The sequence below is a fragment of the Aquarana catesbeiana genome, linkage group LG13 (assembly GCF_042186555.1).
Source record: "Aquarana catesbeiana isolate 2022-GZ linkage group LG13, ASM4218655v1, whole genome shotgun sequence".
Taxonomy (NCBI): Eukaryota; Metazoa; Chordata; class Amphibia; order Anura; family Ranidae; genus Aquarana; species Aquarana catesbeiana.
In genome coordinates this window covers 78969495-79257852 of record NC_133336.1, presented here as the reverse complement: position 1 = coordinate 79257852, position 288358 = coordinate 78969495, and the positions used below count along the sequence as shown (strand labels likewise).

General features: G+C 42.2%; 1 protein-coding gene across 2 annotated transcripts; it reads left to right on the top strand.

Moving 5' to 3' along the window:
- Positions 1–45196: 45196 nt before the first annotated feature.
- On the top strand, positions 45197–286815 carry STARD9 (StAR related lipid transfer domain containing 9). 2 transcript variants are annotated; one of them, XM_073610372.1, is made up of 33 exons: positions 45197–45360; positions 79842–79911; positions 104035–104151; positions 163186–163302; positions 165262–165294; positions 165519–165580; positions 165681–165793; positions 169040–169109; positions 172008–172080; positions 175971–176038; positions 176124–176221; positions 176753–176956; positions 178635–178732; positions 181326–181403; positions 183257–183331; positions 184674–184853; positions 188131–188170; positions 194690–194827; positions 203605–203687; positions 216528–216628; positions 232292–232479; positions 238999–239485; positions 246976–255339; positions 257185–257382; positions 258833–259007; positions 259173–259322; positions 260320–260422; positions 264266–264414; positions 265801–265865; positions 269165–269370; positions 274644–274723; positions 276768–276926; positions 282038–286815. In XM_073610372.1, exons 1-33 carry the CDS (start codon positions 45314–45316, stop codon positions 282137–282139), a joined length of 12291 nt encoding a protein of 4096 aa, XP_073466473.1. In that variant the 5' UTR covers positions 45197–45313; the 3' UTR covers positions 282140–286815. The 2 variants fall into 2 exon arrangements, with proteins under 2 accessions (XP_073466473.1, XP_073466471.1); XM_073610370.1 differs by having other exon boundaries at positions 216525–216628.
- Positions 286816–288358: the final 1543 nt, after the last annotated feature.

Below are 288358 nucleotides of genomic sequence, written 5' to 3'. Positions count from 1 at the left end.
GCGTTTCAAATGCCTCTGAACATCCGTCCTGAACGCATTTTTTTTAATCCAAAAAAATGCTTCTAAACTCAACTGCCTAGAAACAACTGTAAACGACCCTGAGTACATGTCCTGATAAGATAACAGAGGAGAGTTCAGGGGGAGCTGAAAAAAATGCCCAACTGCTCCTAAACATCCGTTTACCAGCAGCAGTGTACATGAGGCCTTAATCTATCTAGACACTATATGTGAGATCTGTTGGAAAGGAGAAGTCTTTGAAATTCTGACATACATAACCCTTGATGGGAAGTGTTATGTGACTCACTTATATAATTTTCTGGTAAGCCTTTTTTACCCATTCAAGGATCATTGAGCACAGAGGTGCAAACACTGCACTGGGCTTTATTTATATAGATTTTAAAATATTTTTGCACTTGATTTTTTACTTTGTTCAACATATGATTGGATGATCTTTATTGGGGTATTTTTGCACATTATAAGTTTGAGATTTGATTTGGGATATTTCACATAAGTGCTGGTAAAGAAATTATAATAATCTGTGGTTCCTGTGATTAAACTAGGCTCCTAGTTAGTATATTTGAATAATTTCCCTTTCTCTGCCTCCACGGCTTATTGTCATCTCAGAGTGTTTGCACCATGTTACTTATATGGAACTATCAGTGTCCATCATGTTGTTGACTGCAGAAGGCTCAAATGTTTCGTTGTTGATTCCCTTTTGTTTCCTATGTACGAGTCTCTGATTGTTTGTTTCTTTTGCCTATTTTCGGATGTGTGGGAGGTGGTTCTGTTTGACCATTAAAAACATTCAACAAGTATGTAATTTGCTATCAAATGGAAGAAACTGGAGCCCCCCCCCCCTTCTCAACTGAACTTCACTTTAGGATCTGAGATGTGAAAAGGATGGAATAGCTGACTGCTTCCCTAAACAATTCATTAGATATTCATTGGGAACTCTGGGACTTTCTTGAAGCTTATCCTGTCTGACTTACCCTTGGTTGCTGTGGAATGGGCTACACGCGGTGGTGACTTTCAGTTTTGGCTGGGCCCTGAAACACTTTCTTTTCTCCTTTCCCCTAACCCTCTTGTACTCCTTTTTTGTACTTTGTACAATAATCTTTGTTATGTGTCTGCGTACATCAGCGCGGATAAAACTTATTTGTGATTCTGTATTCTTATCTTCTTGGAAGCAAGTTTGATGATCTCACTCTGCCATGGCTTGAGGTTATCAGGGCTGGGCTCAGCCCTTCCTTCTCAGAGCTCTGTGCTCAGCTGTCGGTTAATTGGCAAAGACTCTTCCTTCCACAGTGACTCACCTGGTCTTCATTTCCTGCTTGTCTGCTAGCTCTGCTAGCTATTTAAACTGCATGGATCAGATCTTCTGTGCCTTCCCTTGGTCAGCATATCCGGACTCTCTCTGCTGTGTTTTCCTCTGAAAGACTTTTGCTTGGCTGACTTCCCTTCTGGTTCCTGATACTGTTTTCTGCACCCGACTTCGCTGATCTCTGGACTCCTGTTTCTCTGGCTTGTTCTGACTACCCGTCCTGTTTACCGAACTCTGGCTTGTTTTGACTATGTTTGCTCTGTTTATACCATTTTTATAAAAAAGTGTGATTTTTACTGCACTTCTGTCTCAGTCTGATTCATGGTTCCTTACAGTAGGCGAAGGCCATGAATTCAGAAGATGCAGGCAATCCACTTGTTTTTTCCAGATTGGATGAGCAGGATCACCGCAAGGATCAGTTTGCCATAGCATTACGGACACTCCTGAGTCGCACCGCTCACCTGGATCTTCCCACTGAGGCTGTTCCAGTGCAACCTGTGTTGCAGGCCATTCCTGCTGATGCTCCAGTCTCTGTGCAGGCACTTACCTCGAATATTACCTCTGTAAGAGGTATGTCTGGTTCCGCTCTGCTTCCCCAGCGATTTGGGGGCGATCCAGTTCAATGCAGATGGTTTCTCAACCAGGTTGGGATATACTTTGAGATACTGCCCCAGGTGTTTCCCATGGATAGAAGCAAAGTAGGCTTTGTGACTTCTTTGCTTTCTAAGAGAGAGCCTTGGCCTGTGCAAACCCTCTATGGGAGATGCAAAACCCTGAGTTACCCTGAGTTTGTGGCTTCCTTTAAAAGGGTATGTGACATTCCCGCACGCTCCACTTCTGCTGCCAAAGACCTCATGTCCATCAGAGTACGAAAACTGTTGTCGATTACACCATTGAATTCCGTACACTGGCAGTAGAGGTTGCTTGGAACAATGAGGCCCTCGTGGCTGCTTTTTCTCATGGTCTCTTGGATACCAAAGATGAGATAGCAGCCGGAGACATACCCACTGAGCTGGAGAGGTTGATCACGTTTACCATTCTCATTGACTCCAGACTCCAAAAGAGACCTTCCTTTAATCGCTTCCCGACCACCTCACGCAGATATACTGCGACAGAAGGGCACGTACATGCAGATTAATGTACCTGCACGTTGCCCTTTAAGAGGCGGCTCGCAGGCACGCGCCTGCTGGGAGCTCTGTGACCGTGATTGCGGGTCCCGCGGACCCGATGTCCATGGGGATACCAGCGATTGTCTCACTGTGAGAAAGAACAGGGAGATGCTAATGTAAACAAGCATCTCCCCGTTCTGCCTAGTGACACTGTCACTGATCTCTGCTCCGTGATCGGGAGCGGCGATCAGTGTAGTGTCACACACAGCCCCTCCCCCCACAGTTAGAAACACTCCCTAGGACACACTTAGCCCCTACAGCGCCACCTAGTGGTTAACCCCTTCACTGCCAGTGACATTTTTACAGTAATCAATGCAATTTTTTTAGCATTGATCGCTGTATTATTGCCAATGGTCCCAAAAATGTGTCAAAATTGTGCAATGTGTCCGCCATAATGTCGCAGTCATGATAAAAATCGCTGATTGCCACCATTACTAGTAAAAAAAAAAATATCAATAAAAATGCCATAAATCTACCCCCCATTTTGTAGACGCTATAACTTTTGCACAAACCAATCAATTAACGCTTATTGTGATTTTTTTACCAAAAATATGTAGAAGAATACGTATCGAACTAAATTGAGGAAAAAAATGTTTTTCAAAATATTTTTGGGGGATATTTATTATAGCAAAAAGTAAAAAATAATGTGTTTTTTCAAAATTGCCGCTATTTTTTTGTTTATAGCGCAAAAAATAAAAACCGCAGAGGTGATCAAATACCACCAAAAGAAAGCTCTATTTGTGGGAAAAAAGGACGTCAATTTTGTTTGGGAGCCACATTGCACAATTGTCAGTTAAAGCGACGCAGTGCCGAATTGCAAAAAGTGCTCTGGTCAGGAAGGGGGTAAATTCTGAAGTGGTTAAGGAGCGCTTGCGGAAGCCTTCTGTACATTTTGCTCCGAGCTTTGCAGTCCCACCCGTGCCTCCCACATCTCTCATACCTCCTGGTACCGAGTCTGCCAGCAAGTTGGAACCCATGCAATTGGGCTTCACACGTCTCTCTGCAGATGAAAGTGTCTTTAGGAGGAGGGAGAGATTGTGGCCAGGCAGGTCACTTCCTAAAGTGTTGTCCTACCCTTCTGGGAGAACGCTTGCACCTGAGGTTCTGTAGGGGACAGACCTTAGGTGGCATTGTTACGTCCCCAGTTATCCAGGAGGATAAGCCCCTATTTCCGGTAACCCTTTCTTGATCTGAGTCATCCATCGAGATACAGGCTCTAATCGACTCTGGGACTGCAGGCCTGTTCATTGATGGTGCCTTTGTGTCTAAGCACTTGATTCCGCTGCAGCTTTGTGCCACTCCACTTGCCATTGAGGCTATTGATGGGAGACATCTGCAGTTTGCCCATGTGACTCATGAGACTGCGCCATTGACCATGGCCGTAGGGGCTCTTCACCATGAGATAATCCAATTTCAAGTAATTTCCTCACCTCATTTCCCGGTGGTTATAAGTTATCCTTGGTTACAGAGGCACAATCCCTCTTTTGATTGGCTTCATGCTAAGGTTCTTTCCTGGTCGCCACAATGCAGGAAGACATGTTTTCAGAAAGTCAAAAAATAAGTGTAGCACTAAATAATGTCAACACGAATCAATGAAAATGTGTAAATGTGTATAAGCATCCAGAACACCTCAATCACCGAGGTGGAATGGATACAAAAAATAGTGAAAAATACACAAATAATATCTGACAACAGAGTGTACCCCCAAAGTGCTGGGAGTGATAACAATAAAAAAGACTAAAAGTCCACATATGAGTGTCAAAAAATTGGGGAGCTTTCTCTTCAATCTTCAACCAAAGCAGAAAGTACACCACACATTAGGAGAAAACATTCAGATGTGAGGATGGGTACTCTTACCGGATCATTTGGACGCACATACCATATGGCAGTGCGTCTAAAAGGCTTTGGGATTCTGGATCCCCAGTGACAAGATGGTGCCAAAACTGGACGGTATCCTGTAGGCCGCAGACTCCAATTCACATGAAGTTGAAAGATGGTTCCAAACGGAGGTTCCAAAATAATCGGCCGCCGTACCGTTCCAAGCAGGCAGATGGTCAAGAGATGGTCATCAGTGTTCAAACATGGGGGAAAAAAGAAAAAAGGGAGCTCCACATAGTGTAGGTCAACCAAGATGGGTTTATTGAAGATAAAAAATCATAGGATATAAAAAAGTGATCACGGGAATATAAAATGGCAATGTGGGAAGCAGGAGGCGCTGGTCCAACGCGTTTCAACTAACAAGTCTTCAACGGGGGCATATCCTTGCCTCCCCACATTGCTCCTATATATAGAATATACATCAATTACAAAAAGTCAAACAGATCCGCCCCCGTCATGGCGGAACCGGAAGTAGATACAATACCTAGCGTCCTAAACCACACACATATATATATTATTACAGTCACAAAATAATATTCGTCTCTATGTATTAATGATGAGTGTTAAACGAAGGTCATCTGAAAATAAATTATGTCACTGGACGCAGGCAAAGATCTCTCATCGTCTGCGTACCTGGCCTCAACATAAGGAAGGGGAAGTGATGCGAGGTGTTTGCGTCCCAAGCCCCACAGTGGTGTGGAGGAAGCCGTCGCGTGTCTGAAGAGAAGCCGCTACTTCACTTCCGTCATAACATCTCATGGTCGGCATGTCACTCAAAGGCCATCTGAGCTTATAACTGCCCACCCACAATTTCCAACATGACCCTCCATAGAAGTGACGTCAGAATCGGTGGATGTACTGAACGAGGACACATGGCTGAGCAAATGCCGGGACGGATAAAGAAAATGAAAAGTGGAGAAATCAAAAAACAGTATTAAAAACGATAATAAAAAGAGGGGGAGGAATAAAAAAAGGGGTATTCCTCAGGCAGCCTCACATATATTTTGAAAAAAAAGAAAAAAGGTAAAACTGCGCATAGGTAAAATGTATAAACAAATTATAAAGCTGCAATCCCTATGTGTAACATGAACATAAATTAAACCAAGTGAAAAAATGTGAAACTGCGCTAATAAAAACAAACTGATATAGATGACAATTGACCAACATGAGGTGCAAAAAAACTTGTGAATATATGGAGCATATATGTAATTGCTCATAGAAAATATGCATTCAATACATATACAAAAGTGCATAATCATGCGCATCAGTGCAAGTTTTTTTAAAAAACATTAGAAGTCCATATAATTGATGCGATGATCACCCAAGTGTTGATAAGTATTGGAAATTTGTTGATAATTAAATTTGAAGTGTCAGATCCACCGTCACCAAATGTAAAAGCTGGCCGCTTACCAGAGACCCATGACCCCCCACTACAGAGGGTCTGGGTAAGCTGTTAAGGAATAACCACCATCAAAAAAAAACAGATAGCTCTGCTGTGTTGAAAAGTTGGGGGCCTTGATGTCAGATGGATCAGTAGCGGGGCGGCAAACCCTCAGCACGGAAAGCCATAAATGGAAAGAGAACTCCAAATAGTGTAAAATCCTCTGGTTTTATTAAATAAAAATATATAAACACTCACATGTAAAATAACACTGACGAACGAAGTGAAGAGAAGTCTGGGGCACCGGCCGGATACCCTCAGACAGCCCGTCCTGCTGGTAACCACAGCGATAGGGGATGACCAGAACACGTCGCTCCGTTCCGCCCTCACATATATTTTGGTGTTCTTGACTGCTAGTATGTTCCTGGGCATCCGTTTGTAAGACACTTTCTATGTGTTTGTGAGAGGCCTATTTTATGCCTTCTGGTGGACATGGTTGAGTTGCCTTGCACCCGTTATGGGAGTATAGGCACCCGTACATGTGTTCCCCCTTTCTGGCTTATATATCTTCTCTCCACAAGATGGCACTGTGGCGTGACCATATACTTGTTCTAGGTATGTGAGCGCGTATTACTTGCCTACTTACAGGGCTCTGCCTGAGGAATACCCCCCCCCCCCTTTTTTATTCCTCCCCCTCTTTTTATTATTGTTTTTAATACTGTTTTTTTATCTCTCTACTTTTCATTTTCTTTATCCGTCCCGGCATTTGCTCAGTCATGTGTCCTCGTTCAGTACGTCCACCTCTTGTGACGTCACTTCTATGGAGGGTCACGTTGGACATTGTGGGTGGGCAGTTACGAGGTCAGATGGCCTTTGAGTGACATGCCGACCATGAGATGTTATGACGGAAGTGACGTAGTGGCTTCTCTCGGGACGGCTTCCTCCACACACCCACTGTGAGGCTTGGGACGCAAACACCTCGCGTTCCAGTGGAAGTGACGTTATCATCACTTCCCCTTCCTTATGTTATAAGGCCAGGTACACAGACGATGAGAGATCTTTGTCTGCGTTCAGCGACATAATTTATTTATTTATTTATTTTTTGTAAATTCTTTATTTATGGAAACATAGGATTTCAACATTCAGCATACATTGGTACAAAAGGTATAACAGTTTCGCTCATGTTAATGAAACATCTCAACTGGTGTGACCATGCAAATCAACAGTGATGTGATACTATTTTGGAAATCCAAACTCTAGTTTTGAGAGGCTCATCATGCCTCAAGTGGGATTAATTGTATTTTTAGAAAATTGCTATATAAAAAAGCACGACCTATAGGTCGTCATTGACATTAAAGAGAAAAAAAGGCTAGACCAATTGGGAATAGGGAAAAGTAAGGAAGAGAAATGTAGGGGAGAGAGAGAGAGAGAAAAAAAAAAAGGGGGGGGGGGAGAAGAGAGGGAACAGTAATAGAGGGGGGGATGAAGGGTGGGGGGGTGGAGGGGTAGGTATAGGGAGAGAGATAATGAGAAGAGGGGGTCCCCTTCCTCCAGCCCTGCCAACGATGTGTACAGTGGTCCTCACGCGAATGAGTATGTCTAAAATTTTATGCCACCAGCCCTGCAAACTCCTCGGAGTAGTAAAATTCGAGCCAATAGTACCACTTCTTGAGGAACTGCTCTCTGAGTCCCCTCTCGGTTGCCACAAGATCCTCCATGTTGTATACCTCCGCTATCTTCTTCAGCCACATTTCTACTCCCGGGGGCTCTGCCCGCTTCCAGAGCAGGGGAATACAACTTTTCGCTACCGTGACCAGTAGGGGCAGAATTGACTTTCTGTATGACTTGCTCGGTATGTCATGGTGGTGTATTAAGAAGAACTCTGGACTCTTGGGCAGCTCTCGGTCCGTGAACTTCTGTGTGATGCGATGGACCTCAGTCCAGAAGGGTGTCAAGAGTCTACAGGACCAGAAGATGTGGAGAAGAGTGCCTGCCTCCTCCCCACACCTCCAGCATAGATCTGAACTCTGCGGGAACATCCGGTGCAGCCTAACTGGGGTATAGTACCATTGTGACAGCACTTTAAAACCCGCCTCCTGTTGATTGGCGCATATCGATGTTTTATACGTAAAGAGATTAATTCTTTCCACTTGTCTCTCGGACAACACTACACCTAGGTCTCGCTCCCACTTCGTTATATAGGGAGGTCTGTACCCCTGGGGGGTGTGATCAGAAGTTGATACAATAACGAGATGGCGTGACGTACTGGCTCTTGTTCCGAGCAAAGAGTCTCAAAAGAAGTCAACGGTCTTAAGAAAGGCGCCGGAGCAGGCTGAGATTTAATAAAGTGAGCTAATTGGAGCTTCTGCCAAAAGGAGAGGCCCATCAATCGAGGGTCATTCATGATGTTTTCTCTTGACAACCACTTGCCGTTCTCAGAGAAGTGGCGAAGTTGACTTCTGTCCCTCCCCTTCAGCTCTTGAAGTCTGGGATCACACAATCCTGGGCTAAAGTCAGGATTTCCGATTACCGGAGTAAGCGGCGAGGGGGTGGGCGCTATCTGATGCTCACTAAAGATTTTTTGGGCCATTCGCCACGTCTCTCCAACCGTAGGATGCTTAGTTACACTTTCAGGAAGGTTTTCCTGGCACCAGGGCAGTCCATCCAAATCTATCCCTGACAGGAGCCGTTCTATTTGGATCCATTGTTTTAATGTCCCGTGGCGACACCAATCAACTATTCTCGTCAAATGACATGCCTTGTGATAAAGGTTCACATCCGGGAAGACATCATTTATTTTCATATAAACACAGTGTTTCAAATAATCTAAGAATAGACTGAATTGTCACACTAAACAGCGCTAATGTTGAGCTATAGTAAAATAAACATGTGGCCAACCACACATGCATAGGGAAATCCTTTATAAGAAAGTCCTTTAAAAGAGAGTTCCTTGAAAAGAGAAGTGATGTAGAGTTCAGGGTGTAATTCCAAAAGAGTTCATCAGATGATCATGAAAAGAATTTCTTAGCGTGCACATTCCACCGATCACTAAGGATTCCACCCAGTGCGAACACACTCCCCCTAGGGGGTTAAACTCACCAGAATTGGGAAGTAATAAACTATTCAGAATAATACTCCAAGCCAGCAACTAATGTTGACACCACTCATGAGGAATCACGGATGTTCAGGGCTCATAATAAGTCAAAAAACAAAAAGAGAAGCGCACATAGCGTAATCCTGTTTATTGACTGCATCCCTTCCACCACATAAAAAACCTCCCCTTCAATAAATACACGTACATCAAATTTTATAATCACTAAGCAATCATACTAGCAGGTAGTAGGAGCATAACTACTTCACCATGAACCGCCAGCACCGCTGTACAGGAAACGTAGATCACTTCCTGGTTGTGTAGTTGGTTCAGGTGGAGCGCACGCGTCACTTCCTACGTCCTCTCCCCCTCCTGTAACTAGCCGTCAGTGTGGACTGGGGCCGGCGACGTGCACCCGCCGGCTCCTATGTCGCGCTGTGATTGGCTGGGCGGGATGTAGAGGGTTATTTAAGCCGATTAGTGAGTTGTGTAGCCACGCCCTCTGTCGAAGTCAGGATATGATGAAACGCGTCAGGGCATGGCTTACGCGACGTAGGAAGTGACACGTGCGCTCCACCTGAACCAACTACACAACCAGGAAGTGATCTACGTTTCCTGTACAGCGGTGCTGGCGGTTCATGGTGAAGTAGTTATGCTCCTACTACCTGCTTGTATGATTGCTTGGTGATTATAACATTTGATGTACGTGTATTTATTGAAGGGGCTTATTGACTTATTATGAGCCCTGAACATCCGTGATTCCTCATGAGTGGTGTCAACATTAGTTGCTGGCTTGGAGTATTATTCTGAATGGTTTATTACTTCCCAATTCTGGTGAGTTTAACCCCCTAGGGGAAGTGTGTTCGCACTGGGTGGAATCCTTAGTGATCGGTGGAAGGTGCACGCTAAGAAATTCTTTTCATGATCATCTGATGAACTCTTTTGGAATTACACCCTGAACTCTACATCACTTCTCTTTTCAAGGGACTCTCTTTTAAAGGACTTTCTTATAAAGGATTTCCCTATGCATGTGTGGTTGGCCACATGTTTATTTTACTATAGCTCAACATTAGCACTGTTTAGTGTGACAATTCAGTCTATTCTTAGATTATTTGAAACACTGTGTTTATATGTTGTACTCATGTTTAAACGGCTGCTTTTTCTGCTTTGGTGCTTTTCCCCTTTGCATGATTGCAGAGTGGGTTTCACTTATGTTTATGCACTTTTGAATTTTTATTTGCATTTTTATATTTATCTGCTTTGTGATTAGCATCGTAACCTGGCGCTGAGTGGTGTGTCTGCAGGCCTGGTGAAACACCTGTTTTTTTTTTCATTTTTATTCTATTATTTTTTCTTGGCAGCCATGGATGCGTTGCAGTTTCTTAGCAGCAGAACAATTGACATTAATACTATTTTTGCAATCAATGAGCAGGCTACTGCACAGTCTAATATTAATGGGGTGCTTACTGCCTTGGGAAATGTGCTAGAAAAACAAGTTCGCACCTCGTGGGACATCTGTACATTCGAGCAGTACATTAAGGAAAAAATCATAGTTAGAAGCTTGAGATGGGAGGTAGCCCCCCAAGATGGTCTTGACGACCCGGAATCCATTCAAGAATGGTACGAGTTCTTTACCGGTATGGGTTTTAAGCTACAGGACTTAGTTCTGGCTCGGAAGCGTAAGAAAATGGCCATTTTGGAGGGTAAAATTAATGAATTCCGCTTGCAACTAGATCCTGTAAAGGACTCCCAGCAAGTAATAGATTTTAACACTCGTATTAGGAAAAAGCTTGAAAAGATTGACAGAGATACACAGAAGAAGAAGGCCAAGAAGTTTCATAGGGACCTTAATGACTTTAGGTCTAGTTCTGTGTATCTCTGGCAACAATCTAAAACACCCGCCAATGCTGCTGGCAACATAGCTGGGACACATACAGATGGCCCAGGTAATCGCGTGAATAAGCCTCCTAATACGGATATCTACGCTGGTGGTAATAGGAGAGATCAAGGGCCTAACCGCCCTGCTGATATGTGTACCACCCTTAGTAGGGGGGATGCAGGTTATGGAAAAAACAATGATGGGAGGAATGGGTATAATCAATCGTATTGCTATACACCTTCCAATAACCACTATCAGGTTCCTGTCAATAATAGATTTGACCCTTTGAGGGGGAATGGAGAGAGAACTGGATACCAATCTCCCCGTCCTTTTTTAGGGAGGGGGAGAGGCTGGCAGAAACGGGGTCGGGGGAACTCTCACCAGAGGGGGAGGCCTCCGGGTCGGGGACGGCCAAGACAGGACTACCACGACTCTCAGTGGAGGGAGCACCCGCGACGAGAGGGGGATCACCCCCATTACCCCAATCAGTGGAGAGAAGAACAAGGGGGTGTAGAGCAGGAAGAAGGGCCCAAAAAAAGAAGGAGAGGGCAGGACTAGGAGGCATTTTTAATTTAAGTAATGTGATTTTATCCCACAAAGAAACTAACATCTTACATCTGGGTTTGAAATGTGGCCTGAAAAGGCCCATTAACAAGTTTGATGTTTTTATTGATGTACATAGGTACATGAGGAAAGTCAACATCAAAAAATATTTTCTAAACAAGGATCCTCGACCAGTCGCTACGAATATCTCAGGACCTATGGATAGTGGACTTAGGAATAAGTCCCTTTTTAACCCCCTCAATAGCGCTAACCAACACATTGAGGTGTTTAAAGGGTTGGTGATGCGTGATTTAGAACAGCTTATGCCTAAAAAGAATGCTAATCCCCAGCACATTATGGATGGGATCTCTTTGCTGGAGAAAAGGAAGGAGATAGTCATCAGGCCGGCTGATAAAGGGGGGGGGGGTAGTTATTTTGAATAAGGACTTCTATTTGAATCAGCTCACTGAGATGTTAAATGATGACGTAACATATGTAAAATTAACAAAGGACCCTACTGCCCAATATGAAAAGGATCTTAGGAATCTAGTTGAAATGGGTTATTCAACTGGGGTTCTGTCTAACAGAGAAAGAAGGTATCTTGTGCCGAGTGATAGCAGAATCCCTACGATTTACACCTTGCCTAAGATACACAAGGATCTGAATAAGCCTCCAGGGAGGCCGATAGTCAATGGGATTGGCTCCATCACGTCTCGGATGGGCCAATACCTTGATCACTTTCTTCAGGAAAGTGTTGTTCGCACTAAGGCGTATCTGAGGGATACTAAGAGTCTCCTGCAGATCCTTCAACAGGTGGACCTAACAGGGAAGCAAGAGCTGTACCTGGTAACGGCGGATGTGGCGTCTCTTTATTAAATCATACAACATGACGATGCCCTCCTAGCCCTTAATTGGGCTCTTTGTCAGCGGGATGATCTGCCACATAACCAAAAAGTCTTTATCAGGAATGCGCTGGACTTTTGTTTAAGTCACAACTTTTTTTGGTTTGATGGTCAGTTTTTCTCCCAGCGTAGAGGCGTTGCTATGGGGGCAAAATTCGCCCCAAGTATAGCAAATTTGTTTATGGGGGAATGGGAGGATAAAACGATATTTTCTGCCGCCTGTACTCAACTTTTGCTATACAAGAGGTATATTGATGACCTGTTTTTTATTTGGGAAGGGTCTAGCACCAGTTTACAGGAATTTCTGAATGAGCTCAATTCTAACAGTAACAACATCAGATTGACCAGCGATTGTAGTCAGAGCGACATTCATTTTTTGGTTGTGAACATCTTCAGACAAGGGAATAGACTGGGGACTAAAGTCTACTTTAAGCCCACAGACTCTAACAGCTACTTACCAATTAATAGTGGGCATCACCCTAAGTGGTTAAAAAACATACCCAAGGGACAATTCACGAGAGTGAAAAGGAACTGTTCAGAGGATGCCGATTTTTTGATGCAGGCCCAGATTATTAAGAAAAAATTTATAGAAAAGGGATATGTGGAGGAAGTACTGGACTCCACTATTCAAGAATTAGCTATGCGACCCAGAGACGCTTTTTTAGAAGATCTACCAAGAGCCCAAAATACTGACAACCATGAATGGAGCTTTATTTCGGGCTTTCACTCTCAGTATAGGGAGGTGGAAGACATTTTTAATGCCCACTGGCACGTGTTACGTATGGACAAAACATTATGTCCAGTCCTACCCTGTAGGCCCAAATTCATTTACAGAAGATCCCACAGCTTTGTGGACAAGATAGTGCAGAAAGTGCTGGACCCCCCTTCTAGACCCCAAACCTTTGGGATAAAAAAGGGTTCTTTAGCTGTAGGAGATGTCGTGCATGCAGGGAAGTGGACAGACCAATGAGGGCGTTAGAAAGCTTTACGTCCACTTCAAATGGTAAGGAATTTACCATAAACTAATTCATTACATGCAACACAGCCTTCGTAGTTTACGCTATGCAATGTCCCTGTGGTCTTATTTATATAGGACGTACTAAAAGGCTGTTGAGGGTTAGAATAGCAGAACATATAGCAAATATAAAAATTGGTTTCAAAGACCATAATGTATCACTCCATTTCAAACTAAAACATAACCAAGATCCATCGGGCCTCAAATTTTGGGGTGTGGATCATTTGAAACCAAAATGGAGGGGTTCTAATCTAGTTCGAGACCTATCTAGAAGAGAGACCCAGTGGATCTTCTTGGTGGACACATTATCGCAAAGGGGGTTAAACGTTGATCTCGATATTAACTGCTTCATAAGCGATTATTAATATCTGAGATTAGGGTCTTCTCATTCGATCACTCCCTGATATTCTATCTTGAGTCTGGGGCCACTCCTCTGGCCTTGCCACTCTGGCCTTGTGACTGGTCTTGTATTAATGCCTCTAGTACTGATACTGATACCCTATTTTTGTCTCCTGTCTTGCAGTAATACTTTTAGTATTGATACTCTGGTATTTTATTTCATTTTTTTATATTAATTGGGTATGGATAAATTTTGTCCATATATATTTTTATGTATTTTTGAGGTTTTATTTTCTTTTAATTATGTCTCCTGTTTGAAGTTGAGCTATCTAGATTAACATCTAGTTATGTGACCTCTATTTTATGAGATGACACTATGTAGCAGTGAAAATTCAGTGACGATAAATGTCTCTTTTTCTATATATTGTGATATCCCACTGCTCATAACTATGTATATTTGCATTTTATATTTTGTGAATACAAATGTTTTTATGTGATTTATTATCTATATTAATAGAAATATTGAGAGCATCGATGTCTTTAACCTATACACATTAATTGATTTAAGTCTTTCGATTTAGGTCTGCTAGCATAATGGTAAAGCGTGACAGGCTATAATGTAACTCATAGAACGCTTTATGGATAGTATGTATTGCTGTGTAGTGATGCTGTAGAGTGATTTGCATACCTATGGACTGGCCCGTGTGGGCGGCGGGGATGTAAATTCATTTATTCTGAGGTTTTTATTTCTGATGCTTTTTTTATTTTAATTTAATGCTTGTTTAAAATGTGCAGAGCCTTTTTGTCCCTCTCCCCCTCCTGTAACTAGCCGTCAGTGTGGACTGGGGCCGGCGACGTGCACCCGCCGGCTCCTATGTCGCGCTGTGATTGGCTGGAGGGTAGAGGGTTATTTAAGCCGATTAGTGAGTCGTGTAGCCACGCCCTCTGTCGAAGTCAGGATATGACGAAACGCGTCAGTGCGTGGCTTACGCGACGTAGGAAGTGACGCGTGCGCTCCACCTGAACCAACTACACAACCAGGAAGTGATCTACGTTTCCTGTACAGCGGTGCTGGCGGTTCATGGTGAAGTAGTTATGCTCCTACTACCTGCTTGTATGATTGCTTGGTGATTATAAAATTTGATGTACGTGTATTTATTGAAGGGGAGGTTTTTTTATGTGGTGGAAGGGATGCAGTCAATAAACAGGATTACGCTATGTGCGCTTCTCTTTTTGTTTTTTGACTTATTATGAGCCCTGAACATCCGTGATTCCTCATGAGTGGTGTCAACATTAGTTGCTGGCTTGGAGTATTATTCTGAATGGTTTATTACTTCCCAATTCTTGTGAGTTTAACCCGCTAGGGGGAGTGTGTTCGCACTGGGTGGAATCCTTAGTGATCGGTGGAAGGTGCACGCTAAGAAATTCTTTTCATGATCATCTGATGAACTCTTTTGGAATTACACCCTGAACTCTACATCACTTCTCTTTTCAAGGGACTCTCTTTTAAAGGACTTTCTTATAAAGGATTTCCCTATGCATGTGTGGTTGGCCACATGTTTATTTTACTATAGCTCAACATTAGCGCTGTTTAGTGTGACAATTCAGTCTATTCTTAGATTATTTGAAACACTGTGTTTATATGTTGTACTCTTGTTTAAACGGCCGCTTTTTCTGCTTTGGTGCTTTTCCCCTTTGCATGATTGCAGAGTGGGTTTCACTCATATTTATGCACTTATGAATTTTTATTTGCATTTTTATATTTATCTGCTTTGTGATTAGCATCGTAACCTGGCGCTGAGTGGTGTGTCTGCAGGCCTGGTGAAACACCTGTTTTTTTTTTCATAATTTATTTTCAGATGACCTTTTAACACTCATCATTAATACATAGAGACGAGTATTATTTTGTGACTGTAATACTGTAAATATATATATATATATATATATATATATATATATATATATATGTGGTTTAGGACGCTAGGTATTGTATCAAATTCCGGTTCTGCCATGACGGGGGCGGATCTGTTTGACTTTTTGTAATTGATGTATAGTCTATATATAGGAGCAATGTGGGGAGGCAAGGATATGCCCCTCTTGAAGACTTGTTAGTTGAAAGTAACGCATTGGGCCAGCTGCTCCTGCTTTCCACATTGCCATTTTATATTCCCGTGATCACTTTTTTATATCCTATGGTTTATCTTCATTAAACCCATCTTGGTTGACCTACGCCATGTGGAGCTCCCTTTTTTCTTTTTTCCCCCATGTTTGAACACTGATGACCATCTCTTGACCATCTGCCTGCTTGGAACGGTACGGCGGCCGATTATTTTGGAATCTCCGTTTGGAACCATCTTTTAACTTCATGTGAATTGGAGTCTGCGGCCTACGGGATACCGTCCAGTTTTGGCACCATCTTATCACTGGGGATCCAGAATCCCAAAGACTTTTAGACACACTGCCGTATGGTATGTGCGTCCAACTGATCCAGTAAGAGTACCCCATCCTCACATCTGAATGTTTTCTCCTAATGTGTGGTGTACTTTCTGCTTCGGTTGAAGATTGAGGAGAAAGCCCCCCAATTTTTGGACACTCATGTGGACTTTTAGGCTTTTTTTATTGTTATCACTCCTAGCACTTTAGGGGTATACACTCTTGTCAGATATTATTTATGTATTTTTCACTATTTTTCGTATCCATTCCACCTCTGTGATCGAGGTGTTCTGGCTGCTTATACACATTTACACATTTTCATTGATTCACGTTGACATTATTTAGAGCTACACTTATTTTTTGTATTTCTCCTCAGACTTGGCTTGTTTTTTGTGTTAGCAGCTTTTCTTTTATGACTGTTTGGGTTTAGCGCAGTATTTTCACCCCTTTTTCCACATGTTTTCAGAATGTGGCTAAGGTCTTGTGCACCTCTTCACGCTCCTCCCTGCTGGAGGAGTACCACGAATTTAGCAATCTCTTTGACAAAGGTCACCTCCATTGTTTGCCTCCACACCGGTCATATGATTGCGCAATTGACCTTCAACCTGGTGCCATACCCCCTCGTGGCTGGGTTTACCCTTTGTCTCAAAGGACAAAGCCATGGAGGAGTATGTTGCCAATGCACTTTCCTGAGGATTCATCCGTAAATCCTCATCTCCTGCTGGTTTCTTTTTTGTGAAAAATTAGAGTGGGGAACTGAGACCTTGTATTGATTACAGGGGTCTCAATTGCTTCACGATTAAGAATGCTTATCCAATTCCATTGATTACAGAGTTATTTGACCGCTACAAGGGAGCAACGGTTTTCACAAAGCTTGATTTGAGAGGGGCATACAATCTCATGAGGATCAAGAAGGGTGATGAATGGAAAACTGTGTTTAATACCAGAACTGGCCATTATGAATACCTTGTAATGCCGTTTGGTCTTTACAACGCTCCGGTAGTTTTCCAGGAATTTATGTCCTCTGAGATTTGTTGCAGCTATGTGTGGTGGTTTATCTCGATGATGTCCTCATATTTTCCAATTCCCTAGAGAGCCAGATGTCTGTCATGTGCTTCAGAGGCTGAGAGATAATAACCTGTATTGTAAATTGGAGAAGTGCGAGTTTCATTGTGAACAGGTTAAATTCCTGGGTTATGTCATTTCCACTGCAGTTTTTTCGATGGACCCAGAGGAACTTTTGGCAGTTCTACAGTGGCTCCCGACCGGTGGGTTTACGTCCATTGCAACATTTTCTTGGCTTTGACAATTATTATCGGAAGTTTATTCGCAACTTTTCATCTCTAGTTAAACCCCTTACGGATATGACCAGAAAGGACGGTAACCCTCAGAATTGGTCTCCGGATTCCATTAATGCCTTTGAACATCTCAAGGTTGCTTTTGTTTCTGCTCCTGTGTTGATACATCCTGATCCTACAGTACCTTTCATCCTTGAGGTTGATGCATTTCGAAACTGGAGTTGGTGCCCTGCTGTCTCAACGTCCTACCTCTGAGAGCGATATGCATCCTTGTGGCTACTTTTCCAAGAAATTGTCTTCTGCGGAATGCAATTATGAGATTGGGGACAGAGAGTTGTTGGCGATCATTTTAGCCCTTAAAGAATGGAGGCATCTCCTCAAAGGTACCACTGTCCCGGTTCTTATTCTGACTGACCATAAGAATCTCACATTCTTGTCTGAGGCTAAACGCCTCTCTCCCAGAAGGGCGCAATGGGCTCTTTTCTTGTCAAGCTTTAATTACATAGTTTAATTCTTACCCGGTACTAAGAATGTAAGGGCTGATGCATTGTCGCGACAGTTTTCCTCCACTTCCAAGATGGAGTCGATTCCTGTGATTCCTCCCGATCGCATTCTGGGTACGGTTCGTACCAGTCTCACTTCACCTTTGGGTGACAGAATTCTTGCCGCTCAGATCCATTCTCCTGAGAAACCTTGTGACCGCTGCTTTGTGCCTGAGAATCTCCACACTGCCGTGCTCCAGACTTACCATTCTCCCAAGGCTACTGGCCACCCATGGAAAAATTAACTAACTTGGGCTATTTCCCAACAATTCTGGTGGCCTAGTCTACGCGCTGATGTAGCCGCCTTCATAGCTGCTTGTTCCGTGTGTGCTCAAAGTAAGACACCCTGACACCTTCCAGTGGGCCTCCTACAACCCATACCCAATAGAGAGAGGCCTTGGACTCACCTGTCTATGGATTTCATTGTGGAGTTACCCAACTCTCAGGGAAACACAGTTATCCTTATGGTGGTTGACCGGTTCTCAAAATTATTTCATTGTATTCCTCTGAAGTTGCCCACATCCAAAGAACTGGCTTCCATTTTTGATCGAGGGCTCTTTTGCTTACATGGGCTACACAAGGTTATCATCTCGGACAGGGGTAGCCAGTTTGTGTCCAGATTTTGGCGAGCTTTTTGTGCACAGTTGGGAATTCAGCTTTCCTTCTCCTCTTCGTATCACCCACAGTCTAATGGGGCCACAGAATGAGCCAACTAGTCCTTGGAGCATTTTTTTCGTTGCTGCATTTTTGACCACCATAACAACTGGTCAGACCTCTTACCTTAGGTGGAGTTTGCTCACAATAGTGCCGCCAATTCTGCTTCCAGTTTGTCTCCATTCATGGCGAATTATGGTTTCCAACCATCCATGTTGCCTGACTCATTTGTTCCTCAGAGCATTCCTGCATTGGAGGAGCATCTCTGTGGTCTTCGTCCCACTTGGGTACAGGTCCAAGAGTCCTTGCGACGTGCCAATAAAAAAAGGTACAGACTCCATACTGACCACAGACGCCTACCTGCGCCTTCCTACCAAGTTGAGGACAGGGTCTGGCTGTCATCTTGCAACCTCTGACTCAGTGTTCCTTTATTGAAACTGTCACCATGGTTTATTGGGCTTTTCCGTATTCTCCGTAGGATCAACCCAGTGGTTTATGCTTTAGACCTTCCTCCTAATATGCATATTTCAAATGTATTTCATGTCTCCTTATTAAAACCTTTGGTATGTAACTGCTTCACCATGTTTTCACCCTGTTCAGGTTGAGAACCATGAGTATGAGATACAATCATTGATTACCGTAGGTTCTGTGGGTACAGTACCTGGTTTATTGGAATGGGTACGGTCCGGAGGAACGCTCTTGGGTCTCATCCTCGGACATGCTCCTGTCCTCCTTCATGCTTTCCATAGACGTTTTCCCCTCAAACCTGGTGGTCCTCCGAGGGGGAGGGGTCATTGAGGAGGGGGTAATGTCAGGGCTGGGCTCGGCCCTTCCTTCCCAGAGCCCTGTGCTCAGCTGTCGGTTAATTGCCAAAGACTCTTCCTTCCACAGTGACTCACCTGGTCTTCATTTCCTGCCCATCAACTAGCTCTGCTAGCTATTTAAACTGCATGGACTATCTTCCTTAACCCCTGAAAACAGGAAAACATCAACCTCTCTAAATACACTCCTTTTTTCCAATGGGTAAACAGGCTCCCAAAGAGGGATGGGGCTGAGACACCCATGTGCCAGGGTGCCTTCTAGCCTTGAGAAATACACAGGTGCTGGCGGTGTCAAGGAATGGGACAAGTGACTGCCACCTGCCCCATATTGCATGAGCCTTTGGAATGAGATCAGGGAAGGTGTATGTCACTATGTGCCAAGCCTGTTCTGGTTGCACACCCAGGAACCAAGACTAGAAGAAACTGTATTTCCTATTACATTGGAAGGACTCCCAGTAGAGGCATTATTAGACTGCAAAAGCCTAGTTAACTGGGTCCACACCAGTCTGATGGACCCTGCCAAGCTTGGTTTAGATCAGGGATAGGCAACCTTCAAGAGGTAGAGATCTACCTGAACAGCATGAAAAAGATCAAAGATCACCAGGTTTAGGTGCGCTTTTTTTAAAGTAATTAACCAGCAAGGCCTAACTAAATAGTAAGGAAAAACTATAATAAAACAATTGTCACTGTAAAAATATAATCTTAGTCTACCTTAAAAGTGAAAAGTGTCAGTAGAGCAGTGCAAAGTGTGTGGATAGTGTCAGTAGGGCTTTGGACGGTGTGTGGGCAGTGTCAGTAAAGCAGTGGATGTGTCAGAAGGGCAGTGAACAGTATCAGTGCGTAGAACAGTGGATGGTGTGAGTCAGTAGAGTAGTGAATGGTATCAGTATGGCAGTGGACTTTGTCAATAGGGTAGAGCAGTGTTTCTCAACTCCAGTCCTCAAGGCGCCCCAACAGGTCATGTTTTCAGACATTCCATTATTTTGCACAGGTGATTTGATCAGTTTCACTGCCTTAGTAATTACCACAGCTGGTTCATTTGAGGGAAATCCTGAAAACATGACCTGTTGGGGCGCCTTGAGGACTGGAGTTGAGAAACACTGGGGTAGAGAATGGGTTCAGTAGAGCAGTGGATGGTGTAAGTATTTTTATATTTTTGTTATTTTATTTTAGTATATTTTACAATATTTTTATTTACTTATTTTTACAATTACATTTTTTTATTATTTCATAACATTTCTTTTAGCAGCCATGTTGGGGGACTTTGGAGAGATATCAGTGGTCTAAAGAGAACCCTGTGTCTCACTTTTGAGGATACAGTCCTCCATCTTTGTAGCCTCAGCTGCACAGAATGAATCAACAGGAAGAGCTTTGCACTATCTCCCTGTTCATTCACAAATTTAAGCATTGTAAACACAGTTTACTATTCTTTAGTTATGAATTAATGCAGTGAGTGAGTAGTACTGATGAAGCACTGCGTTCATTTAGAAAATGAAGGGGCTGGTAAATTAAATATTTACCAGCCCCTTCCCCGCTCTTCATCCCGAGACAATCCCCCACAGCAGCCAGCAGGAGAGGGTAAGCTGGCAGAGTGGGGGGATCAGGGGAGCACACAGGGAGCCTGGGCACCAGAGAAGCAAGAGTAACCTGGATAGGAGGGGTGGCATTTACTAGAAATGATCCCTGTATTTTCCTGCTGTAGCCGCTGAATGTCGGACAGAGGGAGAAGATAAGCAGGCTTTCAGCAGCTGCAGGAGGAAAATTCAGGAACCTGTTCCAGTAAATACTGTTCCCACTCCTGTCCAGGTTACTCTTCCTTCTCTGTTACCCGTGCCCCATGTACAGTATTCATCCCTGGATCCCACCCCTTCACAGAGCTGCCAGCTTCTCTTTCTCTCCTCTCCTGCTGGCTGCTGTTGGGGATCGTTTCAGGATGAAGAGCACAGTGGGGTGGGGGGTTAGATATCTGATGAAGGAGCGCTTTGGGAGGGGAGAGGGCTTGTGATAGAAGGTGGGGGTAGGGGGTTTTAAATCTGTTCCCCCCACCCTTCTAGCACAATTCCACTACCTTCCCAAAGCGCCCCTACTTTAGAGAGTAGATTTCTGGTAAAGTGTCTGGCCCCTATGAGATTAGAGAGAAAATAAGTGATGTCAACCACCAGGTATATCAGCCTGGAAAGAGAAAGTCTCTCCAAATACTTTAACCTGTCATGGGCTAGGATCAGACTCAGAGGCTAGTGGCTGTAGTAGTAGAGAGGTTCACGAGTAGTCAGATGGAAATACATAAGCAGATCCCGTAGGAGGGGATCTTCCCGAGGCGCGGGGTGTAAGCACTAGCTAGTCTTCACCAGAACTCCTGATGGTGAAGATGGGTTTCACTGCATGCTAATGCCAGGTCGCAGCCCTCTGGATTAACCCAGCAGGAAAAGAGAAAGCAAGGGTCGGGTAACGGATGAAGCAGAGAAGGAACAAGAATAAGCGTAGCCAAAAGGTCAGTAACGAGTAGTAGCTGGATGAGATCAAGTGGAAACATAATTGATAGACAAGCCAAGGGTAGATAATGAGGTAACAAAAATAAGGACAGCAGCAGCTTTGCAAAAAGCAAGATATCAGCTGGAGAGAGCACAATAATTTGGCAAACAGGACGTACACAAACATGGCTTAAAACTACATGTCGCCTGGGCCAATTCTGACATTTAAAAATCTGCATTTTTTTTTTTTGCTAGAGAATTACTTAGGACCCCCAAACATTATATATTTTCTGAAAGCAAAGTTCATTGGGAATAAAATGGTTACTGTTGTGGTTTATCAAATGCAAATTGCCATGAAGAATTTAATGGAGACAGAGTCCTGGAAAGTCAGTGGCAGAAAAGGGGGGACATTCCCTGTCTGCAAAAGTGATTGAGTGGCTGTAGGGCTGCCCTGCAGTTTCTGGTATCATCGATCTCACGCCCCTCACAGTTTTGTAAATGTTTTATTATATCTTTTCACGTGACAACGCTGAAGAAATGACACCTTGCTACAATGTAAAGTATTGAGTGTACAGTTTGTATAAAAGTGTAAATTTGCTGTCCCCTCAAAATAACTCAACACAGTCTAAAGTCTAAACCGCTGTCAACAAAAGTGAGTACACCCCTATGTGAAAATGTCCAAATTGGGCCCAATTAGCCATTTTCCCTGCCCAGTGTCATGTGACTCATTAGTGTTACAAGGTCTCAGGTGTGAATGGGGAGCAGGTGTGTTAAATTTGGTTTTATCACTCTCATACTGTTACTGGAAGTTCAACATTTCACCTCATGGCAAAGAACTCTCTAAAGGATCTGGAAAAAAGAATTGTTGCTCTGCATAAAGATGGCCTAGGCTAAAAGAAGATTGCCAAGACCCTGAAACTGAGCTGCAGCATGGTGGCCAAGACCATATGGTAGTTTAACAGGACAGGTTCCACTCAGAACAGGCCTCGCCATGGTTGACCAAAGAAGTTGAGTGCAAATGCTCAGCCTCCAGAGTTTGTCTTTGGGAATTAGACATATGAGTACTGCCAGCATTGCTGCAGAGGTTGAAGGGGTGGGGGGTCAGCCTGTCAGTGCTCAGACCATACACCGCACACTGTATCAAGTTGGTCTGCATGGCTGTCATCCCAGAAGCCTCTTCTAAAGATGGTGCACAAGAAAGCCCACAAACAATTTTCTGAAGACGAGAAGACTAAGGACATGGATTACTGGAACCACGTCCTGTGGTCTGATGAGACCAAGATAAACTTATTTGGTTCAGATGGTGTCAAACGTGTGTGGCGGCAACCAGGTGAGGAGTACAAAGACAAGTGTGTCTTACCTACAGTCAAGCATGGTGGTGGGAGTGTCATGGTCTGGGGCTGCATGAGTGCTGCCAGCACTGGGGAGCTACAGTAACATTGAGGGAGCCATGAATGCCAACATGTACTGTGACATACTGAAGCAGAGCATGATCCCTTCCCTTTGGAGACTGGGCTGCAGGGCAGTATTCCAACATAAGGACCCCAAACACACCTCCAAGATGACCACTGCCTTGCTAAAGAAGCTAAGGGTAAAGGTGATGGACTGGCCAAGCATGTCTCCAGACCTAAACCCTATTGAGCATCTGTGGGGCATCCTCAAACAGAAGGTGGAGGAGCTCAAGGTCTCCAACGTCCACCAGCTCCATGATGTCACCATGGAGGAGTGGAAGAGGACTCCATTGTCAACCTGTGAAGCTCTGGTGAACTCCATGCCCAAGGTTAAGGCAGTGCTGGAAAATAATGATGGCCACACAAAATATTGACACTTTTGGACCAATTTGGAAATTTTCACTAAAGGGCGTACTCATCTTTGTTGCCAGTGGTTTAGACATTAATGGCTGTGTGTTGAGTTATTTTGAGGGGACAGCAAATTTACACTGTTATACAAGCTGTACACTCACTACATTGTAGCAAAGTGTAATTTCTTCAGTATTGTCATATGAAAAGATATAATTAAATATTTACAAAAATGTAAGGGGTGTACTCACTTATGTGAGATACTGTATATATGGCGGGGGGGGGGGGGGGGAGTGGTTAAATCAGGAAGTTCGTGTGAGGAGCGAAGGGCTTAAGGTTCACCAGAAACAAGACACAAAGCAAGGTTTCCAAGGAATCAGGCAAGAAGCTTTCCAGCATCCCCGGTGGCACAGGTGAGAAGAGCCACAACCATACACCGCAAAGGTTATAGGTTCACATTTACAGTATCTCACAAAAATGAGTACAACCCTCACATTTTTGTAAATATTTTATTATACCTTTTCATGTGACAACGCTGACGAATTGACACTTTGCTACAATGTAAAGTAGTGAGTGCACAGCTTGTATAACAGTGTAAATGTGTGTCCCTTCAAAATAACTCAACACACAGCCATTAATGTCTAAACCCCTGGCAACGAAAGTGAGTACACCAATAATCTTTGAAAATTTTAATAAAAAATGAAAACAAAAATGGCCAAAATGCTAAGAAAAAATAGCTTTAAAGGAGCACAATGTTGTAAATATACAGTATCTCACAAAAGTGAGTACACTCCTCACATTTTGTAAATATTTTATTATATCTTTTCATGTTACAACACTGAAGAAATTACACTCTGCTACAATGTAAAGTAGTGAGTGAGTGTACAGCTTGCTGTCCCTTCAAAATAACTCAACACACAGCTATTAATTTCTAAACCGCTGGCAACAAAAGTGAGTATACCCCTAATTGAAAATGTCCAAATTGGGCCCAAAGTGTCAATATTTTGTGTGGCCACCATTATTTTCCAGCACTGCCTTAACCCCCCTGGGCATAGAGTTCACCAGAGCTTCACAGGTTGCCACTGGAGTCCTCTTACACTCCTCCATTACGACATCACGGAGCTGGTGGATGTTAGAGACCTTGCGCTCCTCCACCTTTCATTTGAGGATGCCCTACAGATGCTCAATAGGGTTTAGGTCTGGAGACATGCTTGGCCAATCCATCACCTTTACCCTCAGCTTCTTTAGCAAGGCAGTGGTCATCTTGGAGGTGTGTTTGGGGTCATTATCGTGTTGAAATACTGCCCTGTGGCCCAGTCTCTGAAGGGAGGGGATCATGCTCTGCTTCAGTATGTCACAGTACAGGTTGGCATTCATGGTTCTCTCAATGAACTGTAGCTTCCCAGTGCCGGCAGGACTCATGCAGCCCCAGACCATGACACTCCCACCACCATGCTTGACTGTAGTCAAGACACACTTGTCTTTGTACTCCTCACCTGGCTGCCGCAATACATGCTTGACACCATCTGAACCAAATACGTTTATCTTGGTCTCATCAGACCACAGGACATGATTCCAGTAATCCATGTTTTTAGTCTGCTTGTCTTAAGCAAACTGTTTGCGGGCTTTCTTGTGCATCATCTTTAGAAGAGGCTTCCTTCTGGGACGACAGCCATGCAGACCAATTTGTTGCAGTGTGCGGCGTACGATCTGAGCACTGACAGGCTGACCCCCCATCCCTTCAACCGCTGCAGCAATGCTGGCAGCACTCATACATCAATTTCCCAAAGACAACCTCTGGATATGATGCTGGCCATGTGCACTCAACTTCTTTGGTCGACCATGGCGAGGCCTGTTCTGAGTGGAACCTGTCCTGTTAAACCAGTGTATGGTCTTGGCCACCGTGCTACAACTCAGTTTCAGGGTCTTGCAATCTTCTTATAGCCTAGGCCATCTTTATGTAGAGCAACAATTCTTTTTTTCAGATCCTCAGAGAGTTCTTTGCCATGAGGTGCCAAGTTGAACTTCCAGTGACCAGTATGAGAGAGTGAGAGCGACAACACCAAATTTAACACACCTGCACCCCATTCACACCTGAGACTTTGTAACACTAACATGTCACATGACACCGTGGAGGGAAAATGGCTAATTGGGTCCAATTTGGACATTTTCACTTAGGGGTGTACTCACTTTTGTTGCCAGCGGTTTAGACATTAATGGCTGTGTGTTGAGTTTTTTTTGAGGGGACAGCAATTTTACACTGTTACACAAGCTGTACACTCACCACTTTACATTATAGCAAAGTGTAATTTCTTCAGTGTTGTCACATGAAAAGATATAATAAAATATTTACAAAATGTGAGGGGTGTACTCACTTTTGTGAGATACTGTAGATCCTGACATAACCTAATAAAACACTAGAAGGATCATGAGACTCTTTCAGCAGACAGAGGCCGTACATTATCACCAGCAAAAAGTATACCTGAGGTTAGGATGTTAGAGACCCTGGCTGCTACTCATATTCAGGAGTAAGGCTGAGCTCCGGCGTGTTCGCACAGCCCACATGCAGAGCCCGCCAGGAAGTCAGCACTGCGCTGCGCTAATCAAAGGCAGTGAGACATTGTCCCGATGCATGGCTGCAGAGATCGGGAAATGTCTCACCGCCTGTGATTACGGCTCTGCACGTGGGCTGTGCAAACACGCCAGAGCTCATCCTTATTCGGGAGGCAAGAGGTTTCAGAACAATTGAGTGGTATTTTTAGACTTGCTTGGCCACTAAGACATTGTGAATGAGCCTCACGTCAAAGTAAAGTTAAAACCTCACAAGGTACATGAAGCTCCAAAAAAAGCCATTTTTAGAGGGGTTTTAGAGGAATCTACAGCAAGTAATCAAGTCCCATAGTGCTTATCCCTAAGCCAGATGAAAGCCTGAGAGGTTCTGAAATTACTTCACGAAGTGAAATGTCCAAATTTGATACTTGTCCCATTCCCTGGGTGGATGAATTAATAGAAAGTCTGGGTCCTGACATGTACAGTATATCACCACCCTTCACAGACAGAGCAAAAAGAAAAGTCAGCTTTTGCAACACCATATGAGCTGTACTAGTATGTATTGAACTGCATTAATAAACCCCACAACACAAATGCTTCAGCATATCTAGATTATGTCATTTTTGGTCTTCACAGGACTTCCCACCTACAGAAGGTACAGGCAGTTTTAAATTCTATGCATAAGGCCAATTCAAACAATGTTCAATAGGCTTGGAGAAGGCCCCATGTTTGGGCTACAACATTAGACAGGGGGTCATAAAGCCTCTAATCAACAGGACTGAAAGTGTTTGCAAAGGTACACCTGCTAAGTGCAATGGTATTGCACAGAGCAGCACCGAAACATCCTCTGCTGGGGTTCCCCACTAGTAATCCTGGCTCCTTTTCTCTGCCTGTCCCCATAGCAGGTGCTTGCTATGGGGTCATGTGTGGGGGCTCGATTCCAACCTGAGCTGTGTGCAATGTGCATCGACTTATACACACACCGCTGCTTGGCTGTGTCCCCTGCTCTCAGGATTTAACTGACAGCAGCAGAAGCTAATGGCTCCCGCTGCTCTGTCAAGCTTGTGAGAGGAGGGAGAGAGGAGATAAGGCCGGCATGTCGGCACAGTGCTAGATTGATACAGGACTCAGGTAAGTATTTGGGTGGGAGGGTACAGCAAGTGGCAAAATATTTTTTACTTTTATGCAGGGAAGACTTTAAGGTAAAAAAAGCTTTACCTTTAGACCCCATTAAACAAATTTGAAGTTGGCCCCAGCCAGTGTAAAAAAAATAAATAAATAAACAGGTTAGAGTCTTTCAAGTAACTGTATAATACCACAGAGGTTTGTGCCTAACTTTGTTACTATAGCAGCTCTATTTACTGATCCCACCAAAAGGGAGCAAGTCCACCATGATGAACTAGAACGAGAAGGCAGAGAGAATTTTTCAAAAGCTGATGACTTGTGTAAGGGACCAGTGTTATCCCTCCCAATTTAAGTCAAGAATTTCTTGCCTCTTATGTTGGCTTGGCAGCAGTCTTGTCCCAGGTGATTAATGGGAAAAAACATCCAGTAGCATACCTCAACCAGAAACTAACCACTGTAGAGTGAAACTATTCAACAGTGGGAAAGAAGCATCTAGTTATAAAGTGGACATTGAGATATTACCATTAGTGCAGATAATTTCAATTGATTACAGACCATTCTCCACAATAGTAGGTGGCTTTGAACGAATACAAGGTTTCCTCTGATTGGCTGAGGTGGAGAGGTGGGCGGATGGCATCAGGATCTCCACCTCAGCCAATCAGAGGAAGCTTTGTATTCATTCAGAAAATAAAAGCTGAATAGGAATGGCTGAGCGCAGCGCAGTGAGACAAAGTTCTTGAATCACAGCCAGAACACAAGGCTATACAACGGTAGGTAGCTGAGACTACACACAAATTATACAGCATGTCCATACCCTACACCTTTTTGTAAAGTAAATAGCTTGTTAGTGCAAGCTTGGCCTAAATTAACAATTTAAGCTAAAGTAAAGCTGGAAATCAGAAGGAGGTCACTCATTTAGCTCAGATATTAACCGGTGGCAGCTAAAATCCTTTTTGGATCTAAATGAGAAATTTAATTTACCCAATTATATGCTTGGCAGATACCTTCAGCTTAGATACCTGGTCACCAGGCAATCTGGGCCCATGTTATGTGTGCTTGCAGATAATTGCTTAATAGCACTTTGGTTAAAGCTGCTTCCAGTCAAATGATTTCAGAATTATATGCAGTCTCTCAGGACCCCATGGTATGAGCTAGGCTTATAATATGTTGTGGAAATATTTTGTGGGAGGCTGAGTTGAGTCCTATGGATGATGAGACCTAGGAAAAGGTTGTACCTTAAAATCCACTGATAAGCTCACCCATCTATTTATACTTCATTGTATCTAATTGATGCCATTTTGGTTAGCAAAATATAAACTGTATTGTAACCCTTTATGCTGTGTCAAGGACCCCTGACTCCTTTTTCCATCTTCTCTGGTCCTGCTAACACAGCAAGGTTTACTGGAACCAAATAACCTTTTTGCAAGCTGTCATGGGTTCCCCAGTACAACTAGACCCCCGGCTATGCCTGCTGGGAACTCCCGAGTTTTTAACCGACCACAGATGGTTCCCTGCTGAACCAGACGAGATCTGAACCATATAAGGGCAAGCTGATTGTACCTAGGTCGATCGATCAATCAACTTGGGTACAGCTTGTCATATTTTTAATGCAATTATTGTCTGGCAATAATCACTCTGTGTTCTCCAGGCTGGGACGGCTCCCTCCGCCTCCGCAGGGAGAACACAATAGCTTTGCAGGAAGGATTATGATATACAGTATCTCACAAAAGTGAGTACACCCCTCACAATTGTGTAAATATTTTATTATAACTTTTCATGTGACAACCCTGAAGAAATGACACTTTGCTACAATATAAAGTAGTGAGTGTACAGCTTGTATAACAGTGTAAATTTTCTGTCCCCTCACAATAACTCAACACACAGCCATTAATGTCTAAACCGCTGGCAACAAAAGTGAGTACACCCCTAAGTGAAAATGTCCAAATTGGGCCCAATTAGCCATTTTCCCTCCCCAGTGTCATGTGACACAATAGTGTTACAAGGTCTCAGGTGCGAATGGGAAGCAGGTGTGTTAAATTTGCTGTTATTGCTCTTACTCTCTCATACTGGTCACTGGAAGTTCAACATGGCACCTCATGGCAAAGAACTCTCTGAGGATCTTAAAAAAGAATTGTTGCTCTACATAAAGATGGCCTAGACTATAAGATGATTGCCAAGACCCTGAAACTGAGCTGCAGCACGGTGGCCAAGACCATTCAGCGGTTTAACAGGACAGGTTCCGCTCAGAACAAGCCTCGCCATTATCGACCAAAGAAGCTGAGTGCACATGCTCAGCGTCATATCCAGAGGTTGCCTTTGGGAAATAGAGTTATGAGTGCTGCCACCATTGCCGCAGAAGTTGAAGGGGTGGGGGGCCAGCCTGTCAGTGCTCAGACAATACGCTGCACACTGCATCAAATTGGTCTGCATGGCTGTCATCCCGGAAGGAAGCCTCTTATAAAGATGATGCACAAGAAAGCCCGCAAACAATTTGCTGAAGACAAGCAGACTAAGGACATGGATTACTGGAATGTCCTGTTGTCTGATGAGAAGAAGATAAACTTAATTGCAGGACTGTGTTTAAGGCAGGGCCAAAGGGGCAGCTGCCCTTGGCCCCATTATTGTTGTGGGGCCCAAAGCAGATACCTCATACTTGCTAACTATCCCAGTTAAAATTCCCTTGTCTCTTGAAGTTTTAGTCCCATGCTGTGTCCCGATATCACAGTGTGAAGTTCAGTTACTAATGCTGCCCACCTCTGTCCTATTGCCATGTGCAGATGACTCACCTGCAGACCCCGTGTTTACATGTAAATAACCTGCATTGATATTTAACTAGCGACAGTATTAATAGGTAAATAGCCGTGGACCAGTGGCATTGATATGTTAATAGAGGCAGAATTCATATGTATATCATGCCCCCCTGAGGTCATATCCACCATCACTTCTGCTGAATGCTGTCCACTGGGGAGGTAAAGGGGCATGCTTGAAAGTTCTGCCTACAGCTATGGTCATTAAGCCTAACATCAGCCTGTTCTGCAAAGGTAAGCAATGTGGAGGTGGAACCCTTTTTCAAAATAACATGGTGCCACAGCACCATTATTATTATTATTATTATTATTATTATACAGGATTTATATAGCGCCAACAGTTTACGCAGCGCTTTACAATATAAAAGGGAGACAATACAGTTATAATACAATAAGATACAAGAGGATTAAGAGGGCCCTGTTCAGAAGAGCTTACAATCTAATAGGGTGGGGCAGGTGGTACAAAAGGTTGTAACTGTGGGGAATGAGCTGATGGAAGTGGTAAAAGATTAGTTAGAGACGTTATAGGCTTTCCTGAAGAGATGAGTTTTCAGGAATCGCCTGAAGGTAGCAAGAGTAGGGGATAGCCGGACAGGTGGAGGTAGCGAGTTCCAGAGGATGGGAGAGGCTCTGGAGAAATTATGGAGACGAGCATGAGAGGAGGAGACGAGAGAGCTTGAGAGTAGGAGGTCTTGAGAAGAGCGGAGAGGACGATTTGGGTGATATTTGGAGACAAGATTGGTTATGTAGCTCGGAGCAGAGTTGTGAATGGCTTTGTATGTTGTGGTTAGTATTTTGAATTTAATTTGCTGGGTGATTGGAAGCCAGTGTAGGGATTGGAGGAGAGGGTTGGCAGACACCATGAATTTTAGTGCATGTGAATACGCACATCTCAGCAGATGCGTGAGAGTGTCATTAACAATTAATGGCATTGCTGTGTATCTGCTAAAGGGCAGCACATTTCTTTGGTGTCAGGAAAGCGATTTTGCATGCATTCCCGACACACACAAATTTGAACGCAGGCTAAATGTTTCAGTTACATTGGTGGTCCATGTAGAAGCCCCCTTTAAATTGGTGGTGAATGTAACTCCCCCCTTACATCGGTGGCCAGTGTAGAAATCCCCCTTTATTGGTTATTGATGTAAAATCCCCCATTATATTGGTTGTCAGTGTACATCCTTTACATGGGTGGTCAGTAAAGAATTGCCCTTACACTGGTGGTCACTGTAAATCCCCTTTTACATTGGTGGTCAGTGTAAATCCCCCCTAACATTGGTGGTCAGTATAGAAGTGTGGCCTTACATTGGCGATCAGTACAAATCTCCTCAAGAATGGTTGTCATTGTAAATCCCCCCCTTACACGGAGGTCATTGTATATTCCCCCTTACACTGGTGGTTGGTGCAAATGCTCCTATTACATTGGTGCCAGTATAGAAATCCCTCTTTATATTGTGGGTAGTGCAAATTCCCCCTCACATTGGTGGTCAGTGTAAATCCCCCCTCACATTGGTGGTCAGTGTAAATCCCCCCTCACATTGGTGGTCATTGTAAATTCCACCTCACGTTGGTGGTCATTGTAAATTCCCCATTACATTGGTGGTCAGTGTAGAATCCCCCACTATATACTTGCCAAAGATTTCCAGCTTTGCTCTACATCAGTGGTCATCAACCCTGTCCTCAGGGCTCACTAACAGGCCAGGTTTTATGTATTACCTTGGGTAGATGCAGACTAGAATACTGCAATCACTGAGCAGCAAATGATATCACGTATTTCAGTTATCTTGCAAAGCCTGTTAGTGGGCCCTGAGGACAGGGTTGATGACCACTGCTCTACATGATTCAGAATTTGCCACAGTGTACTGCCTTCTAACTAATCCCATCCCACTGCCACTGATCCCATCAACCCCCCAACATTGCCACTGATCACCCCCCCCCCCACTCCCAGCATTGCCACTAATCCCAGGAGTCCTAGGATCCCTTAGAGTTTTCTGTCTATTGATGGGTCCCCTCACCTTCTCAGTCCATGGTGTGCAGGCAGTGGGGAGATGTGCTGTAACATTTAGCAACCAATCAGTGAGCAGTAATAATGTGCACTAACCTCTTGCAACCAATTATTGAGCAGTAAGGATTTGCAGTAACCTCTAGCAACCAATCAGTAAGCAATAATAATGTGCAGTAACCTCTAGCAACCAATTAGTGAGTGGTAAGGATGTCCAGTAACCTTTAGCAACCAGTGAGCAGTATTGATGTACAGTAATCTCTAGCAACCAATCAACAAGCAGACATCACGTACTGTAAACTCTAGCAAATAATCAGTGAAACATAATGCGTGCTACTGTATAACCTCTAGTAGCCAGTCAGTGAGTGGTAACGATACACTGTAACCTCTGGCAACCAATCACAATTGCTGCCTGATCTGATTCAGTATACTGATTTTGAGTCTAAAAAGAAGAGAACTAGTAGCATTTAATGTATTACAGGTGCAATTATCCATCCACTTACATCAAAGTTATGGAAGTCCGGCACATGGCCTATCCACACTGATGTGGCGTTCATCCGATGCTTTGGCATTACAGCAGCTTTTCTTGCCCATGAGAAGGGAATCCTGTCCAGCAGGATTTCCGGGATGCTGCAGAGCTGTGACTGAGGCTTGGTTGAAGCTGTGGGTCGGTGTTGGAACACAGCGCCGGGCGCGGTGACATCACTGGTGGTCGTGACGACGTTTCGGAGCATGCACTCTGGCTAACAAGGCAGGCACGCTCCTTTCTCGCCCGACGTTGCGTTTCAACACTGACCCACAGCTTCAACCAAGCCTCGGTCACAGGTCTCCAGCCTCCCAGAAATCCTGCTGGACAGGATTCCCTTCTCCTGGGCAAGAAAAGCTGCAGTAACGCCAAAGCGCTGGACGAACGCCACATCAGTGTGGATAGGACATGTGCCAGACTTCCATAACTTTGATGTAAGTGCACATGTAATACATTAGATGCTACTAGTTCTAACCTGGAGGCGCCTGTTCTCTTCTTTTTACATATCCTGGAGTCTGCTCTCAACTTCCCTCTGAAGGCTTGCCCTAGTGTTTGGACTTTTTGAAAACTATATACGGGACTTTTTGCAAGCTATATGCGGGTCCCCCCCCCATTTTAGTCTCAGCCCTTCTCCATTTATACCAAGAACTCCATAACAAGGACTAAATTGATGGACTTTCTGTTACATACCATGTGGCAGTGCCGCTATCACCTGTGTTTTTCTGTCTGATTTTGAGTCTAGCTACTATTTATTTTATGTCTCAGAGCAGGTGGAGAGTGAAATTGCATTGAAAGGGGGGGGGGCAAGAAAATGTTTGCCCAGGGTCCAATATTAAAGATGCCCCTGCTTATTTGGTTCAGATGGTGTGAAGCATGTGTGGCGGAAACCAGGTGAGGAGTACAAAGACAAGTGTGTCTTGCCTACAGTCAAGCATGGTGGTGGGAGTGTCATGGTCTGGGGCTGCATGAGTGCTGCTGGCACTGGGGAGCTACAGTTCATTGAGGGAACCGTGAATGCCATCATGTACTGTGACATACTAAAGCAGAGCATGATCCCCTCCCTTCGGAGACTGGGCCGCAGGGCAGTATTCCAACATGATAATGACCCCAAACACACCTCCAAGACAACCACTGCCTTGCTAAAGTAGCTGAGGGTAAAGGTAATGGACTGGCCAAGCAAGTCTCCAGACCTAAACCCTATTGAGCATCTGTGGGGCATCCTCAAACGGAAGGTAAAGGAGCGCAAGGTCTCGAACATCCACCAGCTCTGTGATGCCGTCATGGAGGAGTGGAAGAGGACTCCAGTGGCAACCTGTGAAGCTCTGGTGAACTCCATGCCCAAGAGGGTTAAGGCGGTGCTGGAAAATAATGGTGGCCACACAAAATATTGACACTTTGGGCCCAATTTGGACATTTTCACTTAGGGGTGTACTCACTTTTGTTGCCAGCGGTTTAGACATTAATAGCTGTGTGTTGAGTTATTTTGAAAGCTGCTGTACACTCACTCACTACTTTACATTGCAGCAGAGTATAATTTCTTCAGTGTTGTGTAGCGCTGGTAGATTTACAATCTACCGCAGGTTAGGTAAATTTAGTAAATTGTGTGTTAGGAAGGTGAAAAGTTCGCCTCTATTCCAGCTTGGCTGGCGTTGTGTGTGCTTCTGTGCTGACCGGTGGTTGTCGCTGTTACCATTAGTCAGTGTTGGAAGGGCAACGCGTCGAAGTGTATAGATGCTCCTCTGTCTCGGAGACAAGCTCGGTGGAGGTGGTCCTCCGAGTTGCATTCTGGGAAGAGGGTATTTATGGGACAGACGCCATGTTCTAAGGTAGTTTTGCAGCCACCTGCTGGCCCTCCTGGCCGACAGGTATGCGTTAAGGAGCTACCTCGTGGTCCTCCGATCGGGAGGCCCACGATGCTACGGCGCAGGGGTGGGTCCAGAGGCTTGTCTGGGGCCTACCACCGCGGCCGAGGAATGGTCCTGAGCTGTCGGTCCCGTGTGATGAAGCTGGACAGCCGAGGAAATCCCAGGGGAGGACCCGTCTTGGAGAGATCACGCAGCGTGCTGGTCTATAGAGGGGCCTGGTGACTCGGTTGCAGGACGTATCCAAAAGAAGTAATTATACAGCATAGTGTCGCCGGTTCGGCTTAAAGGTTCAGGCACTGTGACTGACTGTTCACTGCAGAAGATCTGATACATCCTGTGGCAGAGGATCGTGCAGATTTACCCCCCCCAATTAAGTCTGTGGCAGAGACTTTAGATTTGTGCTGCGTACTGGCTGCTAGACCGGTGAGAGAGGCCTATCCAGACGAGCAAAGAGTGTGTCCCATGAGGGGAACGCATTCCACATAATTATCTGAATTCTACTGGGACATTTGTCGCTAAGATTTTGCAAGAAGATATTTGAGTTTCTCCTGAGAGTTTCCTTTTCCGTCTCTTTCCTGCTACTTCCTAAAGTTTGACTGTTCAATAAAGCATTGAAAACGTACTCCAGTGTTGGTACGTGTGTGTCGTCCAACAGTAAACTCAACGGAACTCCTAGACCCAGTGCCGGTGCAACAGAGGGAAGCAAAGTGAAGGTAACAGACCTGCTTAAACTAGCAGCTCCACCGTGAGTTAGTGCTACAGTTGTAACATGAAAAGATATAATAAAATATTTACAAAATGTGAGGAGTGTACTCACTTTTGTGAGATACTGTATATTTACAACATTGTGCTCCTTTAAAGCTATTTTTTCTTAGCATTTTGGCCATTTTTGTTTTCATTTTTTATAAAAATTTTCAAAGATGTGTCCGTTTTCTTTTCTTTATGGTTCAATGGTCACAAGATGGCGCAGTTAAGCTTAGCTGTGACTACATCTTTTGTTCTATTGATGCATTTTTAACATTTGGAAGTACATCTCAGAAACCTCCGGTATTTGATACTTATTTCATTTTAACTGAACTATTTTTTAATCCCTCTCCACTCTATCCAAAAAAAAAAGTTTTGCCTTTAGTTACACTTTAACCGTAGGAAATTGATGAAGGATTTTATTTCTGGTCACCCATGGACACATTGGGGCTGTTTGGCTTCATTTGTAGTCCATGTGTTTAGATGCTGGGTTATATAATAAAGGTTTAATTCAGTGGTAGTCAACTTTCTTGATATGGGTGGCCTCAAGTGTGGCCCTTGACATCACCAAAGGACCACAGATAAAATTCTGTAAATATTCATTGTCAGATGCACAAAAGCATATGATCAAAGACTATGGGAATGATATAAGAAATTGGCAGAGACTGTGGACATGGTACAGGTGATGGTTAGAGACTGCGGACATGATACAGGAGATGGTCAGAACCTGTGGATGTATTAACCACTTCTGCCCCAGAAGATTTTACCCCCTTCCTGACCAGAGCATTTTTTGCGATTCGGCACTGCGTCACTTTAGCTGACAATTGCACGGTCATGCGACGTTGTACCCAAACAAAATTGACGTTTTTCCCCCCACAAATAGAGCTTTCTTCTGGTGGTATTTGATCACCTCTGCGGTTTTTATTTTTTGCGCTATAAACAAAAAAAGAGCGTCAATTTTGAAAAAAAAAGCAATATTTTTTACTTTTTGCTATAATAAATGTCCCCAAAAAATATATATAAAAAAATGTCTTTCTCAGTTTAGGCTGATATGTATTCTTCTACATATTTTTGGTAAGAAAAAAAAAAAAAAAAAAATAGGGGATAGATTTATGGCATTTTTATTATTATTATTTATTTTTTATTAATAATGGCAGCAATCTGCAAATTTTTTATCATGATTGCGACATTATGGCGGACACATCGGACACTTTTGACACTATTTTGGGACCACTGTCATTTGTACATCGATCAGTGCTATAAAAATGCACTGATTACTGTGTAAATGACACGGGCAGGGAAAGGGTTAAACACTTGGGGGCGAACAAGGGGTTAAGCGTGTCCTAGGGAGGTGTTCTAACTGTAGGGGGGATGGGCTACCACTGACATGACAGCAAACACTGCTCCCGATGACAGGGAGCAGTAGATCCCTGTCATGTCACTAGGCAGAACTGGGAAATGCCTTGTTTACATTGGCATCTCCTCATTCTACCTCTCCACACCGCAATCGCGGGCCGCCGAGGAACATAGAGTTCCCGTGACCCATGGGCATGTTCCCAGGACCCGCGTGCATGCGCCCGATAGGCGGCAAATTTAAAGGGACATACAGGTACACCCTTTTGCCTGCCTGTGCCATTCTGCCGACGTACATCTGTGTATGGCAGTCGGCAAGCGGTTAAAGGAGATGTTCAGAGACTGCGGATGTAATACAAGAGATTGTCAGAGACTACAGACATAATAATACAGGAGACGGTCAGAGACTGCGGACATGATACAGGAGATAGTCAAAACTGCAGACATGATACAAGAGATGGTCAGAGACTGTGGACATAATTGCAGACAGGAGATGGTCAGAGACTGTGGATATGATACAACCCCAATTCCAAAAAAGTCGAGAATACATGTGAAATCTACATAAATCAGAATGCAATGATTTGCAAATCTCATAATTTATTCACAATAAAAAATAGAAAACATATCAAATGTGTAAACTGAAAAAAATGTACAAATGTGCAACACTGTTAAAGAAAGTTGGGACAAGGCAACAAAAGGCTGGCAAAGTGGTACTAACAAGGAAAATTTAGAAGAACACTTTGCAACTAATTAGATTATTGGCAACATGTCAGTAACATAACCAAGTATAAAAAGAGAATCTTAGAAAGTCAGATTTACTCAGAAGTTTGGGCAGAGGTTCACCAATCTGTGAAAAGCTGCATCTAAAAATTGTCAAACTATTTCAGAATAATGTTCCTCAATGTAAAATTGCAAAGATTTTTGAAGTACATCATCATTTACAGTACATAACATCAAAAAATTCAGAGAATCTGGAATAATCTCTGTGCCCAAGGCACAAGGCTGAAACGCAGCATTGGCTGCTCATGATCTTCAGGCCTTCAGATAGCACTGTATTCAAAACAGACATGATTCTGTGATGGACATCACTGCATGGGCTCAGGAATACTTCCAAAAATCACTGTCTGTGAACACAGTTTCCTGTGCAATCCAAATATACAAGGTAAAGCCAGGGGCGGACTGACAACTTATGGGGCCCCCGGGCAATAGGAGAAGATTATAGGGCCCCTGGGCAATAGGAGATTATGGGGCCCCCAGGCAATAGATTATGGGGCCACACAGTATACACACACACACATGCAGTATAGACACACAGAATACACATACACACACTGAAAAGGTACTGGAGAGGCAGGCCAGCTACAATCTTGGGATTTAAAAAAAAAAACACAGATTTTTACATACTGTGCTTGGTTTTATTTGAGGCTGGCAACCCTGATGGGGCCCCTTAGGACATGGGGCCCTCAGGCAGTGCCCGAGTGCCCGAATGGTCAGTCTGCCCCTGGGTAAAGTTCATGTAAAGAAGAAGCCATATCTGAACAGGATTTAAAAATGCCACCTTATTTTTTGAGCAAAAGCTCATTTAAAATGGCCTGTTGCAAAGTGCAAAACTGTGGTCAGATGAATTGAAATTTAATTTCTTTTTAGCAACTATAGGGGCAGAATACTCCGAACTAAAAAGGAGATTTACCTTCAGGCTTGTTTTCAGGGCTCAGTTCAAAAGCCTGCATCTCTGATGGTATGGGGGTGCATTAACCCCTTCCCATCACTGCCTCCCGACCCTTTAAGAGCTTCTGAATGCAGAGGTGGGCATTCAGGTCATGTGACCGCTGTGATTGGCTGTCACCATGATGATCAGAAAGCTCCCAATCACAAGTATGTATCGGGAGCTTTCCGGTTCCCGGTGACTGTGCTGGAAATGCGCAGGGTACACGCACTAAGCACAGAAAAGTGTTTATATAGGGCCGCATATATGCAGCCTCTCTGCATTACAGGCCACGCGCCGAGAGGCCACATATTTATGCCATGTCGGTGGGAAAAATGTTATTCAAAAATTGAACAAAAAAGGTCCGGATGGCCGCACTCCAATGAAAACGATTTCTTTATTGTTATAATAAATCCATGCAGCAAGGATAAAACCACTGACGCGTTTCACACCGTTATAGCAGGTGCTTATTCATAGCTAAGTTTTAAAATAATAACAAAGACATGTACAGTATATGCAAGCAAACAAAACCGTAAATTGGTGTAGTTAGGCATGGCGCACTCCCACTACAGGTGACACAATGCTCTTGGTTGATGTAAAGGTGGTGCTTTGATAAAAATGCCTGTAGAGTTTCCCAGCAGAAGCACCTGTGCATGCCTAGCATTAAAATTCTCATGTAAACATATAAATATATGAGAAGAAAAATATATATAAATATTGCTCTTGCGCATGCACGGGTAGGTAAACCCAAATTCTGTCAGAGAACCCCACAGGCAATCAGGATTCCCATCGCACAGCATGAAAACACTGCTATTAACCCCATGACAAAAAGACCAGATAATTGCATGCAGACCAAACTTTCAGCCGCAAACAACATGTTTATGGTTATGATTCAAAAGGTTATTGCATATGGAATTGGCAGCTTGCACTTCTGGAAAGGTACTATCAATGCTGAAAGATATACCCAGGGTTTAGAGCAGCATATTCTCAGGCACAAATGTGAAACCATTTCTCACACAAAACTCCAGAAACTGGTCACTGACTCTCTAAAGCCCTGTACACACGACCGGTTTTGCCGTCGGAATAAACTCCGAAAGTTTTTCGGACGGAACTCCGACAGAATTCCGGTCAAGCGGTCTTGCCTACACACAGGGCAGCATACAGACAAGTGGTTTTCCCGATAGGAACTGATTCCATTGGAAATATTTAGTGTCAAATATATTTTTATTAACAATATCAAAGAATATTTATACACAAACATTGGTAGTCAGTTATTAATGACAAAGACATCATTGGATATTTCTTAGTCCAGCGTACAGTGTTTGGTTAAATCTTGCGTGAAAGGGGACTATCATCAACCGGTAATATAATATAGTAATAAACTGTCTATAAAGACTTATAAATTAGTCTAGGAGAGACTGTAATCATTGACTATAAGGTCATATCGGAGTTCAGAAAAGCAAGGAGAAAGAAAAGAAAAGCGGAAGGAAAAAGAGAAAGAGGGATAGGATACAGAGGAAGGGAAGGGGCGTGGAGCAGACCTCGGCACGGCAGCATGTGCAAAAAGTATCAAGAATGAACAATTGTGTCTAATCTCAAGTAGTCAATAAAGTTTTCAAGGCGTTTGATGTTGAGTATTCAATCCAGATAAGCCATAGAGTTTTGAATTTATCAAAAGTATCGTTATCCAAGGCCAACCTTTCCTCCATGCGCATAATGTCATTCATCGTCGTCACCCACAAAGTAAGTGGGGTCTAGTGGCGGTTTTCCAAAATAAGGGTATGATCTGCCTGGCAGCCGATAAAAAGAAGCGTAGAAGGGAGCGTTTCTGTGAAGTGATGGAACCAGGGAGCATGGACAGTAATGCTATTTCTGGGGAGGGTGGCAGGGGTTGATCATAGAGACTACTATAAATGGAGAAAACCTGGGACCAAAGTGGTTGAATAGATGAGCAGTCCCACCATATATGTAAGTAGCTTCCATCTTCTGAGCCACACCTCCAACAGGAGGATGGGACCGAGGGGAAAATTTTGTTGAGGGATTGGGGGTCCTTGTACCATCGGGAAAGAAGCTTAAAATTTTTTTCCTGTGTATAACAGGAAATTGAGGATTTATGCGTAAAGTAATATGATTTTTGCCAATCCTCTGAATGAAGTTCCCTTCTCAGTTCCGTGGCCCACTTCTTGGTGTATGAGGGGGGTCGGTTATGTAGTAGTGTAATTTGTATCGTGTATAGGGTGGAAAGTAAATGTCTGGGGGTTTCCGCGAGGGAACATAGTTGTTCAAATTCCGTTAAGGGTCTGTGGATTTTAGATGAGGAGAACAGGTCGGAGCAATAGGAGGATATACGGAGGGCTGTGAGCCACCATTGGAAATATTTAGAACATGTTCCATTTCTAGGTCCGTCAGAAATTTCGAAAAAAAGTCTGATGAGGCCTACACACGATCGGAATAGACAATGAAAAGCTTCCGTCTGACTTTTTTTCTGTCGGACATTTTGCTCGTGCGTACGTGGCATTAGATGCACTTTTTATACCCAGTCATGTTACTGACCTATTGCCAATTAACCTTATTAGTTGAACAATATTATTCTAGCTCTTCTTTGTTAATACCACTTACTTTACCAGTTTTTTTGTTTGTTTCAAAATTAGCTTATTTTTTTCTTAAAATTGTACATTATCTCTGTTTAAACACTTGATGTTTCTCTATTGTACATAAAATACAGGTTTATGAGATTTGCAAATCATTGCATTCTGTTTTTATGTAGATTTTACACAGCATGCCACCTTTTTTGGAATTGGGATTGTACAAGAGATAGTCAAAGACAATAGATATGAAGATAGTCCTAAGCTACTTTCACACTGAGGCACTTTACAGGCGCTACAGAGCTAAAAAGAGTGCCTGTATAGTGCCTGTAAAGCGCCTCTCCTGTGTCTCCAGTGTGAAAGCCTGAGGGCTTTCACACTGGAGCAGTGCACTTGCAGGACGGTACAAAAAGTCCGGCAAGCCGCATCTTTCAAGCGGTGTAGGAGCAGTGTATCTACCACTCCTAAAGCGCCCCTTCCCATTGAAAACAATGGGGCAGCGCCGCTAAACCCCCGGCATAGCGGCGCTATGCTGGAGGTTTTATCTCTTTTTTTGCCGCTAGCGGGGTGGTTTTAACTAGCGCCGCTAAAACGGCGCTAAATATAGTGCCGCTTTACCGCCGATGCCCACAAACGCCCCAATCTGAAATTAGCCTTAGACTGGAGACATATTATAGTAGACTACTAAAAATCACTGCTATAACAGGGCAATAGGGAGACACAAGTTAGTGTCTCCAGGGGCCCAAAGGCAACACATAAAACGCCAAAGGGCTGTATGTGGCCCCTGGGCCATGAGTTGGGCACAGGGGTTTAATTGCTTGTTTGCAATATAGACATATAGAGAGTCAACGTGGTGTTTTTTTCTGTTCCAATGGTATTCATTAAGGTTTATATGCTCCATAAAACAGTATACAATGTACAAGGTATAAGGAAGTAAGGTGGATCATAAGGCATATTGGTCCACACAAAATTTGCAATACAGGGAGCATGTCCAATATTGCATCACAAAACTATAAATGGTACCAAGAGTTATAAGGGTATAGGAGTGGGACAGCAACGTCCAAAATTCACCACCGTACCTCCAAAAACAAGCAATTAGAGTGTGTGCCTCCTCAGCCAGATGGCTTGTACGGCGTTGGGGCTTATGCCAACATAGGACATGGAGCGCCCCACACAGAGGGAGCTAAGAGAATCTAGTCAGAAAATGTGTCTGTGAAACCAGGCTTACATAAGCAGTGGGAGAAGAAGAAGAAGAAATTACAAGAGAGAAAGGAGGGAGGGAGAAAAAAAAAGAGGGGGTGTTGAGGTGAGGGAGGAGAGGGTGGAGGGTAAGGGGTTGGAGGAAGGGGGTAGGGGAAGGGTCGGAGCAAGAGCAGGGAGGGTCCAACACCTCAGAGCTGACTCCTGAATGAAAATAATAGACCAGTTAGATTGACCACAAAGAGTTGTCTGGATTGCCCCCCCCAAAAAAAAATTGGAGATCCATGGGTTCCAGACCTTCTTAATGAGTTCCATGCTCCTTCAGAAAAAAATTAAAAGTCAGCAGCTACAAATCCTGTAGCTGCTGACTTTTAATATAAGGACACTTACCTGTCCAGGGATCCCATGATGTCCTCACATGAGCCAATTCTTCTATTGGCTTTGGGTGCAGGCTCCGGCATTTCTAGTAAGTTGCACTTTGCCTTGTGAATTGTCCCTTAGTCTTCTGGGATCTGTGATGTGTCACAGAAGACTGCAGGGGAAGGAGGGGAGAACTTCCGGCTCAGTTTGCTGTGACAATCTGAGCCAGAAGTTGGAGCAGGTATCTTTTAAAACCAGGTACCCGCTCCCCCCACCTCCAAAAAGTGCCAAATGTGGAAGTGGAGGGGGGGGCGCAAACAAGCAGAGCTTCCCCTTTTGGGTGGAGCTCTGCGTTGCATTTCTTGACCTTGTCCTGCAAGACTGCTGCCAGTTTTTCGTTAATTAGATACCAGGCCACCTTGGCTTTAACCTGTGCTATAGTCGGTACACCAGATTTCCCGTTTCTTCTTGGTGGGTTTTATGTCACTTAGGAGCAGGGTTTTTTTCCTCAGAAAAAAAAATGGGGTCCTTGCAGGAACTCAACCATGACCCTCCAACCATACCCCCCCCCAGACCCACACACCCCCTCCAAACCATCGATCCAACCTCCATCAAATGGTGCAGTCAAATTTCACTTACAATGGAAGGGTCTTAAAGGGGCATTAAATACCAGGAGTGCATTACGTACAGAGTGCTGAGTTGGGAGGGGGGTTACCAGGCCCGGATTTACTCCCTTTGCCGCCCCAAGGCTGGGTCCTTCAATGCCGCCCCCCACACACACACACACACACACACACACACACCACGTCCTTTATTGATGACTTCTACAATAGATCAATTAAAAACATATCTCCACACACGAGAACACTGAAAATAACTGGCTTTAATTGTACAGACTAAAAATACTTCAGGGTAAGCGCGCGTGGGGTAAGGATTTTTCGCAGGCAAATTTTCAAGGCAATGGCTGGTGTTAGTGCTTCAATCATCCCCGGCACCATGGTTGTTATGGTGTCAGGATGATTGAAACACATTATTTCTATCATTACATTGTAATATAAACTGAATCAGTTCAACTCACCATAATGCAGAATCATTGGGAGCCCTGAGCGTGTCACTTGCCACCATCTCTTGTCACTTGCCACTATGCCTGCCACCAGATGGGGATGTCACTTGCCACGCTGCCTGCCACCAGATGGGGATGTCACTTGCCACGCTGCCTGCCACCAGATGGGGATGTCACTTGCCACGCTGCCTGCCACCAGATGGGGATGTCACTTGCCACCATGCCTGCCACCAGATGGGGATGTCACTTGCCACCAGATTGGGATGTCCCTTGTCATGCTGCCTGCCACCAGAAGGAGGAGGGCGGAACAGTGGTGCGGGCAATGAGGGATGTCATCTTTCTCCCCTGCCGCCGCACCGCTGACATTACTTGCTACTCTCAATTTTTTCAAAAATGGCGCCGGGCGGCGCAATCACGCTACTGCGCATGCGCCGCCTGGCTGAGCGCTTATGAGCTTTCCCGAGCCCGGCCGGCTTCGGAACGGCACATGCGCAGTTTCGTGGTCGGCTCGCGGCCACCTTTTCTATGGGCACTGGTGCCCATAATAGACTGTAATCGGCAGCACGAAAGGGGGGGCGGCCGCGAAGTCGCTGCAGGAGCGGCCCTGCCCCTACACCACTGCCGCCCCGAGGCCTGGCCTCGGTGGCCTTGTGGCTAATCCGGCCCTGGGGGTTACACACAGAGTGCAGAGTTCAGGGGTGTGCTACATACATTGTGTAGAGTTAAGGAGTTCACTTCGCCTTCTTCCAAAGCTGCTTACTTACTGCATCCCCTATCCACATCTCACTTTCACCCCTCTTCAGCTTTGGCCCCTCAATGCAACCACCCCTTCCACTGCCCCCATCTTCTCCCAACCCTCCATAGAAGATCCACCATCTTCCACATGTCTTACTTGTGTATTAAGTTGAAGCGCCGGCTCTAGTACCTCCCGCACACTGTAGGTGGCTCTGCCTCTATCACTTACAGGGAGATCATCCAGTAGGGGTTTTGGAATCTGCACTGCCCCCCCCCCCCCACCTTCACATCCTTTGTCCCCACCCTGCTCTCAGTGGGAGCCGCTCAGGAGATCAGATCTGTGGGAGCCGATGGGAAATAAGCCATCATTGATAAAAAGCCGGACTTCTTTTTTTACAAGTGATAGCGGTGAGAAGGGAACAGAAAGAACTGAGTTCCACCAAGTTCCAGCTGAAAAAAAGCCCTGCTTAGGAGTATAATGTGCAGGCCAAGTACTGACAGGAGGGAAGATGGAGGGACGTTTAGTGACCCATCCTGTGTAGGGAGATGTATAGTGTTTTAGGATAAATAATAATAAAATATTGAATTTTTATAAACATTTTTTAGATATCAGCTGTGTACTCTTTTTTCCCCTTTCTGTTTTTGATCTATAATATGGTTATGAAGGGAATACTCCGCATTGTTCATGGTGAGCCTGTATAAGGGGACATACTAAAGGGAATGACAGAATGGAATGTGATCTAGTGACATAACTCCTCCATTGCTTATTTGTGTTCTGTATGCTGTCAGTGGAGTTGTGTCCTTGTAGCGGTGTAGTCGGTGTATGAGGAGGACGCTACATGTTTCCCTAGTGATTACAAACTATTCTTCTGTAGACTGACAGCTAGACACGCCCCTCCTTAAAGGGGCAGCTCCGTGACTGGCCGGGCAGGCTGGGATTATCCCGCCCAGTGCAGAGAAGGGACAGGATAGGGACACACTTCAGGGAAGCCACGCCCAGGCAATAGATTGTTATTGTAGCAGGCCCCGCCTACCCCGTGCAGTGTGCTCTGATGAAGTACACGCCTAGTTCCTCAGCGTCCAGCCCGGGGGAGTCCGGGGAGAGCCGCTTCGTGTGTGCCGGAGATCGGGGCTGGACATGAGGAGCTCTACATGTACAAATGGCCAATGTACGGGTAGCTCTCCGGGTGCGACCTCTCAGCAAAAGGTAAGAGGAGCCTAATATTGTTATCTGAGCGCAATTATAAGGGATAGAGCCGAGTACACTGCACACTTCTCTGCAAGCTCTGCATCCATTCCCTTATCCTCTGTGTGTACAATGCATGTAAGTAGGTACACTCCTCATACAATGCAGATCGGTAGGTACACTCCTCATACAATGTAGGTAGGTACACTCCTCATACAAAACACATAGGTAGGTACATGTCTTCTACAATACACATAGGTAGGTACACTCCTCATACAATGTAGGTAGGTACACTCCTCATACAATGCACACAGGTAGGTACACTCCTTATACAATGCACATAGGTAAGTACATGTCTTCTACAATGTACATAGGTAGGTACACTCCTCATACAATGTAGGTAGGTACACTCCTCATACAATGCACACAGGTAGGTACACTCCTTATACAATGCACATAGGTAAGTACATGTCTTCTACAATGTACATAGGTAGGTACACTCCTCCTTATATAATGCACACAGGTAGGTACACTCCTTATACACAGCATAGCCCGGACACATGTGTGATGTGGGTGTCAGGGGTAATAGATCTGCCTGTTGTAGTGACAATGGATGACACTGGGCACGATCTGTGATTGGACAGTTGTTCTGTATCTAGTTCCCATTACTGTTGTAAATTCTGTGTGTGTTTCTATTTTTAAGGTGGTACTGAGTATACATCACGTAACAGGACCATAAAGTGTACATATAGTCAAAACTTTAAATAAAATGGGCTTGTTGCCTGTGTCGTCGCTAAGTTCATCCAATCCGATTTGTCCTGGTGACCATTGTCACTGAAACAGAGAGCAATGGGAGATCGGAGGTTTTATGGTTGTCACCAGAACAAGAGTAGAGAGGAAATGATCCAATGGGGACAACTAAGAGGATAACCTCCTTCATTTTGTAGTGATTTCCTCTCATCTTGATTGCAGTCTTAGGACAGGAAGTGACATTTCCCCAGGGGGATATAGACAGTGAACATTTAACGAGGATTTCCGCCCCCCACCAAAAAATTAATAGTCAGCAGCTACAAATACCGTACCTGCTGACTTTTAATATCAGGACACTTACCCCTCAAACGATTTTCTGGCTCTCGGGTGCTGCTGCCGCCATTCGTAGTAAGCGAAACGTGCAGGGAAACCTTTCAGCTTCCCAGTTCCCTACTGTACATGCACAAAATGCACTGTGCTTTTGAATTGGTCCGGTGGCAGAGGAAGTAGGAGGAGGGCCGAGGTTGTCGCAGAGCATTCTCCTGGAAGTGGGTGATGGGTTCCTGTCAAAAACAGGTACCCCCCCCTCGAAAGGTGCCAAATATGGCACCATAGGGGGGAAGGCAGATAAGCGGAGCTCCACTTTAACTGATAGATTTTTAATCCTTTCCTACTCTATTCAAAACAAAAAAAAAAAAGAACCATTTTATACAGTTTAGGTGGCCTTTGCATGCGAAGGAGAACAGAGAAGAGGCTCAAAGCTGGAGGCAAAACTTTTTTTTTTAATTGAGTTTTGGCTAGAGTGGAGAGGGGTTAGAACATCTGTATGGTTTTTACTTCTGTCTGTGTCCCTGTTAGGGAGAATGACCTTCTGTATTTGTCATTTTTATTGGGAATTAAAGAAAATCCCAAATTTTGGATTGTCATAAAAACCTTTGCTGATTTTTTTTTTTTTTTTTTTCAGTCACAGCAATAAATAAAGATTTCATTATGGGATCAGCAAAATGTTACACAATCGTCATCAATCTTATTTCCCGTAATAATATTCAGCAGTAGTTCACACACACGGTAGTAGAATGGTCTTTTTTATGATAGACGGTAAAATGTGTGCATCCCAGCCTTACCTCTTCCTGTAAAACCTAATCGATCCTGCATACGTTGGATCGGAGAAGGAGACATACTTCCTTAAATCCATTTCCTGTTGTATCCCCAGTTCCCCTTGTCTGGGATTTAAATTGCTGTGTGAGAGGAGCTGCTTTGTAACCATAAAGAGTGCTGGGTGCCTGGAACGGCTTTAGAAATCATGGAGGGGGTACCTACAGAACTAAGCAACATAGTTTGCTTTCAAAACAAAGCTGCGTACTTGTTTTCATTTCTAGTTTATTTTACCCAAGTTCCTTATCTGGACATGCTACAGCCCATACCAAGTATGAAGAAGAGTCCAGATGGGGTTTAGTTGCAGAGCTGATCCGCTTTTTTTGAAGGTGGGGGCGGCTCATGAAGCTTAGTAGTGGACAGTTGTATTCTATTGTAATTACAGTTAGCCCTGCGGTAAGGAAACATTTTCCCTAAAGGGGGTCTGCCCTTGTAACACAAGGGTTAAATGCTCATTGCAGCCCTCCTAGACATGTAACCCTTTCCTGTTGTTCAGCTTTAAGGCTCCGCTCTCAGCATTGAGCATGCACTTTTTTTTTTGTGCACCACATTTAGGGCAACCCATTTATTTTTAAGATCTGTCCTATGTGCGAGAAACACACAAAAAAAAAGGTGCATGCGTTATTTTAAAAGATCACAGCACATGTTACTGCATGTGTTTGCAAGATGCGTGGGGGGGGGGGGGGGGGGGGTGCAAAGGGCTTTTGTGTGTTGTGAAAAAGTGTGCGATTTTGAAAACGTTCCCGTATTGCACTGATGTGAACGAAGCCCAAGGGCTGTGTTGCAACATAAAGCAGTTCTATGGTGAAAATGTAAAATCATTAAAATATTTTTCCACATTGTATTTCAATTATTTGTGGCCCACACCTATTATGAATCACCTTGAAGTTCACAATAAAGATATTTGCCAGCACACCACGGATCTTCAAGTTGAGTCCAATAGTTTTTATTTATTGACGTATGATCATATCACAAAGTGCAACGTTTCGGAGTTACGCAGGAGCCTTCGTCAGGAGTTGCACGTTGCTGTCAGGAACCACGAATCAGACCGAGACAGAAGTATAGTTAAATCACACTTGTTTATTAATAATAATAATAATAGGAGAAACCGAGTAAGCGTAGTCAAAACAAGCCAGAGTTCAGTAACCGGATCGGGTAGTCAGCCAAGCAAATGTCAGAGAGCCAGAGATAAACGTAGTAGTACAGCAAGCAGGATCGGGAGACAGAAGGAACTTCAATCGAGCAAGTCTTCAGCAGGAGAAAGTCTCTGTGATGTTGGCGAAGGCAGAGATCAAGTGAGCTGGACGACTTTAAGTAGGCGGGACTGACGAGCAGAATCAACAACAGCTGGGTAACTGGAGAGAGATGGGAGCTGGCAATTAGCCGACAGCTGAGCGTCCAGCTCAGAGAAGGAAGGGCTGAGCCCAGCCCTGACAGTTGCACTTTGTTTGTGATGTGATCATACTTCAATAAAAAAAACAGTTGGACTCAACTTGAAGATCCGTGGTGTGATGGCAAATATCTTTATTGTGGCTTTCATGATCCAGTCTCCAGCTGGTGGTTGCTACATCACCCAGGACTTTAGAGCTTCCTCCAGGAATGTGCGTGATGGGAATATGGATTATTACCACCTTGAAGTTTGTGAAGATTCTCATGCATTACTTCCTTGAATTGTGTGACACCGATTCACTCGGCCCTGTGAGTAGGCACTGCTGTGTCACAGAATTCACAGAACCCGCCTTCTGAACTACAAGGGTTGCCAAGAGGAAGTATTTCAGAAGGCAGAGTCAGTACAGTAATCAGTACAGTGCAGGCAGCAAGGCACCATTGAAAAAAAAAAAAAAAAAAGCAGAAGCGGCTAGGGATGCAGAGAATCCATAAGTTGTGCAAAGAGATAGCTGGCAGCCAGGCATCAATCACAACATGAAATAAGAATGCTCAAGTCAGTCTATATTGGATTGTTAAAAATAACTAACTTTGTATTGCTATCACAATGCTGATATTATAAAATGAGACCACAGATTTCCTGTAATACACACTTTTTAAAATTTTATTTTTTACAAAATGTTTTAGGTATCAGTATCGGCACTGAGTAGATGTTTTCCAGGCATCTAGGTAGCAGCCCAGGTGCATTAATCAATCTCTAAGGCCTGATTCACACCTAGGCATTTTTAGTGCTTTTTGCAGATTTGCACAACAGTCCATTTAACATGGTTTCCTATGGAACAAGTTCTGTAGTGCAAATCTGCAACATGCAAAAAGCATTAAAAATGCATAGGTGTGAATCAGGCCTAAAGCCTTGTTTAATTTCTCCCCCTATATTGTGGCACAGTTAGGCTCGATTCACACCTATGCATGTTGCTTTTGAGCGTTTTTGGAGTTTTTTTTGTCATGCTTGCCACGTTTTTACAGCGTTTTTGCCGTGTTTTGCGTTTTTTTTTTTACAGTTAAAAAAAAAAAGCCAAAAACGCATCAAAAACGCTGTAAAAACGCTGCACTTGCGTTTTTGATGCTGGTCCATTGAATTCTATTACATGCAAAACGCTGCATTTTGCATGAAAAAAAGTCCCTGACCCTTTCCAAAAATGCAGAGATACAAAAAGGCATTGATGTGAACATGTTCCATAGGAACCCATGTTAAAATATTCCCATGCATTTCTGCAAAGTGCATCAAAAAACGCGCTAGTGTGAATGGAGCCTTAGGCTGGATTCACACTTATGCATTTTTAATGGTTTTTGCATTTTGCAGATTTGCACTAAAGTCCATTTAACATTGTTTCCTATGGAACATGTTCTGTAGAGCAAATCTGCAAATTGCAAAAAGCACTAAAAATGCATAGGTGTGAATCCAGCCTAAGGCTGGATTCACACCTATGCATGTTGCTTTTGGGCGTTTTTGGAGGTTTTTTTTTCATGCTTGCCACGTTTTTGAGCAGCGTTTTTGCGGCGTTTTTGCCGCGATTTGCGTTTTTTTTTTTTTTTTTTTTTTTATAGTTTTTTTTACAGTCTAAAAAAAAAAAAAAAAAAAAAAAAAAGATAAAAAAAAAAAAACCGGCAAAAACGGTGCAAAAACGGTGCAAAAACGGTGCACTTGCGTTTTTGATGCTTGTCCATTGAAATCCATTACATGCAAAACGCTGCTTTTTGCATGAAAAAAAGTCCCCGACCCTTTCCAAAAATGCAGAGAAACAAAAAGGCATTGATGTGAACATGTTCCATAGGAACCCATGTTAAAAAATTCCCGTGCATTTCTGCAAAATGCAAAATGCATCAAAAAATGCGCTAGTGTGAATGGAGCCTTAGACCCTTTCACACTGGGGCGCTTTTCATTCATTTTAGCACTAAAAATAGCGCCTGTAAGGCTCGATTCACATCATTTTTGTGATGCTTGCCACATTTTTGAGCAGCGTTTTTGTAGCGTTTTTGCCGCGTTTTGGGTTTTTTTTTTACAGTTTTTTTTTTTACAGTTTTTTTTAGACTGTATACAGTTACAAAAAAAAAAAAAAAAGCCAAAAATGCTGCACTTGCGTTTTTGATGCTGGTCCATTGAATTCTGTTACATGCAAAACGCTGCATTTTTCATGAAAAAAAGTCCCTGACCCTTTCCACAAATGCAAAAATGCATTGATGTGAACATGTTCCATAGGAACCCATGTTAAAAAATTCCCATGCATTTCTGCAAAATGCATCAAAAAACACGCTATGCATGTTGCTTTTGAGCGTTTTTGGAGTTTTTTTTTCATGCTTGCCACGTTTTTGAGCAGCGTTTTTACAGCGTTTTTGCGGCGTTTTGCGTTTTTTTTTTTTTTTTTTTTTTTTTTACATTTTTTTTTTTTTTTTAAACTGTAAAAAAAAAAAAAAACGGCAAAAACGCTGCAAAAACGGTGCACATGCGTTTTTGATGCTGGTCCATTGAATTGTATTACATGCAAAACGCTGCATTTTGCATGAAAAAAAGTCCCTGACCCTTTCCAAAAATGCAGAGATACAAAAAGGCATTGATGTGAACATGTTCCATAGGAACCCATGTTAAAAAATTCCCATGCATGTCTGCAAAATGCAAAATGCATCAAAAAACGCGCTAGTGTGAATGGAGCCTTAGGGGCCTTTCATGCCTCCCCAGTGTGAAAGCCTGAGTGCTTTTACACAGGGTCGATGCGCTTGCAGGACGGGAAAAAAAGTCCTGCAAGCAGTGTCTTTGGAGCAGTGTATACATCGCTTCTAAACCGCCCCTGCCATTGAAATCAGTGGGCAGCGTTGCCAAAGCGCCTGCAAAGCGCTTTTTGGGCGCTTTTAACCCCTTCCTCAGCCACTAGTGGCCGAAAAGAGCCCCCTATAATAGCGATAAAGCGTGGCTAAAACTAGCGACGTTTTACTGCTATTCAATTATTTCCATACAATTACTGTACACATTAAGGCTGCTTTCACACTGCAGCCACGTTGGCGGTAAAGCACTGCTCGTTTTAGCTGAGCTTTTCGGCCACTAGTGGGATGCTTTTAACCCCGCTAGCGGCCAAAGAAAGGGTTAAACTGCCCTTGTTGCTGCGCTTCCAAAGCGCTTTTCAGGCACTTTTGAAGCACTGCCCATTTATTCCAGGTGCAGGGGCGGTTTTGGAATGCTGTATACACCGCTCCTACACCGCCCCAAAGATGCTGCTTGCAGGACTTTTTTTTCACATCCCGCAAGCGCACCGCCCCAGTGTGAAGGCATTCGGGCTTTCACACGGGTGTGGCATGGGAGGCAGTTTTCAGGCGATATTTTAAATTCTAAAACGCCTGAAAACTGCCTCAGTGTGAAAGTAGCTTAAGGGCCAGTTCACACCACATGCAGTCCAGTACTTGTTTTTTCTGCATCAAAAACACATGGAAAGAAGGTTATATGGTTTCCAATGGCATAGTTCACACCAGTGCGGTCAGTTCCAGGGCTTTCCAGTTCCAGAAAAAAAAAAGTAGAACATGCTGCATTTTTCCTGCACTGGACTGTACTGGAACGCTGTAAAACGCATCAAAAACGCACCAGAACCTAGTACAGTGAAAAAAAAAATGCATCTGGAATGCATCCAGAAACGCATCAAAAACACACCGTAACGTGCGAAAAGGCATTAAATACGTGAACGCAGAAACGCATCCGGAACGGATGTGGAGTATGTTTTTGTGGTGTTAACCAGCCCTAAATGAAAATCGGATGTTGTCACTTACGATAAAAATGTTCTCACCTTGCACCCTCAGTTTTTTGTCATCTGAAAAGTTAGAATTGGCTGTTGAAAGCACTATACTAATGATCAGATAATTAGACGATCGTTCCTTGTATGGAAATGTTGTGTGAATTTCCTATTTTATGTGTGTGTGGGGGGGCCTTAAGTTAGTACTTGTCTTGCGGAATGAAGTTTAATGTAATGTGTTTGTAATCTGGGACGCTCCTACTTTTTCATGTATGATCATTGTGAGTTGGAGCTTGTAGAGTCTGGTCTCCAATACATGTAGTGCTGTGTACAGCGGGGTGCAGCTTGTGACTCTAGCTTTGTGTGTGCTCACTCCTTTGTTTTTTATTAGCAACAGGGTTTGTGAGGCAACACAAGCAAACAAGTGTGGGAAGAATAGCACAGTAGTCTGCGTTCTTAATACTGTCAGACTCCATTTACACTTATGTTGAAGCAACAGTGCATGCGCGAGTTTGCTTGTTGTGTTTACGCATTAAATAATTGCACAGCCTTGTATTTCATCAATGAAATTTAATTGTCTGAGGTGGAGAGGTGAATGATATCGCAATCTCCACCTCAACCAATCAGTGGAAGCCTTGTATTGTACAAGACTTCCTGTGAATGGTTGGCAGTGCTTAATCTGACTCGATCTTGTTTGGGGAGAAGGACAGGAAGTCCTCATTCCGCTGCCGGAACACAATATTGTATACATATCTAGCTGATGCTATATACAGTTTATACAGCGCTCCCGGCAGACGCATCTGTTAGTAAAGGAAACCGTTCATTTGGACCAGCTTGGTCCAAACAATTTAAAGTGGTTCTAAAGCCTAAAATTATATTAAAGGCTTTTTATTTATTTTTTAAATTTTTGTAAATAACATGTTATACTTACCTGCTCTGTGTAATGGTTTTGCACAGAGCAGCCCAGATCCTCCTCTTCTTGGGTCCCTCGCTGGTGCTCCTGGACCCTCCCTCCTGCCCCCACTGGAAAGGGGGGCACCCAAGTAGGCTCGTTCCATGTCCATTCACACACAGAGCCGTGGCTCCGCCCTGCACCCTCTCTCTCCTGATTGGCTCACTGGCTGTGATTGCCAGCAGCAGGAGCCAATGGCTGCTGCACAGAGAAGGTTTTTGCCTTCATGCATAGAATGGAAAAAAAAAAAACTTGGGCCTTTACAACCACTTTAATGCATTCTATCCATTAAGGTAAAAAAACGTTCTTTGTAACCGAATCCCCCAGTAACCCTAAGACCCCTTTCACATTGTGCCACCACCGGTGACAGCTATAAAGCGGTGCTATTTTTAGCGCCGCTTTACCGTCGTTTTAGCGGCGCTATTCGGTGGTTTTAACCCCCCGCTATCGGCTGAAAAAGGGTTAAATCTGTCCGCAAAACACCGCTGGAGCGCTATCGCAGCGCTGCCCCATTGATTTCAACGGGGAGCAGCGGTGGAGGAGAGCGGTGAGTTCACTGCTCATTCACCGCTCCAAAGAAGCTGCTGGCAGGACTTTTTCTGACGCCCTGCCAGCGCACTGCTCCAGCGTGAAAGCCCTCGGGTTTTCACACTGGAGTGAATGGAGCAATTTTAGGGCGGTTTGTAGGCGCTATAGTGCCTGCAAAACGCTCCAGTATGAAAGGGGTCTAATACTTACCTGAGTCCATTCACGATCTAGTGCTGTGCATGAGAGCCAAGGCTATCCTGGCTCTGTTCTTTCTCTCTGGGCAGAATGATAGCAGCAGGAGCCATTGGCTGCCGTCAATCAAATGCTGTGATGAGGAGTGGGGGGGTGTGGCCAAGCCGCCTGGTCTATGTCGATAGACACAGACAGGGCAGCTTGGGAGCGAGCCCACACGAGTGCCCCCATAGGAAGTGGCTCCCTATGGGGACACTTGCTGAAGAGGAGGAGCCAGAAGCGCCCGCGGGGTACCCCAGAAGAAGAGGATCAGGGCTGCTCTGTGCAAAACCATTGCACAGAGCAAGTATAACATATTTATTATATAAAAAAAAAAAATCTTTAATATTTTAAAGTCACAAGAAGCCAACAGGTAGACTCTAAAGCAAAACTGCACCTTTGGTGAACATACATTTATCTTGTTGCTCTCTTTACCGGTGTTATGGACATGCAGGGCACAGACACGGGCCCTGCAACATAGAAAATTTGACAAGTGGCTGTGCATTGCCAACACCCCACTAGAATCAGGAACAGGTACAGGCCTAATATAAGTATCATTTTGCCAAATGTAAGAAAGACAATAATTGGGTAGTGGGCGAGTTGAAAAAGCAAAAACAAAAACGCAGCTTCCCATTGAAATGAATGAGAATCGTGGTAAAAAACGCACCAAAATTTTACATTACTTACAATGTCCATTTTTTTTACAGGTGCGGGCAACCCAAAGACGCATCTGAAACACAGCAAAATCGTGGTGAAAACATACATTTTTACCACAATTTTGCTACAGATCTGTGTGAAAGTACCTATTATACTCAGTAAGATGTAGTAAGTTATCAGGCAGCCCTGGAAATCATATACAAGTGCTAATGACAATAAAACACTACACTGCTGCTGCGGACATTTTATTTTATGTGGGTATTCCCATAAAATGAATAGAAAATTGATGCATGTTTTTTTTTTTTTTACATCCATTCACATGTAGAAAAAACAAAAAAAAAAAACAAACCATGAGGATTATGAATAATGTGAAATAATAATGTGAAAATGTAAAAGAAACCTGCACGATATGTTGGTTGTTTACCTGATAGAAATACTAGTTGCCCCACTGTCATGCTGATCCAGTGACTTCAGTGTGCACACAAGTAGAACAGGTATGTATGCCAGCAGTGCTAACTTTCTAATCTGCACACTTGTTCCAGGCCACTGGCTCTGTAATAGAAATCAGAGACAGCCAGGCAGCTAGCATTTTTAGAAGGCAATCAGTAAAAAAAACCCCTGAGAACAGGTTTACTCCAATGCCCTGTACACACGATCGCACATTCCGACAACAAAATCCATGGATTTTTTTCCGACGGATGTTGGCTCAAACTTGTCTTGCATACACACGGTCACACAAATCTTGTCGGAAATTCCGAACGTCAAGAACGCGGTGACGTACAACACGTACCACGAGCCGAGAAAAATGAAGTTCAATAGCCAGTTCTGCTTGATTCCGAGCATGCGTGGAATTTTGTGCGTCGAATTGTGTACACACGATCGGAATTTCCGACAACGGATTTTGTTGTCGGAAAATTTGAGATCCAGCTCTCAAATTTTGTTTGTCGGAAAATGCCCGATGGAGCCTACACATGGTTGGAATTTCCAACAAGCTCCCATCGAACATTTCCCGTTGAAAAATCCAGCCGTGTGTACACTGCATAAGGATGGGTTCATACTGCTGCGATGTCTGACATCACATGTGAGTCACACCTCATTGCTGTGCAAATCACATGCGATGTATACACTTTTTTTTTTTTTTGGTCCGCACCAGAATCGGATCTCATGGGTGTTCACACCCATGCGATCTAATTCCTGTCTGAATTGACAGTTCACGCTGCGATATGCGAACCGATCTGGGGGTGTCATTAAAGAGGAGGGCCCATCAAAAAAAAAAAAAAAAAAAATTTAAAGTCAGCAGCTACAAATACTGCAGCTGCTGACTTTTAATTGGACACTTACCTGTCCCAGGGTCCAGCGATGCGGGGGATCGAAGCCCCGCTCGTCTCCCCCTCCGTTCAGCGGCGCCGGCATTGCAACTGTGGGCGCCGGGCTGTGGCTTCACAGCCTGGCTCCCACTGCGCATGCGCTAGTGGCGCCGTGATTGGCCGCTCAGTCACCTGGGACCTGTAATGGGTCTCAGATGATTGACAGGAGGGAGGGAGCAGAGCTGAGCCCTTCCTGTGCCGAGGGGGAAGTGATGTCACCAGCCCAGGCACTGGAAGAGGCAGACTACGAGGGACCCCCTAGCAACAGGCATTTAGAGGTAAGTAAAAAAAATAATAATTTCCAAATGTTTTTTTTAATTCTTTTTAGGCACATTCATGTATTTTTTTTTTTTTTAGGGTGGAACACCACTTTAACTTTGCTTTGTATTGATATGTGATGCGGGAACCATTACTGGATTTGAACGGGTTCTCGTGTTGCAGCAGTGTGAAAATGCTCCTAGTAGCTTGTATCGCACAAGAGTTTAGGAGAGTTTATGGGCATTTGCTTTTTATAAGCTTTTTTTTATTTTTTCTAAATCTTCCCCTCTGCTCATTTTTTGCTATGATCAATGCACACTTGAAAATGCTGATCGCTCCTAAGACCCCTTTCACACTGAGGCCCCTTTCACACTTATACGACTTGTCCCACGATTTTGTACTGCAAAATCGTATGACAAGTCATTCTCCATGATTTTCAATGACTACCATTCATATTGGCACGACAAAGTCGTGCCGACTTCAAAGTAGTCCCTGCACTACTTTGGTCCAACTTCCATACGATTTGTACTCCATAGACCTCAATGTTAAACCCTCAAGTAGCATGCAAATTGTACCTGAATAATATAGACACGATTTCAGCACTACTTTGTAAGCACAAGCTGAGAATGGTTAATGCCAAAGTTGTGGCAAAGTCGTACTGCTCTAAAATAGCAGCAAAATCGTGTCAAAATCACGGTAAAATCGCAGCAAAGTAGAGGCCGCGAAATTGCGGTAAAATCGCATGACTTTGAAGTTGTATAAGTGTGAAAGGGGCCTAAGGCACTTTATAGGTGTGTTTGCGCTAAAAATAGTGCCTGTAAAGCACGTGTAAACTGCCTCTTCTGCAGCCCGAGTGCTGTCACACTGGGACGGTGCAGGAGTCTGGCAAGCAGCATCTTTGTATACACCGCTCCCCCACTGCCCCTGCCCATTGAAATGAATGGGCGCCCCTTTCAAAGCGCCTTTAAAAGCGGGCGTTTTTAACCCCTTCTGGGGGGTTAAAAGTGCCTCGCTAGCGGTGCCAAAGCGCCACCATAACAGCGGTAAAGTGCCGCTAGAACTAGCGGTGGTTTACCGCTGACTCCCGCACCGCCCCAGTGTGAAAGGGGTCTTAACATTGTGTTTAGGCAAATTTATATGTGTTTATGAGCATTTAGCTTTTTTCTGCCTGAAAACTCTAAAAAAAAAAAAACGCACTTTTCATTAAATATTTTTTTAAACAGCCCAATGTGCATGTATTGATCTGCTTCTACAGGCAGGAGAAATAAAACGCAAAGCTCCCGTAGAAGCAGTTTTAAGCCCCGTATGCATGGACGCTAAAGGCGTTTGTGTTAAAATGCGTATAGCATAAAACTGCATCACTTATTGACCATTCTGGATCACGTCCATCTCTGGCACCATTCGCTTTCCTTTTACAGACTGATGGGCCGCACAAGCAGTGTGACTACTTCCACACTATCTCATTGTTCTTGAATTGACCAGCTGCGCAGCCATGAAGAACATCTGAGGGACCTGAGAAATAAATAGAGAGTTTGTGCAGAACACATAAAAAAAAAAAAAAAAAAAAAAAAAAACCTCCTCAACACATAATACTTGTAGAGTTGCATATTAAAGTCATGAGCTTCATGACTTCATAGCTGTACAAAGTTAGATTTATCTTCTAGGATACCCTGAGGAAATGTTTACTGCAACCATAACTAAAGTTAATCTTGTGATTCCAAATCGTTTGCTATCAGATTTAACTGACTGGTAGGTTTAAAAATTAAGTGCATTCTTATGATTGTAATATGCTTAGCTATCAAGTCTAACTGCTAGCTGGTAGTTCTTCAGACTTTGCCATATTTTAGGTTTTTAGAGTATTTTTTATTTTGAAGGGCGTTTGAACCTCTTGACTTGCACCACTGGGGTTCTAAGAAAAGATCAGCAGCTTGACTGCTGTGTGTTTTCCCGGTAGATGTGTGGACCTCAGGGTGGTCCAGTTTTTACCCATTATCCAATAATCATAATTGAAGCATAAAGTGTTTAAAGGAGCGAGCCTGCTCAGGTGCCCCCACAGTGGGGGCACTTGGCAGGAGGGAGGGGCCTGGAGCTCCGCCAGGGGACCCAAGAAGAATAGGATTGGGGCTGTTCTGTGCAAACTGCAAAGCCATTGCACAGAGCAGGTAAGTAGAACACATCTACCAGGTCCACACATCTACCAGGAATTCACACAGCAGTCAAGCGGTTGGGAACTTTTCTTTGAACTCCAGTGGTTTATTTGAAAAAAAACCTTTCCTTTTTAGTATCCCTTTAATTGGCTTCTACATAAAACTGAGCCTACTGTTCTAGCACCTTTCACATGGCAGCAAGCATTGAGCAAGTGAAAATATACGGACAGTCCCAGCCGGGAGGAGTTGATTACTAGAACTCCTCTCAAACAAGAATGGCCAAAATTTGGCCAGCTTTAAAACACCAGTCAAGGTTTGTAATGCTGTCTGTGTCCCCAATGAGTAGATTCACCCTCTGTTTGTTCTGGTGGCCCTTGTCAGAGGGAGAGAAAATGAGGGAAAATCCAAAATGTTAGTCTTCCAGTGTGGAAGTGTAACACGGACAGCAAAAAATAAACTGAATGGCTTAGCTTTTTCCTACTCTAAAAATAAAGAAGAAGCGTCTGTACATACGTTTCAATGATGACTACCCACTGCTCCCCGCCATTCTGCATACATTTTAGCATAAATCACAAAGTCAATTCTCATGGTTTTTCTATACGGTAACATGACTGTAAAATGCTCTGTATACTTTGTGTAATGCACGGCTGGTGGGAGGGAACGCTCCTTGTGGTCCACATGACCGGATAGAAAAAAAAAAAAAGGCATTTACTTTGCTGTATGCTAAAACAGGGCTTGACAAATGTGCTTTGAATCTAGGAGCCAGCATTGGGAGCCAGTTATTTATTTATTTTTAAGTAAAAAAAAAAAAAAAAGGATTTCTTTGGGGTGGGGCAGTTGTCTCATTCGGTTGTGGTACTTCTGGGTGGCACAGCTTTCTCACTGGGTGGTTTCAGGGGATGTGTGAGGATTTGACACTTGAGGTTGTTGTGGCTGCAGTTTTTGGTGTGTGTGTGTGGCCTGGCCTATACTCACTTCTCTGTTTGTCTCCGGCTCCATCGGTGGGGACTGGCAGGGAGGAGTGGGCCGCAGTGCACGCGGGTTGGTTAATGCCGATTCAGGGGGGTGTTGGGGAGCCTTTCCACACAGCAGCGGGTCTGCTGGGGAAGGGGGTGAAGAGTGCATGGGGGTGCCAGGGTGTGGGGAGGAAAGGGAAAACGGATAAGCCGCAGAGCTAGATTTTATTTTTTTTGGTTTTTAGATGTTGAAACTTGGTTGGCTGCTACATGTCCAGGGCAGTGAGGGTTCCTCATGCCTTGTGCTGGTGGGGACCCAGGTGTGGGGATGCGGCTTCTGGTCAAGCTCTGATGTAACGTGTATCACAATCAATGTTTTCATGAGTAGGCGCCCCGAAATGTGGGTTCATGTTTGTATGTGTATATATTGGGGTGGGGGGCCCTCACCTTTTTTTTTGGGGGGGGGTGTTATGTGCTTTGGTGTTTTTCTCTCTCTCATCTCATAGGGGACAAAAAGTCCCATATGATGATTTTTTTTGTGGTGACAGGTTCTCTTTAATGACACATCCAGGGTCCAAAAGGCCCTGGATGCTTCTCCTGTGCTCCACTGAATGTAATGCAGTACAGATTGCACTGCATTACATTCTTTCCTGGCCTCAATGGCCAGGGACACTGACAACGCGGACCAGGAAGTGACCTCGTATACATCACTTCCAGGTCAGGAACACGTCCACTCTTTGCTCTACCCGGCAGCACTTGCTATGTCGGTCCTGAGCCCACAGATGGGCATGTGGGGGGCGCACTTTACCGGGGTGTGTGGAAGCATTCGGGCAGCTGCGAAAACACCTGAATGCTTCCACCTGAAAAGTAAGCCCTGCTGCTTGCCCGCAGTACGGTTAAATGTTACAAAAAACTACCTGCCTGACGCCCAGAACTGCATGTCCTGGGCATCGGGCGATATAAATTGTGCATCCCTGCACTGAATGTGCTGACAGCCCAGGTGCCAGGATGCAATTTCTAGTCACCATGGTGACCTGGCGCCTGGGATTTGTCGAGCAGTGGTAATTTTGGCAGCAAATTTCGATTTAGTTTTAGTCTTAGGACTAAAATGGCATTTTAGTTTTAGTTCCATTTTAGTCTTTTGAAATTGTTTTAGTCGTATTTAGTCGACTAAATCTCCAGTACATTTTAGTCGACTAAAACTAATTTTAGTCATCCAAAATCTAATGGGTGTAGGTAAATTGTAATGCAGCATTTAAGCATTTCTTTACAATTTCCAAACTCATTATATACTGCTGGAGTGAAAAATCGAATATATTATTATTTATGGTATTGAGGTATGAACATGCACTACAGACCAATGTTAATTTTGAAGTCAAATTTCAATGTAGTTTTAGTCTTTTGACTAAATGGCATTTTAGTTTTAGTCCCATTTTAGTCTTTTGCATAAAATGCCATTTTAATTTTAGTCGTATTTTAGTCATCTCAATTGTTCTAGTTTTAGTCGTATTTTAGTCGACTAAAATGGTATTAAGGTAGTCGACTAAAATGATTTAGTCTGTTTTAATCTACAAAATTAACACTGTTGTCGGGCCCTGTGCTAAAATGTATGCAGGGAAAAGGGAAGCGTTGAGGGAAGGTAGCATTTAAAAGGTTTGGTATTGTGTATCCTAAACTTCTACTTTGAAGCAAATCTGTGGCCAGGCAAGTATTTACATGTTCTTAAGCACTAAATAACCTTTATAACAAGCCCTGACTCGTGTAGCTACAGGCACTGTGCAGCAGTTCATTCTCAAATTCACTAAAAACGTACTCAGAATGTATAGCAAGGGTATCCTTTTTCACAAAATCTCTACCTTTTATCCCTAAAAAGCAGTCATTCAGCTCCAGTTCAGCATGTGTACTAATGTAACCCATATGGTGAAGAGGGCCTAAAACCCCATACACATAGGATGAATGTTGGGTGGTATCGGCCAGTTCAGTAGAAACTGGCCAACATTCCACCTGTGTGTACTGCAGCTGGTCCCACAGAAGCTGGCTGTTCCGCCGGCTTCTGTCGAAAGTGCATGACCGAGAAAGGTCTACCGACCAGCTCCACTGGTTGAGAGTGCTGACTGGCCATCCCTCTGTCAGAACACAACAGCACAGCATGGGAGATTGCTGTACTAACATCAGATTATTAGTACAGCAGCTCCGACCTGTCATTTTTCCAACCCAAAAACTAGCTTAAGCTACTGCTAGGTAGATGTTTGGCAGCTACACATATGAGAATATCAGGGAGTGGGATTTAGTTTAGGCTCCCTGTAGCCTTGTTTCATTTCAAGGAAGACTGTTACTATTAGTAATGTATATCAAAATCTCTTTCACAAGAACTGGCTGTATTTCATCAATAATTCAGTTATTAGTTTTAATTTGGTATGGATATTTTTGCATAGTTCCATTGGTTCAGCCTGGACCACTAAGTATGCATGATCCATACCTGGAAGATTCCTGTGGAAGCTGGAATTTGCTCTAGTTGGCACCGGTAGTACAGTGATAGCAGCTTCCAGATCCCGAACTGAGCAGTTACCCCACTGCTTAGTGAACACAGGACATCGCTCAGGGCACAGGTATCAGAACTCTCTACCTTTATTCAGTTAGAGAACACTTTTCATTCATTGACCAAATCCAAAGTGTTTTCTGAATGGCACCCTTGCCAAGCAAGTCCTGCGCTCACTAAGCAGCCGCTTGCCACTGGACCTGGAAGACAGCAGTGATCATTGTAATAGCCGTGCCTCCTACAGTGATTTCCAGCATCCATGGGAATTCCACAGGTATGGCACATGCATGTTAACTGCGAAAATATCCATACCTGGAAAGTGAAGGGAAGATTCATTGTGTGCACATTTCCTGCATTGGGCTGCGGGTGCCAATGTATTGCTAAGGGCACCTCAAAGACAGATTTCAAACACAGTGCGTTTGCAGGCACCAAATACCATGTTACCACAGTACCATGCAATTTGGTACAGCACATTCTTACTTTTTTACTTTTACTGTGTTCTGATGCGATTTGAATCTCACTGCATGGGAATTGCACAGGAACGCACGGGTTCAAACCCACACATTCCTGTGCAATTCAGGTGTGAACAGCACTTAAAATGTAGGTTTGACTTTGTTACATTGAAGCATACTTGTTGTTAAATCGTTAACAGAGTATTGTAAATTCTTAGTCTTTAAATTTTGTTACTTATTTATTACTATGGGCACCACACAAGAAGGCCGCTGTATTGGTTATGTGACTCTTTCTAGTGTTTTGCACAGTTTTTCTCTGTACCATGTCCTCTGTTTTAATAGCAAAGCCTAAATCTACAGATGTGAATTCTGTGCTACTGCCACATTTGTAAGTTCATGCAGTTTCAGCCTAGTCTCACAATTTTAGGAATGTGAACATCTAGTGGAGTCACGTGACTTGGAAAGGATCTGCGCTGTATTATGTGTGACACCGGATGCATGAGTGAGCATCCTACACAATGAGCCTCTTCAGCAACTGTACTATCGGCCTTTTAACTCGTTAGGGAAGTCCCAGATATTAAATTGTAGATTAGTACTCGTCATTGTAAGAACGTGAACAAGGGGAGGTTGTCCATGCTTCTGCTTGTACATTTTCAGCACTAAGAAAGTAATGAAGTCAGTATAGCTATATATTCAGAATATTTTATTGTTGTTCATTGTTGGTGGTTTTGTTCTTTTTCTTTGAGGAAAGTGTCAAAAGTTGGCTATTCTCTAAATGATTATGGGGAAATGGAGGGAACCACTGCTACGGCTAATCGAATACTTGTTTTCCCAGCTTCTGTTGAACAGAGCGCATAGTGGCTAAGTGGTTGGCACTTCCACCTAGCAGCACTAGGGTTGTCGTTCAAATCCTAACCATGGCGCCAACTGCCTGGAGTTTGCGGGTTTCCTCTGGGTACTCTGGTTTCCTCCCACACTCCAAAGATATGCAAATAGGTTAGTTGACCCAAGTATGTGTGAATGTGAGTTAGGAACCTTAGATTGAGGGCAGGGACTGATGTGAATGTACAATATATGTAAAGCGCTGCATAAATTGATGGTGCTATACAAGTACCTAAATTACATAAAATAAAGCAGGGAAGGCTATACATGTATCAGATATCAATTGGTCAAGTTTGAATATGTATATAAAAATAAGTAAAAAATTGTGCTAAATTAGTAATGAGTGGAAAAAAATATATACTTAATAAATTTGTGCAAATAACAAAGTCCATAAAAAAATGTATATATTGGAAATACACTTAATTGGTAAGTGAACAAGAAACCAGAAAAATCTAAATAATCTGAAAGTGCAAATGCAAAAGTGTCCACAGTAGTGACGTAATAAAATACATTGATCTAATTGGTGTCATGATCCATCCTCCATCCCCAAACCAATGTGAATCCACCACCAGCTGTACGATTTGCTGACTAGCTCCTATTGACCCCTTGTTATAGGGGGTCAATGTAAGCCTGTGGCCTAACACCCAGCCAGTGCCTTTCTCCACGTCTTGGCACTGCTCTGCACTTCCGGTGTCACCCGTCAGATAGGTATAAAGTGGGGTACCAAAAAAAGAGACCAAGAGGCTCCGTATAGCGTAAAATCCTTTTTGGAGGTTTATTATATAAAATCCATAGCTCACAGCATAAATATGAAGTAAAACGCCTCAAGCCTGGTGTGTTGGCCATACACACGGGAGTAGTGGTGACGTCAGCATGTTGCTTCCGCCCTACGCGTTTCGTCACAACAATTGTGAGCAGTTCATACAGCTGGTGGTGGATTCACATTGGTTTGGCGATGGAGGATGGATCATGACACCAATTAGATCAATTTATTTTATCACATCACTACTGTGGACACTTTTGCATTTGCACTTTCAGATTATTTTGATTTTTCTGATTTCTTGTTCACTTATCAATTAAGTGTATTTCCAATATATACATTTTTATGGACTTTGTTATTTGTAAAAAATTATTTAAATATATGTATTTTTCACTCATTACTAATTTAGCGAGATTTTTTACTTATTTTTATTACTGTGTTGTGTTGCACATATTGCTGCTTTCCAAATTTGATGTTTTTTAGCACAGTTTTTATACATATTTTTATTAAATATGTATATGCCTAGACATTAGAAAAAACTCAGCATGCTATTGGAGAGTGATTTTTAAAGGTTTTTGCGAGTATGCTGCCAGTTACAGAAGGTTGTATAAGATGGGGTCCAATGCAACACGTGCCACATTAATTTGTCACCCTCACCGACATTTGTCATGTAGAGGCACAATGAAATTCTATAGAGCACTCTTAATGAATTTCCCTAAGAGTCCTATAGGAAACATTGTGCTTTAGCTTTTAAGCCCTGACGAAGGAGGATTTTCGAAACCCCCCTCCCCTCAAAAACATTGGCTACCCTTTAACGTCCGGTTGTCACGTTGTTATTTGCGATAAATGATTATGGATTCTTAAGACAACAGTCTGACACTTTTTGTCAATTTCATTCGAATTTCTACATTTGGAAGGCCTAAAGAAGGACAGAGCTGCTGAAAAACAGTTATTAAACCCAACCAACACCTGTTTAACAGACAAAATATCAAAGTCAAGCACGTCTACTTTCTCTGGAAGTGAATTCATGCCATCTGTCCAAAATTGGTCCATAGTCTTCAGTGATGCAATCATAATTCGGACCTATGTGAATATGAACATGCCGTCATTGAAGTAAATAATTGTGTGCATTTAATGACTGGATAACCTGGTGATGACCCTGGAGAAGCTTTGTATTTGTCTCGAGTCAGAGATGGGCAGATGAATGTAAAGTTCTTGTCCACCATTGAGCATAAATTAGTGAACCCAACCGGTGACATTGTATTGCACAGACCAGATTGGTAGTGTAGCACATTATTATTTTTTTTAATGAAGCAAAAGAAATCTAAGGGGTGTCCTGTGGGAACTGATAACATTCCAGCTGTCATGTTTGTAATGCAAGTTATCAAATAAGAGATAACTATTTGGTTACCACTGGGTCTGTGTACCATTGCTTTAGGTTTTTTCAAAATAACCCCCATCTCTATCTCCACTTGTGGCAGAAGCCTGCACCAGCAATGACTTGCAATCATTGAACAGTAAAGTTTTGAAGTTAAATCTGCTGAGTTATAATAGCGGTTGCAGCTATTTGGGAGGATATTTCATTTTTTTTCTTTTAATGGGTAAAAATTGAACACCTCAAGGGGAATAAATACAGTATAAAGCTGTGAATTTGACATTCTCCAAACATCTACTGCAGGTAAATCTTCAGTGTGCGTATGTTTTAAATAAAAGTGATTGATTCACCACAGGTGAATGTTTGTCACTTTCACTGCTAAATTTGCCCCTAATGCCGTGTACACACGACCTGACTTTGACAAGTGAACACCGATGGACTTTGACGGACTTTCGACGGAGTTCTGACAAAGACGGACTTGCCTACACACGATCACACCAAAGGCCGACTGATTCTAACATGATGATGTACGATCGGACTAGAATAAGGAAGTTCATAGTCAGTAGCCAATAGCTGGCCTAGCATTGGTTTTTGTCCGTTGGACTAGCAAACTACCAAATTTTTCGACCGGACTCGGGTCCGTCGGAAAGATTTGAAACATGTTCTATTTCTAAAGTCCATCTGATTTTTCGACAGCAAAGGTCCGATGAAGCCCACACACGTTCGCATTGTCCGGCGGATTTGTTCCATCGGACCTTTGCTGTCAAAGTCCGGTTGTGTGTACACGGCATAAGGCTCCATTCACACTTGTCGCACAGGCGATTTTGGAGTGCAACTTTGATGTGACTTTACACTATCTGGCACTCAAGTTGCATCAAAATAGTGCAGGAAACTTTTCAAAGTTGCAAAGATCCAAATGGGTGCTAAGTTCAAAGTCATATGACAAGTTGCACAAGTGTGAACGGAGCCTAAGGGGTTGATTTACTGAAGAATGCCACATCTGGTGCAGCTGTGCATGATGGCCAATAAGCGTCTAACTTCAGCTTGTTCAATGAAGCTTTGACCAAAAAAAATATGGAAGCCGATTGGTTTCTATGCAGAGCTGCACCAAATATTGCACTCTCCAGTTTTAGTAAATCAACCCCTAAATCTTGCATGGAATGCTTAGATTTTTTTTTTCATTCCTTTTACAGGTAGTTTTTACGAAGTGGAAAATGATATTACGATTGCCACAGCACACTGTAAGATGTCTGATATATTGTACGTAAGGTAGCCCCGGAAGTAACATTTTGTTGTTTTTATGTTCTATGAAGTCTCAGGGTTAACTGGTTAAGCCTGATAGATGACCTCCTATGACATCAAGAATTAGAACCATGTGTAATCCATACTCTTGTGTGAGAGTATACTTACAGTAATTTGTAACTGTTTCCAGCAATGAAACGTTGCAGGGCAACATAAAACAACAATTCATCTGATCAGAGGATTGCTCATTTTACTATTCAGCAAATGTTTCAGAAAAATCTGCTCAGTTTACCTAAGGCCTCGTTCACAATGGTACGCCTGCATTTAGCTTTTCTAATCGCAGGGGAAGTCCTCTGGGAAGTATACATAAAATGTTATCCCACGACTTTTGCTACATTTTAGATGTTCCTGCTTTAAAACAAGTTTAGCTGCGTTTTATGTGTCTAATTGGATCCTGGATGTGACAGAATTCTATTTATTTTTTCTAAATGCAGCTAAACTGACTGCACCTAAACACAGGTAAATGTGCAGTTTGAATGGCACCATTGAAAACTCATTAGTTTGAAAATGTCCTCTAACTGCATATAAACTCAGGTTTGGCAGCGCCGGTGTGAACAAGGCCTTAAAAGTGGAAGTCAAAGCATTGTTTTCTGATCTGTAGTAATGCTAATCACTAGATCTTACCTTTTTACATAATTGTTATTGATGTATCGGGTACTAAAGCTCAGTCACTGTTCTAGTTGGCAGTATCCTGCCCATACATGGATTGAAATTTGGCCGGTTCCTGTTGAACCAGCCGAGTTTGCTCCTCCTATGGCCAACTTAAGCTACTCAATCAGCAATCTCCTGAGCTTTACCGACAACGGTGTGCCCAATGTGGCTGCTCACAGGCACTTCCTCAAACTATTTTTTGTGTCCGTGTAATCATTTTAGCACAGTTCTGATTAGCCTCACCTCCGTCCCATCTGACCCTGTCCCTCCCAGCCTGTCCCCCATCCTAGTCATCAGCACCAATGTTTACGCTCGCCAGCTGGGTACGTCATTTCTGGAAATGCCCTGCATGCAAAACAAATTTTGTGGTCACATGACAGCAGCGATTTTTTTTTTTTTTTTTTCCACATTTGACTATAAATGTTTATTGACAAATTTGTGTGAGATCTAAAACACCCTTTTTTTTGAGCAGCTTAACCCTATCATGCCCCCAAGGACAATAGGAGGGCAACTGAAAAGGTAAATTAAATCCAACATAACAATGTAATCAGGAAAAATACTTTAGAGGTGAATTCCACGCAAGTGGCTAAAAACACACAATAAATGTGTATCTAAATCCAAAACTAACATTTAGCAGATTACAAATCCTTAAACGGGTTGTAAACCCTCACGGTTTTTCACCTCAATGCATTCTATGCATTGAGGTGAAAAACCTTTTGTACTGCAGCACCCCCCCCCCACCCCCCGTCCCCCCTTTTTTCTTATCTGAGCCCAATCAAATCCAGCAACACAGGAGCTGGGGGGAGGGGCCGAGTCCTGCGGTCTGTGTCAATGGACACAACAGCAGGACTCGAGCGCGCCCGCACGAGTACCCCCATGCAAAGCGTCCCTCCGTGGGGGCACTCGAGAGACAGCAGCGATTTTTGACACCAGGGTAGAAAACATATTTAAAATTTTAACTATAAAGATATTATTGGAGTATATGATTGTAGAAATGTGTATTAGCGCAAACTTTTTCTTTTCACTTTAAGGGATAAATGCCCAGAACACACACTTGCTTTTAGACTGTTGATCCTGGCTCTCTGCCTTTTATCCTATATTTTCTATAATATCTTGTTCTCTTTGACACCCCCCACAAGGACAGGAAGTGAGGGTCATTTTCCCTAATGAAAACACAGATCACTGTTAAAACCTGATGAGGTGCTAAATTGTCCTTCAGCTTCTAGAATTTATTTTTGTATTGCTGTCTATGTCCCCATAGGGAGTTTCTCTCATTTCTTGTTTCCTTTGACACCAATCAAATATACAGAGGAGAAATTTCCTAAATGGAGTCACAGAAATAAAAAGTTGACAGAGGTTCTAGCCCTTCTGTAATCTTTTCAAAACTGAAAGAACAGTTTGCTGGAGATAACCTCTCTCTCCGACCCTAACCTGGGCTTATGGCTTCTAGCATTATACTATATCAAATGGTCCGCTAGAGAATGAGATCCCAGAACACATACTACCCATCGGTTAGAAGAATGCTCATTCCATGTCTTTGTGTGACCAAGGAGTTGAAATTGGTGCCTGGAACCCTTGTAACTTATACGCTATTGTTTCCTTGTAATCTGTTTTTTTTTTCTACTCTATATTTTCCATACTTCGAAAACATTCTTGCAAAACATATTATCATTGTGATGCGCTTTTACGTTAGTAGGTTCAGTCATACTGCTTAGGGATATATGTGTGTTTGCTGTTATTCACACGTATTCTGTTTTTGTCAGATACCCGATGTCAGCAATGCTAGGACAAGGTCCTTTAGCACTCCCGGCAAAAAGGCTTAGGTGATTGTACACCCTCACTTTGTAAAACAATTCAGTTTAAAATAGAAGTGAAACAAACCATTTGTGTATAGCTATAAAAAAAAACATTATTAATACCCTTTTTCTGTTTTTAGAAGTGACCACATTCCCTCTGTTCTCAGCTGCATAAGAGCCGAGGGAGGAGAAACAGCAGAACACTGAACTTCTCAGTGAATAGCTGTGTGTTTGGGGGGGGGGGGGGATTTCCTGGCAGGGCAAGTCTGATTATTGGAGGAGGGCAGGCTGAGTTCCCAGCACAGCTAGAGAACTGACCATTGTGTGTTCTGCTGCTTGTTCTGCCCACTCTCGGCCCGATCCCAGAAATCCTCTGTTTCACGCTAACCTGTCTCCTGCCAATTAATTAAGCCTGGTACACACAAAAAAAACCTGTCAGCTCTAGTCGAAGCCGGGGTACTCACTTTGCAATCTCCCCCGCTGAGCTGTTGTGTTCTGACATAGGGATGCCCCCCCACCGCCAGAACACTCCGATCAGTGCTCTCTGCTATTGGCTGAGAGTGCTGATTAGTAGTCAGTCAGCTGCTGGTTTTCCAGCATGCTTGTCGGACATTGAACTGGCCAAAGTCTCCCGATATTTGGTACGGGGCAGATGCACGATTAATCGTTAAAAATCTAAATTCTACACGATTCTACCCTCCCGATCTTAAAACAGCATTTCCTGATTCTATGTAACAAGCGCAGAAAGTTCTCTGCTCACTTCTGACAGCTGACCAAAAAAAGAAATAAAAAATACAGGCAGCCTGCCAAGTTTATCTCAACATTGCTGATAACTATAAACAAAGTAACATTTTGTTCTTAGATCAAAGGGATGATCTTCCTCTGTTCTAAACCTGACACATTGAGCAGACATGTGTCACTTGTCACCTTTAGGAAGCTGCTCCAAATCTGCACCCAGTGCTGGATCGAGTGCATGTAGACCAGAAGTGGCTGTAGGTAAAATGAATAAGATGAAAAAAGTTAATATAAAACCATATTTAAAGGACAATTGTTTATAATACACAATGGTTTAGCAAATTAAATGTCAATTCAGGGTTTGGATCTTCTTTGAAGCCCAACTCAGGGAAACTATGAAAGTATTTCTTGGAGCAGGGCTGTGCCCGCATTATAAGGGTTAATTCCTTATTTAGGTCTAGGGGACACAGAACAGCAGATTTATGCATCTGATCCTCTGCTACTCTTGGCTGCTAGACTGGTCCCCACAGAGTCTTTTCCACAATCAAACTGAAAACCGGTCTAAGGTCCTGGCGTCATCAATACCATTGAAGGGTCCTGCACTGGATGCGAGGTTCCTGAGGGACAGCCCACCGCTGTCTCTCAGTAGATTACTTAGCTTGAGGGTGGTTATATTGTGCATGCACAACCAACTTGTCTCTAAAATCTTTCAGCCAAATTTGGATCTGTGCATGGTAGATTGCAGTAAAGTTAGTTTTGAATTGTCACAGGTTAGCCTGCAGTTTCCTGCTTGTGCACTCTTACCTCCTTGCTGCAGTGTTTCTCCATCTGATTCCTTTCACATGTGTGGCTTGGCTATGCTCTCCTATGGGCGTTGTCTGCTATTCTGTGGACCTTTATTTCCTTCCCTTTCATCACTTCCTGGCCCACCTCCTAGTTTCCTTGTCCATATAAGACATGCTCAGTGGAACCCACATTGCTTGAGCAATGTCATAGTTCTTGGAGTGCCTGGTTGCAGACTGCTTGGCCATGCTGTGTCTGGCTGCCTGTGTACTGACCCTGGCTTCATTTACCATCTGTGCTTGTGCACTGCCTGCCCTGATCTTGGCTTGTTTTCTGGATTCCCCTTTGCCTGATGCTTGTACACTGCACATGCACAAGTGGTCTCTGCATCCTCGGCTAGGCATACCTGGGGGCCGCTGCAAGGCAATCCCACCATCAGGGGCTCTGGTGAAGAAGCAGGCTGGGGCTTAGACTCCTGACGTGAATGGCACCCCAACAAACTTAGCCAGTGCACCACAACATGTGTGAAGCATCTCTACGTTATAACCCTAACCAGTCACATTTGTACTTTTAACTGATTCTTCTGGAAAATTAATAAAATAAAGATTAAACAAATCTGGTCTGTAAGTTAGAATCCCCCCATTTCTAAAATAACTAAACCATAGCCTAAATGTGCTTAGGCAGCCCATACATTTAACTTTTTTTGTTCAACCAGCGGGTTGAATGAAAAAAAAAAAAATCCAATTTCCCCCATCCACATATTCAATGTGGATGGGAGAATCCTCCTGCTGTGCTATTGTGTTCTGATGGCGGGGAGCCGGCGGCACTGATTGATCAGGAAAAACCAGACAAGCTGGATGTACAGAAATCAATCAATAGATCGACTTCTGTACAACCATGGGTCACAATTCGGCTGGTCCCTGCTGAACTGGCCAAGTTTCGATCCGTCTATGGCCAGCTTTCGTGTTTATTAAAAATAAATACACCAGAGGTCAAAACCAAAATATTAATTGTGCAAACAGAGAAGATTACAGATTTGGGGAACATTGATTTTACTTTTGTGAATACAGTAGTATCAATGTTGCCAGCCTACCAGATTGACTGACACAACACCCAAAATTTACAGGCACAGCCAAGTTTTTACTGGCATTTCCAAATGTTACAGTTTTAAGTGCAAATGTCAGTATTTAGGTTACAAACAAGTATAATATGCAAGTAACAATGTGATTTAAGGTAAATTAAGGCCAAAAACACATTTCTTATTTTAATTTCTATATACCGTAGTAAGTAAGTAGCTCAGGAACAGGACTCGGGGGAAATAAATTAGAATGGGCAGGCACCCACACATGATATTGACACCGACACTGACAGCAGTGTGCAGCAGCACAGATGATGGTGACCGCTCGCCAACACAACACGTCCCCTCCTGAGTCACCGTGACAGTCTCTCTTCACGCCAGGTGATCCCTTCAGTCCACTCCAGTCCAAATAGCACTGACAGTCCCACTCTTGGCTTGCCATGCTCCTGTCCTGCAGACCCGCACACGAGGCTCCAGCCGCTCTGCACTATGACATCACGCAACACGCTCGGGCACCGCATGCGCCAGACACGCCCCCAGCCGGCACCGCCCGCACACACTGTAACAAGCACTCGGATTGTCTCAGCCGAGCTTCACAGCCATATTTTTTACTGGCAACTGTTTCAAAGTGCCTGTTTTTTACTGGCTGCTAGTATAAATACTGACGGTTATCAATACTGCTTAGTATGTATTTCAGACATTCCAGACACAGGCATCATATATGACATTTTGTCAGAACAGGATAACCAGGGTGGTCTTTTTAGGTGGGTTCCTGTGTGCCAGTTCAGGACAGGGAGATTTGAAATAACATCAATGTTATGCTTTCAGTTTAGTCCGCTCAGATATTCATTGCTCCTTAGAAAACATTGTTTACATCCCATATATATGAACAATATGGACATTTTACTGGTATATTCACTGGGCAGAGGGGAAAGACAGAGACTTGGGAGAATTGTGTAACAGCATCAGCCGTTACAAAGCTGGACGTTTCATAAAATGCTGAACTGTAAATCATCAGTTTCATAACACTAAGAAAAGATAGCTGGAGGAGTGAACACAGTTCATTTTAAAGATCTTCGACCGTTACTTGCCCGGAAATACCAATGTTTTGAAGCAGTGGAACAGATGTTTCTCTGGATGAATTCCAGCAGAAATAACAAAGTATCCCAGTCCCGATTTACCCTCCCTGTCATTGACTGTTGAGGACTGGCCAAGTTTCTTGCATTGTATGTGTGTGTTTTTTTTTTTTTTATGTTTTCTTTAAAATAGTCTACTCACAGTTTTCCTTACTAATTCTATGGAAACAAATTTAGAAAAAAATAAATGTACAAATAAATAAATCTATATATTGCAGATGGCTAAATATTTTCAGGATACACTCTGCAGCATCTGCCAAATGCTATCAAAACCCAAGAACAAAAATTGATAGTATTGCAACTTATGAGCCCTTAGATGTGGTAGCTGCATTTGTTTTGTTTTTCATAGTTTTTCTTTTCTTTATTTTCATTTGGTGTACCTGCCATTAACACACTTCCTGTCCTAGGGTGACATCTGTACTGGCAGCGTTGTCACCCTAGGATAGGGTGCTTGGACTTCAGAACACCTTCTCTTTTCCACCAATAGGGGAGGTGTTCTGTAGTCCAAGGAGATAACAGGGAACAGTGCTGACTGATAACAGTCCACAGGAAGAAAGCACAAGAGGTTATCACACAAGATTTCTGGATGAAAAGCTATTTTTGTTTTATTTTCTTGCTTGTCCAGATATAATAAAGCTTTTTCAATTGTATACTTAACAGACCAATAAGGAGAAATTGATTGTATGGCTAAGTTTAGGTGTGCAGTTGGGGGGGGATCCCCAATCAGCCCCCTCTCCTTAAGCTACAAATGGCAGTGGACGGGGTATTTACATGCTGCGGTTATAATGCTTTGCGCCCGCGGCAAAAGCTATCCAACATATTGGGATCGGCAGGCAGCAAGCCCGCCAAATGCGACCTATTCAAATAAACAAGGAAGAGCTGCAGATGCCCCACAGCGATGGATGTCATCAAAAATAAAAAAAAACGGCAATGAGGAGGCATCACATTGCCTGGTAGATTTATTCCGCGTACACACAAGCGGACTTTACGGCAGACTTTGTCCGGCGGACTTTTCGACGGACTTTAGACTTTATGATGGACTTTCCGAATGAACGGATTTGCCTACACACGATCAACCAAAGTCCGACGGATTCGTACGTGATGACGTATGACCAGACTAAAACAAGGAAGTTCATAGCCAGTAGCCAATAGCTGCCCTAGCGTGGGTTTTTGTCCCTCGGACTAGCATACAGACGAGCGGATTTTTCAACCGGACTCGAGTCCGTCTGCAAGATTTGAAACATGTTTCACTTCTAGGTCCGTCGAACTTTTGGGGAAAAAAAGTCAGCTGGAGCCCACACACGATCGAATTGTCTGACGGACTCCGGTCCGCCGGACCAAGTATGCCGTAAACTCCGGTCGTGTGTATGCGGCATAAGATGGGCATCCAAGTCCAGCCGTAGAGTTTATACTTACTTTATCCCTGTCTTTTACTAGACTGAGGATAATTGTGCAATCCAACTTACAGAAAGTAAAGTGCACCTGTCAGAAAATTGTGTCATTGCTGACGACTTCTCTTGAGAAGGTTTGTGACAAGACTTCTGATCAGAAAGAAGCAGATGGCTGGAATATAGAGTAAGGTAAGTAAATCTCAGTTTTAGGTCACCCCCTAAAAAACAAGCATTATGTTCTTCATCAGCTGAGGGTGGGGGGTCACAATTTTTATTTATATTTGTTTTACTACCCAAAGCTCCTTTAAGGAAAGGGTTAGTTTTGCGTTTTGTCAGCACCGTGACTATTCTAGTGCATTACAGTTGGTGATTCCTGTGAATTCTTTTCCATCTGAGCTGAGTTCCAGCAGCTGTGTGGAATTAATTATGCAATAAACTGCTTTTAGAAGATGTTTAATAGAAGCGAGGGAAGCCTGTGCAATGCAGAAATATCTTTTAGCTTATTGTACTGCTGTGTACATATTGAAAGTGTATCCCATTCTTTGGAGTCGTGTCAAATAAGATGTTGGAAACCTCTTAGGAAAGGTTACAGACTTAGCAAGTGGCTGTTGATCAAACTTCTTTATTGCTCCAGTTGGCTTTAAATTACACCTGTCACAGAAGATCTGTTGGCTGCCATTGCTGGCTTTCATCTGAAAATACTGCTTGACTGGCTGTGTCTGACTTTTGAGTTATACACAGAACAAGCAAGCAGCAAATTAAAGTTAAGCCTCGTACACGCGATCGTATTTTCGGCAGGGAATTGTATGATGAGACTGTTGGCCTTAAATCTGACCGTTAGTACGCATCATCAGACAATTGTTGTCCAACTTTCCGCCAACAAATGTTGGATGGCAGGCTAGTACATTTTCGGCGGACAACGGTCTGTTGTCAGATTTTCCTATCGTCTGTACACAAGTCCGTCACACAAAAGTTGAAAGTACAAACACGCATGCTCAGAATCAATGCTCACCAAACACGACATTAGCAGAAGGTGCCCAAAGGGTGGCGCTCAAGAGCGAAATTCCTCATACTACATCAATACGTTCGTGTTTGTTGGCCGACAATTGTGTGCTGTTTGTATGCAAGACAAGTTCCCGGCACACGCCCTTCGGACAAAAGTCTAATGCTCTGTTGGCCAACAATCCGATCATGTGTATGAGGCTTTAGAGAAAATCAAGAGTTACTTGCCTCTGTCTTTCATAGAGCATCAACGTTCCAACCAGGTAACTAGCATTTTCAGAAGAGATTAGGATTTCCCTCATGTCAGGTTTATTTTAAGATGACCCTTTACCAACCCCCTGATATCTTAAAGCTGAACTCCAGGAAACAAACAACTTTCATTTAAATATATTCCTCAATTAACGCAAAGGCCATACTGTAAGTCTACTTTGTGCGCTGTAAATGCCTTTACAAATCTAGAAATTACCATATAAAAGTAGCACTGATATCATCACTAAGCTGTACACAGCCTGTGCAGAGCTGTGGGAGGGGCCAGGAGCTCCACCCACTACAGGCTGCCTTCAGAAAACTACAGGAAGGGGCAGATACAAGACCAGTCACCCTGCACAAGGAGAGAGAGCAGCAGTGACTGGTCTTTAATACAGGGAGCTCTTGCTTTAACACTGGAATACTGCACAGATCTTGAAGAAATACACAAAGCACACCAAGACTGAAGGAAGAATATACCGGTCCGGTACATGACTCTTGGATTTAGTCATTAATTGCTTATCCTGGAATTTAGCTTTAGTCATCCCAATTATCATTTTTTATGTGGCAAAAGGAGCATTAAAAATACCACTCTTTCAGTGCTGCTTATGTGTCCAGATGCTGAAACAATGGCCACTTAAAAGAGAAGTATAGTGTGTGTGTGGTTTTTTTTTTTTTTATAGATTCATACTTATCTATGTGTCCCCCGGTGCCACTAACACTGAGAACCGAGCGATCGAACACTGCTGATTACTCGGTTCTCACAGCTCCTTGAGCTGCTGACTGTCAGTCACAGCTCTCTGCTCTGCCTCCTCCTTGCTCATTGGAGTGCTGAGCTATGGAGGGAGAGTATGGGCCGGGTGTCAGTCCAGGGATCTCTCTGCAGAAAACAGGTTACAAGAGTGCAAAAATGAACTGTACTCCTGTGATCCACATGAGAAGTACAGCCAAATGAGCTTTGGCTGTACTTCCATCAGGGAATTAGTAGACCAGATTGTGTGGACTGCACAGAGGAAACCAAAACGCATATAAGTGAATGAAAATGGTGTTTATAAAAATAGGTGACAAGTAAGTGAATACAAACAGTGCAACCAACCACAGACCCACAAACAACAAATAGCATATACAATAAATGGGAGATACCGGAATCGTAAACAAAAGCCAGGCCAAGGTCATACACAGGGAGGTCATGGGTAAGGATGGGAAGCCAACAGGACAGGGAGAGGATGGATGGATAGGCTGCAGGGCAGGGATCCAAGGTAATTAGGTAACAGGAGGGACAGGTCCAAGATGGGCTCGGGATAGGGATTGGATCAGATCAGGTCAGGTCAGATGCAGGCTCAAGGTCAGGATTACAGGCAGCGAGGTCAGGGCGCGGGGAGAGAGATACCAAGGCAAGCATGAGAGGGCTTGCCGGGTATTTATGAGACTGCCAGTAATTGTCCTCACGTAACACCTGAGCGCAGGAAGTGCTGCCTGCCCCACACTGCCGGAACACACCCGCTGGTGGACACTGGTACTATGGCCCATGGATCTGACAGTGCCACCAGCAGGTGAGATCCTTTTATCACAGATCCTGGCTGCAAGAAGACACCCGCTGGTGGACACTGGTACTGCAATCCACGGGCCCAATAGCGCCACCAACGGAACCCTTTCCTGACAACTTCTCCTTTAATCTCTTTTGAAGACGAGAATCACAGTTTAGGCAGAGACCCCGGAAAAGTGTCTCATACTTTATTCACTGCAGACCTGTTCGTTCTAATGTTTAATATTTCTATTTAAAGGGCACTTTTTCTATTTTTTTACTGGCGATTTTATGCAATTCACTGTTGAAGCCCAGCCAACATAATATGTAGAATTTTTACATGAAAATATCATACAGGTGTACATAAAGAGGTGACAAAGTTAAAAGAACACGTGTAAACACAGGAGGAGAGGAGAGTAGTGCTTGATGAAGCCTATGATTGAAACCTGGCTATACACACTTAGAATTTTTCCTCTGGATTGGCAGAAATTCTAACAGTAGGTGGCCCTGCCATCTCAACAAAAGTCAATGAATCAACTTTTGGAGCCAAAAATTGTCTTCCGAAGAGCCAATATGTTGCAGGGACTGTTTAAGTATTCAGAAAGCCATCCCTAGTGGCTGTTAGAATACAATAGCCCTAACCCTATCCCTCTTCCTCTGAGATAAAAGCAATTTTCTAATAAATCAAGTGATGATCCCATGTCTATGGGTCCATGTGTGACCGTCAGCTCACTGCGCTTTACTTGGCTATAACTGCTCGAATTTCAGCCGATTCCTGCTCACCTGGCCAAAATTCAAGCAATGTCAGAAAATAGTCGGCTGAGCAGAGGTTGCATTTAATCAGAAACAGGCACTATTTGGATGTTCTGACAGCCATCGGCATCTGATGTCGGAATACAAAAACCCGTCGGGGGGGATTTATTAATCCTCACTGCTGGCATGGATGGAGGAATCTGTTTGTTTTCTTTTGTAAACCAAAAACCAGTGCTATATGGCCTATACCAGCACAGTAGGTATCTGTGCTATACGGCCTATACCAGCACAGTAGGTATCTGCTATACGGCCTATACCAGCACAGTAGGTATCTGTGCTATTATACCAGCACCTCTGGATTAAGGCTTTTCTGGTTCCCCACCGCTATACCTCTCCAATGGACTGTCTGTCACACCAGCTCTCTGCTCAGTATATAAAATATAAGAGAGCAAACGGCATTGTGCAGTATATAAATGCTCCTTTATTACCTTATAAAAGATATTTGGATAGAGAAAGACAAAACCAAAATGGCCAGCCCGGCACTTATAGGTACCCACATCGTCCGATGTCAACGCATTTCGTCACAAGGACTTTCACAAGGAAGGTAGCCTACACCCGGTGTCAGAATTCTTTTGTGCAGCACACAGACTGAATGAAAGAAGTTTATATATGTATAGCTTTCATGTACCTGAATTGTCACAGGTTGGGTGGGTAATCTGAGCCCACCCTGTCTGGTGTTATAAACATTCAGAAACTTTTGTCCCCAGGAGCTTTTACAGCTGCTGGGTGCAAAGCAAGTAAACGGTATGGTCTGTCTATTACAGGATGCTAATTCTTTAATATATCCAGGTTCAGATGTAACCTTAATAGCTTAAAAACCTCTTGTGCTACCTGTGCAGAATGGAGATGATCACATGGGAAGATCTGGAAGGGGGGAATCCAAAGAGGGTTCCTAGAATGCAAATATAAATTGGCCACTTGGTTATCATTTATCTCATACCTTGTTATAGGTTAATTTCATAAATGGCCTATACATTACATTTTTTGTTTTGTCACTTATTTGAACATTATTTGTGTGGTATATAATTCATGACATTGTGGTATTAGAGCCTCATTTTAAAGAACAGAACCCTGTTCAGGTGACCAAAAACATTTCTAGTATTATGTTAAGCACTAAAATCTCTGTTTTGACTAAAGTATGGGTACAAGGTAGAAACTCATCTTCTTTGTAATTCTAAACTTTGTACACCAATATTAGGCTTTCCTTTTAACTGACACTAATAATTCCTGTCTTGGATCCACTCCAGAGGGATAACAAACACTTTCAAGCATCAGAAGTTTGGATTTTCCCATCGGGATTGTTTCTTGTCTACACAGTAGGGAATTGTTCCATCGCCGTGTCTTTGATTTTGATGTGTGGTTAGAACTCATCTTTCTGATACTTGTAGATGTGTTGTATGTTCAGATATGCCTTTCTGCACAATACTTATGTAAAGTGTAATATTCTGAGCAGTAGTGGACGTCCTGTCGGCATGAACAAGACTGGCCATTCTCCTCTTGACCTTTCTCACTAATGAGGGGTTGTCACCCCCGGAATTGCAACTCATTGGAGGTTTAACTGTTTTCACAGTATTCTATGTAAATTTCCATATCTGGCATCAACTCGCTTAGATCATGGATTCTTCCAACAGCTGCATGTTTGCATTCTTCGTATACCGATTTGTTGCCTGTAGTGTAACCTAAAAAAGAGGTTGTCATGTGTATGCTGTATTACTGCACTTTATTGTGATTTGACATACAATTTGAGTGTTAAGCACTAAGCTAACTAGTCATGACTGCCTGTTGTGGTGTTTTTTTTTTCTTATAAAAAGGACATACAGTATACTGCAAAATTTGCTTGGAATAACCAAATATTCTTAAATCTTTCTTTCAGAGAGATTGCGGAAGGAACAAGAATCATACTGAATGTCGATGACAAAATAGCAAGGATTCGAAATATAAAGGTATGGATACCATTAAAGTAACATTAAACCTTCTTTTTTATTTATTTATTTATTTTATTAAAAAATTAAACCTGTTATACTTACCTGCTCTGTGCAATGGTTTTGCACACCCCCGATCCTCATCTTCTGTGCCCCCCAGCACTCCAGGCTCTTCCTCTTAGGTGAGTGCCCCCATAGGAAGCCACTTTCTATGGGGGCACCTGTGTGGCTTGCTCCCAAGGCACCCTGTCTTCATCCATTCACAGAGACCGGGCAGCTCGCGCATAGAATGAATTGAGGTAGAAGGCCTTCAGGCTTTAGAACCACTTTAAGGTGACCATTTTTGTGTTTAAAGCTGATGTTTAAAGAGTAAATGATTTCTATACATAAAAGGAGCCTTACGATGTATGTTGACGCCAAATACAGTGGGGCTGTATTGAGTGGCAATTCCAGCGTAGTCCCATTCCATGAGAAGGCAAACTGCTTTGTCTCCATATCTGCCCGATTCGCACCACTGCATTGTGGGGGTGTGCGGGCCGTGTGGACTGAAAAAAAGTACTGCATGGCATTTTTTTATTTTTATTTTTTCCATTGTTTCACACACACAGTGGGCAAATAAACTTTAAACTTTATGAGGTATCTGTGTGACCTTTTATTAAAGCTAGTTAAAAAAAAGTGAACAGTGCAATGCACCAATATTGTAACACAGTGGCTAGTGTGAGCATACCCTTACAATGGTGCAAAACTGAAGGTATGGCCGTAGTTCAGCTTTAGAGGACAATTCTACATTTTGCAAAACAAACAATAAATGCACTCAGACTGAAACACATGCTGATCACCGGGTCCCGGCTAATGATTGACCGCCAAGCAGGGAAACCCCTTGATCGCCCTAAATATTAACCCCTTCCTACCCAGTGTCATTATTACAGTGATAGTGCATTTTATTACTACTGATCACTGTATTAAAGTGGATGTAAACCCTCACATATACTCAGTGAAGTGAACAGCCTCAGATGATACACAGGGATGAAACAAATCTCCCTACATAAGTTTTACATGTATTTCTGCTGTCTTTGGCTTGCTATATTCTTTAGAATTCTTACATCGGGTTTGATTTTTCACACCCTCATTCAGCTGTAGGAGTGGATTCTTGGCTTACACTGGGATACAGCTGATTAAAGGAAAGTCACCCCCCCCCCCCCCCCCACATAGGTAGAAGAACGGAGATACTTTCAGAGCTGTGCTGTGACAAGACAAGCTCTCTGGTAATCAACCTCTCACTACACACATTTTCAGCTGCTTTTATCTCCTGTCTTTGAGAACTTGTCAGAAGTTATCATGCTGATAACCGGAATGAAACAGCAGAAAGACACAGGACTTAGTGCTTAGGAGAGCGATAAGAAAACATTACAGACATATATGCCTAGGTCAAATTTTATGAATTGGGTTTACATCCACTTTAATGTCACTGGTGATGTCAGTTCTCCACAGCGTCAGTTAGTGTCAGATTTCATGTTGCACTATCGCAGTCCCATTATAAGTCGCTGATCACCACCATTAGTAGTATTAAAATAATAATAATAATTACAAAATTTGGGTACTAGTTCCCATAGTTTGTAGACGCAGTAACTTTCACACAAACCAATCAATACACACTTATCTTTTTACCAAAGACATGTTGTAGAATACAGTTTGGCCGCAATTGTTGAAGAGATTATATTTAATATACATTACATTATATAAAATGTTTTTTTTTTTTTTCAAAAATTGTCAGTCTCTTTTCGATTTTAAATAAAAAAAAAAATAAAAAACCCAGTGATGATCAAATAGCACCAAAAGAAAGCTCTATTTGTGTGAAAATATGATATCAATTTAATTTGAGTTCAGCATTGCATGACCGCATAATCACCAGTTAAAATAACGTAGTGCCAAATAGCAAAAAAAATGGGCTGGTCATGAAGAAGGTAAAATCTTCTGGAGGCCAAGTGGATATGGGTGTAACATGAAACACAGTCAGAAAGGCGCACTTAACTTTTAAATATGAGAAGGATAACTATAATTAGGATCTCTAGCAAAATTTGTATAGGGCAAGCTTCATCTCAAGTGAATCTGTGCTTTGCTCATGTAGGGAAGAGTAACAAGTTCACTTTATGAGAACTATCACAGCAAATTATATTTTCCTTCCTTTCATTCCCTGTTGTCATCAGTTGCTCTGATCGCCAACTGGGGTGAGGAGAAACTTAGCAGCACTGGACAGGTTGTGTGCAGAAATGATATGTACCATGCGTGGAGCCTAAAAGCTAAAAGACATTGGCAGTACTATACTATGACATTAACCGCTTCCCGACCGCCTCACGCAGATATACTGCGACAGAAGGGCACGTACAGACAGATTAACGTACCTGTATGTTGCCCTTTAAGAGGCGGCTCCAGGAACTCCGTGACCATGATCGCGGGTCCTGTGGACTCTATGTTCCTTGGGCATACCCACGATCGTCTCACGGTGAGGAAGAACGGGGAGATGCTAATGTAAACAAGCCCAATACTTCCCTGTGACTGGGAGCGGTTATCAGTGATGTGTCAGACACAACCCCTCCCCCCCACAGTTAGAATCACTCCCTAGGACACACTTAACCCCTACAGCGCCACCTAGTGGTTAACCCCTTCACTGCCAGTGACATTTCAACAGTAATCAATGCAATTTTTTAGCATTGATCGCTGTATTAATGCCAATGGTTCAAAAAATGTGTCAGAATTGTCCGATGTGTCCACCATAATGTCGCAGTCACAATAAAAATCGCTGATCGCTGCCATTACTAGTAAAAAAAAAAAAAAATTATCAATAAAAATGCCATAAAACTATCCCCTATTTTGTAGACGCAATAACTTTTTTGTGCAAACCAATCAGTAAACGATTATTGCGATTTTTTTTTTTTTTTTTTTTACCAAAAATATGTAGAAGAATACGTACCGGCCTAAACTGAGGAAAAAAAAATGTTTTTTTATATATTTTCTGGGGATATTTATTATAGTAAAAAATAATGTGCTTTTTTTTTCAAAATTGTCGCTATTTTTTTGTTTATAGCGCAAAAAATAAAAACCGCAGAGGTGATCAAATACCACCAAAAGAAAGCTCTATTTGTGGGAAAAAAAGGACATCAATTTTGTTTGGGAGCCATGTCGCACGACCGCGCAATTGTCGGTTAAAGCAACACAGTGCCGAATCGCAAAAAGTACTCTGGTCAGGAACGGGGTAAATTCTTCCGGGGCTGAAGTGGTTAAAGAGACATTCCAGCTTCTATCATTTTGTTCTCCTATAATCCATAAATGCCGGAACTATCACTTTGTATTATGTTGTAAAGACATAAGGAGATGAAAGATCAGATGGTATTTTAACTGATCACGTACTTTACATGAGGGCTGAAGACATGCTTGGCCTATTTCACTGCACAGGGCAGAAATACAATATGGAGATTGGCTACAAGGACAGGTAACATGAGATTGAGAATTTTGCTTCTCTACAAACATTTATGTTTTAGTTAACCAGACCTTTGAGAAGGAATAAGAAATAATGTTAATAAATTACAGGTAACTAGAGAACCTCATAATATATTTTATAAATTGTTATATTTGCAAAGTCAATATTTATTTGGCCACTGTGTGTGTACTTGCAGATAGCATAGCATATAATGGCGTGGCCATCAACATATAGAGTGGTATGCATTCTATGGAGGCCATGGATGTGTAAGCAGTAATCCAGAGTGTGTTGTCTAGGTTGCAGTGGATACATGAAGGCCTCAGCCATGTATGCACTGCAAGACTATTTTATCTTTTACTACAAGATTGCAAAACCTCATACAGTAAAACCTTGGATGGCGAGCATAATTCGTTCCAGAAACATGCTTGTAATCCAAAGCACTTGTATATCAAAGCGAATTTCCCCATAAGAAATAATGGAAACTCAAATGATTTGTTCCACAACCATTTATTCTTAAGTCCTTCAGTTTATAGTCCATATCAAAAGATTATTGTATTGAAAGACTCATGCAGTTTGGCGTGTAAATTGCCATCACCCCTGAATATATGAAAAAGTAAGTACCTCAGAGGTGGGATTTTAAAGGCAATTTTGAAATACAACAGATATATATATTCCAAAAAGTTTTATTGAGACAAACAACATCAACATGATAAAACAAAAATTCCCAATTCGGGTAGTACGATAGAAAAAACATGTACATGTATCATGATATCGCATAGTAATCATCTAAAAAGTGGTAGCACCCCCACTACACATGGTAAAACCATCCATACAAATTCCATCATTCAAAACTTTTTGGAATATATATCTGTTGTATTTCAAAATTGCCTTAGAAAATTGAGTACTGTCCGTGATACTTTTTTTATTTGCACTAACATACAATCCCCCCCTGCATTCTATAGCTCTCCCTCTGTCTTATCTCACTAACTCTGCTGCTATCTTTATTACCATTGATTTGTATGTGTTTGGTTTTCTCTTTTTTTCTTTTTTTTTTTTTTTTTTTTTCTTCTTCTTCTTTAACATGCTGCTTAAAAATTTGTGAATCAGTACAGCTTGGACCTTGAAGAAGGGGACATACCCCGAAAGCTTGTCCTGAAAAATTGTATGTTAGTGCAAATAAATAAAGTATCACGGACAGTACTCAATCTTCTCTGTCACAATTGCACTAATACGGCTACAATCAAATCAAGTACAATTGACTTAAAAATCCCACCTCTGAAGTACTTACTTTTTCATATAAAAAGATAGCAATGTGATAGGTTGCGTTACCATAAAATGTCCACTACAATTGGAAGCCTCCACAAGGGGATTAGAAGCAAAATCCAGGAGGAACTACAGAGTATAAAAAGAGAAGAGAGGCGCCTCTAAGTGTAGCAATATGGTTACATTTAATGATGGTACAACAGTTAGCAACTCACGTGGTTGATGATTAATAGAGGCACATGGCACAGAAGCCGGGGTAAAGCTGTCCACATAGACCTTCCTCCGCACCCCCGGCTCTCACCGCTGTCAGTCTGCAATCATGACCGGGAAGACTACCCTGCAGTTTAGCGATCTGAAAGCGAGGCTTGAACTGCTCATGGAGCACATTCTGGAAGTTATTTCGTCGATGGCGGTGAGGAAGATGGTCTGTGTGGACAGCTTTACCCCAGATGCCTGCATACTTAAGTGTGCCTGTTTTAATAATCATCCATGTGAGTTGCTAAATTTTGTATAGGGCTGCAACTAACGATTATTTTCATAATCGATTAGTTGGCCGATTATTGTTTCGATTAATCGATTAATCGGTTAATAACCTTAAAAGAAAAGTGTGGTGTATAATTTAGTTAATATGTAAAGTTTTAAAAGGCAATTTATTCTTAAATATCTCTATGCAGTGGTAAATATAAATAACCAACTATATGGTTAGGGGGCAAAATATCTAATCCACTCTGAGAATAACAGACAGAAGAGATATACTGTGTATACTATAAGAGGAGATATACTGTATATACTATAAGAGGAGATATACTGAATATACTATTAGAGGAGAGATATACTGTATATATACTATTAGAGGAGAGAGATACTGTATATACTATTAGAGGATATATACTATTAAAGGGTGAATCTGGTAAATATCATCAGACTCAGAGATCAAATTTTTTTATTTAAAGAACAAACCATGTCTTTCTTCAAAAAAAAAAAATGTAATTTTAAGAACGTTCGTTCGATTTTCTAATTGTTAGTGGGGTCAAATCGACGTTCATTTGCAACCACAGTGATGGGAAAATTTGGAAATAGAAAACTTCTTGGTGAAAGGAATTTTCAGACAGTGTATGTGGTTTTTGTTCAGAAATTACATTCGTTTTAAACACAGAATGTTAAAAACAAGTGAAAATTTCAAACAACATTCTTTCATTCAGCGAATGTACAAAGATTTTTCGTCTGAATATTCTCGTCTGAAAATTGATCCATGTGGCCAGCATAAGGCTCGGTACACACCTATGCAGTTTGCTTTTGATCTGTTTCTGCTGTGCTTTGTGCTGTGCGTTTTGATTTTTGCGCACGTGATTTTGCTGCAATTCGCGTTTTTGCATTTTTTTTTGGCCAATTTGTTGTTGGGCAGATTAAAAAACACAAATTGCTGCAAAAACGCATTACATGCTTTTTCTGCAGATTCTCCATTGAAGTATATTGAACCAAAAAAGCACCGTTTTGCATTAAAAAAAAAGTCCTTGACCCTTTCCAAATACGCAGCGGCTGAAAAAAGCATAGGTGTGAACTTGTCCCATAGGAAACTAGGAAACCATGTAAATGAACTGTAGTGCGTTTCTGCAAAAAGCACCAAAGAAATGCATAGATGTGAACCAAGTCTAAGATGTTTAGTAACATAATGGGGTTAAAAAAAAAAATAAATTAGCCCTTTATAGTACAAAAAAGCAGATAATCACTACTGTAAGGGGTTCGGTTTTTTTTACTGTAGAACTGTGAAAGTAATATTTACAGTAGCGATTATTTGCTCTTTTTGTACTATAAAGGGCTCATTTTAGTTTTTTTTAACCCCATTATGCTACTAGCCGATTAATCGATTATGAAAATAGTAATCGATTAATTTCATAATCGATTAGTTGTCGATTAATCGATTAGTTGTTTCAGCCCTAATTTTGTATCTTCATTAAATGTAACCATATTGCTACACTTAGAGGCGCCTCTCTTCTCTTTTATACACAGTTGTGACATGATGCTGCTCTTATATCAAGACATTTCTTGTATATCAAGTCAAAATTTATTAAAAAATTTTGCTTGTCTTGCAAAACGCTCTCAAGACAAGTTACTCTCAAACCAAGGTTTTACTGTATATACTAAATTACTTTGCAAGTGCCCTGTGACAAGTCCTATGTTTAAATCTGAACTCTGTGTTCATGTTTAAATGAAACTAGTGTTAGTACTTGAATTTGTTACATAGTTGGTAAGGTTGAATAAAGACACCAGTACATCCAGTTCAACCTGTGGTGTGTGTGTTTATGTCAATAATAAAGCTCATATCCCTGTATGTTGTGATCATTGGGATGGCTATCGAATATTTTTTTTTAAACTATTGACACTCCCTGCTGATACCACTGCTTGTGGAATGGAGTTCCACATCCTTATCGCTCTGACAGTAAAGAACCCTCTATGCAGTCTAACCCCTTCACATCCGCGCTATAGCCGAATGACGGCTACAGCGCGGACCTACTTTGCCGGGAGGGCGTCAATAGACGTCCTCCCGTGCTCAAGCGGCCTGCGGGCCCCCTGCAGGGCGTGCGTGGTGTGCTCTGTGATCAGCAAGTCTATGAGACTCGGCTGATCACAGATCGGAGTAAGGAGTCAATCCTGACCCCTTACCATGTGATCAGCTGTCAGCCAATGACAGCTGATCATGTGATGTAAACAGAGCTAGTAATCGGCTATTCTTTCTCTTCGCGCTGATAGCGTGAAGAGAAAGTAAAAAGCTGATCACCGGCGGCTGTCAGAGGGACATTGGTCCCGATCAAGGAGAGCAGCCACGGAATCATCTGTGCCCACCAGTGCCACCTGCCAGTGCCACCTAACAGTGCCACCTAACAGTGCCCACAGTGCCACCTATCAAGGTGACCAAACAGTGCCTCATCACCAGTGCTGCCTATCATTGCCCACAGTGCCACCTATCAGTGCAAAAGCAAAAAGAAAAGCAGCGCTGCTCTAAGGGTAGTAAGTAGTTAAAAACACAATTTTATTACAAATTGTACACTCACATTTGTGTGATAAGAAATAGGCATAGGTAGGTTCTCCTGGGCAACGCAGAGTCAAATCACAAAACAGGCTGGGCTGTGGCGGGGCCGGCCTCGGACGCTTGCGGTGGAGTCCGTAGCTTCCGATGGCTTGGGGTTCCCTCAGACAGCGTGTCAGCAGGTTCCTAAGAAGATGACGTCGGGTGGAGGAGAGCGGGGGGCGTGGCCATAGCGCGCTCGCGTTTGGAGCATGCGTGCTCCTTACTTAGGCATGGCTATCGGCCATGATGGTGTGGGTTAAATAGGGAGAGAGGAGGGGAGGGAGAGGGGCGGTACACAGGAGTGGCCTGGCAGCGCTGGTATGTGTCTAACACACATCAGCTGGGATAGTGGTGTGGCTCGTTAGAGCAGGGTAAATGTGAAGAGGGGAGGGGAGGGATTATGGTACTAGAATGAATGATGATAGAAAAAAAAAAAAAAATAAGAAAATGGAAATGCGCGACTTTCTTCCTGAAAACAAAATGCCTAGGTGTGAAGAGAGTCTTGTATATCGCTATCATATCATCAGTGTAGTATGTTGCATGCAATTGGACTGATCAGGAACCTGTTAATTGCAGGAGAGAGCAAAGGGATGAGCTCATCATGCTGCAGGTTCTCCTTCATAGTCCTGGTACAGGCCGGGCTAGGCAGCTGGATTGCAGTACAGAACAGTCAGGTCACCAGGCTGGTTGTGCTACTATGCATGGCTGTGTAAATGTCAGAACTGGCTGGATAGAAATAAAAAAAACTTTGGCAGTTAAAACAACTTTCATATATGAATTCCAGATGTGTAGTAAATACTTTGCCTGGAGTTCAGCTTTAAACTATTGGCTTCATAAGCAATCCTTGAAATCTGCAAGGGACTTTTGCTCAAACTATGAGTCTGGTTACCATAAAATATTGAAAATGATCACACTCCTGAAAACTCATTGTTGCTTATTATGTCCATCAAATTCTAATTTGTTCCTAGAAAACGCACAACTAATAAAAATGTAATGGCATACTCAGTAAGCCAGTAATTCCAGTGTTTTCTAGTAATTTGCCCAAGAACATCTGCAGCAGGCTTTTAAAGCTGAAGCCTAATCTGCTTATATTTTGCCTTCCAAAAGATGCTAATAACATATTAAATTAAATCTTACTGTTTTCAATATATACCTTATTTTAAACCCAGTGATGTCATCACTAGGTCTCTGTATTTTTGTAGAGTGCTGTACATCCTGAAAACATGACAGCACCTGCCTCAGTACTCCCCTAAAGAGCGATCAGTACTGATGTAAGCAGGGGCTGGCTCTTGGGTGGAGTTATACAATTAGCGGTCTGGAGTCACTGCTGAATGCTTGAGTATATAAAGCCATACACACTATTAGTTTATTTTCGTGCAACCTGGTTGGTTGCATGAAAAAAATTTGTCAGCTCTGGTCAGAGACGCTGTACCCCCCCCCCCCGCCAAAACACTCTGATCAACGCTCTCTGCCATTGGCTGAGAATGCTGATCAGTAGTCCGGTCGTTTGCTGGTTTTCCAACATGCACGTCCAGCACTGTCGGACAGACTGACATACACACGGGCACAATGTGGGCCGGTTTTTATCTTTATACCAGCAAATGTCTCCTGAGATTCTGCCCGTATTTTTACAGGGCTTAATGCCATTCGAATGCTGCAATAAACTCTTTTGGCCACATCATCATGGAAGCTTAGTAACTTTACCAGGAACCCCATTTCATCACCACTCTATACAGGGATTTATCATTGCATTGAATGACATTACTAGCGGCTTGGCTGTAATAGAGCCACCATTCTAGAAGTTATTGCTGTAAGTTAGTATTTGGCTTTTATCAAAAATACATTTTCCCTTTTTAATTTTGCCTTCCAGGCTGCTAGCAAACTCGGCACTGTCTGGAAGGCATTTGTTCCCAGAACAGGCTAAATCAAAACATATGTGAAAGTTCTTTTTCTATGACCCTCCCTGTTCTGCATCCCAGGGGATCACCGGCAGATCGGCCCTAAGGGTCTTATTCACCGATAACAAATCTCTTCAGTGATACTAAAAGATAATTCCCCCACTGCTGCAAGACGCCAAACACTGTCACACATGGCTGATATTTTGTTCTTGTAGTAATTGTTGCTCGTTGGGATTCTGCATTCTTGGTCATGTAGATAGTACTGTATACATAATTATCTTGAAAAAAAAAAAAAACAGCCCGCATTAGCAAAAGAAAAAATCTGTGATTTGATATGCAGTTATTTGTAAGTTTATTTATACCTAAAGACATCAGTGTTATGCTCTTGATTTATGTACAGCAGGGGTAGGCAACCCCCGGCACTGGTGCCGCTGCTCTGCTGACGGGGACTCCCTCCCCATCAGTAGAGCAGCGCAGGGAAGTGTCAATGAGACACTAATGCATTCCAATTTCAGATTTCCCCATGCCGCACCTGAACTGAGGGGGAGGCACTGTGCCCCCACACATTGTAAAAGATGGGAAACATTGTTTGGTTCTCTAACTTTGCTGTAGCTGCGATTGTCAGCTTTTGTGATGGGGAAGAGATTGGGTGCAGTTCTGCTGGGGGGGGGGGGGGGCAGTCCCTGTTTCCAGGAGGAGGAGGAGGACTGTCATTGGCCACTGCTAAAGCCAATCACAGTCCTGCTAGCCCTGTCCACCATCGGGAGGAAGATGACTCGCTTGGTTGCCACTGCCAATCTCCAAAAGAAGGGATTTCACTGTGATTGAGAACCACAATCAGGTGACAGTTTGTGGAATTTTTGTTGAGCTTCTGGGAACTCTGTTGAAATTATTCCTGAACCTTTTGCGTCACTTACTACTGAACCCCTGCATTCTGTGTGCCTTTAAGCCACAGCCAGTATTCAGCGCAATGAAAATCGCACCCAACCACTTTTTCTCAGCTGCGGGGGCCCAACTTATGATCCTGCACACAAGCCCACTGCTTTCAGAAAATGTCCCTGACCCAAGCTCATCATTGCGCATCCATTCCATATGCTTGGGATAGAAGAGCGGGGGGGGGGGGGTACAGTGATGGGCCGGTTTAGCAGGGGGTACAGTGATTGGCCAGATGAGCAGGGGGTACAGTGATTGGCCAGATGAGCAGGGGGGTAGAGCAGTGGGGCAGATGTGAAAGGAGGTGTATTGGTGGGCCGGATGAGCAGGGGTTTACAGTGGTGGGGTAGGAGAGCAGAGGGGTACAGAGGTGAGATAGATGTGCAGGAGGTACATTAGTGCGGCAGATGAGCAGATGGGTTCAGTGTTAGGACAGATGAGAAGGTGATTCAGTAGTGAGACAGAAGAGCATGGGGATACGGCCGTGGAGCAGATGTGCAGGGAGTACGGTGGTGTGGCCGGTTAAAAAAGGGGGTACAGTGGTGGGGCAGATGAGCAAGGGGGGTACAGTGGTGGGGAAGATGTGGTGGGGCAGATGTGCAGGGGGTTATAGTGGTGAAACAGATTTGCATGGGGGGCTGCGATCTGAGGTGTGAAGGTGCATAAATTGGGGTTCATCTGAAGTGTGGAGTTTCAGGAATTGGGGCTGATCTGAGGCGTGAGAGTCGTGAGAGTGCAGGATGTTAATTTTTCACTACGAAAGTAGTGTACAGCATTTACTTTATAAAAAATCTTTTTCGTGATTGAGAGTGTGAAGTTGACATTTTTTGTTATAAAATCGGCACACTCAATTTCTTTGAAAACATTTTTTGGCACACTGTGCTCAAAAGGTTGCCTACCCCTGATGTACAGCTTTGTCACATTTTGATGGTGCTATGGGAGAAAAACAAAAGGTCCAACACCTAGGATAGAAATGATGAACCAACTGTCTGTTTTCTCTGCTAGTGCCGAGATAATAACAGACATATTGGCCCATCTTCCATTTAAGAAGTCAAAGCTGAAGGTTATCCCCTTACCTAACATGAGTCCACCATGGTGTGTATTTACCATAAAGGTGTTGATTCTCCCCCAGTGGCTATGTGTTTGTTGTGCCCAAATATTTTGCGCTTATACATGGAATCCCTCTATTCTAATCCTACAGCCGCTACATCTACAACATAAAACATTCCTTAATCTTTTAATAGTGACTCTTTGATACAGTGTTAATAATACCCAAGAAATACAAAAAATAATTATTCGATGTGGTGACTGCATTCATTTTTCATTTCTTCAAGCTTTTTTTTTCCACTTTATCTTCGTTTGGTGATTCTACCAATAGCATGCTTCCTGTTCTAGCGTGACAATATGCGCTCACCCTACTGTTTCAGGGTGACAGTAACAAGACCAAATTCACAGGACCCTACCCCTCTTTAATTCTCCCATTAAATAAAGAGGTGTGGTTCTGTAGTCCTTACAACTCAAAGTTGAACTTTTCTGCCTCAATCAATTTTTTTTTTTCATTCATCTATAGGAGGGGTTTTCTCAGCTAAGCACACCCCCTGCCTGGATACCTGATCTAAGGGTGGAAAGATTCCAGGAAGTAAATGCTACATGGATCATCTGCCCTTATTCAAGATGGCCATGGCTAGAAATGCTAGGGGGTGGGGGTTCAAAGTGATTTCTTAGCAAACTAAAGCATGGCAACATGGATGGATGGGTGAGTTTCCTTTTGAATATTTAAAATTAATTAAATAGCGTTTAGGTTTGGGGTGCTCAGATTACATTTCAAGTTTATAATCTACCTGTAATGGAACATTAATAATTTTTATCAGTCCTCCCACTGATTATTTTGATCTTTGCTGTCATGCAAACCATTTACTGCACTATTGTTTTATAAAAAATTGTTCATGACATAATTTTTAAAGAATCTCCATATTATTATTATTATTATTATTATTAGTGATTTATATAGCGCTAACAGTTTGCACAGCACTTTGTAACATGAGGACAGATAGTACAGTTACAATACAGGAGGAATTTAGAGGGCCTTGCTTGTTAGAGCTTATATTCAGCACAGGTTCAAAAACTGTACTGCAAAATATTAATTTATACATTGATCAGTAAACACTGACAAATTTACAAAGCTAAGATCATTAATAATGTATCACATTTATAAATATCCTGTATATGCCTTTAAAAATGCATGTTTTTTTTTTTTTTTTTTTTTTTTTTTTTTTTACAAGCTTTGCTTTTGGTGATGGCAAACTTGGGACAATGAGAAAAATGTAAAGTTTTTTTATTTTTCAGAGCAGAACTATTGTGCAAAGTAACATATCCAGGCCTGCATATGTTAAAAAAATCTTTAGGGTTCTATTTTAAACATATAACTTTTTTATGGAAACCCATATGAACACACATTACAGCCTCCCCTATGCAGCCGAGAGGTTCCCTCATGCTAGGCATCCCTTTGATGCTCCAGGATTTCATTTTTTGTATACATAAAGTGCAGGCTCAAGTGAGTGATCTTTAGGCCCCATTCACACCAGAACGACATTTGTCATACAACAGTATAGCAAAGCCCATTCACCTGATTCCTTATGTGCAACAAACGCACCAAAGTAGCTCGAGTACCTTTTTTGGCAAGAGCCAAGTGCATTTTCTGTTTTGCGTTTTACCCCATTTTTTTTAAAAAAATGCACCAAAGGAGAAGTACAACCAAAGCTCTTTTGGGTGTACTTCTTCAATGGATCACAGGAGTGTAGTTCGTTTTGCACTCCTGTGATCTGTTTTCAGCAGACAGCGGGCTGAAGTCCGCTGTCTGCTGGTGTCACAGAGCCAGTCCAGGCTTGGGCAAAATTGCGACACTGGGGTCATGATTCGCCTACATGCCTGGACTGGCACCCGTCTCGGCCTCTCAGCGAGCTGCTGAGGGCCTGAGCCGGCCGCTTCCGCCCCCTCCACAGCAAAGCGCTCCAGGAGTGAGAGGGGGGGCAGTGCAGAGAGCAGTGACTGACAGTCACCAGCTCTCTGCACACAGAGCCCTGAGTACCGAGCGATCGGCGGTGTTATATCGCTCGCTTCTCAGTGTTATGCCGCGTACACACCTGCGGAATTTCCGTTGGAAATATCTTGGATGGTTTTTCCGACTGAATTCTGCTCAAGCTTGGCTTGCATACACACGGTCACACAAAAGTTCGCTGAACTTTCAACCGTCAAGAACGCGGTGACGTAGAACACTATGACGAGCCGAGAAAATGAAGTTCAATGCTTCCGAACATGCGTCGAATTGTTTCCGAGCATGTGTAGGAATTTTGCGTGTCGGAATTGGTACAGACGATCTGCATTTCCGATCGGAACTTTTTCCGACCGAAAAATTGAGAACGTGCTCTCAATCTTTTGCTGGCTGGAATTCCGCCAGCAAAAGTCTGATGGAGGATACACACGGTTGCATTTTCTGACCAAAAGCTCTCATCGGACTTTTGCTGGAGGAATTTCCGCTTGTGTGTACGGGGCATAAGAGTCGGCGGGGACCTAGGTAAGTATGAAACTGCAAACCCTCCAGACCACATACTTTTCTTTAAACACCTAAAATCAACAGTATTTTTAAAGTATAACTAAAGGCAAAACCTTTTTTAGATTTATATAGAGTGGAGAGAAATTAGACCCCCTGTCAGTTTTAATTGCTGTCTGTGCCCCTGTTGGGTAGATTTCCCCCCTCTTCCCCCCTCTTTTATTAGTCCTGTGTATCATTATCACTGAAAGGGAAAGTAAAATAAAATCCCAAATTTTGGGTTGTCCCCAGAACAGGAATAGCGGGGAAATCTTCCAATGAGGACACTAGTTCTGGTAACAACCAGGAGTTCCCTCACTGTAGAGGGATTTTCTCACATTCTGTTTTGGTTATGGGACAGGAAGTGACAGGAAATCTGCCCAATGGGACACAGAAGGGCAAAAATAAACCTGACAGAAGTTATAACCCTCCCTTACTCTAACCTAAATTTAAAAAAGTTCTCCTTTTATAAATTCTACATTAATGATAATAAAAACAACAGGGAGTTGACACTATGAAGCTGAAGCCCATTTTGCTGTATGCTGGAATGTGTGTCACCTCCAGTATACTTGATCTTCTATTGTTCTGTCAGTTACGGGGTCAGTGGCCTCTCTAGCTGGCATGTAGACTTTCTGGCTTCTGAGTTTTCCTTGCCTTGAAATATGATCAGGCGACTCTCTAGACTGAGGTTTGTCTGTTCCAGCGTCTTACTGTTTCATACGGTGCTTTTGTATGTTTGATACCTGAAATCATCAGCTGTTTTTTGCATGTGCTGCATACTTAGTTGGCAGGAAGATGTTCAGCATATGGATTTCTCTTTTATTGGGTTTTTTTCAGGCAACTCCAGGCAAAGGGCTAAATACTCAGATGGAAGACACATGTGGTACCTGCTAAAGGATTTGTATTTCTGTCTGTCCAGTCCTAAGATTTACATAGCTCTGTCACACAGCACAGCCCTGTCAATCAGGGCAGGAGGCCTGTGTGTGTGTGTTTTTTTTTTTTTTCTTTATCTGCTGCATATATTTCAAATATTACCGGAGTTGCCCCTTCCTAGCTGATGACTGGACAAGGAAAGGAGAAGCAGAAGACTGATGAGCCCACCTTTCTGTCATTTTGCTCTCTCCTTTTACCAGCATGCTCCTTGTTAACACGAGAGCGCTGCAGCACAACTGGGTAACTCCTTGGGGGTGATTTACTAAAAATGGTGCAGCTGTGCATAGTAACCAATCAGCTTCCAGGTTTTATTGTCATAGCTTAATTGAACAAGCTGAAGTTAGAAGCTGATTGGTTATTATGCACAGCTGCACCAGTTTCTGTGTGCACCAGTTTTAGTAAATCCCCCCCCCCCCCCCCTTGTGTTTCTCTCCCCCCTGTCTGAGTTTTGCTGTACAGTGGACTGCAAAAGGCTGATACCAGGTCAAATGCTGCTTGCATTAAAAATGCTGAACTCTGGGCACAAAGTCTTTCTTTTACATATGTTAATCAACAGCCACAAAGGACATATATAATAAACCCCAACATGTTTGCAAACTCAGTTATTACCATATAAAAAAGGGGTGACATCATCATTGTCCTGTACATAGTCTGTTGATAAAGCCAAGCTTTGGGAGGGAGTCAGCAGTCTCCATCCACTACAGGCAGTCGGCAGAAAACTACAGAAAGGGGCAGATACAAGACCAGTCACCCTGCACAAGGAGAGAGAGCAGCAATGGCTGGTCTTTATTATGGGAAGCTCCTGCACAGAGGTAACGTTTCATGCTGTGTTACTTCAGATATGGAAGAAGTACACAAAGCACATCAAGATTAAAAAAACTTGGATTTAGAAAATATTAGCTTATGCCAGAGTTTACAATTTTTTGTTTTAATGCTTAAGACAGATCTGCATTAAATGGTATCTTTTTATATCAGCAGTTCAGATTTAACACATAATTTTAAAGAGGACCCCCACTCTAACTGAAAAATGGACTACCTCTGTTGGGGTCCATGTCACATATCATACCCTTCTTAGTTAGCGGCAGGATAGGCCTCTCTGAAGAGTTGGGCTTTTAGAAATCACCTAAGGGCAGATTGAGTGAGAGATAGTTGGACAAATTGGGGTAGTGAGTTCCAGAGAATGGGATAGGCTCTGGAGAAGTCCTGGAGATGTGCATTATAAAAAGACAAGGGAGATAGAGAGCAGGGGGTCTTGGGAAAAGCTAAGAGAACAGTTTGGTTGGTATCCTGAAACCACACGTTTATAACAAATTCTGGTGCAACAATTGTTTTCTTTTCTCTACAAAAAAGGGAATCATCCTTCAGGCTGAACAACGGTTCAGACATTTCATTTTAGAACTGGGCAATGAGGGGTCGGAGCTAGGCACCACATCCCATTAAGTAAATAGAAACAACTGGTAAAGAACAATCGGGACTTTAAAGGTACCAAAATAATATGCAAATAGATATATAAAAATATAAATTTTATTAAACATAAATTCCTTTAAAATGACAATTGATGTTCAAAAAGCATAGAATTCATGTAACGGGTGCAGCCACTTCTTACTCATAGGAACTTCCTCAGGAGCTTTTGAAAGTGCTGCATGAAGTTAAATACTACAAAAGAAATGAACAATTATACATAATTATACTTGAAAGATTATTGTGACAATAGTGTCAAAAAAATTACATAACAAATCATAAATCGTGATTATATACATTTAAAAAAAAATAACGAGCTGAGACTGCATGCCTACCAGATGCTTTTGTTCACAATAACACTTGAATTAATCAGATAATTCTGAAGCCTGAGTTATAGGGGCAAATGTGCAACCATAGGGAGAGGATAAGATTCTGAAATGTATCCACATGTAAATTTTAAGCTCTATGACCCTAATTGATCAAACTAAGATCATAGAAATGGTTAATAGTAGTTTTAAAGTGAGGCAAAATTACCTTATTCAAAGTTGCAAAAATATAGAACCATTATGATCTTTTTGGCCCCAGGACAAAGGGATGTGGTTTATTGCTGGGATGTCTAGTAGATAAACAGCAGAGGATATTTGCTGGACCCTAACAAGACCCAGATACAGACCAACAGCACTCCTGCTGCAAAGTCTGTTTTTTCCTGGGAAATCAGCCAGCATAATCCTGAAAGAAAAATAAATTGTTTCCTTTTAATGGAAATATATATATATCTCAGATTGTTCCTGTCCTGGATGGGGCTGGAGCTCAAGGGCAATTTGATGGGGGCATCATCACTTCAGAGGAACAGGTGGAAACAAATCATCTGTGGCTGAAAAAGATGCCACCTCCTTTCCTGCAAACGCAGGCAAATGTTGACCAGTGGACCCCGAGCCCCCCTCCCCAACAGGACAAAACCAATGGACATATTGCAACAAAGAGTACTTACATGTGCCGAAAATTCAAGAAGAAGCTTGCTATGAAGGGGGAAAGAGGAGAGACAAACACTCTCTCACAGAAATTCCCCATCAGTGCACAGTGGCGGACCGCTACGTTTTAAACTCTCCCCGTCCCGCCGGCATCTGACATCATCAGCGGGGCGAGGATGTGTTCACATCGCTGTTGCCCATGTACGGAACTCTAGCGGAACTCTAGCAGCGGATGTGAGTGTGCGTGGTCACAATTCACCATGTTGGAAATTCCATGATTGCCAGATGGGCAGAGGGGACGGGCGGGCATGTATCCAGTCTGCCCCTCAGCGTCAAAGGCAAAGAACTCTCCACATAATGACACAGAGGTCAGAATACTAACTCCCAGTCATAAAGCTGTTATAGCGGAATTGGTAGAAAAATTGGTTGGAGATCAGTACTCACTATTAGTTACCACAACACTGGGTGTTCAATATACCCGTGTGGTGTCCCAAGATTAGCAGGCTCACTAATAATAAGTGCAGTCTCTGTGCCTAAATATTATAGAGAGAAGATTTACAGGGGAAAGATTCCCACTGAGAAGAGACACAGGCGGACCATGATGCTTAATAAGGGATACATTTTATTAGAAAAAATATATTTAATACAAAAAGGGCCAAGACCAGGTACCCACCACCAACACCAAGATCATGTTAAATATAGACAACGTTGTCTGTTTAAGAGCAGCTGCATCACGCTTCAACCATGCAAGCATACGCCTATAACAAGGCTATTGTTTTTCTAATAAAATGTATCCCTTATTAAGCATCATGGTCCGCCTGTGTCTCTTCTCAGTGGGAATCTTTCCCCTGTAAATCTTCTCTCTCTATAGCGAAATCGGACATGCTCCTGCTAACAGCGCTGATGGGCTCGGTTCAGACTTTGTTCGCCTCTGTTTCTATTATTTTGTAGTCTCCAAACTACAGACAATTTTCATGGTGATTAACCAATGTACCATTTCATCATTAAAGAAAATACACCTTCAAAGTAACTACATGCATCTGTGATGCCAGTAATAGGTATTCCAGTCTGTAGATGGCTTTGCACTGTGGGTGATGCACATTTACCACTGGTCGCTGTATATGTGCAGCAGCCTGCAACTAGCCGCGAACACATCAGATTTGAACATTTGTAGCTGTCAGTTGTGATTCTGTGGGTTTAACATGATGATCTGCACATTAATCATTGCCACCGTGGGTATACATCTTCTCCACTGCAGCCACAAAATGAAGCGCTGGAAAATACATTGTAACATTTCTCTATGCAAATGACAATGACTGCCGGTTCACACGGGGGCAACACGACTTGCAGACCGACTCACAAAGGCGACCTGCACACAACTTCAGCGGCGACTTGCAAAACGACTTCTGTATAGAAGTCAATGCAAGTCGCCCCAAAAGTGGTACAGGAACCTTTTTCTAAGTCGGAGCGACTTGAGTCGCTCCTGTTAGAACGGTTCCGTAGTACAGAATGGGACGCGACTTGCCAGGCGGCTGAGTCGCCTGACAAGTCGCCCCTGTGTGAACCGGGGCTTAGTGTTTTCTGCTCGTTAAAAGATGACTCTTTCCAATCTTGATATTTCAGTTTTTTGTAGATACTGAAACTAAATTACCTGACCGTTTCTTGCATCTCTTATGCCCCGTACACACCGTCGGACATTGATCGGACATTCCGACAACAAAATCCTAGGATTTTTTCTGACGGATGTTGGCTCAAACTTGTCTTGCATACACACGGTCACACAAAGTTGTCGGAAAATCCGATTGTTCTGAACGCGGTGATGTAAAACACGTATGTCGGGACTCTAAACGGGGCAGTAGCCAATAGCTTTCATCTCTTTATTTATTCTGAGCATGTGTGGCACTTTGTGCGTCGGATTTGTGTACACACAATCGGAAATTCCGACAACGGATTTTGTTGTCGGAAAATTTTATAGCCTGCTCTCAAACTTTGTGTGTCGGAAATTCCGATGGAAAATGTGTGATGGAGCCTACACACGGTCGGAATTTCCGACAACAAGGTCCTATCACGCATTTTCCGTCGGAAAATCCGACCATGTGTACGGGGCATAAGAACTCTTTTGCTGGCTTCTTCGTTTTGTATCCTTGGTCTGCATTATGAGGGGTCCCCACTATTCGTGTTGGGATTTTTTTATATTAAGGCGTGCTACAGGAGAAGCGGGAACAAGCAACATGTGAACAAGAACACCCAAAACCCCATGTGGATAAGAAAAGAGGAATTATGACAGGTTGATCAGAGTATCTAGAACATACAAGTCAGAGTCTGCCTCTGACCCCCAGGCTCCACCTATTGGTTGCACTGACATTTGAATGGGCCAGTTATCTTTGTTTTCTCATGAACATCCTAAACGAGAATAAAGATACAGTGTATTATATTATCCTTATAGCTGACAGTTTGGAGACTTAGGCCCCTTTTACACTCGTGTGACTTGTCCTGAGACTTGGGACTGCAAAGTCGCATGACAAGTCGTACCCCATGATTTCCAATAAGTGCCATTTGTATCTCTGCGACTTCAAAGTAGTCCCTGTACTACTTTGGTCCATAGACCTCAAATTTACACAGACATTCCCTGAAATTGCGTGACTTTGAAGTCGCAGTAGTGTGAAAGGGACCAGAGTGATACCATTTATTGGCTCACTCAGTAGTTGGAAAGTGGCCATTTTAGTAGCGGCTGAAGGGCATAGGTGCACCATCCAGCCTGTCAAACTTCATGAGAGCCTGATAGCTGCTGGGGCTGGATGGTATTTCCATTTAGGGTAGTATGTGCCCAGGGATAAATGGCCGTCAGGAACTTTGCATTTTTTCTCAATTATCGCAAAGCATTCTCTGATTGGATGAGGATGTGCAAATTATGACATGTGCACAGCTACATTGGTCCAAGCTATGCAAAAATAGCAATACCTGGAATTCAGGCTTAATATGGTTCTAAAGCCTTAAATTCTCTGCATTTAAGTTAAAAAAACCTCCTATGTCCAGGAACTTACATCTCTCCACCCCCCCAGTCCCCTCTTATGTTTACCTGAGCCAATCTTGATCCAGCGCTGTGTTCGAGAGCAGCGGCTCTCTCCACTTTCTTCATTCCCACAAAGCCAATGGCTCCCTCTGCTGTCAATCAAATCCTGTGACAAAGGGGCGGGACTGAGCTCTGCTGCCTGTGTCTATGGGCATGGGCCATGCAGCTCGTGAACAAGGCCGCATTAGTGCTTCCTATGGTGGGCACTCACCAAAGGGGAGGAGCTAGGAGCACCAGCGGTGGACCCCAGAATAAGAGGATCAGGGCTTCTTTGTGCAAAACCATTGCGCAGAGCAGGTGAGTATAACATGTTTATTATGTAAAAAATAAATAAGGTTTAGAATAAATTTCAGATTATATTATAGATAAAACCCCTTTTATTAGTAATTTATTCAATAGAGTTATTTATAAAAAAGCCTAAATTAAATGGAAATAGAATTTAAGTTAAACATAAGTTTACAATTTTATAGATAGTGTAGAAATATTTAGAACCTCTGTCAGGTTTTACTGCCCTCTGTCCTCCACTGGGGGGATTCACTTACTATTTGTTAGGATGACCATTGTCAACTTAGCAGAAAGTGAAGGGAAATTCAAAATGTTACGGCTGTTACTGGCACAGTTGTAGAGGAATTAACCTTCCAGTGAAGACATCATTTTTGAGAGCTGTCAAAGTAGGGATTTCAACTTGTACTAAGGAGGAGATGTACCCTTCTTTGGACAAGAAGTTAAGAGAAATCTCTCTGATGGGGGTGCCGACAGCAACTATCCCAGCAAACATTTTAACCCTCTCTCCATCTATCCATAACTAGAAAAAAAATCTTCTTTAAATTTCCCTACTATAACAGGATTTTCTTTTCTACAGACTCTAGAATAAAACAGCCTTGAAGCTGACAGCTGCAGTCTGGATTGTATGAACAACACCTTCACTTTCCTTTGCAGTAACATTTGAAAACTAGCTTCTCCAATGGAAGTAGAAAAATATGTCATGGCCATATGGGAACACGAGTGTTCTCTGGTTACACCAGATCATTGTATTGCTATGCTGAAGTTGCAGGCTTTAGCTGCTCATTTGTGTGAGTTTTCTCAAAGCTAGTAAAGAGACGAAATGATAGCCACAGCTGTAGCAGGGGAAGGCCCTTTAGCTGAAAAAGTCTGCTGTAATCATATTGAAATAATAAAGAGAACAAAGCAGCTGTGTAATGGAAACATCTGTATAAGATTTAATATCCTGAGCAACTGTAACTCAGCAAGCGCTGGACAGAAATCAGGTGTAGAATACAGTTCTCCAAAAGCAAGGTCGTTCACCTGGCTTAGATTGTTCAGCCTATAGGCTATTGTTCCCCCAATGGTTGTTCACCTGGCTTAGATTGTTCAGCCTATAGGCTATTGTTCCCCCAATGGTTGTTCACCTGGCTTAGATTGTTCAGCCTATAGGCTATTGTTCCCCCAATGGTTGTTCACCTGGCTTAAGCTTAGTACACACGAGCCCTATGATGGGTGGCATCAGCCGGTTCAATAGAAACTGGCTGACATTTGGCCTGTATGTACTGTAGCCAGCCGGCTTCTGTCAAAGGGATATGACCGAAAAAAAAGGTCTGCCGATCAGGTCTCTATTATGGCCCTCAGCTAATGGCTGAGAGCGATGACCGGAGTGTTCTGGTGGGGGTGGCATGTTCAGGTGCGAATCAGGTCCACACAGGGCCCTTCTTCAATACGGCCGCCCCGGTGCTGTTTGAACCGGCTCCATTGAGAGCCAGTCACACTCTCCATCATGTGAATTGGATACAGGGGAGCTCCGGTTGGAGACACTGTACTAACCATGCAAGGTTAGTCCAGCGATCTCCCCACTGAGCTGTTGTGTTCTGACAGTGGGACGGGCCCCCCGCCAGAACACTCAGATCAGCGCTCTCTGCCATTGGCTGAGAGCGCTGATCGGGAGTCGGTGGGATGCTGGTTTTCCAGCATGCACGTCCAGCCAAACGGCCAACATCTGACAGGCAGACTGATATACACACGGGCAGAATGTCGGCTGTTTTTTTTTTATGAACCGGTAAATGTCTCTCTGCCCGTGTGTATGGAGCATTACTGTTTACCCGGCTTTGGATTGTTCATCCTATAGACTATTTTTCCCCCAAAGGTCGTTCACCTGACTTAGATTGTTCAGCCTATAGACCAGGGGCCTTGCTAGGTCTACAAAAGATCTGGGGCTAGAGCCCATAGCAACGTAGTAAAGAAAGTCATACGCTTGGGCGGGGATACACATTTATATACAGTAATATACGTGTGTGTGTGTGTGTGTGTGTGTGTGTGTGTGTATATATCCCCAGAGAGCCCCCCCTTACATCAGGGTCCCCAGAGAGCTCCCCCCTTGCATCAGGGTCCCCAGAGAGCTCCCCCCTTGCATCAGGGTCCCCAGAGAGCTCCCCCCTTGCATCAGGGTCCCCAGAGAGCTCCCCCTTACATCAGGGTCCCCAGAGAGCCTCCCCTTGCATCAGGGTCCCCAGAAAGCCCCCCACTTACATCAGGGTCCCCAGAGAGCCTCCCCTTGCATCAGGGTCCCCAGAAAGCCCCACACTTACATCAGGGTCCCCAGAGAACCTCTCCTCCCCCTCCCCTTGGGGACCCCTGCAGAGACTCGGGCTATGGGTCCCAGATTCGGGGCTATAGCCCCAAAAGCCACCTCCTAGTGACGCCACTGCTATAGACTATTGATGCTCCAAGGTAATAAAGGAACTGGAGGAATCTGCTGTACACAGAGATGCACAGTGTGCTTAAAGAAATACTATTATCTGATCATTGGCAAACATCTACTCTCCAGCTAAACCTGACCATACAGTACACTGAGCAAATTTCGAACAGTTCCTGGTAAACCAACTGACATTCTCTCCATGGATGGCCCTGGTGGTTGCCTCCCACCAAACATTCCTCAAGTATTAAAGGAGCCAGGCAGAAAGTGTCGGCTAAATCCAGATCCAGGCATTGTTCAGGTATTTTTACAGCTGGCAGCACCGGCTGTCAGAATACAATGGCTGCAGTAGTCCATCCCTGCTAGATAGCCTGGATGAAGGATTTTTTTTTTTTTCCATCCTTGCACATCTATATGTATATAGCCATCTCTTCTCCAGAGATAATAAGTTCAGTGCTCATAACCTTTCCTCATAACTAAGGTCCTCCAGTCACTTTATTAGTTTGGTTATCCTTCTCTGGACTCTCTCCAGTTCCAGCACATCCTTCCTGAGGACTTTGTGCAGGTTATCCGCACATTGCTATAGACTTCCATTGGATCAGGCAGTGTTGGTGCATTTTCTGGGCTTAATATTGCTTTAAGCTGACACATTCGTGCAAGTGATACCATCCATATGATATTCCTGTAAATTTGATGTTCCAAACAGCACTTGCTGGTAAAAAAATGTTTTATCAGTAAAAATATATTTTATTCGGCTGTGCCTCACTGTATGTATTTTGCTTTTCTCAGCTGGATTATAGAGCAGATGGCTGCGGAGACCCCAGAGAGCGGTTCATGGAGTTTGGCTTTGATTACTGCTATTGCTCTGTAGATCCCGATGATCCAAAATATGCATCTCAGGAAGTGGTAAGTCCCTTCTTCATATTATTTGCCTAGATGTGACGACTAAATAATTACACATTTATTGAATGCAGCCACTGGAAAAATACTGTACATTTTTGTGTCTGCGATAGATCGCTTTACTGTGTTCAAATAAGATGTCTTTGTTTTGCTATACTATATTGTGAGTCTTTTTAGATTATAAGACATTTTATTTTATTTTCAGCATGAGCACTTAAAGTGATACTAAACAAATAAGTGTTAATTGCCATATATTATTCCCATAAATCATATACATCATTACACTGTATTTTGATTTATTTATTTTTTTAATCTTCTAAGTACCTTATTTCTGCAGCACTGATGTGTGGTCACATGATCTATCCTTGTTCCTTGGCATCTGTAGGGAAAGATCCTTGGGAAGGGCTTCTATTACTGCTGTCTGTGTCTGCATAGCTCTGATTGGTGCTGTGACAGTCACATGACTATAAAGAAAAAACTCCACACAAAATGAAGGCTTTAGTGGCTTTGTGAGTATGCACACTCTGTTAAATAGCATGTAATGAGAGTGTTTCATAGTCTAGATTTAATGATACTTTAAAGTATAACTAAAGGCATTGTTTTAGTTTTGTATAGAGTGGTGAGGAATAAGAACACCTGTCAGGTTTTTATTGCTGTAAAAGATGAGGAACCAGCCTAGCACATTATCTTTGCAATAATTGTTAAAAAGAATATACTGTAGGTATATATACTCACAAACAATAACATGAATCAGGCATAACAAAGTCCAAGGGATGCTCCTACCAGCCTGGTCTGCTAGACAAGTCCCAAATGTGAGATGTGAGAAAAAAAACTGAGAAAGAGGGGTACCCCTCGAAACGCTTCTGATTTTTGGACATTTTTAAATTTCTTAATTTAAAAAAATAATTGTAATCAAAAAATTACACCTTCAAAAAACACACCATACCTCTTACTACTACCTTGGACTGTCTACTTTCCAAAAGGGTTAATTTGGGGGATATTTTTTACTGTTCTGGCATTTTTAGGCCTCACAAAATTGATCAATCCTGATGTACTGACGGCCTATCTCATTTCTTGAGGCCTGAAAATGCCAAAACAGTATAAATATCCCCCAAATTACCCCTGTTTGGGTAACAGTGCACAAACTAGGATATATATATCCTAGTTTGTGGACTGTAGGGGGCGGCCGATTATTAGGGCTGATATTCACAATTTTTCAAAAAATCGACATCGTCAGAAACTTACCGTTATTGGCCAAACCTCCTCCCTAAGCTGCATATGGGTGGCAGTTGACGGTGACAAGCTGCATATGGGTGGCAGGTGACGGTTGAAGTGACACGCTGCATCTGGGTGGCAGGTGACAGTGGCAAGTGACTTGTTGTATCTGGTGGCAGGTGCAGTGATGTACAGAATATCAACACCTGTTATCGGCTATCAGCCTGATTAGCCGCCCTAATATCGGGCCTGGAAAAAAATTAATTTAGTTGCCAATCAGGTAGAGAGGTCCAACTAGACCACTGTGAGTACAGGCAGGGACAGGAGGTTCGTCCTGTCTCCAACCTGAAGCAGTGTCAAAGGAAAAGATTCATAAGCCGCACATCATGGAACAGATTCATGCACATGAATTGAGATGAATGACAGCCTCTGCCCGAACTCCAGCCAGGCCACACCCCCACATGTTTTCCTCCGCCTCTTGGCGTGTAATCATGATTGATCTTTGGTTCTAGATTTCAACGAGTTGGCTGTTTTGACAGATCACAGGCTCTACTCCTTTAGTAAATCAACCCTATTTTATTATGTTGTAATTATCACATTTGTGTCCTGCATAGGTAGTGATCCAGCACTGATGGTTCTAATTTTGTTTTTTCAGCATAAATTTAGTTAAAGTGTTTGTTACCCCGATATTTTATACTCCTTATATGTGCCTGCTGTACCACGAGGAAGTATCCTGTTCTCTTTATATTGCTTCCTTTGTTTGAAATACCTGGTGTTCCTTCCAGTCCCTCTGATTTCCTATTAAAAGTGGCCACACTAAGCAGGAGAGCACACCGTAGTCAATTCTCTAGCTGGGCTGGAAATTTAGACTGTTCTCCTCCAATGATCACACTTGTCCTGATATGCCTCCCCCTGTACAACCATTCACGGGGAATCTCAGGGTGCTGTTGTTTCTCCTCCCCCCAGCTCTTATGCAGCTGAGAACAGAGAGAATGTGATCTCTTTATAAAAAAGGGGGAAAAATATATTTATATATTTTTTTTTCATATCTACACACATGTTTTGCCTTTCATTTCTATTTTAAACTGAATGTTTTGTTTTACAAACTGATCATTTACAATCACTTTAACTTAACAAAAATCTTTTTTTTTTTCCCATATAGACTGTGAAAATGCAGATATTTCTCTGCCAGTAAAACTTTTATATAAGTCTGTTTTGCTCCATTCTTTTCGGCATAATGCTAACCCCTAAATAGGTTTCCTGTTTTAGCCCCCGACCTGGAAATGAGTTATTTACAGCGCACCATTCGTGCCAGAACTTTGTTTTTCTGTGAAGCTCATTGTTTACATTTGGATAAAATCGCTCCTCTCCTTGTTTGTTGAATTGCAGAGCAGATTACGGAGGGTGATTTGGCTGATATTGCGTTGTACAAGAACAAGGCAAGCTGAGGCTTGTCTTATGACCTTCTACCTTGTGGCTCAGCTGAGCTGTCCCATTGAAGCCCAGGCTGATGCTGGATTGTTCTGTGTTTGATTTGGTACATGAGAAGAGAACAGTAGAGACCTACAATCATTGTTTAAACAAGGATAACAAGTGGACACATCATGAACAATAAGCTTTGAAAGCTTAGGTTACAACTAGGTGTAAACATTCCTCATCTGAAAACTTAAACCGTTTAACTTTGTTTTGACATATCTCTAGTATAGAGATATGTAGTAAAACATGGCTTGTGTTTCCAGAATGTGTGTGTCTGTGTTCTGAACATACAGTATACCCTTGGCACTGCCCTTCTCTTGGGGGAACAGTTGTAGCCAAATGTTTGCTACACGAGGGAAATATAATGTAATAATCTCACATTATGTAGAGGTACATATGATTGGAAAACCTTAGGAGACTGATAACCGGGACATGATTAAGCATGGATCAAACGTGGATAAGCCAGTACTATGCTCCACTGGTGAGTAACAAGATGCCTTGTTTGGTGAAAGTATATTCAGTGCTTCATCTATGGTAAAACACTGTTTTGTAGAATCTTTGTTAACAAGCACAAATAGCCATTGAGAATACATGCTACTGGTTCAGATCCATGACCTAGGGCAAGTTCAAACGAGGGCTGGCCAGAAATGGGTCCATAAAAGCAAGACATGCTTCCGATTTTAAGCATTGCTTGCATTTATTAAGATGTTTCTCGTGAGCCAGAGGGCAATAACAAACAACTCAGTCAGATGTACTCTTTAGTGCACAAGAAGGATTTGTAAGTTGTTTGAAAGTCTCAATGTGAGAGGGTCTTAATACTGCACTCTTCTTTGTGGAAAAAGAAAAGATCTGAATTACTGTACATATGTCACCATCAGTAATCGGTAACAATGACAATAGGTTCTGGTGCTAGAACAAGTCAGTTGAGAACCGGAAATGTTTCCTTACCTGCTTTTAGTGAGATATCTGCCCGTTGAGGGCCAACTTAACCAACCTTTTTATGGTTCAAAAGTAAACCTGGCCATACACTCTTTGATTTTTGTAAAAACAAATAATAATCCATTGGATTCCTTTATCCTCACCATACAGTGTGGATGGTGACATGGATTATCGGCAAAGAATCATCACAATTTAAAGACCTTTTCCTTCCTCCCCATTCTAGCAGTTTTTATTTTTTGCGCTATAAACAAAAACAATATTTTTTACTTTCTGCTATAAAACATATTCAATAAAAAAAAATGTAAAAATCAAATTTCTTCATCAATTTAGGCTAATATGTATTCTGCTACATATATTTGGTAAAAAAAATCCCAATAAGTGTATATTGATTGGTTTGCGCGAACGTTATAGCTTCTACAAACTATGGGATATTTTTATGGAATTTTGTATTTATTTATTTTTTTAGTTACCAAGAGTGAGGGCCTATATAGGAGGGGAAAACGAGTCCCACACACTACACAACTAAGGGGTCACCACCCTGATCAATGTAAAAAGAACAAGTTTCTAGAAAAATGGGCTTTGAAATGGTGGTCCCCCTAGTAGAATTATCACATAAATGCTTCGATCATATTAATAAAGATAAAAAAAAGTTTTTATTCTATTCATTAATACATATAATATTCATAAAAAATAACAAAGAAGGCAATTAGAGGCCCAAGTACATATAAAAGAGCACACATCACATAAATATCGAGTACAAAATCACACTAATGGTACGGGATCTGCCAACATGTTTGGCGGTGGTCACTGCTTCCTCAAGGCTTAATTCTCCGTATGTGAATCAAAAAACATCTAATATATATATATATATATATATATATATATATATATACAAACAAAACACAATTAATCATTACATAATGAAACATACATTTAAATACATATACAGTGGGGCAAAAAAGTATTTAGTCAGCCACCAATTGTGCAAGTTCTCCCACTTAAAAAGATGAGAGAGGCCTGTAATTGTCATCATAGGTATACCTCAACCATGAGAGACAAAATGTGGAAACAAATCCAGACAATCACATTGTCTGATTTTTTTAAATAATTTATTTGCAAATTATGGTGGAAAATAAGTATTTTGTCAATATCAAAAGTTCATCTCAATACTTTGTTATATATCCATGACAGAGGTCAAACGTTTTCTGTAAGTCTTCACAAGGTTGTCACACACTGTTGCTGGTATGTTGGCCCATTCCTCCATGCAGATCTCCTCTAGAGCAGTGATGTTTTAGGGCTGTCACTGGGCAACACGGACTTTCAACTCCCTCCAAAGTTTTTCTATGGGGTTGAGATCTGGAGACTGGCTAGGCCACTCCAAGACCTTGAAATGCTTCTTATGAAGCCACTCCTTCATTGCCCGGGCGGTGTGTTTGGGATCATTGTCATGCTGAAAGACCCAGCCACGTTTCATCTTCAATGCTCTTGCTGATGGGAGGAGGTTTGCATTCAAAATCTCACGATACATGGCCCCATTCATTCTTTCATGTACACGGATCAGTCGTCCTGTTCCCTTTGCAGAGAAACAGCCCCAAAGCATGATGTTGCCACCCCCATGCTTCACAGTAGGTATGGTGTACTTTGGTTGCAACTTAGCATTCTCTCTCCTCCAAACACGACGAGTTGTGTTTCTACCAAACAGTTCTACTTTGGTTTCATCTGACCATATGACATTCTCCCAATCCTCTTCTGGATCATCCAAATGCTCTCTAGCAAACCTCAGATGGGCCCGGACATGTAGTTGCTTAAGCAGGGGGACACATCTGGCACTGCAGGATCTGAGTTCCTGGCGGCGTAGTGTGTTACTGATGGTATCCTTTGTTACGTTGGTCCCAGCTCTCTGCAGGTCATTCACTAGGTCCCCACGTGTGATTCTGGGATTTTTCCTCACCGTTCTTGTGGACATTTTGACCCCACGGGGTGAGATCTTGCGTGGAGCCCCAGATCGAGGGAGATTATCAGTGGTTTTGTATGTCTTCCATTTTCTAATTATTGCTCCCACAGTTGATTTATTCACACCAAGCTGCTTGCCTATTGCAGATTCAGTCTTCCCAGCCTGGTGCAGGTCTACAATTTTGTTTCTGGTGTCCTTCGAAGGCTCTTTTGGTCTTCACCATAGTGGAGTTTGGAGTGTGACTGTTTGAGGTTGTGGACAGGTGTCTTTTATACTGATAACAAGTTCAAACAGGTGCCATTAATACAGGTAATGAGTGGAGGACAGAGGAGCCTCTTAAAGAAGAAGATACAGGTCTGTGAGAGCCAGAAATCTTGCTTGTTTGTAGGTGACCAAATACTTATTTTCCACCATAATTTGCAAATAAATTCTTTCAAAAATCAGACAATGTTATTGTTTGGATTTGTTTCCACATTTTGTCTCTCATAGTTCAGGTATACCTATGATGACAATTACAGGCCCCTCTCATCTTTTTAAATGGGAGAACTTGCATAATTGGTGGCTGACTAAATACGTTTTTGCCCCACTGTATGCAAAAACCTGGCCTAACACAGAGACATAAAGAAATGGGGAAAAAAAGGGGGGGGGAGCAAAAGGGGGGAGGATGCAAAAAAATAAAGGGGGGAAAGAGGAGACATACCTCAAACATTAGATGTATTCAGGTTAAGGGGAGACTAAAAAGGAAGACGCTTCACTATACTGATATAGTGTATGTATAAGACTTGATCATGAAAATATGGTGTAAATTATAGTGCCTGATAGAAACAAATCAAAAACGCCAAGAATAAAACAGGGGTCCTCATTCACTATCCATATGACAGGGTAAGCAAGAACACGTAGCATTGCCAAAATGTGAATAGATAACACCAACACATCTATTCCATCTTTAATGGATGCTATTCAAGCTAAACGCTCACACATATGTGGGTCACCAATATGGATTAATACAACTGTAAAGCGCACCAAGACAGATACAAGTAAATACACCCTTCCCATGCAAGTCGCACACAAAGCCAATGTTAAATTCACTGAATGATGCATAGCTTACCCCGCAGCAAAGAGTATTCAGTTAAGTATCCAGTCCGTTGTATATCAGAAAGTCGATATCAACATCCAGAGCATCCGAGAGCTTAACAGATGGTGTGTGTCTGGGTTTCCCGAGAGCCCACTAATCCAGCAACAGACCCCACACAGTCCAACCCTTAAGAAATCAAAAAGGGAATGGACACTGGGGGCCCTCTCTCAATTGGCCAAAACAAGAAGAAAGAAAGCACAATGGGAGGCGTCATAACAGTGCCAAAACTAACCCGTGTTGATCCTCTCATTGACCTCATGCACATGGTAATTCACGATGCTATCACTTCCTTCACTTCCGCCTGATGGCATGCCCGGTGGAAATTACATCAAGGCTCGGCGGCCAGAAGTGATCACAGTAACCCGGCTGGCCTCCAGCCAGGTCCATACAACACGTCAAAGCACGACACAGCATATCTCCCCAGCGACCAACGAGACAACGGCGCAGTCCAACAACCCAGGATGCAGCGCACCAACAGGACCTGTCCCCATAAAGTCCACAGCAGGACCAAACACGCCAGCACACCACGAGCAATGGTAACAAAAAATGGACAAGTAGTGGATCCAATCACTGTGCGATCCTTGCCCACATGTATATTTATTTATTTCAGGTACTTATATAGCGCCATCAATTTACGCAGCGCTTTACATATACATTGTACATTCACACGAGTCCCTACCCTCAAGAAGCTTACACGCTAAGATCCCTAACCCACATTCATACATACTAGGGACAATTTAGACAGGATCCAATTAACCTACCAGCATGTCTTTGGAGTGTGGGAGGAAACTGGTGTGCCCGGAGGAAACCTACGCAGGCACAGGGAGAACACATATAGTGACAGTATCCACATTGGCCGTACCTAAAGGTCCCTGATGTGCCACAAGGATCCAAAACCCAGTTCTATCAAAATGGCTAGATGTAAGAATATCTTTTATTGAATGATTTTTCCTAAAGGTAATGTGTGGATTAGAGTCAACAAAGCATTTAATCGACTTATCCTTAGTCAATAAATGCCAATTTTCCGGTAGGACATTCATTATCTCATTGTGTTGTTTATTATATTTGAGGATTGGTCTAATCTTTACTTATGCTGGTTGTGGATCCTCCTGACAAATTAAAAGTTCTCGTGGGCTCTCTAATGCCCTTTTGTATGCTCTTTTCAGAGCTCTGACTAGCCCCTCCTAAGGAATCTCTCCTTCAAAGCTTGGGCTTGTATTTTGAAGTCACTGTCAGTGGTGCAGTTTCTCCGGACCTGTAGGTATTGCCCTACGGATACACCCTTAATAAAATGTCTGAGATGAGCACTCCCCACATGGAGCAGGGAGTTCCCCGCTGTGGGTTTCCTAAAGAGGCTCGTAGCTATACATCCAACTGGACATTTAGTAATGATAAGGTCCAAAAATGGTAACACATTTTTGTCAACATTCACTGTGAAATAAAGATTTAGATCATTAATATTGAGTCCGTCCACAAATTCAAGTAGCACATCCCTAGGGCCATTCCAGAATATGAGGATATCGTTGATGTACTTCCGCGATAGTGAAACATGGCGGAGGTACATTGTCAAGTCCTCAGACCTGAAAATGGTTTGTTCCCAACCCCCCAGATACAGGTTGGCAAAATTGTTTATTTGTGTATTTATTGTGTATTTATTTTACTAGTAATGGCGGCGATCAGCAATTTTTTGCGGGAGTGCAACATTGCGGCAGACAAATAGTACACTGACTCTTTTTTGGGAACCAGTAACATTATTTCAGTGATCAGTGCTAAAAAATATGCACTGTTACTGTACTAATGACACTGGCAGGGAAGTGGTTAACACCAGGGGCAATCAAGGGATTAAGTGTGTTCCCTGGGAGTGTTTTCGAACTGTGTGGGGGATGGACTGTCTGGGACAACACAGAAATCCGTGTCCCTACTTAGCAGGAGCACAAGATCTCTATGTCCTCCCCTGTCAGAAAGGAGATCCCCGTACTACCTCTGTGGGGAACAATTGTGGGTGACCGTTGAACATCATGTCCCCTGAACCTGCTGATTGGCTCCCCCTCTGTCCACTCAGTGTGCACGCCCACACGGCTAGTGCACGAAATGGCGTACAGATAGGTCGATTTGCACAGCCGTGCCCCCTTGCTGCAGTAAATCTGTGGCAGGCGACCGGCATGTAGTTAAAGAAACTGCAAAGTCATGTTTTTTTATTATTAAAATAATAAACAGGTTTATACTTGCCTGCTATGTACAATGGTAGTGCACAGAGTCGCCTTGAACCTCCTCTACTGGGGCAATCTTGGCTCCTCCTCTTTTGTGTCTGCCCCCAAAGCAAGCTGCTTGCTACCACACCCACTGGAGCTTAATAATGCTTAAGCCCTAAGTGGGTGGGGCAAAACGCATCAGGGGGCGTGGTCTCAGGGGGGGGCGTGGTCTCAGGGGGGGGGGCATTGACTGAGGCTTTCACATGTACACATCCTTACTAGGATTGGCTTAGGTGTGCAGAAGTTTCTTGCTTTAATGTTCACCTCTCAGTAGATGATTCACTTTTCACACTGGCATCCCTACAATCCTGAGCACCAGCAGGGCTTCACACCTCAGTTTTGAGCGGCACCACTAAACACAAATACTGTTTACTACCCCCTTCTTATCCCCATACCTACTTTCATAATTTTCACTTTATTGTACTTAACAGGGAAATTCTATCATTCTGTTGGTATTGTGCCATGTATTCTTATTGTCTGTAATTTTCAGAAAATGCAATGCAATGTGGCTACCTGGAGGTGTCCTCTACACGGAATGTTATAGAATGCCCCCCAGAAGCATAATTTCCTGCTTGCGTGATGGCTCACCAATTTTCCCAGAAGTCTGCACTAAGATGCAAGTCAGATATCATGCATCCCCTGCAACAAAAATGTAATTTTTGGTGAGATACTTCCAGTAGGAAATCACGTCTAAGGCTAAGTTCACACTGCTACGACACGACAGTCATACAAATGTGGACCCAACTTTGCCCTGCGATTTGACTTCCATCCTACTTCAATGAACTGTGATCCGACTTTGATCCTTACATTACCAGGCCCTTTGTGTCTAGAATGAATCTTGAGGGAAAACGCAATGCCAAAAAAAAAAAAAGGCATTGAGTTCCCCCCTCCAAGATCATACCAGACCGGTCTGGTATGGATTTTAAGAGGAACCCCCATGACAAAAAAATGGCGTGGGGCCCCCCTAAAATCCATACCAGACCCTTATCCGAGCATGCAGCCTGGGAGGTCAGAAAAGGGGGTGGGGACGAGCGACCTCTGGACCATACCAGATCACATGTCAACATGGGGGGGTGCTTTGGGGCAGGGGGGCACTTTGGGGGCACCCCAAAGCACCTTGTCCCCATGTTGATGGGGACAAGGGCCTCTTCCCGACAACACTGGCCGGTGGTTGTCGGGGTCTGTGGGGGGATTATTGGAATCTGGAAGCCCCCTTTAACAAGGGGGCCCCCAGATCCCTGCCCCCCCACCCTATGTGAATGAGTATGTGTCATGTACTAGGGTTGTCCCGATACCACTTTTTTAGGACCGAGTACAAGTACTGATACTATTTTTTCAAGTACTCGCCGATACCGATTACCGATACTTTTTTTTTTAATGTTACGTGACAGTGTTTTTTTTTTTTTTTTTGTTTGTTTTTTTTTTTTAACAGTGTTTTCTTTTTTTTGGGGGGGGGGGGAGGGGGTGAACGGTGTGTGTGTGTGTGTGTGTGTGTGTGTGTGTGTGTTTTTTTTTTTTTTTTTTTTTTTTTTTTACAATTTTTATTTTTTACAATAATATTTTTTTATTCTTTATATGTTTTTTCTTTTTTTTTTATCAGCCCTGTTGGGGGGCTTTGGTGAGATATCAGGGGTCTTAACAGACCTCTGATATCTCCCCCTTGAGACAGAGAAAGAGACAGAGGATAGAGATTCCCCAGTCCCTTTCTCTGCAGCCTCAGCTGCACTGAGAATGAATGGAGAAAAGACAGCGGCTCCTCTCCATTCATAAACTGACACATCGTAATCACAGGAGATTACAATGTATCAGTTATGTGAATGGAGAGAGTCAGCTGACTCTCTCCATTCACACAGCGGAGAGAGACAGCAGAGCGGAGGGGACAGAGAAGGAGAGGGGAACGGAGGGGACAGCGGAGAGACACAGGGAAGGAGAGAGGAACGGAGGGGGACAGCGGAGAGACACAGGGAAGGAGAGAGGAACGGAGGGGGACAGCGGAGAGACACAGGGAAGGAGAGAGGAACGGAGGGGACAGAGGAAAGGAGGGGGCATGGAGGAGGATGCAGTGACAGCGGTGAGCGATCACCGCTGTATGTCACTAAAGCTGCTGAAAGCCGCTGGGGGAGAATCTTGTAACTCCCCCACGCGCCGATCACAGCTGTCTTAAAGGTATCGGGGGAAGCATCGGGAGCATTTGCCCGAGTACAAGTACTTGGGCAAATGCTCGGTATCGGTGCCAATACCGATACTAGTATCGGTATCGGGACAGCCCTATCATGTACCTTACTGAGGCTGAGATGCTGAGCAGCTCCCATTGCGGTTAGGCGCACTATACCCCTGGAAGTGGTACAGTGGGTATAGGGCATGAAGAAGCACGAGTCACCAGCAGGTTTAAGCAGGACTTGAGTGATGATCACTGGGAAACGACTTGAAGGAGATGAGTCCTGGAAGAGCTGTAACTCTGTGTGGCGGTTCGGCTTATCGTCAGTTTGAGTAAGAAGCCCGGCTGAGGCACTAATCCGGGTGATCAGTAGAGGAGTCCGTGGAGAGAGCCTGGGTCAAACACAAGTAATCAGGTAAGAGGAGCAAAAGCAAGTCCGTATTACTAGCCGGGGTCATGCACAGGCAATCAGGCAGAAGAGGCAGTAGGAAGTCCTTAGTACGAGCTGGGGTCAAACACAGGGAGCAGGCAGGGTAAGCAGAGTCCTTAAGGCAAGCCAAGGTCAAAGTACTGGAGAGAGATCAGAGCAGGTCAAGGTCAATCCGGGTCACAACAGGTAAACGCTAGATAACAGGATGCTGAAGCAGGAACACAGGAAGCTGAAAAACAATCCAGAATCCTGCAATTTAGCAGAGGAATGAGCAGCCTTTTATAGGCCAGCAGAGGTATTCACGCTATGCGCACTCCACCGCACATGCGCCTGCACCGCCCCATTCCGTTGTGCACCCGCACACGCCGGAGCGCCTTTCTAACGCATGGGAAGACGACAATTCAGGCTTCTGGTATTTCTCTGACAGTATGGGGTACATTGTACCCCTACCCATTCGCCCCAAAAACCGTAAACTATTTGTTGACAAAGTAATTTATTAAAGCAGCTCTGGCGTCTTTTCCGATTTCTTCTCCCTTCGGCGATGTCTTCATCCTCTGGTTCTTCTCCCTCCGCTAATGACTTTTTCCACCGCCAGTTCTGCCATGTCTCCTCCCTCCGCTGTGTTCTGCCTCTGTTCTTTCTCCGATGTTCTCCCGACGCTGGCTCCAGCTCTAATGCTAGGGCCGCCATGTGCCTTATTAGCAATGGGGCGTGGCCACCTGGTGACATCATCTGGAGACCCGCCCCATTGTGACATCACCGCCCCATCATGCCACGGATGGTGACATCACAAGGGGGCAGGGCCTCCGGAGGATGTCACCGGTTGATCACGCCCCATTGCTATATAAGTAATGGCACGAGGTGGCCCTAGCAGCGCCCCCCCCCCCTCCTGAACCATACCAGGCCCCATGCCCTGAATATGGGGGGGTGGGTGCTTTCCAGCAGGGGTGGCCCTGCGCCCCCCTACCCCAAAGCACCTTGTCCCCATGTTGATGGGGTCAAGGGCCTCTTCCCAACAACCCTGGGTTGTCGAGGTCTGCGGGCGGGGGGCTGATTGGAATCTGGAAGCTCCCATCAACATGGGGCCCCCCCGGATCCCGTCCCGCCACCCTATTTGAATGAGTATGGGGTACATTGTACTCCTACCAATTCACCTAAAAAAAAAGTGTCAAAAATAAAAACGGCACACAGGTTTTTGATAAAGTAATTTATTAAATCAGCTCTGCCTTCTCTTCTCCTTCCGATTTTCTTCTCCCTCTGGCAATGTCTTCATCCTCCGATTCTTCTCCGCCCACGGATGTCTTCTCCCTCTGCCGGTTTTCCTCTCTCTCTGCTGTCTTCTCCCATCATGCCCCGGGCGGTGACGTCACAGTGCCCACAGACCCGACAACCACCCCCCCCATGTTGAGGGCATGTGGCCTGGTATGGTTCAGGAGGAGGGGTGCGCTCGCTCGTCCCCATCCCTCTTTCTGAGCTGTGTGCTCGGATAAGGGTCTGGTATAGATTTTGGGGGGGACCCCACGCCGTTTTTTTGGCGTGGGGGTTCCCCATAAAATTCAGTCTGGTATGGTCTTGGAGGAGGGATTCTGTGTGTGGAGTCTCCCGTCAAGATTCATACCAGACTAAAAGTGCCTGGTATTGTCGGAATCCCGTTCATTGAAGTCGGATGGAAGTCGGACTTCAAGTCACAGGGCAAAGCCGGATCTACAGTCGTAAGACAGTCGTATCGTACCAGTGTGAACCCAGCCTAAGTTGGTAAATGATGCTTACTTGTACACTTGGGTAAGGGTTTATTGTGGTATTGTTATGGTTTACAGGACATTACAGTAGGTGCACACCTTTGTAATACTACAATAGAGAAGTAAGAAGATTGTGAGATTGGGGTCGGGATTTGGTTAAAATTATAAAACAATAATTTTCAAGGGGTCCTAAGAATATCTTTACTGAGCAGTGGTTGTTAGGCATATGAAGAGTGCTGATGGAAAGGAACAGCTTCGCTTAGAATGTGAAGTGTGTTTGAGAAATGGAGAGAAATTCATGATCTTCTCAACTTCTCATCTGTCAGTGCCAGCCCCACAGCTGCTCTACAATAGCTCTTCTAATGGCCTGAATTTCACAGTCATAACCTCACTTCTTGGCTTCACCACCAGCCATAGTTGTTGTTTATTAAATTGCATGTGTTTCTACTTCAGCTATGTTTTAGCGTTTACTTTTTGATGATATTATACCTTTTGGTGTAGCAAGCCAGGAACAGATCTCTCATTTAGATGTAGTGTATATGCATTTCTCATTTAAAACGGTATTAAAACCAAAGGCAAATATTTATCATAATTGCAGTTTACCAATTCTTCGATGTGATGGCTGCATTAGTTTACTTTTACTTTTTTTAGGCTTTCTTTCTCATGATTTCATCTGGTTATCCAGCCAGCAAGTCTGTTGTATTTCACAAGCTCAAGCTCTCCAGCAGAATGTGTCGTTTTACATGGATGAGACAAACCACTTAACACTGGAAGGGGATATTAAAATGACCAACTTTTTTTTATTCATGCAAAACCTTTACCAAAAAAGGAAAGTGTGAGCTGGAGTTTGGCGTCGGTTTGTCAGCATATGTAAGTCTGCTGCTACATTTAACACTACTTACCCCACCAGACTGCTGCTGTCTGTTCTGTCTCCTTTGCCCGTTCCTTCAGTGATATGTCTAAATAATACAAGAGGTGTGTTACTTGCCAGATCATTAGCCTAAAAAAAGGCAAAGTAAAGAAAACTAAGGCAACCACCATATCTAATGATTGGTAAGCTGCAATACAACACATTATTGGTTTTCAGTTTAATACCATCTTAAGGGCTTTCTTTACTTTATCTATAGAAGATAAGAAAGTCATGTTATGCATGTAATGTGAGATGATACATTGTAGGGTGCTAATGCAATTCCTTTTAGATAGTAAATATGAAAACTTATTAACCTCCCTGGCGGTATGATTATTTCGGATTTTAGGTGCTGAAAGCGGTACAATTATTTTGCATGGAAATTTGGCGTTTTATATTGTAGGCCTGTAATTCTTAACAATAACACACTTAAATCTGTCCAAACAAGAGTCTAGTAGATATCCCGGGTATGATAAAGTTTGAAACACAAAAACATAAATTATAATATAATAAAAAAAAAAATAATAATTAAAAAAAATAAAAATAAATAGTAATAAAATAAATTTCCACACGATTCACTATCGCTCAATTCTGCAAGTGTTCTAATTTACTATCGCTGTTTTCTAGCTGGTCTAAAGCCATTTTTGACGTAAAGGGACACTTTTTGGTTGCTATGGACAATCTCCAGTTTCCAGGCAGAAAGAACAGTATATGCAATATAAAACTGCATGCAGGGCATGGGCCAGAGCACTGGGGACAAATGGGATGTGAAATGATTTCATACAGTACTGTAATCTGTAAGATTACAGTACTGTATGTGTTATGCTTTTTACATTTTTTTGAATTTGCCGCCAGGCTCCGCCCCCGTGCGTCGCGACGCTCGCAGGGAACGGAGCCTGGCACAGAGAGGCTTCGGAACAGGACACAGCCCGCGGACACTGCGGGGGACATCGCAGGATCCCGGGGACAAGGTAAGTAAGGAGGCAACAGGATCCTGCGATGCAATCCGAGTGTTGCTCGGGGTTACCGCTAATGGTCCTGAATTTTAACCCCGAGCCACACTCGGGAAAACCGCCAGGGAGGTTAATGAATGGTAGCAAAAATTAATGATGATACTAGGAAATGTGGGGGTTGATTTACTAAACTGGAGAGTGCAAAATCTGGTGCAGCTGTGCATGGTAGCCAATCAGCTTCTAACTTCAGCTTATTCAATTAAGCTTTGGCAATAAGGCCACTTACATAGTTACATAGTAGGTGAGGTTGAAAAAAGACACAAGTCCATCAAGTCCAACCTATGTGTGTGATTATGTGTCAGTATTACATTATATATCCCTGTATGTTGCGATCATTTAGGTGCTTATCTAAAAGTTTATTGAAGCTATCAATGCTCCCAGTTCCCCTACTTCACACTGGTACAACATACGCTCTGACTTTGGGAGCACGTCGCATGACGTGTATAAATAAATGATTCCCTAGAAGAGCCGTCTTACTGGTCCAACACAAGTCGGTCCAACTTTAAAAAAGGTTCCTGCACTACTTTGGTTTAACTTTGGTCCTACTTCGGTCCTACTTAAGCCCATTAAATATCATTGAAGTCAAATCATAATCTTAACTGATCCGACATTGGCATGCGACTTGTGCTCTGAGGATCTTGAAGGGGAACCCCACATCAAAATGTAAAAAAAAAATGGAGTAGATTCCCCAGATCCTGGGCCCCCACCCTATGTGAATGAGTATTGGGTACATTGTACCCCTACCCATTCACCCAAAAAAGTGTCAAAGAAATAAAACCAGCACTCAGGTTATTGACAGAGTCCTTTATTAAAGTAGCTCCAGCATCTTTTCTCCCTCCGATTTCTTCTCCCTCCAGTGATGTCTTCATCCTTGGGTTCTTCTCGCTGTGCTGATGTCTTCTTCTGCTGCCGGTTCTTCTCTCTCCGCTGTCTTCTTTCTCTGCCACTGTAAATGTTAGCTGCGGCGTGTGCCATTACTTATATAGCCATGAGGCGTGGCCATCCAATGATATCATCCGGAGACCCCACCGCTTGTGACATCACCACCCAGGGCATTATGGGCGGTGATGTCACAAGGGCTGGGGTCTTCAGATGACGTTACTGGATGGCCACGCCCCTATGGCTATATAAATAATGGCACACGCCGCAGCTAACATTTACAGTTGGAGCTAGCATCAGGAGAAGATCAGAGGAAGAATCGGCAGAGGAAGAAGACAGCGGAGAGAGAAGAACCGAAGGATGAACCAGCAGAGGAGGGAGAAGGGAACTGGAGGGAGAAGAGACTTTGAAGCTGCTTTAATAAAGGACTTTGTCAAAAACCTGTTTTTTATTTCTTTGATACTTTTTTGGGGTGAATGGTTAGGGGTATAATGTACCCTCATACTCGCATAGGGTGGGGGGCCGGGATCTGGGAGCCCCCCCTTCCAGATTTCGATAAGCCCCCCGCCCACAGACCCCGACAACCACCCCCAGGGTTGTCAGGAAGAGGCCCTTGTCCCCATCAACACAGGGACAAGATGCTTTTGGGGTGGGGGGTGCATTTGCCCCCCCCCTTTCCTGATCTGCCGGGCTGCGTGCTCGGATAAGTGTCTGATATGGATTTGGGGGGGGGGGGGGGCACACTGTTTTTTTCATTTATTTCGGCATGGGTGTTCCCACTTAAGATCCATAGTAAATCAACCCCATGGTCCGTTATTTGATCAGTGATCACAGGTATATGCAGTGTTCTCATTTTAACAATTGTGTGTATTTATTAAACTATATGTATATGTGTGTATGTATGTATGTGTATATGTATATATATAATATAGTGTGTGTGTGTGTCTATGTATTAAATATACAATAGCTCTTGCTCCCTACAGCATATCGTCCTCAGCTCGCTGTTATATTCTTGTATTCACACAAAAATTACAAAAATCTCATAGTATGTATTGTCCCATGAGGGTTTGTTAAACAGTGGATACAAAGGGCTCTTTAGTTGTCATATCATCAGTAAAAAATAGTGCAATATATATGTTTTGCAGTATCATTTTATAAACTCAGGCTAGCACCCACTGTATCATGGGAACAGAAATTCAAAGTTTGCTTGTCATTTAGAGGTGTGAGAACACCATCAATGCACTTTTTTCCTGGAGAAGGGCTTGTAGATTTTCAAGTACAATGGCATTACTGAGTATGTCTTCAGTCTCTTCATCTTGAATGGACAAATATTTTGTCTAAATAGTGTAAAGAAAGCTTTGTCCTTTATTATGCTAACTATAGATCTAATTTTAAAATCTTGAAGACCTTCACTAAACATTGTATCTAAAATCAAGCACACAATGTATTCCTATTATATTTCTACATAATCTGCAACCTTTCCCTAAAAAAAATGTAAACACTTGGGGTATATTTATAAAGCAAAAAAAATACTAATTTGCTGATAATGCTCATATAGCATGTTGTATGTATGCATACCTCCCAACTTTAGAACAAGGGAGTGAGGGGAAACTGTGGGGAATGGGGGGAGCTGGAAGTGGATACTTTGCACTAAATATTGGGTCCTAAAAGGTCCTGGTAAGACACAGCCTAAGACTACATGCAGTATATAATGCACATATATCCTAAAGTCATTATACCATTAAAATATTACTATGCCACAAGTGACGGCCACTATAATGCACATAAGCCTCTGCCCAAAGGTCCATATTTTAAAAATTAAACTCTAACATATATGCTTTTCTGCACACAGAAAATGGACACTATGGCCTGTATGCCTGCAGCACTCTATTTTAACCTGAAAAAGTGAAGCAGAACCTAAGCCTAACTAAGAGCGCAAGCCACTTTGTTAATTAGCAGCAACTTACTGATTGTTTTATGTTGTGTCTGTGATCGATATCGTACAGAGAGCAGTTCAGCTGGAGCTACATGCTCTTGATTGCCCGCCATAGATACCCCCACCGGCTCAGCACAACAATGGATCGTTTTTCAGACGGTTCACATCCCGTACTCTAGGGAGTTGATTTGCTAGAACTGGAGAGAATGCAAAATCAAGTGCAGCTGTGCATTGTAGCCAATCGGCTTCCAACTTTAGTTTGTTCAATTAAGCTTTGACAAAAAAAAACTGGAAACTGCTTGGTTCCTGTGCAGAGTTGCGCCAGATTTTGCACTCTCCACTTTTAGTAAATGAACTCCTAGGTCTCTTCAGTATTTCTATATCGAAAATGGCTGCATTCTCTTTGGCAATTGGGTGCAGACCCTGTTTCGGTTTCTATTGCACTCTGAAATAGAAACTGATGCTGGTGGCACAGAAAGGCCTAAAACAGCAATGTCAGCTTTGTTAATGTGGCGGACAGTACTTGTGCAAGTTTCCTGCACCATTATAAGGGCACGGGAAGCTCTGGTAATTCCCCACACTGTGTCCAGCCATCCCTCCTCTCATTAGTAAAATTGCTGTTTACTTCATGGCAGAACAGACTTGATTGTGCAGCCAAACAAGAGGAACGGGAGTGTGCACCACGCAGGAAGGAGTAGCCTCATTGCAGTTGACACCCTCTTTCCTGCCCAACTCTTAATTTTGCCAGAAAAGATCCCATTTCAGGTGCTTAAAGCGGTGTTTCTGCCTGGGGGAAAAAAATTAGTCAGCAGCTTTTAATATGTGGAAACGCACCGGTGTTTTGGATCGGCTGTCAGGTGCTGCCACCGCCATTCCTGGTAAGGGAAACCGGCAGTGAATCCTTTCGGCTTCACAGCCGGTTCTCTACTGCGCATGTGCGAAGTGCACTGCACTTTCTAACTGCCTGGGCGGCGGAGTAAGGAGGAGGGGGGCCGAACTTCTGAGGGACGGCGCCGTGACACATCCTTCCGGAATTGGGGAACGTTACCTGTCAAAAACAGGTACCCGTTCCCCCCCTCCCCCTTGAAAGGTGCCAAATGTGGCACCAGAGGGGGGGGGGGGGGAGCAGATCAGTGGAGCTTCCACTTTTGTGTGGAACTCTACTTTAAACAAGTTGTAGCACCTGGCAGTGGGACGTGTCTCAAGTTACATCTGAAAACGCTAGTGGGAACCAGGCCTTAAAGTGTTACTGAACCCACAACATTAATATCAGTCTGTATATGCAGTAAAGCATGCTTGTTATACTCTCTGTGGAACCTAAGGGGTTATTCCTGCGCATTGTGTAAAATAGCTGTTTTATTCTATCTTCTCTGATCCTCCTCTTCTTCCACAGTCCCCAATCCATCTCCTGACACTACAGGGCCTTGGGGACACTCTGCATATGCTCAGTTTGTGCATTGCTAGAGTGGTTTTTTTTTTTTGGGAGGGTGCATGTGATCAGCACAGGGCCAATCAGCACTGTCCAGACAAAGGGTCAGGAGTCATGCAGCCTCATAGGACAGTCAGAGGAGAATAAACTCCCCCTACAATCTTTAACCAGTGCTCGGCCGGACACTGATAGATGTCACAACACTGCTATATACTGCTGATGAGAAAAGGTATTTATAAGTTTATATTTACTAAAAAGATTACATTTCCATGTTCTATGTACTGTAGGAGACCAGATATTGTGACTGCAGGGTACTGGGTTTAGTAACATTTTAAGATACATTTCATTAAATCGGTAAAGTAAACAAATATAAAGCTTAATTATATTCATTTTAATATATTTCTACATGGTTTAGGTGTTAGTGGATTTCAATGGTCCTTTCCCTTTCATAATTTACAAGCTTCATTTCTTAGCCTTCTGTAGATAATGCTGTGATTGTGTGCGCACGCCTACTCTCTCTCTCCCGTCAGTCTATTACACTATTAATTTCCAGCATACAATAACTTTCTGTGTTTGACAAATCAACTGACGCATTTGTCAACACCAAAGACCTTCGCTTTTCTATATACCAGGCTTTGTATCCTTTGTACAAGATATATTTGCATACATTTTTTCTGCTTTTGAATATTAATCTTACTGATGGTTTAACGTTAAGATTTGGGAGGCAGTTGATCAGCATTGCTCCTACTTTGCAGAATGTTAGTGGATATTTAACTTTAACTGCTTGATGAAAAATATTCTGTAAACAACAATGCAATCAGCCAATCAGAAAACAAATTTAGGCTTCTATTTAAAGAGGCCCTTTAGTCATTTTTTCATCTTTCTATCTATTAAATCTTCTGCCTTGTTGTTTTAACTTTGGATAGTAAAATTTTCTTTTCTGCCAGTAAATACATTATACAACCCACTTCCTCTTTCTTGTGTGGTAAAAAGCCTAGGCTTATGACATCATGCACAGCTCTTTCCCTCTCGTGAGAGCTTGCCAGGAAGGGAGGGGGGATCAGTCATAAGAGGGCCAATGAGAGCCGCAGAGCTGGAGGTGTGCCTCTCTGTGAATCCAGGAAGTGAACAGGCAGCAGATTCAGCTGCCCACAGTTAAAATGGCTGCAGTCAGACTTAGTGGAGGGAGATTTCTGCAGCATATTTGGCAAGTACAGAATCACTGTATATATAAAATAATATGCAAAGTGGTTGGAGGAATGCTTCAGAATGGCAAAGATGTTTTTATTACAAATTATGTGAGCAGACTGCAGTTCCTCTTTAAATACACAAAATGGGCCAGAATGTCCTTACCAATAGATTTGCGGATATGAAAACTGCCCTTTTATTTAGAGGAAAATGTAGAAGGGGGACCTTTTTTAAAGCCCCCAACCCCATGGGATCACGGCAGCCGGCCGTTTCTTTGCTCTCCTTTCTTGTAGCTGTTGCACCTGTGCTTGAGGGGGGTTTGTGGCTGTCGGCAGACCCCATTGAGCGTTATGGATGGGGCCTGGGAGCCTATATAAACCCAGGTTAAGCTGCTGAGGGCACCAGTCAGGAAATATCTACAACTCTGAGCACTTTAAAAATGTTTGAAATACCTATTTTTGTGGGTGGTCCTCCTCACCTAACAGACTGCCTGCCCAGTCATGGCGCACACAGACAGACCACATGCATAATCATGGCACACACAGACCGCACATGTAATCACACCACAGACAGACCTCACTCGGCATCGAGGTGTTACAGCTTTAAAGGGGATTTACATTTTTTTTTTTTTTTTTTTTTATTATTTCAGCTAGCACTGCCAATTAGAGAAATAACAGGCTGTTTCGGCAAAATTTGCAACTCATTCATAACGGTGATGTGACTGCCGTATGCATGCAATGGAATGGATTATCAAATTATCAGTTTGCTATCTCAGTCTTTTACAATAAAATCATTTTCACCAAGTGTTTCTTAGGGTAGCGCATGGATGGCACAATCTGGCACCCATTTGCTCTATTTCGTGGCATGCTATTGAGATATGTACATACCTGCTCTCCAGAGGTAGCTGGCATGGTTCCAGAGAAACCGGCCGAGTAGCGGGACTTTTTTTTTCACTGCAGAGGACTGATAAATACTGATTTGAAACATTGTTTAGTTCCAATTATGACTGTAGATGGGCAGTGATTAAAGTCTAATAATTTGGCTTATGCCGTGTACACACAAGCAGACTTTTCGACCGGACTGGTCCGACAGACCGAGTCCGGCGGACAATTCGAATGTGTGTGGGCTTCATCGAACCTGCAGCGGACTTTCGGTCTAAAATCAGACGGACTTTAGATTTTGAACATGTTTCAAATCTTTACATCGGAACTCCGCCAGACCCAGTTCCTATTGAAAAATCCGCTCGTCTGTATGCTAATCCGATGGACGAAAACCGACGCTAGGGCAGCTATTGGCTACTGGCTATCAACTTCCTTATTTTAGTCCGATCGTACGTCATCACGTAGGAATCCGCCGGACTTTGGTGTGATCGTGTGTAGGCAAGTCCGTTCGTTGGGAAAGTCCGTTGGAAGTCCACTGAAAGTCCGTTGGATAGTCCGTCGGAACAGTCCGGTCGAAAAAGTCCGCTCTTGTGTACGCGGCATTAGAAATATTTGAGCAATTGCCTTGTAAACTGTAGACCATTGACTTTAGGATATCAGTGTAAGAAAGTAACGTATGTACAGACGACCATTGGATATATTTTGTGATGTGTTTTTCGAGTGCTTTGATACCATTTTTATATATATATATATATATATATATATATATATATATATTTTCTCACCCAGTGCTTTAGGCAGACTCCCTTCTCTGGAAAGGGGGCGTGGCTGTGGCACAAATGTTATATGCCCTCACGAGTGACCTAACGTGAGCCTTCTGTCAATTGACCTGACTATATACAGTATGCCTATATAAAAAAACATTACCACATCAATGGGTACACTTTATTGGGTACATGCGATGATCACGAATTTGCACTTTGTCTGGTTCTTCAGAATTCAGGCAGACTTTATTTTTGGGAGAGGGTGAGTGACTTCTGCACAGGTGTTGTATCTGTCCAAATATTAAGGTAGAGCTATATCATCTATGTTTGAATGAATGGTGGCTAATATAAATATTCAAATAGTATAGAGTTCCCTACAAATGTGAATATAATGAATGACTTATTTTTGCTGACACAGAACAGTTAAAGGCCTTACAGATAGCTGTAGAACATTGGAATTGAACTTTTGTTGCTTAAAATGGATACCAAAAAAATCGTTTCAGTTTTTGAAGGGTTTTCAATTCCAAGGACAAAGTGTGCAACATTGTATATTATATTATTATATTACTAATAAAGTATCTTTGTAAATCCAGCATGTTTTATATTTTGGCAGTTATGAATATTGTGGAATTGTGGTAGCCACAATTGGAGGTTTGAGATATTTGTTTTTGTTGATGTCAATGTTGGTACCCGGTGACTCTAGCTCTAGCCCTCAGGCCACACTGCAGCATTAATCCCACACATTGCATAAATGTGAAGAGGACTTTAAGTCATGTTGTAGACAAGTATATGATGTTTTAAATTAGTGGCGTGGAAATATGAGTGACCATTTAGCGCTGTGGCTGCTCCAGATGTGGCTACCACAATTCCACAATATTCATAATTACCAAAATATAAAAGTATAAAACATGCTGGATTTACAAAGATACTTTTATTAGCAATATAATAAATACAATACACAATGTTGCACACTTTGTCCTTGGAATCAAAAACCCTTCAAAAACTGAACCATCTTTGGTGTGCCATATCGCTGGAGCTTATACAGTTGTGCTCATAAGTTTACATACCCTGGCAGAATTTATGATTTCTTGGCCATTTTTCAGAGAATATGAATGATGACGCAAAAACTTTTCTTTCACTCATGGTTAGTGTTTGGCTGAAGCCATTTATTATCAATCAACTGTGTTTACTCTTTCTAATCATAATGGCAACAGAAACTACCCAAATGACCCTGATCAAGAGTTTACATACCCTGGTGATTTTGGCCTGATAACATGCACACAAGTTGATACAAAGGGGGTTGAATGGCTATTAAATGGCTATTAAAGGTAACCATCCTCACCTGTGATCTGTTTGCTTGTAATTAGTGTGTGTGTATAAAAGGTCAGTGTGTTTCTGGACTCCTGACAGACCCTTGCATCTTTCATCCATTGCTGCCCTGAAGTTTCTGGATTCTGAGTCATGGGGAAAACAAAAGAATTGTCAAAGGATCTGTGGGAAAAGGAAGTTGAACTGTATAAAACAGGAAAGGGATATAAAAAGATATCCAAGGAATTGAGAATGACAATCAGCAGTGTTCAAACTCTAATCAAGAAGTGGAAAATGAGGGGTTCTGTTGAAACCAAACCACGTTCAGGTAGACCAACTAAAATTTCAGCCACAACTGCCAGGAAAATTGTTCGGGATGCAAAGAGAAACCCACAAATAACTTCAGGTGAAATACAGGACTCTCTGAAACATGTGGTGTGGCTGTTTCAAGATGCACAATAAGGAGGCATTTGAAGAAAGATGGGCTGCATGGTCGAGTCACCAGAAGAAAGCCATTATTACGCAAATGTCACAGAGTATCCCGCTTACAATACACCAAACAGCACTGATGAGCCTCAAACCTTCTGGCACAAAGTGATTTGGAGTAATGAGACCAAAATTGAGTTTTTTGGCCACAGCCATAAACGCTGCATTTGGAGAGGATCAACAAGGCCTATGATGAAAGGTACGGAGGTGGATCGCTGATGTTTTGGGGATGTGTGAGCTAGAAAGGCACAGGAAATTTGGTCAAAATTTATGGCAAGATGAATGCAGTATGTTATCAAAAAATACTGGAGGAACATTTGCATTCACCAGCCAGGAAGCTGCGCATGGGACATACTTGGACATTCCAACATGACAATGATCCAAAACACAAGGCCAAGTTGACCTGTCATTGGCTACTGCAGAATAAAGTGAAGGTTTTGCAGTGGCCATCTCAGTCTCCTGACCTCAATATCATTGAGCCACTCTGGGGAGATCTCAAATGTGCAGTTCATGCAAGACAGCCCAAGAATTTACAGGAACTGGAGGCTTTTTGCCAAGAGGAATGGGCAGCTTTACCATCTGAGAAGATAAAGAGCCTCATCCACAAATACCACAAGACTTCAAGCTGTCATTGATGTTAAAGGGGGCAATACACAGCATTAAGTACTGGGGTAGGTAAACTTTTGATCAGGGTCATGTGGGTAGTTTCTGTTGCTATTATAATTTAAAAAGAGTAAACATAGTTGATTGATAATAAATGGCTTCGGCCAAACACTACCTATGAATGATAGAAAAGTTTTTTTGTTATCATTCATATTCTCTGAGAAATGGGCAATAAATGGGCATATTCTGCCAGGTTATGTAAACTTATGAGCACGACTGTATGTATGGGGAGGGGCCAGGACGGAGCGATCAGCACAGAGCTGGGCTGAGGATTTCTTACATCCCGCAGCACGCAGTTTAGCGCTGTTTTTTGCTTGTAATGTTTGGTGCACAATAGCACCTGTTAAATGTGAGTACCCCAGTGTGGGGATTGGATATTTTTATAATTTTAATAAAGTGTCTGGCGGTATTACACTATATAGTCCCTTTTATTTTCTTGGTATGATATATGTGGAGCCATAAAGAGCCTGTTTGGAGAGCATCTGTTATCCTATCACTGAGCCCAGGGGTGGCTCCATAGCGTGTATTGACACAGCTGAATACTGTGTCACACGCTCTAAGGTGAGCGCAACTACTTTGGGGGTCACCGAGGCACATCACGGCATGATCTGGGCACTGTGATTCAGCAATTGGATTTTTTCTGTGAAGCACTTTATGCACCTTATTTTACCTTTGGAACCTTTTTACTGCAACTTGCTGTGTGATGTTATATTGGAAGATCTTTTACAATAAGGACAATAACTATCTTAAGCATCACATATCACTTATATGATTGTATATATCACCTGTCATTTGTATATATCACCTGTCACTCATATGAATTCATTGGAGTTTTTTGCATGTGATATGTATTTGATAACATATTTATAGTGCACGTTTTTCATTTTTTATTTTTGAGTATTATAGATCGAAGTGTGTGCATTATACATGCAGAGTTTATTATTTGCACATTGCACTTTGGATTTTTTAAATAAGGCACTTGGGTGCACTTCTCTGACACATTGATTTATATTTGCAGAGGTGATTTCAATATTTATTGATTAACAAGCATGATTTATTTACATACATAGAGTTTATTTATTATTGGCACATTGCACTTTGGATTTATTATATATGGCACTTTGTTGCACTTCTTTTGCACATTGATCTATATATACATACAGAATTGATTTCAGATCCGAATCGCATGCACATGGCACTTTTTATTAAGTGCTCATGGTATTAGTAGGGTGAATATATATACTGACACATACCTAAGCGCAACGCAATTTTCTCTGTTTATATTCACGACTGTATGTTGCCATTTATATGGCCTTGGTTTTTTGGGGGGGTTTTTTTTGCCCGAGCAAAAATTTTCCATCTTTTTATTAATTTTACATCATTGCGACATGAACAAGAAAGTGGTACAAAAAGAAAATAAAGCAGTATTTACCAGAGTAGTCCAGGACTGCAGGTCAATCTCTTGTTTTTTTTTTTTAGGCAGTATATAAGATATGATATCAAACACATGTATTTTTGTGATAAAACAGAAGAAAAAATGTTACTAAACTTGAAAGAAAGGAGAGTAGGAAATTGGGAGAAGAAAGATGAGGTAAGAGAAATAACCGCTAGACTCTCTATCCTCCAAGCCAGGCACTCAGTACAAACAGCCCTACGAAGCGAGTCGAGCATAGGGATCCATTCTAGGTTGTCTTAAGGTGCCCATGTTACACATTTTTGAAGTCCAGTTGGTGCCATAGCATAGAGCTGTGTGAATCTGACTCGTCCCTAGTGTTATAATGTCACACTAAGTTTGTATTACTAAAAACATGGTTTACATATATTTGGAGACACTATGCAAGCCACATAACTAATGCTATGAAGGAATATCCTACTTTTTCAGTTGTCATCGGAAAAGGAATAGATGGGAAATCTTCCAGTGGTGACACTTGTTGTGGTAACAACTGTCTGAAGGTTTCCCTCACTTTACCTCAGTTTGGATTGGTTTCCTTCCCCTTCCTGTTGTGTATACAGGACAAGAAATAAGGGGAAATCTCCCCAACGGGACATAGCAAAAAAAAAAAGTAGGAGTAGTAACCTTTTTGTCAACGTTTTTGCTTTGGTCATACCTTTAAATATAGATTCACAAAACCCGTGGGGGACAGGGCACAGTGCTGGGACCAGGGGCAAGGCAAGTATTTACTTTCTTTCTATGTATTCCTAGATATAACAAGCATTTATACCTTGTATTGTGGGGGGCCCACTGCAAGGGTGGATTTTTTTCTTAATTCCTAGAGTTGGGCTTTAAAGGGGTTCTAATAGAAAACTTTTTTACCTTAAGGGATTAAAAAATAAGCTTTCCACCACTTTAGGCACCTCTACATAACCTTTGTGCAAGATATCTTTAATGTAACTATATGATAATAATGATGGCTGTTAAATTTAGTGTGTACTAGATTGATGATGTTTCCATTTATGTTGTGCTAAAAAACGTCCCTGTAATGTGTGTACCAGTTTGTAATTTATGTGCTGTCTTTAAATTGCACATTACACAAATCAGTTTTACCTTTCTTGGCATAAATGTAAGTACTCTGTATTGTTTTATAATAAGTGTATTTAGGAATTATGTCCATTTATTATATATGACTGTGGCTGCACAATATTCAGAGTCATCTATTTTTCCTGCTGATTACAGGAAATAAAAGGCTGAAACCACGTAATAATAACAATGTTCACCCACAAAGAATCCTTTCCATTTAATTTACTACTAATTGCTTTGCTAAAGTATAAATGTACACATCAAGCCACAACTTTCCTTGTTGAATAGAAAATGAACATGTGGTTGTCGTTCAGCTGAAGATATACAGTGTGTATGTATATGTGTATATATGTGTGTGTGTGTGTATATGTATATGTATATATATATCTCTGGTAAAATAAGTATTGAACATGTCACCATTTTTCTAGGTAAATATATTTCTAAAGGTACTACTTTGTAGTTTTTGCCCCATCCGATGCCTTTTCAGCCTTTACTCATTCCTAACCTTTGCACGCTGTCTGTTGCATACTCTTGACCCCTGCCCTATGTGTTACCCTCTCCTGACTCCTGCACTCTGTACATTACGCACTCCTGACCTCTGAAATCTATGCATTACTTTCTCCTGACCCCTGAAATATGCACATTAGCCACTCATGACTGCTGTACTCTGTATTTTATATACACCTGATGCCTGCACTCTGTATGATACATACTCTGGACACCTGCATTCTCTAAGTAACATACTGTGGGCTCAGTCAATCGGTAATCGGTATGTTACATACTATGGACCCCTGTGCTCTGTACATGTTTTAAACCCTTCCCACTGTGCAAATTTACACCCACATTTCTCCCCCTAGCCTGCAGGGGGAGAAGTGCTCAGGCCCGGTCAGGTGGGGGGGGGGGGCATAGCCAGGATAATTAACAGCCCAGTCCTGTGAAGAATGAAGCCAAGATTTAGCAATGCCAATCATGCTCTTCATGCACCAAAGCTTTCATCTCTCATGTTTTGCTTGGCAGACTCCTTGCACTGGTTAACAAACATTGGTGCATTTTTCACTTGTATTACCGTATATTTTTTTGTAGTACACACAGTAATGTAAATGTCCTATATTTTTTGTGACATGGAAAACACTTTTATTGCCTCCCATCCTCCCCATTCCATTCTCCATTTGTGTCTGAATTGTATTCTAACCCTTCCTTCGACTATCGCTGCTGCCTCTTGTGGCCTTGAAACATTGCTGCTACCTCTTGGTGACATTCCTGTCTATCTAAACATGGTGTGCTGGTGATATCTTGGACTGGGCCTATACTTTGGCGGCCCTATCTGCCGTTACATAGTTAGTCTGGTCGAAAAAAGACACAAGTCCATCTAGTTCAACCAGTAAAAAGGGGGAAAAAATGTTTTACAATCCTATATACACAATCCCATACCCACACTTGATCCAGAGGATCACCACAACTTCCTTTGACTGGGTCTTATTGCTGTATGAAGTGCACAAGACTCTTTTTAACTATAAAGACAGTCAAATTTGTATTTTAAAATGAACAGCCGTCACTTTCATGCTTGGTAAGATAACCCTGGTTTAACAGGTAAAAATGTCTTGAATTCTAAATGACAGTTTTGGAGTGTAATTTGTACTTAAAAAAATATACTACAGCCTGCTATTCTCTGCACACCTACAGTTGGGTCCATATATATTTGGACACGGGCACAATTTTAGTTTTTTTGCTATTTACCAAAACATATTCAAGCTATAGTTGTAAAATGGATATGTGCTGAAAGTGCACACTCTCAGGTTTAATTTTGAGGGTATGTACATCCAAATCGGAGGAAGTGTTTAGGAATTACAGCTCTTAAGAATAGTCCCCCCCCCCCTTATAAGGGACCAAAAGTAATTGGACAATTGAATCAAAAGCTGTTTCATGGCCTGTGTGGGCTACTCTTTCGTTTTTTCTTCATCAATTAAGCAGGTAAAAGGTCTGGAGTTGATTCTAAAGCTTCATACAAACGGTCTGATTGTTGGACGACCGAGCGTCTGATTTTTGTCAAAAGGGCGTGTGCAGGATTTAGTCTAGCATACTAATTATCTGAAAAATTGTCGTTTGACAAACACGAACGTAGTGATGTACTATGAGAGTATAAAGAGGAAGTTCATTTCTCAAGCACCACCCTTTGGGCCCCTTCTGCTAATTTCATGTTAGTAGAAGTTTGGTGAGCGTGAATTCGCGATTTTCAGATCATACAAAACAAATTCCTTTTAAAATATGTTTGGCATAACTACATGCAAAGCAGCTTCATTATTATCCCATTAAAGAAGATGAGAATTTTGACATTTAATCAATTGCTGCGTCACGAATGTTAACCCCTTCCTGACCAGCCGCTGCAGTTGTACTGCTACAGGTTGGCTCCCCTGGGTGAAATGATGTTACCTTATGTAGATTCACCTTTTGACCACTGGGGTGTGCGCGCGCTGCCGGAGGCACGCGCTCGCAGCTCACCGCCGGAGCCGATGCGAGTGCCTGGGGGGCCGCAATGACCGCCAGGGACCCGCGATTGCTCGTGACAGAGCGAGAACCGGTATCTGTGTGAGAGGTGTTCATCTCTCTCTCCCTACCTACTCCTAGTCAGTCCGATTTCCACCCCCCCCACACACAGTTAGAACACACCTAGGGAACACAGTTAACCTCTTGATCGCCCCCCTAGTGTTAACCCCTTCCCTGCCAGTGACATTTATACAGTAATAAGTAAATTTTTTATCACTGATCGCTGTATAATTGTCCCTGGTCCCAAAAATGTGTCAAACGTGTCCGATCTGTCCGCCGCAATATCGCAGTTCCGATTAAAAATTGTTGATCAACGACATTACTAGTAAAAAAAAAAGTAATAATAATAAAAATGCCATAAATCTATCCCCTATTTTGTAGACTCTATAACTTTTGTGCAAACCAATCAATATACGCTTATTGCGATTTTTTTTTTTTTTTTTCTTATATCAAAAATATGTAGAAGAATACATATCGGCCTAAACTGAGGAAAAAATGTGTTTGTATTTTTTTTTTTTTTTTATTTGGGATATTTATTTTAGCAAAAAGTAAAAGATATTGTGTTTTTTTTTTTTTTTTTTTTTTTTCAAAATTGTTGCTCTTCTTTTGTTTATAGAGCAATAAATAAAAACCGCAGAGGTGATCAAATACCACCAAAAGAAAACTCTATTTGTGGGGAAAGAAAGGACATAAATCTTCCGGGGCAGAAGTGGTTAATTCTGAATTACGAACAGTAGTTTACAAGAACAAACTCTTCCCAGTCGTTCCTTGATTCCTAGCATGCGTGTTTTGTACTTTCGGCTGCTGTGTGATGGATTTCTGTACTGACCATCCAGACGTTGAGTTCACATCAGAAAAAAATTTACTAGCCTGTCATCCAACATTTGTTGTCCGATAATTGGAAAACAATTGTCGTAAGGAGCAAATAGTGAGTAAAAACCAAGCGCTGATGTGGATAATTTTGAATATAAATACAAATAAATGTGCGTAAAAGGTAAAAAGTAAATAAAATTATTTTGAGTGCCGTGATTGGATCAATAAAATTAAGCTGCTATCAATGCAAGGTGATCAGAAACCCACAAGGTATAAAACATAAAATATAAAATTGATGCGCTCTAAAAATTGACCAATGTGCAGAAAAACTAGATCAAGAAAAATACAGTATGCTCTAATAAATAAATCAATATGCATATAAATAAATAAATCCCTAAAAAAATACCGGTATAAATATTCTTAGTGCTGATGCATATACACATATATCCCCCAAATTGTAAGCTCTAACGAGCAGGGCCCTCTGATTCCTCCTGTATTGAATTGTATTGTACTTGTACTGTCTGCCCTAATGTTGTAAAGCGCTGCGTAAACTGTCGGTGCTATATAAATCCTGTATAATAATAAGAATAATAATATTATGACGGTGTGTAGAAATAAAAGGATAAATTAGTGCCACTCAAATAAATGAAAATGAAAAATTCCAACAGAGATAAGTTAGTTAAAAAAAATCAAGCAGTTCATTCCCTTAATCAAATTAATTGATTCACTGTGTTTAAATCGTTGTTCAGGATTTTTGGCTTTTCTTACATCCTACTTCAGCCATGATACTGCTGATAATTCGGTTCTCAGGAGAATGATTTTATGAAGAGCAAGCAAAAAGGTATATCATTGCGCAGTGAACTTATAAGAAAGTACACAAACAAACAGCTTTAAGAGATACACTCACATGCGCCCAGTATACTAAAGGCATTCAGGTATCCAGATTGCAGTCAGCCGCTGTGGACGAGGCTTCCCACAGAGAAACCGCTGCTACTCAGCTCAATGTGTCATGCAGCAATGAATGTCCTAAGCTCCTCCCACGCGTTGCGTCACTGACACGTGACTTTCTCAAGGATCCTTCACAGCGGCTGACTGCAATCTGGATACCTGAATGCATCCATTTTATGCATCAATTTTATATTTTATGAATTGTCGTAAGGAGCGTATTAACGGTAAGAATTTCGGACAACAGCCTGTCAATAGACAATCCCCTTCTGATTTTCATAATGTGTTACGAGGCTTAAGTGTGGTATTTGCATTTGGAATCTATTGCTGTGAACCTACATCATGTGTTCAAAGAAGCTGTCCATGCAAGTGAAACAGGCCACTGTAAGGCTTCAAAAATGAAACAAATCCGTCAGAGATAGCAGCAACATTAGGAGTGCCTTGAAAAAGTATTCATACCCCTTGAAATTTTCCACATTTTCTCACATTACCGCCAAAAAATGTAAATGTATTTTATTGGGATTTTATGTGATAGACCAACACAAAGTGGCACATAATTGTGAAGTGGTAGAAAAATGATAAATGGTTTTCAAAATCTTTTACAAATCTGTGGCGTGCATTTGTATTCAGCCCCCCTGAGTCAATACTTTGTGGAACCACTTTTCTCTACAATTAAACCATTCCATTGTAGCTCCGGCTGTATGTTAAGTGTCGTTGTCCTGATGGAAGGTGAACCTCAGGTAAAGTCTCAAGTCTTTTGCAGACTCTTATGCCGTGTACACATGATCGAAAAAAAGACCGATGAGAGCTTTTGGTCAGAAAATGCGATCATGTGTATGCTCCATCGGACTTTTGCTGGCCTAATTCCAGCCAGCAAAAGATTAAGAGCATGTTCTCAATTTTTCGGTCGGAAAAAGTTCCTATCAGAAAATGCGATCATCTGTAGTAATTCCGACACGCAAAATTCCTACGCATGCTCTGAAACAATTTGACGCATGCTCAGAAGCATTGAACTTAATTTTCTCAGCTCGTCGTAGTGTTGCACGTCACCACGTTCTTGACGGTCGAAAGTTCAGGGAACTTTTGTGTGACCGTGTGTATGCAAGGCAAGCTTGAGCGGAATCCCATCGGAAAATTGATTAATGCTGATTAATGCTCACCTTGTCTGGCCTGTCAGTTTAGGTGGACTGCCATGTCTTGGTAGGTTTACAGTTGTGCCGTACTCTTTCCATCTTTGGATGATGGATTGAACAGTGCTCCGTGAGATGTTCAAAGCTTGGGATATTTTTTTTATAACCTAACCCTCCTTTAAACTTCTCCACAACTTTATCCTTGACCTGTCTTGTGTGTTCATTGGCCTTCATGATGCTGTTTGTTCACGAAGGTTCTCTAACAAATCTCTGAGGGCTTCACAGAACAGTTTGATTTATACTGACATTATATTACACACAGGTGGACTCCATTTATTAACTAGGTGAGTTCTGAAGGCAATTGGTTCCACTAGATTTTAGTTAGGGGTATCAGAGTAAAGGGGGCTGAATACAAATGCACGCCACACTTTTCAGATATTTATTTGTAAAAAAATTTGAAAGCCATTTATCATTTTCTTTCCACTTCACAATTATGTGCCACTTTATGTTGGTCTATCACATAAAATCCCAATAAATTACATTTACGTTTTTGGTTGTAACATGACAAAAAGGGGTATGAATACTTTTTTCAAGGTACTGTAGAAGTGGCCAAATTAACAGTTTGGTACATTCTGAGGAAAGAAGAACGCACTGGTGAGCTCAGCAACAAAAAAAGGCCTGGACTTCCGTGGAAGACAACAGTGGTGGATGATTGCAGGATTCGCTCTATAGTAAACAAAAACCCATTCACAACATCCAGACAAGGTACAAACCATTCATAAGCCTAAAGAATAGAAAAGGCAGATTAGACTTTGCAAAAAAAAATCTAAAAAAGCCTGACCAGTTTTGGAAAAGCATTCTTTGGACGGATGAAACTAAGATTAATCTGTACCAGAATGATGGGAAGAAAAAGGTGTGAAGAAGGCTTGGAACAGCTCATAATCACGAGGTCATTAGTGTATATTGATGATGTGACAGAAGACAGCTAAGAGGATGAATTCTACAGTGTTTAGAGATATACTGTCAGCCCAGATTCAGCAAAGTTGATTGGACGGCGCTTCACAGTACAGAAGGACAATGATCCAAAACATACTGCAAAAGCAACCCAGGGGCTTTTGAAGGAAATGAAGAGGACTATTCTGCAATGGCCGAGTCAGTCACGTGGTCTCAACCCAATTGAGCATTTCACTTACTGAAGGCAGAACTAAAGGCAGAAAGACCCACAAAGAAAGAACAACTGAAGACAGCTGCAGTTAGAGCCGGACAAAGCAACAGAAAGCAGGAAACCCAGTCTTTGGTAATGTCCATGGGTTCCAGACTTCAGGCAGTCATTGCCAGTAAAGGATTCTCCACAAAATATTAAAAATGACAATTTTATTTATGATTATATTCATTTGTCCAATTACATTTGAGCCCATGAAAATGGGGAGACGGTGTATAAAAATGGTTGCAGTTCTTAAAATTTGTACTCGATATTCATGTTCAACCCCTTGAATTAAAGCTGAAAGTCTGCACTTCAAATTCATTTGGATTGTTTTATTTTACTTTTATTCTGGTGGCATACAGAGCCAAAAGTATGAAAATTGTGCCAGGGTCCAAATATATATGGACCTAACTGTATTTTGCCATGCAGATGGCTTTGGATTTAAAAAAGCTTATTTAATCAGTGCCTGAGGTCCACATACATCTCCTATGAGACAATAAAATAACTGGCACAGTGATGACCTGTCTAGGGCTCTTTCTGTATAACTGTTTCAGTATTTATCCTAAATCTTGCCAGTGCTGTTGTGAAACAGATTAGCAAAAGACTGATGGAAAATAATGAGAAATGATATGCAGCAGGTATATGAAGTGATGCCAGCTTTCCTAAAACAAATAAATCTTGGGCCTGATCAGCAACTCGTTTTAACTTCTATTTAAAATCCTGTAACACAGACACATTAAGGGAAATCCTCTGGGGGAATGTATTTTTATATGACATTGTTTTCACATTTCCTGTCTCGAGCTTAGACTTTCCGCCTATTGGTGGAGGTGGCAGATAAACACGTGGCAGGATTTCACGCTGCGCTGTAATGACTGCAATATTCTATTATTTTCAAAAGTGAATATATGTTAAAGTATTTTTTTATATTACTAGTATTCTTAATCACTGGAGTCTCCCCTATGATTATCTTGGTCTGTGCTATGACGGAGTTTTACTTTTCTGGCTGAGGGTCTGCTTCCTGCAATCTTAGGCTCTCTCCCAATGTTGTAATTGGAGGAAAAGCACTGACACAGTCACATAAGCTAGGGATAAAGTTTAAAGGCCATTGTAGGGTTGATTTACTAAAGGCAAATATGCTGTGCACTGCAAGTGCAGTTGCTCTAGATCAGGGGTCGGCAACCAGTAGATGGTGGCCAGGTGACTGGTAAATCGCGGTCTGGGCTTGCTGACCTGCCATCGCAGAGCATCAAACAGAGTGCAATGCAGAGGAACTGCTTGTGAAGATGGAGCTGTAGTAGGGAGCAAGAGAGCATAAGCCGATGCCTCCTCTGTAGTGCTGGCTCCTGTCCCATGTGGAGTAATAACTTCACTCCACCTCTTATCCCGGCTAGCGGTCTCCAAAATGGTGCCAGGAGCAGGAAAGAAGAGATCTTCAGGTCAGTGTGAAGCAGTACGCTGGGCATAATAGTATAGGGCTGCTTGCACACTGATGTGCAGCGGTTTAAACATACCGCAGGTGCAGTGTACTTGCAGCTTTCCTCTGGGTTTGCTGCACTTAGCCATAGACTTCAATTATATCCTGTGGCTTTGGTGCACTTTCTGAATGCAGGAGTTTTGGTGTGCTTTTAGAAAGTGCACCACACCTGCAGGGTTTAATAAATGTCTATGGCAAAGTGCAGATAACCCAGGAAGGTGCAGGTAAATGGCAGCACATCAGTGTGAAACCAGCCTTATAAGGGACTCAGAACAGTAAGGGTTAATTTACATTTGTAGTTTGGGGGTTGGTAAAACCCCATAGTTAAGATGTGTTTTTACCACCTCTGACACAACCACACTCCCTTTAGCTGCAGTGGCCAGGGGTGTACACATGTCACAGCCGTAGCAAGAGTTGTACGCCCTGTCATGGTTGGTGAGTATAGGACCTGCCAAGCATGATCCATTCAAGTGAATGAGGCCACTCTACCAGAGACGTAGCTTGAAGCTTGTGGGCCCCGATGCAAAAGTTGACATGGCCCCCCCACACTACCACCCACCACTTCCAGCGTGCGTGCAGATACACCCATTTCACACCAACATACTCAAAGTGGCTTAAGAGTTTTGAGTTCCCAGAGTTCCTCCTTACATCAGAGGACAGGGATCACAGCTGAAGAATCAGAGGACAGGGACCCCTAGCAGGTCACTTGGCAGAGCTCCTTTCCCATCCCAGAACTGTATACAGCTCCTCCCCCCCACACTACACAGGGCTGGAATCGCATTCCTTTACACGCAGTCTGTCAACCTCCACAGGGTGTATCTGGCTTTTATGTTGCTGTTCTGACCTGTGAAATTCTCTGGTCGGAACGGCAGTGTAGTTGCAGTAGGCAGATATACCCTGTGAAGATCGTGGCTGATTGGTTGTGTTGTAAAGGAATGTGACTTCAGCCCTGCGGAGAAGGAGCAGTATAGTGTGCCGTAATGGGAAAGGAGCTCAGCAGCCGGGCATAGCATCCATGGCGGAGGGGGTGGCCAGGGGGCTTTGGGGGGGCGCACCTTAGATCTGGGGGGGCAAAGCCATGTGACACAAAATCTGGAGCCTGCAGCCCCTCAGGGGCCCCTCAGGAGATGTTAAGGGATTTGTTTTAGCAATTTATGAAGGTTTCTTTGTCAGTGTTGGCAGGTGTTGGGGGAAGGTCACCTCCCAGAGGTGTGTGTCTTTTCCCCAGTTGTCAAGGAAGTGGGGTAAGCAGACATCTCTGAGTGGGGGGTACAAAGAATCCCAGCTGGTGACTAGAAGACACTGAGCGGTGTCTTACCTCACCAGTAACATCCGCCCCATCATGGCTACAGGACGACACTCTTCTCCTCTTAACTAGCTGAGCTCGGTTACCATTCCATGTTGCCAGCACACAGCACAGACAATTCCCCACCCTGGGCTGTTCTCACCCCATGCTCCTCTCCATTCAAGAAATGGCTCACAGCTTCTCCCCAGCCAATGAGAACAGAGGGGTGTGGACCATGGAAGGCAAAGTGGAAGCCCAGTATTGGAGCATGGCTGTGGGACCCTAGGGCAGATCAGAGCTGGACTTTGTGGAGGATATGATAATCTGACAGGGAGGCTGCAGGGGCCCCCTGGAGCTATGGGAGGGGTTGAGATTGTGACCCCTGCAACCCCTTATGCTACGCCCATGCACTCTACAAGTGCCCTGCAACCTTGTCCAGTACAGCAAATAAGGGGTAAAGCAGGCAGCATTGTGTTGTTTCTTACCACTTGCTTTAACTTGGATCTCGCAGAAGTATGCTGTTGTGGGGTACTTGCAGAGTGGCCCCATTTACTTGAATGGGTCGTGTTTGGCAGGAGGTAGCACCCACCAAAAAAAAACAAAAAAAAAAACAGGGGGCTTAATTCCTGTTGCAGCATGTGTACACCTTTTGGCTGCTGCCTTAGCAGTTAAAGGAGGCAGATAATTAGGGGTGGTAAATCGATGAATCAACCGCAGGGTTTTACCCCCCCCCCCCCCAACTTTGTGTGAACAAGCCCTAAAGCCCAGTACACGGGCAGAATGTCGGGAGACATATGCCGGTACAAAAAATACTGGCTGACATTCTGCCTGTGTGTATGTCAGTCTGTCCAACAAAAGCTGGCTGAGCTTCTGTCAGACGTGCATGCTGGAAAACCAGCAGCTGATCGACTCCCGATCACTGCTCTCAGCCAATGGCAGAGAGCGCGGATTGGAGCATTCTGGCGGGGGGGGGGGTGCGTCCCCCTGTCAGAACACAACAGTTCAGCGTGGGAGATCGCAGAAACGAAGAAAAATGCTTTTTTTTTTTTTTTTACCAAATTTTCAGTCTTTTTTTCATTTATAGTGCAAAAAAACCTAGTGGTGATTAAATACCACCAAAAGAAAGCTCTATTTGTGTAAAAAAAAAAAAAAAAAAAAAAAAAGAAAAGAAAAAAACAAACAAAAAAAAGGCAAAAATTTGTATGGATACAGTGTTGCATTTTGTCATTCAAAATGTGAGAGCACTGAAGGGTGAAAATTTGCCTGGTTAGGAAGGGGGCTTAAAGGTGAAGTATGGGTTTGCCTTTTTTCCCTAATCATACTTACCTAGGTGGATGCAGCATCGGACCAATGCTGCATCAGTCCCCCGTCGTCTCTGCACTGAGAACCGAGCCATCGAACACCGCCGATGGCTCAGTTCACTCACCTCCCTGAGAGGAGAGCTGCTGACTGTCAATCAGCAGCTCTCCTGCTATGCTGCTCCATGCTCACTGGAGCGCTGAGCTGTGGAGGGGTGGGGAGCGGCCATCTCAGCAGCTTGCTGCTGAGAGGCTGAGACAGCCATCAATCCAGGCACCTGGCAGATCCAGACATCCGAAGTCGGGATGACGCAGTGCCTGGACTGAACTTGATGACGTCAGCAGAGAGCAGATTCAATCTGCTCTCTGCTGAAAACGGGTCACAGGAATGCAAAACGAATTTCACTCCTGTGTCCCTTAGGAGAAGTCCAGCCAAACAAGCCCAGGCTGGACTTCTCCTCCTTTAAGTGCCCAAAGAGGAAGTGGTTAAAGCAATCGTCGTTTTTAGTCTGTATTGTTTTTTCAAGTTTTGTGCAGTGGGAAGTAACGGATATGTCCATCTCCTAAACCTGCTTCTCCCTACCCACCCCCCTATTTTCTCATAACCCTAAAAGCTACAGCTTCTTCCACCCAAACTACCCTAAACTCCACAAACAAACACTGTGCCCAGCATGCTTTAAATAGTAAAGTACTCTAGTCCAGACATAATTATGCTACATTTGGCCCCAACTTGAGGTCCCTGCCAAGCTGGGAAGCATAGTTGAACCCTGAAAGCAGAACCCTTAAATCCTTCAAAAGCAAGGTGCCATCTTAACCTGTTTGATCCACAGTTGTCGTGGAGCTGCACATGTGATCAGCTATGACGCCAGCCATTTGAGGGCTTGAAAATTACATCGAAAGCTAACACAGGCACACTGGCAACCTTGAATGTTGTCACCAGAGGCATGCCTTGAATGTAACTGTCTTGGGAAACCGATAAATTGGGTTCAGTTCCACTTTAGCTTTTCCTTCTGGAATCTATCCGTGTGCAATCTATCATTTGCCGATTTCAGCCAACATAGACAAGAGCCTGAACAATGACAGAAGTCATTTCAAACAACATAGACAAGAGCCTGAACAATGACAGAAGTCCTAAGAAAAAAAAAAAACAAAATATTATATGAATCCATTTGTTTTACTGACACAGTATTGCTGATAAAACTTCATGTTTCACAATTCTGATGTATGCACTTTAAGGATACTTTCTTACTGAGGCACTTTACAGGTGCTACAGCGCTAAAAATAGCCCCTGTAAAGAGCCTCTCCTGTCTCTCCAGTGTGAAAGATCGAGTGCTTTCAAACTGGAGCGGTGCGCTTGCAGGACGGTAAAAAAAGTCCTGCAAGCCACATCTTTGGAACAGTGTATACATCGCTCCTAAAGCGCCCCTGCCCATTGACAACAATGGGGCAGCGCCGCCAAACCACTGGCATAGTGCTGCTGGAGCGGCGCTAAGCGGGCGGTTTTGATCCTTTTTCGGCCGCTAGCGGGGGTTAAAATCGCCACGCTAGTGGCCGAATAGTGCCGCTAAAAATAGCGCCGCTTTACCGCCGACGCCCGCTTTTTGTCAATGGACAGATCTATGTGCATTTGCGCGAATGCGTGCATGAGGTGTCAATTACTGACCAAAAATGCAGATTTTTCTATTTTTTTAAAAAAAATTTTTACTGAAGAATACACGGCGCTTGTTTACAAGCCTGTGTGCATAGCTATGCACATTACAATTAATGGGCTGTATTTTAGCTCAGTAAAAAAAAAAAAAAGCTGTAATACGCATTTTCAAGCTGCAGTGTGCAAGAGGTCTTAGTCTCATAGGCGCACTTTCACAATTGTTAATGTTATTTTAGTAAAAGTAACTTTACTGACATTGAGTGGAAGATTAAAGGAAACTTTACAAACTGTATATGCTAAGTACTTCCTACTTAATGTGGGTATTAAGTTTGTTTACATTGTGTAAATGACTTGCACGTGTATTGATCAATACACTTGTGAAACGGTTTCGAAAAAAAAAAAAAACATCTGTGAAAAAAATGTAAAAGGTCAGTTGTCAGTACCCATTGTTAACTAATTTTAAAACATGCAGTCTGTAGATAATAATGTTAAAGCCAAAACACTTTGTTGAGGCAGCAACACAACTTGGAAGATTTTCAAAAGGTGACTTCATCCCATTGTTGATTTTCTTCTTGCAGAACTACACATTTTGAAAATCTGGCTAGGGGACACTAGTTCCTAATCCTAATTAGCCAAAAGTTGAAGTTATACAGGAACTAATTTATTGACTAATTGCCTCTCCTTAAGAATTTTTCCCAGATTGTGCTGATGGACTCTTTTGAGATAGCCTCTGGTTGGATTTCTCTATGCTAAGTCACTGGGACTCACCCCCTTCCTATACGGGACGGTTAACCTCACTACCCAGAGCCTCTTTTACTCCCTATTATCATAATGCATATCTTCCTGGCTTACAACCCTCAGACTCTGACCCAAGTTATGATATTCCCTCCCCTTATCAGGGTTGCAGTTTGCCAGGTTACCTGTTTAAAGTACTATGAAGTCATTCTTTTCTTTTTTTGTATGGACTGACTCCATTTACCAGCTTGATACTGAAAAGGTTGCATTACCCCTGTTATCAGGACTTCCTATATGTTTTTGTTTCTCTCTCCACATGCAGACTTGTAGGTACCCTGGCACATGCGTGTATCTTGTGTCGGAGCTGCTTGTTCCGAGAGATCCCATGGCATCTCTAATTTACTGATATCTCCAGTTAGGCACATCCCAACCTCTAGGTTGGGTGCCCCCTTTTTCCTTGAGGCATGCAGGCTGCCTTCTCCCTTTGCTAGGTCTCACCTAGAGGGAACTGCAGCAAAGGGTTAAATTCCTTGTTACATTCATTTATTTGTTGACCGGTTCCTTAGCTCACTTTTTCAGATTTGTGGTTGCAGTGCAATAATTCAAACAACTCACAAATAGTAATAAAATAAATTTACTTAGCTTTGGTTAAAGATGAAGTACAGATGATAAATACAGCTTCAATTCAATCCAGGGAGCCCCTCAACCTCTGGAAACATCAGAAAGTCCTGGAGTCGATAAACTTAACACAAGGTTCTGGGCGCATTCACCAAGATGTCCTAAATGAGTCTCTGCCGTGGGCTTCTTTGTTCTCATGTATACCGTATTTATCGGCGTATAACACGCACATTCATTTTAAGAGGGAAGTTTCAGGGAAAAAAAATATTTTTAAAATAAGGAACTTTGAAGCAAAATAAGGGTCAGTGCCCATCCGCAGCCTCACCATTGCCATCAATGCAGCCTGATCAATGCCCATCTGCAGCCTCATCAGTCCACATCCATGCAGCAGCCTCACCATTGCCAACAATGCAGCAGCCTCACCAGTGCCATCAAGGCATCAGCCTCACCATTGCCATCAATGCAGCCTGATCGATGCCCATCTGCAGCCTAGAGGGGACAGGGAGGGCGGCGAGACGAGCGCCGACAGATTACATACAGTGAGAATCTCCTATGATAGACAGAACAGTGGTGCAATGACGGCCCAGAAGACGGGACTTTCTATTACAGAGGCCGCCAAGTAAACAGGCGATTCTCACTGTATGTAGTCTGACGGCGCTCGTCCTGTCCCCTCCCTGTCCCCTCCGAGGCAGATAAAATTTAAGTATTGGCGTATAACACGCACACGCTATTTGCACCCAATTTTCATGGTGAAAAAGTGAGTGTTATACGCCAATAAATACAGTATTTATGTGAGGGGGCTCCCAGGTTAAAACTAGTTTTAACCAGTTCTAACTGTCTCAAGGTAACGATTGTGACCATGTGTGGTAAAGTCAGAAACAGAAGTAGCCATATAGATATATACTGTACAAACAAAGAAGTGATTACATATAAACTCATATAAACTATCATAGTTAATAGCATATCAACTAATACCAAGTTCTTTGTAAATCAATAATTATTATAGACCCTGAACTTCAGGAACCTCATCCCAGAACTCCCCATACCTCACCCCGCTGCTTCTTGTGTTTGGAATTGACAAACATCTAGCCCTTGGTACCATGCAAGTCCTTGGTTGGACCTTCTATATACCTGTTACTAACAACTGGACTCTTGTACTTCCTGTGCACTCTCAGTGCAAGACATTACCCTTCCTTTTCACACATTGCAACCTTTGGGGTTCCTCTGGAGCCTTCTTCGGGTGCTCTTGGCAGTGCAGAGCCCTCATCTTGTGTTCAAGAGGTTTGCTGTCTTTAAAGGTCCTTTGTACAGATGGAACCTTCCTCCTTTGTTGCACCCAGCAGTTGTAGTTCTGCCCCTAATTTCTTCTTGGAAACTCCTTCTTTTCTTATATTACATGGGGACAAAGTATCATGGATGCTGGTTCTTCTTGCTTCACAGGTGCTCTAGTTCTCCCCTTCCGAGACTGTCATTCTCCCTCCCAATGCCCAGCCTGAAGGCATGTCAAATATTTTACAGTTTACTTTATGGGTGGGGGTCAAGACTGTAATTTAGGACTATTTGCCATGTCTTCCCTTGGAGAACTGGCCCCTTTTCTTTTTGGGTCTCTTCTCTACTGCCTGAGCCCATTCTTCAATAGATGTCTTCGTGTTTTTACAGAATCTAGCAACTGTCATTATCACAAGTTGCAAGGCTACCACTTCATCCTCTGTTCAGAAAAAAAATTATAAACTCAAGAGACGTATGAATTTTCTTGGTACCATTAAGGACATTTACATGCAAAATATAATTTTTAAAGCAAACATGTATTTATTGCAAACAATTAAAACTTCCTGAAAGACTAACAGAGTCCACTTAAATAACTCCCTCCAGGCTAAACCACTGTTCCCACAGCAATACAATAAACTTGAATAGGATAGCATAATAGTCATAAATGTTAATGAACAAGACTGCTGGGATGGGAGGAACACCCAACACTTACCCAATGAGACCAGAAAGCAGGAAGAAGCCGGGTGCATAAGGGCCACAACCTCCACCAGGCAGACATGGGAGTGGACAGAGCAAGCCAGAATCTATATGGAAATATATAGAAATATACAGTGCCTTGAAAAAGTATTCATACCCCTTGACATTTTCCAAAACCCCTAAATCCTTCTCCACTACGGATCCCCCAGTTGTACTACCCCTAGTATGTATCATGCATATTCTTAGCCCCCAAGTGCATAACTTTACATTTATCAACATGTTACAACCAAAAACATAAATGTATTTTATTGGGATTTTTTGTGATAGACGAACACAAAGTGGCACATAATTGTGAAGTAAAATGATAAATACTTTTCCAAATTTTTTACAAATAAATATGTAAAAAGTGTAGCATGCATTTATATTCAGCCTCCCTGAGTCAACACTTTGTAGAACCACCTTTCGCTGCAATTACAGCTGTAAGTCTTTTTGGGTCTACCAGCTTTGCACATCTAGAGTGGAATATTTGCCCTTTCTTCTTTGCAAAATAGCTCAAGCTCCACCAGATTGGATGGAGAACATCTGTGAACAGTAATTTTCAAGTCTTGCCAGATATTCTCAATTGGATTTAGGTCTGGATTTTGACAGGGCCATTCTAACACATGAATATGCTTTGATCTAAACCATTCCATTGTAGCTCTGGCTGTATGTTTAGGGTCTTTGTCCTACTGAAAGGTGAACCCCCCGCCCCAGTCTCAAGTCTTTTGTAAACTCTAACAGGCTTTCTTCTAAGATTTCTAAGATTGACCTGTATTTGGCTCCATCCATCTTCCCATCAACTCTGACTGACCAGCTTCCCTTCCCCTCGCTGAAGAAAAGCATCCCCACAACATGAAAAACTGTGCTCCTGAGCTTAAGTTCAGGTGGACAAAGTGGCCCCCCTACTGCTCCTAAGGCTGGTGTTTCTCTTACGGTGGCTGACTTTGCAGTTGGTCTCTTGCAAGATCTGTTCCTGGTTGGCTGTCTGTGCATAAACCACATGCTCATCGGCCGATCATGCAGCTACCATCTCTGATCCAGCGCCGATGTTCCACAATTCTCCACTGACACCTCAACACTGTGCAGAGTGATCTGACAGGTTGCCGGCCAGGCTCTGAAGGGGAGGGGGCAGGGCTGGACCGAGTTGACTGCCAGAATCCCTCTTCAGTGGCTTCTTCCTCAGCAGGAGCTAAGTTCTCGGTAAAGTCTTCGTCCAGGGCTGGGGTGCCCTCAGTGTCCGCCGGGCACGTCTTGTCTTCCCCCTGCAGGATCCCAGCTACTCCTGTCCAGTGTCTGAGTTTCCATTGATGGAGATGCTGGAATAGAATTTCAACAGCTCCTCAAGAAAAAAGCCATGGCACTCTGATTACCCAGCGTGCATGCCTATGGACAGAATAAAATACCCCCCAGCCTAGACTAGTCTAATGCAATCAGATTATTTGCCTGGATATTTTTGAAAGGAGAAATTCTGGGCAGAAAATTGCTGGCTGAGCAGTGCTTGCTACCAGATGACGGCTGGCATTATTATTATTATTATTATTATTATGATTATTATTATTATAATACAGTATTTATATAGCACCAACAGTTTACGCAGCTCTTTACAATATAAAAAGGCGACAATAACATTTTAATACAATAAAATACAAGAGGATTAAGAGGGCCCTGCTCAGAAGAGCTTATAATCTAATAGGATGGGGCAGGTGGTACAAAAGGTTGTAACTGTGGGGAATGAGCTGATGGAAGTGGTAGAAGATTAGTTGGAGATGTGATAGGCTTTCCTGAAGAGATGAGTTTTCAGGGATCGCCTGAAGGTAGCAAGAGTAGGGGATAGCCGAACCGGTGGAGGTAGCGAGTTCCAGAGGATGGGAGAGGTTCTGGAGAAATCCTGGAGATGAGCATGAGAGGAGGAGACGAGAGAGCTTGAGAGTAGAAGGTCTTGAGAAGAGCGGAGAGGTCGATTTGGGTGATATTTGGAGACAAGATTGGTGATGTAGCTTGGGGCAGAGTTGTAAATGGCGTATGTTGTGGTTAGAATTTTGAATTTAATTTGCTGGGTGATTGGGAGCCAGTGTAGGGATTGGAGGAGAGGGTTGGCAGACACTGAGCGGGTGGTAAGGTGGATGAGTCTGGCAGCAGCATTCATGATAGACTGAAGAGGGGATAGCCTATGGAGAGGCAGGCCATTGAGAAGGGAGTTGCAATAGTCAAGGCAAGAGATAACAAGGGAGTGAATGAGGAGCTTTGTGGTTTCATTTTTTAAAAAGGGGCAAATTTTAGAGATGTTATGGAGGTGAATTCTACAAACTTTTGACGATTGGACTTGGGGCTGAAATGACAAGTCAGAGTCTAGGATTACACCTAGTACCCTGGCGTGAAGGGAGGGACTGATAGTTGCATTGTTGATTTTGATGGAAAAGTCATGGAGGGGGGCACGGGCAGGGGGAAATGTTAATAGCTCAGTTTTAGAGAGATTTAGTTTAAGGAAGTGATGCGACATCCATGCTGATATGTCAGTTAGTAAGTTAGTATAGCGAGAGGAGACTGAAGGAGTGAGGTGAGGAGTAGACAGATGGATTTGGGTGTCATCCGTGTATAAGTGGTATTGGAAGCTGTGGGCGGTTATTAAGTGACCAAGGAAGGAGGTGTAGATAGAGAAGGGGTCCAAGAACAGAGCCTTGGCGGACCCCCACAGAAAGGGGCAATGGAGAGGAGGAGACAGAGTTGTAGGTGATCCTGAAGGAGCGCTGTGATAGATAGGCAGCGAACTAGGATAGAGCAGAATCTCGGAGGCCAAGGGAATGTAGTTTATTGAGAAGGAGCGGGTGGTCAACAGTATCAAAGGCAGCAGAGAGGTCAAGTAGTAGGAGTATGGAGTACTGGCTGTTGGTGTTAGCAGGTAGTAAATCGTTAGTGAGTTTTAGTAAGGCAGTTTCCGTGGAGTGCTGCGATCGAAAGCCAGACTGTAAGGGGTCAAGAAGGTTATTTTCACTGAGGTAGGAGCTAAGACGGTTGTAGACTAAGCGTTCTAGAAGTTTAGAGGTGAATGGGAGCAATTAGATGGGTCTTAATTTGTTTAGGTTGGTGGGGTCCAGTTAGGGCTTTTTAGTATGGGAGTGATCTAGGCATGTTTTAGAGGGGAGGGGAAGGTGCCACTAGAGGGAGAGGTTGAAAATGTGAGTGAGGGAGCATACAATAGCCGCAGTGGGAAATCCATCCATCTACCCTGCTTGGCGTGGATGAAGGAATCTGATAAATTTTTTGTTAAGCCAAACGGGCATGAAATAAATCTATCAGTGTATGGCCAGCTTTATTTCTGGGGTCATTGTATTGTCTAAAGACTGAAGGCGACAAAGTCTGATGCTTCTATCCATAATATGCTGGACCACACTATGGGTGCATTGTAAACGTCTTTGCATTTTATGTAAACTAGTACTGCTTTTCAATGTTTTTGTTTTATTTCCTTCACTATTTCAATCTGTCGTGAAACAAAGGAATATTTTTTGAACTCTCAAAAAACATGGGACATTTTATCAAGCAAATTATGCTGGCTGTTAGTAAAATCTCTGCAGCAGGTTTACAGTTTACTTGCGACCCTTGCACCTGTAATCCTGGGCAACCATCTGCAACAGATTTGCAAAGTTCTAAGACAGATTTTTATTCATATTAGACGCACAGTTAAGACGTGGTCAGGATACGGTTTTAGTTTGTTGCAGTCCTATGTTACAGAAACACACACAGGAATGTATGAATAATAGGGTGTAATCTTGTAATGAATCTGTCCCAAAATCTGTCTCACTGCTTCTGTGCGAAAGCATTTATAAATGTCTCTCAATATGTCTTTATATATAATTACCAATATCATGCTCTTGCAGGCATGTCAGACTAATATAATGCTTAATAGAGAGCTTGGATACCTAGGCACATGTAACATGAGCAGAGCATGTTATACAGTATTTCACAAAAGTGAGTACAAACCTCACTTTTTTGTAAATATTTTATTATATCTTTTCATGTGACAACACTGAAGAAATGACACTTTGCTACAATGTAAAGTAGTGAGTGTACAGCTTGTATAACAGTGTAAATTTGCTGTCCCTTCAAAATAACTCACACAGCCATTAATTTTTAAACCGCTGACAACAAAAAGCGAGTACACCCCTAAGTGAAAATGTCCAAATTGGGCCAAATTCCCAGTGTGTGAATGGGGAGCAGGTGTGTTAAATTTGATATCGCTCTCACTCTCTCATACTGGTCACTGGAAGTTCAACATGGCACCTCATGGCAAAGAACTCTCTGAGGATCTGAAAAAAGAATTGTTGCTCTACATAAAGATGGCCTAGGCTAGGCTATCAGAAGATTGCCAAGACCCTGAAACTGAGCTGCAGCACGGTGGCCAAGACCATACAGAGGTTTAACAGGACAGGCTCCATTAAGAACAGGCCTCACCATGGTTGACCAAAGAAGTTTGAATGCACATGCTCAGCATCGTATCCAGAGGTTATCCTTGGGAAATTGATGTATAAGTGCTTCCAGCATTGCTGCAGAGGTTGAAGGTGTGGGGGGTTAGCCTGTTAGTGCTCACACCATACGCCGCACACTGCATCAAATTGGTCTGCATGGCTGTCGTCCCAGAAGGAAGCCTCTTCTAAAGATGATGTAAAAGAGAGCCTGCAAACCGTTTGCTGAAGACAAGCAGACTAAGGACATGGTTTACTGGAACCACGTCCTGTGGTCTGATGAGACCAAGATAAACATATTTGGTTCAGATGGTGTTAAGCGTGTGTGGCAGCAACCAGGTGAGGAGTACAAAGACAAGTGTGTCTTGCCTGCAGTCAAGCATGGTGGTGGGAGTGCCGTGGTCTGGGGCTGCACGAGTGCTGCCGGCACTGGGGAACTACAGTTCATTGAGGGAACCATGAATACCAACATGTACTGTAACATACTGAAGCAGAGCATGATCCCCCCCCCCCGGAGACTTGGCCAAAGGGCAGTATTCCAACATAACGACCCCAAACACACCTCTAAGATGACCACTGCCTTGCTAAACATGCTGAGGGTAAAGGTGGTGGACTGGCCAAGCATGTCTCCAGACCTAAACTCTATTGAGCATCTGTGGTGCATCCTCAAATTGAAGGTGGAGGAGCGGAAGGTCTGTAACATCCACCACCTCCGTAATGTCATCATTGAGGAGTGGAAGAGGACTCCAGTGGCAACCTGTGAAGCTCTGGTGAACTCCATGCCAAAGGGGGTTAAGGCAATGCTGGAAAATACAAAATATTGACACTTTGGGCCCAATTTGGACATTTTCACTTAGGGGTGTACACACTTTTGTTGCCAGCGGTTTAGACATTAATGGCTGTGTGTTGAGTTATATTTTGAGGGGACAGCAAATTTACACTGTTATACAAGCTGTACACTCACTACTTTACATTGTAGCAAAGTGTAATTTCTTTGGTGTTGTCACATGAAGAGATACAATATTTACAAAAATGTGAGGGATGTACTCACTTATGTGAGATACTGTATGTGTGAGAGTATTTTAAGGAGGGTGGGGTCAGATACAGGCTCTTCTGGGAAGAATGAAGACCAGAACTCCATGAAAAATATAGCTTTTTTTACTGTAGATACAGCAATTACCAATCTACTGTAGATTTCGAGGGTATGCAGGTTCTCTTTGTTAAGGCATAGGATTCTGAGAAAGGCTGAGTTTGCATGATTTTGTTGTGTGCTTTCTCATGGGACCGGAAAAAGGGACTAAAAAAAAACCACACTGAAAATTGCGAGCAGCTGTATGTTTTATGCTTATGTTACACTTCTAATATGTTTCTATTTCTAATTAAGCTGTAATAGTAAATTATATTGTGAAACAGGTTACAAATTTAAATAATAGTGACATTACTAGTCTTAAAGTCTAGATCCTCCGTATCTAGTCTGCTCTGTTGTCCTTTGCAGTGTCCTTACAATAAAAAAAAAATGGTTTGAAAGACCTTATGCTTTTAGATATATCTCTACATATTAATTAGATCACCTTTTAAGATTCTTTTTTTATTTTGCAAACTGAACCTATGTATCTAACTGTGTCTATGAGGCCTTCTATTCTCTTTAATTATTCTGTCACCTGCAATACAAAATGCTGTATCCCATATTCAATATGTAGCCTTATGTGCTTCATACAGGACATCAATTTACTAGCATAACATGCATGTTTATCGCCCTCTTTTAATGTCTACATGTTATGGTTGACTAGGCTTAAACTACAAAAAGTGCCACAAAGCTGTTAAATAGAATGTATTTATCAAATGGGTGTGCTACAGGAGGAGTCAGAATATTTTTCTGGTGTGTGCAAATCTAAAGATCTGCCAGTCCACCCTTTTGTTTCCAGCTTGACAAAGAGGATAAGCAGGCTTTGTCTTATTCCCTGATGATCAGAGTTCTGTTGATTTTTATAGGAACCATTCCAAGTAAAGATCATCTGTGCTTCATGGATTTCATTTGTTCTTAAATGGGAATGGCACATTAAATATAAGAATTCTGATTTACTAAAGTGTGAAATGAGATTAAATACAGTGTAGTAAGTTGTATTCACAGCCAACAGCCAACGTCCAGTCATATGCAACAGGAGCTTTGTTTTAATACATAACATAGAAAAGATTAATGACCGAATGGGGTTTATTTACTAAAGCAAAAATAGGCTTCCAGTTTTTAGTGCCAAAGCTTAATTGAACAAGCTGAGGTTGGAAGCTGATTGGTTTCTATGCAGAAGTGAGTCTGATTTTGCACTTTCCAGCTTTAGGAAATAAACTCCAATATTCCCTTGTGGTTCAACCCTACCCTTAAAAAGTTATATTCCCTACCAACCCCCTAAGGTGGTCCTCTAAAGGGGTCAAATATTTATGTCACATACTCCACAGAGTTTTAAAGCGGAGTTTCGATTAAAAAAAAATAAAAAAAAATTAAGTCAGCAGCTACAAATACTGCAGCTACTGACTTTTAATAATCGGACACTTACCTGTCCCAGGGTCCAGCGATGCAGGGGAATGAAGCCCCACTCGTCTCCACCTCCTCTCTGCGGCACCGGCATTGTCACTGTGGGTGCCCGGCTGTGGCTTCATGGTCGGGCACATACTGCGCATGCGCGAGCTGCGCTGCGCACTGTGACCAGCTGGGCAATCATCTGGGACCTGTGACGTGTCCCAGATAATTGCCAAGAGGGAGGGGGGAGAGGTGAACTTGCTTCCGGCGCCGCGGTGCCCTGGGAGGAAGTTGAGCGGGAGGAAAATAGGGGTTCTGCCCCCCCAAAAAATGACATGCCAAATATGGCATGTCAGGGGGTCACCTTCCCTTAAAGCGGACGTTCCATTTTTGGGTGGAACTCCACTTTAAGTCCTTTTATCAAATGCATATAGACTTTGATCTGCCACGTACCTACTTATTTTACTATTATCAGCTTCGGCATGCTATACGTGCGCAATTGGGCTCCCTAGATAACCCTATCTGGATGCCAGCCCTGAAAAAATTAAGAAATCCAGACCCCACAAAACTTATCTCCACTTATTACTCTGCTCTCATAACAGACACTAACCCTAGATTCCAGGGCTGCATAGGTAAAATGGGATTCCCTGGATATACCATTTACGGAGGAGGACTGGTCTGAGTTTAGTGACATGTTTAAGACCTCTGTCGTTTCCTCCAGAGACCGGGTTAAGGTCTTCCACCACTCTCACCTTACCCCTGCTAGAATGAGTAAAATGGGTTTGTCTCCCTCAGCTGAATGTTTTAGAGGATGCGGTCAAACTGCTGACTTCTTTCATTGTTTTTGGACCTGTCCCATAGTTCAGGATTTCTGGGTGAACATAGACTCTTTTATACCTTTAGCGTTGGGTCTCCCAAACATTGTAAATCCCAAAAACTGTCTTTTGGGCATCTTTGGTGACTTAACTATCCCTTTCCAGGCCAAGAGACTGCTTCGCATCCTTTACTTTTAAAGGAGGCAGGGGCGTACCTAGAGCATTTGGCACTCGGGGCAGATCCTATATCTGGCACCCCCCACGTTAAAATGTAAAAACACCACACTGTGCCCCCTGCATACTTCTGCATCCTTCAATATCTTTGTCACTACTGTGTACCCCCTCTCCACAACTGCACCTCTGGACCCCTTTACATTACACAGCACCCTGCACCTCTGGACCCCTTTACATTACACAGCACCCTGCACCTCTGGAACCCTTTACATTACACAGCACCCTGCACCTCTGGACCCCTTTACATTACACAGCACCCTGCACCTCTGGAACCCTTTACATTACACAGCACCCTGCACCTCTGGAACCCTTTACATTACACAGCACCCTGCACCTCTGGAACCCTTTTACATTACACAGCCCCCCGCACCTCTGGGCCCCTTTACATTACACAGCACCCTGCATCACTGAACCTGTTTACATTACACAGCACCCTGCATCACTGGACCCCTTTACATTACACAGCACCCTGCATCTCTGGACCCCTTTACATTACACAGCACCCTGCATCTCTGGACCCCTTTACATTACACAGCACATTAAATCATAATGACAACAGAAACTACCTAAATGACTCTGATCAAAAGTTTACATACCCTGGTGATTTTGGCCTGATAACATGCACACAAGTTGACACAAAGGGGTTTGAATGTCTTTTAAATGTAACCATCCTCACCTGTGATCTGTTTGCTTGTAATTAGTGTGTGTTTAAAAGTTCAGTGAGTTTCTGGACTCCTGACAGACCCTTGCATCTTTCATCCAGTGCTGCACAGAGGTTTCTGGATTCTGAGTCATGTGGAAAGCAAAAGAATTGTCAAAGGATCTGTGGGAAAATGCAGTTGAACTATATAAAACCGGAAAGGGATATAAAAAGATATCTAAGGAATTGAGAATGCCAATCAGCAGTGTTCAAACTCTAATCAAGAAGTGTAAAACGAGGGGTTCTCTTGAAACCAAACCACGGTCAGGTAGACCAACTAAAATTTCAGCCACAACTGCCAGGAAAATTCAGGAAAATTGTTCGGGATGCAAAGAAAAACCCACAAATAACTTTAGGGGAAATGCAGGACTCTCTGAAAACATGTGGTGTGGCTGTTTCAAGATGCACAATAAGGAGGCACTTGAACAAAGATGGGCTGCATGGTCAAGTTGCCAGAAGAAAGACATTACTACGCAAATACCACAAAGTATCCCACTTACAATACGCCAAACAGCACAGAGACAAGCCTCAAATCTTCTGGCACAAAGTCATTTGGAGTGATAAGGCCAAAATTTAGCTTTTTGGCCACAACCATAAACGCTACATTTGGAGAGGAGTCAACAAGGCCTATGGTGAAAGTTACACCATTCCTACTGTGAAACACGGAGGTTGATCACTGATATTTTTGGGATGTGTGAGCTAGAAAGGCACAGGAAATTTGGTCAAAATTTATGGCAAGATGAATGCAGTATGTTATCAAAAATTACTGGTGGAACATTTGCATTCATCAGCCAGGAAGCTGCGCATAGGACGTACTTGGACATTTGAGCATGACAATGATCCAAAACACAAGGCCAAGTCGACCTGTCATTGGCTACAGCAGAATAAAGTGATGGTTCTGGAGTGGCCATCTCAGTCTCCTGACCTCAATATCATTGAGCTACTCTGGGGAGATCTCAAACGTGCAGTTCATGCAAGACAGCCCAAGAATTTACAGGAACTGGAGGCTTTTTGCCAAGAGGAATGGGCAGCTTTACCATCTGAGAAGATAAAGAGCCTCATCCACAAATACCACAAAAGACTTCAAGCTGTCATTGATGTTAACCACTTAAGGACCGCCTAACGCCGATTTACGTCGGCAAGGCGGCACGGGCAGGCAAAATCACGTGTACGTGATTTGCCTCCCGCGGGTGGGGGGTCCGATCGGACCCCCCCCCGGTGCCCGAGGCGGTCCCGTTTTGTCCCCCGGCGATCGGAGGTGAGGGGGAGGCCATCCGTTCGTGGCCCCCCCCTCGTGATCGCCGCCGGCCAATCAGATTACTTCCTTTGCTGCTGTATGCTAAACAGCAGCAAAGGAAATGATGTCATCTCTCCTCGGCTCGGTATTCCGTTGCAGCGCCGAGGAGAGAAGACATCAATGTAAGTGCACCAACACTACACACACAGTAGAACATGCCAGGCACACAAAACACCCCGATCCCCCCCCCCGATCGCCCCCGCGATCCCCCCCCAATCACCCCCCCCCCCTCCCTGTCACAAACTGACACAGCAGTTTTTTGTTTTGTTTTTTTTTTTTTTCTGATTACTGCATTGGTGTCAGTTTGTGACAGTTACAGTGTTGGGACAGTTAGTATTACCCCCCTTTAGGTCTAGGGTACCCCCCTAACCCCCCCTAATAAAGTTTTAACCCCTTGATCACCCCCTGTCACCAGTGTCACTAAGCGATAATTTTTCTGATCGCTGTATTAGTGTCGCTGGTGACGCTAGTTAGTGAGGTAAATATTTAGGTTCGCCGTCAGCGTTTTATAGCGACAGGGACCCCCATATACTACCTAATAAATGTTTTAACCCCTTGATTGCCCCCTAGTTAACCCTTTCACCACTGATCACCGTATAACTGTTACGGGTGACGCTGGTTAGTTTGTTTATTTTTTATAGTGTCAGGGCACCCGCCGTTTATTACCGAATAAAGGTTTAGCCCCCCGGTCGCCCGGCGGTGATATGCGTCGCCCCAGGCAGCGTCAGATTAGCGCCAGTACCGCTAACACCCACGCACGCAGCATACGCCTCCCTTAGTGGTATAGTATCTGTACAGATCAATATCTGATCCGATCAGATCTATACTAGCGTCCCCAGCAGTTTAGGGTTCCCAAAAACGCAGTGTTAGCGGGATCAGCCCAGATACCTGCTAGCACCTGCGTTTTGTCCCTCCGCCCAGCCCACCCAAGTGCAGTATCGATCGATCGCTGTCACTTACAAAACACTAAACGCATAACTGCAGCGTTCGCAGAGTCAGGCCTGATCCCTGCGATCGCTAACATTTTTTTTGGTAGCATTTTGGTGAGCTGGCAAGCACCAGCCCCAGGCAGCGTCAGGTTAGCGCCAGTACCACTGACACCCACGCACGCACCGTACACCTCCCTTAGTGGTATAGTATCTGATCGGATCAATATCTGGTCCGATCAGATCTATACTAGCGTCCCCAGCAGTTTAGGGTTCCCAAAAACGCAGTGTTAGCGGGATCAGCCCAGATACCTGCTAGCACCTGCGTTGTGCCCCTCCGCCCGGCCCAGCCCAGCCCACCCAAGTGCAGTATCGATCGATCACTGTCACAAGGCACTAAACGCATAACTGCAGCATTCGCAGAGTCAGGCCTGATCCCTGCGATCGCTAACAGTTTTTTTGGTAGCATTTTGGTGAACTAGCAAGCACCGTCCCCAGGCAGCGTCAGGTTAGCGCCAGTACCACTAACACCCACGCACGCAGCATACGCCTCCTTTAGTGGTATAGTATCTGAACGGATCAACATCTGATCCGATCAGATCTATACTAGCGTCCCCAGCAGTTTAGGGTTCCCAAAAACGCAGTGTTAGCGGGATTAGCCCAGATATTTGCTAGCACCTGCGTTTTGCCCTCCGCCCGGCCCAGCCCAGCCCACCCAAGTGCAGTATCGATCGATCACTGTCACTTACAAAACACTAAACGCATAACTGCAGCGTTTGCAGAGTCAGGCCTGATCCCTGCGATCGCTAACAGTTTTTTTGGAAGCTTTTTATTGAACTGGCAAGCACCAGCGGCCTAGTACACCCCGGTCGTAGTCAAACCAGCGCTGCAGTAACACTTGGTGACGTGGCGAGTCCCATAAGTGCAGTTCAAGCTGGTGAGGTGGCAAGCACAAGTAGTGTCCCGCTACCACCAAGAAGACAAACACAGGCCCGTCGTGCCCATAGTGCCCTTCCTGCTGCATTCGCCAATCCTAATTGGGAACACACCGCTTCTGCAGCGCCCGTACTTCCCTCATTCACATCCCCAACCAAATGCAGTCGGCTGCATGAGAGGCATTTTCTTTATGTCCTCCCGGGTACCGCTACCCAACGAACCCCCCCAAAAAAGATGTTGTGTCTGCAGCAAGCGCGGATATAGGCGTGACACCCGGTATTATTGTCCCTCCTGTCCTGACAATCCTGGTCTTTGCATTGGTGAATGTTTTGAACGCTACCATGCACTAGTTGAGTATTAGCGTAGGGTACAGCATTGCACAGACTAGGCACACTTTCACAGGGTCTCCCAAGATGCCATCGCATTTTGAGAGACCCGAACCTGGAACCGTTACAGTTATAAAAGTTAGTTACAAAAAAAGTGTAAAAAAAAAAATATATATATAAAATAAAAAAAAATAGTTGTCGTTTTATTGTTCTCTCTCTCTATTCTCTCTCTCTATTGTTCTGCTCTTTTTTTACTGTATTCTATTCTGCAGTGTTTTATTGTTATTGTTATTATGTTTTATCATGTTTGTTTTTCAGGTATGTAATTATTTATACTTTACTGTTTACTGTGCTTTATTGTTAACCATTTTTTTGTCTTCAGGTACGCCATTCACAACTTTGAGTGGTTATACCAGAATGATGCCTGCAGGTTTAGGTATCATCTTGGTATCATTCTTTTCAGCCAGCGGTCGGCTTTCATGTAAAAGCAATCCTAGCGGCTAATTAGCCTCTAGACTGCCTTTACAAGCCGTGGGAGGGAATGCCCCCCCCCCCCCCACCGTCTTCCGTGTTTTTCTCTGGCTCTCCTGTCTCAACAGGGAACCTGAGAATGCAGCCGGTGATTCAGCCAGCTGACCATAGAGCTGATCAGAGACCAGAGTGGCTCCAAACATCTCTATGGCCTAAGAAACTGGAAGCTACGAGCATTTTATGACTTAGATTTCGCCGGATGTAAATAGCGCCATTGGGAAATTGGGGAAGCATTTTATCACACCGATCTTGGTGTGGTCAGATGCTTTGAGGGCAGAGGAGAGATCTAGGGTCTAATAGACCCCAATTTTTTCAAAAAAGAGTACCTGTCACTACCTATTGCTATCATAGGGGATATTTACATTCCCCGAGATAACAATAAAAATGATTTAAAAAAAAAAAAAATGAAAGGAACAGTTTAAAAATAAGATAAAAAAGCAAAAAAATAATAAAGAAAAAAAAAAAAAAGCACCCCTGTCGCCCCCTGCTCTTGCGCTAAGGCGAACGCAAGCGGCGGTCTGTCGTCAAACGTAAACAGCAATTGCACCATGCATGTGAGGTATCGCCGCGAAGGTCAGATCGAGGGCAGTAATTTTTGCAGTAGACCTCCTCTGCAAATCTAAAGTGGTAACCTGTAAAGGCTTTTAAAGGCTTTTAAAAATGTATTTATTTTGTTGCCACTGCACGTTTGTGCGCAATTGTAAAGCATGTCAAGTTTGGTATCCATGTACTCGGCCTAAGATCATCTTTTTTATTTCATCAAACATTTGGGCAATATAGTGTGTTTTAGTGCATTAAAATTTAAAAAAGTGTGTTTTTTCCCCAAAAAATGCGTTTGAAAAATCGCTGCGCAAATACTGTGTGGAAAAAAAAAATGAAACACCCACCATTTTAATCTGTAGGGCATTTGCTTTAAAAAAATATATAATGTTTGGGGGTTCAAAGTAATTTTCTTGCAAAAAAAAAAAAACTTTTTCATGTAAAAAATAAGTGTCAGAAAGGGCTTTGTCTTCAAGTGGTTAGAAGAGTGGGTAATGTGTGACATAAGCTTCTAAATGTTGTGCATAAAATTCCAGGACAGTTCAAAACCCCCCCAAATGACCCCATTTTGGAAAGTAGACACCCCAAGCTATTTGCTGAGAGGCATGTCGAGTCCATGGAATATTTTATATTGCGACACAAGTTGCGGGAAAGAGACAAATTTTTTTTTTTTTTTTTTTTTTTTTGCACAAAGTTGTCACTAAATGATATATTGCTCAAACATGCCATGGGAATATGTGAAATTACACCCCAAAATACATTCTGCTGCTTCTCCTGAGTACGGGGATACCACATGTGTGAGACTTTTTGGGAGCCTAGCCGCGTACGGGACCCCGAAACCAAGCACCGCCTTCAGGCTTTCTAAGGGCGTGAATTTTTGATTTCACTCTTCACTGCCTATCACAGTTTCGGAGGCCATGGAATGCCCAGGTGGCACAAACCCCCCCCAAATGACCCCATTTTGGAAAGTAGACACCCCAAGCTATTTGCTGAGAGGTATAGTGAGTATTTTGCAGACCTCACTTTTTGTCACAAAGTTTTGAAATTTGAAAAAAGAAAAAAAAAAAAAGTTTTTTCTTGTCTTTCTTCATTTTCAAAAACAAATGAGAGCTGCAAAATACTCACCATGCCTCTCAGCAAATAGCTTGGGGTGTCTACTTTCCAAAATGGGGTCATTTGGGGGGGTTTTGTGCCACCTGGGCATTCCATGGCCTCCGAAACGGTGATAGGCAGTGAAGAGTAAAATCAAAAATTCACGCCCTTAAAAACGCTGAAGGCGGTGATTGGTTTTCGGGGCCCCGTACGCGGCTAGGCTCCCAAAAAGCCCCACACATGTGGTATCCCCATACTCAGGAGAAGCAGCAGAATGTATTTTGGGGTGCAATTCCACATATGCCCATGGCCTGTGTGAGCAATATATCATTTAGTGACAACTTTGTGCAAAAAAAAAAAAAAGTGTCACTTTCCCGCAACTTGTGTCAAAATATAAAATATTCCATGGACTCAATATGCCTCTCATCAAATAGCTTGGGGTGTCTACTTTCCAAAATGGGGTCATTTGGGGGGGGGGTTGTGCCACCTGGGCATTCCATGGCCTCTGAAACTGTGATAGGCAGTGAAGAGTGAAATCAAAAAGTTACACCCTTAGAAATCCTGAAGGCGGTGATTGGATTTCGGGGTCCCATACGCGGCTAGGCTCCCAAAAAGTCCCACACATGTGGTATCCTCGTACTCAGGAGAAGTAGCTGAATATATTTTGGGGTGCAATTCCACATAGGCCCATGGCCTGTGTGAGCAATATATCATTTAGTGACAACTTTTTGTAAATATTTTTTTTTTTTTTGTCATTATTCAATCACTTGGGACAAAAAAAATAAATATTCAATGGGTTCAACATGCCTATCAGCAATTTCCTTGGGGTGTCTACTTTCCAAAATGGGGTCATTTGGGGGGGTTTTGTACTGCCCTGCCATTTTAGCACCTCAAGAAATGACATAGGCAGTCATAAACTAAAAGCTGTGTAAATTCCAGAAAATGTACCCTAGTTTGTAGACGCTATAACTTTTGCGCAAACCAATAAATATACGCTTATTGACATTTTTTTTACCAAAGACATGTGGCCGAATACATTTTGGCCTAAATGTATGACTAAAATTGAGTTTATTGGATTTTTTTTATAACAAAAAGTAGAAAATATCATTTTTTTTCAAAATTTTCGGTCTTTTTCCGTTTATAGCGCAAAAAATAAAAACTGCAGAGGTGATCAAATACCATCAAAAGAAAGCTCTATTTGTGGGAAGAAAAGGACGCAAATTTCGTTTGGGTACAGCATTGCATAACCGCGCAATTAGCAGTTAAAGCGACGCAGTGCCAAATTGGAAAAAGACCTCTGGTCCTTAGGCAGCATAATGGTCCGGGGCTCAAGTGGTTAAAGGGGGTAATACACGGTATTATGAACTGGGGTATGTAAACTTTTGATCAGGGTCATTTGGGTAGTTTTTGCTGTCATTGTGATTTAAAAAGAGTAAACACAGTTGATTGATAATAAATGTCTTCAGCCAAACACTAACCATGAGTAAACAAAGTTTTTGTTTTATCATTCATATTCTCTGAAAAATGGCCAAGAAATCATAAATGCTGCCAGGGTATGTAAACTTATGAGCACAACTGTAAACCCAATTGTTTGGTTGTAGTTTTTTTTTTTTTTTTTTATTCATCCATTGACTTTGTTTTATAATATTAATTTACATGCTATACATAACATACTAAATTTGGCACTTTATTAATTTCAGGTATTCCAAGATCTGGGTACCACAGTACTCTCAGAGGCCATTAAGGGATATAATGTGTGTTTATTTGCCTATGGACAGACTGGCTCAGGGAAAACATACACCATGATGGGAACTCCGGTGAGTTATGGCAAATAAGTCACAGTCCTTTTTAATGTTATGAAAATTATTATTTCTTAAAGCTGTTTTCCAGTCAAAATCTAAAATAAAAAATGTAGCTCCCGATTCTAGCATTCGGGCGTCCATAGACGCCGAATGTAGGACTCGGCCCCGCATCATTGGATTTAATTAACAGCAGCGGGAGCCAGTGGCTGCGCTGCTATCAATTTATCCAATCAAGAGCAGAGGGGAAGAGCACATCTCTAGTGGGGGAATACAGGACTCAGGTGAGTAAAAGGGGGGTGCTGGGGGGGCTGGTCAGTGACAGAAAGTTTTTTCACTTTAATTTTGAGACCTTAAAACTTACCTGGGGGGACAATTTAGAAATTTTTCACATACATCTGCTAGAAAATTACTTAAACCCCTAAACATTATATATTTTCTGAAAGCAGAGGCCTTGGACAATAAAATGGTGGCTTATGCAGTTTTTTTATGTCACACTGTATTTGCACAGCCATTTATCAAATGCAAATTTATACATTAAAAATGGTTGTAAAAGTAAAAGTTTTTTTTTTACCTTAATGCATTCTAAAAACCTTTTGTGTAAGACCGGTATTTCCTGTCCCATTGGGAATCCCAATTTACCATGATAGAGTCGGAACCACTTTGATTACCTCTATGATACAGGAACCCGTAAGTAAATGGCGCCATTTTCAAAAATGAAAAGCATTTGATCACATTGATCTTGGTGTGATCAAATGCTTTTAAGGGCAGTGGAGGGATCTGTGATCTTATAGACCCCAGATCTCTCCATAAAGAGTACCTGTCACATGCTTATTACTTTCAGAAGTGATGTTTACATTCCTTGTTACAGCAATAAAAGTGATCCAAAAAAAATATTTTTTTTAAAGTGCTTGCGCGCAAAGGCAAATGCACATGAACCTCATGCACGCAAACTGCACACTCAACGCCTATAAAATGGAGACAAATGACAGTACCTAAAATTGTCTATAGGTGATGCTTTAAAAACCTTTACAGGTTGACAGTTTAGAGTTAAACATGAACTTTGGCACTAGAATTATTGATCTCTCTCTCCGATATTTGGATGTGTGGTGCAATCACCGTTTTACATATATGTGCAGTTTATTTCTATCACAAGGGGGTGAATACCACTCCTTGTGATAGTTTTGGGCAGTGATAGATACACTTTTATGGAGAGTTCAGGGGTCCATTATCATTAGTCACAGAAGAGATTAGGCTCCTCCATCTCCTCTGTGCACAGCCAACCTGACTACTTACAGATGCTCTGATCACCTTTACAGTAAAGCCATTCGCCAACTGAAAAAAAAATGGTAGCAGGATCGTGGTTGCAGCGGCAGCCATGATAATGGTATAATCAATTTCTTCTGTAGCTGTATATATATCCGGCCTCTGGGCTGGAAGCACTCAAAGGATGAGTGTGCTTTGAAACAAAGAGCCCTTATGCTCCAAACTTAAAACTAAGCTCTGTCCCACAACTGCTCCCACAGTGCTTACATGCTTATGTGAAAATCATCTTTGTGCTGACGGCACCTGTGCAGTAGCTCCCCATAGACTTCTATATAGGGTCATCTCCCCAAGTGTTCCAAGCCCTTTGAAAGTCTGTGGGGCTCTACTTTGTTTAAAAGTGCACTTACAGTAACCAACCTTTATCACTAGGTATGCTTATTGAATCTGAAATGCTCATCTAAACCTAAAAGTGGAGCTACACCACCTCTTCCTTTTACCTCCCACTGTGCTCTTTTTCTCATTGTGAATAAACTCTTGAATATCACATTTTTGTATTGGACCTCCAAAATTGGGAGCATTGTAGAAGAGAAAGTTTGAGGTGTGCAGACGTCTATGGGTGCCTGCGCTAACACTCTGATGTTAGTTTACATGCACCAACGTAAGTACAAATTTTATTTGCATTTATAATTGCATTTCCTGCTTTATTCACAGACATCTATTGGATTAACACCTCGCATTTGTGAGGTAAGTTATTTTTTCTTTACAAATATACATATAGTAAGATAAAATATATGTATTATATATAGTAAGATGTAAGTTTATGTTCTGTCCATAAAAATGTCATTCAATTTCTTTTCTAAATGAGAATGAGTGGCATGAGCTCCTGTCAGCATCTTAGTCTTTATTTACTAGGAAATGTATCATGGTGGATACTTTGTGGTGCACAATAACGTGTTTTCCTCCCTAAGGGTCTCTTCTGCTATAATGCTGATCCCCTAGGCGCTGCATCCTCATGCAGGATAGAAGTGAGGTAAGGAGTAATCAATCTGTATGAACCACAATTCTGCATCTGTCTTATGTCATTCACTAGGTTCACTTTCATAGCTCGTATTTTAATGTATTTATTTAAGCTTTCTAGAAATTTATAATGAACGTGTCCGGGACTTGTTACATCAAGGAGACCAGAAGAAACCTTACACTTTACGGGTTCGGGAACATCCAGAAAAAGGCCCGTATGTTCAAGGTATGCAATGTTATGTGCATGCATGACCTTCATTTTTTAAAGTGGCTGAAATAAAAACAGTCTTTATCGGCTAATAGTTACCAGTCAGATTCACACCTGTCCTAGAAAAATACAGAATCTGGAAGTTCATCTACTTTTTCTAGAGAGAAAATTATTTTTGAATATATTTTCTGTACTGTGGTGTATAGTGGTGACATATTCTATACCAGGTATCACTAAATGGCAGATTGTGGTCAGCCAACCAGTGACAGTTCTATCCGGACCTTCAGCCAGTCACCACAGCACAGGTCCCCCCTCCTCTGCCATAAATGGTTGTTAGGACCACCAGCGTCCTAACAACCACTGACAGTCATGTAGGTGCCCCACCCCCAGATTTTTAGTAACCAGACCTCACTGAATTTTGATTGACTTATAATTCTTCTAGAAAGTGCAAATATCTTCCCTTACTCCTGAAAGAACTTAGAATGCAATGTGGCTTTCTACCTGTTAAAAAAAAAAAAGAATGGTCACACACATAAGGAACAATTTTGTCAAACTGCAACTGCTCTATCATCTTTCTATAGAGCTACTTCTGATGCACCTCCTCTTTATGTGCAGTACACAGGGCTGCTGATAGAAATCGCGTGGCTCCATACAGACTACCTGACAGGCCCCCCCCCCCCCCCCAAGAAACTATTAACCCCTTCAAGCTGACATGACGCAAGTATGCAGCACGTCCGCCTGCTGGCCGGAGACCCAAACAAAGCCGGAATTGGGTCTTAAATCTAGTAACCCGGAAGCGATGTCATGACATCACTTCCAGTGTACTGGAGCCTTAAAGGTGGCAAATTAAAAAAAAGTCAGTATTCAAAACAGCCTAACTTGGCGTTTTGAATGCTTTTAAGTAAAAGGAGGGATTTGGGGTCCTATAGATCCCTCCATAAAGAATACCTATCACTGCCTATTACTGTTACAAGGGATGTTTACATTCCTTGTGACCACAATAAAAGTGATCAAAAAAACTTTAATGGGACAGTGTAAAGAAAAAAAAAAATTTAAAGCGCCCCATCCCTCCGAGCTGGCGCGCAGAAGCGAATGCATAAGTAAGTCACACCCGCAAATGTAAACAGCGTTCAAACCACACATGAGGTATCGTCGCGATCGTTAGAGCAAGAGCAATAATTCTAGCCCAAGACCTCCTCTGTAACTCTAAACTAGTGACCTGTATACATTTTTAAAGCATCTCCTATTGAGATTTTTAAATACCGTAGTTTGTTGCCATTCCACGAGTGTGCGCAATTTTCAAGCATGACATGTTGGCTATCTGTTTACTCGGCATAACATCATCTTTCACATTATACAAAAAAATTTAGCTAACTTTACTTTACTTTTTTTTTAAATTCATGAATGTGTATTTCTTCCCAAAAAAATGGAAGACTCTCTCTCTCTCTCTCTCTCTCTCTCTCTCTCTCTCTCTCTCTCTCTCTCTCTCTCTCTCTCTCTCTCTCTCTCGTTCTGCAATTGTTGTCCATCACTAATCCCCCTCCCTGTGTGGGCCCTCCTGTGTGCTTGGGCCCCTACAAGAGGACTGGTGGTTTCCCCATATCAGAGGCCCTGGCAGTACACCTGCTTCTCCTTCCCATTGGCTCGGTGTGTTTATTCTGCTTGCCTGTTCTTTCTACCCAGTTGCCCTGTTATAGAAATGACTTCAATCAGTCTCATGCAACACGTTCTATAACTGTCTTCTGAAGCATGTCCTCAGTCTCCAACAAATCCTATAGCATGTTCACAAGTCCACAGTCTGACCATCTCTTGTATCATGTCTGCAGTCTACATACATCTCTTGTATCATGTCTGCAGTCTACATACATCTCTTGTATCATGTCTGCAGTCTACATACATCTCTTGTATCATGTCTGCAGTCTACATACATCTCTTGTATCATGTCTGCAGTCTACATACATCTCTTGTATCATGTCTGCAGTCTACATACATCTCTTGTATCGTGTCTGCAGTCTCTGGCTAGATCCTGTACCACGTCTGTAAGTCTCTGACCATATCTTGTATTATTTCCACAGTATCTGACCATCTCTTGTATCATGCCCATAGTCTTTGACTAACTGCATGTGTGGCTCTTTGTTGGAGGCTGCACTTGAGGCTCCCCATATCAAGAAAATTGAGCACCACTGATACTTTTTTTGGTACTAGAATAATGAGTATCTGGATCAGTTCAATCTTGTATGCTTAGTGATGTACTGCCTCCTTGTGGCAAAAACTCTTAATGTGCTTATATTGCTTATGACCTTGCATGAACGCTGAATAGCAAAGAACACCTAAAGATAACAAATATTACCTATAATCTGTGGTTTTCAGACCATTCTATAAAACCAGCAAAAACAGTATAGTATAGTACTTTGCGCTAGGGTGAAGAAGAGTTCTGGAAGGTTTACTTTTTGCTATCTATGAGCTCACAGGGGAGGTTTACCTGTGACACCAGAACAAGAAATGTAGGAAACGGATGTCACTGGGGCAGGAAACAAAGCAATACAATCCTGATGGCAGTTCCTAAGGCCAGCCATACACTGTGCGAATTTCTTTCCTTTAACTACAGCTGTCCCTGCAGCAGGAGAAGACAGTGATTATCGCTAGCGGCTATAGCAGCCTCTAGTGATAATCGCAAAAGAATCTGGCAGGCTGGTTGTACCCAAGTTGATTGATCAATCAACTTGTTACATTCAGCCTGCCCTTTAACAGTTCTAATCTCGGCCGGTTCCTGCTGAATTTAAACTGTATATGGCCGGCCTTACCCTAATAGTCTTTTTGTTGGCGCTTCTACCTTTGCTGAAAGACTTTCCCCTCACGTTCTGTTTGCTGTCCCTGTGTCGCCAGAACAGGAAGGTAGAGGAAATAGTTCTTATAGGGACACCAGCAGCAATGAAAAAATCATTCAGAATCAAAATAGTACTAAAAGCTCAAAGTTTTTGCTTCAATGTATTCACATCATAAAGGTAAAAAACACTCCAGTTCAATTACAACTCTCCATCCTCAAACACCTACCTACCGCAGCGGGGTCCTCTATGATCTGCGCTGTGCCCTGAATTTCCTGTTTTTAGGGGAGAGGTGAGCGATGTTTTCAGGTACATATAGAATTTATAACATTCTTTGTAAATGTGTTTTTTTGAACTTATTTCATGTTTTTTATGATGCTTGCATAAATTTGTCCAGTTTCTAATTAGTTGTACGTAACTATTTATTTTCAAATTAAAGGGCTATCCCAGCATGTAGTCACCAGTTATGAACAAGTTGTAGCCTTGCTGGAGGAAGGAATGGAGAACAGGTACAGTAGAGATGTGTGACATACACACCTGCCTCACTGTTTCAATGTCAGAAGCTCTACTTTTCATACTTTTACTTTTTACTGAGTGCTGCTTCCCCTTAGCCTGGAGTCTATCCAGATGGTTCTCTTCTGGCACTTTAATCACAGTGATCATTTAAAAACTGTGACTTATTATTTTATTTTTATTTTTTAAAGAGTTAATATGCATTTTTTAAAGTTTTTTACAGACAGGGCTAATAACGACTTATTTCTTTTGTTCTTTAATTTATATTTTCTGCAAAAATAGAGGAAAGATGGAAGAATCAAAAGCCTCTGTTCACTAGGGAATACCCTGTGATATGTCATCAAGGCAGATTTTTATTGCAATGTTTACTGTGAAGTCATCTTGATGTGACACAGGAGCTTGTTTCTCCATATTTCAGTAAATATAGAGAAGGGGATATAGCAACTACACTGACTATTTTTAACTCCCTAAAAACTGCTGAGATACGATATAACTCTTCTAGGAAATGCTTTATTTTCAATGGACTTGCATCGTGAAAAAGAGCAGTGAAGCACAACCACGGTGTTATAGGCTCCATGCACACTAGCATTTTTTTATAAGCTTGAAAAAACACTGGCTGAAAAATGCGTTTTTGTCCTGGCTTTTAGTAGCTTTTAAGAGCATTGGCATTTTATTAGCGTATTTACAGTACATAAAACACACTAGAAAAAAAGCCGTTCGGAGCATTTTAGTAGTGATTACAAGCGTTTAGTATTTTTTTTCTGCTGGAAAAACGCTCAAAAAATCTCCTCAAAAACAATTTTTTCTGCTCCTAGATGCTGAAGCTCAAAAAACACTAATAGCCTAAAGTAGTGTGCATGAACACATAGGGGAACATTTGGCTTCCAGGAGCAGCAAAAAATGCTAATAGCTTCTAGGAGCTTAAAAAAAAAAAACGCTAGTGTGCATTGAGCCACAACGTAAAGCAGAGAGCAGAGTAAATGAGCAAATATGGCTGCACCCATGCACATACGTAAATACAAACTATACATATAAACAAGGGGGAGATTTACTAAAACTGAGCTGTGCATTGGTAACCATCAGCTTCTAATTCTTATTGTCAAAGCCTAATTGAACAAGTTAGAAGCTTATTGGTTACTATGCAAAGCTACACCAGTTTCGGTGTGCCCCAGTTTTAGTAAACCAACCCCAAGGTGTTTTAAAATAATGTGCACTAAAAATATTATGTATTGTAAGATAATCTCTTTTACGTGTGTGTGTGTGTGTATAGATGTAGTACTGTATTGTACCGTGTTACCCATCGATTAATGTGATATCTTTTATTGATTAACTTAAAAGAGAAGTATGGATTTTTTTTTTAATCATACTTACCTAGGTGGATGCTGCATCTGTCCCTCGCCGGCTCTAAGGCTGAGAACCGAGTGATCAAAGACCGTTGATCACTCGGTTCACAGAGCTAAGTGAGCAGAGATTTGATGACTGTCAGCCACCGGCACTCTGCTCTATTCCCCCGCGCTCATTGGGCTGTGGAGGGGGTGGGGGCGGCTGGCTCAGGTTCTCAGCGGCTTGCTGAGAGGCTGAGCCGGGTGTCGGTCCAGGCATGTGGGTGGATCCCAACCATATTGTCGCGATCTTGCCCCAGCCTGGACCGTCTCTGTGATGTCAGCCGACAGTAGGCTTCAGCCCGCTGTCTGCTGAAAACGGGTCACAGGAGTGCAGAACGATCTTCAGTCTTGTGATCCACAGGAGAAGTACAGCCAAATGAGCTTTGGCTGTACTTCTCCTTTAAGCTATTCAAGATGCAAGCTTTCAGGATGACTAAGATCCCTTAATTTGGCTTTATACATTTCGGTGCCTACCAGGGTTGAGCTGCCCATCACGTCTGCAGAAGGCATGCAAGGACCTGATCATTAGTGCAATGGCCAACTGAAGGAGTGCACAGAGCAGGCTGACAATATTGCTGCAAATTGCAAGACAGTGGCTTGGCGTTGTCAGTTAAGTGCCATTAACTGGCAATATCTCCACACAAGAAACTTTGCAAGAGATTCACAAAAGTAGATTTGCTTGAGGATACAGTGAGACATGATATCGAACATACTGAAAAATAGATAAGGGGTTTACATGCACTTTAAAGTAGAATTCTGGGTTAACCTCAGCTAATCTTAGAAACACTCCCCTCCTAACACCTATATACTTGCCTATTTTCATGTTGCTCCAGTCCGGTCATGTGATTTTTATCATGTCAGCCAGCTCTTGCTACAGGGGGGAGGAGAGCGCACCCGACAATGGCTAGTAAAGCCTGGAGCACGGACATCACACATAGACTTCAATGGCCCATCCATTGTCGGCGCTCCCTCCTCTCCCCTGCAGCCGCTGCTGAATGAGAACAGGAGAGCCAGTCATGTGATTGGACTGAAGTAACATGAATATAGATAAATGTATGCATCTTTCTTACACAGGTTAGTAAGAATAGGTGTTAGGGGGAAGGGAGCATTTTTAAAATTAATTAGGGTTATCCTGGAATTCTATGTTAAAGTAAAATAATAAATGCACATATTTTTGTAGGAAGAAAATGTACATTGTTGCACGTGAATATAAAAATGGGTATAATGTGTAATGTGCTCCAAAAGGTGAACTTATGCTTTAAGTATGTGTGTCTGTTTTCTTTCCATTGCCCCGATCTTTTCTCTGCCAGTAAATATGGAAAGATGATTTTTGCAAAGAAAATAATTTTGAGATTACTCTCCCTACAACGTCATTCAACTCTTTCATGTATTTATGTTTTTTTTTTCTTAATCCAAGAGGAGACAATTTTTGGTATATTTGGAATGACTACTATCATTAGGAAGCATTTTGCTGTGTACATTTATTCAGTGCTTTTTCTGAACTCACAGGATTACAGCAGCCACTCATATCCATGATGCCAGCAGTCGGTCTCATGCTATTTTCACCATCCAGTATACCCAGGTTAGTATTCCAACCTTTGAATTCTGTGACATTACTTGGCTGATAATAAAACAATATATTTGTAAGCAGAGCTGGATTTTCCTCACTGGAGCCTGTTGGCTTACAAAACTTGCTGGAATTATTTCTTTGAAACAGAACATTTCTTCTTCTATTACTAATGTTAGCCTTATTTTGGAACTGTGTAATAATAAGAACCAATGTAAAAATAAAGCTATATTTGATAACCGCATTTCTTATGATTATGGAAAAAGTATGTGGTCGATAATTATATACATGAAAAAGCTGTCTCTTCACCTGCCACCTATAGTCGTAGACGTACTGTGCTTAATGGCAAATCCAGCATGTTTGTAAATCAACATCAGTATTCGCATGTAAAATGCGAGTGTCTTATTCACTGAATTCAAGTAAACCTTCAACCCCCTAACATTTCTTTAGGCCAGTAAATAATAAATGTAGTGCTATGTGTAAAATTATAAATATAAAGTGCAAATCTCTAAAATAAATAAATCCTGCATATAAATGAATAGTCCATAAAATGAAAAAAATGAAGAAATAAAACATGAAAAACTCTTCTTGTGATCAGTGTATCCACACAATTCCACCACAGTGATTCTTCGTCCTCAAAAGGAGTGCACACCACCACCAGTAAAAATGCGCGCTCACCTCCCAGATGAGTCAAAACTCATATGCGGATCTCCCCACGATCTCTTTGCTCTCACTTCCTCTTCCCAATCAATGGTGGGTAATCCAGATGGCTCTTTTCTTAATGGTAACTCAGCTCATTAATATCCAAAGAAGCGGATCATCTCCCAGCTTGGTTCAAGATTCCATGAGTTCAGGACATGTAAATAATAAGTATAGAGACCATAGTGTTCTCCGTATACAAATTTATTCAAAGCTTCCAAATAGACAAGTTGCACTTACAAAATAAAAACTTTAAAATCACATAAAAACTTCCAGAGTAGCACCACCGTGTCCACATACAGTGCTTGGCTGGACGTGACTATCAGCTCCTCCCTTCTCGACGCGTATCGGCCAATCACAGGCCTTCCTCAATAGATCTACTGAGGAAGGCCTGTGATTGGCCAATACGCGTCTAGAAGGGAAGAGCTGGTAGTCACGTCCAGCCAAGCACTGTGTATGTTTTCATATCATAGGCGCTGCGGGCTCTAGTAGGCGTGACCTGCTATGTCACTCGGCCGCGCTTGGCATCAGATCGCTCCCTGCTTGGGCTCGGGGTTAATAATAGAGTTGTGAATGCCCGAGACTCTGGGCTTTTTGGGGGCCCACTCGGGGCTCCTGCCCTCCCTCCCGACACCACTGCACACATTCAATGTGGATGGAGAAATCCTCCCTGCAGTGTCATTGTATTCTGACAGCAGGGAGACTTTTCCACAGTCAGGATACAAAGATCAATGGTGCAGCCTATTGCCTGCGGCTCTGATCGAGCAGAAATATACTGATAAGGCGGTTGAACAGAAGTCAGTTGCTAGATCGACTTTGATTCAAACACAGTGGCCACACATGGATTGCAATTCAGCAGGACCACTTAAAAGGGAACTTCCGCTTTTGCATATTGAGATAACACGATTTTATATTTGTACATGTCCCCATTCACATAAAGTAAGTTTTTAAAAAAAATAAAAAATTTGCAGCAGCTTACCTATTTTAGATACGGTATTCTGGACTTTCCACCAAGGAAAAATTCTGCATAGTTCTTTGTTTGTGAGGGGGCTGGGCAGCTGTGCTTTCCACAATTAATGTTGTTTTTATTGTGTAGGTTATGCTTAATTTTTCAATTGTAACTAGATTTGAATACTGCCTGTCCCAACAAAGGGTTAAAGCCTTAGGGTCTCGGCTTACTTAATTGTATGTTAATGAGGACAGAGTTGGGACAGACTCACTTTGACATTGTCAAAAAACCTTGCAGTCAGCCATGACACCTTGTCTTAAGAAACCAAAAGGTAAGAAATATTTTAATTTTTTTTTTTTTAGGACTGCTGTGTGAATGGGAGTACATAACAAACGTATAGTGGAGTTTTCTCAAACTTGACTGCAAAAGTGGAAATACGTTTTAAAATAAAATTTAGCTAAAAAGCTACAACTTTATAGTCAAATAACTTGCCAATAATGAAGTATGTTCCATATTGTGCAGGCACCTGGATCCTAGAGAAATATTCACTGCAGGCATACCTGTTCCCTTTCTATTCCTGAACATTGGGTGCTGGTTAACAGCTTCAGGTCTTTAGGCAGAACAGCAGTAAAGATGTTCCAATGGAAAAGTTATTTTGTTGATTACACTGCTTCTTACACAAACTGGGTATGGAGGAGAGAATCCTATGACTGATCAGACTCTCCCCCATACATAGCAGTGTAATAAATTAAATACATTTTTGTGGAGTAATGGAGGAGGAGAAGGAAGAAGGGTGTATCCCCGTCAGACCATCTAAAGAGGACAGGCATCCCTGCAATGAAGATTTCTCCAGGATCTAGATTGCTGCACAACATGGGACCTAAATTTTTACAGGTAAGTGATGTTATTAAAGCTGTAGGGATTATTTTAGGTATACACCAGCATACTTTTCTTTTAGAGGGTTTCTCTGCAGATTAGAGAAGGTACACAGCAAGTTTATGGCTCTGGAGTGGATCACTTACTAGATATCAACACTTTTGAATATCCTTATTGTGACAGTGCGAGGCTCTACCACTGTGGAAATGTATTAGAAAATGACACAGGATTAAGGCCTAAAGCAAGGTTTGTTTCTGAGCAGACAAAGCCGTGTTTTTGATTTTCTCTGGATTCTGTAAACCTGTATTGGGGCCTGGAGCTTAAAGGTTTCAAAGTGTCTCTTTTGTGGGACACTGTGTCTGGATGTTACTAGATGCCTGCAACCTGTGTGAGTAAACAGGTGAGCAGGGTCGTTATATACTCAAGCCTGAGGATAGCTCAGGAACTCCCAGTTTAGAGACAGGGGGGTCTCACGCAAGGGTCAGGTGGGCTCCTATTGGGGTGTCAGGAGAACCCCTATTCAGAAGCCAGGAGGGGGCCATGCAGCAGGGCTCTGTGACTAGAGGATAAGTGAGCCAAGTGAACCAGGAGAGCTGGGAAATCCAGTCAGAGGGACTGGTAAGAAGAGCAGCTGTACTGGTGATGGAAGCCCAGGGGCTCGGGGTTTTCAGTTAACTATTCATGTTGATGTGGAAGAACACCTATGTGGGCAACTGTTGTTGTTTGAACTTTCAGTTCTGCTTAATAAAAGTGGGCTGCCATGCACTAAAATACAATTTGGACTGCCGCAACTCATTGGAGAAGCACCTGTCACATGTGTATAATCAACCCAATACCACAATATGTTTATATGGCATTCATATTTGCTGTTTTGAGTCAGCATATACAGTACATTTTTAATAACTGATACAAAAAGAAAGTTGACCAGCCAGTACAATATTTTAATTGTGTGTCTGTGAGCAAGGCCTCTATCCTCAGTTAGAAAGGAGACATATTCTGTTGTATTCTGGGTATAATTCTCATTTTAGTATTTGTAATATCTGACAGAATACAATACAGGAAATATATACCCTATCCTTCTATTCTGTGATATCCTGTTGACTGTGCCTGCAGATGGTGCTTCATAGGTCTCCTGGAGTTAGAACTCTTATTCACTCTGCATCCTTCCTGTGTACCAGGACAAAGAATAGAGATGAAAAAGTAATTCAACAAGAAAAGAATCTTTGAGGAAATATTACTGGCAAACAATTGGTAAATTAGTGGACCTTACAACGCTGCTTTCATGAAGCAAGATCCAACGTCCTACGAAAAAAATAAAAAAATAAATCTTTTCTGTGTCTTAGTATTTATACAAATAACCAAAATTAATTTATTGATTCAGGCAATCTTGGAAGATAACTTGCCATCAGAAATAACAAGCAAAGTTAACCTGGTAGATTTAGCAGGGAGGTGAGTAATTATTCATTTTATGGTTAATTTGTTGGTATTATTGGTCGTTTAAAACTGGTTGATTATTTATATTGTCCCTGTTTAGTGAAAGAGCTTCTCCAAATTACTGCAAAGACCGACTGACAGAGGGCTCCAACATCAACAGATCCCTAGTAACGCTTGGCATTGTTATCTCTGCGTTAGGTAAATGTTTATTCTGATCTGTGATAGTAAATCGTTATTACTAGGCTAGATTTAGTTTGGCGAATAAAAGAAGAAATAAGTGTGCATATATTTAATTCATGGTGATTCACTGGTGAACTAGCTGGTTGTACTTCTATGGCTAAGCCGGCCATAGACGGTCTGAATCTCGATGGGTTAGAGATTTGAACCATGTATGGGCAGGCTGAATGTAGCCAAGTTGATTGACCAACTTGAGTACAACCAGCGTGCCGGATTTTATATGCGATTATTGCTAGTGACTGTAACAGTCACTAGCAATAATCGCATATAAAATGTGTTGTCCCGGTGGGGACGGCCCCCCCCTTGCAGAACACAATGGCACTGCGGGAGGGACTCCCCTGTCAACACTGACAGTGGTTGCAGGAAATAAATTCACTCTGTCTGTCTATGGCCGGCCTTACAGAATATCAATCTAGTTCAGTTGCGAATTGCCAGAATTTAATGACTGGACTAATAAGCTTAAACATGTTTATTTTATTTTTTTATCTTCAGCTCATAATTCTCAGATGAGTAGTAGCTGCCAGAGTATCAACAGTATTATCAGTGATGGGGATAGCGGAATCCAAGGTAGCAGCCCATCCGGAAGTAGCATCAGTGGATCAAAGCGCCAGCCATTTGTACCCTACAGAGACTCTATCTTGACATGGCTTTTAAAGGACAGTCTTGGAGGCAATTCGAAAACAATCATGATTGCCAGTAAGGCTCTCTTTCACTTAGACATGAGTAAAATGACAGTATTCAAACGTATGTAGCTGAATTTCTCAAGCTTATCGTTGTCAGTATATATCTATGAATCAAAGAGTTAACCAAGCACCAGCACAGGATGGAACTGTGGGAGCTTAAGGTAGCGCAGTGCCACGTCCTAAACGTCAATATTTAAATAGAAAAAGTGGAAAAATTGACTTTCCAGGCACCAATCATAGAATATAAACAGTAACTTTTTATTAGCAATTAATACATAGAAATAAAAAAACATTTAAAATACTGCCAAATAAATGCAGTGAACAACTAGACCTCTCCAATATGGATCATGAGTGTCAAATCCATGCCATAATTTACATGTGTGACTGTAATGCATTGTAATACTCAACAAAGCTCTACGTGTTTCACAAAAATCGCTTCTTCAGGAGCCTGATAAACATTCTTAATATAGAACATGGTTAAAGAGAGGTTGTATCTATGGAATATGACTGGGATCTTTACATTGAGGCTTGGACTGTGCTTAGCGGCAACAAAGCCACCTGGTAATTATACATAGTATATACAGAAAATGCCAGGGCCAAAAAATTGGACCCAGGGTGATTAACATCATAAAGGAGTAATTTAAATATGTTATAGCAGCACAGGAAGCACAAAAAAAAGCTTCAATTCCACACCATCAAGCTGTATAGGATATTGGAAGATTGATAAATCCACAACAGGATCAAAGTTTGGAGTGGTTGCCATATATGCCAGTATATTTTCAGTTCATGGGTTATAAATGCTCTCTTTACATACCATCATGTATTATCTCTCATCAAAAAGCAATAATATAAAACAGCTGAACGCAGTTGCAAAAATGGGCACTCTCTTTACATAAGCCTTAAGCTTCCTCAGTCTATAAATTGTATCTATAGACATACTGACCTCTCCGATGCTCAGTGCATCATGTCGATTGTTCCATTCACAGAACATGAAACCCTTGCATAAGCAGCCTTGCTGCCTATGGGGTTCTCATGGCTCCCATAGTTACATGCATATGGAAGAAAATCAGAAACTCTGTCTACATCAGAACCACCCCTCTTCATAACATTTCTCTACTGGTAAAAGTAAGCATTAAAGAAAGTTGTCATTCCTACTTAATTCAAGGGAAAGGAATTTTATTTGATAGATTTTTTTTTTTTTTTTAGAGATCAAAGCAGACCTGCCATCAGAATCCATAGATATTGAAAATTTCAACTAGTGAGAGGCTTCCTACATATTGTATATTATTACTGGAGTTCATCCTGTATAAATGCAGCTGTCACAGGGATTCTAGGGCAGCAGAATACAATATTGTTGGCTTTGAACTATCATGACTTAGAAAATATAGAGTATCATTGTTATAGCTGAGATTATGGTGTTGGTTTACTAAAGGCAAACAGAGTAAATAAAGCAAAGGGAATTCGCCCCAAAGCTTAGTGAATGAGGTGAAGCTCTCCTGACTTTCATAATCCAATCAGTGCCAAAAAATGCTGTTTTTTCTTTAATTACATGTTCATGATTTGGTATTCTTGGTAAAGTGAAACTTCACCAAACTAACTTGCAAAGTGAACAGCCTAAATGTCTTTAGTAACCCCTATGTGACTACCTCTCCATATGTGGTGCATCACACTTCTGTCTGTGTTGATTCCAGCTGTATCTCCTGCAAGCAGCAGCTATAATGAAACAATAAGCACCTTGAGATATGCTTCTAATGCCAAAAACATCATCAATAAACCTCGGGTGAATGAGGTAAGTGTGAGTTTTCTGAAATGTCTTGATAAAAATCCATACAGCCCTTATAGGAATCCTGTCCAACTTGATGGGTCATCTTGGGACATGGATCATCGAAGACAACATGTTGCCACAACTGACTTGGTTTTGCTTGCTTTTTTTCTTTTTTACAGCTTATTAAAGTACAGCTCATTCAAACTTTATGCAAGCTTTATTTCTTCTTACCCTGCAGCCATCCTTGGTTTTCTGATTTTTAGATTTATCTTTGCAGCACGACAATGGGCCAAAGACTGTACAGCATTTTCTGGAATCCTTCTCCTCTTTGTTTCTCTACTTTTCTTTTAATTAGCCACAGACTGTATGAAATACAAACATATGCTTGGATCTGAAGAGAGTTGAAGGTCCCCATGGATTTAAACTCTCTAATGAAGCATGTTTCTCAAAGTTATTCCTGCCAGGTCCACAGGGTTCATTAATTATGTTTACTGCACTGGAAGTTTACTCTCTAAAAAGGTACTTGAATGGAGGAGAGTGCTGGGAGAACAATGTTTCATGCAAAAATAAATGCTAGTTTTTTTTACATTAAAGAGGAACTGCAGTCTGCTCACATAATTTGTAATAAAACCATCTTTGCTGTTCTGAAGCTTCCCTTCAACCACTTTGCATATTTTTTTACATATACTGCGATTCTGTACTTGCCAAATATGCTGCAGAAATCTCCCTCCACTGAGTCTGGCTGCCACCATTTTAACTGTGGGCAGCTGCCCTGCTGCCTGTTCACTTTCTGGATTTACACATACACAGAGGCACACCTCCAGCTCTGCAGCTCTCATTGGCCCTCTTATGACTCATCCACCCTCCCTTCCTGGCAAATTCTCGAGAGTGAAAGAGGGAGCTGTGTATGATGTCATAAGCCTAGGCTTTTTAACAGACAAGGAAGTGGGCTGTGTAAGGTATTTACTGGCAGAAAAAAAATGTTTTACTATCCAAAGTTAAAACAACAAGGGCAGAGGATTTAATAGATGGAAAGATGAAAAAATGACTGAAGTCCTGCTTTAAATCCAGAGCTTCTTAATGCACACTCATTTTATAAAATTTCAGCAGCTGCATAACTACAACCTTTTGCAATATACTGTACACCAAAATGGGTTCCTCGGGGCTTTCTAATGAAACGTGCTAAAATTCTTACTTTATACACAGTGGACATTTTGGTTTAACCAAAGGTTATGCTTTTTCTTTCTTTTTTGTGCTTTAAAAATGGTTCATTCATTGTTTGTACTGACTATGGGGAAATATACAGTAGTACAAGAGAAAGTGCCTGCTTGTGCCTGAATTTGGCATGGAACCAGTGACTAGAATGGGAACCTTGTATTTGAAAGAGTGTACCATCGTAGGAAGGAAAGCTTGTAAAATGGTCAATAATCTAAGTCTTTTATGTGGATATACATTATATTTGATGAGTTGAGCGTTAGAAAAGACAGGTTTTATTTTTTGTTTTTCTTGTTTGTATTTGGTAGTTATTCTCTTATAAAAGGTGGGTGGATAAAACATGAAATACATGGATAGGAAATTATTTTTTCCATGTAACAATCTCTACTATATGTAAGATTTAAATCTGAAGTTTAGTATTTCTTTTTTGGATACAGCACCAAACACATTAGTCATGTGTAATGGTGATCAACCCATTGCCTACAGGCTGCCTCCACACCTATCATCTACTTCTACCCTCCTATCCACCATTCATATAGATTGTATTCTCACACATTTGCATTATGTTCTGTAAATGGAGGAGTATTTGAATGATAGAATCACTACCGCCCATTCACAGAATGAATGGTAATGGGGAGTGGCGGCTGATGTTTAAAAGTTTGGGGGGGGGAGGGGCACAAAGACTCCCTGGCAAATAGGGGGCTTCCTGATTGGCCGGGAGGAGGAATAGGAAGACAATGGCGAATATTCATTTGCTATTGTCACACAAGTGGGTTTGCTCGGGGCGCAGTACTCTGCACCCGGAGCCCACACTTTTTTAAGCCTATTGGAGCCTCAGGTGCTAATCATGTGCTTAAAAAAAAAAAAACCATTGGAATCCATGTGTCCGGTGCCCTGCATGTAGATTAGGGGGCCAGACGCATGGATGGGGGGGGGGGGCACCCCTTATGGAGCGGCCCCTGTTCTATCAGAAAGCCGCTACCCATCAGAATATGCAACCTTAGTAACGTTCCTTCGCGGCCATCTTGGTATACCCGCACTCGTCTGCAGTAAGCCTACAATCAAGTGTAAAATGTGATTAGTTTTAATACCATTACACATATTCTTCATTCACATTACTGCTTTCCATGTAAATTCTTTACTCAAAGTCAGTTTTTTGGGGCATTGCTCTTTAAACACTCCACCTCCTCCATTTTTGTAACATTTCAAAGGAATTCCCTATAAGACGTTCCATTTCATAAACTTAGAGAACTACCTTCAATATTATTTTTTGCACATGTAATTGTTTTTTATTTTTGGGTGACTAAGATAAAACATGTAGCATGTTGCATTGTTTGCAGTAATTTTGCATGAGGCCCCGCAGCACAATATTTGGTGATGATAAAGTTATTATTTTCTCCAGGATACCAATGTTAAACTGATCAGAGAGCTAAGAGAAGAAATTAACAGACTGAAAGCTATGCTGAGGAACTTTGAATTGGTATGTTCTAGCAAAACTTCTATAAAATATGGTACTTTTTTCATATCCTGTACAGATTCCTTACTATTAGAGTTGTGTGGTTATTCTTGTTTATTGGTGTCTGTAATATTTCTGATGTTCTAGAACAGTGGTCTCCAAACTGTGGCCCGTTTCTTGCACTGGGACACGATTCCTCCCTCTGACACTGACAGTGGGGCATTATTCCTCCCACGGACACCAATGATGGGGCATAAATTCTTCCTCTGATAACATAGATGGGACACAATTCCTCCCACTAACTTCAAAGATGGGAAACTAGTTCTCCCACGGACACCAACGATGAAGCATTATTCCTCTCACTGACATCAAGGATCGGTCACTATTCGTTCCACTGACTCCAGCTTTTTTTTAAAAAAAACTAAAATTTCTGGAAATGCTAGAAAAACCTAGCTCTGACTGACCCTCAAGCTTTATAGCTTCAACCCAGAGAATATATACAGATAAGAACTCATGACTTTTCTCCCACTTTTGTGATATAAATTTTAGTTTAAAATTAGTGACTCAGAAGGTGTGGAAATAGAGAATACCGACTAGAAATTACTGTGCCAAACCTTAAAAAAGCATTACCATAACTACGGTTCAATTTTGGTCTGTGGACCAAGATTGCCGCTTTAGAAACTTTAGTCATAAATGTTCACTTCAGTCTCATTTTCAAAATGCCTGAAGCCTTGAGCTGCATACAGAGATCATAATGTACATGCTGAGTATTTGAGCATTTCATTTAGACATTGTCTTAGTGCACCAGTTCATTGCAGCCTTTTTTTTTGCCAGTTGTGGTCTGAGAAGTCCTACCTATGATGCAGAATAGCTACTCTCAAACACATGCACGGTTGACCCTTACTGTCTCTCACCTACAAAAAGTGTAAAAAATTCAGTTTTCTCTCCAGCCATTAATCATAGTCAAACCTGTCATGGAATGTTGAATGTGGTTGGTGCTACAGAATTGCACCACTTTTGACCCTGCAATGTGCTCTGTGTGCTGTGGATGCAGGAGATTACACAGGACTCAGATTAAAGGGACTATGTCATAATCGATATATGGAAGCTAAGCTAATTGCTGACTTATTTTTGAAGCTGTAAGCCCTATTCTAGCCTCACTGGTGAGTTGTTGACCTGGAACAAGCATGTTTATGTCACTGTCCTGACACTTGATATTCATATATTTGTTCAAGATCAGTTACTGACAGAGCAGTGAAAGCAAGGATGTGGATGACAGCCCTGGAGCGTTTACCTTCAAACGCCAAGTGGTTGATGCTGGAATACCTACAATGCTTATTGGCAGAGCATTTGGTTTGCAGAACACTAGAGGATGAGCCCAGTCATTTTGAAGCAGTGGCATGGCCTGGTCTACAATATAAGCAGTGTTGTGGGCTGGTCTATATTGCTGTATCTATATGCAAAAAGTTATGTTTCAATTTTTAATGGACTAAAATTTCTAAGCTCTGAATGGAGCAATGTTTTGATGTTAGATCAAGTATTACACAATGTTAGCATCTAGTTAGGCACCTTTCACACTGAGGCGCTTCTAAACTGGCAGCAAAACACTGAGCACTTTTGAAGAGCTTTCCATTCATTTCAATGGAGAGGGCATTTTTTCACTGCCCTGCCAGCGCACTGCCCCATTGTAAAAGCATTCATTGATTCTAATGGAAATAGGTTTTCATTAGCTTTTTTAGCGTGAAAGCGCTGGAAAAGCACCTCAGTGTGAAAGGGGTCTTAGTCTAGAAAGGTAAGCTGGTTTATACATCCAAATGTGCCTTTTTCCATCTGTATATAATGTATCTGTGGAATTGTAATGTTTTTTCTTATACCAGAGAGCCATTAGCCCTGCATTCAGTGAAGAAAGAGATGGGAATCTTACGGAAATGGTACGACAGAATGAATTAAAGGTGGGTATATGAATTATATTTGATCTGATCCTGTACTTGTATGACTATTGGCTTTGTTGGAAAGTCCTGTTAGGATTAATCAAGTTATTCTAGATGCGCACGTGTTCTGTTTTGTTCATTTAACAATTTTTTTTTTTTGGTGATGTGCTTCATCTGTCCACAACATGGCACTGTGCTCTTATGAGATACCTTAAATGACATAATTAATTCCTCCCCCTTGTTATGTAACTGGCAGGCATTTGATTTTTTTTTTTTACATTAAAATTGGCTCAACATTGCCTAACCAGATCACCTAAACTAACATCATTACAATATTGTTAAAGAGCAACACCAATAGGATAACCTCACGGGTTCGGTGCTATCTTTCCATTTTCTTGAGTTTAATGTTTGGGTCAACCCAAATTTTTGTACAGATTTGTAGGTTTTCTGTTTTAATGTGCTTATTTGTCCATACCATTTGCTAACACGATTGTCTAGTTCCACTTTTTAAATATTCATGCTATAAAACAGCATTGTGATTAAATTTGTGGCATTGCGGGTGAACACTTTGTGCTTTTGTATTGCTGTTATGCTCAAAGCCTTTCATAAATAAATAAGATATTAGAAAAATTATTAAAAGATGATTGGGGGGGGGGGGCTGATCACTAATAAAAATATGGAGAAATAAAACTTAAAAAAAAAAAAAAGCCATGTACCAACCTAAGGTAAATGCCCATGTAGGAGACTGAAACGTGTACATTTTTATGGATTGATTCCTTTTTATGGTTTGGATTAAATAAAGATATCAATTTTTAATGCCAAGACATCCTGGTGACAGATTTTTACTCTCTTCATTGGATTTTGGACATTTATTACTACATGAGTCCGGACACAGATGTCTTGATCTCATCCTGTCTATCCTTATGGGATTTGGGGGTTGCAGTACTTCCTTTGTTGCTAAATGCCCTTACTCCTACTTTGTGTTGTCATTTAAGTAAGCTCATCCTGCAAATCAAAATTGTGCCTTTGATGTAATTTTTCCTAGTTCTTCTATCAACACATTCTAGAATTTAGATACTTAATAGAACCTGGATGCAAATAACAGCATTAAATCTATACTGTTGGGCTGTTTGCATACAGAAGCTGAATATAGGAGGCCACTGTGGTCCTGCATGTAATCTGTGCTCTGTGTACCCCCCTTCCCTTCCACATCTGCATTTCCAGAGTTGCTTTGTAAACTGAGCCATTTGGCTCGAAACCCATTTCCTGTGGTAAATTCCTATATGTACAACAAGTAGATCAGGTGAACCCATTAATTCCTTCAGAATAGCGTTTTTTATGTTTTACTTTTATGTGTTTACAGATTGAGCAGCTCACCAAGGACTGGACAGACAAGTGGACAGATAAAGCAGCCCTTATGGAGCAATATAATGTGGACATCGACCACGGGAAATCCAGAGTGACCATTGATTCTGGTTTACCTCATCTCATTGCTATGGATGATGATATCCTTAGCACTGGAGTGGTGATTTATCAGCTAAAGGTAATGACATATACCATAGTCCAGTTCTGGGTATAAAGCCGGGTACACACAGGCAGAATGTCGAGAGACATCGGGCGGTTAAAAAAAAAAACGGCCGTTCGGTTGGCTTCTGTCAGACGTGCATGCTGGAAAACCAGCAGCCAACCAACTCCCGATCAGCGCTCTCAGCCAATGACCGAGAGCGCTGATCGGAGTGTTCTGGCAGCGGGGGGGCCGCCCCCCTGTCAAAACAGCTCAGCGGGGGAGATCACTGCACTAATATCCGATCATCAGTACAGCGGCTCCGACCGGAGCTGACAGTTTTTTTTTGTTTGTTTTTTTTTCTTCCATGCAACCCATTGGATTGCACAAAAGAAACTAGTGTGTACCAGGCTTAAGCCTTTTTCTTATAGTTCTGTATCTCACAAAAGTGAATACACCTAAACATTTTTGTAAATATTTTATTAAATTATATTTTTATTTTATATGTGACAACACTGAAGAAATGACACTTTGCTACAATGTAAAGTAGTGAGTGTACAGCTTGTATAGCAGTGAGAATTTGCTGTCCCCTCAAAATAACTCAACACACAGCCATTAATGTCTAAACTGCTGGCAACAAAAGTGAGTACACACCAAATTGGGATAATTAGCCATTTTCCCTCGCCGATGTCATGTGACTCATTAGTGTTACAAGGTCTCAGGTGTGTTTGGTGTTATCTTGGTGTTAAATTTGGTGTTTTCGGTCTCACTCTCTCTTACTGGTCACTGGAAGTTCAACATGGCACCTCATGATAAAGAACTCTGAGGATCTGAAAAAAAAAATTGTTGCACTACATAAAGATGGCCTAGGCTATAAGAAGATTGCCAGGACCCTGAAACTGAGCTGCAGCACGGTGGCCAAGACCATACAGGGGTTTAACAGGACAGGTTCCACTCAGAACAGGCCTCGCCATGGACGACCAAAGAAGTTGAGTGCACATGCTCAGCGTCATATCCAGAGGTTGTCTTTTGGAAATAGATGTATGAGTGCCGCCAGCATTGCTGCAGAGGTTGAAGGGGTGGGAGGTCAGCCTGTCAGTGCTCAGACCATACTCCGCACACTGCATCAAATTGGTCTGCATGGCTGTCGTCCCAGAAGGAAGCCTCTTCTAAAGATGATGCACAAGAAAGCCTGCAAACAGTTTGCTGAAGACAAGCAGACTAAGGACACGGATTACTGGAACCATGTCCTGTGGTCTGATGAGACCAAGATTAACATATTTTGGTTCAGATGGTGTCAAGCTTGTGTGGTGGAAACCAGGTGAAGAATACAAAGACAAGTGTGTTTTGCCTACAGTCAAGCATGGTGGTGGGAGTGTCATGGTCTGGGGCTGCGTGAGTGCTGCCGGCACTGGGGAGCTACAGTTCATTGAGGGAACCATGAATGCCAACATGTACTGTGACATACTGAAGCAGAGCATGATCCCCCTCCCTTCAGAGACTGGGCCATAGGGCAGTATTCCAACATAACGACCCCCAACACACCTCCAAGACGACCACTGCTTTGCTAAAGAAGCTGAGGGTAAAGGTGATGGACTGGCCAAGCATGTCTCCAGACCTAAACCCCATTGAGCATCTGTACACTCACTACTTTACATTGTAGCAAAGTGTAATTTCTTCAGTGTTGTCACATGAAAAGATATAATAAAAATATTTACAAAAAGGTGAGGGGTGTACTCACTTTTGTGAGATACTGTATGAACACATCTGGTGAAAACCATGGGCCCCCTTTTGCCAGTATGCCTTGCTCCATGTGGATCAATTTTTATTTCAATTACAGGAAATGTTACAAAGCTGGTGGGTGTTCAACAGAGTAACCTGGTGTCTTTTAACTAACCTAACGTTAGAGAGAACCTATTTTTAGGTGATCGTCCTGTATGTGTTTATTTACAGTAATATAACCTGGTAATTTACATTTAATCTGGGTAAATAAAATTAAAGGGTAAGTTCATCTTTACAGAAAAATCTGTAAGGTGAATTTGCATAGAACCCCCCCCCCCCCCCATCCCCCCCCCCCTCAGTCCCGCTGACCTGGAGCAAGGCAATCTCCTGTTCTGAGCCCTGCTATAGCTGCATCACGGATCCGGGGCTTAGAAATCCCTTCAGTTTTCACTTTCACTTTTCTTCTTCCCCACTGACAGGATGGGCTACGTGGGTTCTGATTGGTCAGCACCGTCACAATGGCACCATCACAATTAGAATGCTCCTAAACGTACCTCCTGACAGGGTACGTTTTGGAGATTAAGCTGCAGGGATTTCTCAGCCCCGGACCCGTGACGCGGCTATAGCAGGGCTCAGAACAGGAGATCGCTGCGCTCCAGGCCAGCGGGACTGGGGGGGGGGGGGGTGAGGAGGGGGTCCTGTGTAAGTTCACCTTACAGATTTTCCTCTAAAGGTGAACTTACTCTTTAAACTTGCATAGCAGTATATTTTTCTTACATTTTCTTCAGATATTTTCAAAGGACATCCATCAGCCATCATACTGCAGGTCCCTGACAGGGGTTAATTTTCTACAGCCAATTAAAACTGATAAGCATAGATTATGCTTAAGGTCTGTGAAAGAAAACTGGGCCCCCAAAGAAACCTTACACAAACTCCCTGCAGATAGTGTCTTGGATTTTATTGAGCCTACAGCCCCAGCACTGCAAGACTACAATTGCTAACATCTGAGTGTGTGTTAATTGTTATAATCACCGTTATACTCATTTAATATAATAGCATTAGCTAATTATGTAAACTGTTTTCGGTAATAATTGCATTTTGCGTGCATATGCGAGGGGCACTTTTTGGTTTTAAAAGAAAAAATTACAACCTAAACAAGCAATTGGCTAATATACACGAATTCAGGCTCTTTCTATTATCAGACCCACAGTGTCTGGGGACTCCCCTTGAATGCCCAAGGCTGTCACAGGATTTGTTGTTAAAGCTAGGAAAAAGGAAAATATTTTACACGGCATACTAATTTCGATCTTCTCCTATTTCTCTCTCTCTCTTTTTGCTCCGGCTCTCCCTGGCTGATAGATGAGGCTTTTCTTGTCATTTCTGCTTAGCATTCATTAGGCTCTGCTGTCTTGGTATTCCTGAGAAGGTAAAATGGATTGCCTTGTGTTCCACATTGTGAATGTTTAGACAAAGGCTTTGCGGTTGTAGTTGTGTGGTGCTCAACGAGGTGTCTGTGTTTGAGGTGCAAATCTGTCATCTATTTTGTCCATTTCATTCACTGACTGCTTCGATTTCCTGTTCTGTGATTGTCTAGGAGGGAACAACGAACATCGGAAAGGGTGATCATGATATAGGTAAGAAAAAAGGCTGTTTATGTATGCCAGATTCTGTGCTTTGACCTATTTCCAGACAATTCAGTATTTTAACTGCATTCAGTACTAACTAGTGTATTGCAGATTTAAAGGCAACGTGTGGCAAGATATGTTCATTTAATTTAAATTTTAACAACAGCTAATATTTTCTGGCCCTGATTTTGGTGTGGATGTGTACGAATGTATATACTGTTTTATTTAGGATTAATGCCAGAAGTCGCAGCTTATTGAATGAATTGATGCAATCATTGTTTGTTTGCTCGCTGCAGCTAACGTTCAGTAATAAAACAAAATTGTAGAGGTGACAATTTCCTTAAAATCGTATTCTAGGATGCTCTATAATTTTGTTCAGCCATTAAGTCTAGATTAAATGCAGGTTGGAGAGTTATAATATAATCGTCCTGTACCTTAAGGGGCACCTAATGCATTGCAGAGGAGGGTTGGTCTAAAGGATTTTGATATAATTAAAATATGCATTTTGGGATGGATTTAGTCTTCTTATAAGTCTGATCCAAAACAGGTATCTTATAGGTGCATGCTAGGGGACAGGAATCAAATCTTAGGTTTGTGCTCAAAACCTTTCAGCACATGTATAGTCTTGAAGATAGTAAAGTAGACCTGAATTCAAAAAGGGAAGACTTGCTCTGTTAAGGAGAAAACACCTAGAAATGTTAATTATGACTAAACTGTACCCTGAAAATGTACCTTTTGTGCTGAATTCCTCCTGAAAATAGCAGTGCACTTCCTGGTATGTGAGGGTACCTAGGCACTCCTGTGCTTACAGCTTCATACAATAGCTGTATATCTGCAGTGTGAGATCTAAGGCACAGCTGCCTCTGACTGTTAGGAGATTTGGAGTGAGATTTGATGTCGCTATTGTGCTGCTCCCTGTTCTCTTTGCTGGAGGTTCTGACATGAGGAAGCAAAGCCCTGCCTCTACCAGAATGGACACAGTGCAGAACAAAGCATGGAAAGTTAATAATGGGGTACAGCTTATAGAGTTCAGTTTCTTTGTAAAGGGGAGTGACCACATACAACTACCACAATCAGTCTAGTAGCTTTAGAACTTTGACAAAGGTCTAATTCGCAGATATTAAATTCAGTGTGCTGCAGATTAAAATGATTCTAAGCCTTCATTTTTTTTTTTTTTTTACTTTTAACAATTTAAAAAGAAAGTTACCCCTACCTGATCTGTGTAAGGGTATTAGACAGAGCAACCCCCCACCACCTCTTCTGGGGTCCCCCACTGGCACACTCTGCTCCTCCTCTTTTGTATGTTTCCCCATAGCAAGCCATCTGCTATGGGATTAACCGTGCGGGCATGCTCCTGAGCCGGGCTGTGCACAGACGCACACAGCGCAGCTCTGCCTTGCCCTCCCCGCTACCTCCTCACAGGATTTAACTGACAGCAGCAGGAGCGGAGGGTTCCTGCTGCTCTCAACAAAGCTTTGAGAGCACTGAGAGAGGAGAGAAGAGTTGCAAGACAGGCACAGAGCTGGATCGATGGAGAAAATGTTTAGGAAGGAAAGGGGAACAGGTAGTGGCATGCATTAAGGTAAAATAACCTTTATGCCGTGTACACACGACTGGACTTTTCGACAGCAAAGGTCCGACGGAACGAATCCGCAGGACAATTCGATCGTGTGTGGGCTTCATTGGACCTTTGCTGTCGAAAAATCAGATGGACTTCAGAAATAGAACATGTTTCAAATCTTTCTGACGGACTCGAGTCCGGTCAAAAAATTAGTTCTTCTGTATGCTAGTCCGACAGACGAACAATGACGCAAGGGCAGCTATTGGCTACTGGCTATGAACTTCCCTAGTCTAGTCCGGTCGTACGTCATCACATTTGAATCAATCGGACTTTGGTGTGATCATGTGTAGGCAAATCCGTTGCGTTGGAACGCCATCGGAACTCTGTTGAAAGTCCGTCAAAAAGTGGTTCGGAGTTTAGTCCGTCAAAAGTCCGCTCGTGTGTACACGGCATAAGAGTTTAAAACCACAAGTGACATCCAACAAGAGGTTGGTCTCGATCAGTCAAATAAAAAAAAAATACGCTTTGATTTGGGGAACAATTATCACTATTTTGAAACCAAGAGACACTATGCTTCTATATGCATTAAATGATAGGCTGACCAGTCAGGCCGAAGTGACCTCGCTTCTTTTGTCAGTCGAATAATAGTTATGAAATGATCATGCGTTCAGCTTGAATTATGCTTTTGTGCCTACTTTTATACTACAAGTGAACACCAAAAGTATAACAGTTGGTGGGAAAGCAACAAGCTCAGCCTGGGAATTGGTCTGCAAGATTTTTCTAGGTTCATCTAAAAGTCCTGGGCCTCCGAACATGGCCATCAGTTTTGGTAGGCAAGGAAGCCCGAGTGCACCATTCTAAACACTGCATTAATGGCAGTGCCAGTGTACAGTTCCTGTATGGGAGAGACTGCTGTAGGGAAGCTAGACTTCCGAGCACCAATGAAATGGTTAGCAGCTACCTAGCAACTGTGTTGGTTATATTACATTGTATCCATATTATAAAATGTATGTACAATTTAATAAGGAGGGCTATAATGACTGCAGCGGGTAAGTAGATAAGTCTGGGCACTCAAGTGCTGACATTTCTTCTTCAATTGCCCTAATTTTGTTACCAGGATCAACTCCATTGAATAATGAAATATTTGTTTTTTTGTAGTGGATGGCTTCTTCTATGGTGTCATAAAACTTGAGTGATTGCAGCAAGAGTTTTTTTTTACAGACCAATTTAGGTTCAGTATTTTCAGTGCATTTTTCCCATTTAGAACCCAGCTTAATCACCAAAATTTAAAAAAATGCAAAAAGTCTTTCATAGTTACATAGTTAGTCAGGTTGAAAAAAGACACAAGTCCATCTAGTTCAACCATAAAAATAAATTAATTCATTAATAATATCACACAATCCCATGTACCCAATCCTATACCCAAAGTTGATCTAGAGGAAGGCGAAAACCCCAGCAAAACATGATCCAATTTGCTAAAGCAGGGGAAAAAATTCCTTCCTGATCCCCCAAGAGGCAATCGGGTTTTCCCTGGATCAACTTTACCTATAAATTTTCCGTACCAAATTATATTATGTACATTTAGGAAAGAATCCAGGCCTTTGTTAAAGCAATCTACTGAGCTGGCCAGAACCACCTCTGGAGGGAGTCTATTCCACATTTTCGCAGCTCTTACTGTGTAGAAACCTTTCCATATTTGGAGATGAAATCTCTTTTCCTCTAGACGTAAAGAGTGCCCCCTTGTCCTCAGTGTTGACCGTAAAGTGAATAACTCAACACCAAGTTCACTATATGGACCCCTTATATATTTGTACATGTTTATTCAGTTCCTCTAATCTTTCCTCATAGTTGAGTTTCTCCATTCCTCTTATCAGTTTGGTTGCCCTTCTCTGCACTTCCTCCAGGTCCCCAATATCCTTTTTGTGAACTGGTGCCCAAAACTAATCTGCATATTCCAGATGAGGTCTTACTAATGATTTGTACAGGGGCAAAATTATATCTCTCTCTATACAGTCCATACCTCTCTTAATACAAGAAAGAACTTTGCTTGCTTTGGAAACCGCAGCTTGGCATTGCATGCTATTATTGAGCTTATGATCTACCAAAACCCCCAGATCCTTCTCAACTACGAATCTCCCCAGTTTTATCCCCCCTAGTATGTATGATGCATGCATATTCTTAGCCCTAAGTGCATAACTTTACATTTATCAACATTAAACCTCATCTGCCACATAGTTGCCCAATTAGACAGTGCATTAAGGTTGGCTTGTAAATTGGAGACATCCTGTAAGGACGTTATTCCATTGCATAACTTGGAGTCATCTGCAAAGACTGAAATGATACTTTTAATCCCAGACACCATATCATTTATAAAGATATTAAAAAGTAAGGGTCCCAACACTGAACCTTGGGGTACACCACTGATAACCTTAGACCATTCAGAATAAGAATCATTAACCACTATTCTCTGAATTCAGTCTTTTAGCCAGTTTTCTATCCATTTACAAACTGATCTTTCCAAGCATGTAGACTTTACATTACACATGAGCCATGTGTGGGGAACTGCAGCAAACGCTTTTGCAAAATCCAAGTATACCACGTCCACAGCCACCCCTCTGTCCAAGGTTTCACTTACCTCATCATAAAAAGAAATTGGATTTGTTTGACTTCTGTCTTTCATGAATCCATGCTGTCTGTTGCTTAAAATATTTTTTTTCCTGCAAGAACTCTTCTATGTGGTCTTTTATTAAACTCTCCAGTATCTCCCCAACTGAAACTTCGAAATGACAGAGCACAATTCTTTTAGGATCCGTGGGTGGATACCATCTGGTCCAGGTGCTTTATTCACCTTTATTCTGTCTAAATATTTCTGGACCCTATCAATTTTGAGCCATTGTGGATCATTTGGGGCTGTGTCAGTACCATCCCGATTATGGACTTTAGCTCCCCCATGCTCCTTTGTATACACAGAACTGAAGAATGTATTTAAAAAAATTGCCTTCTCTTTGTCCCCAGTCACCCACTCTAGATTATTTTGAAAAGGGCCTACATTCTCAGACATGACCTTTTTACTATTAATATATTTGAATAATTCTTAGGGGTTTGTCCTACTATCTTTTGCAATTTGTCCTTCTTTCTGAATGTTTGTGTCCTTGATTTCCTTTTTACATATTCTGTTATATTCTTTGTAACATTTAAACAACAATAGTGTTCGTTCATTTTTATATTTTTTAAAAGCTCTTTTCTTATTGTTTATAGCTTTTTTAACTTTGGCCATGAGCCACATAGGTTTTATTTTTAGGCTTTTAAACGTATTGCCCATGGGAATATACTTTGCAGTAAGTTCACAAACAGTCTTTTTGAAGAATTCCCATTCCTGTTCTGTGTTCATCAATGCCAATATTTCCTCCCAGTCTAAGTCTTTGAGAGCAGCCCTCATCCTTGGAAAATTTGCTCTCTTAAAGTTAAGTGTTTTTATCTTTCCCGTATGTGTTTTTTGCTTACAGCTAACATCAAATGAAATCATGTTATGTTCACTGCTACCCAGATGTTCCTTTATATGAACATTAGTAATAAGCTCTGCATGGTTAGAGATTACCAGGTCCAACAGAACATCATTCCTAGTTGGGGCCTAAATAAACTGGACCATAAAATTGTCCTGTAATAGGTTTATAAATTTTTGCCCTTTAGCTGTTCCAGCAGTGCCATTACTCCAGTCAATTTCTGTGTAGTTAAAATCCCCCATTATTATCACCGGTCCAGCCCTTGCAGCCCTTTCTATCTGTGCAAGGAGCTGAGTCTCCACCTCCTCATTAACATTAGGTGGTCTATAACAAACTCCAATGATTAACTTTGAACTACGCACATATAGTTCCACCCATAATGATTTAGCCACATCACACTCTAACTCAATTAGGTCCTCATTAACACTCGCTTTGAGATCACTTCCCACATAGAGACAGACCCCGCCACCTTACCTTTTCCCCCTCTCTCTTCGAAAGAGTGCATAGCCAGGAATATTAATAGCCCAGTCATGTGAGGAATGAAGCCAAGATTCAGCAATACCGATTACATCATAGCTCTCCTCGTACACCAGAGCTTCCAACTCGCCTATTTTGCTTGGCAGACTTCTGGCATTGGTGAACAAACACTTTAATGCATTATTACATGTTGCTCTGGTGTTTTGCATATCTTTTTAAGTAGTACAAATAGCACTATAATTTCCAATGGTTGTTTGCAACATGGGAACCTTCTTGTCACCTGCCATAACCCTCCCCCCATCTATCCTCATTACACCCTCCATTAACGTCTTTCAATTTTGTAAATAACTTTTAATTTCTGGTCTGTGCTAGGATAATTACATCTAGAATCTGATGTTTACTTTGGCCAACTCAGACCCTTGTCTTATATTCTTTTTTTTTTTTTTTTAAATCTTCATAACCTAAACAGTCTAGTTCCCTTGGACTCACAGTGGTGAGCTGTTTTGGAGTAGTAAAGTAAACCTGTGGTCGGAGAAATGTGAGGACTTCCAATGCTGGCCTTCTTCTGAAAATGTTGTTTGCTTTCCTGCTATGCTGAACACTAGATTTAATATTCCTGACCTAGAACTAGTATACGGATCAGAAAAGCCAGGATATAGTAAGATGTCCTTATCTGGATACTTGTTCTGGGTTAATAGCTCAGAAAGCTGAGGGGCAGCATATAAGTCAGGCAACTACCATAGAAGATTTCTGAAAAGGCAGTTTTCTTGAAAGATTTTCTTTAACTTCGCATTTCAATTCTTTAGAAGTGAATGCTGCATGTCATCCAATAAAATATAAGCACACCTAAACTTATCTAGGAATTATTTTTCCTTCCTTGGGGAACTCTAGGCCTGTGGGGATGTTAAAGGTCCAAACTATGGAACAATGGCTTATGTTGCTGACCAAGATTGAGAAATATACTGACTTTGCTTTTTTGGCTGTTAGTGTTACAGGGTGAACGCATTGAGCAGGATCACTGTATAATCGAGAACAACTTTGGAGTTGTAGAACTGCGGCCAATCTCAGGAGCTCTCTGCACAGTCAATGGGCAAGAAGTCACAGATGTCTGTCGCCTCTGCCAAGGTCAGTAATTTGTCACTTGCTACATCTAGATTAAGTGAGCTTTTGATTTGCCCAACTGCTGCCTACCTGACTGCACATACCCACGATCACTTTACCCCCCCCCCCCCCTCTCATTTCTGCCTCCAAGAATGAAGAGAGACGCCTGGTAGTTCTAGGTATTGTGACTCTTACCCCTAACTCAGGTGGTCAGGCACTATTGCTAGCTTCTGTGTTCTTCACCTTTAGCAGCCCCCTTTCCCTTAAGACAAGCAGGCCTCCTGGTACTCCATTGCCCCCAGGTCATATACAAAATGCTATAGTGCCTGGCTACCACACCAGGTCAGAGGCAAACTGAGCACAGCAAACATGCATTTGGGGTTGGTAGACAGGCAGAGTGGTCCGTGACAGCTCGGGGTTAGGGCAGGCTGAGTTCTGAGCATAATCTTTAACCGGTCTGAGGTTGTCAACAAGGGAATCCAAACTAGCAGGCAGAGCAGACAAACAAGGAGCTTAGAGCACGTGTTACAAATACTATTACAAGCATGGACTGCAGGCTTGGCTGGCTTAACCACTTCAGCCCCGGAAGGATTTATCCCCTTCCTGACCAGAGCACTTTTTGCGATTCGGCACTGCGTCGCTTTAACTGACAATTGCGCGTTCGTGCGACGTGGCTCCGAAACAAAATTGACGTCCTTTTTATCCCACAAATAGAGCTTTCTTTTGGTGGTATTTGATCACCTCTGCGATTTTTTTTTTTTTTTTTTTTCTTTTTTGCGCTATAAACAAAATAAGAGCAACAATTTTGAAAACAACGCATTATTTTTTACTTTTTGCTATGAAAAATATCCCCAAAAATATATTAAAAACCATTTTTTTCCTCAGTTTAGGCCGATCCGTATTCTTCTACATATTTTTGGTAAAAAAAAAACGCAATAAGCATTTATTGATTGGTTTGCGCAAAAGTTATAGCGTTTACAAAATAGGGGATAGTTTTATGGCATTTTTATTAATAATTTTTTTTTTTTTACTAGTTTTGGCGGCGATCAGCGATTTTTATTGTGACTGCGACATTATGGAGGACACATTGGACATTTTTTACGGATTTTTGGGACCATTGTCATTTATACAGCAATCAGTGCTATAAAAATGCACTGATTCCTGTGTAAATGACACTGGCATTGAAGGGGTTAACCACTAGGGGGCGGGGAGGGGTTAGGTATGTTCTAGGGGAGTGATTCTAACTGCCAGGGGGATGGGCTGTGTGTGTGATGTCACTGATCTCTGCTCCCGATGACAGGGAGCAGAGATCGAGTGACATTGTCACTAGGCAGAACGGGGAGATGCTGTTTACAACGGCATCTCCCGGTTCGTCCTCTCTGTGAGGTGATCACGGGTATGCCCGCGGCGATCAAGTCCGCGGGACCCGCGACCCGACTCACGGCGAACGCGGGGCGCACGCGGCGGCAAATTCAAAGTAACGTACGGGTACGTTACTTTGCGCAGCCGTGCCATTCTGCTGACGTATATCTACAGGAGCCGGTCGGGAACCAGTTAAATCAGGGTTGAAAAGCAGAGGGTGCAATCAGCGCAAAAATAACAATAACCCCCCCCCCCTCCTTTTGTATGCAAGCTGAACACTGAAAGAATTTTCATAAAAATCCAAAATAGTAAACGTAAAACAAGATAAAAGTGCAGGCTATATCAATAACCTTGCAGGTGGACAGGCAGACAAGGAGAATGCATCACAGCCAAAAACAGCAGCTGTCATGGAACAGGAGCATTTACATGTTCCTGACAGGTATGGGGAGCATGTGACTCACTTTCCATCATCCCGCTTGTCAGAGCTGCTGCTTCGCCATTCAGGCACCTAGCAGTGTCACACTGGAGCAAGAGGAGAGTCCTCAGCCCTCTGTAAACTCTTAGTAGGATTGACTCGCAACTTGCACAGGGCTTGATTTTCTTTGCTCCTGGGAGTGGCGAGGAATTGATTGCTTTCAAAGGGAAAACTGAGGGCAACGGTACCATAGACTCCTGCTGTTGTCAGTCAAACTCCTGTTAGGGGGGAGAGGGGGTGTGACTTACTGTCACTGTGTGTATCTATAAACGCACACAGCCTGGCTCAGGACAGCCCATGCACTGATGCCATCTTAGCACCTGGTTTGCTATGGGAAGCACCAAGAGGAGGTAGAAGCGGACAAACTGTACCGGCAAAGACTGCCAGAAGAGGAGGAAAGCAACTGTTCTGTGCAATATCATCCTCCCAGTCTGTATCCCAGCTCACGTCATTAGTAGCACACGTAAGGGACTAAACAATCCATCACACCTCCAAAACGAATTGCGGAGGGGTCAGCCCTGGTGTTTCCAGCCAGGCTTGTCAAAGTGAAAGAATTTATGGTAGGCATTTCTATGTTGATAGGTTAGTTTTTCCCGGATCAAAATTGATTTGACCTCATCCACCCAGTGTTTCCTGGTGGGGACATGCAGAAAAATCCAAAATTGGGCTATTGGTTTTCAAGATATATATAGAAGACAGATAATCCTTATATATAACGGAGACGGAAAAAATGAACTTTAATCTGAAACACTTCAGAAATAATGTCCGTAACTTCTTTCCAATAGTGAAATAGTTTTGTGCATTTCCACAGCAGGTGTCATAAATCGCCCTCGTCCCTACAACACTTTGGGCATAAAGGAGAATCGTGTCTACCCCATCTAAAAAGTTGCATTGGTGTATGATAGGCTCTATGTAGAAAAAATAGTTGTGACAGCTTATATGATGATGAAACTGAGCTAAGAGGTATTGATTGTAAACATAACTCCCAGGTCTTTCCCACAAAATCACCTAGGTCCTGCTCCCATGTCTATAAGGCAGTTGGGCCACATCTTGTGTGGTTGAAAAGAGCATGGATTTTGGAAATCATGCCTTTTTTATTCTTCTCTGACATAACCTCACTAAAACCCCTAAAAGTTGAAAAATAAAAGACATACTGGCTGGATCACCACTCAATCACACAAGAGTAACATGAATTTTCCATAATTTCTACAATTTTAAGGACACTGTTCTAAGTTTATGAAAGCTTGTCCTTTTGGCAGTTGCAGATACCTGCTAGATTGACATTTCCATGTACACTAAATCATTGCTTGTGGTGTTAACATTTCACAAAAAATATCCTGCAGAGAATGGATTTCTTAATTTTTATTAGTTGTTACCTAAACCTGCCTTTACATGCACATAACCTAACTTAACTTTAATGGCATCCCAGTCTTAGTCCGTAGGGTTCAATATTGAGTTGGCCCACCCTTTGCAGCTATAACAGCTTCAACTCTTCTGGGTAGGCTGTCCACAAGGTTTAGGAGTGTGTCTATGGGGATGTTTGACCATTCTTCCAAAAGCGCATTTGTGAGGTCAGGCACTGATGTTGGACAAGAAGGCCTGGCTCTCAGTCTCCGCTCTAATTCATCCCAAAGATGTTCTATCAGGTTGAGGTCAGGACTCGGTACATGCCAGTTCCTCCACCCCAAACTCGCTCATCCATGTCTTTATGGAACTTGCTTTGTGCAGTGGTCCAAATCATTTGGTGGAGGAGGGATTATGGTGTGGGGTTGTTTTTCAGGGGTTGGGTTTGGCCCCTTAGCTCCCGTAGAGGGAACTCTTTAGGCATCAGCATACCAAGACATTTTGAACAATTTCATGTTCCCAACTTTGTGGGAACAGTTTGCGGATGGTCCCTTCCTGTTCCAACATGACTGCGCACCAGTGCACAAAGCAAGGTCCATAAAGATATGGATGAGCGGGTTTGAGGTGGAGGAACTTCACTGGCCTGCACAGAGTCCTGATCTCAACCCGATGTAACACCATTTGGCTGAATTAGAGTGGAGACCAACATCAATGCCTGACCTCACAAATGCGCTTTGGGCAAACATTCTCATAGACACACTCCTAAACCTTGTGGACAGCCTTCCCAGAAGAGTTGAAGCTGTTGCCAACTCAATATTGAACCCTACAGACTAAGACTGGGATGCAATTAAAGTTCATGTGTGTGTAAAGGCAGGCGTCCCAATGTTTTTGACAATATAGTGTATATGGCTTTCATGAGATTACACAAGCAACATCATGATTTTAGGAGCAGGGTTGTTAATAATTTCCCTTCTGTCCATTATTCCATTATTATACTTTTATTAAAAGTTTCCAAATATGTATAGACCTGGAATGAAAAAAAATCAGTGTAGTAAGTGAGGGACTGTTTACACCAGAGAGCTGATTACACAGCTGCTTGTGTGTGCTGGAAAATACAATACCAACGCTCTGATCCCAGAACATCGCACTGTTTACTTTTTTTCCTCCGCAGAACTGTTCTATTCACCATGGTGGCTTTGCAATGCGGTGGTTCACATCGCACTGTGGTGTAAACAGACAACATTGGAAACAAGGCATTTTGCCTTGTTTATGCACCAGAGCTGCTCTGAAAATAGACAGTGTAGCCCCAATGCATCTGGTGTGACTGGCCCACATTTTAGTAGATGTATTTCCTTATTGCCACTTACTATAAAATTTCCCCTGACAATTAGTCAGAATACAGAGATCAAAGCTGTAATTTGTACAGACATCCCCTATTAATCTCAGCTTACTGTGCACTCTAGGAATTACTAGCAGCCTCCTTGCTGCCAAGCATCACAGCTAATGCCAGAGAAGTGGGAAGGAGAATGCATTAAAAACAGAAAGCTAATTAACTGATGTTAAAGGAACAGCGCCATCAAAATTTTGTGCTGCATACAGGCTTGTTTAAATATTGACTTCTAGCTGGATGCATTGTCACTGTTCCATGTTTTGGTAGCTTTTTACATGCCTGTGTACTCATTGTTGATTACTCCAGGCACAGGGGTGTCTTTCTTTACCCCCCCTTTCTTTTTATTATAGGGTGTGTTTGTATTATATACTTTATTAAAGAGACAGGCTTGTGCAACCTATAAAGTTGCATGACAAGTCTCTGCCCGTGTAGTTCAATCGCAGCACTTCAAATCTATGCTACTTAAAGTTGCAGCGACTTGAAAAAGGTTCCTGAGCTACTTTGATGCGGCTTTCGTGTGACTTTCGTGAAATACATTGCAATGTAAACTCACAAAAGTCACATCTTAATGTTATCAGTGTGACAGTTGTACAACTGTCAAAGCCAAGTCAACAGCTAGAGTCACATCCAAGTCGCACCCATCCAAAGTTGCATCGTAAAGTCACAATGGAAATTATGCGACTTTGGAGTCCCACAAGTGTGAATGGAGCCTAAGTGTTCGTGTTTTCTGTCGCTTTTTTCAGGCTTTCTTTTTTGTGTGTTTTTTTAGGAGCGATGTGCCATACAGGAGCTTCTATAGGACAGAACTGTGCCAAAAATGCCAATTCTACCTAAAAGGAAAGTCCTGTATTTTTTTTGGACTGCAGACATCTAGTGACAGAAGCCTCAGCACTTAGGTGTAAACAGGCAACATTTAAGGCAGTAGGATTTTAGTGTTGAGTTTTTGTAGTTTTGAGGTACGAAACGCTCAAGTGTTAATAGGGAATTATCTACTGAATATGATTATTTTGTTTTTTCTTTCATGCCTTTATTATTGTGGAAGCAAGTATTTTATGCTGATTCAATTTTCAAAATCTGTACAAAACATATGGTACATGCATTGTGCATGAAGACTTAAGGTAACACTAAACTCTGGTTTAAAAAAGAAATTCTATTCAAGTATGTACTCCTAACTATTGCGCTCAGCCTCCTCCAAATCTCCAATTTTTTTTTTTTTTTTTTGCTGCTGTGATTGGACTTCATGTTAGAGGGTGGCTGTGTTTATTTTCTATGGTCCCACTGTATGGCCTGTTTCACATGGGCTTCAGCTTGTATAAGAGCAGTGTGAACAGCAAGCTTTGACAAAGCATTTGAAAAGCTTTCAGCAAGCTTTGTTGAAGCTTTTAAAGTACCATTCAGCTTCAGCTTGTAAATGGTGTACACAGATCCTAATGGGAGTGCTGATTTCCACTAGCAGGCTTTCAATAAGCTGCAAGAAGTGCTGAAGCTTGCTAGAAACTTGTTTAACCACTTGCTTACTGGGCACTTAAACCCCCCTCCTATCCAGATCAATTTTCAGCTTTCAGCGCTGACGCACTTTGAATGACAATTGCATGGTCATACAACACTGTACTCAAATGAAATTTTTATAATTTTTTTCTCACAAATAGAGCTTTCTTTTGGTGGTATTTGATCACCTCTGCGGTTTTTATTTTTTGTTAAAAAAATGTAAAAAGACAGGATTTTTTTTTTTTTAATATATTGTTATGTAGATTTTAAAACGGGTAATTTTTCTCCTTCTTTGATGTACGCTGATGAGGTGGCACTGATAGTTTGCAGTGATGGGCACTGATGGGGGGCAGTGATGGGCACTGATGGGGGGCAGTGATGGGCACTGATAGGGGGCAGTGATGGGCATTGATGGGGGGCAGGGATGGGTATTGATCGGTTACACTGATAGGCAGCACTGCTAGATGGCACTGATTGGCACCACTGGTGGGCATTGATAGGTGGCGCTTGTGGGCATTGATAGGTGGCACTCATGGGCATTGATAGGTGGCACTGGTGGGCACTGTGGGCACTGTCATGTGGCACAGATGAGGCATAATTACCTCTTCCTCTTCGGGACCGATGTCCCTTGCAGATGAGCCGGTGATTGGCTTTTTTTTCTCCTCACGCTGTTAGCGTGAGGAGATAAAAAAGCCAATTACCGAGCTTTTGTTTACATCATGTGATCAGCTGTCATTGGCTGACAGCTGATCACATGGTAAGGGGCCAGGACCGGCCCCTTACTCGGATCGGTGATCACCCGAGTCTCAGTGACTCGGTGATCACAGCGCGTGCAGCGCGCATGCACAGGGGAGGCCGTCATATGACGGCCTCCTGGAAATTCAGGTCCGCGCTGTGGCCGTCATTCAGCTATAGTGCGGATGCCAAGAGGTTAATGCTTGCAAATGCTTTGTCAAAGATTGCTGTTCACACTGTTCTTATACAAGCTGACGCCCGTATGAAACTGGCCTAAGACTGGCCATACACCTATAGATTATCTGTAGATTTTCTATGGTCAGATGGAAAAAGTGGAACAGATTCCTCCATCTACGCTGAACTGTGTGGATGGAAGAAGCTCCTATTGGCCCAAGCTTCCATATCTTGCTAGTCAGCCCCGCTGGTTCTCACAATACCTGAACATTCTGATTGGGTGCAGGCATTGTTTAGGTTGAGAGCCAGTGGGGCCAACTAGCAAGATACTGAAGCTTGGCCCAGTGGGAGATTCCTCCATCAACACAGTTTAGCATACATGGAGAAATCTGACCATATATGCTAACCATAGAAAATCTGCAGATAATCTATAGGTATACGGCCAGCTTCAGTAGGAATGTAGCCATCCTCTCTTGCTTGCTCCCGAGATAGACAAGAGACTATGTACTGTAGACTATGGGATTTGTAGATAGTACATAGAGAAGTAAATATGACTACAACTAAAGTTCTATGTTTGCGCCAATAAACATAAGTGAGGGGGAGAAGAAGAAGTTTGTGAGCTCATGGAGGATGTTACAAGGAGGCAGAAAAACACAGTAATGAAAAATAGATTATAGGGCCATTATGTAGTGGATGTATATGGATTATATTTGGAAAATAGGGACATTGTTTAGTACCACTTTAAATATGCTGCGTACACACCAATGTCCTACAGGAAATGACATGTACCCCCAAAAAACAGGAAAATCATTTTTTTACAGGTCTTGGAGTTATTTGTTGAGCTCATATATTCTTTAAGTAGGTTTTCCCTTTTTTTTATTGCTATTAAAGCAATTAAAGTTTTTTTTTTTTTTTTTTTTTTTTTAGGTGTTTTGATTGAATTTATGATATACAAGGGCCAGCCTCTTAGAATACCCCTTTGTCAATGCAATCCATTGTTCAGTGAATATTGTATTGTCTCATTATAGGCAGTGGAACTCTAATGCTGCATACACATGGTCGGAATTTCCATCAAAAAAAGTGTGATGGGAGCTTTTGGTCGGATATTCCGACCGTGTGTATGCTCCATCCAACTTTTTCTGTCTGAATTTCCTCCAGCAAAAGATTGAGAGCTGGTTCTCTATTTTTCTGACGGAAAAAGTTCCTATCGGAATTTCCGTTCATCTGTATGCAATTCTGTCGTGCCAAAAAACACGCATGCTCGGAAACAATTTGACGCATGCTCGGAAGCATTGAACTTAATTTTCTCGGGTGGTCGTAGTGTTGTACGTCACTGCGTTCTTGACGGTCGAAACTTCAGAGAACCTTTGTGTGGCCGTGTGTATCCAAGCCAAGCTTGAGCGGAATTCCGTCGGAAAAAACATCCAAGATTTTTCCAACGGAAATTCCGCTCGTGTGTACGGGGCATTAGGCCCCTCACACCAGTGGACTGATCGGGTCTGACCTGTTCCCTTTTCAGGTGGACACAATTGGACCACCCATTGCTCTCTATGGAGCGACACATGTCCGCTGACACCCACCGGCATCCAATCCGATCCTGTCCTTCAGATCGAATGACAGTTGCTTGGAACCACACAGGCAGTCCGTTTCCATCCGACCGCCCCATAGAGAACGGGGGGCTGTGTTCGCTCTGCATTTCTTACAGTACAATCAAATTTTCTTTGAATGACCTGTATGCTTAGATGGATATAATATGTACTGTACAGTGTGTTGTCATCTTTATTGAATATGAAGTCATGGTGCATTATACATTATGCCTTTTTTTCTCTTTAGGAGCTGTAATTGTATTAGGGAAGTCGCACAAATTTCGATTTAACCACCCAGCAGAGGCTGCTGTCCTGAGGCAAAGGAGATCTGTAAGTTTTAAATTATATCACCGTAAAAATGATCCCTTCACATGGTATGCTACTGAATATGACACCGATTACATTTTTCAAATGTACGTGTATTTGGATGACATCATCCAATGTAACACATTTAGAAGGCTACACTAATGTTCTACACTGTGATCTTGAAATTGCCCTTAACGCATTACAAATAAATGGGCAGCAGATTATCTTGGTGTGGTTTGATTTCATTGATTTGATGATTAGGTGAAATCTGAGGGATACTACTGCTTGTACAATGGGTTTCATTTATCAGTGTCTGAAGCAAGAGTTGCTTGTACTTAATAATAAAAAAAACTCCCATCAATCTTCAACTGCTCACTATACTATTTATACTACTTAAACATTATGCTCCATAGACTTAATGGCATGATACTCTTTATATAGCTTTTGTTTTCTAATTTTAGTAAAACATAAATGCTAAAATATGCTATTGAAGGCAGCATGCTGTCAGCTTTATATTCTCAGCTACGTGTTTACTGTATATACCAACAAGACAAAGGAAAGAAGGTCTGATGTCTTTGTAACTATAGTGAATCTTTTACCTCCTCTCATCATCCCCTGCGCATATTTTATTCTTTCATTCATTTCTGAACTGAATGTCCAGCAATAGCCAGAAAAGGGAAGTAAAATTAGAAGAAAATGATTGCAGTTTGTAAAGTTAGAGGTTTGGTTCTGTCCCGTACCTTGCTGCCATAGGTACTGGCTTACAGATTCCATTATGATAATCCTGATTGACACCTAGTGTTTTTGATTGATGGTAATCCTAATTGACACCTAGTGTTTTTGATTGATGATAATCCGAATTGACACCTAGTGTTTTTGATTGATGGTAATCCTAAATGACACCTGGTGTTTTTGGTTCCATTAGGGCAATCCTGACTGACACCTAGTAGTTGATTAACGCATATGTGCTTTTGCCGTGTTGCATTAAATTTAACGCAGCGCATGATGCGTTTCTGTTGCGTTTTTGCCATGTTTGAATTGCATTTTCCACATCACTTCCTGCTATTCTAATGCAATTTTCATGTGATTCTAGTGCAACTTGCACTTGATTTTGGATGCTTAGGGAGGAGAGGTGAGGGTTTAAAAAAAAAATCCATCAAAGTCGCATAGCATTGAATGTATTGTGATTTCCCTTGTCATGCGATTCTGTGAACAGGGGCTTGAAGCACTTCCAACAGGCGTGTTGCGTTTTTGATGCGGTTTATTTCAATGGAGGGATGTTTTTGGTGTGTGACCAGTGTGAGACCAGTGTGAAGAGTTCCATAGGTTTTAATGGTCATGCATTTTTCGTCTACTTTTTTTAACACAAAAATGGAAAAAAAACTGATCAGTGTGAAAGCAGCCTATATCAACCCCGTAGTGTTTTTGTATTAAAAACAGAGTGTTAATATACCCTGTTTCCTCGAAAATAAGACCTAGTGTGATTGTCGGTGATGGCTGCAATATAAGCCCTACCCCCCAAATAACCCCTAGTTAAAGTCCTTGTAGGTCTTATTTTCAGCGTAGGGCTTATTTTTGGGGAAACAGGGTAGGGCTTATTTGAGGGGCAGGGCTTATAGTGCAGCCATCACTGACAATCACGCTAGGTCTTATTTTCGGGGAAACAGGGTATGTAATATCACCCTCTTGGGATGAGGTCACCATTGATGTCATTCATTTATAATAAAGTGATTTCACACAAAGCCCATGTTATAGTCACCTTTGTGTCAGGATATGTTGTTCGCCTATTTAATCTGATGTTTTAGGCTGTGTTACCTGCTACACCGTATTGTGTAATGATGTTATAGGTGTCATTATGCAGAATGATATAACGGAAAATTGTATCAAATAGTTACCGTAATTTACCTTTCCGGATGCCAAACCATGGCAGCATACTAGTGATAGAGCTCCGCCTTTTGACCACTCCCACAGGACCAGTGAATAGCATAAAAAAGGGACTAGTTAGCCGCCCCGCCATTGTCTGTAACAAGCTACATAACGAAACCTACATGGTGGGTCTGTATGCCATAGTTTGGAATCAGGAAAGGAAAATTACGGTAAGTATTTGATACAATTTTTCGTTTTCCTGATGCCACTATGGCAGCATACTAGTGATAAATAACTAGCTGACAGGGTGGGTTCTACTTGCCAAACCAATCTTCTAATTAGGATGGGACAGAGGACTGAATAGTCCTTCCTACAAAGTCCCCTGATGACAAGGTACCCGGGCCTACTCTGTAAAGTTTGAATAGGTATGCTGGGATGACCATGATACCTCTCTACAGATGGACACCATAGATGCTCTCGAATGTGCTGCCTATGAGGCTGCAACCACTCTGGTAGAGTGTGCTGCCGCCGATAATGGAGGCTTGCGATCCTTTGGCCTATATGCACAACCAAGCCTGCTAGAGTCCAGGCAGTAACCTCTTCTTTTTGTCTTGATTTCCAGCTGGAATGACAAACGGTTTATTAGATGACCTGAAAGGAGCAATTGTGGACAGGTACTTCTTTTAAAGTCCTGAAAATGACCAGTCCGCGTGACTTTCCTGTGTGATATTCTGGAAAGTTAGGCAATGTCCAGATGTCTGTTAAATAGAGGGCTGTTGCTACTTTTGATGCAAGATGATCTACAAGACCCAACTCTACTCCTTCTGGAAAGAAAACAGTATTTTATTTTTATTTTTTTTCTCTTTGAAGCTCCAGGAGCTTGAATCTCAGACAACCTTCTGCTTAAAATTCTTGCAGTAGATCCTGCCTTGTGGGTAATGGCCCGAACACTGCTCTGTTGGAACAAACTACCATAAGATCTAGCAACACCAATAGATCTCTTTTCTGTGGTAACCAAATCCCCACGACTGCCTTCAAAAGTTGTGCAAACTGAAGGATTCTTGGCCCATTTAAATTTGTTATTGCCGATATAGCCGACCGATATAGCCGACACTTGCAAGCTCAATGAGGATAGGCTAAGGCTCATGTCCAATATGGCCTAGAGGAAGTATAGAACAGCTGTCACCGGAGGGGCAATAGGATCAATGTCTCGCTCCACCTAGAAAACGCAAACTTGTCACAGATTTAGGCATAGATGTTGTAAGTAGAGTGCCTTCTCGCACACAACAAGGAAAGATCACTCTGGAGCGAATCTGGAGCAACCTGAGTTGCCCAGCCTCCCCTTTTAGCGCCCCTGCTTGTAGCCCCAGTCTGCGTATGTTGTGGAGGGGAAATATCATCTGTATTCTGAAAGAAATGGCCAGGGAAAACTGAGGGCTTCCTGGCCAATATGGAGGATTGCCTATGACAACCATGTTCTCCCTTCCTCGAGGAATCTCATTACGTGAGATGTGGGGGGAAAAATATATAGGCTAGATTTCAGCCCCAAGGAGAGACCAGAGCATCTGCCCCCTGCACCTTGGGGTGCGGAAACAAGGTCAGACATACCCAAAGTTTGTGATTACTGTGGGAAGCGAAGAGGTCTGTCTGTGGTAGGCCTCACCTGTGGACCAGCTCAGAGAAGATCTGGGACGTAGACCCACTCGTTGTGCTCTGGGAAGCTTGCATGATAGTCGGTCTGCCTGTGTGTACAAAAATCCACTGGGAGGTAAACTGCTTCCGGTATTTGCTGGTGATCTTCCGTTCCAGACGTTATGGGTTTCACCTCTCTCAATAGCATATTGCTGTGAATTCTTCCCTGGAGCTGAATATAGGCAAATGCTGCCCTTTTGCTCAACTGAAAGGAAACTTCAAGGTCTTCCCTTGATTCTGTGTAGCAAGGCCAAAGTGCTAAAAGGGCTGTTTGAGCTTCCAGCGCAATCGAGACTACCCTCCTTGGCTGGGAATCTCCGCTTGCCTTGACCGACAGTCCCTCGCAGTGCACCTCCCAAGCTGTCTTGCAGACATGATTGGTAGCAATTAACCAGCCTAATGGTTCTAATGGGTCGTGACTTCCTCAAGGTATTATTTTCATCACCGCCGACCACTACTCATACTGAGTGACACTGTTATTAACTGTGCTAGATCCAATTTCCTCTCTTGCGCTAAGAATCCTAGTTGAAACTTGCGCAGGTGCCCATGCACCCAAGGAAACATTGGTATGTATGATGATGTTGTGCCCAGATGACTGAGGACTGAGAAGCCATCAAACAAGCAGAAGTATTTGTCCTCAGAATTCTGTTCCTGATTGTCACCACTTTCTCTGATGGAAGCAAAACAGAGGAACTAGCAGAGCACCCCAACCGTTGGGTTGGAGAAAGTTGGCTTTGCTTTCCCCTTTTTTTTTTTTGTCGGAAGTTGATAACCCAGCCATATCTCTGCAGGGTATATATGAGGACCTCTTGGTGTGACAACAATTGTTCCAGTCCTCTGGATAGAAGAAGAATGACGTCCAGGTAGTGACGAACCTGAGTGGAGCTGACACTGCACTGAGACCCTTGCAAACATTCTCAGAGATATTTATAAGCCAAAAGGTAGGCTGTTAAAGTGGAGATGCGTCCCCTGCGAACTACAAACAGGGTTGGGTGGAAAACGTGCAATCTTTCCTGTGAGTGGGATCGGGACGAGGACCCCCTGAGTCTGAAGTCTCTGTAAGTATTATAGCAGCCCATCCACTTTTGCGGTGGATTTGGTAGCTCCGGAGGAGAGATATGGTCTGCAGGAGGAGCAGTGGATTTCAGTGATGTTGTATCCGGTCTCTGACAGAGATAAAACTTTTAAAGACAATCAAACGAGAAACTCTATCCGGACTTTGCCATCCCTCTGATTAAATTTCTTCCATAAACTGAGAAGGGATTGCCATCTTGAAGAAAGGGTAAATATGAGTTTGTCTCTCTACCCATATAATGGCCTGCATGGCCACCTGGATACACTATTCCACAAAGGAAAAAAAACAGAAACCAAGCAGCTCCGGGTCTTCCTCTGATGAAGAGGAGCTACTATTATCTGCAGGCTGCCCACTCGCCAGAACTGGCTGGTTGAGTGCCACATACCAAGGTGCCAGGTTGCTCTTCTACTAGCAACTAGGAGGGGCTGCCTGGCCAGGATAATTGAAGTGAGTTCAAAATAGAATCTTGCAACATAAATAATAAAGACATTTGGTGTTAACTGCGAACTCCTCTGGGCAGTCTTTACTCACCAACCTATTGGGTACAGGTGCTGCACCACAGGCCCTGCAGGACTCTTGCTGGGGCGCCGCTTGTGTTGCTCTGGGGAAGAGGCACTAAGACACCTTCCTTGAAACTTTTTCCTTTGAGTGGGTGCGGCATCTTGGACTACGCTTTGCTGAAGTCCGTCCGCCTTTCCCTGGCTCTCGATCTTTGAGAGCATGAGCATGCGGGATTGAAAAAACTCAAAGCAATCAGCAAGCATAAGGAGGCACTCTTCTCCTGCAAACTTTCCAACACGGTGGTCCTGTACCTTTTGGATTTGAGCACTTTTTGCATAAGTGGTGACTGACTCATGGCTTGAGGACAAATAGGATGACAACTGAGGATAGACAGAAAGGAAAATGGCACTGGAGAGAGAAGGGCTTTTGACATTAGAGAGGAGAAAAAAATAAAATATGCCTTCATAAAAAAATGAAAATTAAAAAAAAAACAAACAAATACATATATTTACACATTTCTCTTTTGATTTAAAAAAAAAATTAATACCATATTTATCGGCGTATAACACGCACAGGCGTATAACACGCACATTCATTTTAAGAGGGAAGTTTCAGGAAAAAAACTTAAATTTTAAATAAGGAACTTTGAAGTAAAATAAGGGTCAGTGCCCATCTGCAGCCTCACCATTGCCATCAATGCAGCCTCATCAGTCCACATCAATGCAGCCTCACCATTGCCATCAGTGCAGCCTGATCGATGCCCATCTGCAGCCCAGAGGGGACAGGGAGGGGGGCGGGATGAGCGCTGACAGATTACATACATTGAAAATCTCCTATGATAGACAGAACAGTGGTCCAATGGTGGCCCAGGAGACAGGAGTTCCTTTTACAGAGGCCGCCAAGTAAACAGGAGATTCTCACTGTATGTAATCTGACGGTGCTCGTCCTGCCCCCCCTCCCTGTCCCCTCCGAGGCAGCTAAAACTGAAGTATTGGCGTATAACACGCACGCACTATTTGCACCCAATTTTCATGGTGAAAAAGTGAGTGTTATACGCCAATAAATACAGTATATATATGCATTTTTTTGGTGTCCTACCTGTTAAAAAGCAGTAGGGGGTGCCGAGAGAGCTCTTGCTGGCAAGAGGGAGCTTTTGCCCATAAGCAAGATCATGGTCGGAACTCCCAATGGCTGCCACAACCCGATGATGTCATCAAGGGCGCCCTGGCCAAAGAAAAAACGCACTGGGCGGCCTTTTTTGCCCTATAGGGAGGCCTGGGACGCCCCAGGCAGCGTAGTCTAGATCGCCACATGGGCAAACCAGAGAGGAACAGAACACTAACAAAAATTAAGACATCGGAGGCACTCAAAAGAGAAACAGACCAAGGTAAGGGAGAACGCATATGAGGAGACAGAATAAAAGGGATAGGCAGCCCTGTATGGTGCAAGGAACCAAAAAAAAGGGAAAAGGAATGAACTAGCTGCCCCCCCCCCCAAGCCTCAGCCTACAGACTCTTACTTGATGGCAGATTTAGTTCCTAATGAGGAAACACTGCAGGGCCCCATCAAGACCCACAGAAGGGGTTCCAGGCTATTAGCGCATTTAGCAGCCCGAGCGCTGGGACTTCGCACTGGGAGAGGCTAAACCCAGACGGCTACTGCACTGAGGCAGAGGTGGGGACATAGAACTTACTCTTACGCTTACTCTTCACTTGTGCGCGGAGGTATGGGGAAAAAAAAGAATGGGGGGGGCCGGCTAACTAGTCTTTTTTTTTTTTTTTTTTTTTTATGCTATTCACTGGCCCTCAGGGAGTGGTCAAGAGGCGGAGCACTATCACTAGTATAATGCCATGTTGGCGCCAGGAAAATTGTTTTGTTGTTGGCTCTGTCATCTATGACATCTCCCAGTGTGTTGTTCATTTTGTTTATGACAATTATATTATTTTCAGTTGTGATAATGTTATCGGCAACATCATCTAGCTGTTATTGTACTGTTTTTTGTTACAAGAGATTCTGGCATATTTACCAAAGTAGTGTAGTATTTGTTAGCAAAATGCACTAACGTATAGCAGCCACTGATGTTTATGTAGTTGTATACCTAATAAAGTCAGTGATTCATTATATTTGGTTGCATTGGGCTACTTTATATAAATAAGATGCCTTCTTCTTCTGTATTCCACTTGCTTCCACCCATAGTGTCAGGAGTATACAGCCCCAGCATCACAGGACAGAGTATACAGCCCCAGCATCACAGGACAGAGTATACAGCCCCAGCATCACAGGACAGAGTATACAGCCCCAGCATCACAGGACAGAGTATACAGCCCCAGCATCACAGGACAAAGTATATAGCTCAGTCTCACAGGACAGAGTATATAGCTCAGCCTCACAGATCAGGGTATACAGCTAAGGGTGTACAGCTCAGCCTCACAGATCAGGGTATAAAGCCCAGCATCACAGATCAGGGTATACAGCTCAGTATCACAGATCAGGGTAGACAGATCAGGGTATTCAGCTCAGGGTATACGGATCGGGTATACAGATTAGGGAATACAGATCAGGCTCACTGATATGCACTGGCTTGCGGCTCCCGGCGCTGACAGCAGTCCCCCCCCCCATGTGTCTGGCATCCTGAAAGGGGCAGTCAGACAGTCATCAAGTGGAGAAAATATGGCACAACAGTGACATTACCAAGAACTGGACGTCCCTCCAAAGTTGATGAAAAGTCAAGAAGAAAACTGGTCAGGGGGGCTCAAGAGGCCTACAGCAACATTAAAGCGGAGTTCCACCCATTTAAAAGTCAGCAGCTACAAAAAGTGTAACTGCTAACTTTTAATATTCAGACACTCATCTGTCCCACGATCCAGCGATGCGGGTGCACGAAGCCTCGCTCCTCTCCCCCTCCTCTCCACGGCGCCGGCATTCTAACTGTGGTCGCCCGGCTGTGCGAGCCACACTGCGTGCTGTGAATGTCCGGGCAATCTTCTGGGACCTGTGACGTGTCCCAAAAGAATGCAGGGAGGGTGGAGAGGTGAACTTCCTTCCGGCGCCACGGAGACAGAGGAGGAAGTGGGAGCTTGGTGCCCTTAAAAACTGGGTACCCACTCCACCCCCCCCCCCCCAAAAAAATGACATGCCAAATGTGGCATGTCAGGGGGTCACCAGTACTTAAAGCGGGAGTTCCATTTTTGGGTGGAACTCTGCTTTTAAAGGAGCTGCAATAATATCTGGCAAGTACTGGCTGTGTGGTACATGTGTCAGCAATCTCTCGTATTCCTCATATGTCTGGGCTATGGGGTAGAGTGGCAAGACTGAAGCCTTTTCTTACCAAGAAAAACATCCAAGCCCAGCTAAATTTTGCAAAAACGCATCTGAAGTCTCACAAAAACATGTGAGCAAATGTGTTATGGTCTGAAGGTTGAACTTTTTGGCCATAATTCCAAAAGATGTGTTTTGGCGCAAAAACAACACTGCACATCACCAAAAGAAAACCATACACACCGTGAAGCATGGTGGTGGCAGCATCATGCTTTGGGGCTGTTTTTCTTCAGCTGGAACAGGGGCCTTAGTCAAGGTAGAGGGAATTATGAACAGATCCAAATACCAGTCAATATTGGCACAAAACCTTCAGGCTTCTGCTAGAGGAACTTCATCTTTCAGCATGACAAAAACCCAAAGCATACATCCAAACCAACAAAGGAATGGCTTCACCAGAAGAAGATTAAAGTTTTGAAATGGTCCAGCCAGAGCCCAGAACTGAATCCAATTGAAAAAATAAAATAAAAATATTTCAGTTTGTTGTTCAGCTGAGTTGTACAGTTTATAGGTCACATTAACCACTTGCTTACTGGGCACTTAAACCCCCCTCCTATCCAGACCAATTTTCAGCTTTCAGCACTGACGCACTTTGACAATTGCGCGGTCATACAACACTGTACCCAAATGAATTTTTTTTCATTTTTTCCCCACAAATAGAGCTTTCTTTTGGTGGCATTTGATCACCTCTGCGGTTTTTATTATTTATTAAAAAAATGTTAAAAGACTGAATTTAAAAAAAATAAAATAAAATATTGTTTTATATTTTGTTATAAAAAAAATTAAAACAGGTCATTTTTCTCCTTCATTGATGTACGCTGATGAGGTGGCACTGATGGGCACTGATGGGTGGCAATAATGGGCACTGATCTGTTACACTGATAGGCAGCACTGCTAGGTGGCACTGATTGGCACTACTGGTGGGTATTGATAGCTGGCACTTGTGGGCACTGTTCGGTGGCACTTGTGGGCACTGTTCGGTGGCACTTGTGGGCACTGTTAGGTGGCACTGTTAGCTGGCAAAGATGAGGCAGATGTGCCTCTTCCACTTCGGAACCTTTGTCCCTCTCATCTGAGCCGGTGATGGGCTTTTTTTTCTACTCACGCTATCAGCGTAAGTAGAAAAAAAAAAAAGATTACCGATCTTTTGTTTACATCATGTGATCAGCTGTCATTGGCTGACAGCTGATCACATGGTAAGGGGCCGGGACCGGTCCCTTACTCCTTACTCGGATCGGGGCATGCACCGGCCCCTTACCCCTTACTCGGATCGGGGCATGCACAGGGGAGGCCGTCCTATGACGGCCTCCTGGGAATTCAGGTCCGCGCTATGGCCGAATGATGGCAAGTGGTTAAAGGTGGAAAAAGTTCTGAAATTACTTATCTTTGTCTCATTTTTTTTACATCACAGATACCTGAATTTTCAACAGGGGTGTGTAGACTTTTTATATCCACTGTAGTTAGCATGAGCGATGCTAATTGTAAAGCAGTAGCTGTGGATTCCTGTCGGTGTTGGACCGCTTGAGAGAGGCCACTGCTTTCACACAAAGGGCAGCAGTCTCTCTCTTCACCCTGCTATGAGGATTCTCACTTTGAGCCTGGCACTGGGGAGCAATTAAAGAACAAAACAAGCCCCGTTAGATAAGTCACCCAATGCTCCTTTGTGGTATAATCCCCACTTACGTCAATTATACAAAATTCCAGATGGTACGTGTGGGGCCAAGTATGGAATTAAATATGCTCATCAATTATTCTCCGATCATTCTTTCAAAACATTTAGAGATTTCCAGCTCGAATATAAGGTCCCCAACCAGTTATTTTTCCGCTATCTACAGATGCGGCATGCAGTGGCCGTACAATTTGACTTGACGGAGGTTTCGCTCTCCCCTGCTACGTTGGAGAAACTTATGTTTGAAGATAATCACTCTAAACTTATTTCTAGATATTTTCTTCTGACCTCGTCCTCCTCCTCTAGGATGGAGAGGATCGTTAGTCAGTGGAGGAAGACATTCCATCATTGACTGAGGAATCATGGTCAGAGGTGGTAGACTCTTATGCTGTCGTCTATGATATCGGCTAGGGACAAATAATACAATTTCATTATCTGCATATAACCTATTTTACCCCTGCACATCTATATAGAATGGGCAGAGTAGACTCACCTGAATGTCACCGTTGCCATGCAACACCCAGAAATTTTTTTCATATGATTTGGCTGTGTCCCGGGGTTGGGAAATTCTGGAAGGCAATCCTTGGGTTCCTAGAGGACAAGTTGGCACTCCCAAATAAATACTCCCCAGCTAGATGTCTCTTAGGTGACTTTGGAGAGGAGGAGATTTCCAACTCTAAAAAGATCCTTCTGTGAAAAGTATTTTTATATGCTAAAAAAGCCAAAAAGCCTTGGCACCTAAATGGAAGGATCCCTCCCCCTCCATGCCATTCTGGGTGGATCTGGTTAATAAAGTTTTACCACTGTTCAAACTTACTAATGCATCCAGGGGACATCCCAAAAAATGTGAAAAAATTTGGGCAGGGTGGATCACTTTGGTATCTGGTGATATTGATGTATAAAGACGTGCTGTGATGTGATATATCCTTAATTGGAGATGGATGTAATGTGGACTTATGGGAGGAGGGCTAATATGGATTCTTCCTATCTGTTCTCGGTGTGAAAACAAATTTTATAGCTATTAACCTTGTTTTTTATTTCATTGGTTTTGTTTGCAGTTCGTCTTTTTTTTTTTTCCCTTTTTACTACCTTTAGAATAATATGCTTCATCAGCAATGGCTAGCTTTGATACCGAAATTCTCAGATTTATGTTTTTTTTTCATATGATCCACATAGACGAATGTACAACTTGTAAGATGTTTTGATGTTTCGTGTCTCTATGTCCAAAACTCCTGGTACCTGTATCCTGATCCACGTTTTGTGTTATATGGCTGCTGTTACTATTCTGTGTAATATCAATAAAATTTACCCTTTAAAAAAAAAAGGACAAAAAAAAATGTAAGACATTTAAAATGCAGTGTTTTTATGTATCCAGTGTTGATCTATCGTGGTTTACAGAAAGCTACAATTGGAATTTAACTGAAATGAACACAATAAATAGAAAGTGTGTTACTTGCTGTGTGTTACTTCTTTTTGCACATTATCATTGCTTTTTTTTTTTTTATTTTTGAGCCCATTTGTGTTGTCATTATAGATTTGTTCAACACCTAAGCTATGCAGCATTTCTATTTTTTTAAATTATTTTTTTTATTTTTTAACTAAAGGCACTATTCTATGCAGGGGGGTGGCTTTTGTGGCTATAGCCCCGAATCTGAGGCCAATAGCCCAGAGTCTCTGCAGGGGTCCCCAAGGGGAGGGGAGGCTCTCTGGGGACCCTTATGTAAGTGGGGGGCTCTCTGGGGACCCTGATGTAAGGGAGAGGCTCTCTGGGGACCCTGATTTTTAAGGCCTAGGCTCTCTAGGGACCCAGATTTAAGGGGAAGGCTCTCTGGGGACCCTAATGTAAGGGGGCCTCTCTGGGAATCCTGATGTAAGTGGGGGGGGGCTCTGGGTACCCTGATGGAAGGGGGAGGCTCTCTGAGGACTCTGATGTAAGGAGGAGGCTCTCTGGGGACCCTGATGTAAGGTGATGTAAGGGGGGCTCTCTGGGGACCCTGATGTAAGCGGGGGGCAATCTGGGGATATATATACACCCACATGTATATTACTGTATATACATGTGTATGCCCGCCCAAGCGTATGACTTTCTTTACTACGCTGCTATGGGCTCTAGCCCCAGATCTTTTGTAGATCTAGCAACGCCCCTGATTGTATGAATAGCTTGTTTTACACATACAGTGTTATGTTTTTTCATTATAAAAGATAATTTAAATTAATACTTTATGGCTCCATAACCTACCAAAAGCTTCAGGCTGGTGCTACCTGTGAGCTCATTTGGAGAGTATATTGAGGTAAACAAGAAAAACTTTTTTAGTTGGTGATAAAATAAACATTTTGTAAGATAAAATTATGATTCATGAGAATCTACCGTATAGCACCTTTAACTGGTAAACGTCCATTGAATTCAACAATTAAACACTTTTTACTTTAAACCTGTAACTGGAGATTTTTTTGGAAAATGGTTGACAGAATATCTAAAAATGTTAAAATAAGGCTTCCAGCTTAGTGAACAAATCCTTATGTGTGATCTGTTATCCAGTTTAATAATGTATTCATTTTATCATTTATTTTGTTCTTCATGAAGCCCATAAAAGCTTTCTGGTTGCCTGATGTAGCACACTGACATCTCTGACAGTTTTTTTTTGTTTTTGGGTTTTGGTAAGAGTGTAAATCCGCAAACAAGATTTTGCAGATTTACTAGCCTGTGTTTGATATAAATGTCTTATACTTGTTCTTCCTTTAGCAGGAGAGGCAGCCCTCTTTTGTAAGTGATTGTTCTTTGGACTGGCTGGACCTGTCCGGTGATTATTCTTCTTCCAAAGAGAATTCATTCATCTTGAACACGAGGTATGTTCTGGACCATCTAAAATTCCATTACCTCCATGTTTTACTTGGAAATTGGTACCAGTCCTGTAATCCTTTTCATCAGCCTTTTCATTCATACTACATTGGGAAGGGGCTATAGAGTTTTTTGACATATTCAGTGATATAATTTGGTCATTCAGTTCATAAAACATAGAAACACTGTGTCATATATTATGCTCGTAATTTAAATATATAGATTGCTTCGTAAAGCTGCAGGATATACCAGAGACAGATTTTAGTAAAGTGCTTATTTGCAAGGGGGGCAGTAATCCTTTTCTTCTTATACTGGCTGTCACAGTTGCTCTCAGTAAAAAAATAACTCTCTATGGTATTTTTTGTTTTCATTTATTGGTGTTTCTGTTTTCGTAAAAAATTTTTTTAGATAAATTCTTTATTTAAAGAGTTACAGAAGGATTGACAACAATTTAGTATACATGACTATTCCAGGTAGTTGACATACAGTATATAAGATAAGAATAAAAATATGATTAACTGACTTGTATATCTGGTATACAGTGCCCATAGTGTCCATATTTAGCATGTATGAGGTTATCCATGTCCAATAAATTCAAAGGTAGCACTACAACCTTGGATAGATTTATTAGGAATAGTTTGCCATTCAAAATTCCAACTGTTCTCCTGATTTCCATTTTTTGTATTGGGAATAAGTGTAAGGTTTGACAACAGAAAAAAGGGGGGAGGGTGGAGGAATAGTGAAAGGAATAGAAGTCTTTGCTTGTCTGATTTAGCCCATTTAAAAAAAAAACGTTTTTAGGAAATTATATGGAACACCCTTTTGTTTGTTATTCCTTCAAAAATACATTTATGAAAATATCTGGGCTGGGAGGATATGGGTTGAATCACCTTGACTATCATTCACCCTGGAAGGCCGTGGGCTGTGGGCATCCGGGGGCAAAAAGGATTTTGCTGTGAGGGTATAACTCTGGGTACAGGATAACTCTGGGCTTTAAGAAAAGGTTTGGATATATATACTGTATGCTTTAACTCTCTTCCTGAGCAAAATAAAGTAATTGCACTAAGCCATAGCAATATAAAAATGTATTTAATACTATAAGAAACCTATGGAAGGGCAGGCTTTTAAAAATGTGAGTAATATCACAATTTACTTTAAGGTAAACACTGCAATGATAACCCAATATATGTGCTGAGTAAAAATTATTTAATACCCCTTTATATGGAAAAGCTGCAATTAGCTAGCACGTCACCATGATAACATTATATATGTGTATGCTGGCCTTCCAACTGTAGTGTAATCCTTGAATAAGGGCACATTTTGAGTGGTAGTAATGAAGAACAATGTGTTTTAACTACTTATTTTTATCACAAGCTAATGATATAAATGTCAGGCCTTCCTTGCAATTAGTAGATGATTTCCAGAATCCAGTCAGTTCATTCCCCTGTTCTTGATGCCTGAGCTACTATAGTAACAGAAAGCTGCATTATGCAGTAGAGTAGACTGTGTGCAGCCAAACCCCTGCACCAGCCTGGGCGGGCCTCGGCAGGAGGAATGGAGCGTGGAATGACACTGTGTCCTGGCTGGAAGCATGTTTGGATGGAGATGTTTTCTCTGTATAAATCATAGTGGGATTTTTCTTGCAAAGCTGAGTAGCAAATGAATTACACTCCGATTTTGTTTTTTCTCCTGCAAACATGAAGCTTGTCTAATACAGAGAAAGGTAAGATCAGCGTATCTCTTTCTCTGTTTATTAAAATGCAGCATCATTACCTTATTTCTAAGTTTACTTTACTTTTTTCAGATAATTTTATTGTTCTTTTTGAATATGTAACAGATCAGGAAGAATAAAAATGTTTTTTGATACATGGATAATGTTAGTATTTGTAAAATTTTGTGTTGGCACAAAAAAAATGAAAATTTGTCAAATATTCAAAATTCACAGCAATAGTGTTTATTGAGGAATACATTTCTCAGGATTTTACTGTCTCTGCCCTTTGCTTTGTAACCTAAGATGTCCTTATTTGCGAGGCACAAGTTCTTGTTTTGTCTGTAAGCTTCTGTTCAGAGCAGACCCATGTTAAAACTTCAGGGAAGAGCAAGTAGGATCAACTATATATTTTATTTTCATATATTATTGAAATGCTATGGTCTAAAATTTGCTTAAAAATTGATAGTTTATATTCTCTTTTATTATGTATTTAGTAACCATAAACACAAACTTTTTTTTTCAATTTCAGTAAATACATTTAAGAATAGCTCTGCTCTAAAAAAAAAAAAAAAAAAAAAAAAAAAAAAAAAACCTTGCTGGTATAGGTTTTAATCCAAAAGCTTTAGGTCTCTAAATACAACTCCAGTAACTCGTTCTTTGTACTATCATATGACCACCACTAACATATGACATAAGGAGAAAAGATAAACACAGTTGATAACTTACTAAATAGCAAAAGAAGAGTAAGGATAATAGCCTCCAAGCATGCAACTTTTTTTTTTTTTTCAATATGTTTATTTGTTTTTCAAAAATAACATACAATGCGTGTAACATTGCGGACGCAGCCGCCTTGATAGTAAATTGAAAAAGGTATACCGTATATACTCGAGTATAAGCCGACCCGATTATAAGCCAAGGCACCTAATTTTACCACAAAAAACTGGGAAAACGTATTGACTCGAGTATAAGCCTTGGGTGAGAAATGCGCAGCTACTGTAAGTGGAAAAGAGGGTCAACAATACCCTTTTGCAGCCTCACTGTGCCCATTTGCATGCCTCACTGTGCCCATTTGCAGCCATAGGTCCCCCGAACTTCAAACTTGGTAGTTAAGGGTTCCTAGATGCCCCCTAGCTGCAGCCAAAATTTGGAGTCTCTGGATACAAAGGGTCCCAAAATGACATTGCTGCAGATGGACACAGTTGACCAACTTTGGGGACCCGTATCTCGGGGGCCATTTGGTGCTAGGAACCCCCTAGCACCAAGTGGCCCCGACATACAGGGCCCCAAATTTGGTTTGGAAAATGTCAAGCATTTTTCTGCAGCAGAGAATGACATTTTCCGAACCAACTTTGGGGCCCCGTATCTCGGAGCCACGTGGTGCTAGGAACCCCAGATTTGGTCCAAGTGGCCCCGAGATATGGGGCCCCAAAGTCGGTTCGGAAAATCATTCTCTGCTGCAGAAAAATGCTTGACTCGAGTATAAGCCGAGGGGGGCATTTTCAGCACAAAAAAACGGCTTATACTCGAGTATATACGGTAACTACAAGTGAAGAAGTAATAGTAACAAACAGTTACAGTATTTTCTTACAGAAAATAAAAGGCACTAACAACTCTTACATCAGAGAAAGGCATAAGTCAGAGCTGCGGAATTGTGTAAGGCAAACAGGAAGCTCTGGGATCCTATGAAGGATACCAAGAGTGACCACGGTTTCCATACAAGGTCAAAGGAACGGAAGGATTTTTGTTGAAGAGCTATAGATTTTTCCCATACAACGTTTTGGTGGGTAGTATTTATCACTTCTGATGGATTAGGGACCAGGTCTTGTTTCCAGTGCCTGGTGATAGTTTGTTTGGTGGATAGTAGAATAATAGCTACTATGCCACGATATATGACAGGAAATTTGTTGATACCCAGATTAAGCAGGGCCAGTGCAGGATTGGCAGGGGTTAAGATGCCAGTTATTCCTGATATTATTTGAAACATTTTTTGACAAAAGCTATGGATGTTATTGCAAGACCATAGGATATGCATGATGTTACCCGAGGCGCCACATCCACGCCAACATAGTGAAGAGCATGTGGTAAACATTTTGGCCAATCTACACAGGGTGAGATACCACCTGGGGGAGACTTTTAAGGCTAACTCCCTATGATTTACACAGTGCGTGATAGAGTGTAACAAATAGCTTGGGTTGGAAGTCTGATTCCCATTGAAACATTGGCTTTGTTTTACTAAACTTAGGTTTATCTTGTAATATATTATAAATGGGGGATGTTCCTTTAGTAGATTTTGCGGGGGTTTGAGAAGTACTGCCAAATTGTGGGATGTATGTTAATAGTAGGTTGTGGAAAGGCAGTTAAAAAAAGGTAAATCAAGCATGCAACTTTGAAAACAAGCCAGCAGCGGGAACACCTTTTTTTATGACTTCAAGTTGCTTACTCCATTATCATTACTGTTGAGTTGTCTGCAGGGCAAAAGTGCCTTTACTATGTTTTTACTATAGCATTTTTGTAACTTGGACAAACTGAAAATGGCCCATATAGAAAGGTGTGTCTGTTGCTGATGATGTCAAAATAGTTTACTTTGTATATATCAAATTCAGCGTAGTTGCCATTGGGATTCCTTGGTGGGTTGGAGCTGATGCACAAGAAAGAGGGTGGTTTCAGTGGCTGCTAACTGGCAGCCTGAGTTTTTGAGAGTTGTACCTATAATTCCACATTATACTTTGCCTACTTGCCCTGCCAGAATAGAGTACTGGAAGTGACTTTGATAAGCACCAATTTTTGAACTGCTTTGGCAGATGTCACTACTGATGGGTCTCAGGCTACACTACAGCACTTAAGCTACGGCATTGCAAAATGCTTTTTAAATATTTACTAATGTAATTTAAATGAGCTTGCATGTTAGGTAAGTGAAATTGCACTTTAAATGTAAGGGGGTAGAATATAACGCCAGCCTTTTTGCATGCTGTGCGGACTAGAATTCCTTCATGGAAGCCTGGTATCTTGCGACCCCTATGCTAGCTACCATATTTATCGGCATATAACACGCACTTTTTTCCCCTTAAAATCAGGGGAAAATCGTGGGTGTGTGTTATAGGCCAATCCCCGCCGATTTTGTGTGATCGGAGCAATCGCGGCAATTGCCGCGATCACCGCCGACATACACAGCCATGTGTAGATTCAAATATGGCGCCGAGACTGCAGGGATTCGTCGGAGCCGAGATACACATACCCGAGTGTTCTCGGCTTTTTTCGGCGCCGCTCACAGTCACGCTCAGTCCCGCCATTGGACCTGTGTTATGTCCATCATAGGACTGGGCGTGACTGTGAGCGGCGCCGAAAAAAGCCGAGAATACTTGGGTATGTGTATCTTGGCTCCGACGAATCCCTGCAGTCTCGGCGCCATATTTGAATCTACACACGGCTGTGTATGTCGGCGGTAAGTGCACAAAGCTGCACTGAGGCAAACCTGCACTGACAAAGCTGCACTGGGGCAAACATGCACTGACAAAGCTGCACTGGGGGCAAACCTGCACTGACAAAGCTGCACTGGGGCAAACCTGCACTGACAAAGCTGCACTGGGGCAAACCTGCACTGACAAAGCTGCACTGGGGGCAAACCTGCACTGACAAAGCTGCACTGGGGGCAAACCTGCACTGACAAAGCTGCACTGGGGCAAGGCTGCACTGACAAAGCTGCACTGGGGCAAGGCTGTACTGACAAGGCTGCAATGGACACTGAAAAGGCTGCATTGATGGGCATTTTAATGTAAGTTTTTTTTTCCTTAAACTTCCCTCCTAAAAGTTTTTTTTCCTCAAAATTCCCTCCTAAACTTGGGGTGCGTGTTATGAAGGGTTGTGTTGCCTTTCTGACATAATGGTGGCCTTCATTGTTTAGCTACAAGCGCACTTTAATGCTGTTCTAATTTATTACACACCTAAATAATGTATGTTGTACTGACAGATTTCAAGCAGGGTCATCAAGATCTTTGATTGATATTGACATTTAGGATCTGATCACTTTCGTCATCATTGTCTGAACTGAATAAAAAGGCAAATACCTGTAAATCCTCTTTGCCAGGAAGTTGATTGTTATAAACTAATGCAGGAAAAGTACACTGGATCTACATTCTGGTCCTTTTGTCTGTTTGTCAGAAACATTTAGTGTTGACTCAGCATAATGCCTTCATTTGCTTTCAATGTGTAATCCACAGTCTGCTGCATAGCAGTAACTAGGGACACTACTGTTGTTCGCTGGACACTGGGAATTTTTACAAATATTGTATTAGAGTTTACAAGAAAAAAAGAGAGGGGCAAGTGGGACTTTAAATGAAGCATGTCAATTGAAAGTATAATAATGAATACATGTGAGTAGGTAAAATTATTGGATTTAATTGATAGTCAAGTCCATGATTTTGATGCATACAGTACCAATAAAGTAGTATAAATACAGACATAATCGCATGAATTGATATAAACGCATATTTAGCAGTAACAATCAAGGAAACTCAGTAGTGTAAACAAATCAATGGACATACATATATGCAATTCATAACAGAAGTACATGAATTAAAATCGCCAATCAAAATCACAAAATCGCATGAAATGAGAAAACTCAATAAAAAATTGATAAATGTCAGGGATATGATTTAGGCTTGATAGGGCATCCTTAGTTTGCGAACCCGACGCGTTTCTTGGCTTCTTGCCAGTCATCAGGGGTGGGATGCATAATTTAACTGAGGAAAACAAAAAAATATCATAAATATTGATACATGTGGAACCTCCGGCCAATAGAGAAAATCGTATCAGAAATGTCCAAATTGTCTACTTTGAACAGAAAAGCTACTTACAAAAATAGCCCAAAAGTCAAGAGGGGTCACCAGCAATGGGATCTGTTAGGGTGTGAGATATAACCGTCTCAACCGGGGTTGAGGCAGGGCACCGACCATCCTTCCAAAGTAATTGGAGGGTGGGCCAGGAGAGACCACAGCCGACTGATTCCTGAGCCCTCAGTATATTGGTCAATGAGTTGTAAATGGGAAAATCTGCAGAAAATTGAAAAAAATATGGTGTGTCAAGGGAAGTAAAACTGGAGTAGAAAGTGTTGGATGAATGAAATGACTGAAAGAAATATGTGCTTGGTGCATATAAAAAAGTAAATGTGTAAAAAAATAGGGTAATAAGGGGAAATGAAATGGATGCATGAAAGTGCACATGAAAAAGGATAGGTAAAGAAACCCATAAGGAATGTGTGAAGATAGAGGATGTCCTGCACTGGGTAAATAGGTGAGAGGATGGGAATATGTGTACTGTAAGCAGAAAAAAAGATGTAAAAAATATATATATTAATTACCCATGTGTTGAATAGTGGCTGCTTAACAGAGCGGTCCTTTCCCAGTGAAGCACAGTGAGGGAGTGAACCGTCAGTCTGTCGGTCCCAGCTGATATACTCTGGCCATGGGCGGGTCCCTGCCAGCGTCATGCATGACGTCATTGGTAGCTGAGAGATGAGAGAGCAATCACAGCTGAGAGTAACTCAGTGGATGTCTACTCATCACAGCTGTAGGCGTCAGATGGAGAAAAAACAAAACCCGGCTCACACCTTGCGGCGTCAATTGATGCCACTTGGGGGGCCATTTTGTGCATGGCGCCGATGCGTTGAGATCGGGCCCCAACCGCCCCGGAATGCATGAGGGGAGGTGGGGAGGGAGCTGAACGCATCGCAACCCCGGACAAAGAGACTGCAAAATATCAAAACACTTCAGCCCATGTGCTGGATTTAAATCAATAAGTGGATTCCAGGGAATAAAAACCCTGGAGTTGGTACAAAATAGTTCTCAATAGACTCAAGGGAACACATGTAAAAATATGTTATGTAGTCACAGACTGTTACTCTGTTGGAAAATAAGTAACAGATTTGGGATAAAGATACAAAAAAATATATTTAAACTAAGGATAACAAAAATAATGATAGTGCGATTTGGTCTCAACGCATCGGCGCCATGCACAAAATGGCCCCCCAAGTGGCATCAATTGACGCCGCAAGGTGTGAGCCGGGTTTTGTTTTTTCTCCATCTGACGCCTACAGCTGTGATGAGTAGACATCCACTGAGTTACTCTCAGCTGTGATTGCTCTCTCATCTCTCAGCTACCAATGACGTCATGCATGACGCTGGCAGGGACCCGCCCAGGGCCAGAGTATATCAGCTGGGACCGACAGACTGACGGTTCACTCCCTCACTGTGCTTCACTGGGAAAGGACCGCTCTGTTAAGCAGCCACTATTCAACACATGGGTAATTAATATATATATTTTTTACATCTTTTTTTCTGCTTACAGTACACATATTCCCATCCTCTCACCTATTTACCCAGTGCAGGACATCCTCTATCTTCACACATTCCTTATGGGTTTCTTTACCTATCCTTTTTCATGTGCACTTTCATGCATCCATTTCATTTCCCCTTATTACCTTATTTTTTTACACATTTACTTTTTTATATGCACCAAGCACATATTTCTTTCAGTCATTTCATTCATCCAACACTTTCTACTCCAGTTTTACTTCCCTTGACACACCATATTTTTTTCAATTTTCTGCAGATTTTCCCATTTACAACTCATTGACCAATATACTGAGGGCTCAGGAATCAGTCGGCTGTGGTCTCTCCTGGCCCACCCTCCAATTACTTTGGAAGGATGGTCGGTGCCCTGCCTCAACCCCGGTTGAGACGGTTATATCTCACACCCTAACAGATCCCATTGCTGGTGACCCCTCTTGACTTTTGGGCTATTTTTGTAAGTAGCTTTTCTGTTCAAAGTAGACAATTTGGACATTTCTGATACGATTTTCTCTATTGGCCGGAGGTTCCACATGTATCAATATTTATGATATTTTTTTGTTTTCCTCAGTTAAATTATGCATCCCACCCCTGATGACTGGCAAGAAGCCAAGAAACGCGTCGGGTTCGCAAACTAAGGATGCCCTATCAAGCCTAAATCATATCCCTGACATTTATCAATTTTTTATTGAGTTTTCTCATTTCATGCGATTTTGTGATTTTGATTGGCGATTTTAATTCATGTACTTCTGTTATGAATTGCATATATGTATGTCCATTGATTTGTTTACACTACTGAGTTTCCTTGATTGTTACTGCTAAATATGCGTTTATATCAATTCATGCGATTATGTCTGTATTTATACTACTTTATTGGTACTGTATGCATCAAAATCATGGACTTGACTATCAATTAAATCCAATAATTTTACCTACTCACATGTATTCATTATTATACTTTCAATTGACATGCTTCATTTAAAGTCCCACTTGCCCCTCTCTTTTTTTCTTGTATACATGAACCCGGGATGGAAGCATGCCATTGACATTTAGTTCATGCGACTGGTCACTTTCTTTTGTCTATATATATTGTATTAGAGTTTGCATCAGGGTGGATGTGATTTAAATCAAGTCGATTTAAATCACTAGTAAAAAGGCTTGATTTTTAAATCAACTCGATTTAAATCATAATTTTTAAAGAGCAACTGTCATCTCTGTCCCGCTCCTCCTCTGACCCACTGTTGACTCACCGACAGTCCCATTCACTTTAATGGGACAGCTGGTGATGCGGCAGTGACATAACAAGGTGAGGGATGTGGCGGTAGCAGGTGAGTGGATGCCCGCTAACAGGTGCTGCCATGATGGATCTGAAATGACAGGTGCTCTTTTTTAAAAGTAAGGACTTATTCTTGCTGGTAGTTAGAATCTTTAATATTTGCAAAACAAATTAAGGTTTTCTATTTAGAATAAGTAGTTGTCAGGTTAGTAAAACAGTGATATCAGAACCGATTCAATTATGCAGTTTGTAGTGTACAAAGATTTGCAAAACAATGGGATAAAGGAATATTCCTGAACTTTGTTTTATCTCATGGTTACTGTGACATTGTGTGAATACATGCATGCAGCGCATGTTATCTCAGTTATTTCAGCTTGCAGAGCTTGGATTCATTGAATGAGTTTACCAAAAATGTAAATATTGCAGAATATACAGCCTCATGCTACATAACCAAGCTCCATTTCATTCTGAATAAACAAAATGATTGTATCCTAAATAGAAAATTATCTTTAGATAGATTTTTACTCCAAAAGCATTTTATTAAAATACATTTGATAAAATTCAAAAATATCGATTTAAATAAAAAAAATAGATTTTTTTTTTAAATCATTGATTTTTATACACCCTGGTTTGCATAAACAATATAACAGAGAGCATTGGTTCAGTCTGAAGCATCAAAAATGTGTGGACAAAATGGAACAGTATTCCCGGAAAAGAAATGGGAATGTGATAATAGTTCAAGCATTAACCACTTGCCTACCGGGCACTTTCACCCCCTTCCTGACCAGGCTAAATTTTAGCTTTCAGTCGTCACATTTTGAATGACCATTGCATGGTCATACAACACTGTACCCAAATTTAATTTTTAGCATTTTTTGAGACAGATAGAGCTTTCTTTTGGTGGTATTTAATCATCACTGGGTTTTTTATTTTTTGCTAAAGAAACTAAAAAAGGCCGAATTTTTTTTTTTTTTTTAAAGTTTTCTTTGTTATAAAATTTTGCAAATAAGTCATTTTTCTTCCTCATTGGTGTGCGCTGGTGAGGCTGCACTGATATTCTGCACTGATGGACACTGGCACTGATGAGGCTGCACAGATCATCTGGGCACAGATAATTAATGCCCTGATGATCAGTGAAAATGTGCCCTGTCACAGGTTAGCGGTTTTCCTTTCCTCACACACTGACAGCGCTAAGGAAAGGAAATGCCAATAACCAGTGTTTGTTTACATGTGATGAGCTGTGATTGGACACAGCTGATCACATGGTAAAGGGCCGCTATGATTGGCCCTTTACCTTGACGTGTGATCAGCTATGTCCGAAGGACATAGTACAAAACAGATTACAGCGCGCACATTCAAGAATGACATTTCTTGCAAGGCTAGTTAAAAACACCTGAACATATTCCAAAAAAATACGAGGGTTTGGTCACACTATATGGTCATATAGTGCTAAGCCCACTTACTACGACAAAGTACATAGTGATCACAGAGCATGCCCCATGCACGCCATGGTTGGAAAGTGGTTAATAGACAGTAAATCATGAGGATATGTGCTTGGTGATTAGGAAAAGAAAAAGGCCTCTATATACACAATGTAAGTACACAATGTAAGTATTGTTTCCTTAGGCTAGAAAAAAGCCATCTTAGTGGTAACAGATTCCCTGAGAAATGATCAAAGTGAGGAATCTCGGTTAAAGAATTTGTGGGAGGCATAAATTGGCATGGGTAAAACGGAAACTTTCCTATCAAATACTTACCGTAATTTTCCTTTCCTGATAGACTCCATGGCAGCATACATGTGAGTTAACCCCGCTTCCACTCCTCCCCTATAGGACCCCTCTCCCATAAATCTTTGCTCCAGGCCTGCGGCCGTGTTCCGTAACTAGCCTACTCCAGACATTTGGGAGGGAACTTCGATCAGGAAAGAAAAAGTACGGTAAGTATTTGATAGGAAATTTTCCGTTTTCCTGACAGACTCCATGGCAGCATACGTGTGGGAAATAACTCGCCGTACACACCCGGGTAGGCAAAATGTTGAGCAAAGAAAGTTTGATACCTTCAACCGACAGTACTTGTAAACCAAAATTAACTGAAGATAGGGCAGCTGGTTCAACACAGTAATGGGACATAAACGTGTTCATAGAAGACCAGAAAGCCACCCTGCAAATTACTTTGGGATCTACATGACACAAAGCCCAAGATGTAGACCCACTCCTGGTCGAGTGAGCAGACACTACCTGCAAAGGAGCCAAGCCCTTGGCTCTGTGAGCGTGTTGGATGACCTAGGCAATCCATGTTTTCTGTGATGTAGGTAACACGACCACTTGCCTGGAGCAAAGATTTATGGGAGAGGGGTCCTATAGGGGTTAACCCACACATATGCTGCCATGGAGTCTGTCAGGAAAGGTATAATTTAAAGTGTATCTAAAGCCAAAACATTTTTTTCATTTTATGTAGAGCAAGGAAAGGTTAAAACCCCTGTCAGTTTTTTGTTTTTTGTTTTTTTTACCCTCTGTCCCTTTTAGGAGATCTGTTATTCGCCATCCTGTAGACACAAAAATTATCTTATTAGTCATCAGAACAAGTGACCCAATTGGAAGATTTTTCCATCTTTTGATGTTCGGGTGACAAGTCAGAACCGTAGACTCTCCCAAATATTTAGACCCAATGACAATGGCCACAAGGATGAATAAAGACAGTTAATCTTCCTGACGGGAAAACCAACCCCAATGAACCACATTATACAAAACTAGAAAAAACAATTGGCTTTGGATGCACTTCTACACACGTGTACAATATGTATAGCATAAAAGGGTCTACGCATAAAATGTTTGCTGAACGACTGTGACACACATCCGCTTAGCTCTAACGAAACTTTCCGCATTCTATAATTATCTTTTAGCCAAATTTCCCTTTTTTTTGATTGAAGCATTCAAAAAAAAATACTGCAGATGGCACTTACCATCATATGAGATGGTTATATAAAAGAACATGGTAAGTTTTGCAGGTGATGAGCAGATGTGTATCACATTGGTTCAGCAAACTTTTTATACATTGACCCCTCAGTAAAGTGTATGATGATTAATAAGCATATTGATGGACCTCATCAAACTGAGTAATTTTTCCCTTAATAGACCTAACAAAATTAATATTTATGCTGTGTATTTGCACCATTATCAAGGCATTCTTAATTCTAAGATCCATGTTGTCCTTATAACGGTAATGGAATATATATTTATTGCTTGAAAAATAAATACTAGTCCAAAAACATCCGATGCTTGTATTGCATATAAATCCAATGCACTCCTTCTAAGCCTTCCAACAGGTGACTTGTTTGCTTATATCAGTTCAATATCCCAAACTCTTACCGGATTTTCTGATCCATGCAATCTCCATCTCTGTGCCTTCTTCAGTTATTCTCTTTCACTCATTCTCCTATATGTTCCCCTAAAAAATAAACTTTATCTAGTGTAACCTTGTGGTTATTAAGTTCTCTAATATTGTGCTCACGTGTGTATAAATCAGCATGCTTTTCAAACCACCACGTGCATTAGTGTCTTCTTCACTCCCCCTTCTGTCTATTTGCTTACCCAAAAAACAAACTTTAAAAATTCTTGAGAGGAGGCTTCTAAGAACTTTTGGAGGAAAATAATTATGTGAATGATAAATGTGAATGATAAATGTTTTAACGTTTGTTTTTCGGGTAAGAATGTAGAGAGAAGGGGAGTGAAGAAGACACTAATTCACGCGGTGGTTTGAAAAGCATGCTGATTTATACACATGTGAGCACAATATTAAAGAATTGCTTTGATAACCAGAAGGTATTACATTTTATAAGTTTCTCTTTTTTTTTTTTGGGAACGTACAGTGGGGATGGAAAATATTCAGACCCCCTTAAATTTTTCAATCTTTGTTATATTGCAGCCATTTGCTAAAATCATTTAAGTTCATTTTTTTCCTCATTAATGTACACACAGCACCCCATATTGACAGAAAAACACAGAATTGTTGACATTTTTGCAGATTTATTAAAAAAGAAAAACTGAAATATCACATGGTCCTAAGTATTCAGACCCTTTGCTCAGTATTTAATAGAAGCACCCTTTTGATTTAATACAGCCATGAGTCTTTTTGGGAAAAATGCAACAAGTTTTTCACACCTGGATTTGGGGATCCTCTGCCATTCCTCCTTGCAGATCCTCTCCAGTTCTGTCAGGTTGGTTTGCAAACGTTGGTGGACAGCCATTTTTAGGTCTCTCCAGAGATGCTCAATTGGGTTTAAGTCAGGGCTCTGGCTGGGCCATTCAAGAACAGTCACGGAGTTGTTGTGAAGCCACTCCTTCGTTATTTTAGCTGTGTGCTTACTGCTTAGGGTCATTGTCTTGTTGGAAGGTAAACCTTTGGCCCAGTCTGAGGTCCTGAGCACTCTGGAGAAGGTTTTCGTCCAGGATATCCCTGTACTTGGCCGCATTAATCTTTCCCTCAATTGCAACCAATCGTCCTGTCCCTGCAGCTGAAAAACACCCCCACAGCATGATGCTGCCACCACCATGCTTCACTGTTGGGACTGTATTGGACAGGTGATGAGCAGTGCCTGATTTTCTCCACACATACCGCTTAGAATTAAGGCCAAAAAGTTCTATCTTGGTCTCATCAGACCAAAGAATCTTATTTCTTACCATCTTGGAGTCCTTCAGGTGTCTTTTTTTTTTTTTTTTGCAAACTCCATGCGGGCTTTCATGTGTCTTGCACTGAGGAGAGGCTTACGTCAGGCCACTCTGCCATAAAGCCCCGACTGGTGGAGGGCTGCAGCGATGGTTGACTTTCTACAACTTTCTCCCATCACCCGACTGCATCTCTGGAGCTCAGCCACAGTGATCTTTGGGTTCTTCTTTACCTCTCTCACCAAGGCTCTTCTCCCCTGATAGCTCAGTTTGGCTGGACGGCCAACTCTAGGAAGGGTTCTGGTCATCCCAAACATCTTCCATTTAAGGATTATGGAGGCCACTGTGCTCTTAGGAACCTTAAGTACAGCAGAAATTTTTTTGTAACCTTGGCCAGATCTGTGCCTTGCCACAATTCTGTCTCTGAGCTCTTCAGGCATTTCCTTTTGACCTCATGATTCTCATTTGCTCTGACATGCACTGTGAGCTGTAAGGTCTTATATAGACACATGTGTGGCTTTCCTAATCAAGTCCAATCAGTATAATCAAACACAGCTGGACTCAAATGAAGGTGTAGAACCATCTCAAGGATGATCAAAAGAAATGGAAAGAGTTAAATATATGAGTGTCACAGCAAAGGGTCTGAATACTTAGGACCATGTGATATTTCAGTTTTTCTTTTTTTAATAAATCTGCAAAAATGTCAACAATTCTGTGTTTTTCTGTCAATATGGGGTGCTGTGTGTATATTAATGAGGAAAAAAATGAACTTAAATGATTTTAGCAAATGGCTGCAATATAACAAAGAGTGAAAAATTTAAGGGGGTCTGAATACTTTCCATCCCCACTGTATATGAAGGTGCTAAGGCATGGTGGATAAAAAAACGTTATTGGGCCTGTATTCTTTGCTTGAGTTAGAAAATCTGGTAAGAGTTTGGGACATTGAACTGATTTAGGCTGGCCATATGCAGTTCAAATCGAGATTCAAACCATTAAAGGCAGGCTGAATGTACCAAGTTGATCGATCGAAGTCTGCCGGATTCGTTTCTGAGTAATCGCGGTCTTCTCCCAGCGGGGATGGCTTCCCCTGCCTGGAGAAGACAATTGCTTGGCAGAAGGGATTCCCCTGTAAACACTGTCTGTGTTCGTGCAAATTTCTTTCCTGCAACCATGGGTTTTTGCAAGAAAGAAATTTTTACCGTCTATGGGCTGCATCAAGCAGTTAAGTCACCTGCTGGAAGACGACAGAGGAGTGCTTTTGACTTCTAGATAAGTGCTGAATGTTTTTGAACTAGAAATTTTTTGACAACCGTCAGGGGCGTGACGGTTTTTATCGGCTGCTGTGGAAGATAATTAAGGGACACCTGTGCGCTTGTTTACATTTATATAATAATAAAATACTGTGTGTTCGAAATATATAGGTATTCAAAGCATACATGACTCAGATACTGTTCCATAATCTTTTCAACCAGTTATGCTATGGTAATGGGAATGTGTAACAAATGTATAGTAGGTGTTATCCCAGTTTGACTACAAAGGTAGAAAAAACTTTAAGCTAAAGTATGATCTCCAGAGGTATTTTTTTTCACTACAAGTATTCCTTGCATGTATTTGATTTTTACACACGGAGCTGCTATGCAGAGGCAAGAAGCCTCCTAATCCCTCTCTCTTTTTAGAAACAGTACAGAGACTGTGTCTGAGGAATATGAGCAGTGGAAAACAGACGTGGAATCGTCTTATCAACAAGTAGAAGAGCAGCAGAGATACGTGGAAGATTTGAAAAGGCAGATCCAGGTTGCACAGGTGAAGGGAGAGAAGGAACTGGAACAAGAACAGACTCTGCTCAATCAGCAGATACTAGAAAGTAAGAACATCATTTATGTATTATGTAATTACAGTATCTCACAAAAGTGAGTACACACCTCACATTTTTGTAAATCTATATTTGTAAATATTTTAATATATCTTTTCATGTGACAACACTGAAGAAATGACACTTTGCTACAATGTGAAGTAGTGAGTGTACAGCTCGTATAACAGTGTAAATTTGCTGTCCCCTCAAAATGACTCAACACACAGCCATTAATGTCTAAACCGCTGGCAACAAAAGTGAGTACACCCCTAAGTGAAAATGTCCAAATTGGGCTCAATTAGCCATTTTCCCTGCCCGGTGTCATGTGACTCGTTAGTATTATAAGGTCTCAGGTGTGAATGGGGAGCAGGTGTGTTAAATTTGGTGTTATCGCCCTCACTCTCTTACTGGTCACTGGAAGTTCAAATTGTTGCTCTACATAAAGATGGCCTAGGCTATAAGAAGATTGCCAAGACCCTGAAACTGAGCTGCAGCACAGTGGCCAAGACCATGCAGCGGTTTTACAGGACAGGTTCCACTCAGAACAGGCCTCACCATGGTCGACCAAAGAAGTTGAGTGTTTCCCTGGAGGAGGCCTTGCGGGTTGTTGACCTGTTTGGATCCTTCTCCGGGATACATATTAATTGGACCAAATCCATACTTTTCCCATTGACCTCGCCACCCTTTCTCCCTCCTTCCCATATACCATTACAACCAGTTACTAAATTCAGATATCTGGGTATTGAAATACAAAAGGAACCTTCCTGCTACCTCACGGATAATGTTTACCCTATTTTACAAGAACTTACACGGCGATGCTTGACCTGGAAGTCTCTTCCTTTAACATCGGTAGGGAGGATTAACCTTCTCAAAATGACGTTTCTCCCCAAATTTCTATATGTCTTCAGGACCACCCCAGTCCCCATCCCCAACTCCTTTTTCCAAAAACTTGACCAGGTGATCAACTCCTTCATTTGGGCCGGACTGACCCCTAGGGTGGCTGAAACTATTTTACAGCTTCCCCTCTCTGCAGGCGGACTGGCATTGCCGTGCTTTAAACAGTACTATTGGGCAGCGGTACTGGTGACAGTGCGCTGGTGGTTTACCCAATCATGAAATAACAAGTCAGTTAACCTAGAAGCAGCCATCCTGGGGTCGTATTCAGCACTGAGTAACCTGGTGTTCAGGGGCCAGAGGGCACAGGCTGGGATGACTGTCCCCATGCGTACCACGACTAAGGTTTGGGAACAGTTAACAGCTAAACTTAACCCACCTAATGCCATCTCCCCCTACACACCACTGCCCCATCTCTTATCTATCCCTGACCCGGCTATCTGGGCAAGATACGAAATAAAAATTATACAGCATATTATGCCAGCAGGATGTTTTTTCGCCATCTCCAATTGCGACATGCCATACAAGCCCAGTTTCCCACTGACATTAACTTGGAGTCACAAATGGTGGAACGTTTTCTTATCTCAGCCAGAGCAGACCGTATCCTCTCCTCACTGTACCTTCAGATATCCTGTGGGGCTGACGATCAGGGAACTAAGCTTCTTAATAAATGGAAGGTGGGTGTGCCCTCCCTGACGGATGATGATTGGGAAGAAGGCATTCAACAATATATACCTTTAATGATATCCGCCAGGGATAGGTACATTCAGCTGAAATTCCTCCACAGGGCATATTATACCTCCCAGAGGCTTGCCAAGATATATCCCACCCACTCTGACCAATGTCCAAAATGCAATAACGAAGTGGGAACATTCTTTCATGTAGTGTGGTCTTGGTCCCTTATTCAACAATTTTGGAGGGAGGTGGTGCAGTATATAAACTTGATTGGGAATCTGACCATAGGACTTGATCCTCGTGTCCTCTTACTGGGTGTATGCGACACTATTACCACAAATACTCACAAAAGGTTGCTGATTTTTTATGCCTCATTCTATGCCAGGAAGAGCATCCTAATTAAATGTAAGTAGGCGGAGCCCCCGACGGTTGGACAGTGGAGAAAACGTATTGATACTACCCTTCCACTCTATAAACTTACTTATATGAGTCGAATATGCCCCAAAAAATTTGAAAAGATTTGGGGTGCTTGGGCTGACAGTTAAAACCCTGTTCAGGATATGAGAAATCCCCTTTCAGTGTCTTCCTCCACCCCTCTCACGCCCCCTAGGGAGCCCCCTTAAAATACCATGATTATTACTATGGTTGATATAGGATAGGAATATCTATACCTATGACATTCTATCCTTCGGGCAAAACAGACAACTCTACCTCCTTTTGCACTAAGAATGTATTACAGACTCTATGCATTGAGAAGTATGTGTAAATAACTTGTTGGTTACTATGTCTTACACCTTAATGTAACATCTGTCAAAATATCATCTATTCGGATTTATTATGTTTAAGTCAAATTGTATTGTATAATGCAAATCATCTCCACTGGAGATCAATAAAAGCTTTTCTGTTAAAAAAAAAAAAAGAAGTTGAGTGTATGCTCAGCGTCATATCCAGAGGTTGTCATTGGAAAATAGACGTATGAGTGCTGCCAGCATTGCTGCAGAGGTTGAAGGAGTGGGGGGGTCATCCGGTCAGTGCTCAGACCACACGCCCCTTACTGCATCAGATTGGTCTGCATAGCTGTCGTCCCAGAAGGAAGCCTCTTCTAAAGATGATGCACAAGAAAGCCTGAAAACAGTTTGTTGCAGACAAGCACAAGGACATGGATTACTGGAACCATGTCCTGTGGTCTGATGATACCAAGATAAACTTATTTGGTTCAGATGGTGTCAAGCATGTGTGTCGGCAACCAGGGGAGGAGTACAAAAGACAAGTGTGTCTTGCCTACAGTCAAGCATGGTGGTGGGAGTGTCATGGTCTGGGGCTGCGTGAGTGCTGCCGACACTGGAGAGCTACAGTTCATTGAGGGAACCATGAATGCCAACATGTACTGTGACATACTGAAGCAGATCATGAGCCCCTCCCTTCGGAAACTGGGCCGCAGGGCAGTATTCCAACATAACGACCCCAAACACACCGCCAAGATGACCAATGCCTTGCTAAAGAAGCTGAGGGTAAAGGTGATGGACTGGCCAAGCATGTCTCCAGATCTAAACCCTATTGAGCATCTGTGGGGCATCCTTAAATGTAAGGTGGAGGAGTGCAAGGTCTCTAAGATCCACCAGCTCGGTGATGAAGTCATGGAGGAGTGAAAGAAGACTCCAGTGGCAACCTGTGAAGCTCTGGTGAACTCCATGCCCAAAAGGGTTTAGGCAGTGCTGGAAAATAATGGTGGCAACACAAAATTTTTACACTTTGGGCCTTATTTGGACATTTTCACTTAGGGGTGTACTCACTTTTGTTGCCAGCGGTTTAGACATTAATGGCTGTGTTGAGTTATTTTGAGGGGACAGCAAATTTACACTGTTATACAAGCTGTACACTCACTGTTTTACATTGTAGCAAAGTGTAATTTCTTCAGTGTTGTCACATGAAAAGATATAATAAAATATTTACAAAAATGTGAGGGGTGTACTTACTTTTGTGAGATACTGTATGTATTTAATCTATAAATAGCAGAGACACAGTTACAACTAGCTCTTTCTAAAACATTTTTCCACCTAATACATACGGTAATCACACTGATCACTGTACACTTTGCAGTTTGGATTTAAATAGATGGGAGATAAGGGGGTTGGTGTTATGGTATATAATTTTTTTTTTACTTTAATGCATCTCCTGCATTAAGGAAAAAAAAAGTTTTACCACTTACCACCCCCACCCCCCTTAACCTCCCTGGCGGTATTCCCGAGTGTGGCTCGGGGTTAAAATTCAGTACCATTAGCGGTAACCCCGAGCCACACTCGGGATCGCATTGCAGGATCCTGGGGCAGCGTTACTTACCTTGTCCCCGGGATCCTGCGATGTCCCCCGCAGTGTCCGAGGGCTCCGTCCTCCTCCGAAGCCTCTCCGTGCCAGGCTCCGTTCCCTGCGAGCGGCGCGACGCACGGGGGCGGAGCCTGGCGGCAAATTCAAAAAAATGTCAAAATCATAACACATACAGTACTGTAATCTTACAGATTACAGTACTGTATGAAATGATTTCACATCCCTTTTGTCCCCAGTGCTCTGGCCCATGCCCTGCATGCAGTTTTACATGATATACACTGTTCTTTCTGCCTGGAAACTGGAGATTGTCCATAGCAACCAAAAAGTGTCCCTTTACGTCAAAAGTGGCTTTAGACCAGCTAGAAAACAGCGATAGTAAATTAGAACACTTGCAGAATTGAGCGATAGTGAATTGTGGGGAAATTTATTTTATTACTATTTTTTTTAATTTTTTTTAATTATTTATTTTTATTTATTATATTATAATTTATGTTTTTGTGTTTCAAACTTTATCATACCCGGGATATCTACTAGACTCTGGTTTGGACAGATTTAAGTGTGTTATTGTTAAGATTTACAGACCTACAATATAAAACGCCAAATTTCCATGCAAAATAATTGTACCGCTTTCAGCACCTAAAATCCGAAAGAATCATACCGCCAGGGAGGTTAAACACATACCTCTTGAGTCCTCTCTCAAACCTGGCTGTGCCTCCTGCTGCTGTCAGTCAAATCCTGGGTAGAGGAAGCAGGGGGAGTGGCTGAGCAGCACTGTATATGTCTATGGGTGCACACGGCTGGGCTCGGGGGCACACCCACACAGATCGCCCCATAGCTTTCTATGGATGTACTTGGAGAAGAGGAGGAGTGGAGAGTGCAAGAAGAGGATTCCAGAAGAGGAGATAAGGGACTGCTCTGTACAATTCCATTGAACAGAGTGTGGGTAGGTACTGCGTGGTGCGGCGGCAGAAAACCCAGCAGAGTCCCAGTGCAGAGAAACAGGAATATATTGTAATTGTAGTTCAGCAATACAGAACAGGCCCTGCGGGAAGGCATCTTGATTGGGGGCACTCACAGCATGTAACAGAGATGCGACGGTAGATGTAGGCCTCAGTTGTGCCGACAGCATCTTTCTCGAGGGATGAAATGTGGTCTAGCCGGTCCATACTCAAGTGGGGAGGCTTCTAGATAGGACGGCGTGTGCCTGCACTTTCCCTACTCCTCCAGAACCTCCCTGACACTAAGCACTTTCCCTGCCAGAAGGGAGACCTGCCCCTACTCTAAAAAAAAAATGTAAAAAATAATTTTAAAAATATAAAAAAAATTGCTTTAAAAAATTGCAAAAAATAATTTAGAAAAATAAGGACTCATTCACATGGGTTCTCTGGCCCATACAGTGTGAATGAGTGGTTTGTTTGTGCAGCTGGAGTCATCTGTTACTCTATGAAGATGCAGCGGCTATATGAACACAGTCGCAGGTCCTAATTTGATAAGTGTGCAGGTGTGGGTGAGTGGCCCCAAATACACACTGTCAGTGTTTAGAGGCCATACACTTGCATCCACACGCCTGTAAAATTGGCACCTGTAGCTGTGTTTGTACATCTGGTGTGTCCCCATAGCATAACCTAGGCTGCCTGCACACGGCAATAGCCACATTTAAAAAAGAATGCTGATTCACACTGTACAACTTTATTAATGGAATATAAATATTGTATTATTGCACATTAGCTTTTAGATTTAGCAGGATATTTGTAAGTTATGTTATGTTTGTGTCTACTAATAATGATTTTAATGTATTTTTTGTGAAAATATTGTTTTGATATTTTTATGGGGGGGTACCTGACAGTAGGCTATACAGGGCCCTGTGATTTCGAACAGCAGCTCTGTCCATACCCATCTAGTTCTTGCAGTCCAGATGGGCTCTTTCTTCTGCTGTGTGTAGTTTAACCCCATAGACTTCTATGAGGCCATCTCCCTAAACTCTTATGCCGCGTACACACTGTCGGAATTTCCGACAACAAATGTTCAATGTGAGCTTGTTGTGGGAAATTCCGACCGTGTGTATGCTCCATCGGACATTTGTTGACGGAATTTCCGACAACAAAAATTTGAGAGCTGGTTCTCAAATTTTCCGACAACAAAATCCGTTGCAGGAAATTCTGATCGTGTGTACACAATTCCAACGCACAAAATTCCACGCATGCTCGGAATCAAGTAGAAGAGCCGCACTGGCTATTGAACTTAATTTTTCTTGGCTCGTCGTACGTGTTGTACATCACTGCGTTCTTGATGTTTGGAATTTCCGACAACATTTGTGCGACCGTGTGTATGCAAGTTTGAGCCCACATCCGTCGGAAATAAATCCAGGATTTTGTTGTCGGAATGTCCAATCGTGTGTACGAGGCATGAGGTTTCTCTGAGGCTCTACTGTGCATGTAAAAGCAGCAGGAAGAAGAGGCCTGAGTGGCCAGAGGTAAACATTGTGGTGGGACTTGCTTAGACTTGGTGCAAGAAATAGTTAAATATTTATCTGTAACTGTCTTTCTGTTTTTTGAATTAACAGGCGGTTTGATTTTTAGACAATTAGACTGTGCAACCTGATTTTAGTTTTTTTTTTTTTTTTCCATCTAATTGCAGACCAGCAGTGGCTTGTAAAAGAGAAGCAGCGGCTAACTGCAGCATGTCAACAGAGAAAGGAATCGGCATCTCAAACTGAGACCAAAACATACGCAGAGGTTGAAATACAGAACTGTGTACAAACTGAAGTCCATCCCTCTCCGGAGGAGGTGCACAGAAAGCAACTGTTGCAGCTTGAACTGCTGCGCAAATGCTCCCTTCGGAGGGCTGAGCGAAATATTAGAAGAAAAAGGGTAAAGTTTCAGCTGGAGAGGATTGTAAAAAAGCAAAAACTCTTAGAAGCAAAGACAACCCTCCAACAACTGGAAGCTACATGCTGGATTAATGACGATGTACTGAAGCCAGTTTATCTACAAGCACCTAAACTTCAAGACCATGTGGTACTTTCTTCATCACTAGAAAGAACTAGGTCTTCTTCTTCTTCTATATTATCATACTATAAGAGGCGCTCCTTGCCTTGGACTTTACAGACACTTCCTACATATAGGTGAGAACCGACTGCATTAATCTTATCATATATCCAATGAGTGAATTGCCAGCTATATTTAATAATCTATTTCATGTAATAGGAATTTTCATGCATTTCAGAGCTTTGCCAGCTGTGTTTAGTAGTATCGTTTAGGAATCAGAATTTTTCTTGTATTTGAGATACTATTAGATAATTATCAAATAGAGTGTAAGCATTAGCTAAAAATGTGATGCGCAAATCCTGCTAGACAAAAATTGCTACATCTCCTCAGTTTGGGGGGGGCAGTAATTTTATTTTGGGCACTGGATTCTTTGTTAGGCGCTCACCTTGGCATCAAGTACAATGTGGGAAGTTAGCTGCAGGGTGCTGTACAAGTCCAGGACCATGGTCCATTTTTATGGTTCCCAGACCCTGAAGACCCCCCACCACGATGGGCGAAGTCTAGACATTTAATAGGCCCAGTGTTGTGGATAAGAAAAGATGGGGTTTCCTGTATAATTACTATGGCTCCTGGTTTTTAATAACAGTATCCACAGAACATAGCAAACTATGCAGTTTATTGGGTAGAAACTTTGGGTGTTATTCACTTTATTGTGTTACCCCTTCCTTTTAGTCTCCAACGCATCTCAACAAATAGTTTTAAAATTGTCATTTTTCTTATTTGAACCTAATCTCAGAAAGATGAAGTACCTGTGTCATGACTCCTCCCCTACTGATGTTTTTCCACTCACTTATTTCACTGAGAATACATGCAGTATGTTGCTGCATTGTCACACCAACATCTACAGAAACACAGGAACTCTGTCAGCACCTGGGTTTTAGCGGATTCTTCTCTGGACACTCAACCTCATTCGTTCTGCACTCCTTAACTGTGAATACCCCACTGGGGATCACCTCACTACTACTGGTGGATCGCTGGTGCAAGGGAGTTGAACAGCATGCATTCCAAAGGGGGGCTACAGGAAACACAGAACACTGAAGGTGATAGCTGTTCCCTTTTCCCAGAGCAATGTCCTATATACCGAAAACCACTCCCCTCATCGGACTCCAGCTCCCTCATGGGCATGCACCATGTGGCCTGTCTGACAAAAGTAGATTTCTGCCACTTTGTCTGAATTCTTTGGAAGACTTTTGGCATGTCAAGAACATTTCGTTTCCAGATGCAAGAAACGTTACACATTGACCCTGTTCAGAATCAAAAGCGGGACCTCCTTTACTTGAAGATATGGATATAAAGGGTAGTATTGAGGGCATTGATTTTGTAGCATAAGCAGCAGAGGATTTCCTTCCTCTGAAGCTTATGGGGTACAAACTTTAGCTTTGTGCCAAATGCTGTTCGCTGTGGAAACCCTGCTTGTTGTCATGCGCACTAGTCCCTAACAGCATCTTATTTTCTGTAGCCAAAACAGACCCTTATGGGTACTAAGAGACTGACCAAGTCTAAAAAATGACATTTATTATAGAAGCACGGATTCATTGGGTGCTTTATGAATACTGGCTGTGCCCTGAAAAGTTTTTGCTGATATTTATCCTATGGAAAAGAATTTTAAAAATAAATGGTCTATTCTGGTATTGGATCCTGCCATTTCTGTTCTCAATAAACATCTTATGGTTCTTACTGAAGATGTTCCCTCCTTTAAGAATTCTATTGATAGGTGTTTTGAAGCTTATTTAAAAAGTCCTTATTTACTGCTGCAGGTCCAGCCCTGCAGCCCGGCAACTGTTGCCATGTATGTTTGCTTAACTATTGCTAACTGGTCAAGACCCATTAACAGAGACAGGAACCTGTCTTTGAAGACCCTGTTCCCTTGGAACAATTACAGCTGATGCCTTCAGCCCTAATGTTTTGTGTTGATGCTCTTGAAGTGATTGTTATTTTTAATAAATAAAATGAGACTTTACAAACATGTTATACTCACCTCCTCTGTGCAGTGGATGTGCACAGAGCAGCCTGGATCCTCCTCTTTTGGGGTCCCTCTTCAGCTCTCTTGGCCCCTCCCTCCTGTTGGGTGCCCCCACAGCAAGCAGCTTGCTATGGGGTCACCCAAACCATTCAGACACAGAGCTGCGGCCTGGCCCTGCCCCCATTCTATTCTCATTGGCTGACTCACTCAGGTAAGTATTAGGGGGGCTGAGGTTGGCTGCTGCACACAGAAGGCTTTTTATCTTAATGCATAGAATGCATTAAGATAAAAAAAATTCTGCCTTTACAACCACTTTAAAGTCCTTCAAGTCTCAAGAATCTCTCCTATCTCTGAACATGCACAGAATTCTGTGGATAAAAGCTTGACCTGCTGAATATGCTTGTAAAATGTCTTCTATGCATGTCTGTTGATGGTGGTTGCCTCTTTGGGGAATCTCTTGACAAGTTCATCAAGGAAGTAAATGGGGAAAAGGTAATCTTTCAACACAAGAAAAGCTCTGATTTTACTACTGCTACAACTTCTACCTGTACTCAAAGAAAGGGATCCTTCTGCTCTCTCAAGGTGTCAAAATCTAAACTAAGGCTAACACGTCTTTATGGCACTAAGCCCACCAATTCTTCCCAGAAGCCAACCTCACAATAAATGGGTCACCCAACTTGTTAGAGTCGGGGGACATCGGTTGGCCTTTGAACCAGTCTGGATCTGAGACATCCCAGACATCTGGGTCCAATCTGCCATTTCAGAGGGGTACAAAATAAAGTTTTTATCCACCTCCTTGCTTTATACCTTCCAACTTAAGACACAAGGAATGGTTGTACCAGTTTCTTCAGAGGAACAGCTTCAAGGTTTCTATTCAAACCTATTCACAGTTCTAAAACCAAATATGGCCATCCATTCAATACTGAAATTAAAATCCCTAAGTGATTTTCTGCGTACCAGAATTCCACATGGAATCTATGAATTCTGGCATTGCTTCCCTCAGAAAAATAGACATACAAGAGAACTATATCCATATTCCTATTTTCCTGTTACACCAACCCTTCCTGCGTTTTGCTGTGGGAAACCAGCACTTGGAAGTTGTGGTACTGCCATTCAGGCTCTTTTCTGCACCGTGAATGTTCACAAAAGTGCTTGCCCTGCTCCTGGCTCTTGTACAATCCCAGGGCATTCTCTGGATGACCTCCTGCTCAAGGACTTTTCAGCCAAAACTTTGTTGGCCAATGGACATCCAGTTCCTTCAAACCTTTGGCTGGATGATCAGCTCTAAAAATTCTGCCCTCCAGCCATCACACCATCTGGTACCTGGGTTTAATCTTGGACACAACCCAAGTCAGAATCTTTCTCCTTCAGCAGAAGATTGCTTTCCTAAGGTCCAGCTCTAAGATCCTCTGGTCAGGACAACACCCCTCTAATTCATTTCTGCATGAGGGTTCCTGGCCTCATGGTAGCCTCCTTCAAGGCAATTCCCTTTGCCCAATTTCACTCCGGACCCCTTCAACCCACCATCCTCAAGATATGGAACCAAGCAGACCCAGTCCTTGGATTGCCCAGTGCTTCTGTCAAGTCAAGTGAAGGTCTCCTGACATGGTGGATCAGCAAACTTGCCTTGGAACTGAGAAAGTAGTTTCTTCGTAGGATTTAGAATGTGGTAACCGCAGATGCAAATAGGGAAAAAATATCAGCCACATTCATTAGCTCTTCTTGCGGTGTTTTTAATACTCAGTGAATTGACTGCATAAAGCTATTTCTCCAACCCAAAAAATATCAGCCTCACTCTTATGCCCCGTACACACGGTAGGATTTTCCGATGGAAAATGTCCGATCGGAGCGTGTTGTCGGAAATTCCGACCGTGTGTGGGCTCCATCGGACATTTTCCATCGGATTTTCCGACACACAAAGTTGGAGAGCAGGAGATAAAATTTTCCGACAACAAAATCCGTTGTCGGAAATTCCGATCGTGTGTACACAAATCCGACGGACAAAGTGCCACGCATGCTCAGAATAAATAAAGAGATGAAAGCTATTGGCCACTGCCCCGTTTATAGTCCCGACGTACGTGTTTTACGTCACCGCGTTCAGAACGATCGGATTTTCCGACAACTTTGTGTGACCGTGTGTATGCAAGACAAGTTTGAGCCAACATCTGTCGGAAAAAATCCTAGGATTTTGTTGTCGGAATGTCCGAACAAAGTCCGACCGTGTGTACGCCCTATTAGGGAAGATTGGTTTTGGATTGAGGACCTCACTGTATGCAGTCACTACGTCTACAGAACAGTCAGTGAATTTACAACTCACTGACTGTTCTGTAGACGTAGTACCCACAGGAGTCAAAACTACCCATCAATAATATGGAACTGAGAGCCATCAAGCTATATCTAGAACATTGGACCTCCCTTCTACAATGTCACCCAGTCAGGGTACAGTCAGACAATGCCACAGTAGTGGCCTACATAAAGCATCAAAGGGGCATCAGAAGCATAGCATCCCCGAAAAAAAAAAGTGTAATATTTTCATGGACAAACTTGCATTCCAGCTCTCTTGGCCATTCACTTTCTGGGAGTCTACCTTTCGCAGATAGATTTTCTAAGCTATCAGTGTCTAGACCCAGGAGTGTGGTCTTTGCATCCAGATAGCTTTCAAAATCTCTGTCAAAGGTGGGGAAAACCAAATGTGAACATCCTGAGGAGGAAAGGGACCTGTTAATTCTCATCACAACAGATAAGCTCTGGAAAAACATAGTACTCGGACATACACAGACTTTTGGTGGACAAGCCCTGACCTCATCCAAACAGACCAGACCTACTGGCTCACTGTCTCCTGTGCCATGCTGCTTCTTAGTCACTGGCTCTAACATGACTGTTAAAACCAGGTACTTACTTGGATAAGGTTATCTGATTTGGTTTTCCCACCTTACTCAAAGCAAGGAAATCCAACTCCCGAAAGATTTACCATGGAGCATGGTGCAAGAACAGATGGCATAAACCTATGGAATGCTCTATCAGTCTTAATTTGGCCTTTTTTCATTCTGGTCTTCAGTAGCGTTTGGCCCTTTTACCCTCAAGTGGCATGTTTCTGTCTAATCCATCCTTTTTCCAGAAAACCCGTACCTTTTTAATCCTATATCATATCTTTTCTACATGAAGCTGCTCTTATCATTCCCCTAATTTGACCTCCTGTGTCACCTTGGGAACTCAACCTGATGCCCTCCGCTCTTCAGAGATCACCCTTTAAACTGATCATAAACATTCTGTTGGAAGACCTCACCTTTAAGTTTGCCTTCTTGGTTCCCATCACATCTGTTAAGCATGTTTCTGAGTTAGTAGCTCTGTCTTGTAAAGAGCCTTTTCTTGTTTTGCACAAAGATTTGAGACCAAAGCCCTCCTTTTTAGCTAAGGTGGTCTCTTCTTTTCACCTCAACGAGGACATCGCTATCCCTTTCCTCTGTCCTGCCCCAAACTATAACAAGAAAATTGCCTTACATAGTCTAGATGTGGGTAGGGCTGTCTGCTGGCATCTACAGCCTCTTTTGTAAGACAGTCTATTTATTATGCTACTTGGAAGTCTTCGTAGGACACCCTGCTTCCCTTTCCATCATTGCCAGGTGGATCAGACAACTGCTTTCAAGAGTCTATGCCCTAAAGAAGAAAGGTTCCTCCCTTTTCTATCAGAGCCCTTTATACCAGGGCCGTTGATGTCTCCTGGGCTTTTCAGATTTTCAGCATCAGGCATCTGTATCCCATATTTGCAAAGCCAACACCTGCGCCTACCAGGTAGATGTTCAAGTCTCATCTGATGTAAGCTTTGGTACCTCAAGTTGTTGTTTGAGTATTTTGTCTGGATTCCTTAAACGCTTGTGTTTTTTGTGGGCCTGTTGGCAATTCTATGTTGCTATGTTGTTCATCTCCAGTTTAATGGCTTGGGTGAGTCCCATGGTCTATGAATACCAGTCCTGTGTCCTGTGCTGTATGATTATGGTAATAGGAATTTTATGGTTCAATACATTTTTATTGAATTTTACAGTAACAAAGCATTGGATATGACTTATTAATATTGATTAACCTTATAGTTTCTGTATCTCCCTGATAGTTCTATGTTTACATTTGTCGTAGGGCGCCCCCCAACCTCCCCCTTCTTTTTCTTCCTTTGGAATTTTTTTTCCCTCGTTCCCTTGTTTTTTTTCTTCTGTTTCTTTTTCTCTCTTTTTTTTTTTTTTTTCTTTTTTTGTGGTTCCCGCCCTCCTCCCTCTATTTTGCTATTGGAGGGGAGAGGATGGGAACTGATGAGATAAATTGCATTGTATATGATTCAAGACAACGTTTGGAATTTTCTGAAATGCTGAAAAAAATAACAAAATAAGTAAAAAAAATTATCTTGAAGCATTAAAGACATGGGGCTGAAGCACCCATACATAAAACAGTGGTAATACAATAAATCAAAAATAAATTTAGCATTTAAAGGTGTTATCCAGCATCAAAATAAACATCAAGCAAAACTGAAGCTTCTAGAAACAATGGATATACAGTGGTTCAAAAGGTGAGCTTTCAACATGTGTAGCAGTCAGGCGATGTGTTCACAAAGTAGGGGGAGAGAAGGAAGAGAAAAAAAAGGAAAGAAACGGAGGAATGGAAGGATGATAGTCTAGTCCAGTGATGGCGAACCTTGGCACCCCAGATGTTTTGGAACTACATTTCCCATGATGCTCACCTACACTGCAGAGTGCATGGGCATCATGGGAAATGTAGTTTCGAAACATCTGGGGTGCCAAGGTTCGCCATCACTGGTCTAGTCCTACTTATAACCCGAACAGTCTATGATATATTCCGGATGGAAGAAAATGCGCGTACCACGCAGCTGAGTATTTTTGCATGGTATCAGCTATCCACCTTCTCATTTAGCTAGTTTGCGTGATCCAAGATTTAACCTCGGCTATAGAAAGAGTTGGGGATTAGATAAAAGGAATTTTGACTTGCCTGTAAATTCTTTATCTTGGAGAACAGTAGAGAACACAGGCCCCTTCCCTCTGTGCCTTGATCATTATTTGCTTGTTAAAACTGGATCCTCATAGAGTTGGCAGGGTTATATGAGTATACTTTAGGGGTTACCCTAGAAAAAATTTATGCCAGTGTTCACTCACCTGAAGGTAGCAACATATAACCTTTAGCAGAGGCGTAACTAGAACCTTCATGGGACCGATGCAAGAAACCATGAAGAGCCCCCCTGACCATGGAAAGCCCTTTCCATCAGTCTTGGGGCTATTCCCACTGATCCCAGGGCTCTTTAATCCCATCGCAGGGCCCCTTACAAAGCTTTCACATGTTCTGCATTGGTCCTCCTTTCGGCCATCTTTGCAACCATGGTAGTTCCGCCACTGACCCATAGTCTATGAATACAAATCCTGTATCCTGCACAAGATGAGGAATTTATCCAAGAAAAGGAATTTACAGGTAAGTCAAAATTCCTATTTTATGCATATTCTGTTACGATCTCTTAACAATCATTTTATATGGGTCTGAGATATGTTTTTGTATTGTTTTTTATAGTTTGTATCCAAGTAAAACTATATTTTATTCTTTCCTTTTTAGTGCTCTCATAAAAAGAAAATGTAAAAGTGAGCTGGTACAAAATTCCAAGACCCGTGAGAACAAAAAGCCCCTACGAGCTGTGTCGATAGATTGTCTTGTTAAAACTTCACCCACTGGTGGCAGCTGTGATGAAGTGGACAGTGAACCATCCATTGTAGAATCTGCAAGCCCACAAGCAGAAAAGAGAACCATTAATTTACTTATTAATTACAGCAACTCTGGTGCTACAATTTTTCCAAGTGATGCACAAATGAGCAAAAAACGGCAAAAAATGGATAAAGCTGGTGGTAGATCAAAAGGACTTTCCAGCTGTTCTACTGAGCCACCAAAGAAAAAAAATATACGAGCTCCTGTAAATACAGGAACCAAGGACACAAAATTAAAAGCAACTAAAAGTCAGTCACAACCTACTGTTGGTATACCTAGAAAAAACACAGTGTTGGAGAAGAACAAAATAACAGCAAAATGTGAGGGTATAAAACCTCCACCAGAAAAATATGCCAAGAATATTCAGAGCTCATCTGGCCCAGGAAAGATTCCACCTAGGGAACCATTTTCCGCAAAAACAATAAAAAGAAACATGACACCAAGTACTAAAACAAAACCAATTAATGGGGCTAATAAGATATCATCTTCTGTTGACAACATTTCCAAGGTTAACCACCGTCATGAAGACCCCCATGAAACAGGGAGGAAGTGGATGAGCACAGAGAGACTCAATAGGGGATGTCTGAGATCTAATATACAAGGACTTGAACACTGGAAAGAGGATGAGAACAGTGACTCTTCTGAAAGTGAAAGCTATTATTCTGTAGATTCTCTGTCTTCTGCATATACCAGTGCCTTAAATGAACAACTGAAGCAGGAAGATAAAGAGAGACAGAAATATAGCAGGAGGGATTCAGACAGTGAGGACAGCCAAATGTCACATGACTCACTGGTGGAAAGAGAAAACAAAAAGGATAGGCATATTAAACGAAGATATAACAGGTACAAGACAATTGGGACTTGCTCTGGCTCTTCTAAAAGTTTAACGGAAGATCACAACTCATTTCCTTTAGTTACAACTGGGTCAGTTACTACTGGATTCTCAAAAAGTTTTTCTTTAGACAGTTTGGCTGATTCTGATGAAGTACCAGATGTGGATTCATCTGAAGAACTACCAGCAGAGATCTTCTGGAAACTCCAGAGTCCTAGGAGTTTAAATATGACGGATGATTATCAGAAGAATGTAGACATCACAACCCCTGGAGAAAATACAGCTCTAGAAAGAAGTGCCTCGTTTTACCTTAAGATAAATAATGATGCTACCATGGCATACAGAGATACTTCAACAACACCTTTGAATGTTCCTGATGTAAAATCCCACCAAATTCACCTTAGTTTACCTGTTTTTAATAGTGAACACAGCTTGCATGGATTACTTCTCCAAGACTCTTCATGTCTTGACAATAAGGCTGCTAAAACAGATTCAGACTTAAAACACGATGAAGAACTGGAAGTATCTACTAAAAATATTGTTATTAAAAGCAAATCTGGGGCATCTCCTGACTTACGGGAAGAATTGAATGTACAGCACTGTCAAGATTCAGAACCACTATACAAAAACCTAAATATATCTAATGTTGAGGGAGATCAACCAAGCACTAGTCATATCAAAGATATCAAAGTAAAATGTTTTGAAAACCAGAAGCCTATTCATGAATGTATTAATAATGACAATGATTGTTCCATAAGACCTTTAGATGACTTCAATACATCAAAACATCATTCAGATTTTCCTGATTTATCAAACAATTTCATGGAGAGTGAGAAAAATACTCAGAAATCCTCTCTAGACAAAAAGAATGTAGCTTTGGAGCCTATTGGTTTTGCCAAAACTAAGGTAAATAAAATACCACAATCATTGTTGGACCCAACAACAGATGAAGTCAGCACAAAAGAAGTCACAGTTTCTGTGAGAACTGATGTTAATGGGGATCTCGGAATTTCTGTAGAAACATGCAGCCAGGATATAAAAGATAACCATAAGGAATCTGTAGAACTAAATGAAGTGAATAATAAAGCAAGCATTGAACAGGGAAATAATGCAGAAAAAGAACTAACAGAGTGTAATAAAAATCTTTCTATAACAAGGAATTCTGTAAATTTAAATACAGCTGTAAGCACAGTAGTCTTAAAAAGTTCAAACCAGGATACAAAGCAAAATTTCCATTCAAAACAGAGCTCTAATGTAATGCCATCTGAAATTTCTGATGAGGAATGTAAACCTAGAGAGATGTTTGTTTTACATTTAACTCAGGAGAATGGTGAAGTTCATGACCATACTGATGCCAGTATGAAAAACCTTGACAGAAATGTAACACAAGTAGGGTCAACATATGTGCATCTGAATAACCAAACTACAGTTCTCTGTGATACTTGTTCAGAATTTAACAGGTCTGGAATTTTACATTATAATAATTTGGAGAGTGAAAAAGTCCAAAAAAAGTTGACTGGGATTAGAAACCTGCTACAAGCAGAACACATCCAAATTCAAAGTGGCCTTGCGACCACCAATTTGGTATCAGAAGTGACAGTATACAGTGCAGCTCCAGATCTAAACAAGAACACAGAGTGCAAGCTGCAAAAACAACATAATTTGTCTGATAAATATAATATCCAAAAAAATAAAGTAGCTGATCCCCTTCAAAGATTGATTATTGATGAACATTACAAAACTGCAGCTGTTGAAATTGCCGACATGAGCACATCAAGTCTAATGGCCAACCAACCATTGTCAGTTGTGAAAAATAAAAATCACACAATGTTTGTGGATCAGAGTGAATCAACAAATATAACACCACTAATATATAATAACCTTGTCCAACATATCGAAAACCTTGGCAATGGTGATTCTCCTGTTTCTAGAACTGAGGATGGGTCTGGTGACAGCCACAAGGACACAAAAAGTACAAGTTTTTTTAGTGTCTCACCCTGCTTACTTTCCTGTACATCATCAGAGGCTGATAAGGAAGTCACCAGCAGTTTGCCAGTAATAAACCTCAATGACCTTCCTTCTACTGAGCACTTACTACCAAGGTCAAGTACATTACCTAGCGGAAATATGTCTGAGTACAACAGCCCTAAACATAAGGAAAGCAGAGTAAATGGATGCTTCAGTAAACATCCTGGTAACATCCTTTCAAATCATTCAGAAACTGCACTTTCTGACAAGATTTGTGACTTTCAACATCATCCTCTTGATATAAATAGTAATGAACAGAGTGCATCTTGGAGTTCTTGTGAAAATAATACAGGGAGAGTACCCAGTCTCAATAATACACAATATGTTTTAACTTGCAATTCATCTGGGGAGGCCCTCATTCAAACACAATCCTGGAAAGAGAAAGGGATATTACCAGAAGAGGGAATGCAGAATTTACAGTCCTTATGTGAAGACACCCAGCAAGTGCATGCATTAAATACAGAACCCCTGAAACCACATTATGCTGGTGATTGCCTTAATTTTAAAAATGATATACACTATTGTAAACCAAATTCTGAACTGCAAAAATCTATTTGTCCTCCAGAACAAGCTATCCCCACAGATATGAAGAGTTCAAAATTGTTTAATAGCACTAAAAATGAAAAACAATCCATTTCCTCAGGGATCATATCAACCCCCACAGATCCATTGTTGTGTAATAAAAGCGATGATGAAGATGCAGAAAATTCTTGGAATGAGATTGCAGATCAGACCTTAAAAGAACTAAGAATGGAAACTATGTCATCTGAAACTGAATGTTCACTTCAACTTGATAAACAGGTAAAGAAAAACCATGGAAATTCTGAGAAAACCAATGATGATAAAGATGATGGCAAATATGGTTCTTCGATGAGAAAACCTAAAGATTCTAATTTAATTAATAAACAGGCTAATATAAAGCATGACATAGAAGAAAATGATAATAAAGATTATGAACCTGATAATCATGTAACAACCACTCAGGGTTCTACAACTTCAGATAGATGTCTTCAGAAACATATCAGAGACACGGTTACTGAAAATAATGAGCAATCTAATTCTACTGGCTTTTTTTGTGATGTTATAAATAACATGCAAGAGAACCATTACTGTGTTGTGCAACCCTTAACACAAGATATTGGAAGTACACGTCCAATTCTTCCATATTATGAAGCTATAATGCAAAATGAACATGTTTTTGAATCACAATGTAGTAGGGCTAAAGCTGCAAGCACACGTTATAGAAATACAGAAAGTCTACCAAACACTTCAGAGCCAGAACAATCTCACTTTGGCTCACAATGCTCACCTGGCTTGGAAAAAATGGTAGAAGATGTCAAGGGTGAAAATCATGAATTGAAGTCTTTCAGGATTTTGAAGTGTAAAGAAGGAAATATTTTTTTTAAACCAAAAAATGAGGAATCAGATCTTGGTATCCCACATGAAACAGGAACATGTGTCACAAAGAATGAAAGTATACAGGAAGGCTCTACAATATCAGTACCCATACTGTTGCATGGTATTTGCTCGGATGTTCATTCCTTGGCAGAAATGAATGGTGGCATTTCTTTCAGTAGGGCTTCTGGGAGACAGGGAAATCTTCAGGAGGAGAAAAGTGAACAAATACAGCGTTATGTAGGAAGGGAAAGTTGCCAAACGATAGAGCAAAATTTCCGTGTCAAAGTGCAAGAGGAAACCTTGCTGGTGCAACAAACACTGAAGAAACTGCCAAGTAAGAATACGATTATGCAAAACGAAGAAAGCCCTCTGGCAAAGGAAGAGCTAGAAGACAAAACTAATATTATCCCTTCACAAAACCCTGAAAATGCTACTTGCAAATCCGAATCTGCTTACCCTGGTTTAACTAATTCTACAGATGCCTGCACTTTTCCAGCTGCTACATCATCTGTTAAATTTTCTAAGTGTATTGGAGAATCAAATGAAGTGTTGAAAGATATCCATAATGATTCCAATAAATGTCAGTATCAGTTTCCTCAAAGCCAAGAAGCAAACCACCAGACTGAAATATCTCCAAGTTGTCAGCCATCCACTTTCAGACCCCGTCAAGAAACTGAACCAATGGAAAAAGGAAATGTAGACCATGGCTTAGATCATACACGTGAAGTGTCTATTTCCATCACCAAGAAATGGCAACATAACCCTAAGTCAGAATTAAATTTGGTAATGGATAAAATCACACATCAATCTACAGATGTTTTGGACACCTGTGGAGTAAATGTCATATCAGGTCATGCACTAGAACTAACTGATCCAGCCTTACAAATGAAATACAGAAGCAGAAATAACGAAGGTTTTAAAAACCACATTTGTGGGACTGAAGAGGACAGTGGAGAATGTCCTTCAGAGTTAAATGAATCTCTTGAGATTTCTTCAGGAGAAGATGACACGAAAACATTCAGTTCTTTAGCTTCGAGTGGCCTCACAAGCTTGGGCTTGAAAATCGGATCACTGGAGAGTCTGTCAGTATTAAATGAAGGTAAATCAGAAATGTATGGAGCTATTCATACAGGTGATCCTAGTGACTTTTCTCACCCTGGATTTTCCAAAATAGACATGTCAACTTGCACCATGTCAAACAAAACTAACTGCTCTACCCATACCTTTTGTGAATGTTTATCACCTACCATGGCCCTTGCAAAGTTACAGTTGGCAGAATCCTCAAAGTTCCCTTCTGATGGATCAGCCTCCAGCCCAAGATCTGAATCTTCTCCACAAAGATTAGGTTCTGGGGCCAAAACTATGTATAATGGAAAAGACCATTCAAATAAGGAGTCAAAGGATTGCTCAACACATAGCGTAACACACTGCAAAATAAACTGTTGTCTTATTGATCACTATCAGCCACCAAACTGTTTTGTAAATGCCCAGGAAAGCATTGCTGGACATACACATTTTAAGGCTGAAGGTACCGATAAAGACTGCATTCCCATTAAAGTACCATCTAAACTCCACAGCAGTTTATATCATGACCCATCACAACAAACACAGACATCAATAGAAGAAATGAGTGAGAATACAGAAAGTCTTCACTTTACCTCAAGTGACATTAACCCCTTTGTTCACTCTTGGCAGCAGGAAGTTAGTCCTAGGGCTGGGTGGAGGAACTGCTCATTTAACAGTGCCAGTGATGTATCTTGCAGTAAGTTGCAAGCCACAGCTGATAAATTAATGAGGTGTTCTAGTGTTGATGAAGGGCTCAATTCTCATAGTTCTCCTTTTAATTCACATCTTAGTTCCTATGCAAAACCAGTATCCAGCACAATAAGCAGTTTTGAAGGAAATGATTCCAGACCTGATTTAAATTCATTTGATGGTTTTCAAGAACACCTATTAGATGAAACTGTTGCTTTACACACAAGAAATGATATGGAATTTGTTGGGACATCTGGGTCACAGGTAAGCTTTGAAGACTGTTCCCAGCTAGATGAAATAATGATTCTTTACACTTCAGAATCCGAGACTTGCAATGAAAATGACCAAAAAATATCTTATGAACACAGAACACACACTAAGCCTAGATATCGTAGAGCCACCAAGCACCAAAGAAGTAGTACAGATGTGTTTTCCTCACGGAAAATGAGGCACCAGAAACCAGTCTCTTGGTCCAATATGCAGAGCATGTCCATTCATTTATCACAGCTGTTACAGGAAACCTCAGAACTACTGGGAAATTTTTCTCAGCAGCACTCTGAAAATGTCACACTTGATATTACAGAGTCACTTGTGAAAAAATCAGTCAAAGACTCTTTTACCCAAACTTATGAAGACAAAGGTATTCAGACAGACAAGCCAAAAATAAACAGTACACACAACTGTAGCACAGAAAGTAACCGTTTTCTAAGCCCCTCAGAGATAAATGTAATTGTAAAGGTAGTTGGAGCAGATTCATCAACCTATATTCCAGGCAACACTCATATAACAGGGGCAAAAAGTAGTGGTAAAAAAACAAATGTTAGGACACAAAGCCTTCCAAACTTACATGGATATGTGCCTGCTAAACAAGCAGATAATGGGATGTCTAAATCACCACATATACGAGCATCTGTCCCATTCCTGTCTGCTAGCACTCTTCCACTTTCTTCACCTACAAGTTCTCCTGTTTTGAATAAAGACTCAGAAGATATTTCTCTTGCTGTAGCAAATAGTCCTTTATCAGGTGTTCAAACTCTGAGATTCCACACTGCATGTCAAGGAAACACCATGATGGTTGATCGAGCCTCCTCACCAATTCTAACGTTAAAAGCAAGCAAGAAGCCTTTTAATAAATTTGAACTTGAAAACAATTCTAGTGAACAAAGCCTTGAGAAAGTACCTCAGCACAGGAAAAAGAGTGAACAAGAAAATTGTAAGCTACAAGTCACCAGTTCTCAAACAGACAATGAAAACATTTTTTCATTTGGTCAGGGAAATAAAGAAAATACATTTGAAGTTGTACATTGCAGCTCTCTCAGAGAATCTCCTAAAAGAAGAATAGCAACACATAAATTTCAGAGATACAAGAGTGAAAACTGCATTCTGCAAAACAAACTCTCTGCCATTACTAACCAATTTCGTAGTAACTCTGAGATTTCAGGGTATGGAGACAGGGAAGATAGAAAAGACAATTTAATATCCACTCAATCCAAAAAAGTACCTGCAACCACATTTACTGGTTTGCCACCATGGGAACGCCCACAGTCACTTGAAACTCTCTATCAGATGGCACATCCTGTGTTGGACAGGCACAGACAGTCCCTAACAAGAACTACAAAGACAGAATATGGTGCCGATGAGAATGATCTTGCTAGTAGTACCATAACATCAAGTAATTCATATGTAAAAAATGAAATCCACCAATATTCACCTTCCCAAGTAAGTGGTTTTGACTTGCAACTGCAGGATGATGGCTTATCTGTAGTGGAGAGTGAATGCAATACTGACATTCTTCTCGGTCAAGAGCCCACTTTGGCAAGCAGTCACAAATCACATAATTACAGTTTGCAGGATCTGCCCCTTCATAATAAGTTCAGCAATTGGTCTGGATTTCAAGGTAGCCTACAGAGAAATGAACAGTTGTTAATGAGTTATCCAAATCTGAGTATGAAACAGAGCCCCACCTGTACGTCTCAGGAAGAGGTGGAAAGCCGATCTCGTGAGATTGAGAGACTGCAGCGGGAGCGTGCAGAGGTCATGTCTGCAGTACACTTGGAGATAAACCCACAGCCTCTTACTGTGCAGCTAGCAGAAGCCAAGCTCAGCTATGGAATTGGAGAAACTGATGCACTACTGAGAGTGATACAGACAGGAAAGATGGATAGTCAGGATCAGGTTTCTGTGAAGAAACAGCTATATGCAAGGTAAGAAGCAGCTTCATGCATCACTTTCTCAAAAGTATAATCTTAAAGCCTAAGTTTATCTAAAATAAAAAAACAGCAAAAAGGACATTATTTACCTTTGGGGATATGTGTCCCTTGTGCTGCTGTGTCCTCTTTTTGCCAAAATCTTCAATGCTCCTCACCCCCACCACTGTAATCTTCTGGTGCCATATGATTTAATAGAAGTAAGGTAGAAATATATAGTACTTTATTGCCATGATTGTTATGCTTTGATTTATATTGTTTTCAAGAAAGTGGAAAGGGAAATGGATAGAAAGTCATTGCTGACCAACTCATGTGAAAATGCTAGTTAAAAATGTTCACCTCCATGTGAAAATGCTAGTTACCATGAAAGAAATATTGGCTTCCTCCAATCACAAGGAGGAACAATATTGCAAAACTTGGTTCTACTGGTTCAACTATATGTTCTCTGCAGACTACACTGGATAAGGAGTTTCCGTGGACCAGAGGAGGCAGGGGCAAGCCACTGTCTTTGACCCATATGCGAGTGGGGAATTGGGAAGTTTCCCAGCGGGTCATGGCTCCCTGGACCCCAAGCTACAGTTCCCTCCTTTTTTGACTTTTAAAAAAAAATTTTGGCATGGACCAACCCCGACAGTCTGTAGATGTAATGGGCTGACCCTGCTTATACAGAATAACTGATGTATTATCTTTTCAGCTATATGTAACTTGTAATACCTGTAATTCCCTCTTTACATATCTGCCTGCCTATACTTCCAGTTATTTGAAAAGTTACCATGTCCAGCTTTCTGGATATTGCTAACATTTTGATAGTTTTTTGTTTTTGTACGCCCATGTGTGCTATGTAGGGATTGACCGATTATCGCTTTTTATGTGCCGATACGATACCGATATTTCAGCCACCTCTCAGGCCGATATTCTGTATGTTTAAAATAACTAACATCCCTTGTGACAGTAATAGGTAGTGACAGATACTCTTTATTGGGGGATTGGGAGTCTATAAGACCCCAAACCGCTCTTCTGCACTTTAAAGTATTCAAAACGTCAAGATCGGCGTTTTTATAAACTTTTTAAAACTGTTGCCTTTAAGATGCCAGTATTCCAATTTGTATCCTGTGCACTAATGTCTTCGGCCAGCTGGCAGACTTGCCAGCTGGTTGCTTGGGCCTCCTGGTGGGACGGGAGAGCACGGGCAAGCGGCGGGAGGGGAGGTCCCCTCCCGCTGCTTGTAATAACAGCCGAGCAGCTGCTGAGCCGTATCAGTTGTATTACAATAAAGCCGACCGTCCAATCTACAGAACGGTACCGAGGTGATGCCTGCAGCTGCAGGCATCACCCCGGTAAAACCCCTTGAAGCAATATCGGGTATCTTTGTGCCCGATACTGACACTTCAAAAAAAGTAAATATCGGCCGCCGATAATCAGCCGATCCCTAGTGCTATGTATGCTGACCATAGGCTTAGCATCAATTTCTCTTTTTTGTGCATGTTTTCTTTTCTATGTATTCTAAACACCTTAAATAAAGAATAATAATAAAAAAAGGAAATACTAGTTGCCAGGCCACCATTCTGATCTTGACTCCAGTACTTTCTGGGTCACTGACACCAAGCAAAAATTGTCAGCAAGTAAGGTACCAACTTCTGATCTGTGTATGGGTTCTGGGTTGAAGCTATATAGCATGACGGTCAGACAAACCACATTTTCAAGAGAAGGTCAGCAGTAAAAGCTTGTCATTTCATTACTTTCTTTATATAGAATGTATTGAGAACTCTAAATGTGCAGGTACAGTATATAAGCAGATGAAACATTAATTTCTTTATATCTTTTTAATCACCCTCATTCAAGGCATATGAAAGTGATAGAAAATTTACGCAAGGAAAGAGAAGAGAGATTGCAAAGTTTTAGAAGGAGCCGCAGCCTGAGCCCCCAGAAACAGCTGAGTGCCTCACAAACATCGTTGTCGTCATTGAGAGACTCTGATTTGCCCAGTCGGCGCAGGGAATACCTGCGGCAGCTGAGAAGAGACGTTGTGGATAGCACCAGGTATGACATTGATTAGCCGTTGCCATGAGAAGTTTGGCCTGTCTAAAAGATCTCATCATTAGTGTATAGTGTACAAAATTCTGAAACATTAGATAAGCTTTAGTCATAATGGAAGTTTATGGAAATTATTTTACTGTAGCAGTTATTGTGCTAAAACATGAACAAAGGTTATCAAAGAGAAGGTCCTAGTTAGTAGTACCTAAAAACAGGGTGACACTGTAGGTACTTGAAAAAAATGTGCCATCGTCCCCAAAATAGTGAATATGGCAATATGGAAACTAAAGAAGTGGGACTTTGGGGGCACAAGGATATTTAAACTATAAAAACATAGAAATGGTTTTTTAAATTTTATTACATAGTACAGAGAAAGACATATTAATTTAAAAACAATACACACTACATGTAAAACCTTGTTACATATACCAAGTGGATCCTATCCTGCATTGAACATTTATTGCTCTTGCCTATGGTGTATAAACTCCAACATTCAAAATTACAGGGAAAAGGAAAACTTCCCCAGAAAATAGTGGTTATGAATGTGGAACTGAAATTGAATGGAGTTACAGGTCTGGTAGTCCACTTGGGATGCTCTCTATCTGCTCAACATGTTTCACGTTGTAGAACGCTTCTTCAGGAGCTAGAGGTTCTGTTGAGTATACATGAAAAAAGGATATCACAATACCAGTATGTATAAAATATATCAAAACATGGACATACAAAAAAATAAGCAAAAATGTTGTAAAATGCACCGCATATGTCACTTTAATGGGCTTCCCCAAACCACCGGGTTGTACCGCCTATCCCAGGGAGACCATTATCTTTTATAGGGTTTGTTCCATGTACCACCACGAGGGGGCGAATTTTTACAACATTTTTGCTTATTTTTTTGTATGTCCATGTTTTGATATATTTTATACATACTGGTATTGTGATATCCTTTTTTCATGTATACTCAACAGAACCTCTAGCTCCTGAAGAAGCGTTCTACAACGTGAAACATGTTGAGCAGATAGAGAGCATCCCAAGTGGATTACCAGACCTGCAACTCCATTCAATTTCAGTTCCACATTCATAACCACTATTTTCTGGGGAAGTTTTCCTTCTCCCTGTAATTTTGCATGTTGGAGTTTATACACCATAGGCAAGAGCTATAAAAGTTCAATGCAGGATAGGATCCACTTGGTATGTGTAACAAGGTTTTACATGTAGTGTGTATTGTTTTTAAATGAATATGTCTTTCTCTGTACTATGTAATAAAATTAAAAAAAACATTTCTATGTTTTTATAGTTTAAATATCCTTGTGCCCCCAAAGTCCCACTTCTTTAGTTTCCATATTGCCATGAACAAAGGTTAGCTTTACTTATACTAAATCCTTAGCCTTGGCATCAACAGACAAATATACACATCACAGTGGCAACAGAATTGACTGATGTCCTAATTGTATCCTAGAATTCAGGAACCAAAGAGAAGGCCATCTCAGTGCCCCTCAGAGATTGAAGCGATGCTGAAGGATTATCAGAAGGCTCGGGAAGAGGCCAGGACTGAGATTGCTAGAGCAAGAGACAAGTTACGTGAGAGGGCAGAGCTAGAGAAGAGACGTCTGCTGCAGAGCACTTTGCAGAAGGTGAGAATGGAAGAAACAACTCATGTTTGAATGTCTGTCTATTAAACACAAGCTTTATTTTATCACGGAGATCAGACTGGAATATGGTATAGTAGCTATAAGATACAAATCTAGGAACGTTGCAATAAGAACAATGGACCTAAAACTATTTGTGTTACTTTATAGGAGGATACCAAAATGAAGACACTTGTAAGCACCAGCACTTTATTTACCAGTTCTAGTCTCAGTCTGTCCTCAGGACCAACATCAGGGTACAACAGTGGCATGACAGTCACCCCTGCCAAGGGCAATAAGAACACTTTCAGGGAGGCAAAGGTGAGTAAAACACGTGCCATACATTTCTGAACCTCTTCTGTATATTTTGGCCCTATGTAGAAACGCTTTGTGAGTTACAGACAAGATATGAGACATAAAGCTTTGGTGGCAGCAGTGTTCATATGACACTTGTGCTGCTCACATATAAACTTTTCTGACCCGTTACAGTACCTTCAGAAAATTAATGTAGTATTACCTTTTGCCCTGCCTGCACTGGGCATTTTGTAAGTGAGTAGGTTTTTTCCCTGGTTTCCATCCCTGATATTTGTAGGACACTGTTGAGTATTACTGATAGAACTGTTATGCTTTATTTCCTGGAATCCAGTAAGTAAAAAGGAAGTGACGAGTATTTGCATTTTCTGCCTGGTGGGTTATCTACTGCCAGATGTGTAGTGGAGAGAGCAGCCACTCTGCATAAAAACTATCCATGAAATACTTAAGTAGCATTTTTATGTAGCATTTTCTTACATACAAAGAGCAGTGGCACAGATTTCGATGATGGAGTGGCCTCTGTTTTACCACTTTATGTGTCTTTTTTAGCAAGTGAGTTGAGTCAGCTCTGGTTCCATCTGAAGCACTGACAAGTGAAGTACACAGAAAGTGACAGCCTTCTTTAAGTTCTGGAAATAAGCAAACTATTGACATACGATGACATTGTTGGAGACGTGTATAATTAAAATACTAAAGATCTGTGTCGATGTGTTTTTGTTTGTTAGACAGATTTTGTATTCCCATACAAGTCTATGAGAGTGCAAAACCTGTTTTAAGCAGGTCAAATGCAGGTCAGAAGGAAGTCAGCTGCAGGTCAAATGCACCTGTCAATACATTCTAAATTATTTCAGAAACATTTCAGACTGATATCATATTGATGCCATTAACACAAGCTCAAAGCCTACAAAACCAGGCCCTTATGCTAATAAAGTACTAACGTCCCTGTGAAAATCTTCATGTGTGCTCACTGGAAGGACTCCAAATTTTTGTTTTCCTTTTATTACAGACTTCACCAGTGGGCTTGGACTTGGAAATGGGTTCTGGAAGAGGAAGATCTGCAGTGAGAAACTGTTTTCTTCTGGCCCCCACTCAGAATGCTTCAGTGCCTGGTATGTGACCCACAATACACTGTACACAATGAGGATGATGGGCAGTCTGAGTCTGAATTACTTGAATGTTTAATCCAGTTGGCCAGAAACAGAGATAAAAGTGTAGAATTCCATGGTGGTGTGAGATGGTATTCCGTCTGAGCTCTGCACCCTTGGAGTGACTGCATGCTGACACTGCCCTTTTCAGCCATCTTTCTCATCCATGAAAAGGAGCAAGAGACTGTCCGGTTCCTCCAAAACACCAGCTCATGCGCCATTCACTAAATATCTCTAATCCACAACATCAGATGGCAGGTTTAGCAGTGGTGGCTGCATTCAGTGGTACTCCTCCTTGCCTATTCGGGTTTTGTAACTTGCCTTCTTGACAAGATCGAACTAGAAGCTAGCCTCTTATCCAGCGCTCCATCTGAGGAGATGAGTATCTGCTCTCTCTTACAGGCCCTTCTGACAAAGGTGACCTACAAGCACTAGCTAGTAGCATTATTGCTGCCTCGTGGAGTTCCCCAAAACCACCAAAGGGGGAACTGTATGGAACTTATTTACACTTAGCTAAAGTGTTATTGTAATACTCATTCAAATAACCCCCTGCAGCAATTAGTTCTGATTGAACAAGTCTGTCACTACTCCCTAGGAATACAAGCAGGATTGATACTGCTCAGTTGGGCAAATCCCTTGTCCGATATCCCTTCCTGAATAGAGGACCAAGTTACTCGTTCAACTAGTGCTGTGTCCATGGGCCATGTGTGTGCATAATTTTAACTAATAACAACGTTGTTATTTTGGTGTTAGGTGGAGGGTTGTAACATTTCTTTGTTTTGACTTGAATACTGTCTGAGTCCAATCAAATTTTGATTTTTTTTTTTGATACAGCATACTGTCTGGGGTCACTCTATACCAAGTTCCCTGGGAACTCTTCCCATTACTCAAATCCAGTGCTAGCTTAGTCTCTCGTGCTTTACTTGCTGCTGTTTATACCCTCAGGGACTTCCAAGCTAAGTTCCGGTTACTGTTGGCGCCCTGGGCTGCATCTCACATACTTGTGTTGGCACATACCTAGCCTATTTCCTCCACCCAGAAAGATGGGATACTTTTTTTTTTTGCCCATGAGGTGTCCATAGCTAATGCTCATCAAGAAAACCGGTAAAAAATTATGAGCTGTTGGTACAAAACCCTGCAGGTCCCACATAGGATTGACCCATGAATCTCCCCTATGCTGGAGGTGCCAACAAGATGCTAGTTCTCTACTTCAAATTTTCTGGGACTGCCCCCATCTATGGGATTTCTGGACAAAAGTCAAAGCCACTATCCATAGGGTGAAAGATGTGTCTTTTGCAGATAATTTGTTGGCCTTTTTGTTACATGTCACTCCGATGTGAGTTATGCACTACAAAAATGCTCTTCTCAAGCATTTCCTCAGTGCAGCCAAGGCCTACATACTGGTCAAGTGGAAAGCCCTCTCCACCTACTATAAAGCAGTGGCTAGATCGAGCGGACATACAGTTAATAGAGCAATTAACAGCTGACCTGAAAGAACAATCAGAAAAACAATTCAAAATTTGGACATCCTGGTTTCTATATGGGGTAGTGAGGCCCTCCGGGGAGGTGAGCCCCCCCCCCCCCCCCCCCCTTCTCTCCACCCACCACTCTTTCCCTGGTCATTGCACTTTATTTTTTGCCTGTTCCACAGAAAATGGCAGATGGCGCAGCGGTTACTCCTATGGTTTCAGTTTATAGCTTATTGTTTATAGGTTTAACTGTGATAGAGCTACGTCCTTAATGTTTAGAAATGAAACAATGAAACTGATCTGTAATGCTTGTCTGTCAATGAATCACATGTGTTTGTTACTATATGTTCCATTCTGTTGGTGTTTCAAAGCAGAGTTCTGACGATTTTTTTTTTTTCAGCTACAAATACTGCAGCTTCTGACTTTTAAAATATGGACACTTACCTGTCCAGGGTGCCCGCGATGTCGGCACCCGAAGCCGATCTGTCCCTCGGATGCTGCTTCCGCCGCCATGCAGCCTTGCAGCTTCACTTCCCGGTTCCCTACTGCGCGACTCACGCTGCACGTTCCCACTGGTCCCTGCTGTCTCTTGGGACCCGTGTGTCTCCCAGAAGACAGCGCGGGGGGAGTGGCGTAGATACCTGCGGATGGCGCGGGTATCTATGCCCGGAAGTGGGAACAATATACCTGTCTTAGACAGGCATCTGCTCCCCTCTCTGCCCTGAAAGGTGCCAAATGTGACACTGGGGGGGGGGGGGGGTATTCCGAAGAGCGGAAGTTCCATTTTTGTGTGTACCTCCACTCCTCTCTAAGCTCTGCAGAGTTTTCAGCTTCCAACCCTGTTTTTCTGACAGCTCAGACATGCTTTAAAAATTCTGCACTTTGAAAGCCAGTAGAGAAGACTGCAGATAATCAGGTACAATGTATGTAGGAGGATCCCCTCTCCGATCGGTACAGAGAGGGGAGGGAGGAACCGGCGTCATGACGTGATGCCGGTTTGTTTACATGTGATCGCTCCATCATTTGACGGAACGATCACGTGGTAAACGGCCGCGATCAGCGGCTATTTACCGTGATCCGTGATGCGGACCCGGCGGTCACAGATGTTCCCGTGTGCGCGCCACATTCTGGAATGACGTCCATGGTTGTCCACCCAGAACTAGCCGACCGCGCTGTTGCCGTCTTTCGGCAATGGCCCGGTCAGCAAGTGGTTAATAAGGACTTTAATATTGAACTATCAAATGTATACGCTGACATGTTTATGAATATTATGCTGTTTTAAATGTTATGTGTGACTCTGTTTTTAAATTTAAGTATAGGGGGGGCTGGGGGGGATTTTGCAGCACAGAAGGTTTTTCACCTTCGTGCATATGCATGAAGGTGAAAAACCTTAAGACTTTAGAACCACTTTAAGTTAGCAGTAATCTAGAGGCAGCTGTACTGTCTACTAATATGCTGTCTTTTAGACCCCCTTTCACACTGGGGTGGTTATCAGGCGCTTTAGCCCTGGAAATGCTAAGCACCTGAAAACCTCCTCCCATTCATTCCAATGTGTCCTTTCACACTGTGGCGGTGCTCTTGCGGAACGTTCCGAAAAGTCCTGCAAGCAGCATCTTTGGGGCGGGTTGGGAGCGCTGTATTTAGCGCTCCCAAAACCATGCTGATAGCCCCCGATGTTAACCCCTTCCCTGCCAGTGCCATTAGTACAATGTCAGTGCATATTTTTAGCACTGATCACTGCAATGTCACTGGTTCTCAAAAAAGTGTCAAAAATGTCAGTTAGGTGTCCGATCTGTCCGCTGCAATGTCGCAGTCCTGCTAAAAATTGCTGATCACCGCCATTGCTAGTAAAGAAAAAAGAAAATGCCATAAATCTATCCCCTATTTTGTAGACACTATAACGTTTGCCTGGTCAGGAAGTGGGTGAATTCTTCTGGGGCTGAAGTGGTTAATATGTCATCAGTAGCTAATAATAATCTAATTCTAATCTGCAGTAGCATGGTAATTAGGATTGACTTCTACTAGTAATTCAGCAATTTGCAGTTGTTTTGGGGTGTCAGGTATACCTTTTAGACAAGAGCGCTATAAAACAACAGATTGGACTCATTTTTTGGGGGTGCATTGCAATACCCACCAGTGTAATCAGCACTAGTATACTCAGAATGTTTCCACCTTGTAAACTATTCTTGCAGGTGAACAAGCACTGTTTTGAAAACAAATTGGTATGAACAGGGATGTAGTGGCACTGTGCGCAGATTATTCCCCAGATAAGATGGTTAGCCAATTGGAAAATGTGCCAAGAGACTGGCTAGATATAACCAATCATCTTTCTTTTTAGACCCAAATATAACCCAGCCACCTTCCGATAAAAGCTCATCAGCTGAAGCATCACCAACACACCGAGCTCGTCCACACACTCCCCTCCTACGTACACCCGTATTATATCAGGATCTCGCCACTCAGGTTCAAGCCAGCGCAATGGCAGAGGTGAGTTCTGTATACAGCACATCATACAATGTATAATAGACATCCCTCTGGCGTTTTGCACCCCACTCATCAAGTAACATATATTTTTTTCTTTTGTTGCACTTGGGTGAAATAAAAGACTCTGCCAGCAAAGTCTTCCTGGAAAAGGTCACCTGAAGGGCCAACTTTGGGTTAAGTTAGTAAGTGGCATTGGCTAGAAATTTAAAGAGCTGAATGTAGTATATATATTAAACTCACCATGATGATTAAATTCTCAATGGTAATGCCCATTGCTACAACTCCCTGGTGTGGACTTATACATTGAGAAAAAGAGATTAAGAGAAGGAGGAATGATCAAAGGGTAAAATCTAAGAAAAGGAGACGAAAAGAAAGAGGAGACCATAAACACCACTTGTTATCCAATTGCTGCTCATCAGCACTTAGCCAAATACACGAGAACGAGTATATTTTGTATACATCCACATCTCATTACTGTGATTGTAAATTTTATCCATACTGCCCGTATTTAGTAAAAATGGTCATATTTATTATTCCACTGGTGTCTCCATTCATCAGCCTCCGCGATTAACTGAATTTGCTTTTGAGCTGCCGATATAAAACCAACATGCGGCTAGTAAAGTCAGTTCTGAGGTAGTGTTTTAAAAAGCACTGAAGCCTATCAATCAACATAGTAAACCCAGGCAATTATCATTTCTAAAAGGAGAGGTCAGCAGAGCAATTGCCTTTTACTATGATCAGTTTTACTACCACTTAGATTGCCACTTACCTGCTAAATCTGGAGTTGTGCTTTGGTATAGACCAAGGAACTTTTAGGCCTCATGCCCACGGGCGTTTTTACAGCCGCTTTTAGGAGCATTTTTCACAGCTTAAAAACGCCTTTGCATGTTAGCCTATGGCCTCGTGCCCACCAAGGTTACTGTGATATGCTTGTTTGTGCGAGTGGCGCCCTGTGAGTGACAACGTTGTCCACTCCTTTTTAACCCACATTTTTTATAGATGTTTGGAGGGATGGGCCATTGTGCCTGCCAATGTATTTGAGATTTTTTTTGCATATAATAAAGTTAAAACCATTTAAAACTATACAGTTGTTGGTTCTCCATATACAACTCTTGCCTTGGGGGGGGGACCTCATGGTACCCCCACATTTTCCTCTTCCCTTGTACCTTGAATATTTCCACAATTAGCCCACAGTTGCGGAGGCACCCCGCATATATGGGCAAATCGGTTTAAGTGTAATACTGACTTTTTATTGGTATGAGATCTATCTGTTATTGTGTTTTTTTTCAGTTGTCATTAAGACACCTCTTTATGTGCTTTGAGCCATTCCTTTATGGGACTTGTATTGTTTGATATCATTCCTACTATTTACAGATATTTTTCTTCTAGGTTATGGCTGCTTGTTCATATGACATAAAGAACCTGTTTAATGGCCAGGCAGCAGCAGGTTGGATGTAAGTTCTTATTACAATCTTGTCTTCTTCTGCTCCTCTTTTACTTACACTCATTTGCAGATATCACATTTTGCATATACTGACACCTTACAGCTAGAGAGCATAGCTGTACTGTTTAAAGAAAGTACTATTCAATGATTCTCACAACAATATTGGTGCGAGTTATGGATCAAAGCCAAAATGTATATTTTGCATACAGACATTACATATATTTTAAATGCGTCTGTGACCAGGCTATGTACATTCATATATTTATATTTTCTTACCAAGCAGTAAATAACTTTAAAACAAGCCCTTACTAACCTCTGCACGAGCAGGTACTGTGGGAGCAGTTCATCCTCAAAATTCAAAGCAGGAGCACTGAAGTGGTTGGCTCCTCCCTCTCAAAGCATCAGTGTTTACATTAGTTATTAGAAGGCTGCTAAGTCACTGCTGAGAGGGGGAACAGGATGAGCTAGGCCGCTAACAGAACTATCACCGTGTTCATCTGATTGCGGGCCCATCCTACTGGCCCCTGAACGTAAACAGTGACCAGGTGCTGTCACTGAAAGTGTGGACACGATTGAGCACATTCCCAGCATAGAACGCATATATACCAATCAGCCATAACATTATGGGCACCCACTTAATATTAAGTAGGTTTTGCCCTTTTGCCCCCAAAAACACAAAAGGTGTGCTGTGGTATCTGGCACCAAGCTATCAGTAGCAGATCCCTGAAGTCCTGTAAAGTTGTGAGGTGGGGCCTCCATGGATCAAACTTGCTTTTCCAACACATCGTACAGATGCTTGATTGAACTGAGATCTGGAGATTATGTAGGCCAAGTCAACACCTCAAACACACCTTCCTCCATAGTTCAGTTCTGATGCTCACTTGCCCACTGTAGGTGCTTTTGGCTTTGGACACGACGGGTTGGTATGGGCATCCTGCCTGGTCTGCAGCATTAACGTTTCCATCAATTTGAGCTACAAAAGCTCTTCTATTGGATCAAACTACACGGGTCAGCCATTGTTCACCACGTACATCAGTGAGCTTTGGCTGCCCATGACTGCTGGTTCACCGGTTTTTCTTCCTTGGACCACTTTTGGTATTTTCTGACAGCTGCAAACCAGGAACATCCCACATGAGCTGCAGTTTTGAATTTGCTCTGACCCAGTCGTCCAGCCATTACAATTTGGCTCTTGTCAAAGTCGCTAAAATCCTTACACTTGCCTGTTTTTTCTGCTTTCACCACCTCAACTATATACTACCCACTTTCATATGCCATTGTCAAAAGATAATCAATGTTATTCACTTTACTTATCAGTGGTCATAATGCTGTGGCAGCACAAAGGTGAGCTTTAAAGTGATTGTAAGGGCACTGGGTTTTTTACCTTCATGCATTCTATGCATGAAGGTAAAAAAAAAATCTGTGTGCATCAGCAGCCCCCCGCCCCCCCCCCCCCAATACTTACCCCAGCCCCTCTTGATCCACAATGTCCATGAGAGCCTTGCCTCTCTGAGTACTCACACTCCTGATTTGACTTTTGACAGCAGTGGGAGCCATTGACTCCCGCTGCTGTCAGTCACAACCAGTGAACCAATCAGGAGGGGACGGGGCTGAGTCGTGGCTCTATGTGTGAATGGACACACAGAGCCGCGGGTTAGAAGCGTGCCTGCTTGGGTGCCCCCAGAGAAACCTGCTTGCTGTGGGGGCACTCGGCAGGAGCCAGGAGCGCTGGCATGGGACCCGAGAAGAGGAGGATCTGGACTGCTCTGTGCAAATCCATTACACGGAGCAGGTAAGTATAATATGTTTGTTATTTAAAAAAAAAAAAAAAAAAAAGGCTTTAATATCGCATTGACCTGCTGCCAGATATATACATACAGGCAGCGGGAAGGGGTTAAGGATTAATAGCTTCACAGTATCCTCAGCTACAAAAATCAGTAAGGGCTTGTTTAGGGGGCTCATTCACGCCATAATGTGTGTAATATAACATCACTACACACATTACAACACATTAGTTGAGTGCATGACAACACAACATCTATACTGTATATGCATTGAGATTCAAAGTTACTTGCACCAATGCACATCTGCAATGCACCTGCCTTTTAGTGCACTGCACCACACAGATGCATATGCTGTGCTTTGCCCTGCACTGAAGGATATCGCCCAGAATCTATTTTCTCCTGCATTGAGGTTTTATATACGTTTTTGGCTGCTTGTTAGGAATATGTAAATATACCAATGTCCATAGTCCAGACACAGGTTTACTTTAAGAGTAGTTCCTAAATCAGGAAGGCTGGCAACTCGGATACTCTTGAATAAAAGAACTTTATTGGTTACATGGGTACAGGCTATATGCTGACACGTTTTGGCTATGAAGCCTTCATGAAAGCATTTTAAGAGTAAAACCCAAAACTGAACCCATACACATGTATTCCATATCAGCCACTACGGGGAGTGTTTATAATTGATATTATTCAAAGTTAGGTGTAACAGTAACTAGAACAGTGCAGCTTTTACCTACGAGTTTGGGGTTGTGATGACACCTTAATCTAAGGAAGCAAAGTGAGCAGAAAAGAACAAGTGCGAACAATGGGCACTATTTTTGAGTAGTTATATTCTATTTCTTGAAACGCATAACCAAGCTATCAATCTGATTGCAACAGTTCCACTTGATAACTATACAGTCGCTAGAGCCCACCTTAATGCATACAGCTTCTGCCCCTGTGGATCAAGATATCTCATCTACCACTCCAACCGTTATACACAAATCTGCAGACAAGGGAGCAACATCATAGACATCCAGGGGGAGATTTACTAAAACTGGAGTGTGCAAAATCTGGTGCAGCTCTACAAAGAAACCAATAAACTTCCAGTTTTTTTTGTCAAAGCTTAATTGAACAAGCTGAAGTTAGAAGCTGATTGGCTACCATGCACAGCTGGACCAGATTTTGCACTCTTCAGTTTTAGTAAATTGGCCCCCCAGTGTCAAGATCCCACACTTACCTTTGTGAATTATTTCTCGTGCTTGGATATATTACATGTATGAAACCCCCCCCCCCCCATATCTATCACTGTACCTGCCTCACTATTGTATTTTTATATCCACAATAAAAAACATTGAACGAGAAAGATGAGGCAAGTCATTATTACTAATTTCTTTCTGTTTAGTTTTCTGCATATGTGAGAATTAGGAACTCACCAAGAAATGTTTTCAGAGGCTCTATTCTGACAACATAAAATAAGGGGGCCACAGAGATGTGTTTATTCTTTTGTATGTCTGTTTCATGCTTTGGTGTTTCTCTATTACAGATACCAGGTAACAGAGAAGAATGTATTGGTATACTACAAGGCCTTCTCGTCACCAACAAAGCATGGCTTTATTGGAGCTGGGGTCATTAAGAGGCCTCTATATAATGTCTGGGATATGGTGAAAGATGTTCATGCGAGGAGACTGTATGACAAGTCCATTCTAAGCTCTTGTGTACATCAGAGAGTGAGCAGCACTGTTCAGCTGGGTAAGTGACTTATTTAATTTTACAGAAAAATATGCTGTAACGAGCCCCTTGCTCGCTCGGTTCCACTCTCCCGACACTCCTCTGCAGCTATAGAATCAGATTGCAGATCGCAACATCTGATTGTTCGGTCATCCAATGCTCCGGGATTAGAACTACAGCTATGTGCCGTTCTAACCCAGTTGTGATAGCTCAAAACAAACACCAGGCAGGCTGTATGTAAGTTCAACCAGGAATCTTTTATTGGAAAATACAGGCCCTTTTATACACTAATAGTGGAGGTGCATACCTCCGGCTCATATTACTCTGAACATACACCTGTGACCAGAAACCTAATTAACATGGGCTAATTAACTAATCCCTTTAGACAGCCTAGATCAGTGTTTCTCAACTCCAGTCCTCAAGGCGCACCAACAGGTCATGTTTTCAGGATTTCCCTCAGATGAAAAGGCTGTGGTAATTACTAAGGCAGTGAAACTGATCAAATCACCTGTGCAAAATAGTGGAAATCCTGAAAACATGACCCGTTGGTGCGCCTTGAGGACTGGAGTTGAGAAACACTGGCCTAGATGACTCAGACATGACCTTTAGGCCAGACTGGCCGTCTTGCAGCTTAGAAAACACAATCAACATTATCACAATAGCAGAGTTAATTAACACAAACAACAATAGGGATCTAATGACTCTTAGATCCCATACTAGAGACTTATTTACAATACACATTTTAGCAGACAACAGACAGGTAGCTTGAATTGATGACATTAGCATTTAACAGTAGGAGTCCCAACGGTATGAATCAGTCACTATTCCAATATGGCAAATCCAGGGTAACCAGAGTCTGTGTGTCCTGGGGGACCAGGACCCGAATCCACAGTAGTACCACCCCAAGGGTCCCCAGGCACACAGCTCACAAAGAGCACCGCTCCCCCAAATGCCAGGGCCCATGATCGATCGGCAAGAGGCTAGCATTCAGTCCCCTCCAAAAGTCTCTCTCCCGGCTAGGTCTGTCACATATGCCAGGAAATATCTCAAATTTTCTTTAAACCGAGAGGTTAAAGGTCATATCTAGAACTGGGTCCCAACTGGTAGCTCATGATTGCAAAAAGCCTATTTCCATATAGTGAGTATCTGCCTCAGTTAATAGCACCTGATCACTTTCCATCCTTTTGCAGTCTGCATATATCACTTCTGGCAGTTTTCACTGATGATGGTTTGTAGCAAGAGATATACAAATAAACCGCCCCTGAATCTCTTACTCCACTGCGCCAAAGAAAAGTGCAAAGCTATATAAAAGATGTGTAAATCAATACAAAATGTGTGTACATACACAGTGCACAGTGAAAAAAGCTGCCACTTAAATAAACGTAAACTGATCAGAATCCCAAAACTATACCTCTCACACGTGTACAGATAGAGATAGCGGCGCTAATATAAATCGTGTAAAATAATGGGTCAGAGCAGCATAATGCCTATGACCCTCTACTTATACATAAAAATAATAGTGTCATGAAAAATTTTATTTTTATCATGGAAATGCCTTCAGTACGATTCCAGGGTATGCTGTCTGCTGAGAATCTCGGGAAACACAGGGTCTAACAGTGCTGGTTTCTTTGTGCCATGCAGGAGATGTTGGCACCTAGGTGCACCAACCTATCGCCAGAATTGAGACTACTGGTTAATGAGAAAGATTGTCTCAAAGGAAGACTGCAGTTGCGAGTAGCATCCTCAACATCATCCAGCATACAGGGAGCAAGCCACTTATCTTGTCAAAGCTTCCCAGAGGTGAAGGTCTTACAGCCACCTAAGCAATATCAAATGGAGTCAAGGTCAAGGAACCGACTCACTGTTAGATTTTTCAAAGAAATAGAGGCCAGCTGTTCCTGGGAACCAGACTCAATCCCTAGACTTGGGGACACCCCTACAGGTAGAGTTCCCTCAGGATGTGTGGAGATACCACCCCATTAATCTTAAGACTGAGGGGGTCACTTCAAATCCAGGGTGAGAGGTTTGAAAAAGGCGCTCAGTGCAAATGGTGAGGTAGCATTCAGTGCTTCACCCTGACCAGCCTTCGGAGACAGGAACGCACCTGGGACTTGGCTCTGGACTTGAAAATTGTTTTTCAGCAAACACATTACACAAGGGTTTGTAAAGCACCACAATGCAGAGTGCAGTGTCTGAAGGTAATTTTCCAGGCTAGCCCCACATGTCTAGTTCAGTGGGGTCTGGGTATAGCCGCCAAAGCTAATTCTGAGAAAATTCTGACCTGGATAGCTGCTATATAGAGACTTACCCAAGCAGCAGTGTAGTAAAGATTCTTGACTGAAGCATGACTATAGGAAGGGGCTGGCTTACAACTGTTCTGTTTGCCAGTGTCCTACCTTCCTGAATCCGTTGAGGAAAGAGGATAGATAGCTCTGGACCAGTAGGGTTGTCCAGCTGGTATGGTTATCTTAATCTTAGGGTATTGATGTTGGTATAAATGATTTGGTACGTGGACAGGCAGCCTATACAATCCAGAGAATCTCCAGTGTTTCCTTGGCTTGTAGTGTAATGTAACGAGAATTGTAATTGAAATTCCACACCACTTTCACAATAGTGACTACTAATATTATTGTTACTACTATCATATTAATTTTTATGATTGTGTAATGTATGGTTCAAGTTATACATATCAGCTTTGAGATTTATTTAACCCAATTTTTTTATACATTTGTTCCTATTAGGTTAACCTATCACCCAGAGTGAATCATTTTATTAATAGTGCCAATTATTAATGTTAGTGTGGTTTTTTTTTGTTTTTTTTTTCCATTTTTAAAACAATATAGATTAGTACTCATGTTCTCATTTTTGAACATTCATTTTGACACTCCATATACTATTGAATATTTGGTTTTAATCATGACCCCGTGCAGGGGATATTGTTTTTGATATCAGATTGATATGGAGATTTTCTTATATTCTTTCTAGCCCTGATGAGGGTGGCGCTCTTGGACCCCCGAAGTGCATTGTCTACTTTTTGGATTGTACTCCTAATTTGTAATAGAGTGAAGTTGTGGACCTCTTAGCAATGGTGTGGCACTTCAAATTCAATTCTCATTACCTTCCTAAAACTTGTTTCTGAATTTCTGAGTCCCTCAATGGACATTGGAGAAATATACTGGTGTCTGCCACATTTACAAACTCCTTGTCTGAGTCCATGATACTGACTGACAGCACAGCTTATGGGGAAGTAGAGCGTGAAAAGTTTCCACTTATCGCTGGAAAGTGAACTGCTTTTCCATGTTCAGAATAATCAGTCATAGCATGTTGAGGAGGAGTGGGAGATACAGTAGAATTAATATCACCACATATAAGCTAGGCAGAGATGTAAAAACAGTATACATTTTTTTTTTTTATTAAAGTTTTCAGATCATAAAAAAAAGTTTAATTTGTGGTTTAGGCTGTTTTAGAGGTATGCTGTGATAATTTATTTGACTTTCCATTACACATAGGCAGATTTACCACTTAAAAAAAAAAACCAGTGGCTGGTAGAACAGGATTTTAACCACTTGTTGAGCGACCAACACTTTTACTGATGACCAGCGGCTTGACCAGGCACCGCGATGTACCAGTACATCACCCCACTCATGCGCACTGTGCACGCCCTGCGACCAGACAAAGCGGATAGCGTTGTTCGGAATTGGGATGCTCTGATCGGCCCAGCTACCATGTCATCGCCGTGCAATCACATGTCGCCTAGTAAACAACAGTCATGAATGGAATCCATTCTTGACATCATTGTGATAATCTGTGATTTGGTCACCAGTGATCACATGGTACCTGGCCCATGTGATCGCTGTGGTTAATCAGTAAACAATGAGTCGTGAATGAAAGCCATTTATGACAGTTCAAACGATTGCTGTTACAGTGATCACCACTGTAGCAAGCAATCAGTGTTAAAAAAAAAAAAATAAAATAAATCCCTGATCCCCCCCCCCAAGTAATACAGTGTCACTATGGTGACACTGAACTAGTCTGATGAACTAGTCTACGTAAAGAAAAAAAAAAGTTAAAGAAAACAAAAAATGTTAAAAATATTAATAAAAAAAATATTTATTTTTTACATACTGTGACCACCAGTCAGTATCCCTGATCACCATTACAGCACTGGTGCTAGTGTGTGTGTGTGTGTGTGTGTGTGTGTGTGTGTGTGTGTGTATATATATATATATATATATATATACACACACACACACACACACACACACACACAGTGGGGACGGAAAGTATTCAGACCCCCTTAAATTTTCACTCTTTGTTATATTGCAGCCATTTTTTTCCTTATTAATGCACACACAGCACCCCATATTGACAGAGGTCGTTTTAGGGCCTCCCGATATTATATTGGCAGTCAGTACATTAGGATTGATCAAGTTTCAAATATATATACTAGGGATGCACCAATACCATTTTTTTTTTTTTTACAAGTACAGATACTTTTTTTTTTTTTTAAATACTCGCCCATACCAATTACCGGTACCTATGGCCATAGAATGATTGTGCTCACTCCGACATTTGCTGCAATACCCCAGTTATGTGGCACAGTTGTAAACGATTGCACCACACAAGTGAGGTATCACTGAACATCAGGAAAAAACACTAATTTTTTGCCCATCGCTCGTGGTCATTTCTAAACTAATAACCTATAGAGGGATTTAAAGCATTACCTCTGGACAATTTTGGGTACTTAAATGTATCTCTGTTTCATAGGCACACCCAATTTTAGGGCTTGACATGTTGGGTATCTATTTACTCATTGCAGTTTCACTGTTTATATTTTACTGAAAAACTGAGTAATATATTGTTAAATTAACTTCAGTGTATTTACTGAAAATTTGTGTTTGATAAACGTGTACTAATATCATGCGACATAAAAACTATCGCCATTTTTTTTCTTCAAGGTCTTTGTTTTCAGAAATATATGTGTGTGGAAGTGAAGTAATGTTCAGGCCTAAAGCATGCATTTTACATGTGTGCTAAAACTGAAAAAGAGGCTCTGGTAGCGAAGTGGTTAATCATTTACTTGCAGTTACTCAGTAATTGTTTTGCAAATGATTGTAGTATTTTTTTTACAATAAGCTAAAATGTCACTGTGTGTCTAAATATCAGGCTATAATCTGAACAGAGTTAAGTGAATTCAATCTCACAATCATTCAAAAACTAGACTGTGCTGCACTTTTTCAATACATGCATAATATATGAAGTTTGTTGTCTCATTGTTCATTTTCTTTCTGTAGTCCATGTGGTGATGGATATGTCACTTTGTTACCTAAAGCAACCCAGGGATTTCTGTTGCATCACTGTGGAGTCCAAAGAGGTAAGTGCTGATTTGCTATAAAGACTTAGGCCTCTTTTATGAGGATGGACCGAGTGGGTCCGCCTGTCAGTTTTTCAGGCAGACCTGATCTGGCCCATCCACTGCTCTCTATGGAGCAGTGGATGTCAACGGACATGTGTCCGCTAACACCTGCCAACATCCGATCCAATCTTGTCTGCTAAGAACAGCCACATGGGGATCCCCATCTGTCTGGTGGATCGGGTCAGATGGAAATGAACGGGCGGTCCGTTTCCATCCAACATCCCAAGGAGCACAGAGCTATGCAGACCTGTCATCTGCCTGCTCAGCGGGCATCAGTAAAGAGATCCCCTGCTGAGCAGGAAAGGGGGGGGGGGGGGGGACAAGGGGGTTTGAGTGAGGCACCTGGTTGCAAGAAAGTAGATAGGTGAACATTAATAGAGTTTATTGATTGCCATAAAGTACACATATCAGATAAATACAGATAATAGGATAAAAAGGTAATACAGTACATGAGATAACTTGAATATCACGTAATATGGCAAACAAAATAATGAGAGTTCACCGGAATCAAGGTTTGGGTAAAATCATAATATATGATAATGCCTGCAGGGCCTATGGCCTCATTGATCCTGAGAATGGTATTCAAAAAGCTTGACAGTAATGTGGGTATGGATGATGATATGGCAACTCTACACGTTTCATGGCTGGAGGGCCACTCATCAGGAGCAAGCAACATGATGTATCTATGAATAAACAGATGAACTTAGATGATATGATAAGGGCAAACATGGACAGGAGTGGGGCAAAAACCTCCCTTGCCCCCCCCCCCCCCCCCCTTTCTTGACCATTACAGGGATGGAAATGTATGACCCTTCCGGGCCATAGTTTCAATTTAAAGTCCCAAGGGTTGGAATACATAGCCTTACCAGGTCATAACTTAATTTAAAGTCCCTAACAAAATATATATTTCTTCTACTTTATACCCTGCTGAGCAGGAGGATTCCGCCAGTGTGATAGGGGCTTTAGAGGTTTGTTTCAAGTGAAATTTAGCTCTACTACAGTGGGCATCTTGTTTTCATTTTAATAAGTTAACTATGTTTTAGGTGTGGTTGCCATACCATACAAGGCTGCCTTATACAGTTCCTGTAAACAATGCTCTGATTAGTTGCACCACTCACAAGTATTAAGCTGGGAGGGTTTGGTAAATGCAGCATCTTCATGGTATTTGTAACCCAAATTAGGCGAAGAGCTTGGTAACATTTAGTCTATGGTGACAGCCTTAAAATGTCACAGATACTACCAGACTAAATGGAATCACATTGCTTTAGGTCTAAATATTAAACAGATGGTATTAAGAGCTAATTAAATTAAGATGGTGCTGACTTTTTTCTACCATCACTGACCAGGTCTGGTGCAGTGCTGGTGGGACATATAAATCTATCTGATTAAATGCATGATAAGATGGGTTGGGGTTTCTTAATCAGTGCACAAAAGTAGTTATACCTTAAAGAAGAACTCTCATTACGATTTTGTTTTTACATTGTTCTGCTCCCGTGGGACAAAGTACATGTAGTACTTAGTCCCATATAGCTAGGTGCTTCCCAAATCAAGTTATGAGGTCCAGCCTGCTCCCCTCTCCCTGTGGCAGAGCAGACAGCTAGGAAGAAGACTCACCGTAACAGCAGCTTGTCTCAGCTCAGAGCACTTTACCCAGACAACCTGCAGGAAGAGGAATGCAGGGAGATGGGAAGCTGGACCTTCCCTTTCAGTATTCCTCTTGTCTTGGGAAGGCAATTTGAGCAGAGACAAGTTATCGTTATGATACATCCATCCTTCCTAGCTGTTGTCGGACTGCAGGGGAAGGGGAGAAGACAGGTCGGAAATCATAACTAAACTGAGGAAGCACCTAGCTACAGGAGACCAAAAGTACTAAATTTACTTTTTCCTTTGGAGGGCAGAAAAACACGATAGTTCTTTAAGCCAGTCATTTTTCTGGTGTAAGTAAAAAGAAGCACACTACACACATTCAGCTGTCCTCTGACAATGTGTTTGCATTACACAGGAGAAATGTTACAGCTTGTGCTTCCAGTCCGTGCATAACGAGTCTATGCCACGTCCTACTAAGGATGTTGTAAGGGGAGAGATCCTACCCAGTGCCTGGATACTGCAGCCTGATAACAGCAATGGAGAAACAGTCACACGGGTCATTTATATGGTCCAGGTAAGAACTACAAGTTGTACAAGTATAACCCCTGGTTTTTAGGAAACAAATTTTACAGTTACCAGTTTTACCCCATTATCTATGGGAGACAAAGAAAAAAACTGCTTTATTGCTGTATCAAATGTACAGTTCCTAGCCTAAGTGATTTGCATAATTTGGAAAGTTAATAGAGCAAAAGAGGACCGTCAACACCCCTTGGTATAGAACTATCAGGTATACGTAAAAAGTGCTATCTCGACTTGTCCTTTCAAACACACAGAATGACATTCATGGACAAAGAGGAAACATCATAGTGCACACTGCTATTTATTTATTTACAAGTAATAAAGTGTTCCACTCACCTTTATGACAAACAATGCATGTCACAAGCCCCAATCCGCAGCAGTTATTGGCCACGAAGCTCCTTTAATGACAACATGGGCTGGCCCAGTGTGATTTCAGTAGCCACGCCCAACTGATGCATTGCATCCCTCCAGACTGTATCAATCGTAGATACCTTATAAATTAAGGACAGATGGCTCTCAGCTCAAACCCAACTTAGCGCTTCCTCCTGAGTTTCGCAACGTAGTTGACTTGGTTCCCCACTAGTGACTGATAAATAAGCCACCCCCCAGGTGACATTCAGAGCTGGATAGCCTGCATGATGTGTGTATGCAGTAAAAAGAGTGCCTGGATAGAGGGGGAGAGGATGGAAGGTCAGCAGGGTAGTATACAGAAACCAGAATCAGTAGAGGACAGGGGTCAGCAATTTGTAGGTCAGTGTACTGTGGGTTAGCAGGGCTGTGTGTAGTGGGCAGTGTTAATTTTTGTCAAAGATTTAGTCAACAATGTTTTTACAGTGATGAAAGCGAAATGAAAAGTACAGCACATTTTCATCCACTGAAGAAAACTATGACAAAAATCAAATCCGTTTTCGTTAACGAACAAAAACTAGACGAAAACGTGAGGCAGGGACGTTTACCAACGTGAACTAACTTCTGGTTTTCACGGAGCTCCGCCTGCTTCCGCTCCCAGCAAGTAAGCGAGTTAGACTGTGTGCACACACTGCACTATGACGACTGCCAGAGACCAGAGAGAAGCACTGTGCAATACAGGCCAGGCAGGCCTCCCGAGTCCCTCACGAGGCGACCGCCAGGTACCCAGAGCAGACTGAGTGTGTACACTGTGTAGTACATTACAATTACAGCAGGTCTGAGGCCTCCCCCTCAATCTGTGTCTGTAGTACATGTTCAAACCTTAATACCATAAATAATAACCTATTCGATTTGTCACTTCAGCGGTATATAATGAGTTTGGAAATTGTAGAGAAATGCTTAAAGAATGCATTACAATTTATAACTACACCAATTAGATTTTAGAGGACTAAAATTTGTTTTAGTAGACTAAAAATATGTGCAGAAGATTAAAATGGGACTAAAACTAAAATGCCATTTTAGTCCTAAGACTAAAACTAAATCGAAATTTGCAGGCAAAATTAACACTGGTAGTGGGTCACAGGTGAGTGTGCAGGAGTCTGAAGGGCAGTGAATAGGGGTCACAAGGGCGGGGGACAGGGGTCAGCAGGGTAGAGGAAAAGGGTCAGTAAAATAGTGTACATGGGGTCAGCAGATCAAAGAACAGGAATCAATATGGCAGTGTTTTGGGGTCATGGCAGAAGTTATATCCTCTGTTGCTTTCTGCAGACACACCGCCTGCTAAATGTGACCCATTCAAGTGAATGAGGCTGCTCTGCAAGCAGCCCACAACTGTGTGCAATGCACACAGTTGTGGTGTGCTAGTGTGGGGTTTTAGGGGTTAAAGCAGGTGGTGATGAGGTGATACAACGCCCCTTCCCGGCCTGTCAAATGCTATCTGAAAAGTGATCTGAACGCAGATTGCTCTTCAGAGACCGAAGAACATGCGAACGGGCACCTAATAGGATAAGTAACAAAAAATTCCGCGCTAGAAGCATATAGGGATAAGCAGCAGTATACAGTGCGACAACACCAATCAGAACAAAGAAATTATAAACTGCGCTAAAACAAAAATCCTAAAAATAAAATGGAATGGTAGTATAACCTAACATCAGCAAATATTTGAAAATATTTAAAAATAATGATATAAAGTCCAACTCTTCAAAATGGTAGGATGTTCAATTTGAATGTGAGTAATAATCCAAATGAGCTATGATTGCTCTTACCAGAAGTATTAGTAATATGAGCGGATGGCAAAAACCCTGCCAGGGCCTTTAGAGTGGTGGACCAGTCAGCAGCGTCCGTCTTCAAATTAAAAACCCCTCAATGGATGCAGGAGAAAGAACAAACAAAAGAAAACTGGCCATAGTGTAGTATATCAAAATGTTAGGCATGGACAGACAGACATACCAAACACCCTGGTGTGCACATAACAACACCCAAAAAAAGGAGGGGAGGGAAGTGAAAAAACCCCACCACCGTGGCTGTAGAATGTGCTTACCGACTCACGGTGATAAGCAGGCTTTATATGAGTTGGAAGCGGATCAAAAGTAGGTAAGGAACACTTAGATACGTCCACATTAGCCTGAGGTCCACATCATCAGTACACAACCCAGAATACAAATGATAAGCTTTCCATGGTGAAGTACGTTAAATCAAGTTTAATAAATAAAGTATTGCACTTACAGGATAAAAACACTTGTATCGCGTAAAGTATAAGTTGCCGGCCGGCAAACAAACATGGAAGCGAAGCTCGTCCTACTTCCTGGTCTCGTGGTAGCGTCGCTGCGTGCGTACCCAGACGCGTTTCGTCATCAAAAGGACGTTCTCAATGGGGACCATGCCTAACATTTTGATATACTACACTATGGCCAGTTTTCTTTTGTTTGTTCTTTCTCCTGCATCCATTGAGGGGTTTTTAATTTGAAGACGGACGCTGCTGACTGGTCCACCACTCTAAAGGCCCTGGCAGGGTTTTTGCCATCCGCTCATATTACTAATACTTCTGGTAAGAGCAATCATAGCTCATTTGGATTATTACTCACATTCAAATTGAACATCCTACCATTTTGAAGAGTTGGACTTTATATCATTATTTTTAAATATTTTCAAATATTTGCTAATGTTAGGTTATACTACCATCTCATTTTACTTTTAGGATTTTTGTTTTAGCGCAGTTTATAATTTCTTTTTTCACCTAATAGGATGCTGGAGCTGGGCAGGATGGGATTAAAACAGAAGCATCACAACCCTGTCAGTAATAACCTCATCAGTTTTGCCAACTAACATGCTGTCAGCCATCCCCCAACAGTACTTCAGTTGTCCCTGACACCCCCGGTTCACATCTATGCGGTTTCCCGATAGGCAGCTTTACCTCCTAAAAATATAGGAAAAGAGTCCCTGCGTCTTTTCCAGAGATGCATCTGCATTGCTGCATTTCCTAAGCAGCAATGCATTTTTCTCTATGGGTGCAAGAAGACATGCAATTACATGCCTTCCTGCAACCGCATGGCCTAAGTGCTAACTGGACATGAAGCTCCTGGAAGAAGAGGGGGTAGGAGACAGATGGGGGAGAGGAGGGAGATGGAGACAGTTCAGTGAACTGCTCACTTATCCAAGGCTGGTAATTTACAGCTCACTCAGGGGTATCAATCATGCAGCCAGATGTGGCTGCCACTGCTGTACTTTAAATCTATCACCCACACATCTCTTTTCTCAGGCACAGCACTTGCTGCATGCTGGGGATTGGAGTATGGGCGGGGCAGACACAGAGAAATAAGGGTGGAAGGAGGCAGAACAGATAGATCCTTCTCTTTCCTCTCCTTGCACCTGGATCCACAGCCGGCATACCCCATTTTTTGGTAAACTTGCTTTTATAGGATAGTGTTCAGCAAACTCCCTTTTCAGGGTGAACTCCAGTCCACATACAAAACATTCTTCAAGTGAGGATGAATGGAGGATACTGAGGTAGATACCAAGACCCCAAACCAGTAATTTTGTGGCAAGGCGGTTCTGGTAATAGCAATTTTAATTTGATCCAAACCACTTAAGCCATGAAACCTACAAAACGCCTATTGCGTTTTAGATAATCCTGGGCCCTGTTGGTTTCTGGAGTCTCCTCATAAGATCGATCTTCTTTATCCTCCTGGGCCCCCACTTCTTTCAAATATGGATCCTCAATGTGTTTATCCTCCAATAGGGGTGGGAGGGGGCTCTAGGAGAACATTTCAGTTTACAACATACTGTAAATGGTCTAATGGAGAAAGGACACCAGCCAGCTGGTGTGAGCTGCCAATAAAAATTCCTTCTTTTAAAGCGAAAGAACTGCAAGAAAATTCTCCACGTGGGGTGGAAACCCCAATTAGGTGTAGTGAATTAGAGAAACCAATTAGAGCTGTGGTTAGATTGCTCTCTGCCCGATGGGGGAATTTGGGAACCAACCCCATCCCATTTACCTAGTTCTCTGCTCTCACTGACATGGCCTGCTGAGATTGCATGGCCCCTGAAGTGTATAACATATGGGCTACAGTCAGCTGAGAGATGCGAGCATAACAGCACGTTGATGTACCGCCTCCTCAAAGGTAGCACTGATAGAGAAGTTTACTTGCCTTGATCAGTGATCCACCCAGAAGATGTAGCACTGATGTGTCTCGAGAAATCCTGTGTCCAATCTTTGATTTATTTATTTATTTTAGGTACTTATATAGCGCTGTCAATTTACGCAGCGCTTTACATATACATTGTACATTCACATCAGTCCCTACCCTCAAAAAGCTTACAATCTAAGGTCCCTAACACACATTCATACACACTAGGGACAATTTAGATAGGATTAAGAAGTGTTGGTTTCTGTTATGGCCATACCTCGTCACAACTCTTCAATGTGGTTATTGCATGTGTGGTATATATTAAAGAATTTTCCTGTAGCATGTTTTTACAGCTTACAAAAAGGTATACATTTTGTTATAATTCGCAGCAGTGCTTTATAAGGTGCTGCTGTGCATAGTTTTGTATAGTTCTTTAAAAAAAATAAAAAAGCCCTGCAATCTGTGGCAACACTGCACTCCTTATATCCATGGCAGCAAAAAGGTTAAAAGAAAAACCGTTACATTGATGTATGTGGCCAGCCTTACATTTGCCCTTTTTTTTTCTTTCCAGGCTGATTTTGGCGCTCCAGCTATTCCCTCCAGGCTGCTTGGTGTGGTCAGCAAGCGGCAGGCTCTTGTGCTTTCAAGTCTGGCCAATTTCTTCTCTAGGTAACAAAACTGTATAAGCATCAGCACAAAGGATTGTAATAGTTCCAGAATTAGTGTCACAGAACTGTGATGGGATTCTCTTGACACCAAGTACAGTATGCCTGTAGCACACATTCTTATAGGATTTGGCAGCTATCAAGCTTGTAAGACAATCATTTCTTTAGTTGATTTTATTTTCTGTGGATGCTTCAAAAAGGATTTAAAAAACAGTTTTGCACACAGCATTATGAAGCCTTCATGAATGAGGACAGTGGTGCCTTGACTGCACAGAAGGACTTTAGTGTAGAGCAGAGACAGTTAAATTATAACTAAAGGTAAAACCTTTTTTTTTTTTCTTTTAGTTTTGGATGGAGTGGAGAGGGATAACATTTGTCAGTTTTGATTGCTGTCTGTGCCCCCATTAGGGAGATTCACCCACTATTTGTCCTGGTTACCATTATTAAAAGTAAAAGAAAATCCCCAATTTTGGGTTGTCCCCAGAAAATTAAGTGGGGAAATCTGCTATTCCAATGAGGACGCTAGTTGTGGTGACCTGGGGGTCCCCAAGGAATTCCCGTAGCCTCCCTGGCGGTATGATTATGTCAGATTTTTGCGTCTCAAAGCGGTACAATTATTTTGCATAGAAATTTGGCATTTTATATTGTAGGCCTGTAATTCTTAGCAATAACACACTTAAATCTGCCCACCAAGAGTCTAGTAAATATCCCGGGTATGATGAAGTTTGAAACACAAAATCATAAATTATAATAAATAATTATAAAAATAATATAATAAAATTAATTTCCCCACAAATCACTATCACGCAATTCTGCAAGTGTTTTAATTTACTATCACTGTTTTCAACTGGTCTAAAACCACTTTTGATTTAAAGGGACACTTTTTGGTTGCTATGGACAATCTCAAGTTTCCAGGCAGAAAGTATATATCATATAAAACTGCATGCAGGGCACTGGACAAAGCACTGGGGACAAAAGGGATGTGAAATAATTTCATACAGTAATGTAATCTGTAAGATTACAGTGCACTGTATATACTACGATTTTTCCGCAGGGCTCCGCCCCAGTGCGTCGCGACGCACGCAGGGAACGGAGCCCATGGACACAGCGGGGGGACATTGCAGGATCCTGGGGACAAGGCAAGTATACTGCACCAGGATCCTGCAATGCAATCCCGAGTGTGGCTCGGGGTTACCGCTAATGGTACTGAAATTTAACCCCAAGCCACACTCAGGAATACCACCAGAGAGGTTAATTTGCAAGGATTTCCTCTCACTTCCTGTCTTGCTATGGTACAGGAAGTGAAGGGAAATCCCCGCAATGAGACACAGATGGCAGAGGGAAAGAAAAAAAAAAAAAATATCTGACAGACAATATCTGAGGGTTATAACCCTCCCTTACTCTATCCATAATGCAAATAAAAGTTTTCCTACAGTTCTACTTTAAGGTTAGGTTACCCAGGAGTTGCCGTAATCACTCTGATTCTTCCCTATTGTTCTGGTTGCTATGAGAAAACAGATAAACCAACCTGTTTATTAATAAGCTGGGTTTAAGAAGTCATCTAATGAAATCCTTTTAGCATGCATCTATTTTGTGCAGTGCTTGCAGAATACAGGCTCCAGTCATTCTGACAATGCTATATGAAGGCTTCTGCAAATTAATCCACAGACAGGAAAAAAAAACTATTTATTAAACTGAGAACATTTCAACTTGTGTTGATATAAGCAAACTATTTATATTGCTTTCCACAAAAGCCCACTTGGTTCTCAGAATACCTAGACGGTGGCTGTGTCTGATTGGCTGCAACCACTTTTCAGCTGTCAATTTTCCAACAATCTCCTTCAGCTTTTCGATCAAGGGATGTCGGGCAGAAAGCAGCTGACAGGGCCCACGCAATGAGCAAATTTCAGCCTCTTCCTTAGGAACCAGCCAAAATACATACAGTGGGGGTTATTTACTAAAACTAATGGGTGCAGCTCTGCACAGAAACTAATCAGCTTCTAGGTTTTATTGCCAAAGCTTAATAATAGGCCCCCATTCTCATCTCCAGAGCCTCTACCAACCTCTGGAACACCCTACCCCAATCTGTCCACTTATAGGAGATCCCTGAAAACTTTGGCTAATAACTGAATCTTCTATTTCTCCCATAAGTTCATCCCTCGCAGGATTTACCTTTTGTTCCACCAGCCCCTCTTGATTAGATTGTAAGCTCCCAGGTGCAGGGCCCTCCTAACCCCTACTGTATCACTTTATATTGTAAAGCACTGTGTAAACAGTTGGCGCTATATAAATCACGTATAATACTAACTGAACAAGCTGAAGTTAGAAGCAGATTAGCTACCACGAACAGCTGAACCAGTTTCTGAGTGCTGGAGTTTTATTAAATCTCCCCAGTGTATGGACAGCTTTAATGTATCCCAGCTTACGACAGTCAATAACTAGATAAAAGAACACGAATGCACAATAATAAATGTGCAGTAACCCATAACAACCAGAACTCAACTCAAAACTGACTGCAATATTCGAAAATCAGATCTGGATCTGTTACTGCATGTAAGCATCGCCTTTCTCAATGCCTGAATTATTATACATCTGAAAAAGTTAATAAAAAAAAAAAAACCTAGAAGATATTAACCCTTTCCTGCCCAGCCCTGACATCCCTTGAACAGGGCCTTTACACCTAGGGAGTGGGAAGGACTACCTGATCATGTGACCAGCTGTCACATGATCAGGCGCTGGTGCCACCAGCTTATGATTTTTACTAAAGACTGCAGGCAGTCTGACAGCCCAGTCACTCTGCACAAAAACCTTGGCTGCCCATGGAAGTGAATGTGCATGTTGGAGGTGAATTCCACCTTCTTTGTTGCCACACACGTGTTATGTGGGCAGTGAGAGGTTCAGTTAACGCTGATGCAGCATAACAAACCATTTTATAGTAAAGCAGAGGGAGCCATTTCCAGGTTTGGCAAAGGTGCTATTTAGTGCATGCCAGGAAAGCCATACAGAGAAACTGCTTGGTTCTTCACCAATAATAGAAACTGCACAGCCAAATGATCTCTGCTCAATCAGATCTTAAGAAAAGTCTCCCATGCGTTAAATCATTTTTCCATTACATTCAAGCTAGCTGACAATCCATATGCATTGTATACTTATTTTGGGGGCCAGAGTTTATTTTTTTATGCAAAAAGAAAAAATGTGCACTTTTAAAATACTGTCCAAGGCACACATGAAAAAACTGTTTTAGCTGCAACTGGACAGGTGCTCTTTAAATGAGGGAGATTTCCAAATATAACAAGGTACCAATCAATGATGTATGTAATGCTGACTGTAAAATTAATTCTTATATGTAGGAGGACATTTTCTATCTAGGGTTGAGTTTTTCCTCAAATCACACCAGTCCATGTAAAGTGTTTTATTACCATCAGTAGACTGCATACAGGTAGCTTTGGAAAGCACATGGCTAGTTTGGTGGTGTACTGTATTACCAGACCAAAATGCTGTGTGGTCAGCTGAGCCACAGGCCATGTCCCCTGGAAGTAATAATGTGTGGACAGTAAAAATACTGCCATTGTCTATAGCAACCAAGCAGACTTCATTTTATAATCAAATCTAAACTAAGGAGACAAAACAAGAATGTATTTTACCTAAAGTTCTACGCTTCCTTCCTGTAGTTTTCAAAAATCAGTCCAATTGTTTACAGGCATACCCCGCTTTACGTACACATTGGCATTTATGGGATATCTTGGTTTCGACAGGGACACCAAACTTGCAGAGCTCCGAGAGGGTACCCAGGACTACAACATATCCGATTTTGAGGTTTGCCAGCTTGACTAGGTAATCAGTTATGCCTGTAAATGACTACTGCAATGCAGTACATGAATTGAAAAGTGAAAAAAGGGTATTGCTTTACTTTAAATACATGCTCTGTTTCCATTGTGTACTTAAAAGTGGAGTATGCCTGTATATAAAAGGTTGAAAGAACTGTTCACTGACTACAGGACAAGTATGCAGAGATAGGCTTCTGAATTTACTCAAACTCTTCTGACCTGCTTACTAGTTAGGGTTCAATGACTCAAATATTGAAGCCAGGGGAAGTGCCATTATTAGAAGAGGGATTAGAAATGACTGGCCCCATATTTTAGTCTAAAGATTTACCTAAAGGGTAACTCCACTTTCATGGGGGAAAAAAAAAAAAATATAGCGTATACAATTGTAATTGAATGTCATTAAAAAAATACCTTTCCAATCTCCAGCTAATTTTCTGTTAAATGCAATATGGTTACCTAGAGGTTTTCTGTATACAGAACGCCCCCAAAAACATTTCCTGCTTGTGTGATTGGCTCACTGATTTTCCTAGAAGTCTGCACTAAGATAGAATTCAGATTTCAGGCATCCCCCGCACCAAAAATGTAATTTTTGTTGAGATTCCCCCAATTGGAAATCATGTCTTTGCTCTCATAGCACTGTAGAACACAATTTTGTTATTATAAAAGGACAAACTTCACCATGTGGAAAGAATTCTGAAGGATACAGTCTTCTGTACAGCGAAAAGTTTATTTTTATATAAAATGTATACAGTTTTTTTTATGTTTACAATATAATTTATTTATATATGTATATGCTTGCTTTGGATTTACGTTTGTAATCTATCCCTGTATTAAAAACATGAATGCAAAGATTTGAATCCATTTGTGTGTGTGTATTTTGCTACAGCAATACAGTTCTTGTAAACAGATATGAAAATATAAATCACTTACATATATACATGTGTACAAAAATATACATCATTTTGGGTTCTAAAGTGTTAAAAAAAAAAAAATGCATTTGGTTTTATCCTTGGAACATGTAATGGAGACGTGAACATTGAAATCACTTTGATTCATGGCCCAACCTGAGACTGCAAGAAAAGAAGGACCTAAAATTACTCACTTAGCCCTGGTTCGCACTGGCGCGGCTTTGAAACTGCGCTACTTAGCCCCATACAGCAGATTCTTGCATCTGGAATGACAGGTGCATGCGAATATAGATGGCTGCTCAGCCTGTACAAAATAATGACAGCAGCCATTGCTGTTCGAACATAGCAGTACACCCAGCTTAGACACCTGTCCCTTACCTCAGGAAACCTCACTTGGTGTGCTGCTACATTGAGGGGAAAAAAGTATTTTATCCCCTGCTGAATTTGTATGTTTGCATCACTGACAAAGATATGATTAGTCTATAATTTTAATCATAGGTTTATTTTAACAGTGAGAGACAGAATAACAAAAATATCCAGAAAAATGCATTTCAAAAAGTTATAAATTGATTTGCATTTTATTGAGTGAAATAAGTATTTGATCCCCTATCAATCAGAAAGATTTCTGGCTCCCAGGTGTCTTCTATACAGGTAACAAGCTCAGATTAGGAGCACTCTCTTAAAGGGATTGCTTAATCTGAGCTTGTTACCTGTATAAAAGACACCTGTCCACAGAAGCAATTAATCAGAATCCAATCTCTCCACCATGGCCAAGATCAAAGAGCTGTCCAGGGATGTCAGGGACAAGATTGTAGACCTACACAAGGTTGGAATGGGCTACAAGACCATCGTCAAGCAGCTTGGTGAGAGAGTGACAACAGTTGGTGCGATTATTCGCAAATGGAAGAAACACAAAATAACTCTCAATCTCCCTCGGTCTGGGGCTCCATGCAAGATCTCAACTCGTGGAGTTTCAATGATCATGATAACGGTGAGGAATCAGCCCAGAACTACACGGGAGAATGTTGTCAGTGATCTCAAGGCAGCTGGGACCATAGTCACCAAGAAAACAATTGGCAACATACTACGCCGTGAAGGACTGAAATCCTGCAGCGCTTGCAAAGTCCCCTTGCTCAAGAAAACACATGTACAGGCCCATCTGAAAATTGCTAATGAACATCTAAATGATTCAGAGGAGAACTGGGTGAAAATGTTGTGGTCAGATGAGACCAAAATCAAGCTCTTTGGCATCAACTCAACTCGCTGTGTTTGGAGGAGGAGGAATGCTGCCACCATCCCCATCATCAAACATGGAGGTGGAAACATTATGCTTTGGGGGTGTATTTCTGCTAAGGGGACAGGACAACGTTACCGCATCAAAGGGACGATGGATGGAGGGAGTTGAAGGTTCGAGTTACCAAAGGTCAGCCTCGAAACAATGACTTAGAGAGGATCTTTAACCATCTCAATACAGTGCACTTTCACCCCCTTC

Coding starts and splice junctions, on each gene's coding strand:
- STARD9 (XM_073610370.1), top strand. CDS start 45,314: ATGGCCAATGTACGGGTAGCTCTCCGGGTGCGACCTCTCAGCAAAAG. Junction 176,039..176,123: donor CTGGTAGATTTAGCAGGGAG/GTGAGTAATTAT, acceptor GTCCCTGTTTAG/TGAAAGAGCTTCTCCAAATT. Junction 232,480..238,998: donor CAATCAGCAGATACTAGAAA/GTAAGAACATCA, acceptor ATCTAATTGCAG/ACCAGCAGTGGCTTGTAAAA.